Source organism: Aquarana catesbeiana, linkage group LG07 (assembly GCF_042186555.1).
Source record: "Aquarana catesbeiana isolate 2022-GZ linkage group LG07, ASM4218655v1, whole genome shotgun sequence".
Lineage (NCBI taxonomy): Eukaryota > Metazoa > Chordata > Amphibia > Anura > Ranidae > Aquarana > Aquarana catesbeiana.
The window spans coordinates 21,421,932-21,710,289 of record NC_133330.1 but is presented as its reverse complement, the minus strand read 5'-3'; the positions used below and the strand labels follow the sequence as shown (position 1 = coordinate 21,710,289).

General features: G+C 45.5%; 5 protein-coding genes across 6 annotated transcripts; 3 read left to right on the top strand and 2 right to left on the bottom strand.

Annotated features, from left to right (window-relative positions):
* The first annotated feature begins 20,995 nt into the window (after positions 1-20,995).
* On the top strand, positions 20,996-77,083 carry TRH (thyrotropin releasing hormone). The gene is made up of 3 exons (XM_073591752.1): positions 20,996-21,136; positions 64,753-64,950; positions 76,118-77,083. Exons 2-3 carry the CDS (start codon positions 64,758-64,760, stop codon positions 76,657-76,659), a joined length of 735 nt encoding a protein of 244 aa, XP_073447853.1. The 5' UTR covers positions 20,996-21,136; positions 64,753-64,757; the 3' UTR covers positions 76,660-77,083.
* A 36,126-nt stretch (positions 77,084-113,209) lies between these two features.
* Positions 113,210-157,642, top strand: RBSN (rabenosyn, RAB effector). Its single transcript, XM_073591751.1, has 12 exons — positions 113,210-113,365; positions 120,898-121,138; positions 125,172-125,315; positions 127,131-127,231; positions 132,121-132,166; positions 132,242-132,403; positions 132,744-132,988; positions 134,065-134,135; positions 135,795-135,881; positions 138,470-138,572; positions 141,288-141,392; positions 141,763-157,642. The coding sequence occupies exons 1-12, from the start codon at positions 113,333-113,335 to the stop codon at positions 142,828-142,830; spliced, it is 2,406 nt and encodes an 801-aa protein (XP_073447852.1). The 5' UTR covers positions 113,210-113,332; the 3' UTR covers positions 142,831-157,642.
* Positions 157,643-165,634: 7,992 nt separating this feature from the next.
* MRPS25 (mitochondrial ribosomal protein S25) lies at positions 165,635-171,686 on the bottom strand. Its single transcript, XM_073591750.1, has 4 exons — positions 171,454-171,686; positions 169,250-169,356; positions 167,683-167,770; positions 165,635-166,001 (listed from the first exon to the last, which is right to left on the bottom strand). Exons 1-4 carry the CDS (start codon positions 171,645-171,647, stop codon positions 165,809-165,811), a joined length of 582 nt encoding a protein of 193 aa, XP_073447851.1. The 5' UTR covers positions 171,648-171,686; the 3' UTR covers positions 165,635-165,808.
* Positions 171,687-176,933: 5,247 nt separating this feature from the next.
* Positions 176,934-243,517, bottom strand: NR2C2 (nuclear receptor subfamily 2 group C member 2). 2 transcript variants are annotated; one of them, XM_073591747.1, is made up of 14 exons: positions 243,062-243,517; positions 222,600-222,689; positions 221,616-221,813; positions 220,053-220,155; positions 215,080-215,259; positions 208,733-208,880; positions 205,545-205,638; positions 202,946-203,079; positions 200,204-200,387; positions 199,980-200,101; positions 196,738-196,877; positions 194,404-194,565; positions 190,919-191,024; positions 176,934-188,333 (listed from the first exon to the last, which is right to left on the bottom strand). In XM_073591747.1, the coding sequence occupies exons 2-14, from the start codon at positions 222,669-222,671 to the stop codon at positions 188,159-188,161; spliced, it is 1,818 nt and encodes a 605-aa protein (XP_073447848.1). In that variant the 5' UTR covers positions 222,672-222,689; positions 243,062-243,517; the 3' UTR covers positions 176,934-188,158. The 2 variants fall into 2 exon arrangements, with proteins under 2 accessions (XP_073447848.1, XP_073447849.1); XM_073591748.1 differs by having other exon boundaries at positions 194,404-194,541; positions 243,062-243,359.
* A 20,486-nt stretch (positions 243,518-264,003) lies between these two features.
* RPL32 (ribosomal protein L32) lies at positions 264,004-275,015 on the top strand. The gene is made up of 4 exons (XM_073591746.1): positions 264,004-264,122; positions 272,534-272,634; positions 272,757-272,938; positions 274,845-275,015. The coding sequence occupies exons 2-4, from the start codon at positions 272,539-272,541 to the stop codon at positions 274,972-274,974; spliced, it is 408 nt and encodes a 135-aa protein (XP_073447847.1). The 5' UTR covers positions 264,004-264,122; positions 272,534-272,538; the 3' UTR covers positions 274,975-275,015.
* The last annotated feature ends 13,343 nt before the right edge of the window (positions 275,016-288,358 follow it).

Here is a 288,358-nt window from a genome sequence, read left to right as displayed (position 1 = left end):
TCGTAACAATTACGAATGATGAATTTATCATTTATCATTTATGAGGGGCTCCCACCATCCCTGTGCTGTGCTCATTATGAGGGGCTCCCACCATCCCTGTGCTATGCTCATTATGAGGGGCTCCCACCATCCCTGTGCTATGCTCATTATGAGGGGCTCCCACCATCCCTGTGCTATGCTCATTATGAGGGGCTCCCACCATCCCTGTGCTATGCTCATTATGAGGGGCTCCACCATCCCTGTGCTGTGCTTATTATGAGGGGCTCCCACCATCCCTGTGCTGTGCTCATTATGAGGGGCTCCCACCATCCCTGTGCTGTGCTCATTATGAGGGGCTCCCACCATCCCTGTGCTGTGCTCATTATGAGGGGCTCCCACCATCCCTGTGCTGTGCTCATTATGAGGGGCTCCCACCATCCCTGTGCTGTGCTCATTATGAGGGGCTCCCACCATCCCTGTGCTGTGCTCATTATGAGGGGCTCCCACCATCCCTGTGTTGTGCTCATTATGAGGGGCTCCCACCATCCCTGTGCTGTGCTCATTATGAGGGGCTCCCACCATCCCTGTGCTGTGCTGACTTCCTGGGTTTTTAACATTTAGGTTCGTTAACTTTTCGTAACAATTATGAAATTTGGATCCCAAATTCGGAAACAAAATTTTCGTATTTCATGCAAAATTCGGAAGCATAGCAATTCGTATTTCAGATCCTCCCAGATGTAGGAATTATGGAAATTCGTACGAATTTTCGATTCGTACAAAACTAATTGCACATGTCTATCAATCAATTGGGACTACTATGTACACCTCAATCTCTTTGCTGCAGACTGTTCCTCCACCAGCACTTCCCTTGCTGCAGACCGTCACTCCTCCAGACTAGCTAGCACCACGTGGTGAGGCCTGACACTGCTCCAGCCAGGCCTCAATGAACTGCCTTATGTGGGCAGGGACCTCGGGACCCTGCGGTGTAGAATAGTTCAGGTGCTATCTGTCCTCTGCTCAGATACCACTCCCAGATAGCTCTCTTCAGGTCCTGCCAGCCAGCATGTCTGCAAAGACCCCTTTCCACTGCCCTTCTCCACAGTCCTCTCTCTACTGGTTCTGCACCCATCTCTCAAACTGCAATCTCCCAGTTCTCTCAGGCGTGCCTCCCCAGTCCTCCCGACCGTGCTCACTCACCAGCTAGGGTTGCCACCTTTTCTTCAAGCCAAACCCGAACACTTTAGCGGCCTGGGACACCTTTGGTTGCCCCAAGGAGAGCCGTAATGCAGTGGGCATAGCGTGCCGCAGTGAACAGTGGGTGTGGCCAAATTGCTCTTGCTGATATCATCACCCTGCCCCCCCCAGTGATGCCGAACCTGCCCCCAGACAGCTGCCAGAAGGCAACAAATTTGTTTGTGATTATCTTGGTTACATGGGGTGCCACAGCCCGGTCTGAATAATGTGTCCGTGTTTCAGTCTGCCTGAAACCCGGACACATGATTCAAAACTCGGACTGTCCGGGTGAATCCCAGACAGGTGGCAACCCTATCACCAGCCCTCCCAGCTGCGACCAGTTGTCCTCCTGGAGACTCTTAGAGTGTTCTCTCCCGCTGTCCTCTCTCCTGCTCTCTCATGTATCTCTGATTCTGGGATCTCTTCACTCCTCCTGGATGCACCTGAGCCCCAGCCAAGGGTCACCCCCCAGACTGGGGAGCTCCCCATGGGCCCCCGACAGCCTCCACACCCTTTCATGCCAGCTCTTCCACCCGACAACTCCCTCCTTCCCAGCAAGGCTGACCACAGGCAGTTAAGGAGGCCTGCCCCCTGCCAATCCAAATTGGGGATTGATCAAGGCTCCCCAGATACCACAAGGAGCTCCACCTCTCTTCCCCTCCTCTCTTTCCAGGACCTTCTAGAAGGAAGAGGGAGGTAATGGTGATGCCACCTGTGTCAGTCACCCAACTCTCCCTGAGCCACTGCCAGCCCAGAATGAAAACAAACAGGCCTAGCCACTAGCTAGGCCTGCAAACATTTTTCCTATCCTGTGAAAAAAAAAACGCTCACTTTTAGCACTCACTAACTGGAGGGTGCTACATTTATATTTTCAGAGTCCTCCATTACATCCAGAAGTGCCCAGCAGAGCCCTCCCCCCCACCCCCTTAAAACCAGGGGTCCCCTCTTACATCCAGGAGGATCAAGGATCCTCTATATAAAGGCACGCTCCGCAGAGGCCCCCCTCCTTACATTTAGGGGGTGCCAGAAAAGACCTTCATTACATCCAGTAGTGCCCAGCAACCCCTCCCCTCTTTACATGCAGGATTGCCTAGTAGAGCCCCCCCAACTATATAAAGGAGTGCAAAGCAGAGTCCCTCTTTACATCCAGAAGTGCCCAACAGAGCCCCCCCCCTTACATTCAGGAGTGCCCAGCAGATTCCCCCCATACATCCAGGAGTGCCCGGCAAAGTCCTGTATTACATCCAGAAGTGCCCAGCAGAGCCCCCCTTTAAATTAGGGACTACCCAGAAAAATCCTGCATTACATCCAGAAGTGCCCTCCCCTAAAATTCAAGAGTGCCCAGCAGAGTCCCCTCTTACATCCAGGAATGATGCCCAGCAGAGCCCCCCTCCCCCCCTTATATACAGGGGTGCCCAGCAAAGTCCTCCACTACATCCAGGAGTGCCTAGTAGAGCCTCCCCCGTATACACATGAGTGCCCAGCAGAGCCCCCCTTACATCAAGGTATGCCCAGCAGAGCCCCTCTTTCCCACCTTACACCCAGTTGTGCCCTGCAGAGTGCCCCTTTACATCCATGTGTGTCCAGCACAGTCCCTCCTTATCTTGTGATCCAATTTTTGCAGGGTAGTTCCCCCCCCCCCCCCCCCCAAATGTCCCGTGTAATGTCCAATGAGGCAAAGGGCATTGAACATGTGGGCAGCGTGCCAGCATAATGACCGGAACACTCCACACATGGGTTTTCATAAGACTTGCATGCTTCATTAGTTTGATCCGGCCAAAGCATATTATCCAGTTAAATGACTTTGGGGGACTGCGGTAGGTACATTAGATTGTAAGCTCTTGTGCTAACGAAGTGTTACGCAGAAGCTGATAGGGCTGCATGTGTTTATATAAACAGATACAAAATGAGACCTGATAGTCGATGCATATCTAGTTTGTCTGCTTAAAGAAATATATGAATGAGTGTAGAATTGAAGCACCACACTGTAATATTGTCAAAACATACAGATCCTCGCAGTGAGCACTCCAACAATGAGAGCAATTCACATTCTGCTCAGCGAGCCCTCCAGAGACAAATGCCACCTCAATACTATGAATAAATCAGATTCGAAAAATTCATCTATTCTAAAGACAAATATTTAATAGATGCTAACGTGTTTTGGGCGATAAGCTCCGCCCCCTAATCAGAGCTGGAATGTAACTTAAAGCGGACCTTCAGTAATGTTTTCATTTTTCCATCTAATAAATCTTCTGTCCTTGTTGTTTTAACTTTGGATAGTAAAACAATTTTTTTTCTGCCAGTAAATACCTTATACAGCCCACTTCCTGTTTCTTGTCTGGTCATTAGCCTAGGCTTATGACATCATGCTGTCAGAAACCATGAAATCAGGCTGAGACAGAAGTACAGTTAAATCACACTTGTTTAATAATAAAAGTAAAAAGAACAAACGTAGTCAAAACATAGCCAAAGTTCAGTAACTGGAACGGAAAGTCAGCCAAGCCAGAAGTCAGGGATCAATGTAGTGGAACAACAAGCAGTATCTGGAGCCAGAAGGGATGTCAGCAAAGCCAGTCTTTAAACAGGAACAAAGGAGATAGTTTCTGTGATGTTGACCAAGGCGAAGGCAGAGAACCTCTGGACTGGATGGCTTAAAGCGGTTGTATACCCGCTGTCTTTTTTTTTTTTTTTTCTACACCTGCAAGGGAAAAGGCATAATGAGCTAGTATGCACAGCATACTAGCTCATTATGAGATACTTACCTTAGAACGAAGCGCCGGCATCTCACCTGTTCCACGCCGAGGGAGCTGACATCTCCCCTCGGCGTGTCTTCCGGGTATCGCGGCTCCGGTGCTGTGAGTGGCCGGAGCCGCGATGTCGTCACTCCCGCGCATGCGTGCGGGAAACTTCTGCCCGGCAAGCTCCGGAGTTTGCCGGGCTGTCAGCCGAGAATCCCCTGTGCGCATGCGCCGATGCAGTCAGCGGCTCATTGCGAGGGGAATATCTCCTAAACCTTACAGGTTTAGGAGATATTTTTTTTACCTACAGGTAAGCCTTATTATAGGCTTACCTGTAAGTAAAAGTTAAAAATAATAGTATACAACCGCTTTAAGTAGGCAGGACTGACGAGCAGGATATCATCAACAGCTGAGTAACTGTGGAGAGATAGGAGCTGGCAATTAGCCGACATCTTAGCGGCCAGCTCAGAGAAGGAAGGGTTGAGCCCAGCGCTGACACATGCACAGCTCTCGCTGTGTCACTCTTGTGAGAGTTTGCCAGGAAGGGAGGGGGGTGAGCCATAAGAGGGCCAATGAGAGCTGCAGAGCTGGAGGTGTGCCTCTGTGTGTCTGTGTAAATCCAGGAAGTGAACAGGCAACAGCTTCAGCTGCCCACAGTTAAAATGGTTGCAGCCTGACTTAGTGGGGGGAGATTTCTGCAGCATATTTACATAGCTCCCAACTGTCCCTGATTTCGAGGGACTGTCCCTGATTTGGAGCACACACTCCACACTTGCCAAACCAATCTACTAACCTTCTATGAGGAGGTGAGTTGCCATCTAGATAAAGGAAGGCCCGTAGACGTGGTGTATCTGGATTTTGCAAAAGCATTTGACACAGTTCCCCATAAACGTTTACTGTACAAAGTAATGTCCATTGGCATGGACCATAGGGTGAGTACATGGATTGAAAACTGGCGGGGGGGAGGAGGCGGAGCCTAGCGGAGCAGACATGCATTGTTAGAGCTCCACACCGCTGAGGAGAGAAGAGAAGGACAAAGCGGAGCCTGCAGGCTCAAAAGGTATCCATTTGAACCTTTTTGCCCCAGGGAACAAACTGTGAAAGTTTGGGCAGGAAATATGGTACTGGGAGGAAACCGTGGCAGAAATAAAAATCACCTCACAAAGAGCTCACAGGCACTCACTGCAGCTGAAGCAGCTCCAGTCACCTCACAAGATACAGCATCAGGGCGCTCTCACAGACAGAAAATGTCACAGCAAGACTCTCCATTTGAGTCAGATACAGAACAAATCCTCTCACAAACTTCTCCACAAGCCTCCTCAGTATCCCCAGTAATATTATTACAATTTGAAAAGATGCTTCATAAGGCTTTAAAACAAACCTCAGACCAAATAACAAAAAGCCTAACCAAAGAAATAAGAGAGCTGGGAAACCGCACCGCAGCCTTAGAAATAAAAATGGATGAAATTGAAATTACAACCCAAGAAAATATAACAGAATTGGAACAATTAAAAGAAGAGAATTTAATACTTCAAACTAAGCTCGAAGATTACGAAAATAGAGCCAGACGTTCAAACTTGCGCATAAGGGGAATACCTGAAACTGTGACAGACCTGCAATCTACTATTACTGCTCTATTACAAGAACTAAAGCCAGATATCCCTATTGAACGTTTAGAACTGGACAGAGTACACAGAGCCCTCACAGCCAAAAAGAAAGATGGACCCCCACGTGATATAATCACAAAATTTCATTATTACAGAACGAAAGAACAAATACTAATTGCTGCAAGAGAAAAAAAGGAACTTAATTTTCAAGGACACAATTATCAAATTTTTGCTGACCTATCCCAACTTACTATTACTAAAAGACGATCCATGAAACCCCAACTAATGGAACTGCAACGCCACAACATTATGTATCAATGGGGCTTCCCCTTTTCAGTCAGATTTAACTACCAAGGTACAATTTACAGAAGCAGATCAGCAGATGAACTACAACAAACCCTTTTAAAATTAAATCTGACAGAACCCACAAGCAGCAACACTCCCACACACAGAAGAATGGCATCATCTTCACCTTCAGGCAGCACCCAGAAAATTCCAGAACAAAATGGGAATCATCATTCTCACAAAAGAGGCCGTTATGCCACATCATCCATGGACCAAGAAGATTCAATGGACTGACATCCTAATTCCTGATATCTCTTCATTTATTATACTAAGAGATGGTTCTCTATAAAAAACCTATATTTATAACTGAATGTAACTGCATTCTGATAGTCACACACTGTGTGGGATCATGTTACATTCCAGTTATATTTCTTATTACTTCTGATTCATATAGCCTTAGAATATATAAGTGAAATAAGGAAATTCTTGTTCAGTTATATATTATCAGGTAATAACAATAGCTTTATTACTTTTTAGGACAAATATGTTCAATAATCCAGAAGTAATGGAAGCTTTTTTTTTTTTCTTTTTTTCTTTTCTTAAAACAAATATATTATTATCTAACTAGTTCCTAGAATTATGTTTTTGTTTATTCTAATCTGAAGCAATACAACCTCAATTTTATGAGTTAACATATCTAAACAGTTACATATGAATAAAATATGTAATTGTTTACTCTAAAAGGGTTAAAATCCCAAAATAATTCAAACTATCTTCATCAATACCAAAGTTAACAGTACCTTTCTAACTGAATTATTTAGCCTAGGGCAAGACTAACCATATACAACCACCCTGGAATAAATAATTTCAACAAAAACTATATTCTGCACTCCAATTAATGAAACATCATTTTGATGTCTTTTGACATAGCACTTCTCTCCTGTAAGCGGAAGATCCGTGTACCCCCATTAGCCCTCCTCATTCTCCCAACCATATTATGTGGGAGTGTGACGAAGGCACTTATTCCCCTGAGAGAGATATTTATTCTCTTTCACGGGTAAATTGTGATTACTTGCAAAAAATAATTTATACAATGTATCATCTAATCTCATATGTTTTTTGTTTACTCTTTACTCCAGAATTCACTGGTTTCTTTTCTATCTATTCATCTCTTCAGTCCACACAGGTTGATATGCGCAGTCAGCTCTGCATAACAAAAAGTAAGTCAAAACTATTTGATCTATTGCCATGGCACCGCTGAATATACTTTCCCTGAATGTTCAGGGAATAAATGTCCCTCAAAAAAGGACCAAAGCCTTCCGTACTTTCCATAACAAGAAGGCTCACATAGTATGCCTCCAAGAAACACACTTCACCAAAGATTCTACTCCAAAATATATTTCTCCTTTTTATCAACAAATTTACACGGCTTCTGCCTGTACCAAGCAAAGGGGAACTCTAATTGCATTTCACCGATCCACACCATTCACCTTATCATCAGAAATTAAAGACCCAGAAGGTAGATACCTGATACTCATGGGTTATATAATGGATACAGCAATCACGGTGATTTCCTACTACGCTCCTAACAAACAACCTACACCATTCCTCTCACATATATTACAAGTGATTAATACACACAAAATAGGAACTGTGATAATGTGTGGGGATTCGAACCAGGTCCTCCTCCCATTTCTAGATAAATCACCTTTTACACCATCCAAAATAACCTCTAGATTACCTTTTTCTCAACTTCTTTCCAAATACAATCTGGTAGATTCATGGAGAGAAAGTAACCCAATGAAAAAGAAATTCACTTATTTCTCGCACCCTCATCAAACCTTCACCAGAATAGATCATATTTTTCTAACAATAGGAATGATACCAGAAATTATTGCATCAGATATAATTCCGATTCCGTGGTCTGACCATAATGCAGTATACACTACTATAGCCTCAGCCATACCAAAAGCGCATGACCCAACGTGGTACTTACCGGACATAATGCTCAAACACCCACTACATCAGATGGCCATTGAACAAGCTTTAAAGGAATACATATCAATTAATAATACAACAGACATCTCCCCAATAACACTGTGGGAAGCTCATAAGCCTGTCTTGCGAGGTACAATACAAAGACAAATGGCACTATTTAAGCGGGAACGCAAAAATCTAGCAAAAAAACTAGAACTCAATTTTAATGCAGCCTACATATCATTCCAAGATAATCCATCTCAGAGTACAAAATCTCATCTGGAAAAATCTAGATTGGAATACGATCTATTTCTCACTGAGTCAGTTGATAAATCCCTCAAACGCTCCAAACACAATTTCTACATGAATACAAACAAACCAGGTACATATTTGGCTCGGGCATTAAATTCAACTAACAAGTCTTTCAAACCAATACGTTTAAAATTATCAAAAAATGTTTACACTTGTAATCCAGTTAAAATAGTCAATAAATTTCACTCACACCTCGCAACTTTATACAAGACAAACAATGAATTTAATCCTACAGAGGCTGAATCCTTCTTCTCAAAAATAACCTTACCTGAGTTATCTCAGAATCAAAAAAGCAGTTTGGATGAGCCTATAACTATAGATGAAGTTGCTAACGCCATAAAAGACCTAAAACTTAACAAAAGACCAGGCCCAGACGGCTACTCGGCTTTATACTATAAAACATTCTCAGAAATACTCTCTCCCATTCTCACTGAAACTTTTAACAAACTTCTAGATGGACATTCTTTTCGGCAAGAAACACTAATGGCAATTGTTTGTATGATCCCAAAACCCCTTTCTGATGATACTTCCTGTGTGAATTATCGGCCTATCTCTCTGTTAAACCTCGATATTAAATTATTAGCAAAAATAATAGCAAAACGCCTCAATAGCATTATAGGAAAATTAATACATAGAGATCAAGTAGGCTTCATGCCAAATAGACAGGCAGGCGATAATATACGCAGGGCAGTGTTATTGGCACATATTGCTAAAAAACGGAAAATCCCTTTATGTTTTCTATCTCTCGATATTAAGAGGGCATTTGACACAGTATCCTGGCAATATATGCAATATTCATTACAAAAATGGGGTTTTGGACCCCACTTTTTAACATGGATCAAAGCATTATATAATAAACCCAAAGCCTATATAAAATATGCTGGATACAAATCTGAAGCCTTTAATATCGAAAGAGGTACCCGACAGGGTTGCCCATTATCTCCCTTATTATTTGCCCTTATACTCGAACCCATGGCCCAATACATCAGAACAAACCAAACTATAACTGGCATTGAAGTAGGAGGTATTACACACAAATTATGTATATTTGCAGACGATATATTACTTTTTCTATCATCACCACAGGTCTCTGGTCCTAACTTAATACCAGCTCTTGATGGATTTGCAGCCCTATCCGGCCTTATGATTAATCCTAAGAAATGCCTAGTGCTTAATATTTCACTCACAAACATGGAATTGATCCCGGCTAGGGCTGCACTCCCATTCACATGGGCAGAAAAATCAATCCCATATCTTGGAATTCATTTAACAGCATCTCATTCTGACTTATTCTCAACCAATTATCCTCCTGTATTAAGACAGATCACAAATCTAATAAAACAATGGTCGCAACTTCCTTTATCCTGGATAGGGAAGATTAATGCAATCAAAATGACTATTCTACCCAAATTGCTTTATCTATTCAGAGTCCTCCCTATTCCAATTCCTTCCTATTTTTTGAGAATAGTACAAAAAAGAGCAACTTCGTTTATATGGGGCTCTTCTAAACCACGTATACCTATACACACACTACATCTTCCCAAAAATAAAGGAGGCCTGGGATACCCTAATTTTACTAACTACTACAGAGCAGCACATTTGGCCAGTCTGTCCAAATACCATGCAAAACAGGAAATCCCATTATGGGTATTTATAGAGGCTTCAGAAAATGACCCTCTATTAATATCAAATCTATTATGGCTTGATCCTAAAGACCGCTTTAAAATTAATAATCCCATAACTAAACACTTCTTATCTCTCTGGGATAAACTAAAAACCAAATATCAGTTACAATCTCCACACAATCCTCTCCTTTCTTTTATCAGAAATCCGGCCTTTTATCCGGCATGGATCTACCCAAATTCTTTTAAAGCTTGGACAACATCAGGCATTCAGACACTAAATGACTTCATAGCATCTAAATCATTCCTTTCATTCCCATTGCTTAGAGAAAAATATGATCTACCAAACTCTGAGATATTTAGATATCTCCAAATCAAAAATTTCTATACACCATTCCTAAAGGGGGATACACCATTATCCCAATTATCCATTTTTGAATCAATCTGTACAAAAGATCCATTTGCTAAAGGTACAATTTCATCACTTTATAATCAATTATATGGAGTAGCGAATCTTAATAGACCCTCTTACGTTCAGAGGTGGGAGGAGGACCTAGGACGAACTTTAGAAGACACGGACTGGTCTAACATATGGCTCACATCTAAGTCATCTTCACCCAACATCTTAGCACTGGAGACAAATTATAAAGTCCTAACTCGCTGGTACCTTGTACCCGCTAGAGTGGCAAAATATTCACCTAATACCTCAGCTCTTTGTTTTCGAGGATGCCCAGAAATAGGCACATATTTACACATATGGTGGACGTGCCCAGTAATCCAAACCTTCTGGAAGGAAGTCTTCGTGATTGCATCTAAAATATTTAAAAAAATAATACAACCAGATCCATATTTAACTTTACTTAATCTAAAACCGGAATGGTTAACACTCTCTCAATTCAAACTTATGATCCAACTAATAACGGCTGCAAAACAAACAGTGGCCAAGGCATGGAAATCTCCTACATTGGTACTAGCAGAAACAATTCACAGAATGAATAATACAATGTCCCATGCTAAGATGGTAGCCATCGATCAAAATCAAATTCCAAAATTTGAAAAACTTTGGCATCCTTGGATAAAACAACAGTTCCTGTCAAACTTCAATGACTCTGTCCTGTTGCCATGGTAACAGATTAAATGACTTACAGAGACACCCATTCTAAGGCTTCAAAGAGAACTAAAAAGAATAATAAACTGACGAGCGGGACAACCTTGTGGACCATACCTCTACCTTTCAACCCTTTTTCTTCTTTCTCTTTCCTTTTCTCCACCTTATGATTAAAGCTCATTATCAGAATTTATTTGACCTATATACACTCTACTTGTAAACAATATGTATAGTAGGTATAAATCATTTAAATACCTACAAAAGTAACTAAGGAAATGATATATATATCTTTAATTTAGGTTTACGTGAACCCAATGTTTAATATTTGAAATTTCATGATATTTACCTATATAAACCCTACTGTAAAACAATGAGCTTACTTTATAGATCCTTGTACACTTACTTTATGTATCTTTATAACATTGTATACTCAATAAACTTCTTTTGACAAGGAAAACTGGCTACAAGGGCAAGTTCAGAGGGTGGTGATAAATGGGGAGTACTCAGAATGGTCAGGGGTGGGTAGTGGGGTCCTCCAGGGTTCTGTGCTGGGACCAATCCTATTTAATTTGTTCTTAAATGACCTGGAGGATGGGATAAACAGTTCAATCTCTGTATTTGCGGAAGATACTAAGCTAAGCAGGGCAATAACTTCTCCGCAGGATGTGGAAACCTTGCAAAAAGATCTGAACAAATTAATGGGGGAGGGGCAACTACATGGAAAATGAGGTTCAATGTAGAAAAATGTAAAATAATGCATTTGGGTGGCAAAAATCTGAATGCAATCTATACACTGGGGGGAGAACCTCTGGGGGAATATAGGATGGAAAAGGACCTGGGGGTCCTAGTAGATGATAGGCTCAGCAATGCCAAGCTGCTGCTAATAAAGCAAACAGAATATTGGCATTAAAAAGGGGATCAACTTCAGAGATAAAACGATGATTCTCCCGCTCTACAAGACTCTGGTCTGGCCGCACCTGGAGTATGCTGTCCAGTTCTGGGCACCAGTCCTCAGGAAGGATGTACTGGAAATGGAGCGAGTACAAAGAAGGGCAACAAAGCTAATAAAGGGTCTGGAGGATATTAGTTATGAGGAAAGGTTGCGAGCACTGAACTTATTCTCTCTGGAGAAGAGACGCTTGAGAGGGGATATGATTTCAATATACAAATACCGTACTGGTGACCCCACAATAGGGAGAAAACTTTTTCCGCAAAAGAGAGTTTAACAAGACTCGGGGCCACTCATTACAATTAGAAGAAAAGGGGTTTAATTCCCGCTGCGTCATGTGTACACCTTTGGCTGCTGCCTCAGCAGCTAAAGGGGGTAGGGATTGGGGGTGGTAAAACCAAGACTCAACTGCAGGGTGTTGCCACCCCGCAACTTTATGCGTGAACAAGCCCCGAGGGTGCTGCTGCCGACTGCAATTAAGGGCTCATTCACAAGTGCAGCAGGGCACTGCTGCTCCTCTGAAAAGCGATCCGAGTGTGTTTGACAGGTGGTGAGGAGGTGATATTTTGCCACCTCCTGATTTAAACCCACGATCGCCGTGAATTGCACGCGATTGCGACACGGTAGTACGGCAATTAGAGGCTTAAATCAGGTGTGAGGAGGCGACGCTGTCCAATACCTCCCAACTTTTTGAGATGGGAACGAGGGACGCCTATTACCAAAAGTATGTAGGCATAGGACACACCCCCTGCCACGCCCATTTAAAGGAGAATTCTACAAAAAAATGATTAGTTAAACCCCCAAGTGCTTTTTTTTTTTTTTTACCAATACTATTCCTTTTCTACTGGCTTTTGAAATTTACAAATGCAGCAATTTAGAAATCAGATGAAAGGTTTAGCGCTGGGAAACACTTTTTGAAAGATAAAAAGTGCATTTTATATACAACTATATAGATCAGACCAAAATGAGGGACAAATGAGGAGGAATGAGGGACAGAGGGACATTGCTCCAAATCAGGGACAGTCCCTCAAAATCAGGGACAGTTGGGAGCTATGCACCTTCCATGCGGGGCGCAGGGGCGCCGCCCCCTAATCCATGCGCCCAGGCCCCTAATCTACATGCGGGGCATCAGACACATGGATTCCAATGGGTTTTGTTTTTTTTTTAGCACATGATTAGAGCCTGAGGCTCTACTTGTCTTTAAAAAAGGGTAGGTTCGGGGCGCCCTGAGCCCCCCCCCCCAGTTATGTGACAATAGCGAATTAATATCCACTATTGTCTTCCTGATTCTCCTCCCGGCCAATTAGGAAGCGGGTCCTGAGACCTGTCACCTGATTGACCGAGAGGAGAAGCAATCCTATTGGCTGCCAAGGAGGAGGAGGGAGGAGACGCAGGGGAAGCCTCTGTGAAGCCAAGGAGGAGGAGACGCAGGCTGAAGCAGGGTGAGTGAATTAGAAATATACTGCATTATGGCCACTAGATGGAACTGATGATCATAGAAACAACAAGATTTTATTTCCTATAATTATCAGCTCCATCTAGTGGCCATAATGCAGTATTTTTTATGTGAAACTGCATGCACACGTCGTTCTGTGCGACTGGGAGCAAAAACAAAGGCTATTGGGCTATTTTCCCTTCAGGTCAGATGTTGTTCTTCATACAGATGAGTGAATTAGAGCAATACTGCATTATGGCCATTAGATGGAGCTGATGATCATAGAAAAAAAAAGATTTTATTTCCTATTTTATTTCCTATAATTATCAGCTCCATCTAGTGGCCATAATGCAGTATTTTTATGATTCACTTTATGACGAACTGAACAGAAAATAACCTCTTAACATTTGTTTTTGGCTCCATTCCCACAGCACTAATGTACCTGTAGCTTCACGGGATGACAAACTCTGCTATTTATTTATTTTGTTTTATAAATATACCTCTAAATGTAACAAGTGGGATTAAACAGGAGCCTCTTTTTTTTCTCATTATTAGTATGTGTTCTTTTTATGATTTGTACATTACCTTTTTAACTCTATCCAATTAAAATTTCAATATTTTTTTATCTTATGTGTGTGCCTACAAAGTCCATTTTTGCAATTTACTTAGTCTTTTCCAAGAGCCTCTTTCAGTTGCTGCAGATTGATCAGGGTATTTCTAGTTGTACCAGCACAGAACTGGATGTGCGGGTTGTTGGGGTGCCACATACTGGTGGCCAGTAAGTTTGCGGGTCAAAAAAGAAAGTCTGCGCATGCACAAGCATGTAAGCATCAGAACCGCTTACCTGGATTTCAGACAGAAGTCACTCTCCTTCATCAGGACTGAGCAGGCGAGGATTCCAGAGCAGCTACAAGTGAATTACAGAGATCTTTCCAATGGATTTAACAGCCTTTTGAGGTGTACATGCAACTACATTGAAATGTAATAGCCATCATTCAGAGAAGAATGTGCTTTTTTTTTTTCAATGAATGGACAGGTTCTCTGATTGGACAAGGTGGATGGCTGGGGCGGTGGTGTCATGATGTCCAGCTCATCCAATCAGAGAATGCCTTGCATTCATTGAGAAAAAATGTTCTCTGGATGGTGCCTGTGCTGATTAGGGCGACCTCCCTGTGGTTACTATGCAGCTGGGCAGCCATAATCAGACGCTAAGTGTCACTTTTTGGGGATCAGTGACACCAATACAGTGATCAGTGCTTAAAAAAAAAAATTGGATGAAAGACATTGACAGGGAAGGGGTTAACATCGGGGCAATCAAAGGGTTAAGTTTGCTCCTAGGGAGGGCTTTCTAACTGTGGAGGAGGGGGGAATGCTGTGACTGGAGGAAAACCGAGATCTGTGTTTCTGCTTAGCAAGATCTCCATTTTCCTCTCTGGCAGAACGGCGTTCTGCCTTGTTTACATAGGCAGATCGCCGTTCTGCCTCTCTTGTGAATGATCGGTGGGTCCTGGAAGCCATCGCGGTGCATGTGCCACAGAGCTGATGAGAGGAATCACTTACAGGTACATGATTTTGCGCTTAAGGGTCGCCCTGCCGCAGTATATGTATGTGGGGCGGTCCTTAAGCGTTTAATCTTATCATGAAGGTTATCATTTGTCAGGGCTCCTCAGGCTGAATTCAAACTGCAGCGGAGACCTGCTGGAGCGATTCACCATTCCGGCAGGTCTCCGTTGCCGGCTGCGGTAGGGGGCAGTGTGGTGCAAGATTCAGTGCATCATATGGCATCATATGTACAGCAGTGCGATGTGCTGTGTTGCTGTACAGTGACATGCCCTTTGGCACGGTGCGCTGGGATAAAATGCATCATGTCTAAATGCGCTAGGCTGCGTTGTAATGTGAATAGGACACTCAGGAAACCATTGTGTCCTGAGTGGGTATTGGGTACATTCACCAGAAAAGTCAAAAAGTAAGAACCACAGGAAACTGTTTTTGACAAATCCTTTATTAAAAAAACAAAAAATAAAAAAATAGTGTCCCTCAACGTAAATCCATCGTCCATCGTCACGATGCCTGCTGAACCCAAAAAATAGAAAAAAAAAACGTTCCGCCTCCTACAGGAGACTGCCCACCGTCTGCCCGTTGTGCGCTTTGACAGATCTTATATAGGCAAGGGGCGGGCCACCTGGATAGGTCACCTGGTGACCACGCCCCCATGTGACGTGAGACAGGGGAGGTGCCACCGAGTGACGTAGCCGGGTGGCCCCACCCTTTGCCTATATAAGAACTGTCAAAGCACACAGCGAGCAAATGGCAAGTAGCCTCCCAGGAGGCGGAGCTTTTTTAAATTTTTCGGGTCCAGCGGGCGTTGTGATTGACGATGGATTTACATCGAGGGACACAATTTTATTTTTTATTTTTTAATAAAGGATTTGTCAAAAACAGTTTCCTGTGGTTATTACTTTTTGACATTTTTTTGGTGAATGGGTATGGGTAAAATGTACCCGTACCCATTCACATGGGGGGGGCCGGGATCTGGGGGCCGGCTTCCATATTCTGATAAGACCCCCACCCGCAAACCCTGACAACCACAGCCCAGGGTTGTCGGGAAGAGGCCCTTGTCCCTATCAACATGGAGGCAAGGTGCTTTGAGGGTGGGGGGTCGCAGAGTCCCCCCTGCCCCAAAGCATGCACCCCCCATGTTGAGGGCATGTGGCCTGGTATGGTTCAGGAGGAGGGGGGGCGCTCGCTCATCCCTCTCCCCCTTTTCCTGACCTGCCACGCTGCATGCTCAGGTTAGGGTCTGGTATGGATTTTGGGGGGGACCCAACACCGTTTTTTTTTTATTTTGGCGTGGGGTTCCCCTTAAACCCTATGCCGTTTTTCTTAACATTTTTCAATTGCCGGCAATTTTTTTCTTTAATTCATCTGTCAGTGGGGAAGCCCGCTGACAGATAATGACTCATGGTTGTTAAGGACGTGTGCGGCCCACTGCTTAACCACCAGGTATTTCTTCACACAGAATTCAAATCGGTCGATCGTTTTTCGACCGATCTGAATTCTAATCTTTCGGAAAAGTTAAGATAGAGTGATATGGAGAGAGAGAAAGAGAGAGGGGGATATGGGGAAAGGGAAGAGAAAGGGATACGGAGAGAGAGAAAAAGAGAGGGATATGGAGAGAGGGGAAGTGAGAGGGGAAGAGAGAGGGATATGGAGAGAGGGAAGAGAGAGGGGAAGAGAGAGGGATATGGAGAGAGGGAAGAGAGAGGGGAAGAGAGAGGGATATGGAGAGAGGGGAAGTGAGAGGGATATGGAGAGAGGGGAAGTGAGAGGGATATGGAGAGTGGGGAAGTGAGAGGGATATGGAGAAAGGGGAAGAGAGAGGGATATGAAGAGAGGGGAAGAGAGAGGGGAAGAGAGAGGGGAAGAGAGAGGGATATGGAGAAAGGGGAAGAGAGAGGGATATGGAGAAAGGGGAAGAGAGAGGGATATGAAGAGAGGGGAAGAGAGAGGGGAAGAGAGAGGGGAAGAGAGAGGGATATGGAGAGAGAGGGGAAGAGAGAGGGATATGAAGAGAGGGGAAGAGAGGGGGGAAGAGAGAGTGATATGGAGAGAGGGGAAGAGAGAGGGATATGGAGAGAGGGGAAGAGAGAGGGGAAGAGAGAGGGGAAGAGAGAGTGATATGGAGAGAGGGGAAGAGAGAGGGATATGGAGAGAGGGGAAGAGAGAGAGGAAGAGAGAGTGATATGGAGAGAGGGGAACAGAAAAGGGATATGGAGAGGGGGGAAGAGAGAGGGGAAGAGAGAGGGATATGGAGAGAGGGGAAGTGAGAGGGGAAGAGAGAGGGATATGGAGAAAGGGGAAGAGAGAGGGATATGAAGAGAGGGGAAGAGAGAGGGATATGGAGAGAGAGGGGAAGAGAGAGGGATATGGAGAGAGGGGAAGAGAGAGGGGAAGAGAGAGCGATATGGAGAGAGGGGAAGAGAAAGGGATATGGAGAGAGGGGAAGAGAGAGGGATATGGAGAGAGGGGAAGTGAGAGGGATATGGAGAGTGGGGAAGTGATAGGGATATGGAGAGAGAGAAAAAGAGAGGGATATGGAGAGTGGGGAAGTGAGAGGGGAAGAGAGAGGGATATGAAGAGAGGGGAAGAGAGAGGGGAAGAGAGAGGGATATGGAGAGAGAGGAAGAGAGAGGGGAAGACAGAGGGATATGGAGAGAGGGGAAGTGAGAGGAGAAGAGAGAGGGATATGGAAAGAGGGGAAGAGAGAGGGATATTGGAGAGAGGGGAAGAGAGAGGGATATGGAGAGAGGGGAAGTGAGAGGAGAAGAGAGAGGGATATTGGAGAGAGGGGAAGAGAGAGGGGAAGAGAGAGTGATATGGAGAGAGGGGAAGAGAGAGGGATATGGAGAGAGAGAAAAAGAGAGGGATATGGAGAGTGGGGAAGTGAGAGAGGAAGAGAGAGGGATATGGAGAAAGGGGAAGAGAGAGGGATATGGAAAGAGGGGAAGAGAGAGGGGAAGAGAGAGGGATATTGGAGAGAGGGGAAGAGAGAGGGGAAGAGAGAGTGATATGGAGAGAGGGGAAGAGAGAGGGATATGGAGAGAGGGATATGGAGAGAGAGAAAAAGAGAGGGATATGGAGAGTGGGGAAGTGAGAGAGGAAGAGAGAGGGATATGGAGAAAGGGGAAGAGAGAGGGATATGAAGAGAGGGGAAGAGAGAGGGGAAGAGAGAGGGATATGAAGAGAGGGGAAGAGAGAGGGGAAGAGAGAGGGGAAGAGAGAGGGATATGGAGAGAGAGAGAAGGAGAGAGATGGATACAGAGAGAGAGAGCGATATGGAGAGAGGGGAAGAAAGAAGGGAAAAGAGAGAGATACAGAGATACGGAGAGAGAGAGAAAAAGAGGAATATGGAGAGAGGGGAAGAGAGAGGAGTAGTTAGGAGGGTGGCAGGGACAATAAATGGAAGGTGAAGAGTGGAGAGAGGAGAGGGTAAGACAAAGAAATAGTTACATTTTAACATACTGTAGTTAGAGAAAAAGAGAGTTGAATGAAAGAGAGGGAGCTTGGCAGAGACACTTGGAAGTGCAGTCACTGTAGATCTGAGGGGAAGATCTGAAATGAGGCGAAGCTCTGCTGATTTCTATCATCCAATCATGTACAAGCAAAAATGCTGTTTTTTATTTTCCTTGCATGTCCCCCTCAGATCTAAAGCGAGTGCACTTGCAGTGCACATGTAGTGCTCAGTTGATTTTAGTAAATCAACCACCCCCACCCGTTACATAGTTAGGGAAACAGAGAGTTGCATGAAAGAGAGGGAAATCTGCAAGGATACTGAATGGAAGGGAAAGTTGGAGTGTGAAGAGGGTGGAAGAGAGAGAGAGAGAGAGATACAGAAACACAGATGTGAGTAAAAAACGCAGAAGCAGAAAGGAGCACAGAGGAAAGAAGAGCAAATAGTAAACAGGAGAGAGAAAATAGAGAACGAGCTGAGTGAGAGAGGAAAAAAGAAGCGAGAATAAGGAGATATAAGCTACAAACAGTTCTGTAACAATAGCCATAATAGCCCATACAGCTGCTATGGGGCCAGGGGTAGGATGGGGCCCCATTAGGGAGACTGTTCAGAAAAAAATAAACTCATGTTTCTAGTATAGAGGAGCTGTTAAACCACAGAATTTACTATTCTTGTGTGAAGGGGTAGAAAGTGAGACCTTGCATGGATTTTCAGCTGAATTCAGACATATAAAAAAAAAAAAGTCTTAAAGAGGAACTGCAGTCTGCTCACGTAATTTGCAATAAAAACATCTTTGCCATTCTGAAGCTTCCCTCCAACAACTTTGCATATTATTTTATATATACTGTGATTCTGTACTTTCCAACTATGCTACAGAAATCTCCCTCCACTGAATCAGGCTGCAGCCATTTTAACTGTGGGCAGTTGAAGCTGCTGCCTGTTCACTTCCTGGATTTACACAGACACACAGAGGCACGCCTCCAGCTCTGCAGCTCTCATCGGCCCTTATATGACTCATCCCCCCTCCCTTCCTTGCAAACGCTCACGAGAGTGAGAGAGAGAGCTGTGCATGATATCATAAGCCTAGGCTAATGACCAGACAAGAAACAGGAAGAGGGCTGTTTAAGGTATTTATTGGCAGAAAAAAAATGTTTTACTACCCAAAGTTAAAACAACAACGAGGGCAGAAAATGTAATAGATGGAAAGATGAAAAAATGACTGAAGGTCCGCTTTAAGTTACATTCCAGCTCCTGATTAAGGGGTGGAGCTTATCGCCCAAAACGCGTTAGCATCTATTAAATACTTGCTTTAAAGAGGAATTCCGGCCAGGTAGAAACAAAAAAAGACAAGACTGGTCAACCCCCACCACCGCATTTTCCATCATTCTTTAGTAACGTCTAGCTACTTTTTTTTTTTTTTTTTTATATAAATGTTCTAACATTGAGTAATATTCTCCTTCACCTACAGCCTGGTGACAATTGGCATCCCTCTGCGATCTCTAATTTTACAGGTACATGGTGGGTCTACCTTCTGCGGCTAGAGAACCCCTTTACATAGCACAGGTTGGTGCTGTATGAACATATGTTATCCCCCTCCATTCCTAATTCCTCTGTTTGCAATTTAATGGCATAAGGTTGAATATTAAAGTGTACATAAACTCTAACAAAATAATTTATTTACTCCCTTTTGGTCTGTCAAATATACCCTTATAAGTGTTTGTTATATCAGTTTAACAAGTGCAAAAAAATTAAAAATACCTGTTGATCCTGCCAGAATTATTATGAGCTTATAACTTCCTGTGCTGCCCTCTTATCAGTTAGAAATAAGAAGTGGCCAAGATTACTTGCATGCAGTATTCAAGCATGAACAGGTATTATAATACACTGTATGTGAACCAAATATTCCGGTTTGCTAGAAGTATGTAAGTATGTTTAGCAGGGTGCAGAGGGTTAATTCAGCACTCCTATCAAATAGTATTATTCCCTGCTGTCTTTTTAGACTACAAAACATCTCCCCTGTGTTCTGGAGAAGAGGCGAGAGGGGTATTCTGTAGACCTGCCCAAGGGTGACAACACTACTTCGGCATTGATACAGTACAGGGAGTGTTGTCACCCTATAGGACAGGAAATGTGTTACTGGCAGGGACACCATGTGAAAATAAAGGGGGGAAAAAAGGACACTGATGCAGCTACCACAAACTGTAATATGTTACATTTTTGTTCTTGGGTTTAGATTTCCTTTAACAAACTGCATCAAGATACATATTGTTAATGGTGTTAAAAAACATAGAAACCAAGGTGGGAAAAGCAGTATTGATCTGAATTTGGTAAACTGAAATCTGATTGGTTGGTTATTATGAGTTATCCCATTTTGCCTATCTTCATTGTTCATTGCTTTGCCTCATTAAATAATCCTCCAAGAGAAGAGGAAGATATAATTCAGTACGGGGCGAGGGTCTCTTCTGCAATGTGACTGGGATTTTATTAGGTGAGGCAGTAATAGAACTCTGTGTTTCCAATGTTCAATGTTACTCTTATGAGCCCTTTATTAGCTCTGGCATTGGGTTGCGTCATTTTTTTTTTTGAGCAATAAACTCAGTTCAGATTCCTGGTGACCAAATATATATTCTGGAGCAGAAGAGGTTAATGTGGATTTATTTAGAGTCTGCTTTTCTGACATCAAACATATAGAGGAGAAAGATGAAGACGTACCCCAAATTACATCACAGGCAGCTCCATCATTGGGCCAGGGGAGGTATAAATGGGGGAGGCAGGAGGCTGGAATAGAACAGAGGAGCCAGCATAGCCACCACTGCTCACAGCCTGTCCCTGACTACTGGAGCCAACTGCCTGCAGAGGAGAAGAGCCTGCACCATACAGGTAATACCCCCCACCATGTCCCTGACCCCCCACCTGACACAGGGTTACCTGTCTGTGACTGTTCTCTGCCTGCAGACAACAATACAAGAGACTCTGAGCAAGCTGGGGAGGGGGAGACTGAGAGATCCACACCAGATCACACTTTACAGTCAGGGGACTTGTCACTGCATACTGGAGCCCTGTATTTATGTGTACCCTCTGTGTGTGAGTGACTGAGTGTGTGTGTGTTCCACTGGATTATAACTAGGGAAAACATTAGACTGCAAGAGGAAAGAATGAGGAAAGGCGAGAAGAGTGATTAAAGTTATGGAAAGAGATAGATAGATAGATAGATAGATAGATAGATAGATAGATAGATAGATAGATAGATAGATAGATAGATAGATAGATAGATAGATAGATAGATAGATAGATAGATAGGAAGGAAAGAAAGAAAGAAGGAAAGAAAGAAAGAAAGAAAGAAAGAAAGAAAGAAAGAAAGAAAGAAAGAAAGAAAGAAAGAAAGAAAGAAAGAAAGAAAGAAAGAAAGGAAAGAAACTTACATTCTGTATTTATGATTTTTCTAAAATTGTAAAAATTGTTCAATTGTAAAAATGTCTTTTTACAACTGAAAATAGTTAGAAGATGGGGGATAGATAGATATACAGAGAAGAAAGAGAGAGGAGGAAATAGAGAGAAAGAAAGAGCGAGAGAAAGAAAGAAAGAAAGAAAGAAAGAAAGAAAGAAAGAAAGAGCGAGAGAAAGAAAGAAAGAGCGAGAGAAAGAAAGAAAGAAAGAAAGAAAGAAAGAAAGAAAGAAAGAAAGAAAGAAAGAAAGAAAGAAAGAAAGAAAGAAAGAAAGAAAGAAAGAAAGAAAGAAAGAAAGAAAGAAAGAAAGAAAGAAAGAAAGAAAGAAAGAAAGAAAGAAAGAAAGAAAGAAAGAAAGAAAAATAAATTACATTTTGTATTTATGATTTTTCTAGAATAGATAGATAGATAGATAGATAGATAGATAGATAGATAGATAGATAGATAGATAGATAGATAAGAAAGAAAGAAAGAGATACTGTAGATAGATATAGATACAGGAAAAAAGAAAGAAAGAAAGAAAGAAAGAAAGAAAGAAAGAAAGAAAGAAAGAAAGAAAGAAAGAAAGAAAGAAAGAGAAAGAAAGGAAGAAAGAAAAAGATACTGTAGAAGAAAGACCTAATCCTAAGAACAGGATGTCTGTATGCATTTTTTGTTGAAATTGTTGACAATCATAAAATAGATAGATAGATAGATAGATAGATAGATAGATAGATAGATAGATAGATAGATAGATAGATAGATAGATAGATAGATAGATAAGAAAGAAAGAAAGAGATACTGTAGATAGATATAGATACAGGAAAAAAGAAAGAAAGAAAGAAAGAAAGAAAGAAAGAAAGAAAGAAAGAAAGAAAGAAAGAAAGAAAGAAAGAAAGAGAAAGAAAGGAAGAAAGAAAAAGATACTGTAGAAGAAAGACCTAATCCTAAGAACAGGATGTCTGTATGCATTTTTTGTTGAAATTGTTGACAATCATAAAATAGATAGATAGATAGATAGATAGATAGATAGATAGATAGATAGATAGATAGATAGATAGATACATAGATCTCAGCATTTCCTTAATTTGACAGCAAAATTCTAACTATAGAAAAAGAAATGTTGTACTCTGTGTATAATTGGCACTCTTTTCTCCGGGTATCACACAATTAGATGGATTTATCGGATCTGAGAATCCCTCTTCATTTGTATTGGATGAATTCTTTCGCTGTAGCACGGCTCCGTAGTACAATGCAGCAGGGGGATTATATATCAGGGTGAAGGGATAAATAACTTTTAGAAATAGTTTGTACATATAAATGACTAGAAGACTGCAGAAGTGATATAGATGCATAGTTATTGTTATTAAAATTATTTTTATTGTCCAAGAGTAGACACAGAGACTAATGCATTTTGTGCAGTCTGCAACATGGTAACGTCTGCAAGTCTATCATGGTTTTTTAACTAGAAAATCAATTTATTTGAAATATAAAAAAGGAAGGACAAAATCATGTGTTAGGTGTTAGTAGCCTCTGGGATATAATCTGTTTCCAGCTCCTTCATTTAGAACGATGACATTGGTGCGGTAATTGATTCCGGTTAGGCACCGTTCACATCTCGCTTAGTAGGACCGAGCGCTCAGGCTCATGATTTTTTTAGCACAATTCATGCGCATTTCCGCGTGTCGCACATAGGGCAGAGCATTTACTTCAATGGGCTGCCCTCTGCACGTTTGTCAGCCAAAAAAAGCTCTGCTCATTTTTTTGGAGACTAGCTTTGAGTGTTTTTTAAAGGTGGGTTTGCTGTGCGATTTTGTTGTGTGATAGTCGCAACAAAGTTGCACCTCATTTGGGATGCCATTAAGAATGAATGGCACCCAAAGGCGCATCGTGCCTTTTACGACAATTTGGAATTGCGCCGATTACGAATCGTCAAGTGTGAATGGGGCCTAAGTGCTCTGTGCAGGTCAGGTCAAATGATTATACAGTTATACAATTTTGGAAAACATTTAAGAGAGCGCAACTCTTTGATCCAAATATACCTCTGGAATATATGCAATAACCCAGATTAATAAAAAGATACACTTAAATAAAATCATGCTGAAAAAGGACACATGCCCATATAATTCAACCAGAATAAAAAAAGAGAATAATAATGTGAAAACCTAGAATTCATAAACATACCAGACTCGGAGCTGTGGGAGTCTAGGGGAATTTATTATATACATCATCTGCTGTTCAATGGAACTCTCAAAACTTACAACATACTCAAAGAGGAGTTTTCTCTTCCAAACTTCATGTTCTTCAGATACCTGCAAGTAAGACATGCAACCCAAACACAATTCCTACAGGTTGAGGCTCCACCTGCTCTTCATCCCGTTATGGCTATTGTTAAAAGTACAGACCCATGTGGACTAATATCCACATTTTACAATATGCTTCTAACTCCCACCTCGTCAAAAATAGCGTTTGATTTGAAGCCTCGATGGGAGAGAGAGGTAGGCCTGATGGAAAATGAGGAGTGGGAGGAAGCCCTCGAGACATGCAAAGCAGTATCACCGAAACTCTCCGACAGACTCTCTCAGATTTACATAACACATAGAACATACCTCACCCCAATTCGAGTAGCCAGATATAAGCGTAATCAGTCTACTCTATGCCCGATGTGTGGCCAAGAAACAGGCACGTTCTTTCATTTAATATGGACATGCCCCAAGATTCAACAACTATGGAAACAGGTCATAACATTTCTACACGACACCATGGGCTCCCCAATAGCGTTAGAACCAAAACAATGTCTCCTAGGGATATTTCCAGACACAGTTGACAAATTCACCAAGGTATTCCTACACGAAACTCTATTCTCCGTCAGAAAAATTATTGCAAGAAAGTGGATGAGACCATCCCCTCCCAGTGTGACGGAGTGGAAAACAGAAGTTAACACTACCTTGCCATACAAAAAACATATTTACATTAATAGAGGATGTCCGAGAAAATACAACAAAATTTGGGATCGATGGTTGCAAGAACCTGAAACTTGCACTTAATCATAAACTCGCTCAGTAATACAACACTTGGATCTCTGTAACTAAAACTCTATTCCAGATACATACAGAGAAAGTATAAACCAAAAGACACCATGGTTCATGTTGTTCTCCCAAAATGGTCATGTCTGTGTTGTACACAATATATCCCCTATAGACTTAAAGGTATATAACACATATGAGAGCGTCACATTATGCATATACACATCACGTGTACTAAAAATAAAATTGAACCAAATATGTTCAACGGGGGGGGGGGGGGGGAGATAATATTACACATTATAATGATAGTAGTTCATAGTGGTATACATTATATATATATTACCCCTAATATTGACTATATTAACAATGTATACTTTCCTTGTTTAATTTTATGTATATACATATACATTAGTAATACTATGTATTTATATGCATCATCTTTGCTTGATAATAAAACTTTGTTTGATGAAAAAAAAAAAAAAAATGTGAAAACCTCCATAGACAGAACCCTATACCCAGCGTTAATCCAGAGGAAGGCAAAGAAGCCCTAAATGCATGCTCCAATTTTCTACACCTGGGGAAAAAAAATCCTTGCTGGTCACCATTGCTAAACGTAATCAAATATTCCCCTTATCAATGTTAATAGCTAGGTAAATTGTCTGCATTTAGGAACACATCCAACGTTTTTCTAAAACAACCAACTGAGCTGGCTAGAACTAGCTCCCCGGGGGGGAGGAACTAGTTCCCCGGGGGGGAGGAAGCTTAGTTGATCCAGAGCAAGCCATTACCGCAAACCAGTCTAGTGTGCTCTTATCACCCTAGCATCCTTCTAAAACCCATTATTCTTTTCTCTTCTTCTTCTGACCATAATTTATTGGGTTGATGTCCTCTAAGTCTCTAGCTGGATTAGCCGCTATTGTATGCGCCTTCCACAAATATCTCTATCTGTTGTCCTTCTGAACCCCCATTGGCAGATGGAAACATCACTTAATTAACATTCTTCTATGAAATCTAAAGCTGTGTAATTAAGAGTCAAACGTTATCCTAAACCAATCTACACCACTGGCTAGAACTAGTTCCTGTAGAAGACAATTCCACATTTTTACATCTCTTATGGTAAAGAACCCTTTTTACAGTTGGAGATCTGAGGTGACCATAACTCCCAGTAGCCTCTATAATTTGCAGTTGTTTTGCTTTGACTCTTTTAGGTCACTTTTCAGTAAAGCAAGGAAGCAGAAACCGCTCTAGAATATTAATGTGCTTTACTAAAACAAGAATGCTGTACATACAAACTACTTACAATTGTAGGAAAACAATACAAGACATACAAGGGTGGATTTACTCAAGGCACATAAACTGTGCACTTTTCAAGTGCAGTTACTCCAGAGCTTAGCAATTAATGTAAAACTTCACTTTAAAAATACCCAATCACGTGCAAGGAAATTGGAAAAAGCTGCATTTTTGCTTGCACATGATTGGATGGTAGAAGTCAGCAGAGCTTCTCCTCATTTACTAAGCTCTGAAGCAACTGCACTTTGCAATGTGCACAGTCCTTGCCTTTAGTAATTCACCCCATAGTCTATTTGACTTTAGTAAACCAACCCTAGTGATTGTTATTCAGAAAAGGCCCTCCGTACATTGATGGTCAATGGGAAGAAAGCCCTTTACATTTGGTGGTCGAGAGCAAGGATGCTCCCCTTAAGAACATTAGTGCCAGTGGTAATGTATCTGAAAGGCAGAAACAGTTCATTGCTCAAAGAACCCCTAGCAACCTTTGGAGGAAGTTTAGGGTACCACACAACCTTGGTCGAGTAAGTTTGTTCTAGGAGAAAGACCACTTTACATTGATGGTCATTGGGGGAAGGGCCCATTTACATTAATGGCCAATGGGAAGAATGCCTCTTACATTGGCAGTCAGCGAGAGGAATGTCCCTTACATTGGTGGTTTGTGGAAAGAATGCCCCTTACATTGGTGGTCCATGGGGAGGATGCTTTCTTTACAGATATCTAAAAAAGATCATTGGTGTCAGTTGTAGCCATAAGTGTGCGCAGCCTATTGCATTAGGGTGTGCACCCTAAAGTTCAAACACACGTGTGTGTGTGTCTACATATATATATATGGTCCCGCCATAATGGGGTGATTAGGGTGTGCCCAGGCACACTCGGCACCCCCTGTGCACACACCTATGGTTGTAGCGTATCTAAAGAGCAAAAACAGGTCATTGCTCAAGGAACCCCAAACAACCTCTGGAGGAACTCTAGGTTGAGAACCATGATTGAGAAAAGTTGGTCTGGGAGAAAGACCACCTTAAATTGATGGTCATTGGCAGAAAAGCCTCTTTACACTAATGGTCAATGGGAAGAACGCCTCTTGCGTAGGAAGGAGGTTTCCTTTACAGATATCTAAAAACATCATGGGCATCAAGGGTAACATATCTGAAAGGCAAAAACAGATCATTGCTCAAGGAACCCTGAACAACTTCTGCAGGAACCCTAGGGTACCACAGAACCCTGGATGAGAAAGGATATGTCGGGGTATAGTTTTATTTGGTAGTTTTAGTTGGTGGGGCTGATTTACTAAAAGAATAGAAATTGCCCATCTCTTTGGAAAATCATCCCCATGTCTGCCTCCCCATTCCACTTTTAGATTTCATCGATAAACATGACAGATGAATGAGCTCCAGAACCTTGGAAACAATGTTTTAATAATTATATATGCATCTTATTGTGATCTATAGTTATCTATATCCAATATAAATTAAATAGGGATTCCATTCCTTTACTTAATGGAGAAGGATCATTATTCTAGATGAAATTGCCAAATTCACATGGTCTATGCATAGCTCTAAAACAAATGACATGACGGATACAATTTGGTTTTGTAGAGGTGTGGGTTAAAGTGTTTCTAACTATGAGAAGGGAATATTTTTGTATAAATATGTTAGAATACGTTCAAAATATCTGTGAACCACAGCCATTGTTTTCAACATGTTCTTTGGATGAAAGGTCACCTACTCACAAGAATGAAAGTATAAATAGTTGATAGACTTAAAATTGTATTGATTAGTACTTTCAATAAAATCAACGTTTAAACAATTAGAAAACATGCCATAAATCGAAGACTAATCGACACAAAGGGCACAGTACAGGGGGGGTCAGGAGGGCAGAGTACTGGTTTCCGAGACACAGCCATAGAAAAAAGCCTGACTGTGACTGTCCCAGCAAATCCGGGACAGTTGGCAAATATGATGTAATGCAAGATTATCATGGGGCCCAGGGGTGCCCATGCATTAAGATGGCCCTGGGGCTGGGGTTAAAGATTTAGACTACAGTTTCTCAACCAGGGTTCAACAGAACCCTAGGGCTCCCCAGGGGTTGCTAAGGGGTTCCTTGGGCAATGAGCAATTTCTGCCTCTCAGATACGTTCTCACTGATACCATTGATCTTTTTAGCTATCTGTAAGGGTGAATTTCTTCCCACTGATCACCAATGTAAGGAACATTCTTCTCACTGATCACCAATGTAAGGGGCATTCTTCCCACTGATCACCAATGTAAGGAACATTCTTCCTATTGACCACCAATGTAAGGAACATTCTTCTCACTGATCACCAATGTAAGGAACATTCTTCTCACTGATCACCAATGTAAGGAACATTCTTCTCACTGATCACCAATGTAAGGAACATTCTTCTCACTGATCACCAATGTAAGGAACATTCTTCCCACTGATCACCAATGTAAGGAACATTCTTCTCACTGATCACCAATGTAAGGAACATTCTTCCCACTGACCTCCAATGTAAGGAACATTCTTCCCACTGATCACCAATGTAAGGAACATTCTTCCCACTGATCACCAATGTAAGGAACATTCTTCTCACTGATCACCAATGTAAGGAACATTCTTCTCACTGATCACCAATGTAAGGGACATTCTTCTCACTGATCACCAATGTAAGGAACATTCTTCCCACTGACCACCAATGTAAGGGGCATTCTTCTCACTGATCACCAATGTAAGGAACATTCTTCTCACTGATCACCAATGGAAGGAACATTCTTCTCACTGATCACCAATGGAAGGAACATTCTTCCCACTGATCACCAATGTAAGGGGCATTCTTCCCAATGACCACCAGTGTAAGGAGCATTCCTCCTAATGACCACCAATGTAAGGGACATTCTTCCCACTGACCACCAATGTAAGGGACATTCTTCTCACTGATCACCAATGTAAGGAACATTCTTCCCACTGATCACCAATGTAAGGAGCATTCTTTCCACTGACTACCAATGTAAGGAACATTCTTCCCACTGATCACCAATGTAAGGGGCATTCTTCCCACTGACCTTCCATTCTGGAAGAATGGTCAGACATTCCCATAGACACACTCCTAATCCTTGTGGACAGCCTTCCCAGAAGAGTTGAAGCTCTTATAGCTGCAAAGGGAGGGCCAACTCAATATTGAACTCTACGGACTAAGACTGGGATGCCATTAAAGTTCATGTGCGTGTAAAGGCAGGCGTCCCAATGCTTTTGACAATATAGTGTGTATATGAACAGTCAAACTTTAGATCTTCATTCAAACACTGCCTACAGATCCACTTCAACAAAACACTAAAAACATTTGTTCTTTCAATCATCAAAATGATCATCAGATTGTAAGTAAACCCTTTGGCATCAAAAGCTGGTATTGCCCCCCCATTAGCAGAAATGAGTATCCTGTAGGGATTTTGCATTATTGCCCACCAGTCTCTGACTATTAAAGCATGAAAAATGACTTCATGTGGCAGATGTTGGCGGGTCTCCTTGCATGAGCTGAATGTTTTAGTTTTCCCCCAAACCATTTTAGTGGGAACCAGGCTTGGGGCAGCCTATGGCACTCTATTTCTCTCTTTTTTTTTTTTATTGAGCCATTAATTGGTGATTTTATTAGTATGTTTCAGATCGTTATGTGCTCCAGCCTCGTGCGATACCTTAAAAACCATTTTACTATTAAAAATAATACAAATATACTCACAAAAGTCATATGACTGCATGCCGTGTGAGTATATTTGTATTTTTTTTTTTTAATTAATAAATGAATTCTTGAAGCAATGCACCAGGCTGGCGCACTGTTCTTGTTGGGCACTGAATAGAGAATGTGAGCGATCAAGTCCGTCGGCTTCAAGACCGTTCGTTTATTTTCATAATATATTGTCTTGTCTTACATCACTTTTTTTTTTACAGATTAAAAGTTTTATTGAGAATACTCAACTGAAAAGATAAACAAATGCAGCATAGTCACTTCAGCCTTTGGAAGATTTGGCTGCTGAATGACCAGAGCTTTTTTTGCCATTCGGCACTGTGTCGCTTTAACTGACAATTGCGCGGTTGTGCGACGCTGTACCCAAACAAAATTGACGTCCTTTTTTTCCCACAAATAGGGCGTTCTTTTGGTGGTATTTGATCACCCCTGCGGTTTTTATTTTTTGCGCTATAAACAAAAAAAGACCGACAGTTTTGAAAAAAAAAACACAATATTTTGTAATTTTGCTATAATAAATATCCCCATTTTTTTTTTAAAAAAGCAAATTTTTTCCGATATGTATTCTTCTACATATTTTTGTTAATAAAAATCGCAATAAGCGTATATTGATTGGTTTGCGCAAAAGTTATAGCGTCTACAAAATAGGGGATAGATTAATAGCATTTTCATTATTATTATTTTTTTTACTAGTAATGGCGGCGATCTTTTTTTATCGCGACTGCAACATTGCGGCGGACACATCGGACACATTTTTGGGACCATTGGCATTTATACATAGATCAGTGCTCTAAAAATGCACTGATTACTGTAAAAATGTCACTGGCAGGGAAGGGGTTAACACTAGGGGGGGCGATCAAGTGGTTAACTGTGCTCCCTGTGTGTGGTTTCTAACTGTAGGGGGAGGGGACTGACCTAGAGGAAATGACAGATCGTGATTCCTAGCTATTATTATTATTCCTAGCTATTATTTTTTTTTTTTACTAGTAATGGCAGCGATCTGCGATTTTTATCGTGACTGCGACATTATGGCGGACACATCGGACAATTTTGACACATTTTTGGGACCATCGGCATTTATACAGCGATCAGTGCTATAGAAATGCGCTGATTACTGTAAAAATGCCACTGGCAGTGAAGGGGTTAACACTAGGGGGCGATCAAGCGCTTAACTGTGTTCCTAGGGAGTGCTTTCTAACTGTGGGGGAGGGTATGCTGTGACTGGAGGAAAACCGAGATCTGTGTTTCTGCTTAGCAGAAACACACCGTTCTGCCTCGCTTGTGAACGATCGGTGGGTCCCGGCGGCCATCGCGGTGCGTGTGCCACACAGCTTGTGTTCCCTAGTCTGTGTTCTAACTGAAGGGGGAGGGGACTAGCTGGGGGAAGAGCTAAATCGGTGTTTATACTTTGTATGTACAGATGATCAGTCTCTTGTCCCCGCAGAGAACCGGGATCTCTGTGTTTACACACAGAGATCCCGGTTCTCGCCGTGTCACGAACGATCGCGGGAACCCGGCAGTCTTCGCGACCGCCGGGCACGCGCGATAGGTATAACATTTTTGGTAGGAAACCCATTTTGACTCTGCCAACTGGAGTAAGTGGAAGGGATTTCCAAGAGTCACATCTCTGGGAAAATAATCTAAGGAAAGGGGATCAATTAGGATCTAAATAAGTCATGATAGTACTTCCAACATTTATCCCTAAATACCGGCCTGAGATGTGAGGCACTGAGTGGGAAGAAGAGAAGTCTTCTTCTTCTAATTTAATTCTAATCCCATAGAAAGTGCCAAATGTATCTATTATGCCCCCTTTCACACGGCAGCGGATCCACCCCGCTCAGCAGGCGATCTCTTTGCTGATCCCCGCTAAGCAGGCGAATGATAGGTCCATCGTAGGATTATTATTCTTTATTTCCTACGAAAGTACGAATCAACGAAAAAAAGGCAATCTCACAAAAGTAACAATTACTAAATTACGAGTAGTGTACCGAATAAAGGAAAATTATTATCTAACAAAATGAAGAATTTTGAACCAAAGAAAATTAAAAAAACGGAATTACGAATCATTTCGTATCAAAGAAAATATAACTGTTATGAAAATACGAACGAGTCAGAATATGAAACCTCGCGTCTTACGAAATTACGAATCTCTAGACTAATGGAATTACGAATCATTTTGTATCAACGAAAAAATAACTGTTACGAAAATACGAACCGAATATGAAAACTCGCGTCTTAGGAAATTATGAATCGTTACAAATTAACGGAAACATAAAGAAACTAAGCAAAACAAAATTTTTTGTTGTGCATATTTCTAGTGATTTCCATCCGACTGTCATCCAATCCGCTGGACGATCCCCATCCGTCCGTTTTTTAGCGGACCGGATCGGATGCCGGCCGGTGTCAATGGACACATATCCGCTGACATTCACCATTCCATAGAGAAGAATGGAGGTTCCGATCGGGTCCACCTGGAAAACTGACAGGTTTACCTGATCGGAACGTCCGTGTGAACGGGGCCTTAGTTGTCATGCTGCTTGAAAAATGAGGACGTATCTCCAAGATATTGTAGGTTATCATCCGCATATAAATATAGTTATTTTGTCCTCAATTGGACCAACTTTGATACCCTTTACTGTATCTGTGGTACAGATTTGGGCAGCTGGGGTTTCTAGGGTAAGGGCAAAAAAATCTGTGGGAGAGGAGACAACCCGGTCTCGTTTAAGATCCATAGAAAGTACAGGCCGGCAACTCGACAGCTTCTCCATAGAAAATATTTATTTAAGCATTACAGCAATAGCATCATCCAAAAACGCTGATGCGTTTCGGCCGAAACGCGTCAGTATTTTTGGATGATGTTATTGCTGTAATGCTTAAATAAATATTTTCTATGGAGAAGCTGTCGAGTTGCCGGCCTGTACTTTCTATGGATTTTTTGTGAGCTTAATTAGCCAGAGCACCGGTTACGCTACACACCAACTATACTATATGGCGGTAGAGCTTGGGTGAGTTTTTCTCTTAACCCGGTCTCGTTTCCCTGTGAAGGAGAAGATATTGGGGGTTATTTACTAAAGGAAAATCCACTTTGCACTACAAATGCACTTGGAAGTGCAGTCGCTGTAGATCTGAGGAGGACATGCAAGGAAAATAAAAAACAGCATTTTAGCTTGCACATGATTGGATGATAAAATCAGCAGAGCTTCCCCTCATTTCAGATTTTCCCCTTAGATCTACAGCGAATTCACTTTCAAGTGCACTTGCAGGGCACTTGTAGTGCAAAGTGGATTTGCTTTTAGTAAATAACCCCCATTGTGTTGTTAGTGCGGACTCTGGATGTTGGGGCAGAATAAAGCAGGTGCAGCTACTAGATGAACTGAGGCCCAAAGCCAAACTTGTGGAGGACAACCCAGAGGTAATCCCATTCCACAGGCTCAAACGTTTTTTCGGTGTCTATGGTGACCACCAGCCCTGGGCTGTCCACCTTGACCAGGTCTTACATCACTTTAGCGTTGATGTCGTGGCTCTTTTATTCAGATTATTATGTAGGGTGCTAAAAGACTAATTTCTGGTTCAACTTCAGCTTTTGGATTGATGTCCTCACATTCTCCTCAAGCACACTTTGATATGTTGCAGAAGGTTTAGATGACTGTGAGCTGCCTAGGACCCAAGGCTTGTTTCACATATATGCGCATAACATTTGAATCGGAACCAGCTTTTAATGGAGCCGGTTCACACATGTCCGGGGTGGCCGCGGTCTGTTTCTGAAAAAAGTTCTGCGCGATTTTGGGCCTGGTTCAGGTGCGAACTCAAGTAAAAATTCACACCTGAACCGGTGAAACAAAACCGCTCCTGATTACAAACCGCAGCCGGACATTTGTGAAACTAGCCTGAGGCAGCTAATAAACCCCCAAACCATAACATTTCCACCACTATGCTTCACAGTTGGTATGAGGTTCTTCTGAAATACCATCTTCAGTCTTTGGCAAAGATGTCTACTGTGGCCAACCGACTCTATTGTTGATTGATCAGTCTTTAGTGCATTCTTCCAGAAGTCCTGGTCTTTGGCTGTATGTTCAATGGAAAAATGTAATCTCACTGTAATGTTTTTTTTTTTTAGACAGCAAAGGCTTTTTCTTAACACACCTCTCTTGCAGGTCAAAGTGATGCAATCTCTTTCTGAGTGTAGATGCAGGCACTTTTACCCTATGAGTTAACTGAACATCTCTAAATGAAAATTTTGGATTCTTAGGATTTCCTTTAGAATCAAACAGCCAAAACGCGAAATTTGCAGGGCCGGCCAATCCTAGACAAATTAGCAATGATTTGACATTTGTGGCACTTGCAGTGCCTCGAAAAAGTATTCATACCCCTTGAAATTTTTTCCACATTTTGTCATATTACAACCAAAAACGTAATTGTATTTTATTGGGATTTTATGCGATAGACCAACACAAAGTGGCACATAATTGTGAAGTGGAAGGAAAATGATAAATGGTTTTCAAAATGTTTTACAAATAAATATGTGAAAAGTGTGGGGGGTACATTTGTATGGCGCCCCCCGGAGTCAATACTTTGTAGAACCGCCTTTCACTGCAATTACAGCTGCAAGTCTTTTTGGGGATGTCTCTACCGGCTTTGCACATCTAGAGAGGGACATTTTTGCCCATTCTTCTTCTTTGCAAAGTATTTCAAGCTCTGTCAGATTGGATGGAGAACGTCTGTGGACAGCAATTTTCAAGTCTTGCCACAGATTCTCAATGTGATTTAGGTCTGGACTTTGACTGAGCCATCCTAACACATGAATATGATTTGATCTAAACCATTCCATTGTAGCTCTGGCTGTATGTTTCGGGTCGTTGTCCTGCTGGAAGGTGAACCTCCGCCCCAGTCTCAAGTCTTTTGCAGACTCTAACAGGTTTTCTTCTAAGATTGCCCTTTATTTGGCTCCATCCATCTTCCCATCAACTCTGACCAGCTTCCCTGTCCCTGCTGAAGAAAAGCATCCCCACAACATGATGCTGCCGCCACCATGTTTCTCGGTGGGGATGGTGTGTTCAGGGTGATGTATAGTGTTAGTTTTCCACCACACATAGCGTTTTGCTTTTAGGCCAAAAAGTAAAATTTTGGTCTGATCTGACCAGAGCACCTTCTTCCACATGTTTGCTGTGTCCTCCACATGGCTTCTCACAAACTGCAAACGGAACTTCTTATGGCTTTCTTTCACCAATGTCTTTCTTCTTATCACTCTTCCATAAAGGTCAGATTTGTGGAGAACACGACTAATAGTTGTCCTGTGGAGAGATTCTCCCACCTGAGCTGTGGATCTCTGCAGCTCCTCCAGAGTTACCATGGACCTCTTGGCTCTTCTCTGATGAATGCTCTCCTTGCCCGGCCGGTCAGTTTAGGTGGACGGCCATGTCTTGGTAGGTTTGCAGTTGTGCCATACTCTTTCCATTTTCGGATGATGGATTGAACAGAGCTCCGTGAGATGTTCAAAGCTTGGAACATTTTTTAACCTAACCCTGCTTTAACCACTTCAATACTGGGCACTTATACACCTTCCTGCCCAGACCAATTTTCAGCTTTCAGCGCTCTTTCAGCAACAAAAGATCCTCTTGAGCAGCAATAAACTCCCCTGGAAACAACAAGAACAAAATACACCCCCAGCAACAATAGATCCCCCACCAGCAACAACAGATCCACCTCAGCAGCAATAAACCCCCACCAGCAAAAATAGATCCCCCAGCAGCCAGCAACAATAGACCCCCACCCCTCAACAGTAGTTCCCCTCCAGCACCATAAGAGCTCCAGCAACAATAGACCTCCCCACCAGCAATAACAGACCTCCCCAGCAAAATTGACTTCTTTCCCCACAACAGCAACACTATACCCCCCAGTGACAATAGATCCCTGGAAGCCAGCATTGATAGTCCATCCAGCACATCTTGCCTACATTCACAGCTAGAGGTGCCAGAACTGCCTACCACCATGTTCCCTCTGAAAAAAAGCCCTGGGTGGACTTACTTTTTTATATGACTGTATATAGTCTCCTGAGACATGTCCCCAATCTCCAACAACGCCTAAAGGAAATCCACAGTCCTTGCCAATCTTCTGTTGCATGTCTGCAGATTTCTGTAGCATTATCATAGACGTGTGCAGGGGGGGTGTGCCAGGTGTGCCTGGGCACACCCTAATCACTACATGCGGTGCTGTTTCTCCCTACTCCCTGGGCTTCCCCGTGTTGCCCCCCCCCCCCCCCACAGTGCTGCTGGCTTCCCTCCTCTCCCCCGAGCTGCTCTGCTGCGGGGGATGTTTCAGGATGGAGAAGGGGGGAAGGGGCTAGTAAATATGTCATTTACCAGTGTCTTCCTTTTTTAAATGAACAAAGTGAACACACTCACTTACTGTGTTCATTCATTACTGAAGGATAGTAAACCGCGTTTACTATGCTTCATAGTAAACTGCATTTACTATGCTTCCATTTGTGATTAAACAGGAAGCCGCTCAGCACCGAGCACTTCCCGTTCATTCAGTGTCCCGTGCAGCTGAGGCTGCAGTGAAAAGGCGTGCGTGTTTGAGCTTTATTTGAGCAAAATTATGTGTGGCACTCTGGTGATGTCAGGGGCCGAACGTGAGGCCCCCTATATCAAGAAAGTTAACCACCCTTGCTGCAGAGTGCATCTTTATATGTATATATATATATATATATATATATATATATACCGTATACGGGTGCATCTCATAAAATTAGATTATCATCAAAAAGTTGATTTATTTTAGTAATTTATTTAAAAAAAAGTGAAACTTATATATTTTATATAGATGTGTTACACACGGAGTGATAGATTTCAAGCTTTTATTTCTTTTAATTTTGACGATTATGGCTTACAGCTAGTGAAACCCCAAAATTTCAGTATCTCAGAAAATTTGAATATTACATAAGACCAATAAAAAAAAGGATTTTTAATGCAGAAATATTGGCTTACTGAAAAGTATGTCCGTGTACAGTATAATATGCGCTCTATACTTGGTCGGAGCTCCTTACTGCATCAGTGTGGCGTGGCATGGAGGGGATCAGCCAGTGGCACTGCAGAGGTGTGGTCATGGAAGCCCAGGTTGCTTTGATAGCGGCCTTCAGCTCGTCTGCATTGTTGGGTCTGGTGTCTCTCATCTTCCCCTTGACAATACCCTCACGGATTCTCTATGGGGTTTAGGTCAGGCAAGTTTTCTGGCCCATCAAGCACAGTGATACCAGGATCATGTGACTAGGTATTGGCAGTGTGGGCAGGTGCCAAGTCCTGCTGGAAAATGAAATCAGCATCTCCATAAAGCTGGTCAGTGGAGGGAAGCATGAAGTGCTCTAGAACTTCCTGGTAGAGGGCTACACTGACTTTGGACTTGATAAAACAGAATGGACCAACACCAGAAGATGACACGGCTCTCCAAATCATCACTGACTGTGGAAACTTCACACTAGACCAGTGGCGGTCTGTACATACGGGGCGCCACCCCCCCCCATCCATGTGTCCGGCCCCCTAATCTACATGCGGGGCGCCGGACGCATGTATTCCAACTGGGGTTTTTTTTTTTTTTTAAGCCCGTGATTAAAGCCAGAGGCTCTAATAGGCTTCAAAAAAGGGTGGGCTCGGGGGGGCGCAGAGCACTGCGCCCCGACCACACCCACTTGTGTGACAATAGCGAATGAATATTCGCTATTGTCACACTGATTCTCCTCCCGGCCAATCAGGAAGGGGGCCATGAGGCGATCCGATTGGCTGCCAAGGAGGAGGAGGTAGGAGACGCACCGCGTGATGCAGGGGAGGGGGCGATGCAGGGATAGTCGCTGCCACTGCACTGGACCTCATGCAACTTGGATTTTGTGCCTCTCCACTCCTCCTCCAGACTCCGGGACCTTCATTTCCAAATGAAATGCAAAATTTTCCACAGTCAGTGATGATTTGGGGAGCCGTGTCATCTTCTGGTGTTGGTACATTGTGTTTTATCAAGTCCAAAGTCAGCGTGTCCCTCTACCAGGAAATTCTAGAGCACTTCTAGAGCATGCTTCCCTCTGCTGACCAGCTTTATGGAGATGCTGATTTAATTTTCCAGCAGGACTTGGCACCTGCCCACACTGCCAATACCTGGTTAATTGACCATGGTATCACTGTGCTTGATGGGCCAGCAAACTCGCCTGACCTAAACCCCATAGAGAATCTGTGGGACATTATCAAGGAGAAGATGAGAGACACCAGACCCAACAATGCAGACGAGCTGAAGGCCTCTATCAAAGCAACCTGGACTTCTATAACACCTCAGCAGTGCCACAGGCTGATCCCCTCCATGCCACGCCGCATTGATGCAAAAGGAGCTCCGACCAAGTATTGGGTGCATATTATACTGTACATGGACATACTATTCAGTTAGCCAATATTTCTGTATTAAAGATCCTTTTTCTTGGTCATATGTAATATTCAAAAAATTCTGAGATACAGAATTTTGGGTTTTCACTAGCTGTAAGCCATAATCATCAAAATTCAAAGAAAGAAATGCTTGAAATATATCACTCTGTGTGTAATGGATCTATATATAATATATAAGTTTCACTTTTTGAATTGAAGTACTAAAATAAATTTACTTTTTTGATGATATTCTAATTTTATGAGATGCTCCTGTATATATATAGTGACAGTTCTGAGGTTATGTTTGACCAGCTTTGCATTGCATTTTGCAACAGGTCCTATTTGGAGCAGGGGGCCAGTGCACGGTCCCTCAGACTGTTGGGGGGCCACACTATAGTATAAAAAAATATATGAACTAATTCCTAAATTCCTATGCACACATGTTTTTTGTAGTGCAAAAGAATAAAAGAATGAATAATAAATAATAATATATATATATATATATATATATATATATATATATATATATATATATATAGGGGATGAACAGGGGGACAGAGGGGTGGACAGGGGGACAGTGGGGTGGACAGGGGGACAGTGGGGTGGACAGGGGGACAGAGGGGTGGACAGGGGGACAGTGGGGTGGACAGGGGGACAGTGGGGTGGACAGGGGGACAGTGGGGGGGACAGTGGGGTGGACAGGGGGACAGAGGGGTGGACAGGGGGACAGTGGGGTGGACAGGGGGACAGAGGGGTGGACAGGGGGACAGAGGGGAGGACAGGGGGACAGAGGGGTGGACAGAGGGGTGGACAGAGGGGTGGACAGAGGGGTGGACAGAGGGACAGAGGGGGGGACAGTGGGATGGACAGGGGTCCTCACTTGTTAGCAGGCTGTTGCCTGAAGCCTCCGCTCTCGCTGTCACCCTCCGTGCCTCCTGTCTGCGTGTGGAAGATGTGAATCCGCACGGGACTGTGCTGGGAACTACACTTCCCAGCATGCAGCGCGGCACACGGAGCCCTCCATTACTGGGGTGGGGGAGGCGGCTTGAGCGGAGCGGATATGCTCCCTGCTGAAGCAGAGTGGACCTGCCCAAGCCGAGCCGACCTGGCCCCGGCCCGAGCCTGGCCTGTCGGGAATCCGGCCCTGGGTGGGGTGGGCCGGATAAATGTCCTCGGCGGGCCGCATGTGGCCCGCGGGCCGTAGTTTGAGGACCCCTGACATAGGCCTTTATAGTCGGATTGGGAGGTGAATGGGGTGACCAGACACAACATAAAGTTTGAAAAAACGTTGCACAAGTTGCCGATCTCGTCTTCCTCCAATTTTCCGCACACCCCACCGCCCGTCTTACTGAGGTTTGGCAGATTGTCCAATTAGGGGGAATTGTGCGATTCCAAGTAAGATCAATGCGTTCAAGACGTGGGCTGTGATGAGCCTGATGAACGGCCCGGCACGTTATCTATCCTCATTGATCTGGGAAGAGGTAAACAAAAAATCTATAGAAGAATCTTCGCTCAGTCAGGTTCTCCCCATTACACCATTTGTTGTTCCAGGGAGGGTATCGAAAAAACCATCTTCACCGTATTTACCTTCCAGAAATCATCTCATCAAGTAAGAGCTCCGCTCCGTTACCATTGGAAGCGAACCTGTGCAGGCTGCAATTGATGACTTTTTTTTTTTTACCGGGCACAGTAATGCAGATTGGGAATTAACATTAAGGGGCTGATTCCAAAATACTGAAAAAAAAAGAGAAAGAGCCATCAAGTTGTTGCTGATGCCAACCAATCAAAGTCCATGAAAAGTTAAAGCTGATTTCTAGGCAGATACTCACTGGCCCCCTATTTAGGTCCACCTTGCTAGTACCGGGTTGGATCCCCTTTTGCCTTCAGAACTGCCTTCATTCTTCATGGCATAGATACAGTAAGGTGTTGGAAACGTTCCTCAGAGATTTTGGTCCACCACATCCCAAAGGAGCCCCTTTTGGATGGAGATGTGATGAGTGTGGTGCTCTATTGGATGAGATGTGGTGAGTGTGGAGGACATTGGAGTACAGGGACCTCATTGTCCAGTGGTGAGATGATTGGAGCTTTGTGACATGGTGCATTATCCTGCTGGAAGGAGCCATCAGAAGATGGGGACACTGTAGTCATAAAGGGATGGACATGGTCAGCAACAATACTCAGGTAGGCCGTGGTGTATAAACCATGCTCAATTGGTACTAAGGGGCCCAAATTGTGCCAAGAAAATACCCCCCCCCCCACCATTACACCCCCACCACCAGCCTGAACCGGTGATACAAGGCAGGATGGATCCATGCACCAGATTCTGACCCCACCATCTGAATGTCGCAGCTGAAATCCAGACTCATCAGACCAGGCAACGTTTTTCCAATCTTCTGTTGTGCAGTTTTGGTGATCCTGTGCGAATTGTAGCCTCAGTTTCCTGTTCTTAGCTGACAGGAGTGGCACCCGGTGTGGTCTTCTGCTGCTGTAGCCCATCTGCTTCAAGGTTGGATGTGTTGTGCGTTCAGAGATGGTATTCTGCATCCATTGGGTGTAACGAGTGGGTATTTGAGTTACTGTTGCCTTTCTTTCATCTGGAACCGGTCTGCCCATTCTCCTCTGACTTCAACAAGGCATTTTCCTCCCCACAACTGCCGCTCACTGGATATTTTCTCTTTTTCCCACCAATCTCTGTAAACCCGAGAGATGGTTGTGCATGAAAATCCCAGGAGATCAGCAGTTTTTTAAATACTCAGACCAGCCCGTCTGGCACCAACAACCATGCCACGTTCAAAGTCACTTAAATCCCCTTTCTTCCCCATTCTGTTGCACGGTTTGAACTTCAGCAAGTCGTCTTCACTGCGTCTAGATGCCTAAATGCATTGAGTTGCTACCATGTGATTGGCTGATTAGCAATTTGTGTTACCGAGCAATTGGACAGGTGTACCTAATAAAGTGACAGGTGGGTGTATAAAAGACACAAATTAATGCAGCCCTGTAATCAATAATGCGTCCCCGGAGAGCAGGGACCGTAAAGGCAATTATTTATTTCTCTCCAGTGATAATGGAAAGGCTGTGCTGTCCCAGCAGAACAAACCAGTTGATTTCTAGGCAAATATAACAGACACAAATTAATGCAACCCTGTAATCATTAATGCATCATTAACCACTTCAGCCCCGGAAGAATTTACCCCCCTTCCTGACCAGAGCACTTTTTGCGATTCGGCACTGCGTCGCTTTAACTGACAACTGCGCGGTCGTGCGACGCTGGACATCAATAAAATTGATGTCCTTTTTTTCCCACAAATAGAGCTTTCTTTTGGTATTAGTTGATCACCTCTGCGGTTTTTATTTTTTCGCTATAAACAAAAAAAAAAGAACAACAATTTTGAAAAAAAAAAACAATATTTTATACTTTCTGCTACAAAACATATCCAATAAAATGTTTTTTTTTTAAATCGAACGTATTCATCAATTTAGGCCAATATGTATTCTGCTACATATTTTTGGTAAAAATAAATACCAATAATAGTATATTGTTTGGTTTGCGCAAAAGTTATAGTGTCTACAAACTATGGGATATTTTTATGTAATTTTTATTCATTTTTTTACTAGTAAAGGTGATCAGCGACACTAATACAGTGATTTGTGTTAAAAATATGCACTGTCACTGTACTAATGACACTGGCATGGAAGGGGTTAACAGCAGGGGCGATCAAAGGATTAACTGTGTGCCTAGCTAGTGTATTAGTGTAGTGTGGGGGAGGTGCTTTTACTAGGGGAAGACATGGACCTGTGTCCCTGCTTTGCAGGAACACAGGATCCCTGCCTTCCCTACTGACAGCCTTGTTCTGCCTCTGTACCGAATGATTGGTGGGTGCCAGCGGACATCAAGATCAGTTCCCACTGTGAATAAGCACACCAGGAGCGGGCCGCCGTACCCGGAAGTCTCTAGTACTAGGTACGTGATCCAGCTCAGCAGTGCCACCCTGCCGCCGTATATGTAAGTTATACGGTCGGCAAGTGGTTAATGACGTATTAGTGATTACAGAACTCCATTCAAAAAACTGTCTGCCAAAAATAAGCTAAAAATGAATAGACCATTAAAAGATTTAAAAAAAAAAATGCTTTTTTTGCAATACTCAGCTTCAATTCAAAGATTTTCCAGTACTTTCTTTCTGCCACTAGATGTCCTCAGTCTTCTGGAGAGCATGATTCAACCCACTGAGCCCAAGTCATCCCGGACCAGCCCCCAACCTGCGACTGGACAGTGAAAAGAGAAGCAGCGCAGTGATAAGTGCATCTGTCAACCTGCTCTCTTCTCCTATCAGCGTGCTTCTTGTCAGAATATGCATTGATTTGGCTCCTTATACTGATTTCTCCTCTCACACTCCAGCTTTGCTGCTGGGAATACAAGGGGCTGATACCAGGTCAAGTCCAGGCATTTACACCGCTTGCATTTAAAAATACAATTAAAGATGCATTAATGATTACAGGGCTGCATTCATTTGTGTCTGTTATATTTGCCGAGAAATTTGCTTTTAATTTTTCATGGAATCTGATTGGTTGGCATCAGCAAAAACTCTACGGCTGAGCTCATTTTATTTCCCCAGTTTTTAGGAATCAGGCGCAAAATAACATTTCCCAATTGGTGACAAATGTCATTGTGTAAGGTGGAGAAATTAAATAGCAATTTCATATCTAGTATGTGAGTCCTGTTTTGTTCTGCGGTGACAGCACAGGCTTTTGAAGTATCCACTGTCACTGGAGAGAAATAAATAATTGCCTTTATTGTCCCTGATCTCCGGGGACAGCAGACGTGTCCCTAGAAATGTCCCTGATATTTAAAGCGGAGTAACCGTACTAGCATGCCCTACCTCTTTATCAGTCAATTAGGATTACTTATCATTTATGTTGATTCACTGATGCATATTTAGGGGCATCATTTAAAATGCACGACAGTTTGTATAGTAAGGATATAAGCTCTGAAGCATTGGCCCAGCAACAAAGGTTAATCATTTTAATATGCTGTCAGCTATGGAAGTTATTAACAGCAAAGCCCACCCAACCATTCGTAGATGGATAGCGGTGAATCAACCACAACCATAGGCGTGCACACTATGTGTGCGGGGTGTGCCTGGGCACACCCTAATTACCCTGTGTGGTGCCAATTCCCCCTGCTTCTTGGTGCCCCTGTGCCCCCCAACCCCCCCCCCCGTAGTGCTGCCAGCTTCCCTTCTCTCCTTTCCTGCCCGCTGCTGCATGGGATGTTTTTAGAATGGGGGAATGAATGAACACAGTGATTGATCTGTACCGATCTATCTATCTATCTATCTATCTATCTATCTATCTATCTATCTATCTATCTATCTATCTATCTATCTATCTATATATATATATATATATATATATATATTTATTTATATAGATATATATAGAGAGAGAGAGAGAGAGAGAGAGAGAGAGATATCTATCTATCTCTCTCTATCTATATCTATATCTATATCTATATCTATATCTATATCTATATCTATATCGATAGATAGATAGATAGATAGATAGATAGATAGATAGATAGATAGATATATATCTAGATATACCTATCTATCCATCTATCTATATCTAGAATCAATCTATCTATCTATCTATCTATCTATCTATCTATCTATCTATCTAGAGAGCTACTTCTTCAAAAGTTTTGCAATAAAGCATTGGTGACGGCAAAGACCCGAATAAAATCAGCCGCTATATATCTCTCTATATATAGAGAGAGATATATCTCCATATATACTGTGTATATATATATGTAGCGCTTACCCCTGAAGGAGCGGCTGATTTTATTCGTCACCCCCTTACCTGTATTTCCACCAGACACGGGACTTAAAGTCTATATTAGGCCTTACACCCACCAATGTATGAACCAGTCACTTAGTTCTGTTTCCAGTGCTTTATTGCAAAACTTTTGAAGAAGTAGCAGTAAAGAGGTAGAAAGGGAGTTGCAGGAGGGTTCAGATGCCTTATGCAGATCACTGAGGAATTTGAGGTCCTGAAGACAAACAGTCACCAGATCTTGCCCACCCAGATAGGCCTCTCTCACTGACCTAGCAGCCAGAATGGCGCACGGACGAAAAGTCTCTACCACAGACTTGAAAAGAACAAAATGGTTGCACAATCCTCTGCCACAGGATTTGGTAGTAGTTGAACGATCCTCTGCCACAGGATTTAGTATTAGATGAACAGCAAAACACAGTACCAGAACCTTTAAGCCGACCCGGCAGTATTGTGAGGCAGGTTGGTTAGGTATAGGTGCGTCCTCCAAGTAAGTTACCAGGCTCTCCCGAGAGACCAGCCTTCATCCTGGCTCTCTCCGGCAAGGGTCCTCCCCTGGAGCTCCTCAGCTTGGTTCGGCTTCTTCCTAACAGGCAAGACAGCCTAAGGACCACCTCTGCGATAGCAGGCCCCACAGAGACTTCTGGGCCTACTTGTAGTCACATAGTCTTGGACCAGCGTGGCCCCAAGGCAGGAGAAAAGTCACCACATACCTTAGGCCAGGAGGGCCCAGAGGTAAGAGAGCCACAAAAATGGTGTCTGCTCCTTAAGTACCCTCTCCCAGAATGCACAGCGGTGGACCACCCCCACTGGGCTGCTTCTGAGAAAGAAGAGCACTCAGTACACTTAAGCCTGTTGCTCTTCCAACACTGCCCTGTGGTGACCACGACACCTACAGACAACAGTGTGGAACTACATGCAACACAGCCAATGCTGGAACAGAATCTAATTTAGCCACAGATTAAATCTGAACTGTGTACAGAACAGATAACCCCCTAAATTTACATGCAAGCGCCTGATCAACAGGAGCAGGGCGCTACATATATATATATATATATATATATATATTAAATTTTTTTAGTGGGCAGTGTCAGTAGAACAGAGATTGGTGTTAGTAGGGCAGTGGGGGGGGGGGGGGTGTCAGTAGTTTTTATTTTTTTATTATTTTTAACAATTTTATTATTTTTTATTATTTTTTACATATATATATATATATATATATATATATATATATATACAAAATAATTTAATAAAAAATGTATTAAATATAACAATTAAAAAAAACTACTGACACCAATCTCTGTTCTACTGACACCGTCCACTGCTCTGCTGATATACATGCATATGTGTTTGTGCTCTGGGGTGCACATCATAATGCAATAGGCTGCACACACCAATGATCAGGACCATGTATTTATTTAATATCAGGACTCCAGCTGTGAGATCTGCCCTATCAAGATCCCAGCTTTGTCCCTATGCCATGAAATAGTCTCCTTTTTTTCTGCTGCATTCCTATTAAAGTAGCTTAAAATGAGAAGCACGGGTATGCAGACCTAGAAAAAAACTGAAGGTGTTACCCAAACCAGGCAATAAGAATTCTTGTTTAAAGCCAAACTCCAGCCAAAAATAAAAAGATAAAAAAAAAAAAAAACGAATAGCGTATTAAAAAGATAAAATAACAAAAACTTATCCTCCAGTGCTCTTTTTCTGCCATTAGATGTCCTCAGCATTATGGCCAGCATTATTCACCTGATGTCCTCTGAGCCCAGGTCATCCTGGACCGACCCCCAGCCTGTGACTGGACACTGAAAGGAGAAGCAGCACTGTGATGAGCTCATCTCTCTCTCTCTCTCTCTTTACTCTCTCCTCCTATCAGCATACCTCTTGTCAGCACATGAACTGATTGGCTCCTTGTGCTGCTGCTTCTTCCTCTCACATTCCAGCCCACCAGCAGCTAGAAGCATAGGACTCTTTTAAATGGTTGGTTTACCATTATATGCTTTTCCCAATGTATTGCACTGTCATTACTGCTGTAAATCTGAATTCAGGATAAGTTAATATTGTCTATATACGAGAGTCATATCTATTCTTCTTGAATCTTGGTGAGATTTGTGTATTTTTCTCAGATCTGTGCAGTAATCCAGTGTGAGACTTCCTGTAATAAAGACCGCTCACTGCTACTCTCTCTCCTTGTGCAGGGGGACTGGTCTTGTCTCCGACCCCGCCTGTAGTTTTCTGCAGGCAGCCTGTAGTGGGTGGAGCCTGGTAGGCCCCTCCCATGGCTTTGCTCTCTCTCCTTGTGCAGGGTGACTGGTCTTGTCTCCGCCCCCTCCGGTTGTAGTTTTATGCAGGCAGCCAGTAGTGGGTGGGGCCTGCTGGGCTCCTCCCACAGCTCTGCTCTCTCGCTTTTGTGCAGAGCGACTGGTCTCGTCTCCGCCCCCTCCGGTTGTAGTTTTATGCAGGCAGCCAGTAGTGGGTGGGGCAGGCTGTGCCCCTCCCACAGCATCATGATGATTTTCACTGCTTCTTTTACAAAGTAATATCTGAGATTGCAAAGGCATTTGGTTAATGCAAAGTGGATTTATAGTTATTGAGGAATACGTTTAAACAAATGTTTTTGTGCCTGGAGTTCAACTTTTTCAGAGCGTACCCTACATTGTATGCATGGCCCTGAGAACTCACAAATCAACACTCAGCTTTGTTTCCTAATATAACAGCAAATAGCAGTGCAGGTCCCAATATAAAAAGTTTAAAACACAATGAAAAATGCCAAATAGTCCTTTAGAGCAAATTACAGCTCTTTGTGAGAGTGGAAGTCTATTTGCAGGGCAGCCTTGTTAGGGGAGGTGAAGCCACTCCAATAGGTAGAAAAAAGAAAAAAACACAGCAACAGGCGCCTCTTAGTAAGATTGCAACATTTAATGACAAACTATGCATTAAAAACACTCACATGTAACAACATGTTTGTTCAACGCGGGGGATTCCAGTAGGAGCCATGGTTGATTTCTGCAGTCCGAGATGAAGGGGAGCCTTGTTCCTCTGTGCTGTCGGCTAGCTTAGTGTATCTGCAGCGGACTTCCGGGATTCGATCGTAATCCGGAACGAGGCTTGCAACTCAGTCAGGCAGTCACATGGAGGGCTGGAGTGTAGAGTCAGGTATGGGTTGTACTGCCGTAAAGCAACGCGTTTCAGAGCATGCACTGCGGGGCGCGCTCCTTTCTCAAGCTGGAGTGAATGGGTCATATGCAGCCTATTTAAGTGCTTACTCGGCACTGCCACCTAATGGTTAGAGCCAATATTACAGACCATGTAAATACAACAGGACTGTGTCTATGGCATCTAGGAAAGGGGGATTATAGTGTATATATATATATATATATATATATATATATATATATATTTATATTATGCTACATCATAGCTTGTACTATATTTTGGTTACTTGCCTTAAAAACATGAATAATAAGTTCATATGCATATATATTACGAAAAGTACATACACATATATATTATATATATATATATAAATATATATTTATTATATATATATATATATATATATATATATATATATATATATATATAAAAGAATATATGATATATATAATTACACGCATATGTACACACAGTATGATATCAAATCAAGTATTATTGGGGAATTCATAAAAACTACATTAAATAGTAAAATAAATTACTATATAAAAAAAACAAGGAGAAAATTAATGAAACCATTTTTACGAAAGTAATCATTATATATATATTGTTGTGTATAATACACTGATGGGAACTGGCGGACTATAAAACCACTGATAATGGTAATGACTAAAATTTATTAAAATTGTATTCATCAAATGGAATTATCAAGAATATTTAAAGATGGATACTGAAACAAAAACTCATGATATTATAAAATGGTAGAAATTTCCAACTCCTCATTAATTCCACCAGGGGGGTTTAGAGTATCTAGAGAATAGATCCAGAAGGTCTCGCGTTCACATAGTTCGTAAAATCTTTCTGCCGCAGGAAGATTTTTGGGGATTTGCTCTATGGTCCATACTTCGAGACCTACTGTAGACTTGGCATGGTGCTCAGAGAAATGGTGTGGGACACTGTGCTTGTCCTTACCTCCCTCTATCTTTCTCCTATGTTCGCCAAATCTTTGTCTTAATAGGCGTATGGTGCGCCCCACATACATAAGATTGCAGGGACAACTAAGGCCATACACTACAAAGTCAGAACCGCAGTTGTAAAAATCTCCCAGCATGTAGGTTTTTCCTTTTGTGGAAAACTGTTTTTTTCCATGTTTGACAAAACTACAAGTTATGCACAATGCCTTTTTGCACTGGAACATGCCCCTGAGCGGAATCATATGGGCTTGTGCCGGTGCAATTTGCTTTGATGACTTTAATTTACTGGGTGCAATTTTATTTTTAATGTTGGGGGCCTTTCTGTAGGTAATTCTGGGATGATCAGGCAAGACTGGTCTGAGGTGTGGATCCTCGAGAAGAATTGAACAATGCCTCCTGAGGATCGCCTCCATTTTGGAAAAATTGGTATGAAACCTGGTGATAAAACCCCCAGATTGATTAAAACTTTCTTTATTTTTGTGATGGGTCGAGGGTGTATGTTGTAAATAATATTTTTGGGCCTGATCAACTAGCGATTCAGGATAACCTTTGTCCTTAAGTTTGTTCCTAAGCAGATGACTTTGCTCCATGTAGTCTGATTTTTTGGTACAGTTTCTCCGCAATCGACAAAATTGTCCTTTTGGGATATTGTCTTTCCATTTTTTATAGTGACAGCTCTTATAATGCAATAAAGAATTTCCTGCTGTAGGTTTGAAGAAATTCTTTGCGTGGATTTCATTATTAGTATGGTAAAGGTCAAGATCTAAGAATGCTAATTTATTTTTGTCCATAACATGAGTAAAACTAAGGCCATATGGGTTATTATTACAATGGGAGACGAAATCACTGATGACATCATCTGCACCATCCCAGATGATTATAATGTCGTCAATGAATCGTCCATAAAAAATAAGGTGCTTGTGATATGGGTTATTCTGCCAAATGTATCTATGTTCCCATAGACCCATTGCCAGATTCGCGTACGAGGGTGCGAAATTGGCACCCATAGCCGTTCCCTGGACCTGCAAGTAATACTGATTGTCAAACACAAAACAATTATGCGTCAAGCAGTACCTCGCACAGTCCAGAATGAAAGAAGCTTGTCTATTACTCATATATGGGTCTTCAGATAAGAAGTGACTCAGTGCTGTTAATCCGAAGATATGGGGAATAGAGGTGTATAATGAATAGAGATCTAGGGATATCCAGGTGTATTCATCTTCCCATCTGTATGGTTTGAGTAAATCCAACAGGTGGGTTCCATCCCGAATATATGACTGTAATCCTTGTGCTAGGGGTTGTAAATGGTGATCAATATATTTAGACAATCCAGAAGTGATGCTATCCATAGCAGCAATGATGGGCCTCCCTGGGGTGTTGGTCTGTTTTTTATGAATTTTAGGTATATGGTAAAAATACAGGGTGCGGTAGAAAGCTCTCCGTAGGAAGGAGGCTTCATTTTTGTTAATAATGTTCTGTTGGATGGCACCATCAATAAGTTGGTTTATCTCTTTTTGGAAATCAGGTAGTGGATCTGAACCTAGCTTGCGATAGGTAGAACTATCTGCAAGCAGACGCTCCGCTTCCCTGATATAATGAGATCTATTTTGGATTACAATTCCACCGCCTTTATCAGCAGTTTTGAAGATCAAATTATTATTTAGGGTTAGAGATTTCAGGGCTGTCATTTCTTTAGGAACAAGGCCACCAAGATCAGCAACATTTGGTCTGAAAATGATCTGAAAATACCATATTATAAAATGTGGTGAGGTGGGGGCCTTTTGATTGATACGGGTAGAAGATCGATTTCTGTTTCAATCCGGAATGTATAACTGGTGGGGAAGTGTGCAAATGTTGTGTAAACAAATCCAATCCAGTATATAAGTCATCATGATAGAGATGCTCAAGCATCTCTATCATCTCCACATCAAAATCAAACTCATATTCTTCAGGAGAAGAGTCTGGTATGACTACTGGATCGGAAATGTCTATATGGGGAGCATTTTTAGCGTTTTTTATTTGAAAAAAATCTTTGTAATGTAAGGTTTCTGACATATCTGTTCAAGTCCTTGAATAATATAAATGGATCAGGTTTGTTAGATGGTGCAAAATTAAGACCATGGTTTAACAAGGAGACTTCTCCTGAGGATAGGGTATGTTGGGACAAATTAAAGATTTTGACCATTTTCTATTTTTGCTTTGTTGAGTTTCTACCTCTTCCCACTCTGCAACCTCTCTGGCGTACTTCCTTTTTACCGGAGTGGCTGGAGAGGGGTGCATGAATAAAAAAGGATTTTCTAGGGTGCTGTTAGAACCAAATGTAATGGGTGCATCTTCAGCATCCCTAAGTGGCTGTAAAGCCGATATATCGGTGAGGTGAGTCAGAGAGATATCTGATACTGAGCAAATAGCTGTTGTTACTGTGGGAGAAGAGGGTGTGACTAAATTTGTAGATGGCGAGGTGCTAATGGTGACTGTAATAGCAGTTTTGTTGTTTGGCTCATTCATTAAGACAGGGCTATGGTTTTCTGTTACCTGCATCTGATTACTCATGTTGTTGGCAGGTGTATTGATAGTAGCCTGGGTATTAGTCCCGAGGCCTAGACGTGGACGATTATAAAACTGATTGAGATTGTCTATTAATTTGGCTTTGGGTGATTTTATCAATGGTTTGGCATTTTTCTGATGTTGTACAGTATGACCTATAGAGGAAGGACACTGCAAACCATTGAGATGTTTATGGGTAATTGTTTTGGTGGTTAACAACGGTGGTGGATAAGGATTGGGTAAGTGAGTAATAGGATTAGTGGATGGATGTTGTTCTATTAGTGATGGAATTGGTATTGATTTTTTCATCCATGTGAACACTTTGTTATTAGAGTAATCTTGAATATCCCGTCTGAATTTGCCTAATTTACTGTAAATGAGGTCGCTTTCTTGTTTCTTAGTATTCTTTTTGAGAATTTCTAAACAGGGGGAGGGGACTTTATGTCCCATATTGATTATTTCTTGCGATAAAAGTTGCACAGATTTTTTTAAGCTGTTCAAACTTCATACCTCTATGTTTCACCAGTATAGACATCCATTTGGAAGTACAGAATTCTGCCAAACTACCCCATTCTTTGGCATCATCTGGTTCCAAAAAGGAACAATTCTTTAGTATACGAAGGCCTCGAGGTGAAATTCTACTATCTAAATATTTTTTAAGAAAATATTTATCCCACCATTGGGAATTGGTAGAATGTATCAGACGTTCAAGTTTTTTTAATTTACCACATAGTTTGTACCGTACATTCTTGTCCAACAAAGCATTTGGGCAAAAAGTAGACGGAGGTAGTAAGATATACAACTGGTCTAAATTACTAGATTTTAGAGATTCTATTTCTCCAATAAAATCCATCTTAAAAGAAATACATTCCGGATTGAAACAGAAATCGATCTTCTACCCGTATCAATCAAAAGGCCCCCACCTCACCACATTTTATAATATGGTATTTTCAGATCTAAAAAATGTATGCCTGTACAACACCAAATGTTGCTGATCTTGGTGGCCTCGCTCCTAAAGAAATGACAGCCCTAAAATCTCTAACCCTAAATAATAATTTGATCATCAAAACTGCTGATAAAGGCGGTGGAATTGTAATCCAAAATAGATCTGATTATGTCAGGGAAGCGGAGCGTCTGCTTGCAGATAGTTCTACCTATCGCAAGCTAGGTTCAGATCCACTACCTGATTTCCAAAAAGAGATAAACCAACTTATTGATGGTGCCATCCAACAGAACATTATTAACAAAAATTAAGCCTCCTTCCTACAGAGAGATTTCTACCGCACCCCGTATTTTTACCATACACCTAAAATTCATAAAAACCAGACCAACCCCCCAGGGAGGCCCATCATTGCTGCTATGGATAGGATCACTTCTGGATTGTCTAAATATATTGATCATGATTTACAACCCCTAGCACAAGGATCACAGTCATATATTCGGGACGAAACCCACCTATTGGATTTACTCAAACCATACAGATGGGAAGATGAATACACCTGGATATCCCTAGATGTCAATTCATTATACACCTCTATTCCCCATATCTTCGGATTAACAGCACTGAGTCACTTCCTATCTGAAGACCCATATATGAGTAATAGACAAGCTTCTTTCATCCTGGACTGTGCGAGGTACTGCTTGACGCATAATTGTTTTGTGTTTGACGAGTATTACTTGCAGGTCCAGGGAACGGCTATGGGTGCCAATTTCGCACCCTCGTATGCAAATCTGGCAATGGGTCTATGGGAACATAGATACATTTGGCAGAATAACCCATATCACAAGCACCTTATTTTTTTATGGACGATTCATTGACGACATTATAATCATCTGGGATGGTGCAGATGATGTCGTCAGTGATTTCGTCTCCCATTGTAATAATAACCCATATGGCCTTAGTTTTACTCATGTTATGGACAAAAATAAATTAGCATTCTTAGATCTTGACCTTTACCATACTAATAATGAAATACATGCAAAGAATTTCTTCAAACCTACAGCAGGAAATTCTTTATTGCATTATAAGAGCTGTCACTATAAAAAATGGAAAGACAATATCCCAAAAGGACAATTTTGTGGATTGCGGAGAAACTGTACCAAAAAATCAGACTACATGGAGCAAAGTCATCTGCTTAGGAACAAACTTAAGGACAAAGGTTATTCTGAATCGCTAGTAGATCAGGCCCAAAATTATTATTTACAACATACACCCTCGACCCATCACAAAAATAAAGAAAGTTTTAATCAATCTGGGCGTTTTATCACCAGGTTTCATACCATTCAATTTTTCCAAAATGGAGGCGATTCTCAGGAGGCATTGTTCAATTCTTCTCGAGGATCCACACCTCAGACCAGTCTTGCCTGATCATCCCAGAATTACCTACAGAAAGGCCCCCAACATTAAAAATAAAATTGCACCCAGTAAATTAAAGTCATCAAAGCAAATTGCACCGACACAGGCCCATATGATTCCGCTCAGGGGCATGTTCCAGTGCAAAAAAGGCATTGTGCAAGACTTGTAGTTTTGTCAAACATGGAAAAAGCAGTTTTCCACAAAAGGAAAATCCTACATGCTGGGAGATTTTTACAACTGCGGTTCTGACTTTGTAGTGTATGGCCTTAGTTGTCCCTGTAATCTTATGTATGTGGGGCGCACCATACGCCCATTAAGACAAAGATTTAGCGAACATAGGAGAAAGATAGAGGGAGGTAAGGACAAGCACAGTGTTCCACGCCATTTCTCTGAGCACCATGCCAAGTCTACAGAAGGTCTCAAAGTATGGACCATAGAGCAAATCCCCAAAAATCTTCCTGCGGCAGAAAGATTTTACAAACTATGCGAACGCGAGACCTTCTGGATCTATTCTCTAGATACTCTAAACCCTGGTGGAATTAATGAGGAGTTGGAAATTTCTACCATTTTATAATATCATGAGTTTTTGTTTCAGTATCCATCTTTAAATATTCTTGATAATTCCATTTGATGAATACAATTTTAATACATTTTAGTCATTACCATTATCAGTGGTTTTATAGTCCGCCAGTTCCCATCAGTGTATTATACACAACAATATATATATAATGATTACTTTCGTAAAAATGGTTTCATTAATTTTCTCCTTGTTTTTTTTTATATAATAATTTATTTTACTATTTAATGTAGTTTTTATGAATTCTCCAATAATACTTGATTTGATATCATACTGTGTGTACATATGCGTGTAATTATATATATCATATATTATTATATATATATATATATATATTATATATATATATATTCTTTATAATCATTTGTTCTATTTAATACATATGTGTATGTACTTTTCGTAATATATATGCATATGAACTTATTATTCGTGTTTTTAAGGCAAGTAGCCAAAATATAGTACAAGCTATGATGTAGCATAATATATATATATACACTATAATCCCCCTTTCCTAGATGCCATAGACACAGTCCTGTTGTATTTACATGGTCTTTAATAATGGCTCTAACCATTAGGTGGCAGTAAACACTTAAATAGGCTGCATATGACCTATTCACTCCAGCTTGAGAAAGGAGCGCACCCCACAGCGCATGCTCTGAAAAGCGTTGCTTTACGGCAGTACAGCCCATACCTGACTCTGCACTCCAGCCCTCCATGTGACTGCCTGACTAAGTTGCAAGCCTCGTTCCGGATTACCACACCTCTGGGATTCTTAGAGAGCTATAGGATGTTTATGGGTGTTCAAAACGCTTATATCTACCCAAAACTGAACTATTTTTGTCTGCCCAAAATCTGGGAAGGCTGTCCAAAAGGTTTAGGAGTGTGTCTATGGGTATGTTTGACCATTCTTCCAGAAGCACATTTGTGAGGTCAGGCACTGATGTTGGACGAGAAGGCCTGGCTCGCAGTCTCTAATTCATCCCAAAGGTATGCTATTGGGTTGAGGCCAGTCAAGTTCCTCCACCCCAAACTCACTCATCCATGTCTTTATGGACCTTGCTTTGTGCACTGGTTCAAATCATTTGGTGGAGGGGGGGGATTATGGTGTGGGGTTGTTTTTGAGGGGTTGGGCTTGGCCCCTTAGTTCCAATGAAGGGAAATCTTAAGCCGTCAGCATACCAAGACATTTTGGACAATTTCATGCTCCCAACTTTGTGGGAACAGTTTGGGGATGGCCCCTTCCTGTTCCAACATGACTGCACACCAGTGCACAAAGCAAGGTCCATAGAGACATGGATGAGCAAGTTTGGGGAGGAGGAACTTGACTGGCCCGCATAGAGTCCTGACCTCAACCCGATGGAACACCTTTGAGATGAATTAGAGCCGAGACTGCAAGCCAGGCCTTCTCGTCCAACATCAGTGCCTGACCTCACAAATGCACTTCTGAAAGAATGGTCAAACATTCCCATAGACACACTCCTAAACCTTGTGGACAGCCTTCCCAGAAGAGTTGAAGCTGTTACAGCTGCAAAGGGTGGGCAAACTTAATATTGAACCCTATGGACAAAGACTGGGATGCCATTAAATTCATGTGCATGTAAAGGCAGGCATCCCAATACTCTTGGTAATATAGTGTACCTTGTTTTGGGTCAATCAGACTGTCCCTTAATAACATCCAGCTGGACTAAACATGTCAACGTCCAGTTGGACTAAACATGTCAGGAATGTCCTTTAATAAGATCCAGTTGGATAAAACATGCCAGGACTGTTCCTTGATAACGTCCAGTTGGATGAAACATGTCGGGATTGTCCCTTGGTAAAATCCAGTTTGAAAAAACATGTCCGGATTATCTTTTGGTAACATTCAGTTTGAAGAAACATATCGGGACTGTCCCTTGTTAACATCCAGTTTGAAAAAAACATGTCGGGATTGTTCCTCGGTAACATTCAGTTTGAAGAAACATAACGGGACTGTCCTTTGGTAACGTCCAGTTTGAAGAAACATGTCAGGATTGTATATAATAAAAAATTCCGCGCTAGAACAAAATATAAAACATAAGCACCAGTAAACAGAGCGACAACACTAAATAGAAATAAAAAATATTAAAGCGCGCTAAGTAATAGAATAATGTGAATAGTTGATATGGTGGAAATTTTCACTGCCACACACAAAAATATATATTGAAAAATTATAAAGGACAAAAATCAAAAAGCTAATAAATAAAAGTAAGTCCAGCTATCTCCTGAGTTAGGATCAATCACCAAATGCCAAAATATTTCAACTTGTGTAGATACCAGTCCAAGGATTATGAGATTAAGTTGCCCTTACCAGAACATCAATTAAATAGATGGATGGCTTAAACCCAGCCAGGGCCTTTGGGGTGGAAACCAATCTGCTCCGTCCGGTTTCAAGATGTAATTCCCTCAATGAATACAGGAGAGAAAATAACACAAAAGACTGGCCATAGTGTAGTATAGTCGGATGTTAACATGGACATACAGACATACCAACACCCTGGTGAGCATACAAGAAACAAGGGGGGGAGTGAAAAACCCACCACCGTGGCTGTAGATTGCGCTTACCGACTCACAGTGGTAACCAGGCTCTATATCATACTAGGAGCTGATCGATGAATGACAGAGATCAATTGATTCACCCGAGAATAGAAGGATGTATATCGCATAAAATACAAAACGCCGGCCGGCATAAAAACACAAGAGCGGAGCTCGTCCTACTTCCTGGTCATGTGGTAGCGTCGCTGCGTGCGTACCCAGACGCGTTTCGTCTTCAAATGGACGTTCTCAATGGGTCCCTTTGTATTTTATTTTTTACTAAAAATGTCGGGACTGTACCTTGATCACATCAAGTTGAACGAAACATGTCGGGATTGTCCCTTGATCATCTCCAGTTTGAAAAAATCTGTCAGAGCTATCCCTTGATAACGTCCAGCTGGACAAAACATGTCAGGACTGTCCCTTGATAACATCCAGTTGGACTAAACATGTCAACGTCCTATTGGACTAAACATGTCAGGACTGTCCCTTGATAACATCCAGTTGGATAAAACATGTCAATGTCAAGTTGGATGAAACATGTCAGTACTGTTCATGGATAACGTCCAGTTAGATGAAACATCTCAACGTCCAGCTGGACTAAACATGTCAGGACTGTTCCTTGATAAAGTCCAGTTGGATGTAACATGTCAGGACTGTCCTTGTTAATGTCCAGTTTGAAAAAACATGTCGGGACTGTCCCTTGGTACCATCCAGTTTGAAGAAAAATGTCGGGATCGTCTCTTGGTAACGTCCAGTTTGAACAAACATGTCGGGACTATCCCTTCATAACGTCCAGTTGGATGAAACATGTCAGGAGGGGCTTCTGCATGTCCAGTTGGACTAAACATGTCAGGACTCTTCCTTGATAACGTCCAGTTGGATGAAACATATTGGGCTTATCTCTTGGTAACATCCAGTTTGAAAAAACATGTCGGGATTGTCCCTTGGTAACGTTCAGTTTGAAGAAACATGTCGGGACTGTCCCTTGTTAACGTCCAGTTTGAAAAAAACATGTCGGGATTGTCCCTTGGTAACGTTCAGTTTGAAGAAACATATCGGGACTGTGCCTTGGTAACGTCCAGTTTGAAGAAACATGTCGGGATTGTCTCTTGGTAACATCCAGTTTGAAGAAACATATCAGGAGTGTCCCTTGGTAATGTCCAGTTTGAAGAAACATGTCGGGACCGTCCCTTGGTAACGTCCAGTTGGATGAAACATCTCGGGAGGGGCTTCTGCATGTCCATTTGGACTAAACATGTCTGGACTGTTCCTTGATAACATCCATTTGGATGAAACATATCAGGCTTATCCCTTGTAACATCCAGTTTGAAAAAACATGTCGGGACTGTCCCTTGTTAACGTCCAGTTTGAAAAAAACATGTCGGGATTGTCTCTTGGTAACATCCAGTTTGAAGAAACATATCGGGACTGTCCCTTGGTAATGTCCAGTTTGAAGAAACATATCGGGACTGTCCCTTGGTAATGTCCAGTTTGAAGAAACATATCGGGACTGTCCCTTGGTAATGTCCAGTTTGAAGAAACATGTCGTAATTGTCCCTTGGTAACGTCCAGTTGGATGAAACATCTCGGGAGGGGCTTATGCATGTCCAGTTGGACTAAATATGTCAGGACTGTTCCTTGATAAAGTCCAGTTGGATAAAACATATCGGGCTTATCCTTTGGTAACATCCAGTTTGAAAAAAGATGTTGGGATTGTCCCTTGGTAACCTTCAGTTTAAAGAAACATATCTGGACTGTGCCTTGGTAACGTCCAGTTGGATAAAACATCTCGGGAGGGGCTTCTGCATGTTAAGAGTGAATTGCCTTGCACCGTCTGAACAATTGCTTTCTCCCCTGAGGTTGGCTTAGTGGATGAGAGCCGTTAGCGACCATTTACTAAAATCCCATCAGCATGACTGCCTTGCACCACCTGAACAATCCCTTTCTCCCCTGAGGCTGGCTCTGTTGGTGAGAGGCGCTATCGGGCGTTTACTTTACCCTATCAGCATGACTAGTTGGCAAGCAAATAGCAGATGTGAGGGAAAGAAATTGTCAATACCGTGATCATTAATAAGCTAGGTTAATGGAACGGTGATCTCCAACTGATATTTGAAGTGCAGATTGAGCTCAACGAAAGGCGAGTGCATTGATTTTAAAACGTTATAACATGTAATTACCGTTATTACACTATTTGGAGTATCTTTTCTCTCTTTCTGGAGAAGAGTTTACTACCGAAAATAAGCCTTGTAGACCTCATTGCATCGGTCAATAAGTTCTGGTGAGGGACCCTGGCAGGCACCGCGCGTGGATGTACACGTGTCACAGCGGTGGATTTCTCTTCTGAAGATGGGAAGGATACATCGCGGGACTCACTGTGGTGTGTTGATTTAGGCCCCGCGATTTGGGAAAGTGGGGCAGAATTGCCGCTATTCTGCCCACAATCCCAAATCTCTACAGAACATGCAAATCGCCTTTGTGTCCCCTTATTCTTTAACGACACCCCAAAAGCGATGTGATTCTGCCTGGGATTGTTGCACGGCAATCGCGGCAGACCGTGCCTTTAAAAGACGTTTGAGCAAGAGCTTCCTTTTCAGGCGACAAACCCGCTTTTTCAAATAAATGGCCTGCCCTATGCGACATTCAGAATCGCGTGAAAATCGTGCCGTTAAAAATCACAATGTGAACGAAGCCTTAGGTTGAAGGGTGATAAAACCCTGTGGCTGAGCTGTGTTTTTACTGCCCCCCTCCCACCCCCCTCAACAGCAGGGGCAGCATCCAGAGATATGCACATGCTGCGGTCGCAATCGTTTTCTTTGCAGCCGTGGAAGGACTTATACCCCCTGTTGCTTTCAAGTGATAGCGGTCACTCGCCAAGCGCCCTCTGACCACGTGCAATGCATGCGGTTGAGGAACGCTAGTGCAGGGTTCAAGGGGTTAAAGTTGTCAAATGTTCTCCGAAGAACGATTCAAATGCGGATCACTCTTCAAAAGGTCAAAGCACACATTATTAAGGCTTGGTTTACAGCTTTAAATAATGTGACGCGCTGATCCACACATTGCTGTGACGCCAGACGGTTTGGCTCGCGCGTTTTGCAGATGTGTAGGGGTGCCGTCTGCTAAAGGGCAACGCTTTTCTGTGCGTGCTTTCCCGGGAAAGCATGTGGTTTTGTGTGCATTCTCAACATGCAAAGGTGTAAACCTAACTTTATTGAGAAAAAAAATGCACAAAATTGTTTGGGTTTACTTTTTTACTAATTTTATTTGTGATTCCAACACTATTTGCGTCTTATTAAAGTGGTTGTAAACCCTTCCATATCCCCAGTGAAGTGACTGGCCTCAGTGGCACTCAGAGATTAAACAAATCCTCCTACATAAGTTGTACCTGTTTATCTGCAGTCTTCTCTTCTCTACAGCCATTCCGGGTCCAGAATTTATAAAGCTTGTCTGAGATTTCAGAAAAAAAAGGTGTGGAAGTTGAAATTACACTCAGCAGACCTCAGTGAAGAGAGCGTTGAATGCTGATTGGAAGGAAGGGACCCCCCCCCCCCCCCCCCCCCCCCTCCAGACAGCACACAGGAGCAGAGCTGAGGCTGTCAATCTGCTGGAGCTCCCTCCCCTGTCACCATTTTTCTCTTGGTGTCAGGAGAACTTGTCAGAAGTGATTCATACTGATAGCAGAGGAAGGAAGCAGCAAACAGAAATGACACTTAGTGCTCTGGACTGAGACAAGTGCACACTAAATAGGGATATGCTTTGTTCATATTTCATGTCTGAGGTTTACAACTACTTTAATGATTCTCTGATATACAGGTGCCTGTACATTGTATTACAGCTGCAATTAGTGATTTGAAGAGGTGATAGTGCAAGAACATATAAGTTGATATATTTTAAAGCTGAACTCCTCCATACTTAAACCCCCCCCCCCCCCTCACACTGAATCTGACTTTGAAATCGTGCAACTTTACTTGAAATCGCACGATTCAGCGCAATTTCAGGTGCGACTTGGCTGACATCTGTGTGACTTTGTGCACAAACGTCTATGCAAGTTGCATCTGAAATCAACAAAAAAAAGCTCAGGAACCTTTTTTTTTTTCAAATCATTGTGGCACCGAAAAGTTGGCATTGCACCGATTTCAACTGTTCCATTGCCAACAATACGGTGCAACTTGTCATGTGATTTGGACCTGTCAAATCGCATGACAAGTCGCACCCATGTGAATGGGGGGGCTAAAGCTGAATAAATGTGCCTTTCTCTCAGTCATCCTGATTTCTCCTTCTGCCAGCATTCGTTGTGAACTGAAACATACTAACATAATTTTCCACATTTTGTCATGTTACAACCAAAAACGTATTTGTGTTTTGTTGGGATTTTATGTGATAGACCAACACAAAATTGTGAAGTTGAAGAAAAATGATAAATGGTTTTCAACATTTTTTACAAATAAATATATGAAAAGTGTGGGGGGTACATTTGTATGGCGCCCCCCGAAGTCAATACTTTGTAGAACCGCCTTTCTCTGCAATTACAGCTGCAAGTCTTTTTGGGGATGTCTCTACTGGCTTTGCACATCTAGAGAGGGACATTTTTGCCCATTCTTCTGTCAGATTGGATGGAGAGCGTCTGTGAACAGCAATTTTCAAGTCTTGCCACAGATTCTCAATGTGATTTAGGTCTGGACTGTGACTGGGCCATTCTAACACATGAATATGATTTGATCTAAACCATTCCATTGTAGCTCTGGCTGTATGTTTCGGGTCGTTGTCCTGCTGGAAGGTGAACCTCCGCCCCAGTCTCAAGTCTTTTGCAGACTCTAACAGGTTTTCTTCTAAGATTGTCCTGTATTTGGCTCCATCCATCTTCCCATCAACTCTGACCAGCTTCCCTGTCCCTGCTGAAGAAAAGCATCCCCACCACATGATGCTGCCACCACCATGTTTCACGGTGGGATGGTGTGTTCAGGGTGATGTGCAGTGTTAGTTTTCCGCCACACATAGCGTTTTGCTTTTAGGCCAAAAAGTTCAATTTTGGTCTCATCTGACCAGAGCACCTTCTTCCACATGTTTGCTGTGTCCCCCACATGGCTTCTCACAAACTGCAAACAGGACTTCTTATGACTTTCTTTCACCAATGTCTTTCTTCTTGTCACTCTTCCATAAAGGGCAGATTTGTGGAGAACACGACTAATAGTTGTCCTGTGGACAGATTCTCCCACCTGAGCTGTGGATCTCTGCAGCTCCTCCAGAGTTACCATGGACCTCTTGGCTTCTTCTCTGATGAATCCTCTCCTTGCCCGGCCGGTCAGTTTAGGTGGACGGCCATGTCTTGGTAGGTTTGCAGTTGTGCCATACTCTTTCCATTTTCAGATGATGGATTGAACAGAGCTCTATGAGAGGTTCAAAGCTTGGGATATTTTTTTATAACCTAACCCTGCTTTATACTTCTCCACAACTTTATCCCTGACCTGTCTGGTGTGTTCCTTGGCCTTCATGATGCTGTTTCTTCACTAAAGTTTCTCTAACAAACCTCTGAGGCCTTCACAGAACAGCTGTATTTATACTGAGATTAAATTACACACAGGTGGACTCTATTTAATAATTAGGTGACTTCTGAAGTCAATTGGTTCCACTAGATTTTAGTTAGGGGTATCAGAGAAAAGGGGGGCTGAATACAAATGTACCCCCACACTTTTCACATATTTATTTGTAAAAAATGTTGAAAACCATTTATCATTTTCCTTCCACTTCACAATTATGTGACACTTTGTGTTGGTCTATCACAGAGGTATGCAATTAGCGGACCTCCAGCTGTTGCAGAACTACAAGTCCCATGAGGCATAGCAAGACTCCGACAGCCACAAGCATGACACCCAGAGGCAGAGGCATGATGGGACTTGTAGTTTTGCAACAGCTGGAGGTCCGCTAATTGCATATCCCCGGTCTATCACATAAAATCCCCCCCCCCCCCAAAAAAAATGTTCACGTTTTTGGTTGTAACATGACAAAATCTGGAAAATTTCAAAGGGTATGAATACTTTTTCAAGGCAGTGTACCTGATTCCTTGTGCTGCTTCTGCCTCTCCCTCCCTGAGCTCTGCTGTACGGGACTGTACAGTATACTGCAAAAGGCTGGCTCAGAGTTACTTACACTGCTTGCATTTATACAAAAAATAATAAATTATTGATGCAATAATGATTACAGAGCCGCATTCATTTGTGTTCTTTTTTTATACCAGCATAGAGTTCACCTTTAAGGTTACTCTGCCTTAAACAATGGTTTTGCTGTCACCATGATTTGGGATTTTTGGGTGATCTCTACAGATAAAATTACAGTGTATGGTGCGCTGTGGAGGCAGGTTCACGAGCGGCGTGTAATCGGGATGATGTGTAATAATTATGTGCAAATCAGGCTCCGTTCTTTATAAAGAGTCAGCCGTCAGCATCTGGGTACCGGCAGGTTTAATCGTTGCTATTTCAGTGATAATAATTTATCCAGAGACGTCCTGATCTGCAACACCCAGAGGGAAGCTTATGAAATACCACAACTAATGAAATCTCAGACGTTGCCCAAACTGACCAATCAGAAACTTGCACCTATTTTCTAGCCTTCTCTAGGGAGACAGTAGCTAGAATTTGATTGGCTACTGCATGCAATGCCTACACTTTCACTGGAATCCTCACTAATACCCTCCCTAACGATTAAACTAGACGTGAACCCGATCACTAACATTTCATATAAGCCTTAAACGGTAGCTCCACTTTCCTGGAAAATGGTATAGCACATACAATGACTACACAAGTCACGTTGTAATCAGAGCTCCCAACTGTCTCTGATTTCGAGGGACTGTCCCTGATTTGGAGCAATATCCCTCTGTCCCTTTTTCCTCCTCATTTGTCCCTCATTTTGGTCTGATCCATATAATTGTATATAAAATGCACTATTTATCTTTCAAAAAGGGTTTCCCAGCGCTAAACCTTTCATCTGATTTCTAAATTGCTGCATTTGTAAATTTCAAAAGCCAATATAAAGGAATAGTAGTGGTAAAAAAAAAAAAAAAAAAGGACTTGTGGATTTATCCACCTCCTGCCCGCTGTATAGTCAAATGATGGACGGGCGGCAGCTCTCTTGTACTGGGGCGACGTCATATCACCTCCTCCCACTCTCGATCCTGGTAAAGGGCCAATGACGCAGCTCTTTACCCATGTGATCAGCTGTGTCCAATCACTGTTGATCACATGTTAACATGGAAATGCCAGTTATCGGCCTTCCTTTCCTCTCACTGACAGCGTGTGAGGAGAGGAGAGCCTATCAGCGGCATTTCCTCACAGGGGAGATCTGCACAGATAATCAGGACATTAATTATATCAGTGCCCTGATTATCAGTGCAGCCCCAACAGGGCCCAGCAGTGATGCCAATCAGTGCCCAGTGGTGATGCCAGTCAGTGCTGTCTTTCAGTGCCTGCTCATCAGTGTCGCCCATCAGTGCCCAACAGTGCCGTCTATCTGTACCCATAAGTGCCTTCCATGAGTGTTGCCTATCAGTGCCCATCAGCGTTGCCTATCAGTACCCATCAGTGGAGCCTCATCAGTGCCCATCAGTGCCTCCTTATCCATGCCCATCAGTGCAGCCTCATCAGTGCAGCCTATCAGTGCCTCCTCATCAGTGCCACCTATCAGTGCCATCAGTGCAGTCTCATCAGTGCAGCCTATCAGTACCCATGAGTGCCTCCTCATCAGTGCAGCCTATCGGTGCCCATCAGTGCAGCCTATCAGTGCCCATGAGTGCCTCCTCATCAGTGCAGCCTCATCAGTGCAGCCTATCAGTACCCATAAGTGCCTTCCATGAGTGCTGCCTATCAGAGCCCATCAGCGCTGCCTATCAGTGACCATCAGTGCAGCCTCATCCATGCCCATCAGTGCAGCCTCATCAGTGCAGCCTATCAGTACCCATAATTGCCTTCCATGAGTGCTGCCTATCAGTGCCCATCAGTGCTGCCTATCAGTGCCCATCAGTGCCTCCTCATCTGTGCCCATCAGTGCAGCCTATCAGTGCCCATCAGTGCAGCCTATCAGTGCAGCCTATCAGTGCCCATCAGTGCAGCCTCATCAGTGCCCATCAGTGCAGCCTCATCAGCACACATAGGTGAAGGAAAAAAATGACTTATTTACCAAATGTTATAACAGAAACTAAGAAAAACTTCAAAATGTTTTGTTTTTTTTCGGGTTTTTTTAGCAAAAAATGAAAGCTCTATATGTCTTAAAAAAAAATTATAAAAATGTCCTATGGGTATGGTGTTGCATGACCGCGCAATTGTCATTCAAAGTGTGACAGGACTTATTGTTAAAAAAAAAAGTGTGACAGGACTGGAAGCTTGAAATAGGCCTGGGCAGAAGGGTGGTAAAAGTGCACGGTAAACAAAAAATAAATTGTTAACTAATCCTTTTTTTTTTTTTTTTCATAATCCTCCTTTAAGGAGGTGTGGCAGGGGGCGTGTCCTATGCCTATATACTTTTTATAATAGGTGTCCCTCTTTGCCATCTCAAAAAGTTGGGAGGTGTGTCGTGATTAAATGTACGAGAGTTTTTCTCAATAAAAAAAAATGTGCCTTTTTTCTTTGTGTCTTGCAGCTGTGATGATGTCCACTTGGTGGCTGCTACTTTTAGGAGCCGCTCTGTCACACGTGACAGTGGCACAGGAGCAGCCTTTGCCCGACGATGAGGACTCATTCCCTGATGACGGTGACGTTAGTAGTACACTGAAGAAAACACACGGGGCGCTAATCCGCAGTATTCTCCGCAGGATTGAAGAGGAGCAGACTGAGAAAGGTGGGCAGGGCTTTGTTTACATGGCTATAGGCAAGGCATTGTTTACATGGCTATAGGCGTGGCTTGGTTTACATGGCTATAGGCGTGGCTTGGTTTACATGGCTATAGGCGTGGCTTTGTTTACATGGCTATACACATGGCTTTGATTACATGGCTATAGGTGTGGCTTTGTCCAGTATGCAAAGTATTTGGGGGTTTTGAAGACACAGGGGCTTTGTTTACATGGCTATAGGCAAGGCTTTGTTTACATAGGGATAGACACTCCCTCATTGCATTCTGAGATATTGATTTTTTAGTTAGTATGAAATCCCATTTTCTTGATCCTCCATTGAGGGACACTGGATCCAGTACAGTACCTAGGTTAGTTTAGTGTCCATTTCTCCTGTAGGCAGGGCCATGTACTACTGTGACACCTGGTACTGTATTGGGTCCTAGGTGCCTCAATAGACTCAAGTATGAAATCCCTTTTTTCTGTATTGTCCCATGAGGGATACAGGAGCCAATACAGTACCCAGTTCAGCTTAGTGTCCATTCCTCTTGTTGGCAATGCTATAAAATGCATGTTACTGTATTGGATCCATAGGCATGTGCACTGGGTGTGCCAGATGTGCCTGGGCACACCCTAATGAGCACCAGGGCAGCTGATAAAGCAATCCAGCAGGCAGTGCCGGGACAAGGTCATCTAATGCCCAGGGCAAACATGCCAAATTGTGCCCTCGCCACACCCCCCCCCGAGGATGTATGGCTATTATGTGTCAGCAAAAATCCCCTCTCCTTCTAAAAAAGGAAAAAAAAAAAAAAAAAAAAAAATTGAGCACTACTCTGCATGCTTACCCCTAAACATAAATTCCCCCTCTACCCAGTACAAATTCACCCCCCCGCTGAAATGCCCCCTAAATATCTGCCCCCCCCCCCCCCCCCCATGCACACACTTATGATTGGTTCCTAGGTCCTTTATTAGACTCAAAAAAGGGATTTTACAGTAAGTATTAAAGTAGAACGATAAGCATTTTTTATTTTATTTTTTTGGATGAAGCAAGGGAGGCTTATAAGAGAGTTGTGGTGTGTGTGTCCATGGATCCACACATCCCGACTCAGGAGCACAGGAGCATGAGTGCCCCATAAGACAGGGCTTGTTATGTGGGCACTCGGAAGAAGAAGCAGCGCACAGCACCGGAAGGGGACCGCTGAAGAAGAGGTAAGGGGCTGCTCTGTACAATACCACTGCAAAGAGCAGGTTAGTATAATATCTTTTTTATTTTAGTGAAAAAAAAATAAATGACTTTAACCACTTCCCGCCACTTGTGACTTAACCACTTCATATGACATACTGGGATGATGCCTGCCATCATTCTGGTATCAGAATTTCAGCTGGCGATGGGCCTTCATGTAGAAGTGATTTGAGTGGCTATAGAGCCACCTGATCACAGCTACAGGTGGCAGAAAGAAAAAAATTGAAAGCACCTGTCGGTCCCATATGCATATGTAAACGACGATCGCACCACACATGTGAGGTATCACCGCGAATGTCAGAGTGAGAGCAATAATTCTAGCACCAGATTTCCCGCATAATGGTAATCTGGTGACCTGTAAAATGGAAAATTTTATCAAATACTTACCGTAATTTTCCTTTCCTGACGCCAATATATGGCAGCATACATATGATATAGCTCCGCCCCTATATCCACCCACAGGACCTGCTTAGCTCTAAAAAAGTCTGACTGAGAGCTACCTCCCCCATTCTCCGTATAAAGCACAAAGATCAGGGAGAGGGTTCGTATGCTGTAATGTATTGGCGTCAGGAAAGGAAAATTAAAGTAAGTATTTGATACAATTTTCCATTTTCCTGACGCCAAACATGGCAGCATACATATGATACATAATGAGCTTTTGAGAGGGAGGGTTTAATGCTACAATCTTTATTTGACAATAGACATAAAAGCTTGGATGATTTTCCTCCCAAACTCTACTATAGTAAGAGCTGTTGGATCCATCCTGTAGTGTTTTAAGAACGTATGATGTGATGACAGCTGGCCTCTTTGCAGACTGTCTCCAGAGGCAATTCTGCCCGTGCCTCCCAAGAAGAAGACATCGCCCTGGTTGAGTGAGCTCTAACCACCTCTGGAGGATCCTTCCCGGCCGCTCTATATGCCCAGTGAATAGTTCTTACTATTCAGGCCGAGATGGTTCTGGCCAAGGCCTCTTTCCCTTTAAATTTTCATGATGATGAAAAAGTCTGTCAGAACGTTTGTAGAATGTAGAAGTAGCCTGGAGATAGGCTTTGAGGACTTTTGGAATGTCCAACTCGTGCAGATCAGAATCTGATTTTGCTGGGGGGCTGGAAGCACCCATTCACTGGAGAGATGAAATATCAATGCCACGTTTGGGACAAAATCATCCAATGGTCTTAGCACAACCCTGTCTGGGAAGAATATGCACTAAAGTTCTGCTTCCCCAAGTTCCGACACCCCACCCTGTGAGGTTATGGCTAATAGGAAAGCCGTTTTTAAGGTGATATCCCATAATGAACAGTCTTCTGTCAGAGTACGAGGAGGGTTTGCTAGAAATTTGGGGACAATTGCCAACTCGCATTGAGGGAACCTATTTCTCTTGGGAGGGCGTAGTCTAAGTACCGCTCTCATGAAGTGCTCCACCAGTAGGTTTGCTGCCCATTTCTTTTGGGTAAAAACCAAAATGGCTGAAATTTGCACCTTAAGCAAACTGAGCCCCAAATCCAATCCGAATTGCAGGAAAGACAAGATTTGAGATACATTTGGGTCACTAGGGTGAAACTGACGTCCAGCTGCAAAGCTTGGGAACCTATTCCATATTCTGGAGTAGATGGCATTGGTTGACCCCTATCTGGAACTCTGTAAAGTTCTAATACCCTCTAGAGAACATCCTAACTCTTGTAACCCCTGCCTTACAATTTCCAGGCCATTAAGGCCAGTCGTGATGGTTACAGATGTAAGGTATCTCCTTCAGACAGGAGATGAGGAGTCACCGGCAGAGCGATCGGTGTTCACACGCTGAGATCCATTGCCAGAGAGACCCATGGTCTGTGAGACCAGTAAGGAAATACTGTGATGACTGTCAAATTCTCTGACAACAATCTCCTCAGGAATTTCAGGATTAAAGAAATTGGAGGGAAGGCATAGGCCAGCTGCCCAACCCAAGGATGGGTAAAGGTATCCGTCCCCTCCGCTAATGGATGAGGGTAGCATGAGAGGAACCGTCTCACCTTGCAGATGGTTGATGAGGCAAAAATATCCATCTTGCAGACACCCCTACTCGTAGATGATCTGTTTGAACACTTCGGGGTGAAGGGACCATTCGTTGGGGTCCATGAATTGTCTGGATAGCCGATCTCCTTCCAAGTTTTGACAGCCTGGAAGATACTCAAATCTGGGAGATATTTTGTGCCAATGTCTTGACTGGTTCCACCTCTTTTAAGAGGGATTGGCTGTGCGTCCCGCCTTGTCATTGTATGTAGGACACTGCTGCCGTGTTGTCCAGATGGAGCAGGACTGGGCGACCCTGTATGTGAGACAGCAAGGTGGCCAACCTCATGAATGCTGCTTGAAGTTCCAGAATATTGGAAACTAGGCCCTGAGTGGAAAATTCCCCTCTGCCCTGGATCTTGAGTTGTTCGCAGGTGGCGCCCCACCCTGCTGAGCTGGCATTTGTGGTAACAATGATTCATGGATGTGGCCCTAATGGATTATGCTGTTTAGCATTTGTTTCGTCTACCACCAGAGGCTCTGGTGCCTCCGGCTGGTGATCCTGATTGGCTGGGCTAGATGATCTCTTCCACTGCATCAGTATGCCTTGTTGGAAAATTCTGAGTTTCCAGTGAGCCCAGGGGATCATCGGAATACATGAAGCCATCGTCCCGAAAGGACTCATGCACTGGGATGCTGACATCACTGGTGCAGCCAATGCCTGTTGGAATTTCTCCCTGATTTTGGGGAGTTTCTGAGGTGGCAAAGAAACTGTGGCCGTCTGAGTATTGAATTGGGCCCCTAGGTAGACCATATTCTGTGTAGGCTCCAGCTGGCTTGGTAATGCCTGTCCCTCAACGCAAATCTGAGGAACTGCTGGTATGACTGAAGGATCGGGACATGCTGGTAGGCACATTGCAAGTCCACTGAAATCCTCCAGTCTCCTGGTTGAATAACCTGGATTATGGTATGGAGAGACTCCATCTTGAGTCTATCCAGACAGAATTGATTCAGCCTCTTGAGGTAGTTCTGGAGGCTGCCGTTTGAACAGCCAATAATGGCCTTGCGCCACTGTGGACTGAATCCACCGTTTATTGGCAGTGGTCTTGCCCGAACTGGGTCACTTTGAGCCACCTGGCTCCAATTGCCTCCTGGGCGGGCCTGGCATTAATAGGGCTTCTAGGTATCTGAAGGAGCCGCAGGGGCCTTAGCTCTCTGTGATCTTACAAAGGTTGACTGTGTACCCCTTCAACGCCTTCTGAAGTCCTTGGATGGGCGAAAGCTTACGAAATCCTAGTACCTGTTTGGTACTCCTCTGGATGGTTGCCCCCTCTGGCGTCTGGACCTTTGATCTTGGGGCAGAAGAACTGATTTTCCTCCTGTTACCCTGGAGATGACAGTCTCCAGTTTTTTGGCCAAACAGCGCCTTCCCATCAAAAGGCAGTTTACAGCAATTCTGCTTTGAGGATGGGTCAGCCGCCCAGGGTTTTAGCCACAGCGCTCGCATGGCTCTGGAGGACCATCGAATGATTTCTATAGCTGCCTCACCTGTGAAGTCCTCCAAGAGTTTTATCTCATCAAGAGCCTTGATGATTTTTTTCTTTTGGCAGCTGGTTTTTGATTGCATACTCCAAGTTCTGCGCCCACACTCGCATAGCACTTGCTACAGATGTTAAAGCAACGGCGGGTTTACAAGCACCACCTGCCGCAAGGTAAAACTTTCTTAAGTCCATGTCAATGCGTCAATCAAGGATATCGTGGAAGGAGGAAGAGTCTTCCATCGGAAGTGTCACATTTTTGGCCAGTCTGGTGACTACCGCATCCACCATTGGTGGGTTAGATAAAGGAGTCGCATACTCCATCGTTAGTGGATACAACTTCTGCAACCTATTGGTTGAGGAGGATTTTCTCTCCCCCTTTTCCCATTCCTCCTGAAGCAGGCCTCTTATTTCTGTCATAAGAGGAAAGGTAGCTCCCTGTTTCTTTAGGTTCCTCCTATGGAGACCCAAAGGCTTGTTCACACTTGCAGCAGGCTCTGCTATTGCACTGAAAAGCGATCTGTGCTAAGGTCACTTTTCAGAGGCATTTGATACAATCATGTAGACCGGACAAGTGTTCCTGCTATGTATTTTCAAAGAGCGATTTGTACTCAATGTTGCAACTCGCATGGGAGCGGCCCATTCACTTGGCTGCCCTACGTGTGCAAAAAGAACCCCCTGCTCCTATTAAGGGGCTACCAGCTTTGCACAATGTTTTTAAAGGCGCGTTCTCCCACGTGACAATCACAGCAGAATCGCATCGCATTTGGGGTGCCCTGAAAGGATAAAGGCACCTAATGCGGGTTGTGCAGCGATTGCCACACAATTTAAAATCAGATTGTATGGTGTGTTGTAACAGCTTTTTTCCTTCTTTGGAGGAGGTGCTGGATCCACCCATTCCAGTGCAGCTTTTACTGCCTTAATGAATGGTGGTATTAGCGCAAAATCAAAGCCTGAACCTTCAGGACCCTCTGCCGAGGAGGAGGCGATATCTTCTCCCTCTGCCTGGAAGGTTGGCTGTAATACTGGGTCTGGGGAATCAGCCTGCCTAATCTGCTGGGCTGGAGTCACCCCTAAAGTGCCTGGTACCCCTCTAGTTAGAGAGGGTTGAATGGCTTGGTTTAGACCTGGTGCAGGACCCACACTCTGTTCGTCCGTTTCTGTCCCTGGTTGCCCAAGACGACCGGAAAATTCTGCCAGGGACTTGGGGACTACTTTCTTGAGCAAGGTCGATACCTGCTGACTCTCGTACTCCTGGTCTCTGGCAAGCTGCCTGAAGCAGTTGCCGCAAAGTAGCTTTCCAGACATAGGGTCATCTCCATATGACCAACATTTGCCTTTTGGGCGCTGAGCCCTCGGAGGAGAAGCTGTGTGCGTTCTCTTAAGTACCTTTGTACTGGGGTCTGCTAGGACTGGAGGAGTCCCTTTCTGCCCTGGAAAAATCCTGACGATCCAGAGGGCCTCTGGATCTCCTAGAGCGGGAGTGTGAGCGGCCGGGGCTGCAATAGACAGGAAGACACGCTCGTCGGGGAAGAACACACTCTTTTCCCCACATCTTCTTACTTACCCAAAGTTGGCCCTTACCTGGTATTGCGGTGGTCTTGGTTATGTGATGTTAGGCTCATGCTGGCGGAAGAACCGAAAGGTGCAAGGGGGACTGCATGGCAACAGAGAGAGAGAGAGAAAAAAAATAGATATATACCCCTTTTCTTTTTTTTTTTGGCAAAGAGTAACTAATTTAAATAAAAGAATTCTGGGCAACAACCCCCCCCCCCATCCTCTAGTAATACATTGCTCCTCCCCCTTCTATCCCCATTACTAGGATAGCAAGACTTACCTATCATTGGCTGTTCCTCAGAATGAGATGCTGTCTCTCTGCATGCCTGAATTGCAAAGGCATCCATTACCTGGCCATTTGTTCTCTGTAAATAGAGCACCTTAGTGAGAGAAAGAGAGGCTCAGCTCTCTCTCACCTCTGTCCTAATCAAAAAAAGGGCTAGTACAATTTGGAGGGAAGCCAACGCCCATCCACACAAAAGGAAACTTTCAAGCTGGCTACACATCATGCAATCCTCTGCAGATTTTTTTCCCTCAGATTTACCAAAACCACATAATATGAGGTCAAACCTTAAAGTGGAGGGCCACCCCGGAAAAAAAAATGCCACCAAAATTCCTAAATAAATTTAAAAAAAAATATTTGGAAAAAAAAAAAAGTTTTTTATACTTACCTAAACCCTTGTTGCTAGGCAGTCTTCCTAATCTGACTCTTCCTATTCCGCGGCGTGTTCTTCTCCTCGGTGAGCGGCCCCGTTGTCTTCTGGGAACTGTGTGTGTTCCCAGAACACCACGGGGCCATTCACAGATCGCTGTGCCGCTCGCGCGTGCGCAGTAGGAAACTGGCAGTGAAGCCGTAAGGCTCCACTGCCTGTTTCCCTTACCTAGGATGGCGGTGTCGGAACCCGAGAGCCGAGGGATGGTTCGGCCTCGGGCGGCCGACATCGCGGGCACCCAGGACAGTTAAGTCTAGTAAGTCTACTTATTTAAAGTCAGCAGCTACAGTGTTTGTAGCTGCTGACTTTAAAAATTTTTTTTTAGCTGGCTGGAATCCCGCTTTAAGAGTCTCAATTTGTATACAATCAGGCAGGCCCCTGCACCACATGCATAACTCCCAACTGTCCCTGATTTTGAGGGACTGTCCCTGATTTCGAGCAATGTCTCTCTTTCCTCCTCATTTTTCCCTCATTTTGGTCTGATCTATATAGTTGTATATAAAATACACTTTTTATCTTTCAAAAAGTGTTTCCCAGCGCTAAACCTTTCATCCAAATTCTAAATTGCTGCATTTGTAAATTTTAAAAGCCAATATAAAGGAATAGTAGTGGTAAAAAAAAAAGCCCCTGTGGATTTAATTAACCTTTTTTTTTGGTTAATTCTTCTTTAAGAGGGTGTGGCAGGAGGCGTGTCCTATGCCTACATACATTTGCTAGTAGGTGTCCCTCATTCCCATCTCAAAATGTTGGGAGATATGCACATGGTCCCGGCAAATCTAAAGGAAATCAGACAACAAAAGCTGCACAGTGTGTATGCGGTCTTTAGAGACATGGGAGCAAGAAAAAACGTTTTATAGAAATTGACAGACCTGGAAAGAGTTCCATAGGAGAGAAGACATCATGCAGTCCCAGCTGCTGGATCCGGACTCCAAAGCAGGCATGCCATCAGAGGATTGTCGTCTCTGATTAGAGAATACTTTGACCCCAAAAGACCACCAGAAGGGGTTCCCCACCTTGTTGGTGCGTTTAGCAGCCTAAGATGTGGGACTGCGTCCTGGGAGAGGCTGAACCCAGACGGACTCCGATATAGTCGGCAGGTAAGAGCTTATCCTGAGTGTAGCAGTCTGTAGGTGTTGATCTTTTGAGGACAAAAAGGAGAATGGGGGAGGTAGCTGTCAGTCAGACTTTTATAGAGCTAAACAGGTCCTGTGGGTGGATATAGGGGCAGGGCTATATCATAGGTATGCTGCCATGTTTGGTGTCAGGAAAGCATTGCCTAGGAATAATTTAAATAGATATTAAGCTCCTCCCGCCCGCCATATGTAGTAAAATGACGGCGGACGGGATCCCCCCTTGTTCTGGGACAATGTCCTATGATGTCACTGCAGTGTCACCGCTCTTACATGCCCACACCGCGCGACTCCGATCTCGGTAAAGCGCCGGTGACGCGGCTCTTTTTACCCATGTGATCGGCTGTGTACAATCACAGCCGATCACATGTAAACACGGAAGTGCCGTTTTATCGGCTCTCCTCGCCTCACACTGACAGAGTGTGAGGCGTGGAGAGCCAATCATCGGCGATCAGGGGAGACTGAACAGATAATCAAGGCACTGATCATCAGTGCAGCCCCAGCAGTGCCCAGCAGTGATGCCAATCAGGACCCATCAGTGACACCAATCAGTGACCATCAGTTATGCCAGTCAGTGCTGCATTTCAGTGCCCATCAGTGCTGCCCATCAGTGCCACCCATTAGTGCGCATCAGTGCCGCCTCTCCATGCGGCCTATCATTGTCCATAAGTGCCACCTATCAGTGCTCATCAGTGCCACTTATTAGTGCCCATCAGTGCGGCATATTAGTGCCATTAGTGCACTGCCCATTAGTGCCACCTCATCAGTGCAGCCTATCAGTGCCCATCAGTGCCGCCTCATCAATGCACATCAGTGAAGGAGAAAAAATATTTATTTACAAAATTTTCTGACAGAAACTAAGAAAAACATGCTTTTTTTCAAAATGTTCGGCCTTTTTTTCAGTTTTTTAGCAAAAAATCAAAAACCCAGCAGTGATTAAAGGGATTGTAAAGGTAAAAATTTTTTCACCTTAATGCATTCTATGCATTAAGGTGAAAAAACTTTTGACAGTACCGCCGCCCCCAGCCCCCCCGTTTTACTTACCTGACGCCTCGAATCTTCGCTGCTCGTGCTCGTCATCTTCATTGCAGCTCAGCCTGGTCGCTGATTGGCTGCAGTGGATGGATTGAAAGCAGCGCAGCCATTGGCTCGCGCTGCTGTCAATCACATCCGATGACGCGGCGCGCCGGGGGGCGGGGCCGAGTGATACAGCGAGCGGCTATAGCCGCCGGCTGTATCACGGGAGCGTGCCCGCAAGCACTCACCACCGTGCGAGGGAGCTCGCATGAAGGTGGTAAATGCTTGCGGGGAGGAGCTGAAACAGCCGCCGAGGGACCCCAGAAGACCAGGTTCGGGGCCACTCTGTGCAGAACGAGCTGCACAGTGAAGGTAAGTATAACATGTTTGTTATTTTTAAAAAAAAAAAAAATAACTTTACAACCCCTTTAAATACCACCAAAAAAAAAGCTCTATTTGTGTGAAAAAAAATGATAAAAATTTTATTTGGATACAGTGTTTTATGACCGCGCAAATGTGATTAAAAAATGACAACGGTGAAAATTGGCCTGGGCAGGAAGGGGGTAAAAGTGTCCCATATTGAAGCGGTTAAAGTCTTGTTTTTTTGTTTTTTTTTTAAATAACAAATATGTTATACTCACAGTACCTTGCTCTGTACAAAGGTTTTACACAGAGCAGCCCCGATCCTCCTCTTCTCGAGTCCCTGTCAGCGCTCCTGGCCCCTCCCTCCTGCTGGGTACCCCCACAGCAAGCAGCTTGCTCTGGGGGCACCCAAGCAGGCGCGTTCCCAAGCTATGTGTCCATTCATACACGAAGCCGTGGCTTGGCCCTGCCTTCTCCTGATTGGTTCACTGGCTGTGATTGACAGCCATTGGCTCCCGCTGCTGCCAAAAGCCAATCAGGAGTCCCCAGGTAGCCAAAGCTCTTGTGGACATCGCTGGATCGAGAGGGAGCTTAAGTAAGTATTAAGGGAGGGGGCTGGGGCAGCTGCTGCACACAGAAGTTTTTTTACCTTCATGCATAGAATGCATGAAGGTAAAAAATATTGTGCCTTTACAACCACTTTAATGTATCGTAGTTTGTCCCTGTTCCACGGGTGTGCGCAATTTTAAAGCGAGATGCGCTTGATATCTATTTATTCGGCTTAACATAATCTTTTCAATTTTACCAAAAAATTGGGTATTATATCATGTTTGCATTTGAAAAACAGCAAATACCGTGTAACATAAAAAATTGCAACATCCACCATTTTATTCTCCAGGGCTCTGCCTAAAAAAAAAAAAAAAAAAATTTTTATATATATATATATATATATATATATATATATATATATATATATATATATATATATATAATGTTTGGGCGTTCTTAGTATTTTTCTAGCAATAAAAAATGCTGATTTTTGCATGTATGTGAGAAGTGTCAGAATTAACCCCATAGGCAAATGGTTAATATCACTTTCACTAGTCTGTTTAAATGATACTTTATTTCATTTCGCCATCCATTGAGAATGTGCAACAGATCCATTGAATACAAAATTTGAAAAAACAGTTGATCTAGAACAACCTTTCTCAACCTTTTTACTCCTGAGGAACCCTTGAAATCATGTTTGGGTCTCGAGGAACCCCTGCTAATTAATAATAATTCATTGAGGGGTTAGTGAGAAAATGCACCATACATTGGTGGCCAGAAGGAAGACTGCCCCCTTGACAGTAGTGGTAAGAATGCCATCCTTATAGACAGCTAAAAAGATCCTTGGTATCATGACATTGACTCTGCCATGTGGCATTGGCCCCAGAACTATGCAGGTACCATCAAAAGGGAGTTTAAATAGCCACAGCTCAAGGAACCTATAGCAGTCTCTGGAGGAACCCTAGGGGTCCATGGAACCCTGGTTGAGAATAGTTGATCTAGAAAATACAAAAGTCAACTATTTGTGAAAAGGATTCAGTAAATACAATTCTATACTAACTTGGTCTTGACCTTTGCAGACTCCGACTCACCTGCTCTGGAATGGATCTCCAAACGGCAGCACCCGGGGAAAAGGTTCCTTGAAGAGGTGGAGAAAAGACAACACCCAGGCAAACGAGAGGAAGGGGACTTGTATCTGGAGCTACCCAAGAGGCAACATCCCGGAAGGAGATCCTTTTTCGGTGATCAGCTGCTCGATAATTCAAACCCTCCTTTAGGTCTCCTGACCGATATCTCCAAGAGGCAGCACCCTGGCAAACGTGGACTGGCCTACGCCAAGCGCCAACATCCAGGCAAGAGAGGCTGGGATGAGGAGGAAGACATGGATTTTGGAGACTTCCAAGAGGTAGACAAACGCCAGCACCCAGGTAAGAGGTACACAGAGCCAGAGAACGTTGACTACGTGCCACCATGTGAAGGACCTGACCCATTCAACTGCAGCAAAGGAAGTCTTTTGTTGGAGCTTCTAGACAATGTCAACAGGGGCCGACTGGAGGAGAAGCGACAGCATCCCGGACGGAGGTCAACTTGGGAAGCAGAAGTCCCTGTAGCTCAGGAATGACTGCCCCTCTGGTCCTCCAACCTGGCAAAGGAACACCTCCACCGACCCCTTCACTATTGGAAAACTGACACTTCCTTCGACCGTAGCTCCAAATGTACTATCCCATGACTCTTAATAAATTTACCACCAGCACTGTGTCTGCAGGGCGCCAAAACACGCAACATGTCATACTGTGTTCTGGTGGAAGATGGTGTAACCCAACTCCAAAATGTAACCCAAACCAGTCCACCCCCATCAGGGTCCAAATAGATATTGCTATTTAAAGTGCTGTTTCACTTTATTACCCATAAATATTTGTTTCTGGTCCTGTTTTAATGGTTTGTCTTAAATGCGTGTCTGGATCCATATTTTTTTTTTTTTCGTGTGTCGAAATGTTTCAAATCAGATCTTTAACAGATGTGCAATAAATGGTATTTGAACCTCTGAGCGCAACTTAGAAATTCATGTTCATTCTGTTTCTTAGTATTTCGATGGAATTCTCTTTGATCTAATGACATCTTGGGTCAGTTGATTGCTGATCTAAGATGCTGGCAAGCCAAGGATACGTTTCCATTGATGCCATCATGTAAGCAAAGTTACATTTTCACTGTCACACCTGATTTCCTGATATTGCCATTTTTGCTCCATCTTTTACAGGTTTCTCCACTTAAACCAACCCGTCTGCAAGAATCCTCATTGTCAGTTGGGAGTCTGTTTTTTTTGTTTTTTATTTACAACAGTGTTTTCCCTGTTTGGGTAGTTAATGTCAATCTGGATGTAAGGGGGGACTCTTATTGGGGCTTTCATGTAAGAGGGGATTCTGATGGGGACTCTCGTGTAAAGCAGATGAGACTCTAATGGGGACTCTCATGTAAGAGGGCACTCTGATAGGGACTGTGATGTACGGCGGGACTCCGATGGGGACTCTCATGTAAGAGGGGACTCTGATGTAAGGCAGAACTGCGATGGGGACTCTGATATGAGAAGGGACTCTGATAGGAACCCTGATTTAAGAGGGGACTCTGATGGGGACTCTCATGTAAGATGGGACTCTGATGGGGACTCTCATGTAAGAGGGGACTCTGATGTAAGGCAGAACTGCGAGGGGGACTCTGATATGAGAAGGGACTCTGATGGGGACCCTGATTTAAGAGGGGACTTTGATGGGGACTCTGATGTAAGATGGGACTCTGATGGGGACTCTCATGTAAGAAGGGGCTCTGATGGGGACCTGGATGTAAGGGAGGACACTGATGGGAACTTTCATGTCAGGGAGGACTCTGATGGAGACTCTCATTTAAGGGGGAATCTGATAGGGACTCTCATGTAAGAGTTGGCTCTGATGGGGACTTTCAAGTAGCATGGCACTCTGATGGGGACTCTGATGTAAGACAGGACTCCAATGGGGACTCTTATGTAAGAGGGGAATCTGATAGGGACTCTGGTATAAAGAGGAACTCTGATGGGGACCCTGATGTAAGATGGGACTCTGATGGGGGGCTCTCATGTAAGAGGGGACTCTGATTGGGACCTGGATTTAAGGGAGGACTCTGACAGGGGGCTTTCATTTAAGAGGAGACTCTGGGACCTAGGTATAAGGGGGGGACTCTCATGTAAGAGGGGACTCTGATTGGGACCTAGATGTAAGAGGGGACTTTGATGAGGACCCTAATTTAAGATGGGACTCTGATGGGGGGCTCTCATGTAAGAGGGGACTCTAATTGGGACCTAGATGTAAGGGTGGACTCTGATGTACGGGGGGGGGGGGGGGCGACTCTGATGGGTTCAGGTTCATTTAGATTTTTCTTTTAGACATCAAAGAAATTCTGGACAGTTGCACTCCAAAAATGCCTTTATTCAAAAGGGTGTCATCCCAAATACAGGTCACAGCAAAATGGAACAAAGCTTACGCGTTTCGCACTACAAGGAGTGCTTAGTCAAAGCTATGATTAAGCACTCCTTGTAGTGGGAAACGCGTAAGCTTTGTTCCATTTTGCTGTGACCTGTATTTTGGATGCCACCTTATTGAATAAAGGCAAATATTTTTGGAGTGCGGCTGTCCAGAATTTCTTTGATGTCTAACTGCCATAGCATTGCCAGCACCTGGACTTCTAGACTGAGGGAGATGCCTTCTACCTTGATCTGACTCACCTGGAGCCGTGATACTCTCTCCCTATTTAGATTTTTCTTTTACTTCGTTTTACTGAAGTTCTTTTCTCTTGTTCTAAATCATATGCTGATTACAAAAATATCTTCAAGAAAACATAATTTATTTACATTTTGACTTGTTCTTTTTTATTTTTAAAAAAATGTCCCTGCCCCCCGAATATTTGTGAAATATAAAATGTGAGGCCCCCCTATTAGAAAGTCTGGAGACCCCTAGAGACGGGCTTGGAATCCAATGAGACAGGATAACCATATAGGATATGGTGAGAAGGGACCAAAGGAGTCATCAAGCCTTCCAACTAACATAACCCAGCACATAGAAACTCAACCCATCATTGACCTTGGATTTTTTCCATTATAAAGTCCAATTTTGTTTATCTACAAGTACAACACACACTATATTACCAAAAGTATTGGGACGCCTGCCTTTACACACACATGAACTTTAATGGCATCCCAGTTTTAGTCCGTAGGGTTCAATATTGAGTTGGCCCACCCTTTGCAGCTAGAACAGCTTCAATTTTTCTGGGAAGGCCGTCCACAAGGTTTAGGAGTGTGTCTATGGGAATGTTTGACCATTCTTCCAGAAGCGCAATTGTGAGGTCAGGCACTGATGTTGGATGAGAAGGCCTGGCTCGCAGTCTCTGCTGTAATTCATCCCAAATGTGTTCTAACGAGGTTGAGGTCAGGGCTCTGTGCAGGCCAGTCAAGTTCCTCCACCCCAAACTCGCTCATCCATGTCTTTATGGATTTTGCTTTGTGCACTGGTGCGCAGTCATGTTGGAACAGGAAGGGGACATCCCCAAACTGTTCCCACAAAGTTTGGAGCATGAAATTGTTCAAAATGTCTTGGTATGCTGACGCTTTAAGAGTTCCCTTCACTGGAACTAAGGGGCCAAGCCCAACCCCTGAAAAACAACCCCCACACCACAATCCCCCCTCCACCTAATGATTTGGACCAGTACACAAAGCAAGGTCCATAAAGACATGGATGAGGGAGTTTGGGGTGGACGAACTTGACTGGCCTGCAGAGTCCTGACCTCAACCCGATAGAATACCTTTGGGATGAATTAGAGCGGAGACTGCGAGCCAGACCTTCTCGTCCAACATCAGTGCCTGACCTCACAAATGCTCTTCTGGAAGAATGGTCAAACATTCCCATAGACACACTTCTAAACCTTGTGGACGGCCTTCCCAGAAGAGTTGAAGCTGTTAGAGCTGCAAAGGGTGGGCCAACTCAATATTGAACCCTACGGACTAAGACTGGGATGCCATTAAAGTTCATGTGCCTGTAAATACTTTTGGTAATATAGTGTATGTGTTTTTCCTGAATAACCGCTAAGAAATATAATAAAGTAATGCAATTATTTAATTGAATTGATTTATTTTGTTGTATTAATTAATTAATGTATTTTATCTTATTTAATTTAATTTATTAAGCTAATAAGTAAGTGAGTTAAGTAATTAAAAAAATAGTAGATATAAAAAAGTAATAGAAAAAAATTTGAATCATCATTGAGCTGGAGTTTTTCCATTAAATGGTCCAATTTTTTTTATCTACAAGTACAACGGCTGAGCTCAGACATATGAAAAAGGAATTTACATTTTTTTTATTTAATTTTTTTAAGCTTTATAACTTTTATTTGATCTTATTTTAATTTATTAAGTGATAGTAATAAAAAAAAAAAAAATTTGACCCATCATTGAACTTGTTTTTTTTCCATTAAATGGCCCAATTTTTTTTTTATCTATGAAAAAGTTTCCTGCACTACTTTTTCCCAGTTTCGTTGCGACTTGCATAGACTTCGGTTAAATGAAGTCGCAATGAAATTGGCAGTGCGAATGGCACTAATCTGCCGTGTCGAAATCGCGCTGAAGCAGTGTGAGCCAGGGCTAACTCACTCTCAGTGTCAGGATGATAAAAGATCAATTCTGATTGGCTGATGAATTTCTAAAGCTTGTCAACTAATCATTACTAAATATTCATCTGACCAATCTGTCTCCTGGTAAAGCAGATTTTGCGTGCTAATCCGTCCGGTCCTTGTGGTCTCTCCCAGTAGATGATTCCACCGTTTCACAAGATTTGCGCTCAGACGCTCGCGCTTCCCTGAGGCCAGTGGATGCTGTGTGTAAAATTCTCTGATGTGTAAAAAAAAAAAAAAAGACAAAGAAATTAAAATAAAATAAATAATAAAATCAGCCAACGCAGTCGCCACTCTCCTGGGTATAAAAAAAAAATAAAATTCAATGAATGTGAAAAATTATTTTTATAGAGAAAGGATCTTTTGTGTGTTGTCGGTATATACCTGTGTATTCTGTATATAGCTATTTTAATATGGATATTGGAAGCCTGTACATATGACGCATGGTCCTTTTACCACCTGTATATGACTCAATAAAGAATGCATCTGAATCGATGTCTCCATGTTCTATTTTTCACCATAGGTAGATGAGGTGGATTTTTTTTCCATTAAAAAAAAAAAAAAAATATTTACAAAAAAAAAAGGAACACTATTGGAAGCTGAAGTTTAGGTTTGGACTATTTTCTATACAGCGCCTTGAAAAAGTATTCATACCTCTTGAAATTTTTGTCATTTTGTCATGTTACAACTAAAAACGTAAATGTATTTTATTGGGATTTTATGTGATAGACCAACAAAAAGTGGCACATAATTGTGAAGTGGAAGGAAAATGATAAATGGTTTTCCAAATTTTTTACATATAAATATGTGAAAAGTGTGGGGGGCATTTGTATTCAGCCCCCTTTACTCTGATACCCCTAACTAAAATCTAGTGGAACCAATTGCCCTCAGAAGTCACCTAATTAGAAAATAGAGTCCACCTGTGTGTAATTTAATCTCAGTATAAATACAGCTGTTCTGTGAAGCCCTCAGAGGTTTGTTAGAGAACCTTAGTGAACAAACAGCATCATGAAGGCCAAGGAACACACCAGACAGGTCAGGGATAAAGTTGTGGAGAAGTTTAAAGCGGGGTTAGGTTAGAGAAGAATATCCCAAGCTTTGAACATCTCACGGAGCTCTGTTCAAACCATCATCTGAAAATGGAAAGAGTATGGAACAGCTGCAAACCTACCAAGACATGGCCGTCCACCTAAACTGACCGGCCGGGCAAGGAGAGCATTCATCAGAGAAGAGCCAAGAGGTCCATGGTAACTCTGGAGGAGCTGCAGAGATCCACAGCTCAGGTGGGAGAATCTGTCCACAGGACAACTATTAGTCGTGTTTTCCACAAATCTGGCCTTTATGGAAGAGTGACAAGAAGAAAGACATTGGTGAAAGAAAGCCATAAGAAGTCCTGTTTGCAGTTTGCGAGAAGCCATGTGGAGGACACAGCAAACATGTGGAAGAAGGTGCTCTGGTCAGATGAGAACAAAATGTAACTTTTTGGCCTAAAAGCAAAACGCTATGTGTGGTGGAAAACTAACACTGCACATCACCCTGAACACACCATCCCCACCGTGAAACATGGTGGTGGCAGCATCATGTTGTGGGGATGCTTTTCTTCAGCAGGGACAGGAAAGCTGGTCAGAGTTGGTGGGAAGATGGATGGAGACAAATACAGGGCAATCTTAGAAGAAAACCTGTTAGAGTCTGCAAAAGACTTGAGACCGGGGCGAAGTTTCACCTTCCATCAGGACAACGACCCTAAACATACAGCCAGAGCTACACTGGAATGGTTTAGATCAAAGCCTATCATGTGTTAGAATGGCCCAGTCAAAGTCCAGAGCTAAATCCAATTGAGAATCTGTGGCAAGACTTGAAAATTGCTGTTCACAGACGCTCTCCATCCAATCTGACAGAGCTTGAGATATTTTGCAAAGAAGAATGGGCAAAAATGTCCCTCTCTAGATGTGCAAAGCTGGTAGAGACATCCCCAAAAAGACTTGCAGCTGTAATTGCAGTGAAAGGCGGTTCTACAAAGTATTGACTCCGGGGGGCGCCATACAAATGTACCCCCACAGTTTTCACATATTTATTTGTAAAAAATGTTGAAAACCATTTATCATTTTCCTTCCACTGCACAATTATGTGCCACTTTGTGTTGGTCTATCACATAAAACAAAATAAAAATTTCCACTGGCTTCTGGGTCCCTTACTGAGCACCTGCTCTGGTGCTTACTTAACACAGGAGGTCACTTCCTTGGCACAGGTGTTATTCAGAGATCGCTTTGCATTTTCTCAATGAATGCAAAGCATTCTCTGAATGGACAAGGGTGGGTGGTGATGTCACACTCTCCACCTGATCTAATCAGAGAACACTTTGTATCAATTGAGAGAATGCAAAGCGTCCTCTGAATGGTGCTTGTGCCAAATAGTCGACCTCCTGTGTTCCCAATGTAGTAAAGCAGCTATTTAGAGGGGGATTTGGGCTTTCACTGGGATCAGCCAGGTATGGCAGATACATACTTACACAGGTCTAAGCGGGACCATCTCTGTAAAAAATTGGCAAACACGGAATTCAGCTTTTATTTTTATAGTTTTAAAATAGATTTGAGAAAGATCGAAGCCCTGTCAGGTTTTAACTGCTATCCCGGGCTCCATTGTAAAGATTTCCTCTCAGTTACAGCCTCGTTGATAATGGTTTCACCAGACTGGAAGTGAAGGGAAGCAACTGTATGGAAATCTGTATGGGGTTCTAGTTGTAGCGCTACCCCTGCAGGAGCCGCTGGTTACTGGTTCCCCCCTATTCCTGCACAGCCAGGCAACACGCATTTCCCTGGTTTTTATTGGCTTGTTTTTGTTGTTTTATTGGGGGAAAACAACTTGGATACGGTATAAGGATTATGGAATGCCCAACTTGTCTTGAAGAACACATATGAGGACAACCTGATTCCTATGTTCATAGAAAAGATCCTGGAGTGCTCTCCTTGCCAGAAAAACCCAGTTTCTTGGATCAGTGGCAAGTTACGGACCAGGAGCTCTCAGCCCCGTTAGAAAATGACACAAAATGTTGCAAAATTCCTCTCCTCTCGTAGAACTTCTCCAAGCTCCACCACCTGCAGGTACTACCAGCCCTTCTGGCAGCTTGTCTACCAGCCCACCTGGCAGCTCTGAAGATCTCCTAGGACAAGGGGTAAAAGGGTTGAGCACAGCGCTGTTCTTTGTAAGAATAAGACTACATGTGGCAGTCTCTCCCCTTGTGAATCCCTGGGTGTGCTGATGTACGGACACTGAAAAGATTCTTCCAAGCCAGCCCGAGCCCGAGTCCCCTCCCCAGACCCTAGGCCACCAACAACCCCCTCAGCATTCCATCTTTCATCTGACTCCCCTGCTGGCCAGGCTCCACCATATTTAAGGGCTCACCCAGCCACCCTGCCGGGCCCTCTGCCTGGGGATTGGCCAGATTCTCTCAAATATGCAGATCAGGACCTCCTGGCTTCCGCCCACTAACTTCCAGAAGCTTCTCCGAGGTTCTAGATCCAGGGGGGAGGTACCAAAGACCTGCACTGCAGAGCCATCCAGCCTGACCTGCAGTAACCCAACCCAATTACAGACTCACATAACTTACCATGAGTGATTAACCTAAATTTACCTACACTGACACTAGTAGCACACTAGAGTGTGCTACATAGTCTTCCTCTACTCTAGTTATTTGTCTGTGTTGCTGTTGGAGATTTTCCCTCACTTCCTGTCTGGCTACCAGGGTTCTAATTCGCCTTCATTCCCCAACACCTTAAAAAAAATGTTTTGGCCAGACATAAACTTTTACCACTTGCTGACTGCCTTCCCGCAACCAACTGCGGACATGAGGTCTGCAGAGTTTCTGGGACTAGGGCGCTTGCACATGCGCCCCCCCCCAGCTGGTACCCGCTGTGATTGTACACAGCGGGAGCCTGTCAACAAGTCCCGGGCCAATAATTCACGGCCGCAACCTGCTGATCAGCTGTCTCCAATCACAGCCCAGAGCTCTGCTTTGGCAAGCAACACAGAGCTCTGTACAGAGAGAACGATCACTCTGTTCCTCATTGCTGCAAAGCAAGGATGAGCAACTTAGAGCTCTCTTAATAAAAGCAGTAACACTTTACAAACATTACACATAGTTAGGCACACATTTAACCCCTTGATCGCCCCTAGATGTTAACTCAACCAGCCAGTATCATTAGTACAGTGACAGTGTATATTATTATCACTGATCAGTGTATTAGTATCACTGGTGATGTCAGTGGCAGTTAGGGCTCCCCAACAGTGTCAGCTAGTGTCAGACAGTCTGCCGCATTATTGCAGTCCCATTATAAGTCACTGATTCCCGCCATTAGTAGTATAAAAAAAAAAAAATCCAGTATGAATATCATAGTTTGTATACGCTATAACAAACCAATCACTATAAACTTATTGGGATTTTTTTTTTAATCAAAGATAGAGTATCTCACAAAAGTGAGTACACCCTTCACATTTTTGTAAATATTTTATTATATCTTTTCATGGGACAACACTAAAGAAATGACACTTTGCTACAATGTAAAGTAGTGAGTGTACAGCTTGTATAACAGTGTAAATTTGCTGTCCCCTCAAAATAACTCAACACACAGCCACTAATGTCTAAACCACTGGCAACAAAAGTCAGTACACCCCTAAGTGAAAATGTCCAAATTGGGCCCAATTAGCCATTTTCCCTCCCCGGTGTCATGTGACTCGTTAGTGTTACAAGGTCGCAGGTGTGAATGGGGAGCAGGTGTGTTAAATTTGGTGTTATCGCTCTCACCCTCTCATACTGGTCACCGGAAGTTCAACATGGCACCTCATGGCAAAGAACTCTCTGAGGGTCTGAAAAAAAGAATTGTTGCTCTACATAAAGATGGCCTAGGCTATAAGAAGATTGCCAAGACCTTGAAATTGAGCTGCAGCACGGTGGCCAAGACCATATAGCGGTTTAACAGGACAGTTTCCCCTCAGAAAAGGCCTTACCATGGTCGACCAAAGAAGTTGAGGTCACGTGCTCAGCGTCATATCCAGAGGTTGTCTTAGAGAAATAGATGTATGAGTGCTGCCAGCATTGCTGCAGAGGTTGAAGGGGTGGGGGGTCAGCCTGTCAATGCTCAGACCATACGCCGCACACTGCATCAAATTGGTCTGCATGGCTGTCGCCCCAGAAGGAAGCCTCTTCTAAAGATGATGCACAAGAAAGCCCGCAAACAGTTTGCTGAACACAAGCAGACTAAGGACATGGATTACTGGAACCATGTCCTGTGGTCTGATGAGACCAAGATAAACTTATTTGGTTCAGATGGTGACAAGCGTGTGTGGCGGCAACCAGGTGAGGAGTACAAAGACAAGTGTGTCTTGCCTACAGTCAAGCATGGTGGTGGGAGTGTCATGATCTGGGGCTGCATGAGTGCTGCCGGCACTGGGGAGCTACAGTTCATTGAGGGAACCATGAATGCCAACATGTACTGTGACATACTGAAGCAGAGCATGATCCCCTCCCTTCAGAGACTGGGCCGCAGGGCAGTATTCCAACATGATAACGACTCCAAACATACCTCCAAGACGACCACTGCCTGGCTTAAGAAGCTGAGGGTAAAGGTGATGGAGGGGCCAAGCATGTCTCCAGACCTAAACCCTATTGAGCATCTGTGGGACATCCTCAAACGGAAGGTGGAGGAGCGCAAGGTCTCTAACATCCACCAGCTCTGTGATGTCATCATGGAGGAGGGGAAGAGGACTCCAGTGGCAACCTGTGAAGCTCTGGTGAACTCCATGCCCAAGAGGGTTAGGGCAGTGCTGGGAAATAATGGTGGCCACACAAAATATTGACACTTTGGGGCCAAGTTGGACATTTTCACTTAGGGGTGTACTGACTTTTGTTGCCAGCGGTTTAGACATTATTGGCTCTGTGTGGAGTTATTTTGAGGGGACAAATAATTTACACTGTTATGCCCCGTACACACGGTCGGACTTTGTTCGGACATTCCGATAACAAAATCCATGGATTTTTTCCGACGGATGTTGGCTCAAACTTGTCTTGCATACACACGGTCACACAAAGTTGTCGGAAAATCCGATCGTTCTGAACGCGGTGACGTAAAACACGTATGTCGGGACTATAAACGGGGCAGTAGCCAATAGCTTTCATCTCTTTATTTATTCTGAGCATGCGTGGCACTTTGTGCGTCAGATTTGTGCACACACGATCGGAAATTCCGACAACGGATTTTGTTGTTGGAAAATTTTATAGCAAGCTCTCAAACTTTGTGTGTCGGAAAATCCGATGGAAAATGTGTGATGGAGCCTACACACGATCGGAATTTCCGACAACAAGGTCCTATCACACATTTTCCGTCGGAAAATCCGACCGTGTGTACGGGGCATTATACAAGCTGTACACTCACTACTTTACATTGTAGCAAAGTGTCATTTCTTCAGTGTTGTCACATGAAGAGATAGAATAAAATATTTACAAAAATGTGAGGGGTGTACTCACTTTTGTTAGATGCTGTATGTAGCAGAATACATTATGGTCAGAACTTATGAAGAGATTTTTTATTTTTTTTTGGATATGTTTTATAGCAGAAAGAAAAAACATTTTCTAAATTTTTTTTTATATATATTTATGTCACAAAAAAAAATTGCCAGTTTAAATGCTTAAAAAATCCACTTAGCATTTGCTGACCTTTCTTAAAAATGTAAAAAACCTTCATTAATTATAATTTTTATTAAAATGACCTTTGCATTTCACCAGCCATGATTTTCTATAATGGTGGAAAAAAATTAGAATTTCTATTCCTTGCAGATGTGGCAACGATCGTACATTTGCAGGCATCATTTAAAAAAAAAAACCTGTCCCTGTCAAAGTGTATCTGTAGCCAAAACATTTTTTTTTGTTTATTTTATTTTTATTTATCATTTTTACGCTTTCCCTTTAAATTTTTTTCTAGCACTTTTATTCCTATTAGAAGGAATGTAAACATCAGTTCTAATAGGGATAGTGCATGACAGGTCCTCTTTATGGAGAGATGTTGGGTCTATAAGATCCCCCATCTCACCTCTAGGCTGGAAAGACCAAGATCAAAAAAACAAAAAAACAAAAAACAAACGATCTTGGCCTTTTCAGCCGAGTACATGGAAGTGTTTACATCTACCAGGCCGGACGTGACGTCATAACGTCGCGCCCGGGCCTCCGAAGGTCATAGAGAGGGCAGGGGACGATCTGGTCTATGGTGTTCTCTATGGTGAACTTACGCCGCGGCTGATGCACCCACCATTCAGATATCTCCACTCAAAGTCCGGAAGCGTTAGAACTTCAGTAAAGATTTTATTGTTTGCTGTACCCCAGCAACACCCCCCCCCCCCCCCCGCTCTCTGCTGATGTCACAGGAATCGGTCCAGGCACCACGCCATCCTGACAATAAAGTCTGGATCCTCCACATGCCTGGACTGATACCCGTCTCAGCCTCCCAGTGAGCCGATAAGAGCCTGAGACGGTCGCTCTCCCCGCCCCCTCCACAGCCCAAGCGCTCCAATGAGCGTGGAGGAGCAGAGAGGAGACCTGCTGATTGACAGTAGGCAGCTCTCCGCTCGGCGACCTGTGAGAACCGAGCCATCGGCGATGCTCGATGGCTCGGTTCTCAGTTTAGAGGCTGCGGGGGACAGATGCTGCATCGGACTGATGCTGCACCCACCTAGGTAAGTATGATTCTGGGGAAAAAAAATACTCTTCTAAAGCAGAAGTAAAGTCTGCTATACATTTTTTTAAGCCCCCCCCCAGGTTGGTTATGCCATAAAGGGGGTTATTTACTAAAGGCAAATCCACTTTGCACTACAAATGCAAACTACAAGTGCACTTGAAATTGCACTGAAAGTGCACTTGGAAGTGCTGTCGCTGTAGATCCGAGGGGGACATGCAAGGAAAATAAAAAACAGCATATTAGCTTGCACATGATTGGATAATAAAATCAACAGAGCTTCCCCTCATTTCAGATCTACCCCTCAGATTTACAGCAACTGCACTTGAAAGTGCACTTTGCACTTGTAGTTTGCACTTGTGGTGCAAAGTGGATTTGCCTTTCGTAAATAACCCCCAATGTGTCAATATGCACAGCAGATTAGTACATTATGAATGAAAACTCGACCTACAAGCTTTAACCAGACACTGATAGAAGTCACAAGACTGCTATATACTGCTGATGAGAAAAGATTTTTATCAGTTTATATTTACTAAAATAATTGCATTTCCATGTTCTGTGTACTGTGGGAGACCAGATATAGTGAATGCAGGCTCCTGGGTTTAGTAACACTTTAACATATACAAATATACATATGACACACCTCCCAAAATTTTCAGATGGGAATGAGGGACACCTACTATCAAATGTATGTAGGCATAGGGCACGCCTCCTCCCACACCCCCTTAAAGGGGACATAACCAAAAAAAAAAAAAGGTTAATTAAATCCACAAGTGCTTTTTTTTACCACTATTATTCCTTTATATTGGCTTTTAAAATTGACAAATTCCGCAATTTAGAATTTGGATGAAAGTTTTAGCACTGGGAAACACTTTTTGAAAGATAAAAAGTCAATTTCTTTTCACAACTATATGGATCAGACCAAAATGAGGGATAAATGAGGAGGAAAAAGGGACAGAGGCTCCAAATCAGGGACAGTCACTCGAAAACAGGGACAGTTGGGAGCTACGGTTGTGCTCATAAGTTTACATACCCTGGCAGAATTTATGATTTCTTGGCCATTTTTCAGAGAATATGAATGATAACAACAACTTTTCTTTCACTCATGGTTAGTGTTTGGCTGAAGCCATTTATTATCAATCAACTGTGTTTACTCTTTTTAAATCATAATGACAACAGAAACTACCCAAATGACTCTGATCAAAAGTTTACATACCCCGATGATTTTGGCCTGATAACATGCACACAAGTTGGCACAAATGGGTTTGAATGGCTATTAAAGGTAACCATCCTCACCTGTGATCTGTTTGCTTGTAATTAGTGTGTGTGTATAAAAGGTCATTGAGTTTCTGGACTCCTGACAGACCCTTGCATCTTTCATCCAGTGCTGCACTGATTTCTGGATTCTGAGTCATGGGGGAAAACAAAAGAGTTGTCAAAGGATCTGCGGGAAAAGGTAGTTGAACTGTATAAAACAGAAAAGGGATATAAAAAGATATCCAAGGAATTGAGAATGCCATTCAGCAGTGTTCAAACTCGAATCAAGAAGTGGAAAATGAGGGGTTCTGTTGAAACCAAACCACGGTCAGGTAGACCAACTAAAATTTCAGCTACAACTGCCAGGAAAATTGTTCGGGATGCAAAGAAAAACCCACAAATAACTTCAGGTGAAATTCAGGACTCTCTGAAAACATGTGGTGTGGCTGTTTCAAGATGCACAATAAGGAGGCACTTGAAGAAAGATGGGCTGCATGGTCGAGTCGCCAGAAGAAAACCATTACAACACAAATGCCACAAAGTATCCCGCTTACAATGCGCCAAACAGCACAGAGACAAGCCTCAAACCTTCTGGCACAAAGTCATTTGGAGTGATGAGACCAAAATTGAGCTTTTTGGCCACAACCATAAACGCTACATTTGGAGAAGTCAACAAGGCCTATGATGAAAGGTCCACCATTCCTACTGTGAAACATGGAGGTGGATCGCTGATGTTTTGGGGATGTGTGAGCTACAAAGGCACAGGAAATTTGGTAAAAATTGATGGCAAGATGAATGCAGTATGTTATCAAAAAATACTGGAGGAACATTTCCATTCATCAGCCATGAAGCTGCGCATGGGACGTACTTGGACATTCCAACACGACAATGATCCAAAACACAAGGACAAGTCAACCTGTCATTGGCTACAGCAGAATAAAGTGAAGGTTCTGGAGTGGCCATCTCAGTCTCCTGACCTCAATATCATTGAGCCTCTCTGGGGAGATCTCAAACGTGCAGTTCATGCAAGACAGCCCAAGAATTTTACAGGAACTGGAGGCTTTTTGACAAGAGGAATGGGCAGCTTTACCATCTGAGAAGATAAAGAGCCTCATCCACAAATACCACAAAAGACTTCAAGCTGTCATTGATGTTAAAGGGGGCAATACACGGTATTAAGAACTGGGGTATGTAAACTTTTGATCAGGGTCATTTGGGTAGTTTCTGTTGTCATTATGATTTAAAATGATTAAACACAGTTGACTGATAATAAAGGGCTTCAGCCAAACACTAACCATGAGTGAAAGAAAAGTTTTTTTGTTATCATTCATATTCTCTGAAAAATGGCCAAGAAATCATAAATTCTGCCAGGGTATGCAAACTTATGAGCACAACTGTATGCATATGATCTTTGGCCCATTTTTAAAACATCTCAAGAAATAAATGAGATTTTCCTTAAACATGGTGGTCTCAATATAAAACTTCATATAACATTGGACATTATGTCCTCTATACAGCATTCTATAAAGCAATGAAATCATATTATCGTGTACCATAAAAGACTCCTAAATATATGTTTAAAGGAACCTCGAGTTCAAAAGATGGACAGACTCAATAGACAACCAGACCAGAGGAATTACAAGTCTTCAAGCCGTAAATACATCTCGTTTCTTCCGATAAAGGAGCTTAGGAGTAGAACGCAATTACCAATTAAAGGGATCTACGTATTTCACATCTGTAGCTGCGTTCCGTCATATGGACAGTGACATTTCAAAAGGTTCGATGGACATGAAAGATTAGAAAATGTAACAGATGTATATATATATTTACAGTATATTATATACAGTAGGTATACAAAAGAATCCCCCCCTCCCCCTTTAAAATAATCAAATTTTGTTGCTTTGCAGCCTGAAATAAAGACAGACACGGTTTTTGTTTTATTCAGCTGTAGTGCAACTTATAACATCCAAGTGAAAGATATAACACCAACGTGTCAGAAAAAAAAAATTCAAAAACAGAATCACTGAGTTGGAAAAAGGATCACCCCCCCCCTTATGTCAGTATTTTGTTGAACCACCTTCTGCTTTAATTCCAGCCTTTAGTCTGTTGGGATTGGTCTCTACTAACTTTGCACATCTAGACTTTGCAATAGTCGCTCAAAACTGCTCAAGTTCAGTTACACTTTTTAAAAAAAAATTCAAGAACAGAATCACTGAGTTGGAAAAAGCAACCCCCCCCCCCCCCCGTGCGTTTCTCGCACAGCTTGCAATCTCACTGTGTTCTGTTATCTGCTGCGGGTGTCAATGGAAAGTTAAAGTGTTACTAAACCCACAACAGTAAAATCGGTCTGTATATGCAGTAAAGAATGCTTGTTATACTCACTGTGGAACCTAAGGGGTTAATCCTCTGCATTAAGGCTGTTTGATCCTGTCTTCTCTGATCCTTCCCTTCCTTCACTGTCCCCAATCTTACTCTGGATAGTACAGAGGCCAGGGGACAAACTGCACATACTCAGTTTGGTGTGTATTGCTAGAGAGTTTTTTTTTCTTGGGAGAGTGCATGTGATCAGCACAGGGCCAATCAGCACCAGTGGCGGCCACTCCATTAGGGGCGCAAGGGCGCCTCCCCCCTAATCCATGCGCCCGGCCCCTAATCTACATGCAGGGTGCCAGACACATGGATTCCAATGGGGTTTTTTTCTTTTTTTTTGAAGCACATGATTAGAGCCTGAGGCTCTAAGTGGCTTCAAGAAGGGTGGGCTTGGGGAGCAGAGCACTGTGCCCCGAGCCCACCCAGATATGTGACAATAGCGAATTGATATTCGCTATCTTCTTCCTGCTTATCCTCCCAGCCAATCAGGAAGCGGGTCTTAAGACCCGATTGGCCATGAGGAGAAGCGACCGTATTGGCCGGGAGCAGAAGCAAGGGAAAGCCGCCGAGGAGGAGACGCAAGGAGAAGCCACTGAAGCTGCCCGCGACCTGGATGGGGTATGTGTGGGGCTGGTGGGCGGACAGGCGAGCTAGGGGGGGTTTGCTTGCCAATCAACCGAGCGACAGGGGGGTTTAATCGATCGACTGAAAGAACGGGGGGGTCGGGTGGTTTGTCTGACACCCCCCCAAAGAAATGGAGCACCAGCTGCCACTTATCAGCACTGTCCAGACAGAGGGTCAGGGATCGTGCAGCCTCATAGGACAATCAGGGGAGAATGAAAACTCCTTCTACAAGGTTTAACCAGACACTGATAGAAGTCACGAGACTGCTATACAGTGGTGGTCGGTCCACAAGCCCCCCAGCCCGCACCATATGTGTGGCACTGTGCGGGGCGCCGGACCAACAGGTCTTTACCAAGGTCCGTCACCCCCTCACAAGCATGTGACCACATTCCGAGGCCCCAATTGGCCTGTTTCATTTTGTGCTCTGCGCCCCGGAACCCTCCCACCCTGTGATACCAGCGAATCAACACTCGCCATCAATTTCTGGCTTCCCGCCCCGGCCAATCAGGACAGGAGGTCGAAGACCCAGAACCTGGAAAGAAGACCAGATCAGCACAGAAGCCGCAAGGCCGGGCACCAAGGGAGCCGTGATCGCTGGAGGGCTCCGCAAGGTCGGGTGAGTGCTGACCTGGAGGGGCCAGCCCCCTCCCATAATCCTCCAGCACCAGCCGCCACTGCTGCTATATACTGCTGATGAGAAAAGGTATTTAGCAGTTTATATTTACTAAAATAATTGCATTTCCACGTTCTGTGTACAGTGGGAGACCAGATATAGTGAATGCAGAGTCCCGAGGAGACCAGATATAGTTAATGCAGGCTCCTGGGGAGACAAGATATAGTAAGTGCAGGGTCCTGGGGAGACCAGATATAGTGAATGCAGGGTCCTGGGGAGACCAGATATAGTAAATGCAGGCTCCTGGAGGGACCAGATATAGTGAACGCAGGCTCCTGGGGAGAGCAGATATTGTGAACGCAGGCTCCTGGGGAGACCAGATTTAGTAAATGCAGGCTCCTGGGGAGACCAGATTTAGTGATTGCAGGCTCTTTTGGAGACCAGATATAGTGAATGCAGGCTCCTGGGGAGACCAGATATAGTAAATGCAGGCTCTTGGGGAGACCAGATAAAGTAAATGCAGGCTCCTGGGGAGACCAGATATAGTGAATGCAGGCTCCTGGGGAGACCAGATATAGTGAATGCAGGCTCCTGGGGAGACCAGATATAGTGAATGCAGGCTCCTGGGGAGACCGGATATAGTGAATGCAGGCTCCTGGGTAGACCAGATATAGTGAATGCAGGCTCTTGGGGAGACCAGATATAGTGAATGCAGGCTCCTGGGGAGACCAGATACAGTGAATGCAGGCTCCTGGGGAGACCGGATATAGTGAATGCAGGCTCCTGGGTAGACCAGATATAGTGAATGCAGGCTCCTGGGTAGACCAGATATAGTGAATGCAGGCTCCTGGGGAGACCAGATATAATAAATGCAAGCTCCTGGGGAGACCCGATATAGTGAATGCAGGCTCCTGGGTAGACCAGATATAGTGAATGCAGGCTCCTGGGGAGACCAGATATAGTGAATGCAGGCTCCTGGGGAGACCAGATATAGTGAATGCAGGCTCCTGGGGAGACCGGATATAGTGAATGCAGGCTCCTGGGTAGACCAGATATAGTGAATGCAGGCTCTTGGGGAGACCAGATATAGTGAATGCAGGCTCCTGGGGAGATCAGATACAGTGAATGCAGGCTCCTGGGGAGACCGGATATAGTGAATGCAGGCTCCTGGGTAGACCAGATATAGTGAATGCAGGCTCCTGGGTAGACCAGATATAGTGAATGCAGGCTCCTGGGGAGACCAGATATAATAAATGCAAGCTCCTGGGGAGACCCGATATAGTGAATGCAGGCTCCTGGGTAGACCAGATATAGTGAATGCAGGGTCCTGGAGAGACCGGATATAGTGAATGCAGGCTCCTGGGGAGACCAGATATAGTGAACACAGGCTCCTAGGTTTAGTAACACTTTAACAACACCCCCAAAAGAAGGTCACAAATGCAGTGTGTTTGCCTGAATCGGATCACATGGATAAAAAACACCCATGCGATTAAATAAAAAGTTGCCCGCACCTTTTCGATATGGATGCGGTGCAAATTGAGCCATCCAAAATGATTGGGCTCAAATCACACAGAATCGCATGTGATTTGCACATGAATGTGGTGTGATTCACATGCGGTTCACAGCGTGAACCAGGGCTCAAAGAATTTTTTTTTTTTAATTTAGGGGTTACAAAAAAAAAAACCCCAAAGCTTATGTAGTAAGCCCCCAAATTGAAAAGATGCTGCGCTGATTGAGCTGTCAGCCCACTCCCATGCAGGAAGAATAAAAGCACTAAATGGGGGTCTGGTTCCGTTTTTCCGATATAGGAATATGATCTGCAGCCTAGTGGGGAGATTATAGAGAAAAGAGATAAACTGGATAAGTATAGAGGGAAAAATAAGCTAAATTTATTTTTAACACCTGTTGACCCCCCCACTTATCCAGACCCTGAATATACTTTTTTTCTTCCATTTAAGTGTTTCCATGGTGACAATCAATCCATCCCATAGTAGATTTCTGATCCACTTGGGACCATGAGTCACGAATGTCTTCCCCCTAATTAGTAGCCCAATCAATTAATGGCAGTCTCTGCAATTAGAGCGCTAGAGAAGGAAATCTTCAAACGCTGCTAGTTAAACCTTTGTCTGCAGACGGGTGGTGAGCAGGTACTTCTAAGCTGCAGGCTGATCAAAGCCAGAGGGGCTGGCTGGCCCTCCCGGGGGCGCTGTACCCCCTCGCGTTTTAATTAACTTCTCCATCTCCAATCCTAATGAGGGTGAAAAAAAAGTCGGGAGCGCGGATGAGGGAGGGCGGCGGTGGGAGGCGTTGAACAAGATGAGGCTTCGGCAAACATCCCGGGTTTAACACAAGAGGTGCTTGCATTGAACAGATTTATTCTCGGCGGGTTCAAGTCTAGGTAAATGCAGGAAAAGGTCATCTGAATACATTTCCTAAAGCAGAACTCCAGCCCAAAAAAATTACAGGATACAAATAAATCGCTCGTTTAAAAAAAAAAAATGGAATTACAAAACCAGCTTTTGCTGCAGCATTCACCTTAAATTTTGAAATTTCCCCTGAAGTACTTTTTTTTCTGCCACTGGATGTCCTCAGACTGATGGCCAGCATCAGTCAAGCCACTTCCTCTGAGCCCAGGTCATTCTGGACCTGCCACCAGCCTGTGACTGGACAATGAAAGGAGAAGCAGCACAGTGATGAGAACACAACTGGAGGTGTTACCCAATGCAGGCAATAAGAATTCTTGTTCAACTCCTTCACGACCACGCTATAGCCGAATGACAGCTACAGCACGATCGTACTTTGCCAGGAGGCTGTCATATGATGTCCCCCTGTGCTCGTGCTGCCTGCGCGCCCTGGTGCGACGTGCATCGGCAGTGCTCTGTGATCGCTGTGTCCTTTGGATTACCTGTCAGTGATGCCCATCAGTGCCGCCTCATCAGTGCCCATCAGTGCCACCTATCAGTGCCCATCAGTGCAGCCTCATCAGTGCCCATCAGTGCTGCCTATCGTGCCGCCTATTAGTGCCCATCTGTGTCGCCTATCAGTGCCCATCAGTGAAGCCTCATCAGTGTCGCCTATCAGTGCCCATCAGTGCCACCTATCAGTGCCCATCAGTGCCACCTATCAGTGCCACCTATCAGTGCAGCCTAGTCAGTGCCTTCTCATCAGTGTAGTCTCATTAGTGCCGCCTCATTAGTGCTTCCTCATCAGTGCCACCTCATCAGTGCCCATCAGTGCCACCTATCAGTGCCCATCAGTGCAGCCTCATCAGTGCCCATCAGTGCTGCCTATCGTGCCGCCTATTAGTGCCCATCTGTGTCGCCTATCAGTGCCCATCAGTGAAGCCTCATCAGTGCCACCTATCAGTGCCCATCAGTGCAGCCTCATCAGTGCCACCTATCAGTGCCACCTATCAGTGCAGCCTAGTCAGTGCCTTCTCATCAGTGTAGTCTCATTAGTGCCGCCTCATTAGTGCTTCCTCGTCAGTGCCACCTCATCAGTGCCCATAAGTGCCGCATATCAGTGCAGTCTCATCAGTGTCTCCTCATCAGTGCCACCTCATCAGTGCCACCTTATCAGTGTCACCTCATCAGTGCCCATGAGTGCCGCATATCAGTACAGCCTCATAAAAAGGGGGGAAAAAAAGGTATTTATAATGTTCTTTTATATCTATACACAAATATTTTGCCTTTCATGTCTTTTTCAAACTGAATGGTTTTTTTTTACAAGGCAAGGGTTTACAAATCTGAGATGGAGAAAGGCTATTAGTCAATCACACAGACACGGGTATAACACAGGAGCGGTGTTGGATGCCAACCAAAGTATCACCAATGCTAAAGATTGGTTCAATAAAACCACTTAGAATAGATTGTTTTGTCTCCACCTGGTGTTTAGATACGGTAGTGCATGAGTGAAGGGTACATCATACTGCAGTGAAGCTTCTGCTGCCTTGGTTAGGGAATAATTAATTTCCAAATTTGTGTTCTAAAAAAAAATTATATCAGGACAAAAAAAAAAAAAACCTGCTATTTTCTTTAAAATAACCCTGAGTCTAATTAGGTATTTGATGATCATTAAATCAATCTTCTGCAGGCAGAAGGAGGCATTTCCTCAGTCTCCCCTCCCCTCATTGATCAGACTGCAACATTGTAACTTTGTAGCAAAATCACAAGCTGAGAGGCTGCAGCAGTCATATAATGGAATTTCAGATCCTCATATACACAGGGGATTCTGGATTCAGGGCTCAGTTCACTAGACTATAATGCAGTGCTCTCCCAAATGTGGCCAGGGGCCGGATGCAGCCCTTTGCTTGCCTTTATCTGGCCCTTGGGAGACTTTTTCTCCCACTGACACCAACGATGGGGCACTATTCCTCCCACTGACACCAATGATGGGGCACTCTTCCTCCCACTGATACCAATGATGGGGCACTATTCCTCCCACTGATACCTATAATGGGGCACTATTCCACCCACTGATGCCAATGATGGAGCACTATTCCTCCCACTGATACCTATAATGGGGCACTATTCCACCCACTGATGCCAATGATGGGGCACTATTCCTCCCACTGATACCAATGATGGGGCACTATTCCTCCCACTGATACCAATAATGAGGCACTATTCCACCCACTGATGCCAATGATGGGGCACTATTCCTCCCACTGATACCAATGATGGGGCACTATTCCTCCCACTGATAACAATGATGGGGCACTATTCCTCCCATTGATCCCAATGATGGGGCACTATTCCTCCCACTGATACCAATGATGGGGCACTATTCCTCCCACTGACACCAATGATGGTGCACTATTCCTCCCATTGATCCCAATGATGGGACACTATTCCTCCCACTGATAGCAGTGATGGGGCACTATTCCTCCCACTGATACCAATGATGGGGCAGTATTCCTCCCACTGATACCAATGATGGGGCACTATTCCTCCCACTGATACCAATGATGGGGCACTATTCCTTCTACTGATACCAATGGTAGGGCACTCTTCCTCCCATTGATCCCAATGATGAACAGCAGGGAACACAGGGGCGATCATGGTCTGAGGAAGGAGAAAGCATGCTCCGAACGCAAAGCCACCTCCTCTCACCCTGCACTCGGAAGTGACGTCATCTCCGATCGCCCCTGATGTTAACCCCTTCCCAACCAGTGTCATTAGTACAGTGACAGTGCATTTTTTTTAGTACTGATCACTGTATTGGTGTCATTGGTCCCCAAAAAGTGTCAGTTAGGTGTCAGATTTGTAAGCCGCAATGTCGCAGTCCTGTTTAAAAAAAATGCGTCACCATCACTAGTAAAAACAATTTTAAAAAAATCCATAAATCTATCCCATAGTTTGTAGACACTATAACTTTTCCGCAAACCAATCAATATACGCTTATTGTGATTTTTTTTTTAACAAAAATATGTAGCAGAATACATATTGGCCTAAATTGATAAAGAAATTTGATTTTTTTATATTTTTTTATTGGATAGGTTTTATAGCAGAAAGTAAAAAACATTGTTATTTTTTTTTTTTATATATTGTCTTTTTATGTTTATAGCGCAAAAAATAAAAAACGCAGAAAAAAAAAAAAAGGACATCAATTTTCTTTGGGTACAGCGTCACACGACCGACGCAATTGTCAGTTAAATCAACGAAGTGCCGTATCGCAAAAAATGGCCTGGTCATGAAGGGGGGGGGGGGTTAAGCCTTCCGGCGCTGAAGTGGTTAAAGAGGGGCGATTATTTTCTATACTCACTGTCCCTCTGATTCTGATATCGTATTCACTACAAAACCCGCACATCATTGTTCATATGCTGAGAGCAGGGATTGCACATCTGCTCGGAATTATGCCGGAACATTCCATAAGAGGGTTGGGCATTCCCAGTGTGTAAATACAGAAGCCGCTCCAATTTATTTCAGAGACTCCAGCAAGAAAAAAAAAAAATTCTTAGTGCCAAAAAACACTTTTCCACCGCAGTGTGTAGCAGCAGTAACAAACACGTTACTGTAATTAATGTATGTAAAGTGCGTTAGAGCCATAGGTGTGGGCATGGGGTGTGCCGGGTGTGTCTAAGCACACCCTAATCACCCTGTGCACATTAGCATTATTGTCACTGGCAGAGCTTCGGGGGGTCGGAGGTCCTGTGCAGCTTCCCTGTCATATCATGGGGGGGGGGTCAATTACAGGAACTGAACCCCCTATATGACTCTACATGCAGTAGCTGACAGCATGAAACTTTTGCACAGTACTGAAAATATAGACAGACATGTGTTTAAGCTTTGGGGTGCACACCCTAATACAATAGGCTGAGCACACCTATGGTTAGGGCGTCACACCGGGATTCATTTTGATGGAGCTCCAACGTGTGGCGCAACTCACCACAAAGCACTGCAAAGCACTACCATGCGCTGCGTTGCCAAAAAATGATGCATGTCAAACTATTGTTTTCTATGTGCCCCGTTCACACCCCGACACTGGGGTGATGTACGGCAGACGTGTGCGGCTCATTTTGTTACAAATCAAAAATTCAGACGAACTTTGTGTGATTCCGGGATTCAGGTGAATTAGAATCTCCAAATCCAATCAGTAACGAATTTCAACGAATCCGGAATTAATTATAAGGAAAACAACAAAATTAATTCATATTCATTTGTTTCATTCAGATGACAGGATGCGATAGCTTGGGCCTTTTGGTAATGGTCGAATCATCCGAAATAACGTAACAACATAACGAATGATCCAAATTAATTATTTTTCATTGTAGCGTGTGTATCGTGAATATTCTAATAAGCGGTGGCGGCCGCTCCATTAGGGGCGCCGCCCCTCTAATCCATGCGCCTGGCCCCTAATCTACATGCAGGGCGCTGGACAAATTAATTCCAATGTTTTGTTTGTTTTTTTAAGCACCTGATTAGAGTTGGAGGCTCTAATTGGCTTCAAAAAAGGGTGGGCTCGGGCGCAGAGCAGTGCGCCCTGAGCCCACCCAGTTGTGTGACAATAGCGAATTAATATCCACTAACGTCTTCCTGCTTTTCCTCCCGGCCAATCAGGAAGTGGGTCCTGAGACCCGATTGGCCAGGAGTCTTAGGACGGAGAGGAGGAGAAGCAACAGCTCGCCATTTCCCAGGACAAGTTGGACCAAGCTGGAGCGAGGAGCAGCCTAAGGTAAGGCAACTAGACGCCACCTTCCCAGCCGTCTCCCATGGCGGGGGGGGGGGCTTTCGCGGTAGTGCGAGTGGGGGAGGCAGATTTGTTTGCCGTCCCCCCAAATATTGAGCACTGGCAGCCACTGCTGCCATCTCTTTTTGTATTGGGGTTGAACTTGAGAGATCATTTGTTTAATTTGTATGTGCGCCACCCAAAGAACAAAGTCAGTTGGGAATGGAGAAGTGAAATGGAGTGGAACCAGGTTGCAGAGTTTTCAGTCAAGACTGCTGTACGTGTTGCCACAATCTCTTGTTCCCTGGAAGGAGGACACTGATTGTGTACAGCAGTCTTGACTGACATCTCACCAACCTGGATCCACTCCAGTAGGATAAAAAGGGCTCCGGCTTTGGGAGAAGAGACAAAGGAGCCAGAAGTATCACTAATCAACTACCTAACCTAGGACTAATTGTCCTATCTGCAATAGACTTTATATAGTTAGTTGATCAGTGATGCCTCTGGTACTTCTGGCACCTTGGCTCTTCTCCCGAAAGCAGGAGTTGGTGAGTTGTCAGTTAAGACTGCCGTACATGTCGCCGCAATCACCATCACTGGTTCCCCAAACAGAGGACACCTCACCAACCTGGATCCACTTCAGGAGGATAAAGAGGGCTCCTGCTTCGGGAGAAGACACAAAGACGCCAGAAGTACCAGAGGCATCACTGATCAACTACCTACATGAAGACTATTGCAGATAGGACAATCAGTCCTCAAAAAAGTAGTTGATCAGTGATGCCTCTGGCACTTCTGTTCTGACGCCTTTGTCTCTTTTCCCGAAGCAGGAGCTCTCTTTATCCTACTGGAGTGGAACCAGGTTGGGGAGCTGTCAGTGAAGACTGCTGTATGTTTTGCTGCAATCTCTGGTTCACTGGAAGGAGGATCCAAGACAGTGATTGCGTACAGCAGTCTTGACTGACACCTCACCAACCTGGATCCGCTGCAGTAGGATAAAGGGGGCTCCTGCTTTGGGAGAAGAGACAAAGGAGCCAGAAGTATCACTAATCAACTACCTAACCTACATGAGGACTGATTGTCCTATCTACAATAGACTTCATATAGTTAGTTGATCAGTGATGCCTCTGGTACTTCTGGCACCTTGGCTCTTCTCCCGAAAGCAGGAGTTGGTGAGTTGTCAGTCAAGAAGAAGAGAGAAGAGACAAAGGTGCCAGAAGTACCAGAGGCATCACTGATCAACTACCTACATAAGGACCGATTGTCCTATCTGCAGTAATCTTCATGTAGGTAGTTGATTAGTGTTGCCTCTGGTACTTCTGGCACCCTACTGGATTGGATTCAGGTTGGTGAGGTGTCCTCCTTCCAGGGAAACCAGAGATGATGATTGCAGCGACATCTACAGCAGTCTTTTTTTAAATTCCTTTATTTTGTTATAAAGAAGGCATAGATACATAGTCCATTATAAGGCAGATCATACATTTTCATACATAAACACATTTTGATTTCAAAAGATTGAAACTGTAAACCAATATCAAGTTATCCACCAGCATGTGGAGTAGTGCAGGTATGCTCCAGCCAAAAATATTTCTTTTACGTAAATAGTAAAGCAAGGTGGCATACAAATGGGTCTCCTTGCATAAACATTGAACTGATCTTAAACAATATTGTTATGTAATGTAGTGTTTAAATGTTCTTAGACAAGTATGTCTTATGATATACTAGTGAATATTTCCGGCTCACCGTACATTATATATTCTCATTAATTTCGTTATCGCCGTCACCACGGCTACATGGTGAGCTTATCAATACAGAAAAACAAAAAGAAGAGGACAGAATAGAGAATAGAGCGGAATGCAGGGTGGGAGAAAAACGAGGAAGACTTGGAGGGGAAAAGGAGAAGTGAGCCAAAAAGTGAGAGGGTTGGAAGGCAATGGCTGCGACACCGCCCCCCCCATCAGCCTCACCTGCCAGACCCCAGAGGGGTGTGTGCAGGTACCCGTTTTGATCTCATCTACGGGGTTTACATCTCAGGTAGCCTGGGTTTGTGCTTGAGTCTGTACAGCAATCTTGACTGACACCTCTTCTACCTGAATCCATACCTCCCAACATTTTGAGATGGGAATGAGGGACACCTACTAGAAAATGTATGTAGGCATAGGACACACCCCCTGCCACACCCCCTTAAAGGAGAATTAACCTCCAAAAAAAGGTTAATTAAATCCACAAGTCCTTTTTTTACCACTATTATTCCTTTATAATGGCTTTTAAAATATACAAATGCAGCAATTTAGAAATCAGATGAAAGGTTTAGCACTGGGAAACACTTTCTGAAAGATAAAAAAGTGCATTTTATATACAACTATACAGATCAGACCAAAATGAGGGACATTGCTCCAAATCAGGGACAGTCCCTCGAAATCAGGGACAGTTGGGAGCTATGCTGAATCCACTCCAGAAGGATAAAAAGGGCTAAGAAGAAACAAAGGTGCCAGAAGTACCAGAGGAATCACTAATCAACTACCTACATGAAGACTTTTGCAGATAGGACAATCAGTCCTCATGTAGGTAGTTGATCAGTCATGGTTCTGGTACTTCTAGCCCCTTTGTCTCTCCACTTGAAGCAGGAGCCTTCTTTATCCTACTGTAGTGGATTGAGGTTGGTGAGGTGTTCTCCTTTCATGGAACCAGAGATGGTGACTGCAGCGACTCATACAGCAGTCTTGACTGACACCTCTTGGATCCACTCCAGTAGGATAAAAAGGGCTCCTGCTTCAGGAGAAGAAACAAAGGTTCCAGAAGTACCAGAGGCATTACTAATCAACTACCTATATGAAGATGATTCCAGATGGGACAATCGGTCCTTATGTAGGTAGTTGATCAGTGATGCCTCTGGTACTTCTGGCACCTTTGTCTCTTCTCCTGAAGCAGAAGCCCTCTTTATCTTGCCACCCCTCACCCCCACCAAAGTCCTTTCAAGGTCCTTCAGAGTCTTTTGAGCATCCTCTACGTGTATCTTTCCAAACTATAAAAGATCTTCTAAAGTTATATTGTCCTGAGGATGACCATTACATGCTGTTCTACACGGACAGCTGCTACAAAACCCTCTAACTGACGTAAAATTAAATTAAATTCAGGCTCCAGAGGTAGAGCGCCCCCCTGTGACCCAATTATAACAGAATATTTTATACGGCTTTCCACTGATGAGAATTATGTGTCGTACGAGAGTCTACATACATTACTTCCTTTTTTTTTTAATTCACTGTCAACATTTTTGAAAACCCTTTTCCCTAACCGCGTCGGTTAATTCAATTCAGAAGTGTCGTGCGGCATCAAAAGTCTCCTTATTAGTGGAAAAAAAAATCTGAAACCTCTAGGGGGCGTATTTATAAGCAGTGAATCTAAAATTCACCAAACATTAACTTTCAGGTCCATGTGATTCACCATTGGTGAAAGTTTGGTGAAAGTAACACTGACTATTTTATCAAATACACGCATAAATCTTAACACCGGGAGGGGAGTGAAGGGGTTACTCCGCAATCAATTTTGGGAACCAATTCACAAATAGATGTACTTGGAAAAGGTACAGAGAAGGACTAACTAAACCAAGAAGGGGAATGGAGGAGGAAGGATTAATGGCCGCCTTACATCTTTGCATTATAGTAACGCATATGTTAATGCATGCATTATCATAACACATAGTGATGCACATAGCGTGTGTTAGTGTCCCGCAGCGTCTTTGTATTTGAACGGCACCCCAGCACACTAAGACAACGCACCTACATTGCAATGCGCCAGCAATGCATGGTAGCTCTCCAATGCGCTGCGGGAACACACCTGTGCATTACTGCAACGCACATCACCCACTTGCCTACCAGGGCAATTTTTTTACATTTACACACACATGTTAAAATATGCATTTGTTTGTTCAGAACATGATATATATATTTTTAAAGCACCTTTTTTGAGACCCTGGAGAATAAAGTGGTGGGTGTTGCAATTTTTTATGTCGCAGCTGCTGATCAAAAGCAAACTTTCATGAAAAAATACACTTAAATGAATTTTAGTGCACAAATAAAATACCCAGTTTTTTTGTAAAATATAAAAGATGATGTTGCAACGAGTAAATAGATACCAAACATGCCAAGTTTTAAAATAGCCTGTGAAATGTCGAAAAACTATCGTACTTAAAGTGACACTAAAGGTACAATTTAAAAAAAAAAAAAAAATAACAAACATATCATAATTACCTCCACTGTGCAGCTCGTTTTGCACAGAGTGGCCCCGAACCTGGTCTTCTGGGGTCCCCCGGCGGCTCTCTCGGCTCCTCCTGCATCAGATAACCCCCTGGGAGAGGAGCCAATGGCTGCGCTGCTATCAATCTATCCAATCAACAGCCGAGAACCCCCTAGCAGAAAGACGGCACGTCCCCATGGGACAAGTTCAAGGGTTCAGGTAAATAAAACGGGGGGGGGGGAACGGTCACTGACTGGTGTTTTTTCACCTTAATGCATAGGATGCATTAAGGTAAAAAAACACGATCCTTTACAACCCCTTTAAGATTGTCCATGGGAGATACTTAAAGGGCTTGTAAACCTTCGTATTTTTTCACCTTAATGCATCCTAATTTTTGTCTATTGTTTCTGAGACAGACAGAGCTTTCTTTTGGTGGTATTTAATCACCACTGGGGTATTTTCATTGTTTGCTAAAAAAAAAGACCGCAAATTTTGAAAAAAAAAAATTTTTTTTATTCACTGATGTGCGCTGATGAGGCGCAACTGATGGGCACTGATAGGTGGCACTGATGGGCACTGATAAGCGGCGCTTATGGGCTCTGTTAGGCGGTGCTTATGGGCACTGATGGGCACTAATAGGTGGCACTGATGGGCATTGATAGGTGGCACTGATGGGCACTGATAGGTGATGCTTATGGGCACTGATAGGCAGCACTGATGGGCACTAATAGGTGGCACTGATGGGCTGCACTGATGGGCACTGATAGGCGGCACTGATATGCAGCACTGATGAGCACTGATAGGTGGCACTGATTGGCACTGATAGGCGATGCTTATGGCCTCTGATAGACAGCACTGATGGGCACTAATAGGTGGCACTGATGGGCTGCACTGATGGGCACTGATATGCAGCACTGATGAGCACTGATAGGCAGCCCTGATGGGCACTGATAGGCGACGCTTATGGGCACTGATAGACGGCACTGATGGACACTGTAAGGTAGCACTGACTGGCATTGCTGATGGGCACTGATTGGCATCACTGCTGGACATTGTTGGGGCTGCACTGATAATCAGTACCCTGATTATCTGTGCAGATCCCCCCTGTGAGGAAATGCCACTGATCGGCTCTCCTCTCCTCACACGCTGTCAGTGTGAGGAAAGAAATGCCGATAACCAGCATTTACTTGTTTACATGTGATCAGCGCTGCAAGTGGGGCGACGTCGTCCCAAAATGAGAGAGCTGCCACCCACCCGTCAGTTGACAATAAAGCAGGCAGGAGGCGGTTAAACTTTTTTTACATTTTTTTTTTTCATTTAGCTTTATTGCTTTGACAAAGGGGGGGGGGGGGGGGGCAAGCCCCCTTGTGATAGGGAATTACAGCTGTGAAGCTGGAAGTGACAAAATCCTCATCGGTTCTGGGATCATTCATCACAGAGGAGATGAGGGAAAGGTTGTTCATCCATCTCCTCTATTGGCAGCCATCCAACAGACCACTTACCGCGGTCCCAGGAGGAACAGGAGAGCCCGGGAACCCCCACTACTGGCGGTGCCACAGGGGGAGGGGAACCTTCACATTTCCGTAAAAGCACAAGTGTAAGAACACTTTCACACTGAGGCGTTTTTCTTTAGCGCTAGAAATAGCACCAGTAAAGCGCCTGAAAACCGCCTCTCATTCATTTCAGTCTGACTTTTCACACTGGGGCAGTGCGCTTGCGGAAAGTTAGGAAAAGGCCTGCAAGCAGTATCTTTGGGGGGGGTTGGGAGCGCTGTTTTTATCGCTCCCAAAACACCCTGCCCATTGAAATGAATGGGGAGTGCTTCCTTCTTTGAGGTTAAAAGTGCCCTGCTTGCAGCCGAAAAGCACCGATAAAACGAGCGGCGCTTTAGCGATAACGTGGTCGCAGCCCCAGTGTGAAAGGGGTATAAAGGAGCCCTTAGTGCATTGCCATTTATTGCCAATTTGCGTGCCAACGCGTTTCAGCGCATTACGACCCACTGTAGCACACTACTGAATGCTGTGGTGTGCTGCATTGGAAAACAATGGTTTATGTCCATTTTTTTCCATTCTGGTACATTGGCAGCCCCATTTATTTGAACAAGCTGCCTTAATGCAATGCTGAGATGGAAGGGGACCCCCTTTCTGACTTGGGGTCCCTTGAGATTTTCCTTATTTTTAAAGGGTACCATGATTGAAAAGAGTTTAAGAAACACCAGAATAGTGTATGGGCACCTTTAGAGAGGCGGCCTAAAAAAATTCTACGCCTGCTCCGAGGCGCGTGGACACGGAAATCTGTACGGTTTTGGAATCGGTAATGCGATTGTGCTGTAATAGATACAATGCTTTTATCTTCCAAATCTAAATCTCCCATTACTGACTCGGAGATAAAACCACACTTCCCAAATTAATTTCTTTGGCTTTCCCTGAAATTCCCATTATACCACCCACTGCTGTTGTTCATTGGCTATTAATACTTAATGGATTAATGGACTTTGATGTGTTTATTTTCGCCTATCGCCATCCACATGACTATAATATGGAGATGGTGGATTCTGATTCTTGTCGAGTAACTTAAAAAGGAAGGTGCTAATTAATATTTAAATGGCACAATTTGCATAATCCCGGGCCGCAGTGCTCGTACTCAGCAAGTACAGTGATAGAGATCAGAGGTTTGGGGGTGACCTTGTGGAAGCTTCACACAGATGTCATGGCTTAAAGCTGAACCCCGGGCCTCTCCTTCAGTCTTGCACATTTGTACCGGCTCCTCTCCTGGTACTGAAATGGCTTACTCTGATTTCACCGCACACTGTGAGCTTCTCACAATGTGCATTAAAAGCTACAGCAAGTCAAATAGAGCCATTAGGAAACAGAACAAGGGTGCACACACACCGCTTTAGGCAAAAAATGTCCACACCCGGTCCCAAGTGCTAATCCCGGCTCATCACCGTAGGCAATATCAAGAAGAGAAAAAAAGATTGATCGCACACTAAAATCCAAAAGATGCTGTAGAAATTTCTTTATTGTCATGAGCCAGACAAAATTACAATGATGATCAGTTGACGCGTTTCACACGGAAAGAACCGTGCTTCTTCCCAACAGGCTGTGAACAAGCACGGTTCTTTTCGTGTGAAACGCGTCAGCTGATCATCATTGCAATTTAGTCTGGCTCATGACAATAAAGAAATTTCTACAGCATCTTTTGGGAATCAAGTGTACGATCAATCTTTTCTTCTCTTCTTAAAGTCAAATCGAGCCTGCCTCATTTTCTGGCTGGAGGACGTCCAGCATCATCTAGCGCCTCCCTCCTCAGCCTGACTGTCCCTAGCTCATCCCCCTTTCATCTTTACTTCCCAGCCTGTCTGTCCCTGGCCCACCCCCTTTTATCTTTCCTCCCCAGCCTGTCTGTCCCTGGCCCACCCCCTTTTATCTTTCCTCCTCATCCTGACTGTCCCTGGCCCACCCCCTTTTATCTTTCCTCCCCAGCCTGTCTGTCCCTGGACCACCCCCTTTTATCTTTCCTCCTCATCCTGACTGTCCCTGGCCCACCCCCTTTTATCTTTCCTCCTCATTCTGACTGTCCCTGGCCCACCCCCTTTTATCTTTTCTCTTCACTCTGACTGTCCCTGGCCCACCCCCTTTTATCTTTCCTCCCCAGCCTGTCTGTCCCTGGACCACCCCCTTTTATCTTTCCTCCTCATCCTGACTGTCCCTGGCCCACCCCCTTTTATCTTTCCTCCCCAGCCTGTCTGTCCCTGGCACCGCCCCTTTCGTTTTCTTTGGATTTCAGCTCTGTCAATCACATGTGGACGTTACCTAGGGCGGTTTGCAGGCAAATACAATCTTATCAATATTCCTATTGCACACGATCCTGGCAAACAAGGCTCATAAAATGGTGGGTGCTGCAGAGATTACCAGCCGGGTCCTGGAAACATCAAGCAAGTGTACATATTCTTCAGCACACTATGGGTCAACAACCACGGTCCAAAGGTTTCTTTATTGCAGAGAGATCACATCACAGTGATAAGAGCAACGTTTCCGGGCCTGCGCAGGGCCCCTTCGTCAGGATGATCATCACATACCTGACGAAGGGGCCCTGCGTGGCTCTGAAACATTGCACTTATCTCTGTGATGTGATATCTCTACAATAAAGAAACCGTTGGAAGGTGACTGTTGATCCACATTGTGTTGAGGAATATGTACACTTGCATGCAAATACAGTCTATTGAGGAACTCCTCCTCCACCAGACTGACATTGACCTGTGGTAGGGTTGCCAACTCATCCCTTTAAAACCGGACACATATGAATAACACAGGTTCTGAGGCTGATTAAGGTGGTAATTAATCAGCCTCAGAACCTGTGTAATTCATATGTGTTCGGGTTTAAAGGGATGAGGTGGCAACTCTAACCTGTGGCATAAGCCCGAGTTGGGAGCCTGGAGCAAACTCTCCCTAGTGCCCCCTTGTGGTGGGCAGAGGCTGCGTTCAGTGGTGTATTTTGGTTTTGTGCTGCCCTAGGCAAGACTAAAATCGGGTGCCCCCCATCTAAATTTGTCCCACCCCTTCCTGTTTAAGATCCACCCCTTTATCTGTGAGGGTGAGAGAGAGGGAGTAAGAGAGAGGGAAGGAGTGAGAGAGAGAGGGGTGAGAGAGAGAGAGAGAGAGAGAGAGAGAGAGGGGGAAGAGGTGGGGGAGAGAGAGGAGGGTGAGAGAGAAAGAGAGAGAGAGCGGGGAGAAGAGAGAGGGGAGGGGTTGAGAGAGGGGGGTATGAGAGAGAGAGGGGGAAGAGGTGGGGGAGAGAGAGAGAGCGAGAGAGAGAAGGGAAAGGAGAGAGGGGGGTTGAGAGAGAGAGGGGGAAAGAGGCGGGGGGCGAGAGAGAGGGGTGAGAGAGAGACGGGAAGAGGTGGGGGGAGAGGGGGTGAGAGAGAGAAGGAGGGGGGAAGTGGTGGAGGAGAGAAAGAGATGGGTGAGAGAGGTGGGGGAAGAGAGAGGGGGTAAGAGAGATGGGGGTTGGGAGAGAGGGGAAGTGAGAGAGAGGGGGGGGAAAGAGGTGGGGGGGGAGAAAGGGGGGTGAGAGAGAGAGGGGGAAGAGGTGGGGGAGAGAGAGGGAGGGGGAAAGAAGAGCGGGGAGAGAGGGAGTGAGAGAGAGAGGGAGGGGGAAAGAGGTGGGGGGAGAGGGGGGTTGAGAGAGAGAGGGGTGAGAGAGAAGTGGGGAGAGAGAGAGAGGGTAAGAGAGAGGGGGCTCCCCTATCCCCCATACTACACCAGGAGGTTCTCCCACCACCCCTCCCCCAAAAAAAAAAAAAAAAAACACACTCTCACCTTCCTACAGACAGCAGGCTCCTTTTTACCAGCTGTGTGTAGTGAGGCATGATCACAGTCTGGTACTCCCACCTGCTCTGCCAAGTGAGTTACTACCAGGATCGGAGGCTGCAGTCACCGCCACCCCCCGCTTCCGCTTTGCTCCCCTGTCACTGAGCAGGCAGTTCTCGGCTGCCCCTGGTGTCATCCCTCTGGCGGGTGTCACCCGGGTGCGGTCTGCACCCCTGTAGCGACACCACTGCTTTTACAGTTCCTCCTGCCTGGGGGCGCTGCCGCCCCCCCTAAAAAATGCCCCCCAAGGCAAATGCTTTGTTTGCCTCACGGTAGATATGCCCTTGGCTGCGGTCACATAAAATCAGTGTTAAGACCTCCCAGCGAACACTGTTACCCCTTTGTAACCGGTGGCCAAACTTCTTTACCCTTGACACATATGCACTATGCATACAACTTCTGTTAGACTTCACCTTGCCCCAGGTGTGGAGCATTTCTGAGCCGGTGCCAGGGAGCTTGTACCGGTCTCTATATCATGGAGCGACACATATGTGAGAGTCTGAGAGGGCTGCACACCCCAATTACAATCTTTGAAAAGAAAAAAGTGGAAAGTTCCCTGCGGGGCTTTTTAGCAGCAAATAGGAGTCAAATATTTTGTAAAAAAATCATAGATTTTTTATTATAATTTCAAAGGATGGTTAGACACAAAACACATAAAAAAGTAATCAAAATATGAGCTCTGGTATATACAAGGCGAGACGAATTAGGCTAGGAAAGGTTATATATCAAGAGTGATACATTGTTACACTTGAAATTGCACTATCCGATGTATGGAAATGCCCCGATGCATTTCGACCTCAAAGGTTATGGTCTTCCTCAGGGGGTCCTTACATTTCCTTTCCGTCAGGAAGGCTCGCTTAACCAAAGACTTCTTTGAAAACCAGATAATCCTCTCAAGTGCAATCCTGGACCCACTGAGAGCCTGTCCATGCCCTCAACCCAAGGGGGGGGGCGACCCCGATCTGTGAGGCTTAGAAGTGGTCACATGTTTAACGGCCCCCCAACGGGGAATCAAATGGGCAGGAGCACCCATCCATCTTGCAAAGCATATATGTGTGCTCTCCCCGGGCGTCGTCCTCAGACGTCGTCCTATGTATAGGAGTCTGGTGCTTATCCATGTAAAGCCGCTGGTGTATACAGTACTGTATGTGGCCAGAGGTCCGGGGACGCTGGTGGCTCCCAGCTCTTCCTGGAGAACTCGGAGACACTCCCAGCTCGTTCGAAACACCCGGAAGCGTCAACAGTTCCCGAATGTCTCTGAGCTCTCTAGGAAGCGCCGGACCTCTGGCCACATAGAGTACTGTATTCACCAGCAGCTTTACTATATACACCAGCGACTTTACTACATGGATGAGCACCAGACTCCTTAACGTGGGATATACATTGTGATTGTAATTCCACTTTTTTTTTTACATTAAAACTGTGAATAAATGATTGTGGAATGAATCATCTGAGTTTCCATTATTTCTTATTATTTCCAGATATAGATACTGCAGGCTGCTGGGTTTAGCATACTTCCCAACATTTTGAGATGGGAATGAGGGACACCTACTAGCAAATGTATGTAGGCATAGGACACGCCCCCTGCCACACCCCCTTAGAGGAGAATGAACCCCCCAAAAAAGGTTAATTAAATCCACAAGTGCTTTTTTTACCACTACTATTGCTTTATAATGGCTTTTAAAATGTACAAATGCAGCAATTTAGAAATTGGATGAAAGGTTTAGCACTGGGAAACACTTTCTGAAAGATAAAAAAGTGCATTTTATATGCAACTAAATAGATCAGACCAAAATGAGGGACAAATGAGGAGGAATGAGGGACAGAGGGACGTTGCTCCAAATCAGGGACAGTCCCTCGAAATCAGGGACAGTTGGGAGCTATGCTGATTTGATTGTACTATTACTGGACTGTATGAAGACTCCTATGGATTGAATTAAGTCTTGGAAATCTGAAAGACCTTGTACAGTAATTAAGTCATTTCCAAGCAAAAATGAGTTACCAGTCATAACATACAAGCGTATAGGGTTATAAAGCAACAAACAGGTATGAGATTTCAATGCTTATAAGCAAGGCTACGGCTGAAACGCATTAGCATTTGTCATGTTATTACTGCTGCATATGCTGGAAAAAACTGCATTAAGACGAAGCATTCGTGTGGCGGCTGTTTTTTGATTTAGGCTCGGTTTCCACCAGTGCGACTTTTCATGCGACTTGGGACTGAAAAGTGGCATGACAAGTCATACCCCATGATTTCCAATGCGTAACGTTCATATCTGTGCGACTTCAAGTCGCAGCGACTTCAAAGTAGTCCCTACACTACATTGGTCCCACTTTGATGCGACTTGAGGTCCATAGACCTCAAGAATACACAGGCATTGCTTCAAATCGTGGCAAAAAAATTGCAGTAAAATCGCAGCGAAATCGCACGACTTTGGGGTTGCAATAGTGGAAACCGAGCCTTATGAGATTTCTGGGGGCTTCAATGATCCCAGACCTTTCTGGTTTAAATGATTGCATTTGAAACCACTCCTAGTCTTCTCCTTTTAACTTGGAAGTGACCGACATGTATTTAGCATTATTATTAATGATAACTATGAAAATATTCCTATTATTATTAAAAATACAATCATTATTGTTATTTTCAATTGTATGTTATTATTATTTTAATTATTATTAATAATATTAATAATAATAATAATAATAATGAGGAAAATTAAAAAAAATATTAAAAACAATTTTATTATTAGCAGTAGTAGTAATAGTTTTATGAAAAAAAGACTATTACAAATATTTTTATTACTATACTTATCATTATTAGTATTGATACAAACTCTTATTATTATTATTGCTGCTATGATTATTGCTAGTATTTATTATTACTGCTCTTATTGCTATTATTTTTAGTAGTGGAGTTATTATTATATGGTTTATAAAGGTGTTTGATGTTGTTTATTCTCCTACAATCCAGTTCTTCAGAAGTCTCCGGGAACGCCCATTTCCTCCTCCGCCCCTCCTCTCTAATAATATCTCTGTGTCCCACTCCTCCTCCATCCCCGCCCCTTTCCTCCTCTCTCCCCGCCCATCTCTTCCTCTCGACTTCATCTCCGATGCTATCTTACTCGTTGGCCCCTCCCCTTTCCCCATAACTGTCAATCGATCGCTCGGCGCTCAGCTCTCAGCCTGGGTCAGGCGGCCGGGATCGCCGATCTGTGGATTCGGGAGTGACAGCCATGGCGGCCGGTGGAGATGGAAGAGGAGGGAGGGACGCCGGGGAGCAGGGTATGACGGCACCGGGAGCTCTGACACTGTGCTTCCTTCAATGGGAACACCGGGAAGGGTGGACAGGAAGATGGGCCCAGAGTGTGGGGGGCGGGGAGGCAGGGAGAGGGGAGAGTTAGGGGGGTTATGGAGGGTGTAGGGGGTACACTGAGGATGGGGGGGGTATGGAGGGTGTAGGGGGTATACTGAGGATGGGGCGGTATGGAGGGTGTAGGGGGTACACTGAGGATGGGGTGGTATGGAGGGTGTAGGGGGTACACTGAGGATGGGGTGGTATGGAGGGTGTAGGGGGTACACTGAGGATGGGGCGGTATGGAGGGTGTAGGGGGTACACTGAGGATGGGGCGGTATGGAGGGTGTAGGGGGTACACTGAGGATGGGGTGGTATGGAGGGTGTAGGGGGTACACTGGGTATGGGGCGGTATGGAGGGTGTAGGGGGTACACTGAGGATGGGGCGGTATGGAGGGTGTAGGGGGTACACTGAGGATGGGGTGGTATGAAGGGTGTAGGGGGTATACTGAGGATGGGGCGGTATGGAGGGTGTAGGGGGTATACTGAGGATGTGGTGGTATGGAGGGTGTAGGGGGTACACTGAGGATGGGGTGGTATGGAGCGTGTAGGGGGTACACTGGGTATGGGGCGGTATGGAGGGTGTAGGGGGTACACTGAGGATGGGGGGGTATGGAGGGTGTAGGGGGTACACTGAGGATGGGGCGGTATGGAGGGTGTAGGGGGTACACTAAGGATGGGGCGGTATGGAGGGTGTAGGGGGTACACTGATGATGGGGTGGTATGGAGCGTGTAGGGGGTACACTGGGTATGGGGCGGTATGGAGGGTGTAGGGGGTACACTGAGGATGGGGGGGTATGGAGGGTGTAGGGGGTACACTGAGGATGGGGTGGTATGGAGCGTGTAGGGGGTACACTGGGTATGGGGCGGTATGGAGGGTGTAGGGGGTACACTGAGGATGGGGCGGTATGGAGGGTGTAGGGGGTACACTAAGGATGGGGCGGTATGGAGGGTGTAGGGGGTACACTGATGATGGGGTGGTATGGAGCGTGTAGGGGGTACACTGGGTATGGGGCGGTATGGAGGGTGTAGGGGGTACACTGAGGATGGGGGGGTATGGAGGGTGTAGGGGGTACACTGAGGATGGGGTGGTATGGAGCGTGTAGGGGGTACACTGGGTATGGGGCGGTATGGAGGGTGTAGGGGGTACACTGAGGATGGGGCGGTATGGAGGGTGTAGGGGGTACACTGATGATTGGGTGGTGTGTAGGGGGTACACTGAGGATGGGGCGGTATGGAGGGTGTAGGGGGTACACTGATGATTGGGTGGTGTGTAGGGGGTACACTGAGGATGGGGTGGTATGGAGGGTGTAGGGGGTACACTGAGGAGGGGGCGGTATGGAGGGTGTAGGGGGTACACTGAGGATGGGTTGGTATGGAGGGTGTAGGGGGTACACTGAGGATGGGGTGGTATGGAGGGTGTAGGGGGTACACTGAGGATGGGGTGGTATGGAGGGTGTAGGGGGTACACTGAGGATGGGGTGGTATGGAGGGTGTAGGGGGTACACTGAGGATGGGGTGGTATGGAGCGTGTAGGGGGTACACTGGGTATGGGGCGGTATGGAGGGTGTAGGGGGTACACTGAGGATGGGGGGGTATGGAGGGTGTAGGGGGTACACTGAGGATGGGGCGGTATGGAGGGTGTAGGGGGTACACTGAGGATGGGGCGGTATGGAGGGTGTAGGGGGTACACTGAGGAGGGGGCGGTATGGAGGGTGTAGGGGGTACACTGAGGATGGGTTGGTATGGAGGGTGTAGGGGGTACACTGAGGATGGGTTGGTATGGAGGGTGTAGGGGGTACACTGAGGATGGGGTGGTATGGAGGGTGTAGGGGGTACACTGAGGATGGGGTGGTATGGAGCGTGTAGGGGGTACACTGGGTATGGGGCGGTATGGAGGGTGTAGGGGGTACACTGAGGATGGGGGGGTATGGAGGGTGTAGGGGGTACACTGAGGATGGGGGGGTATGGAGGGTGTAGGGGGTACACTGAGGATGGGGCGGTATGGAGGGTGTAGGGGGTACACTGAGGATGGGGCGGTATGGAGGGTGTAGGGGGTACACTGATGATTGGGTGGTGTGTAGGGGGTACACTGAGGATGGGGTGGTATGGATGGTGTAGGGGGTACACTGAGGATGGGGTGGTATGGAGGGTGTAGGGGGTACACTGAGGAGGGTGCGGTATGGAGGGTGTAGGGGGTACACTGAGGATGGGTTGGTATGGAGGGTGTAGGGGGTACACTGAGGATGGGGTGGTATGGAGGGTGTAGGGGGTACACTGAGGATGTGACGGTATGAAGGGTGTAGGGGGTACACTGAGGATGGGGCGGTATGGAGGGTGTAGGGGGTACACTGAGGATGGGGCGGTATGGAGGGTGTAGGGGGTACACTGAGGATGGGGCGGTATGGAGGGTGTAGGGGGTACACTGAGGATGGGGCGGTATGGAGGGTGTAGGGGGTACACTGAGGATGGGGCGGTATGGAGGGTGTAGGGGGTACACTGAGGATGGGGCGGTATGGAGGGTGTAGGGGGTACACTGAGGATGGGTTGGTATGGAGGGTGTAGGGGGTACACTGAGGATGGGGCGGTATGGAGGGTGTAGGGGGTATACTGAGGATGGGGCGGTATGGAGGGTGTAGGGGGTACACTGAGGATGGGGCGGTATGGAGGGTGTAGGGGGTATACTGAGGATGGGGCGGTATGGAGGGTGTAGGGGGTACACTGAGGATGGGGCGGTATGGAGGGTGTAGGGGGTATACTGAGGATGGGGCGGTATGGAGGGTGTAGGGGGTATACTGAGGATGGGGCGGTATGGAGGGTGTAGGGGGTACACTGAGGATGGGGCGGTATGGAGGGTGTAGGGGGTATACTGAGGATGGGGCGGTATGGAGGGTGTAGGGGGTACACTGAGGATGGGGCGGTATGGAGGGTGTAGGGGGTACACTGGGGATGGGGCGGTATGGAGGGTGTAGGGGGTACACTGAGGATGGGGCGGTATGGAGGGTGTAGGGGGTACACTGAGGATGGGGCGGTATGGAGGGTGTAGGGGGTACACTGAGGATGGGTTGGTATGGAGGGTGTAGGGGGTACACTGAGGATGGGGCGGTATGGAGGGTGTAGGGGGTACACTGAGGATGGGTTGGTATGGAGGGTGTAGGGGGTACACTGAGGATGGGGCGGTATGGAGGGTGTAGGGGGTATACTGAGGATGGGGCGGTATGGAGGGTGTAGGGGGTATACTGAGGATGGGGCGGTATGGAGGGTGTAGGGGGTACACTGAGGATGGGGTGGTATGGAGGGTGTAGGGGGTACACTGAGGATGGGGTGGTATGGAGGGTGTAGGGGGTACACCAGGGTCCCCAGAGGGCCCCCCCTTACACCAGGGTCTCCAGAGAGCCCCCCCCCCCCTTTCATTAGTGTCCCCAAACAGCAAACAGCTGACCCCCCCCCCCCTCCCCCTGCAGAGGTTCCCCTGTACCTGGCTGGTGGAGGTGGGAGGCGGCGATCGGCAGCTCTATGGTGTCCACAGCCAGGGGGATCTCCCTGGGGCTAGTAGTTCTATCTCCCAATGTATACAGCGGAGAGGGGAGGGGCCTCTGACCTGGGCATCAGCAACAGTGTTCAAACAGAGTGAAAGTGAAACTGATACCTGCCCGGGTCAGAGGCCCCTCCCTTCTCCTCTCCACTGTATACACTGACACTCGAGAGAGTACTACAAGCCCCAGGGAGATTCCGCCTCCCACACAGGCACCATAGAGCTGCCGATCGCCGCCTTCCACCTCTCCCCACTGCACTCTAAACGGCCAGAGGTGCAGGGGGTGATGCTGGGTCTTGGGGGGGACCCCCCCCCCCCCCCCCACAGCGGTATAACGGAAGGGCCCAGTCGCAAATGCGACTGCAGCGACCCCTAAAGTTCCGCCACTGGATGTTGTAAACATTAATTGACGGGCTATGACACCAGGGGGAGGCGGGGGCCTCGAGTAATTTGCAGGGCCCTATGCAGCTTGTGTAGTGAGTGTATAGGGCGGATCAGCTCTGGTGTAGGGGGTACACTGAGGATGGGGTGGTATGGAGGGTGTAGGGGGTACACTGAGGATGGGGCGGTATGGAGAGTGTAGGGGGTACACTGAGGATGGGGCGGTATGGAGGGTGTAGGGGGTACACTGAGGATGGGGCGGTATGGAGGGTGTAGGGGGTACACTGAGGATGGGGTGGTATGGAGGGTGTAGGGGGTACACTGAGGATGGGGTGGTATGGAGGGTGTAGGGGGTACACTGAGGATGGGGTGGTATGGAGGGTGTAGGGGGTACACTGAGGATGGGGCGGTATGGAGGGTGTAGGGGGTACACTGAGGATGGGTTGGTATGGAGGGTGTAGGGGGTACACTGAGGATGGGGCGGTATGGAGGGTGTAGGGGGTACACTGAGGATGGGTTGGTATGGAGGGTGTAGGGGGTACACTGAGGATGGGGCGGTATGGAGGGTGTAGGGGGTATACTGAGGATGGGGCGGTATGGAGGGTGTAGGGGGTACACTGAGGATGGGGCGGTATGGAGGGTGTAGGGGGTATACTGAGGATGGGGCGGTATGGAGGGTGTAGGGGGTACACTGAGGATGGGGCGGTATGGAGGGTGTAGGGGGTACACTGAGGATGGGGTGGTATGGAGGGTGTAGGGGGTACACTGAGGATGGGGTGGTATGGAGGGTGTAGGGGGTACACCAGGGTCCCCAGAGGGCCCCCCCTTACACCAGGGTCTCCAGAGAGCCCCCCCCCCCCTTTCATTAGTGTCCCCAAACAGCAAACAGCTGACCCCCCCCCCCTCCCCCTGCAGAGGTTCCCCTGTACCTGGCTGGTGGAGGTGGGAGGCGGCGATCGGCAGCTCTATGGTGTCCACAGCCAGGGGGATCTCCCTGGGGCTAGTAGTTCTATCTCCCAATGTATACAGCGGAGAGGGGAGGGGCCTCTGACCTGGGCATCAGCAACAGTGTTCAAACAGAGTGAAAGTGAAACTGATACCTGCCCGGGTCAGAGGCCCCTCCCTTCTCCTCTCCACTGTATACACTGACACTCGAGAGAGTACTACAAGCCCCAGGGAGATTCCGCCTCCCACACAGGCACCATAGAGCTGCCGATCGCCGCCTTCCACCTCTCCCCACTGCACTCTAAACGGCCAGCCAGAGGTGCAGGGGGTGATGCTGGGTCTTGGGGGGGACCCCCCCCCCCCCACAGCGGTATAACGGAAGGGCCCAGTCGCAAATGCGACTGCAGCGACCCCTAAAGTTCCGCCACTGGATGTTGTAAACATTAATTGACGGGCTATGACACCAGGGGGAGGCGGGGGCCTCGAGTAATTTGCAGGGCCCTATGCAGCTTGTGTAGTGAGTGTATAGGGCGGATCAGCTCTGGTGTAGGGGGTACACTGAGGATGGGGTGGTATGGAGGGTGTAGGGGGTACACTGAGGATGGGGCGGTATGGAGAGTGTAGGGGGTACACTGAGGATGGGGCGGTATGGAGGGTGTAGGGGGTACACTGAGGATGGGGCGGTATGGAGGGTGTAGGGGGTACACTGAGGATGGGGTGGTATGGAGGGTGTAGGGGGTACACTGAGGATGGGGTGGTATGGAGGGTGTAGGGGGTACACTGAGGATGGGGTGGTATGGAGGGTGTAGGGGGTACACTGAGGATGGGGTGGTATGGAGGGTGTAGGGGGTACACTGAGGATGGGGTGGTATGGAGGGTGTAGGGGGTACACTGAGGATGGGGTGGTATGGAGGGTGTAGGGGGTACACTGAGGATGGGGTGGTATGGAGGGTGTAGGGGGTACACTGATGATTGGGTGGTATGGAGGGTATAGGGGGTACACTGAGGATGGGGTGGTATGGAGGGTGTAGGGGGTACACTGAGGATGGGGTGGTATGGAGGGTGTAGGGGGTACACTGAGGATGGGGTGGTATGGAGGGTGTAGGGGGTACACTGAGGATGGGGTGGTATGGAGGGTGTAGGGGGTACACTGACAATGTGAACGAAGCAGAGGGCACACCAAGATCAGGTTTCACAAAGTACAGAATGCCATGTAGAGGGAATAAAGTCAGGAGGAGCAGTGAAGGTAATCTACATGTAGTGAGTACAGGCTATGCTGAGGATGTGCAGAGGTCTATAGTATACACTGAGCATGGCAGAGAGGATACACGGTTTGCCGAGTATGTAGTAGTTGAGTACAGGATACACTGAAGACAGTGCAGGGCGCACAGAGTACACTGAGGACGGGGCGGATGGTGCAGAGGGTACAGAGTACTTGGAGTACCAGGCAGATGATGTAGTAAGGACGGGGCAGAGGGTACAGTGAGGACGGGGCAGGGGGTACAGTGAGGACGGGGCAGGGGGTACAGTGAGGACGGGGCAGGGGGTACAGTGAGGACGGGGCAGGGGGTACAGTGAGGACGGGGCAGGGGGTACAGTGAGGACGGGGCAGGGGGTACAGTGAGGACGGGGCAGGGAGTACAGTGAGGACGGGGCAGGGAGTACAGTGAGGACGGGGCAGGGGGTACAGTGAGGACGGGGCAGGGGGTACAGTGAGGACAGGGCAGGGGGTACAGTGAGGACGGGGCAGAGGTCAGAGGGTGCAGAGAGGATACAGAATAGAGAACAGACAGGGAAGAGTACAGCAGACATTGTGGAGGGGGGATGTGAAATGACAAGAAGGCATTCATAGGGGGAATGGGGAGAAGGATTGGTGAGAACAGGAAGGAAGATCCACCAGGACATTGATTAGCTATAGCCAATTATTGGTGGAAAATCTTCCAATATAATATTTTCTTTTTGATAGGGATGGAGTTTCAATTAGCGTCCAGTTTTAGACCGGTGAAGCTGAGGATGGAGGAGTTGGGGAGATGCTGAGTAAATATACTGGGGGTGGGGGGTGACTGTCAGAAAATAAAATAATTGTGCCTCTGGTGCTCATTCCTGATTGGCTGCGGGCCATTAAGATATGCAAAGACTTTTGTGTCCCTAGCATGACTATATGACTGTGTTGGTGACTTTAAACACAAGACATTGGGGGAGGGGAGATTTACTAAAATTGGAGCACGCAGAATCCGGTGCAGCTCCACATAGCAACCAATCAGCTTTCAGGTTTTATTGCCAAAGTGTAATTGATCAAGCTGAAGTTAGAAGCTGATTAGGTTTTATGCACAGCTGCACCAGATTCTGCATGCTTCTGTTTTAGTAAATCTCCCCCTAAGGCTCACAGTGCAATGTGTAATATAATGTCAATTTTGAGCTTTGACTTAAGTTTCTAGAATTTTTTTTGTCCTTGTAAAGGAGGAGGACTCACCCCCCCCCCCCCCCCCCCCCCCGCCGCCCCTTTGCTGCTCACCACTGAGCAATGCAACATAGAAATACAGTCTTTCAATGGAATTTCTGGTTCTAATGAAAGTATCCAATTTGTCTGTTATTCCTCAGCTCCGTCCGCGGCCCTGTAAGGTGCGCCGGTGTCCAGATGTCACTCCGAGCGATCCTCAGCCAGCCACAGCATCGATCATGGCCTCGCAGTACAACGCCCCATTCGATGAACAAGGAGAGGTGAGAGAGGGCTTCCTCTGCCCCTTGTGCCTGAAGGATCTCCAGTCTTTCTACCAGCTGCAGTCCCACTATGAAGAGGAACACTCCATTGAGGACAGAGACGTCAAAGGGCAGCTAAAAAGTGAGTAGTCTTCTTAACCACTTCAATACCCTGCACTTTAAACCCCCCCCCCGCCCAGGCCAATTTTCAGTGCTGTCGCACTTTGAATAACAATTATGCGGTCATGCAACACTGTACTCATATGAAAATGTTATCTTTTTATTTAATTTCTTTTGTTTTTTTTGTTTTTTTTTTAACAATAGATTTGTTGTTTTTTTTTTTTTTTTTTTTTATGATGAATGTCATGCCAAAAGTTATGCAATACTAAACAATATCACTTAGAACGATTGATCATATTACATATTTAACAGATATCGTACGAAGAAAGCTAAAACCATGTACAGTTAAACCTTGGATTGTGAGCATAATTAGTTCCAGAAACATGCTTGTAATCCAAAGCACTCGTATATCAAAGCAAATTTCCCCATAAGAAATAATGGAAACTGAGATGATTCGTTCCAAAACCATTTATTCCTAGGTCTTTCAGTTTATAGTCCATATAAAAAGATTATAGCAACGTGATCAGATTGTGTAACCATAAAATGTTCATCCACAAATGGAAGCCTCCACAAGGGGATTAGACACAAAATCAAGCAGGAGCTCCAGAGTATAAAAGAGAAGAGAGGCGCCTCTAAGTGTAGCAATATGTTGCTAAATGTTGTATCTCCATTAAATGTAACCATATTGCTACACTTAGAGGCGCCTCTCTTCTCTTTTATACTCAGTTGTGACATGATGCTACTTGTATATCAAGTCAAAATTTATTTAAAAATGTTGCTTGTCTTGCAAAACGCTCTCAAACAAAAGTTTTACTGTACTTCAAAAGAATGTATAACAGATATTGATGTGTTCTTCTTAGTCAGGCCCCGCCTACCCCAGATGGGATCAAACTGTAAGAATGGTCTGTCCATTAAATTTTAATATTAACAAGGTTCAGAGTTTTTGATAGATAATTGCACCACATCTGAATCTCGCATTTTAAAAAAAAAAAAAAAAAAAAAAAGTTATATCATAAACAAACGTGTTTGTTAAAGGTTATACTCCTTTAAATATTTAGAAGCTCTGGGATAAGAAAGCCAGGCTTCCCTTTACTTGGTTATCTTTTTTATTTTAGACAGCGCTTTCTTTTGGTGGTATTTTAATCACCACTGGGGTTTTCAATTTTTTGCTAAACACACGAAAAAAAGACCAAAAACTTAGAAACCACTTTTTTTTTGTTTTTTTTTTTTTTTTTTGTTTCTGTTTTTTTTTTTTTTTTCACACAAATAGAACTTTCTTTTGGTGGTATTTAATCACCGCTATGTATTATTTTTTTGTTAAACAATCCAAAAAAGACCGAAAAACTTTTGAAAAAAATAACTTTTTTTTCTAGTTTGTTATAAAATTTAGCACACAGGTAATTTTTCTCTTTCACTGGTGGGTGGCACTGGTGGGCACTGATAATCAGTGCCGATGTCCCTTTCACACAAGCTGGTTATTTTCTTTCCTCTCGCTGTCGGCATGAAGAAAGAATTGCCGATAACCTGTTTCTGTTTACATCGTGATCAGCTGTCATTGGACACCGCGATCGCAGAGCACGGCGCACGATTACGGGAGGATGTCCATTGACGCCCTCCCAGCAATGTAAGCCAACGCTGTAGCCATCTTTCGACTATAGCGTAAGCGGGAACTGGTTAAAGGATCACTCCACCCTAAGATGACATTAACCACTTACCGCAAACTGCCGTAGCTGTACGTCCGTACTTTGACATAGAATACCGGGGTTATGGCAGCAGATAGCTGCCATAACCCCGGTATTTTCTTCAATGGTGGGCGCTCCTCTTTAGGATAAAAGTGATCACTGCGGCGGGTTCGCTGCAAGATCACTTTTATCGGCAGCGGGAGAGGTGCCCCCTCCCGTCGCGCTCCAGAGCCGTTGGTAGCGGCGGAGACGATCGATCCGATGCTGTCTCCTCAGTAGCATGGAGCCAAGTGAGGGAAAGATGGCCCCCTTCCTGGCTCCATATCATTGGATGACGGAAGCAATGTTTTTTTTTTTTTTTTTCTTTTATTACAAAGGATGTTTAAACTTCTTGTAATAGGAATAAGTGACCCAATTTTTAATTTTTTTTTTTAAAAGGACAGTGTAAAAATAAAGTAAAATTAAATAAGAAAAAATAAATTTTAAAGCGCCCCTTCCCGCCGAGTTAGTGCACAGAAGCGAACGCATACGTAAGTCGCGCCTACATATGAAAATGATGTTCAAACCACACATATGGGGTATCCCTGCGATCGTTCGAGCGAGAGCCATAATTCTAGCCCTAGACCTCCTCTGTAACTCAAAACTGGTAACCTGTAGAAATTTTTAAACGTCGCCTATGGAAATTTTTTAAGGGCCAAAGTTTGTCGCCATTCCACGAGCGGGCACAATTTTGAAGCGTGACATGTTGGGTATCAATTTACTCGGCGTAACATTATCTTTCACAATATAAAAAAAAAATTGGGGCTAACTTTACTGTCTTATTTTTTAATTTAAAAAAAAGTGTATTTTTTTTTTTTTTCCATAAAAATTGCGCTTGTAAGACCTCAAATACGGTGTGAAGTAAAGTATTGCAGCAACCGCCATTTTATTTTCTAGGGTTTCTGAAAAAAATACATAATGTTTGGGGGTTCTAAGTAATTTTCTAACAAAACTTTAACTTGTAAACAACAAGTTTAAAAAAAAAATAGGCCCGGTCCTTAAGAAGCTAAGGTCACAGGTGGAGTGTGATGAGCTGATGCCACCGCTAACTTTGTACTACTTTTGGATTCTCCAGCAGCTGTCCTGACTTGTCTGTATGTTACAGAGTACAGTTAGCATCGTTTACTGAATGATTTACAAGATAAGCCACCCATATTACAACTGTTGTGTGCCCAGGGTGTCTCCCAGCTTAAATCTGACCTCCAGCCTTGCACAGTTGTACCGGCTCCTCTCCTGGACTAACACTGTGAGCTTCTCCACAATGTGCATTAAGAAGCTAGTCAGATGGAACCCGCTTAATTTTATGGCTGTCCGGTATCATCTAGCACTGACTGTCCCTGGCCCCGCCCCTTTTATTCTTTTGGATTTTAGCTCTGTCAATCACATGTGGACATTACTTGGGGGGGGGGGGGGGGGGATCTGCATGCAAACAGTCTGCTGAGGAACACCCACTCCTCCAGGCTGACCTTCACCTGTGGGCGTGGCTTAAAATGCCCGAGTGGGGAACCCACTTTCGCTAATGTCCCCTAATGACGGGCAGACGCTGCAATCACGTGAAATCAGTGTTGAGACAGAACCAGCACTCTAAATTAAATGCGAGACTCCTCCCAGAGAACACTGTTAACCCTTTGTATTCGGTGGCCAAACTTCTATACTCTTTGACACACATGAACTACAGATACAACTTCTGTTAGACTTCACCTCTCCCCAGGTGAGGAGCATTTCTGAGCTGGTACCGCCAAGATTGTACCAGTCTCCGCCAACAAATCAGCCCTCTCACCTCACTCCCAGTGACGGCAATCTGTGTGTTGCTGTTGGATACGGGCAGCACGCCTCTCATAAACGCTGGCTTGTTCTCTCCCAAGGCCTCATTACAACTCTTTGTGACTCCAGGCTAGGTCCCTGGGAACTCTGTGCCGCAAGAATGGTCCTGGTGTGTGGGGGGAACTGGTCGCTAGTGAATGGGCCAAGCATCAAACTCCTACACTACCAGGGCGTCCGTCACCCTTGCCATGTCACCCGCTTCCTGGCTGGTTGGCTCCTTAAGCACACGAGTATGGTAGTCAGTCATTAGCAACAGAAAAATGGCCTCCTTGGGACAGCTTCTCTGCTCGTTAGACCCTTGTGTACTGTATCTTCTCAAACCTCCTCAGTCCTCTGTTGTAAGTCCTGTTCTTTGGTATGCTATGCACACACCCCTTTAGTGACCCTGACAACCCTGACAATTCACATTGTATCATTTTCTCTCTCTGCATATGTGAACATTAAAGACTTTACAAGGAGAGGTCCTGTTGTATTTTCCTGCTGCAAACCTTCATCTGTTGATGTTCCTAGATTTGGTTCACATCGCCAAGAAGGCAAAGAACAAGCTGCTGAAGAAAGATGGAGGGGAAAAGGCTGAAGGTGGATCCCAGGACCGCTATGAGGCGTACAGTTATGGAGGAGTGGATCCACATATGTGGGACCCCCAGGAGATTGGTGAGCGGGCGCTTTCACTTGTCCAATTAGGCTTTTATTTGAAGGTTTTTTTTCACAAACGGCTTATTAATTTGATCAGCCATATAGGGTGTCCTCCAGGAGAGCAGAGTATTTCAGGAGAGGAGAGTCATAGAGAAAGGAGCAGAGTCTTCCAGAAGTGCAGAGTATTTCAGGAGAGGAGAGTCATAGAGGAAGGAGCAGAGTCTTCCAGAAGTGCAGAGTATTTCAGGAGAGGAGAGTTATAGAGGAAGGAGCAGAGTCCTCCAGCAGAGCAGAGTATTTCAGGAGAGGAGAGTCATAGAGGAAGGAGCAGAGTCCTCCAGCAGAGCAGAGTATTTCAGGAGAGGAGAGTCATAGAGGAAGGAGCAGAGTCCTCCAGCAGAGCAGAGTATTTCAGGAGAGGAGAGTCATAGAGGAAGGAGCAGAGTCCACTAGAAGATCAGAATATTCCAGGAGAGGAGAGTTAAGCCTCGTACACACGGTATGAAAATCAGAAGGGGATTGTCGCTTGACAGGCTGTTGTCCGAAGTTCTTACCGTTAGTACGTTCCTTTCAACAATTGTTTTCCAATTTTTGGCCAACAAATTTTGGATGACAGGCTATTAAATTTTTGTCAAATGACAGCTCCACGTCAGACTTTCGTATGGTCAGTACACAAATCCGTCACACAAAAGTCGAAAAGTACAAACACGCATGCTCGGAATCAATGCTCACCAAACACGAAACTAGCAGGAGGGGCCCAAAGGGTTGGCACTCAAGAGCTGAAATTCCTCGTAGTACGCCACTACATTCGTGTTTGTGGCACGACAATTTGTGTAATGTTGGTATGCAAGACAAGTTCCTGGCACACGCCCTTTGGACAAAAATCAGACGCTCGGTTGTCCAACAATCATACCGTATGTACGAGGCTTTAGAGGAAGGAGCAGAGTCCTCCAGCAGGGCAGAGTATTTCAGGAGAGGGAGAGTAAGACCCCTTTCACACCGAGGGTGTTTTGCAGGCGCTATAGCGTTAAAAATAGCGCCTGCAATCCGCCCTCAAAACAGCTGCAGCATTATCTCCAGTGTGAAAGCCCGAGGGCTTTCACACCGGAGCGCTGCGCTGGCAGGATGGGAAAAAAAAGTCCTGCCAGCAGCTTCTTTGGAACGGTGAAGGAGCGGTGTGTTTATCGCTCCTCCACCGCTGCTCCCCATTGAAATCAATGGGGCAGCGCTGGGATACTGCCGGCAAAATGCCGCTATTGCGGCGCATTGCAGGCGGTTTTAACCCTTTCTCGGCCGCTAGCGGGGGATAAAAGCGCCCCGCTAGCAGCCGAAATGCGCCGCTGATCTGACGGTAAAACGCTGCTAAAAATAGCGGCGTTTTACCGCCGACGCTATGGGCGGCCCGGTGTGAAAGGGCTCTTATAGAGGAAGGAGCAGAGTCCTCCAGCAGAGCAGAGTATTTCAAGAGAGGAGAGTTATAGAGGAAGGAGCAGAGTCCTCCAGCAGAGCAGAGCAGAGTATTTCCGGAGAGGAGAGTTATAGAGGAAGGAGCAGAGTCCTCCAGCAATGCAGAGTATTTCAAGAGAGGAGAGTTAAACGCCATTCTGCAGTGCCAGTCGGAGCTCTATGTGAGCCGGGGGTTTCTTGTTCCCCTCTCTATGGCAGATCCAGTGGCAGGTTGCTGACACTTTCACGCCTCGCTATTTAAACATTGACTTAATTTTTGGTGGTTGTAATCCGGTGACACTTTTATGAGTTCTGTTTTAATCTATGTGTTGCAGTATTAATCTGCTTTTATCAGTTCTGATTGAGTTTATCTGTGTTTTCTGGAAGGTGCTACGCGGACTCACCTCTCTGACTTTAAGAGGCATCGGGCGGCCAGGATAGATCACTATGTGGTGGAAGTCAACAAACTAATCATTCGCTTAGAGAAGGTGAGCCTCACCGCCTGGGGTTTAGTTCAGCTTGTGCTTCTCTGGCATTTGACCACTTAACAGGACAGGCTGCATAGGTGTCGTATATTAACCACTTGACCTCCGAAAGGTTTACCCCCCCCCCCCCCTTTCATGACCAGGCCATTTTTTTGCAATACAGCACTGCGTTACTTTAACTGACAATTGCGCGTTCATGCAACATTGTACCCAAATAAAATATGTGCCCCCCCCCCCCCTACAAATAGAGCTTTCTTTTGGTGGTATAAACAAAAAAAGACCGTCAATTTTGAAAAAAAAAATAAAAAAAAAAACAATATTGTTTACTTTCTGCTATAAAACACATCCAATAAAAATCGAATTTCTTCATCAATTTAGGCCAATATGTATTCTGCTACATGTTTTTGGTAAAAAAAAAATCCCAATAAGCGTACATTGGTTAGCGCAGAAGTTATAGTATCTACACACTATGGGATATTTGTATTTTTTTTTTTTTTCTAGTAATGGCGGCGATCAGCAACTTTATAGCACTTACTGCAATATTGTGGCGGTTATTCAGACATTAAGTGACAATTTTGACACTTTTTGCGGACCAGTGACACCAATACAGTGATCAGTGCTTTAAAAAAAATGCACTGTCACTGTACTAAAGACACTGGCTGGGAAGGGGTTAAAGTGGTTGTAAAGGCAGAAGGTTTTTTTATCTTAATGCATTCTATGCATTAAGATAAAAAGCCTTGTGTGCAGCAGCCCTCCTAATACTTACCTGAGCCCCCTCTCTGTCCAGTGATGTCCAGGAGTGTCTTAGACATCCGAGATTCTCCTTCCTGATTGGCTTAGACACAGCAGCAGCACCATTGGCTCCCACTGCTGTCAATCAAAGTCAGCTAGCCAAGCAGGGGAGAAAGGGTCGGGGCTCCGTGTCTGAATGGACACAGGGAGCTGTGACTTAGCTCAGGTGCCCCCATAGCAAGCTGCTTGCTGTGGGGGGCACTGAACAGGAGGGAGGGGCCAGGATCACAGAAGAGGGACCCGAGAAGAGGAGGTTTGGGGCTGCTCTGTGCAAATCCACTGCAAGCGAGCAGGTAAGTGTAACATGTTTGTTATTTTTATAGTAAAAAAAAAAGAGACTTTACAATCACTTTAACATCAGGGGAGCTCAAAGGGTTAACTGTGTTTTACTACACTACAGTGGAAGGTGCTTTTTACTAGGGGAAGATGTGGAATTTATTCTTTGCTTTGCTTTCTGTTTAAAACCACATATATACAATTTATGGCATCATCTCCTTCTTGCCACTCCACACTCTGACTGACTGAGGAAGTTTGTGAAGTGGATGTAATGCGTATAAGTGGCGGAGCCACACCAGTGACATTACACCGCTGCCATCTTGGTCTGGGGAGCATGGTGAGAAGGAGATGATGCCATACGTTGTGTATATATGCGGGTTTTAAATGGCAGACCAAGATGGCGGTGGTATGATGTCGCTGGTGTGGCTCCGCCACCTATACGCGTTACGTCCGCTTCACAAACTTCCTCAGTCAGTGTGTGGAGTGGTGAGAAGGAGATGATGCCATACATTGTATATATGCGGTTTTAACCCCTTCCCGCCGAGTGTATGCAGATGTGCGTACTCGGCTTTCTGGGGTTATACCGGGATGATGCCCGCAGCTGCAGGCATCATCCCGGTACCATTGTTTAGAGCGGGCGATTGGCTATCTGAGTATAACAACCCCCCCCCCCTCCTGCCGCTCTTACCGGGCCTCCCGTTCGATCGGCTGCCTCCAGCGGCTGGGGGCGGGCTGGCACGAAGCCGTGGGCGGCTTCGTCCCAGCCTTCTCATTGTAAACGTGGAAGGGATGTCATGACGTCACTTCCCGTTTACTCGGCTGCCAATGGCGCCGGTTTTAAAAAAATACACAGTATTCAGAATCGCCGTTTTCAGCGATCTGAATACTTTGAAGTGCAAAGGAGGGATGGGGGGTCTTTTAGACCCCCCATCCCTCCATAAAGAGTACCTGTCACCACCTATTACTGTCACAAGGGATGTTTACATTCCTTGTGACAGCAATAAAAGTCATCAAAAACATTTTTTTTTTTTTAAACACTATTTATAAATATCAAAATAAATAAAATAAGAAAAAAAAAATGTTTTAAAGCGCCCCCGTCCCCACGACCTCGCGCAACAAAGAAAACGCATACGGAAGTCGCGCCCGCATATGTAAACGGTGTTTAAATCACACATGTAAGGTATCGCCACGATCGTCAGAGCGAGAGTAATAATTCTAGCACTAGACCTCCTCTGTAACTCTAACCTGGTAACCGTAAAAAAAAAAAATTTAAAGCGTCGCCTATGGAAATTCTTAGGTACCGTAGTTTGTCGCCATTCCACGAGTGCGTGCAATTATAAAGCGTGACATGTTTGGTATCTATTTACTCGGCGTAACATCATCTTTCACATTCTATAAAAAAAATTGGGGTAACGTTACTGTTTTGGATTTTTTAAAATTCATGAAAGTGTCCCTTTTCCCAAAAATTTGCATTTAAAACACCGCTGCACAAATACCGTGTGATATAAAATATTGCAACAATCTCCATTTTATTCTCTAGGTTCTCTGCTAAAAAATATATATAATGTTTGGGGGTTCTAAGTAATTTTCTAGCAAAAAAAATACAGATTTTAACTTGTAAACACCAAATTTCAAAAATGGGCTTAGTCATAAAAGGGTTAAACAACACTAGTTGTGCTTTTTAATATGTTTGTGTCTTTTATCCTTGAGCATGATCACATTTTATATACAGAGAGCACTATCGGTCCCATTGTTTTTTTCTTTAAATGCTATGTAATTATCTGAGTGATGCAAGTGGTGGAGGCAAACAGTATGTTTGAGAGCCAGTCCTTTTAATAGCCCAGGAGGGGGCAAAAAGTGCATTTTGATCTAAAATTTCCTATAGAGGTCAAAAGTTGGAGATGAGCATTTATTACAGTGCATCCGGAAAGTATTCACAGTGCTTCACTGTTTCCACATTTTGTTATGTTACAGCCTTATTCGAAAATGTATTAAATGCATTATTTTCCTCAGAATTCTACAAACAATACCCTATAATGACAAGGTGAAAAAAGTTTGTTTGAAATCTTTGCAAATTTATTAAAAATAAAAAATCCCATGTACAAAAGTATTCACAGCCTTTGCCATGACACTCAAAATTGAGCTCAGGTGCCTCCTGTTTCCACTGATCATACTTGAGATGTTTTTACAACTTGATTGGAGTCCACCTGTGGTAAATTCAGTTGATTGGACATGATTTGGAAAGGCACACACCTGTCTATATAAGGTCCCACAGTTACCAGTGCATGTCAGAGCACAAACCAAGCCATGAAGTCCAAGGAATTGTCTGTAGACCTCTGAGACAGGATTGTATGGAAGCACAGATCTGGGGAAGGGTACAGAAAAAATTCTGCATCATCGAAGGTCCCAATAAGCACAGTGGCCTCCATCCATAAATGGAAGAAGTTTGGAACCACCAGGACTCTTCCTAGAGCGGGCTGCCCGGCCAAACTGAGCGATCAGAGGAAAGGGGCCTTAGTCAGGGAGGTGACCAAGAACCCGATGGTCACTCTGACAGAGCTCCAGCGTTTCTCTATGTAGAGAGGAGAACCTTCCAGAAGAACAACCATCTCTGCAACACTCCACCAATCAGGCCTGTATGGTAAAGTGGCCAGACAGAAGCCCCTCCTCAGTAAAAGGCACATGACAGCCCACCTGGAGTTTGCCAAAGGCACCTGAATGACTCTCAGACCATGAGAAACAAAATTCTCTGGTCTGATGAAAAAAAGATTGAACTCTTTGGCCTGAATGGCAAACGTCATGTCTGGCGGAAACCAGGCACAGCTCATCACCTAACCAATACCATCCCTACAGTGAAGCATAATGGTGGCAGCATCATGCTGTGGGGATGTTTTTCAATGGCAGGAACTGGGAGACCAGTCAAGATCGAGGGAAAGATGAATGCAGCCATATACAGAGAATTTCTTGATGAAAACCTGCTGGAGAGCGCTCTGGACCTCAGACTGGGGCGAAGGTTCATCTTCCAACAGGACAACGACCCTAAGTACACAGCCAAGATAACAAAGGAGTGGCTATGGGACAACTCTGTGAATGTCTTTGAGTGGCCCAGCCAGAGCCCAGACTTGAACCCAATTGAACATCTCTGGAGAGACCTGAAAATACCTAGGCACCGACGCTCCCCCATCCAACCTGATGGAGCTTGAGAGGTCCTGCAAAGAAGAATGGGAGGAGCTACTCAAAAATAGGTGCACCAAATTGTAGCATCATACTCAACAAGACTTGAGGCTGTAATAGGTGCCAAAGGAGCTTCACCAAAGTATTGAGCAAACTGTGAATACTTATGTACATGTGATTATTTATTTATTTTTTTAATAAATTTGCTAAGATTTCAAACAAACTTTTTTCTCACATTGTCATTATGGAGTATTGTTTGTAAATTTTTGAAGAAAATAATACATTTAATCCATTTTGGAATAGGGCTGTAAAAACAAAATGTGGAAAAAGTGAATCGCTGTAAATACTTTTCAAATGCATTGTATCTGCATGAGGTGGGAAGCAAGCATGACACTATAGGTGCATGATCTATTGGAAAATGTATTTTATTATATTATGAACTTTTGGCATTTTTTTTTTTTTTTTTTATGTTAAGTTGCGCTATTTTTTATGTTTATGCCAACTAAAATCTCAACAAAGTTTGGTGCAGTGACTGCTCCACTCTTGTGATTTGTCCGCCATTGTTATTATGGGACTTCTGGAACTAAGTTGTGTGTGTTTGTTTTGTTTTTTTTTTTTTTTTGTTTTTTTTTATTTTTATTTGCCTCTAGCTCACATCGTTTGACCGCATGAACACAGAGTCTGCCAAGATAAGAGGTAGGCCGATCTCAATATTGGTCTCAATGGCTGCAGCCAAAACTTGAAACTTAACTTGCCATTTCTGTTCCCCAGCCATAGAGCGTTCCGTGGTACCATGGGTGAATGACCAGGATGTCCCCTTCTGTCCGGATTGCGGCAATAAGTTTACCATACGCAACAGACGCCATCACTGCCGACTGTGTGGTTCCATCATGTGCAGGAAATGCACCGAGCTCGTCACCATTCCATTTGCCAGTAATGAGAAAGAATCTATTCGTCCCAAATAGGGATGCACTGATACCAAGTATTTTCTTGAGTACTCGTGAAAATGTTTCCGAAACCGATAATTTTGTGGTGCGATTTGCGTCCATACAAAATGAATGGGCGCAAATTGCACAGCAAAGAATAGCCTACAATTTCGAACAGGAATGCAGTGCGATTCCTGTTCAAATCGCACTGAGTACCTGACCTAAAGTATTGGTACTCGTCGATAACAAAAGGGTATGGGTGCAACCCTAGTCCCAAATCCCCACAAGTTTCCTATTCTTTAGATTGATTCTAACATTGTATCTTGATCTGTTTTTACCTTCTACAGACAAGCTTACTAGCGCCAGCAAGCACTCAGCCTCATCCCACAGCAGCCCCAATCTGTCCCCTATCACCAGCGCCCAGGCCTCGCGCCGTGGCAGCATCAGCAGTCTCAGCAGCGTCAGTTCCGTCCTGGAGGAAAAAGATGACGACAAGATCCGCTGCTGCCAGCACTGTAAGGACACGCTGATCAAGCGGGAGATGCAAATGGATGAGAAAGAGCACACGCCAGACATTGTCCGCCTTTACCAGGTGAGAAGCGGCTTGTGCCCTCCATGCTGAGCATTGTGTGGTTGAATTTTTAATATAATAGGGCAGCATTGTGAACGCAAAAACAAGTCTAAAGGGAACCTGTCTAAAAAGTAATATCGACGTTCCCACTGCTGATTCACTGCTGGTGAAAGCTATAGTGCTGTCATTCTTATCCTCGCTTCACTTCTTAATGAAGACCTGTTCTGTGGAAGCTGTTTCCAAAATCGCAAGAAGAGGGCAAAAAGACTAACCACCGGTATTGTTGTGGGCTCCCTGCAGCTCATCTTTAAGTACTGATTTGCCATGCTTTTGTTCTTCACTCTCTGCATGGAGGTGGCCATCTTGGTAGAGGCAGGGCTTTGCACCCTCAGGTCAGAGCTGCACCCCGACTGTTCAGAAATTGATCAGAAAGCAGCAGAAATGGTGGAGGAAGCACAGTTCCACAGAATAGATGGAGCAGGGAGATCCTTGCACTACAGGCCCTCGGGTACAGCTTCCTCTCCAGCAAGGAGAACAATGAGCAGCACAGTGGTGACATCACCAAATCTCAATCCAAAAGTGAGAGCTTACCTAGGACTGTCCTCATCTTCCAGGTTAAATGCAGCCCAGCTTCATTAAACGTGAAAGACTGAGGACATGCTGTGAGTCTACACTCACCTGCCCACTGAGGGGACTTTTCCATGGCATCCTACTTGCAGTGTATTGATGCAGAGAACGTAACTGATTCACGTTTTGCTCTGCTCTCCGCCTCACTGAAGACCGTCCACTACTGAGAGTAGACCGACGTGCACCCACCCGGCTCATCACGTGACCAACCTTAAAACCTCTGGGAAAGGTAAGTATATAACAAAAAAAAAGCAGAACTTCTTGGGGGTGGATCTTTCGGGGGGGGGGGGTGCACAATTGTGGGATGTAAGGTTACTTTTTTTTAACAGCACATTGGCTTGATTGTTGTACACCAGTTTAGGAAACATACGCTGACTTTTTTTTTTTTTTTTTTTCTTTTTTCTTTTTTCTTCTTTTCCTTTTTCCTTTTTCCTTTTTCCTTTTCTTTTGCTTTTCTTTTATCCTCATAGAGACTTCGAAACTGCATGGACAAGGTGGATGAGAAGGCCCCTGAATACATCAGGATGGCCCAGTCTATCAAGTAAGTCTTTGCAATATTTCTGGCTCATGATATCGCAGCAGCTTAGTACCGAGAATGATGATTGCATCCAATGGAGTACAGTGCCTATGTTGCCCCTATAACCAATCAGATATTTGCTTATATTTCATATCCTTTATTGGAAGAAATAACAAGTAAGTAGAATCTGCTCACAGTGCAGCTCCAAAGTCCTTTTTTTTTTTTTTCCATTCGTATACAAGGGGACTAGCATGGGGCAGATGTATACATTTTTAAGTACATTAATTATTAAAATGGGACTGCATGCAAACCTTTTTTCTTTTTCCCCAATCCTCTTTCAGGGCAGTACATGAAAAGAGTGTGGCTCTGCCCACCTAATACAGGAAACAGGAGGCTCCCACACAACAAAAGAACAAGCTCAGACTCTTTTGCCTAATCAGAAAACCCAATATTGCAAGGCCTTTCTGCTAGTTGTAGGAACCACCTGCACTTTCCTGCTTAGAATCTCCCCCAGGAACAATGAACCTGGTGGGCTGGATAAGGTAGGTTTTGGGAGTGGAGACCTCTCCACTCCCGAAACCGAGGTTTTCTGCTGTAGAGTTGTAGTTCTACAGCAGTAAGACCCGTCAGCACAATATCGGATTATTTCCTCCTACTGCAGATAATGTCTACAGCCTGGAGGAGACGTCTACAATCAGAGGTCCAACATGAAGGAGGAAAACCTCCCCAGAGCAGCATGCTGGGCCCTCTAGTCCTCCACCGCTCTCTGTAGTGTAATTATGGGTTTTCTAGTCCTATACTGCCCTTTGTAGTGTAATGCTGGCCCTCTAGTCCTCCACCGCCCCCCCGTAGTGTAATTCTGGGTTTCCTAGTCCTATACTGCCCCCTGTAGTCCCCCCCCTTGTAGTCCTTGGGGTCTATTCACGCACACAGGGAGGACAGCTGAGTCCCGCTCCGGCCTTCATACTTTTACCCCCAGCCTATCTCAGATACATGGGGGATATAACACTGTCCGTACCTCCTGGAAGATCTAGATCACCTGGAAGATTTATGATACTTACCTCCACTTCCTTCCTCTGAGGAGTGTGTTAACTGCAGTGAGGTTTCCTTCATCTGCCACCTTAGGAGGCGCAGCAAGGCCTACATGCTCTAGTTGTTGTACCCCCTTTGAGCAAGTAACAGACCTGCTCTTGTTTGGGCTTGACCTTGGAGGCCATCAGAAGAGACTCCTCCCAGAACTGTGATGTTGGAATTGTGCTGCAGGTCTATGGTGAAACCAGTAGGCCAATGTGGGCATCTGGTGATGGCGGCCTTGCTGTTCCTGGTAGTTCCAGGTTAGGAGTGGCTGCACTACTGACGGGCATGGGGTAATGTTGGACCCCCAGCCTTGCACAAGGCTCATATGATGCATTGCTTTGAAGCTGTTATGGAAGTTTATTTCTTTTTGCACTCTCCATTTAAGAATAAATTGAACAAAGCCCTCAACTAGTTAAGATACTTAAATATAAATTTCCAAAAACAATGTGGGTGTTTGGTGAGGCTGTCTTACTGTACTTCTACTTCTGCCTTGCACGCCCACTTTCCTTGTGATCGTTTGCAGCTCCTATTTGTGTGTTGCTGACAAGGGGTAATTATCTGACAATTTAGTTTTGACTTGTGTTTTGTACTTATTTTACCCTGTAGTGCTGGTGAGACAACCTACAATTTGGACCATGCCAACAACCGGAGGGTGGAGGTGCAGAAGCTCTATGAGTTAATAGATGGTTTAAGGTGAGAAACAAGCATTGCATTGAATTAAATTGAAAGAAAAAGATGCTTTTTTTTTGAGTGCTGAAACCTAAATGTAGCTGCATAGAAAGTGTCATCACGTTTGCTATTTATTACTTTCCATGTTGGGATTTAAAATAAGCACAGAAAAGTGGGCGCTCGTCTCTGGTTGAAGATGCATTTTTTTAAGGGGGTTTCAGGGGCACTTAAAGTGGTTTAAAGGCTCAAGGTTTTTTTTACCTTCATGCATTCTATGCATGAAGGTAAAAAACCTTCTGTGTGCAGCAGCCCCTTTAATGCTTACCTGAGCCCCATCTTGATCCAGCTTGTGCATGAGAGCAGCAGGTCTCCAGGTTCTCTGCCTCCTCATTGGCTAAGGCAGCAGCGGGAGCCGTTGGCTCCCACTGCTGTCAATCACATCCAGTGCGGAGGGAGCGGGGGTGGGCTGAGCACTGTTCTGTGTGTCAATGGACACACAGAGCGGGGCTCGGGAGCGTGCACGCAAGAGTGCCTCCATAGCAAGCAGGGGGAGGAGCCAGGAGCTACCATCAATCACAGCCAGTGAGCCAATGAGATGAGAGCGGGGCCAAGCTGTGCTCAGTGTTTGCTGCTTGCTATGGGGGCACTTGGCAGGAGGGAGGGGCTAGGAACGCTGATGGGGGACCTGAGAAGAGGTGAATTGGGTGTTCTCTGTGCAAAACCATAACACAGAGCAAGTAAGTATAACATGTTTGTTCAAAAAAAAAAAAAAAAAAACAATTCAGCCTTTAATATCACTTGAAAGGCCCAGTACACCTTTTGCAAAAAAAAAAAAACCTGGTAAATGCAGCAACATTAACCTCCTGATCAATGTATATTTAGGGCAGGTTAACAGCTGTGATTTTATGCAGAAGAAAAAATGCACCTTTCCACATGGGGCACACAGACAACAATAGTCTTCTGTGTGCTGCATTTACGTTTGCGCACAGCTGTCATCTGCGGGGCAGAGGGGTGCAGAAAATTGCAACAAGTCTGCATTGCTCCGCAGCTCTCTGTCACAGCCTGTGTTTTTCTTCTTTTTTTTTTTTTTCGGGACCACAGATGAACTGCAGTGCACAGAAATGAAGGAAATGTAGGGTGGGGAGAACAGTGCCTTGCATTGTAAAAATGCAAGCCACCGTCCCCCATAGCCTGCCCGGCATGGACAGACATAGCCACAGAATGTTTGTTTTCCTATGTGGGAAGTGTGAACTCCGCTTTGCTACATTTTTGCAATGGAGGCTCTTGCAAACTTTTTCCCGAGCCTCAGCGGGAAGGACTCTTGCACACAAGTAAAAGCATTCTCCTGGGAAGATGCACCTGTGATTCAGGTAAGGTGTTTGGGGAGGAGGGAGGGGGGGGTGGTTTGAGTTTTGGGAGTGGTGTTTTATTCCATGTGTCAAGGTACGTCCTAAATAAGGTTTTGACAGGAAACGTGGTGTAAAAGGTGGGCTTTGACTTTAAAGTGGTTGTAAAGGACTGAAGGTGCCCCCCCCCCCAGCGCACCCTATCATCTGAGCCCCATCTTGATCAAGCAATGTGCACAGGAGCAGCTGCTCTCCTGACCCTCTCCCTCCTCATTGGCTCAGACACAGCAGCGAGAGCCGTTGACTCCTGCTGCTGTCAATCACAGCCAATGAGGAGGGGGCGGGGCTGAGCCTTGCTTTGTGTGTCAATGGACACACAGAGAGGGGCACGGGAGCGAGCACACATGCATGCCCCATAGCAAGCTGCTTCCTATGGAGACACTCGGCAGGAAGGAGGAGCCCGGAGTGCCAGCAAGGGGACCCTTGCAGAGGAAGATTGGGGCTGCTCTGTGCAAATCCATTACACAGAGCAGGTAAGTATAACATGTTTGTTATAAAATGTTTCCTTTACTATCAGTTTAAGCTCTTGTATATTATGGATACCTTAAAGAAGAACTCCAGCATAACCACGTTCATTGAAAAGTCAGCTGGTAATACACATTAAAGACTTGTTCTTTTGTGGTGCGTTTTTATATATTTTTTTTTTTTTTTTTGGGCACAGCTCCCACAGTTCAGGCCCCTCTAGCAATCATTGATTACTGGACTTTATAATTAGAACAAATGTGAAGATTTAATCTTGTGGTTATCCTTTTTCGCGTGCCTAAAAATGTATTGTGTGTGTGAGATAGATATAGATAGATATATATATATATATATATATATATATATATATAATATATATATATTATACATATACAATACATTTTTAGGCACACGAAAAGGATAACCACAAGATTAAATCTTCACATTTGTGTGGTGTGTGTATGTGTGTATATATGTGTGTGTGTGTGTATATATATATATATATATATATATATATATATATATATATATATATATATATATATATATATATATATATATATATATATATATATATATATATATATATATATATATATATACACACACACACACGTGAAGATTTAATCTTGTGGTTATCCTTTTCGTGTATGTGTATGTATGTGTATATATATATATATATATATATATAGTGTAATATAATAATCTTCTTCTTTTTTTTTTTTTTTTTTTTTTTTTTTGTAGCAAAAAAATCCTAATCTTGGGAGTAAACGAAGAGCCCAAACCTCACCCAAAAAACTTGCAGCTGCAGAAGATGGTGCGATACTCGGCCACACTGTTTGTACAGGTATTGACTATACTGGGGCTACGGGAACCGCGCTCTGCAATTTAAAGGAGAATTCATAGTCCCCCCAAATATGCCAGAATTACCACTTGTAATGCGTATGGTTTTAACGCATACTTGGTCCCCCCTCCCTTTCCCCACATAATAAGTAGTTGAAGAGGTCAGAGTTCACAAGTAACAAATTTTACTTTTCCCCTGGAGTCCTTGAATCCTTCTTCTTGCTAGTCCTGCTCATGGAACCATCTGCCAGCTCAGCTAAAGGGGTTTGGTGGAATGGTGACCAGGCAGAGCTGATCATTCAGTAACTCTCCCTGAACTTTGACCCTCCTCCTTCAGCTCTGATCACATGAGCAGCTCACTGCAACCTACAGCAGCTTCAGATTTTCTAAAGTTTAAAAAGGCACTAATATTGATTCAGTGCTAAAGAGTGAGAGATAACATAAGTAAGATGTTTTATTCTGCTAAATCAGGGGGTCTCCAAACCTTCAAAACAAAGGGCCAGTTTTCTGTCCTTCAAACTTTAGGGGGGCTGGACTGTGGCCAATGGGAGTAGAAAATGCCCTGGCATCAGTGTGAGTAAACCATGCCATTGGCTTGGTGATCAGTGGGAGTAAAAAAAAAATTGACATCATCGATTTCAGTAGGAGGAATTGTGCCTCATCTCTGGTGTCAGTGAAAGAATTAGTTCCCCCATCCTTGGTGTCAGTGGGAGGAATAGTGCCCCATCCTTGGTGTCAGTGGGAGGAATAGTGCCCCATCATTGGTGTCAGTGGGAGGAATAGTGCCCCATCATTGGTGTCAGTGGGAGGAATAGTAGCCCCGCAGGCTGCAATTTGGAGACCCCTATGCTAAACCATTCAACATCGGGGAGAAATGTATACAGCTAGAGGAGTAACTGTACATTGAATTATGTCAAACTTTTTATGCTGGTTTATTTACCACTTCAATGCCGGGCACTTTCACTCCCTTCCTGCCCAGGCCAATTTTCAGCTTTCAGTGCTGTCAAACCTTGAATGACAATTACTCAGTCATGCAACACTGTACCCAAATACATTTTTTTTTTTTTTTTTTTTTTTTTAGCATTTTTTTTTTATACAAATGGAGTTTTCTTTTGGTGGTATTTAATCACCAGTGGGTTTCGAATTTTTTTTGCTATATATTAAGAACAAAAAATAATTTTTGTGGGGGGGAAAAAAAAAATTTTCTTCATTTTGTTAGATTATTTATTTCCAAAATTTTATTTTTCATAAATTTAGGCCAAATTGTATTCAGCTACATTTCTTTGGTAAAAAATAACACAAATCGGTGTATGTTATTTAGTCTGTAGGAAAGTTAGAGTCCACAAACTATGGGATATATATCTGAAAATTGATCGATTCTGATGTACTGATGATGGCCTCTCATTTCTTGAGACCTAAAAATGCCAGGACAGTACAAATACCCCCCCCAAATGACCTCTTTATGGAAAGTAGACAGTCCAAGGTATTTAGTAAGAGGCATGGTGAGTTTTTTTGAAGTTGTCATTTTTTTTATCACATTTTTTGGGGGCAAAATTAAGAAATTAAAAAATTGTTTTTTTCACAATTTTCCTCAGTGTAGTACAGTGTCGTATCAAAACACGGAGAGCAGAGCCACTCTGGGTGCAGCATAACACACTAAATACAAGTTTATTCAGACAGTTGCTAATTGTCTGAATAAACTTGTTGTTAGTGTTATATGCTGCACCCAGAGTGGTGCTTCTTGTTTTGATTGTTGCAGAGATCCCGTCACATCTCCTAGAAGCCGTCTTCCGAGTGCTGCCTGTGCCCCTATGATTACTGTTGCTGGGACATACAGTGAGTATAGAAAAGAATCACCCCCCTTTAAAAAAAAAAAATCACATACCGTAAATACAGCTGGATAAAACAAAAACTGTGTCTGTCTTCATTTCAGGCTGAAAAGCAACAAAATTTAATTATTTTAAAGAGGGGGGGGGGGGGGTGATTATTTAGTATACCCACTGTATTTGCTTTGCCTTATGGATTTAGTGATTACCAATCCTTCTATACCTGTGTGCAGCATCATCATATGACTGTTGTGGCGGTGATCAGGAACACTGACTGACGGTATGTAAAAAAAAAAAGGGGAAAAAAAATAATTTTTTTAATGTTTTTTTTTCTTTTTTTTTCCTATTTTTGACACTGTATTGCTCTTGGGAGGTGATCAGGTTTTTATTTTCACTAATGATTGCTTATTGCAGTGATCTGATCGCTGTTTTAAGCAATCCTTTTTATGAATAGCATCCATGCATGTGCCATTGTGTACCTTTTGTGATAGCTGTGATTGGCTACAGCTATCACATGGTACAGGTCTGCCATGATTGGCCCCTGTACCATGTGATCACTGTGTCCAATTTCCGAAATCACAATAGTACACATGAATGGCTATGAATAAAAGCCCATTGTGTACTTTTGACATGTGATCACTCGCAGCCATCACATAATACCATGACCAGCCCGGTACAATGATTTGCCTTCTGCTGGGTCCGATGGACACAATGGGTGAAAGATCGTGCCAGTGCACATCCCTTCAGGTGCGCTTCTGGAGGACGTCACATGATTCCAGGATTAAACGCTCTCGCCCGGCTGTCATTTTACAATAGGCTGAGTGGAAAGTGGTTAAGAGGTTAGATGAGGGTTTAGATAAATCTACTGTTTTTTTATTTTATTTTTTTTTCAGGAAAAACTTTTGGGTCTAATGTCACTGCCAACCAAAGAGCAATATGAACAGCTGAAGGAGAGGCGTAGACAAGAAAATGAGCTGAAACTACAGAGAGAGCGACAGGTGAGAGACCAAATGGCCGGATCGCCAAACGCTCCTTCCCAGATGAAAGATTCTCTTTTATACTTAAAGATCAACTTTGGTAACTTCAGCCTGCCCACATACGGTGGAATCTGCCGGTTCCTGCTGAACCGGTCGACATTCAAACCACCAAAGGCCGGCTTAAGTCGCTGAGCTTGAAATGCATATTAGATTTGTGGTTCTATGTAAATATAGCCAGTTCTGACAGGTGTGGCAGCCTTCACTACTATTCTGTTACTAAAAGCATGCAACAGCGTCTGCACCACCTTACTGTGGTTATGCTGTAACTGCCTGGTGTGGCTTTCTTTGGGTATACCTTCCCTCAAGTTGTCTTTGATCTCTTTTCCACCAGGCTGCTTTTGATGCCCAGAAGAAGGGAGATGAGAGGAGAAGAGATGGCTTCCCGCGTCCCACGGACATAGTGAACGGGGAGCTGCAGCAGAGGGGTCGTATTCGGAAGGTGGAGGGGTGGCTCCCTACATCGGGTGCTGTTCGCATTCGAGAGACCTCAGACCCTCTTCTGCAGCAGATTGAAAACATCACCTCCTACGTCAGTCAGGCACGTGAAGCTGGGAGAGTGGATGAGGTGAACATGCTGGAGGACAACCTGAGGCAGCTGCAGGATGAATATGACCAGCAGCAGGTTGAGAGGGCCATTCGGATGTCCAAGGATCTGGCGGAAGAGGAGGCCATGCAGAGAGAGCAGCTAGAGGTGCTGAGGATCAGGGAGGAAAGCCGAGAGATACGCAAGGGGCTGACCCAGCACAACAGGACTCATTCGCTGGATTTCCGAGAGCAGAGCCAGCCCGCGAGGTGGCAGGACAAGCAAACGGCAGCCCTGGATCTTCAGCTCCCAAAACGTGACACTAGCCCTTTACAGACCCCTCCGGCAATTTCTCAAAGGTCTTTAGAAACTGTTGCCAACTTCCGTATTTCCCCTGTTCTTTCAAAGGTGGAAGAGACCAAACCTGCTCTCGCAAACCCCTTTGAGGATGATGGCGATGAAGAACCAGTGCCTGCTTCCTCCTCTGACCCTATCCAGCAGAACGGAACCAGAGAGTATAACCCATTCGATGAGGATGATGAGGAAAAGCTGGAGGAGCAAGCTGAGAAAACTGTGGCCTCCACCAATCCCTTTGAGGACTCTCCCGGCATGTCCCCTGAAGCACCTACTTCAAAAAATCCATTTGAGGTAGATGATGGGGCTTGTCTGGGAAACCCGTTTTATGAGCCTGATGATGTGGGAACAAATGAAGAGGAGGTGATAGAAGAAGACCTACTTCTGCAGCAGATCGACAATATCAAGGCCTACATATTTGATGCCAAGCACAGCGGTCGGCTGGACGAAGTGGAGGTCTTAACGGAAAACCTCAGAGAACTGAAGAAGACTTTGGCCAAGCAGAAAGAACAGTCAAAATGACCAGCGAGGACAGAAGACTCTTTTTTTTTTTTTCAGAATATATTCTTCATCCTTTTCAGCCCATCATACATATGATTATAAGTTGGCAACCAGCATAATTCATGGAGGTGGTATGGGCACCAGATGTACACAAGGCCTACGTTTCTCTGATATAGAGTTCATTCTCTGATAAAACCTTGGAATGGATTGTCCTCTTTCTGCATCTTCCTTCTGCCGAGCAAAATACATTTTCTAAAAATGGTCTCTGCACAAAACGTTTAAATTAGTCCATGTAATGGTGGCAGACAGTGTGGAAATATCCATCCCGTTTCCTTTTAAGAGATGTTCACCTTCCCATTGTCCGGCTAATCTAAAGTCTGGCTTGTAGTCAAGAACTCTGCAGACTGACAACTGGCCAAGCTGGCCAGCCACCCCCTTCCCCCTCCTGGTGATGCCAAAGGCCAGTTCATCTGGATTATTTCCTACAGCACAGAATGACTAGCATGGTAGCCACCAAGAAGCATGATATCACACCATATTTTCCAATAACGTGCTTAGTTAATTTGGCCTGCAATATCAACCGTTGGCTGTCATCTTAGTTGATTGTCGGGCAATTCCGTCCTTGACAATCAATCTGACTTATAGGTATCGTAGCACTCAGTAGGCCCTCGGACAGGTGTAAGTGCTCTCTTTTAAAAGCTTGGAAATGGGTTATCTATGTCGAAATGGACCTTTCAACCAAAACTTGGCAGAGTGGAGAAAAGTTAGAACCTCCTGTCTTTTTTATTTCTTTTTTGCTATGTTGCCTTTTGGTCTGACTTATTCTCCACCCTCTTGACCTGGAAGTGCAACAGGAATTGAGGGACATTTTCCCTCGTTTTGTCTTCCAGTGACCATTAGATTACTCGTAACGTTCTGTACTGCTGACAGCAGTCACCAGCACGGGAAGTCAGGGTAAATCTCCCCAAAGGGGGATACAGACAACAGTAAAAAACCTAATGTAGGGCTTCTAACTTTTTTTCTACTCTATCAAAAAAAAAAAAAGTTTTGACGTGAGTATTACTTTAAGAGTGAGACTGCTTAATGAAATATCTGCTCGGAGAACCTCTTTAATGACTGGCCATTGAATGTCAACCAGCCTAGTAAAGATTCCAAATATCCCTGTAAAGACTTTTATATATGTAATATATATTATTGCCTAAGGGGAACAAGCCACTGTCTATAGCGGGCGGCCTGTGGACATGGAAGGTCAATTTTGCAGCAGGCCTTGCTTCGGGTCAATAGGAACAAATCTTCACAGAACTCAACAAGCATCTGATGAGAGAATGTATGTGTGGAATAGTGAACAAAGCATCACATTTTCTTAGTGTCAGAGCTGTTACAACTTTAATACACTACAGGCCTTAGCGGACGAGCAGGAAGGCAACTGGTGGCTCCATTGTACCAGTGCTGCTGCTGCTGAGGTTTGGGAGGTGAGTTGCCGGTATGTTAAGACATCAGATGGCAAGAAAATGCTAAGCACAAACATACTGAGCCCCTCAAATTCCCAGGGGGCTAACACTTTATTCTGTCGGTGTACACTAAGCTGGGGTGACACAACCAGGCAGCTTTTTATACACTGCCCCCTGTGGTGCTACCAAAAGGGTACACACTAATTACTGGAGTGGTCACCAATCAAAGCTAATGGAAGACTTCGAATGAATTGGAGACAGTTGGTGATCACTCCTAGTATTTTTTTTTTTTTCCTGCTACTACTGCAGCATGCAGTCCTTGTCTCTTCGATGAGCTTTTGGTAAAATAAATTAAAATGGGGGGATTTCTGCCTTCAGATAACAATATAGTATATATTATATATAGGACAGTACATGCCCCTCTTTTAGTAGGTACACACTTATAAAGTTCTGCTTATGATAAATCATCGATAGTGCCCCATTAATGGTATCAGTAAAAGGGAATAATGGCCCGTTGTTAGTGTCCGTGAAAGGAGTAGTGCCCCATGGTCGGTGTCAGTGGGAGGATTGGTGTCAGTGGGAGAATTGGTGTCCCATGGTCGGTGTCAGTGGGAGGATTGGTGTCCCATGGTCGGTGTCAGTGGGAGGATTGGTGTCCCATGGTCGGTGTCAGTGGGAGGATTGGTGTCCCATGGTCGGTGTCAGTGGGAGGATTGGTGTCCCATGGTCGGTGTCAGTGGGAGGATTGGTGTCCCATGGTCGGTGTCAGTGGGAGGATTGGTGCCCCATGGTCGGTGTCAGTGGGAGGATTGGTGCCCCATGGTCGGTGTCAGTGGGAGGATTGGTGCCCCATGGTCTGTGTCAGTGGGAGGATTGGTGCCCCCATGGTCTGTGTCAGTGGGAGGCTTGGTGCCCCCATGGTCTGTGTCAGTGGGAGGCTTGGTGCCCCCATGGTCTGTGTCAGTGGGAGGCTTGGTGCCCCCATGGTCTGTGTCAGTGGGAGGCTTGGTGCCCCCATGGTCTGTGTCAGTGGGAGGCTTGGTGCCCCCATGGTCTGTGTCAGTGGGAGGCTTGGTGCCCCCATGGTCTGTGTCAGTGGGAGGCTTGGTGCCCCCATGGTCTGTGTCAGTGGGAGGCTTGGTGCCCCATTATTGGTGGGCTAAATAGTACCCCATCAATGTATCAGTAATAGGAAATAATCACCCTTTGTTGGTGTCAGTGGGAGGAACAGTGCCCCATCGTTGGTGTCAGTGGGAGGAATAGTGCCCCAGCAATACGGGTCAGAATGCCATCCTTACAGACAAAACCATCATTGGTGTCTGGCAGCTGGCTTTGCCCAGTGGTGTTGGTCATGGAACGATGCAGGCACCATCAAATGGGAGGCCAATCAGCCGCATCTCGGGGAACCCCTACAAACCTTTGGAGGAACCCTAGTTGAGATTGGCAGGTCTAAGCTACTGAGAAGGCATTTGCAGTGTGTTCCTACCCTTAGTATTAGGATTTCAGTTCCTTTTCTGCTTTTCAGCCGTCCTTGGGTATAGAACAGATCTATTGTGGGGTGCAGTCCTCAGCAGAGAGCTCGGAGCAAATGACATACTTCTGTGGATGAATAATAACGTATGGTTATCTGAAGGTGGAGTCCTCTATATGTAATAAGGCTGATCAACAATACCAAGTTATGTTTTTAAGCTGCAGTTTAATTCTAAAGCACAAATGAAATAAGTTCAGTATTTTTAAAGTGAACCTGTGCCGAGGCATGTAGACTGCCATTGGTGATTTCTCTCACTGGAAATGCATGTTGCTTGGCTGGTTCCCTTGGCTTCAGGCCTAAGTTGCATGTATGCAGATCCAGGAGGAGGCACTGTGACTGTGTTCTTGTTCCTGGACAGAATGTACTTAAGCCATTGGCAGCCAAACAACCTCTTTTCACAAGGAGATCAACCATGGAAGCCACCTCTTGGCACAAGTTTGCTCTATTGAGAGCCAGCTACGACCCGACTCATGCAAGAAATTGAACATTCACTAGTTGAGCAGACCTTTATGAATGCAGTGTTTGGCCTCTTATTTATCTTTGCAAACCCAGAGTATGTATGTGAGCCGCTCAGGCGGCAAGGAAGTGTAGTCTTGTGCCTGCTGCTGTGAGTGCTGGCCAGGAAGGAGCCCACCCATGCACCAGACAATGATGGACAAGAGCTAAAGGTCCCGGGAGCCGCACATCAGAACGAGACCTGCTGTATGTGAACAAGTTGCAGTCTCAGCCTGGAACCCTGCCAGGCCACGCCCCCTAACGTGCTTCGTTCCGCCCACGGGAGCTTACTCATGGGGATCCAGTGGGTGGAGCGAAACGTGTCCAGGCTGAGACTGCCACTTGTTCACACAAAGCGGATCTTGTTCAGATGTGCGGCTCCTGGCACCTTTTAGCTCTTATTTCACTTTCCTGAAATTGTCTGATTCTGACTGTGGAGCTGAGAGAAGGGATTGTAATGTCAGCTGAGATCTCTCAATTGCCCCATCAGCCACTGGCCTTTGCGCCATTAACAAGCTGGCGACCTGCTCTTGAGTGTGCACAACATCATCGGATAAGAGGGACCCATCACTGTTTACATTCCTCTTCACTACAAGGCTTTGTTATTTGATGCAGAATGCAGACTCAGGAGCTGGGAGTTATCAGGCAGGCAACTGTTAGTAGTTCCCAAACCCTTTCAGTCTCTACTCTGAGCCCGTCTTTAGACAAAGTATGTGAAGCGCAATAAAAGGCAAATGCTTCTTTTATATGTAGGCCCAATTAAATAACCTAATATCTAGTGTTGAAATTCTTGCATTAGCCCAACTTTGACTGGTTCTCTTTAAACCGAACGCCGTATTATGATACACTGCAGTATTATTGTGTTCAGGTGTGTATGTGATATATTTATAGGAGAAAGGTGACATCGCAGCTGCTGTAAAGCAGTGTATCATGGATGTGTATCTCGGGTACCCCCAGCAGGTCATGTATTCAGGCTTTCTGCTAAAGTGGCTGTCCGTTTGAGAGCACTATTCACTGCCTTTCTCTGTAGTCCCTAGAGAGGGTGGTTGCACAGGATCATGGGAGAAGAGGCTACAGTTCCACTGAAACGCGGTGCAAAAATTCTACTGAGTTTGGTTGTAGTGGGATAGGCACTATATGGCTAAAAGTTTGAAATCTAACCATCACACCAGTATGCCCCTACTGGATATCCCATTCAAAAATCATGGCCATCGGTATGGCGTCCCACCCCATCATGGCCATCGGTATGGCGTCCCACCCCGTCATGGCCTTTCGGTATGTCGTCCCACCCCGTCATGGCCTTTCGGTATGTCGTCCCACCCCGTCATGGCCTTTCGGTATGTCGTCCCACCCCGTCATGGCCTTTCGGTATGTCGTCCCACCCCGTCATGGCCTTTCGGTATGGCGTCCCACCCCGTCATGGCCTTTCGGTATGGCGTCCCACCCGGTCATGGCCTTTCGGTATGGCGTCCCACCCGGTCATGGCCTTTCGGTATGGCGTCCCACCCGGTCATGGCCTTTCGGTATGGCGTCCCACCCGGTCATGGCCTTTCGGTATGGCGTCCCACCCGGTCATGGCCTTTCGGTATGGCGTCCCACCCGGTCATGGCCTTTCGGTATGGCGTCCCACCCGGTCATGGCCTTTCGGTATGGCGTCCCACCCGGTCATGGCCTTTCGGTATGGCGTCCCACCCGGTCATGGCCTTTCGGTATGGCGTCCCACCCGGTCATGGCCTTTCGGTATGGCGTCCCACCCGGTCATGGCCTTTCGGTATGGCGTCCCACCCCGGCATGGCCTTTCGGTATGGCGTCCCACCCCGGCATGGCCTTTCGGTATGGAGTTGGCCTCCCTTTACAGTTATAACCACCTCTACTCTCCTGGGCAGACTTTCCGTAAGATTTTAGTGGGTGTTTGTGGGAATTTGTACCCATTTGTGAGGGGGGGGACAGTCATGCTGGAACAGAACATGGATTATCCTCAAACTGTTACTACAAGGGTGGAAGTCTACAATTGCCTACAACAGAGGTCCCAAGCCCCGGTGCTGGTCCGTGGCCTGTTGGGGGGCGGGCAAGCAAGCGAGGCTTGATCTGTATTGGCAGCTGCTCACATCTGGATCCTTGTGGCGGTCTAGTGCCTGGTGGTCTGGCAGGGGTCCTGATGCCAAGATAATGAGCCAGTACAACCTGCACTACCACCCTCCCAACAGTAGAGGGCACCTGCTCCCCTTTCACCAGCACCACCACTCCCTTCCTTCCCTCTCTGTGGTCAAGTCACTCAGTCAATGTAGAGAGCAACACAGGTGTTGGTGAGCAATGACCATACCTTTCACTGGAAACACCTGAACTCTGTCATTGGCAAGGGTGCCCACATACCTTACGACAGTGTATAGCGGGATATTGAGTGGTCCCTTCTGGGGCTGAAGGGTGTTTTTGAAAGATAGGTCCACCTTTCTGACCATGTTTGATGTTACACCCATGTTTGGGGTGTAACATCAAACATGGTCACAGTCCGCAAGCCCCCCCCCCCCCAACTGTTCCTTCCCTACAGAATATGGGGGTGGTTCTCCTCCCTTTTTTTTAATTCAGTACGGCCATACATGGTTCCTCCTGCACAACCACAGCATTCACCGCACTCTGTGTATGAAGGAAAAGTCCCATCTGCCACTGCGTTAAAGGGATTTGTAGTTCTCAATGGAGTACAAATGAGGTGGCATCACCACGCTTGTAGTCTACCAATACTTTTTCCAGCCCCGTAACTGAAGGTCCGTACCTGTGGCTGGAGTAATAGCCTGCAGGAGCCTGTGCACTGCAACCGCAATCCACTGAATGCAGTTGCAATACTTTGCAGGCTTCAATGCACAAAAAATAATAAATGCACATTTATTTTTATTAATAAGTATGGGTGTATTTATTATGTTTTTTTTAAAAAGTGGAATTGGCCTTTAAGGCCTGGTTTACACTTGCGGTTGAGAGGGATGCAATAAAAACAGGTGGTTGAGTCGCATTTTTTCCACCCAGTCACTAAGCTGCATGGCAGCCGTACGGGGGCTTATACACATGCCATGGCATTCAAGAGAATAGGGCCATGCCGCAACCGTCCTTCCACTGCGTGCAATACACGCGGTTGCTGCACGGTGACGCAGGCAAGGGTGCAACATAATGCCTCCTCACTGCCTGCCAAAGGCCCTTTTTAAAAATTCTTCACTGCAGATCGCTCTTTAGAGGACCACCACAAGCGTAAGCCAGCCCTGGTTTAGTGATTACCGCAGCTGTTTCCTTCTAGGAAATTCCTGAAAACATGACGTGCTGGGGTTAATCCTGAGGACTGGGTTTGTGGAAGCGTGGTAGTGGCTGTTTGGCTCCCAACACGCAGAGCAGAAGTAGGAACATGGACTTTCATGATCTCACGTTCCCTCATTTTACTGCCTATCCAACTAGACCAATGTACGACCCTGCCCACACATCTCAGACATTACCTGGCGGCTGGCATTGCATGCTGGGACTTAAAGGGAAGCTATATTGTATCTTCAATGAATTAATGTTATACAGGATTTAATGAATACATATTTTTAAAGTGGTTGTAAACCTTCACACATACCCGGTGAAGTGACTGGCCTCAGGTGATGCACCTAGATTACACAAATCCTCCTACATATGTTGTACCTGTTTTATCTGCAGCATTTTCTCCTCTAAATCCATCATTTAAAATGCTTGTCTGAGCTGTCAGAAAATGGGTGCGTGGAGCTGACGTTACACACTGCAGAGCTCAGTGAGGAGAGCTTTGAGAGCTGATTGGAGGGAAGGGACACCCCCCCCCCCCCCCCCTTTGCACAGGAACAGAGCTGAGGCTGTCAATCTGCTGGAGGTCCCTCCCCTGTCACCATTTTTTTTCTTGGTGTCAGAAAAAATTGTCAGGCGTGACTAATTCAACCTTTACGAGTCAGAAATGACATGTAAAGGTTGATTTTAGTCCAATAGACCGTGCACTTTGCAAAGTGCAGTTGCTCCAGAACTTAGTAAATGAGAAAAGCTTCGCTTTCAAAAAAATACCCAATCAGGTGCAAGGAAAGAAAAAAAAAAAGCATTTTTGCTTGCACATAATAGAAGTTAGCAGAGCTTCTGTTCATTTACTAAGCTCTGGAGAAGCGCACAGTTTTTTTGCCTTTAGTAAATCAACCGCTTAGTGCTCTGAAATGAGACAAGTATTCACTAGAGAGGGATCTGCTTTGTCCATATTTTCATGTCTGAGGTTTACAATCACTTTAGGTTTTTATCAGAATTTTTGTGGTTTTGTATGTTGAAGAAGATCTGGCCGCCACATAAATTAGAATGATTTTTGAATGAAAATTGAAAAGTGTGTAAACCATTGCTGTATATTCATAATATTATCTATTAATGTAATTTAGGTTAAAATATATGCATATGTAAAAATCCTAAAATCTCCGTAGAGTTCCCTTTTAAAGTTCAGGTTTGGTGCCCGGTCTATGTCTGACCTATAATGTTGGTGCCAACAGCGGCTCGGGCTAAGAGAGAGCGTGAATGTGTGTCTTTTATGTTCATTATGTATATATGATATTATAGGATTTAATGTGATTTCTCCTTATTTCCTGATGCTTTTGCTGCCCTTGAACCCTTTTAAATGCTCGGTGCACCCAGGACTGACGTTTTTATTTTTTTTTTGTGGATGTCCTGCAATCATCTCCGGCTTCTTTATATTTTTTCAAGTCTTCCAGCAATGGAATTTTAGACTTGAGCGTTCCAAGATCCGCCTACCAGCTGCTACCATAATAAGAGGTAACATGCAGCAGGAGAAGTAAGACCCCATTGTAAGGGGGTATGCAGTTTAAGGGCTCCCGCTGAAGAGTTCTCATCTTTTGCATCTCAGAAAGATATAAGAAGTCCTGGGATGATTCATGCCACCATTATCTGCCCATAACAGAGATGCCAGAATTGGGTGGTTCTAACATTAAAAGCGCCACTCCCCAGAAGCTGCTAAAAACATAGATGAAACGTGTGTGGCAACTGTTTAATGTGCTAGAACAGGAGTCTCCAAACTCCGGCCTGGGGCCACATTCGGCCCACTGCTAAATGTTATCTGGCCCCCAGCTAGGGTCAGTGGTGTATCCTCAATGTTCTTTGAGGATTAAGGTCAACAATAGCTGCCTATGGTCTCTGCTTCTGATGTAAGTGATGGGAACCTGAATGTAAGAGGGGTCTCTGATGAGGAACCTGGTTTAAGAAGGGTCTCTGATGGGGAACCTGGTGTAAGAGGGGTCTCTGATGGGGAGCTTGATGTAAGGAGGGACTCTGATGGAGAGCCTGATGTAAGAGGGGTCTCTGATGGGGAGCCTCATTTAAGGGGGGTCTCTGGTGGTGATCTTGATGTAAAGGGGGCAAAGTCTCTCATGGGGAGCCTAAGTTAAGAGGGGTCTCTGATGGGGAGCCTGATGTAAGGGGAACTCTGGGGGAGCCTTATGTAAGAGGGTTCTCTGATGGGGGAGCTTGATGTGCGGGAGGACTCTGATGGGGAGCCTGGTGTAAGAGTGGTCTCTTATGGGAACCCTGTTATAAGGGAGGTCTCTGATGGATACCCGATGTAAGAGGGGAACTCTGATGGGGTGTTTTTGGCCCACAAATATTTGTAAAATATACCATATACTAAGTTTGGAGACCCCTGTGCTAGAAAACTTCTAAAAAAGGTGAACATTCGCAGCCTGCAATCCTGCCTGTTCCGCGCCACTGCCCCATCTCCTACCTGCTCTTAGGTCTGTGAGTGATCTTCACCTCATTGGTGAGACCCACAATGAACTCTCAACCATTTTCTGGGATGTTGACGTGTTTTTCAAGCCGTGCCCATTTGCATGGGCTACCTAATGGAGTGCACGTTGATGCCTGGCCAAAAAGGGTGTTGGCACACCCCAGCGGGAAAGTTTGAGTCTAGCCTATGTATGCAATGCACACTGCAAAAGAAGCAAATGGGTCCTAAGCCTTTCTGAAAGTTGATGGGGGGGGGGGTGTAAATTTAAAGAATAACTTTAGAAAACTTGGCATGATATATGCTGCCACTGCAATCCTTTCTACCTCTTGTCTCCTCGGGTGCCAACTCCGCTCATCTGGCCATATGTAACACAGACAAATTAAATCCAAACGGCTGCACTTCCAAAAAATCATCCACTTTATTACAAATGTAAAAATGGCAAAAACTGCAAACCAGTGTGGGAGCCGATGATGGTCAACATGTCTTGCTCTAACTAGCACTACGAAATGCGACTTCATCCCCTGGTCCCACAGTGTCTGGATTGCTGTTTTTGGAATTTTTACATTTTGTAATAAAGTGGATGACTTTTCGGAAATGCAGCCCTTTGGATCCTGTATGTCTTTGTTATTTAGAAAACTTGAATTTTGTAATGGTGATTGACATGTATATCTAAAAGCCTCAAAAATATTACACTTCCTCTTTTAGGAACCAAACTTCCAGCCTGTGTGTAGCTTCTGCTTGCATCTCCCTGTCTCTGGCCCAGTTTCCCCCCAGTGTAGACAGATGGTTTTATAGGTCATTGGCTCCACCTGGTTTCCTCGCTGACCTTCTTTAATAATTCTTTCCCTGCAGTTTACTTAACATAGTTAATGTTTACCCGGTGGAGCTTCTTGGTTGACCTTGAGCAGTCTTGTCCTTCAGTGGTGGTAGGATTGGAAGCTGCTGGCCTATCGTGGAATTAAAAATACCATTGGGCCTTTCTGTTTCCAGAGCAGCGAGCTAGCTAGATGGTTGAATAGCTGGTATGGTGTCAGTTAAAGTAGAACTATCCAAAGCACCTATTTGTCTCTTTCCTAATTGGGTTTTATTGCCGGCTGAGACTTTGCTTTTGTTGATGACTCCAGCGGAGATGGCTGCCTTTCACCTTCACTATAACTGGCAGGCTGTGAGGACTTTTTCCACTCTCTGAGTTGTTTGTATTGTTTAAGGATCATTAACGTCATCTCAGGCCCATATAAACTTCCATATTACCTCTGTTATCAAGAAATCGGACTCCGAGTGGGAGATGCCACTTGGTCTCTTTAGTATTGCACACTGATGTCGTTCTAACACACCGATCAGCCATTACATTACCACCCACCATAACCGGTCTAGGCATGGACTCCACTAGACCTCTGAAGGTATGCTGTGGTATCTGGCACCAAGCCGTCAATAGTAGATCCTACAAGTCCTGTAGGTTGAGGTGGGGCCTCCATGGCTTGGACTTGTTTAACGAGCAAATCCTACAGATGCTTGATTAGACTGAGATCTGGAAAATTTGGAGGCCAGGTCAACGCCTCAAACTCGTTGTGTTCTTCAAACCATTCTTAAATTAATCAGACCAGGCCACCTTCTTCAATTGCTCTGTGGTCTAGTTCTCATGCTCATGTGCTCATTGTTGATGCTTTTGGCTGAGGACACGGGTCAGCGTGGGCATCCTGACCAGTCTGTGGCTACTCAGCCCCATACACCACAAACTGCGATGCTCTGCGTGTTCTGACACCTTTTCCATCAGAACCAGCATCAAGTTTTTTAGCTATTTAAGCTACAGTAGCTCTTCTGTTGGATCGGCCTAAACTTGCCAGCCTTCGCTTCCCACGTGCATTACCTGTTGGCCGGTTTTCCTTTCCTTGGACCACTTTTGGTCGGTCCTCGCTACTGCAGACCGGGAACATCCCACAAGAGCTTTAGAGGTTTTTCTGACCCAGTCATCTACACATTACAATTTTGCCCTTCTCAAAGTCGCTCAAATCTTTACGCTTGCCCGTTTTTTTCTGCTTTCCCATAGTTCATCCTGGTGCCTCCCTCTTCCCTAGGTAAGTGACGCACATACACTCACACCTGGCCATCCACATGATGTAAAAGAAAACGTGATTCACCAGACCAGGCCACCTTCTTCCATTGCTCTGTGGTCCAGTTCTGATGCTCACATGCCAGTATGGACAGCGATTGAGCATTTTTCCTTCTTTTAAGACATCTACTTCCGGAACGACATGTTCACTTGCAGCCTAAGCTATCCCTCCCACTTTCAAATGCCATTGTAACAAGACAATCGGTGTTATTCACTTGACCTGGCAGTAGTCATAATGTTATGGCTGATCGGTGCATTTCAGACCCTGGGCGCTGAAGAGGGAAGGGATTTGTGCAGTTTACAAGAGGCAGTGATGACTACATGAATCAGATAGTATGTTCCCCTAGTCCAATGAACGGATTGGAGATGGGGCAGGAAGTTGCAGTCTATGAATAGTGATGTCATAATGTGTGGATGAGATGAGTGGTTGAACAGAATCGCTTGTCAATTTCAACTGTGTATTTAGCACTTTGGTGGAGATCTAGTATAAAGACACTCAAATGTTTATTGTTGTTTTATGCCGATATTTATCTACTGCTTGCAGATGTATCATTGGAAATTTCCTTTGTCGCGGATAATTATTTTCACCTGTTTGATCGGTAATTACGGCCGAATCTAATATTCTACAGCACTTCATTACTGAAGGGAATGTTACTAAACCAACGTCTACTAATAATGTTAATGAGTCCTATTTTACCTGGAAAAATAATGCTAATAAATCCTCTGGAAACACTAGACAGGGCCTCTTTATGAAGGTCCAAATGGCTACTTTGTTTCTCTTTAATTATTAAGTATAATCAATATTTTAGATGTGTTATAAAGCTGCACCTCAATTCTGCTTGTTTTCTCCATATTCTGTTGAACGTTCGGCAGGTTAATCAACTCTTTAGCTTAATTTTATTAGTTTTTCCATCAGTTTTTTTTTTTTTCCTTAACCGACATTTTCTTCCACAATAAACTGGGTGTATTCTGTTTTTTCCAATGAAAAATTGGACCTGAATTTTCTTTTTCCCCACAGTGTATGCAAATCCAAAGGACAAGACTGGCTGCACTCTATAGAAAATTCAAATGCTGGTAACTTTATTCATGTAAATGTCATGAACAAAGAGTTCCCCAACTTGTGACTTCACCGACGCGTTTTGCCCACAAAGCTGGGCTTAATTGTGGAGGTTCTATATCAGCATTTGAATTTTCTTCTGATTGCAACCAATCTTTTCTTCTTGGATGGATATGGGGATATATATATATCTAGATATATATATATTCATTTGGGACAACTTGCTGTTCACAGAGGCTTGTAGTTTTGCAACAGCTGGAGGTCCACTAATTGCATATCCCTGCTGTTCACAGAGTAATCCAGGTTTCTGGGGTGGGTGGAGTCATGTTTGTAATAACATCAGAAGTCCAGCTTGCTGTGAGAAGCCACTTTATGATTGACATCGCCCCAAGCTGTCCTTTGATACAACAGGGTCATGATAACCTGCAGCTATGTTAGGCAGACCGAGGCTGACAAAGTTTTTAATAACTATACAAACAGGGTTGATAAACACTGCCATGCAAAGACCCTGATAATGTGCAGCGATCCTGGTAACCAATTAGAATTTATCTCCAAAAGGGACCATCTTAAAATTAAAGCATCCCAGTATTGTCTCCGTAGAGATGGTACTGAACGCAAATAGGTGTTTGCTCCTACCTTGACAGCCCCCCCCCCCCCCCCCCCACACACACACACACACACACACACTATACCAAGGGTCTCCGAACATCCTAAACAAAGGGGCAGTTTGCTGTGCTTCAGACTTTAGGGGGGGGGGGGGGGGGCAAACTGTGGACAATGGGAGTATACATTTTTCCAGCATCAGTGAGAGTAACCAATTTTCCATCTTTGGTGTCAGGAGGAATAATAGTGGCCCATTGTTGGTGTCAGTGGAAGGAATAGTGGCCTATCGTTGGCATCCGTGGAAAGAATAGTGGCCCATGGTTGGCGTCAGTGGAAGGAATAGTGACCCATCGTTGGTGTCAGTGGGAGGAATAGTGCCCCATCGTTGGCATCTGTGGAAAGAATAGTGGCCCATTGTTGGCGTCAGTGGAAGGAATAGTGGCCCATCGTTGGTGTCAGTGGGAGGAATAGTGCCCCATTGTTGGTGTCAGTGGGAGGAATAGTGCCCCATTGTTGGTGTCAGTGGGAGGAATAGTGCCCCATCATTGGCATTATTGTTTGTCAATGGAAGGAATAGTTTCCCATCATTGCTGTAGGTGGAAGGCATAGTGCCCCATTGTGGGTGTTAGTGGGAGGAATAGTGCCCCATTTTTGGTGTCAGTGGGAGCTAAAGTGCCCCATCATTGGCATTATTGTTGGTGTCAGTGGGAGGAATAGTGCCTCGTTGTTGGTGTGAGGAATGGTGCCCCATTGTTGGTGTCAGTGGGAGGAATAGTGGCCCATTGGTGTCAGTGGAAGGAATAGTTTCCCATCATTGCTGTCAGTGGGAGGGATAGTGCCCCAGCGTTGATATCAGTTCAGGGATTGTTGCCCTATTGTTGGTGTCAGTTGGTGGCATAGTGCCCCATTGTTGGTGTCAGTGGGGGAAATAGTGCCCCAAGGCCTGGATAAAGGCAAGCAAAGGGCTGCACTTTGGAGACCAATGACCTTTTATAAAAGTCAAAAAGGTTAAGCCTGGAGAGCGAGAATCTCAGGCTCTGAGCACGGTGTTGTGATAGGGCAGGGGAGAAGAGGGGGTATATGTGTGCCCCCACACTGGTCCTACAGATGTGAATTGCGGTGCAAAAGTAATTGCATCTCAGTCCACATCTACGGTGTGCTGTATTGTACCTGCATTAAAGTGTGATGCACAGATACATATGCAGCGTGTGACATGTAGACTAATCATCTGATTGTAGAAAGAACATTCCATTTAGCGCCTATTTAAAAAAAAAAAAAAAAAAAAAAAAGTTTCCCAGAAAGAATTATCTAAATATCTACATAATGGAAGCTGGAAACGATCTGCAACAAAGCTGCTTAAAACGTTTACAATTTATATAGCTGACCTAGGCGATTGTTTTTATTCTTTTTTTTTTTTTTTTTTGTCGCAAGCGATCTGATTGGTTGTTGTGCTTCCTGTGGCACCCTATTGAATAAGCCCGTGTTTACAAGCTGCGATCAAATTCTAACTCGCTGAGCGTGTGTCAGGCATGTTTGTCGTGTGTTGCTGTGTTTGGTTGAGGGTTGTGCAGCCCTGCTTTCTTTTTCTGGGGAAGCTACCTGTTACAGCGAGGGCATGCTGGGACTTGTAGTTCGCAGGAGCTGGAGATCCTCCGGACTGTCTGTCTAGCTTGTGCTTTGGAATGAGTGACGGTGGTGAAATGAAGACCATGCGTCCACCGGGAAATCTCTTGATGATGCGAAGAACGTGGTGCATGTGATAACTCCGTCCTTCAACTACTGGAACTTTTTGTATCATTAAACATTTAATAAAAGCCAGTGAAATGGATCGTGTTGACTAGTTGATTTTGTTTTTGCTTAAAGCTGATTTCATTTTCTTATATTTTTCTTTTCCTGGTCTCTTCTTTTTCCTAATAGCATACGAAATTTAAATTTTTGACGTACCGTATACACTCAAGTATAAGCCGACCCGAATATAAGCCGAGGCACCTAATTTTACCACAAAAGACTGGGAAAACTTACTGACTCGAGTATAAGCCTAGGGTAAGAAATGCGCAGCTACGGTAAGTGGAAAAGAGGGTCAACAATGCCCATTTGCAGCCTCACTGTGCTCATTTGCAGCCATAGGTCCCCCGAACTTCAACCTCGGCAGTTAAGGGTTCCTAGATGCTCCCTAGCTGCAGCCAAAATTTGGGGTCTTTGGACCCAAAGGGTCCCAAAATGACATTGCTGCAGATGGACACAGTTGACTGAATTTGGGGCCCCGTATCTCGGGGCCACTTAGTGCTAGGAACCCCAAATGTGTGCAAACCCAATGGAAATAGCACTACAACATATCCAAAGATGGGGTTCCTAGCACCAAGTGGCCCTGAGATAGGGGGCCCCAAATTCGGTTCGGAAAATGTCAAGCACTTTTCTGCAGCAGAGAATGACATTTTCCAAACCGACTTTGGGGCCCCTTGGTGCTAGGAACCCCATCTTTAGATATGTTGTAGTGCTAGTTCCACTGGGTTGGCAGACCAAATTTGGGGTTCCTAGCACCAAGTGGCCCCGAGATACGGGGCCTCAAAGTTGGTTCGTAAAATGCACAAAAAAATGCTGAAAAACTCGGCTTATACTTGAATATATACGGTAAATATCTTTTTCGTTTTCATTATATACCTTATTTTAGACCCAGTGACACCATCACTGAGTCTATGTGCTTCAGGGGTGTCAAACTCAATTTCATCGCAGGCTACACCTGGATTACACACACCTGTAGGCCGCATCGGAGGAGAGACACCGAGGTCTAGCTTAGTCAGTTTCCATAGGGGATTGATCACAGACCATCCCCACCATTCCGCCTCTCAGAACTGCAACATGAATCCAGCCAACAGCTCATGTCAAGTGAATGAATTCTACAGATGGAGGAAGGAATTTGTGCTGTGGGGAATTTTATCTTGGGGATAGATGTTTGTAGTGAAGAGGGGGAATTTTTTTTGCGTCTGGGTGTTATATATGTTGGCTACTCCTGATCTTTGAACTCTGCATTAGTTACTCCTGACCCCTGCACTCTGCATTATTCACTCCTCTACTACTCTGAACCTTTTGTTACATAATATTGCCCTCTGAATGCTACATTACATACTGACATTTGAACTCTTTGCGTATTCCTGAAATCTCCACTCTTTGTTACATAATACTGACCCCTGCACATTGCATTACACACTACTGACCCCTGAACTCTGCATCACATACTGCGAAACTCTGTTACTTCTGCCCCTGCACTCTTTGTTATTTAGTACTGACCTCTGCACTCTGTGTCAATACTCCCAAACTCTGTACTGTTTGTTACTCAATACTGAGCCCTGCACATTTCATTACACACTACAGACCCCCTGGACTCTGCATCACATACTACTGAACACTGTTACATCCAAGCCTTGTATTCTTTTTTTACTTCTGACCTCTGCGTTACTACTGATCCCTGCACTCTTTGTTACTCTCTCTTTCTTTTCTATTGACCCAACAGGGATGTGGATATGATGTTCTGTCACTAGAATCTGTCCAATAAATGTCTTATATATTCCTACTGAACTATGCACTCTGTTATTTACTACTGACCTCCGTTACTACTGATTCCTGAACTCTTTGTTATTTACTACTAACCTCTGCATTACATATTTCTGACCCCTGAGCTCTGCATTACACACCACTGACCCCTGAACTCTGCATCACATACTACTAAACTCTGTTACTTCTGACCTCTGCACTCTGCCTTACTTCTGACCTCTGTGTTACTTACTACTGATACCTGCACTTTTAGTATTTACTACTGACCTCTCCACTCTTTGTTACCCAATACTAACCCCCCCCCCCCTGCACACTGCATTATACACTACTGACCCCTGAACTCTGCATCACATACTACTGAACTCTGCGCTGCGTTATTTATTACTGACCTCTGTGTTATATACTACTGATTCCTGCACTCATTGTTATTTGCTACTAACCTCTGCATTACAAACTACTGACCCCCTGAACTTTGCATCACATACTACTAAACTCTGTTACTTCTGCACCCTGCGTTGCTACTGACTTCTGTGTTACTTACTACTGATCCCTGCACTTTTAGTATTTACTACTGACCTCTCCACTCTTTGTTACCCAATACTAACCCCTGCACACTGCATTACACACTACTGACCCCTGAACTCTGCTTCACATACTACTGAACTATGCACTCTGTTATTTACTACTGACCTCTGCGTTACTTCTGATTCCTGAACTCATTGTTATTTACTAATAACCTCTGCATTATTCAGTAACGACCCCTGAGCTCTGCATTACATACTACTGACCCCCTGAACTTTGCATCACATACTACTAAACTCTGTTACTTCTGCACCCTGCGTTACTACTGACCTCTGTGTTACTTACTACTGATCCCTGCACTCTTTATTTAGTACTGACCTCTGCACTCTGTGTCAGTACTTCCAACCTCTGCACTATTTGTTACTTAATACTGACCCCATTGCACACTACTGACCCCCTGAACTCTGCATCACTACTAAACTTTACTTCTGACCCCTGCATTCTTTGTTACTTACTACTGACCTCTGTGTTACTACAGATTGCTGCACTGTTATTTACTACTGACCTCTGCATTACTTACTACTGATCCCTGAACTTTTGGTATTTACTACTGACTGCTGCCCTCTGTCTCAATACTCCTTACCTCTCCACTCTTTGTTACCCAATACTGACCCCTGCACACTCCATTACATACTACTGAACTCTGCGCTGCGTTACTTATTACTGACCTCTGTGTTATATACTACTGATTCCTGCACTCATCGTTATTTGCTACTAACCTCTGCATTACAAACTACTGACCCCCTAAACTTTGCATCATATACTACTAAACTCTGTTACTTCTGCACCCTGCTTTACTACTGACCTCTGTGTTACTTACTACTGATCCCTGCACAATTTATTTAGTACTGACCTCTGCACTCTGTGTCAGTACTTCCAACCTCTGCACTATTTGTTACTTAATACTGACCCCATTGCACACTACTGACCCCCTGAACTCTGCATCACTACTAAACTTTACTTCTGACCCCTGCATTCTTTGTTACTTACTTCTGACCTCTGCGTTACTACTGATTGCTGCACTCTTATTTTCTACTGACCTCTGCATTACATACCACTGACCCCTGCACTCTGTTACATACCACTACTCCCCGCACTCTGTGTTAATTACCCCTGACCCCCTACACGCTGCATTGTTTACTTATGACCCCTGCATTACATTTACTCTGTTATGTATACCTGACCCCTGCACTGACATACAGGCCGCTGTTACTTCTGACCTCCCGCACTCTGTTACTACTGACCTTTGAATGCTGCAATGCAAACTACTGACCACTGAACTCTTTAAACCGTTCTTAATTGTTTCAAATGGGGCCTTGCTAGGTTATTTCCTTAAAAATTAAAAACAGCTACATCCTGCTAATCTTTGATCTCCTCCATGTTTGTTTAGGAGGAGTACCACCTCTCCAGGGTTGCCTACCCCCGGTTTACAGATCCGTGAAGGCAGCGCTAGGCTTTCCGATTTGCATGGCTGCATTCTGCACAAGATCTTTATATTTAAAAGATATTTTACAAGTGGTACAAAACAAAAAATGCTAACATTATTTCATAAAGTTGAATATTTTCTAAGATAAGATAACATTTACCAAAAGCTATTACAGTTTGGCTTTAAAAGGACGGCATCACCTGCTGAGACTTTGTTCCTTCACAGTCGGAGGTGCAGTAATTACCCGGCCCTATAAAGAAGCGAGGAGTGGGTGGTGCGAAGCACGACGTCGCTTTGTCTTCGAAGTCTGGCATTGACGGCGCTGTCGCAGTTGAAAAGGTTTCTTGCGCGGCACAGAGAGCAGGTTAACGGGTTAAGCCACCCGGCGTGTCTTAGAATAAAATATCTGCCCTAGTTAGAAGAAGAGTGGGAGTCGGAGCATCTCAATCTCTCTCTGATCTACTTCCGTTTCCAGAGTCCCTTTCTACACCTAATCACCCAGCGCCAGAGAGACGAATGGAAATTAGCTGGTAATTACCGCTCGTTCGCACATCAAACGCTCCGACGGAGAGCGGAAAAGTCTGCTGATCAAAAGCAGAAGGAGAAATACATCTGGGAGAGGGAAATCACCGAGGATTAGGGCGACACCTGCGATTTTTATTAAAGGTTTGAGGTGTCGCGGAAAAGAAAACGACGGAACGTCCTGAAAACTTCCTTAATTACGATCAAACTGACGAGGACCGAAGAGAAGGATCCGGAAGGAAGGCGAAGCCCGACACGGAGGAAATGTTTATCCCGCCCTCGTCATCTGTCTCTTTGAAGTACATTTTGTGATTTTTTAACATACACAGAAGAAAAAAAAAAAGAAGTATTGTTCCAGGTGGTCTTGGGGCTTGCCCGCCAGACGTAGGTGCCCACTCACTTAAAGTGATTGTAAAGTCTCAAACCCAACCCTGGAGCACATCTATAAACTACCTGAGCCTCATGCCTGGACCAAATTTAACATTAAAACGGTGGCACAGATTATCTCCAATCAATCCCTAGTCCCGCTCTCCAAACTAAACTCCGATTTTAATATACCCCAGTCCTATTTTTTCCGATTCCTTCAACTCTCCCATGCCTTTAGTCACCAATTCTCCAACTCCCCTCCTCAACTAGTCCAATCTTCACTGGAGGACCTTCTTAGATCAGATTGTGTGAAAAAACCCACTTCTCAATTATATTCACACCTGACTGTCACCTCCCTCCCAACTATGGAAAAGCTAAGATCTAAATGGTCCCATGACATCCCCAATTTTGACAACGATGACTGGGATGACATATGGGATTTTCCATTTAGCTCCCTGGTCTCTCTGAGAGATCGCCTGATCCAATTCAAGATAGTCCATCGGGCATATTTTACCCCTCACAGACTACACAAAATGAACCATGACTCCCCTCCCGGATGTTGGAGATGTGGTGGGACTCCTGGGGACTTCACCCACATCTTCTGGACCTGTCCGGCAATTGTCGGATACTAGAGGGAGATATTGGACTTTATCACACAAATCACCTCTGTGCCACTACAACCATCAATGTCAATCTGCATACTAGGCCTGGTAGAACAACTAATTCCTACGGTGGCGGGAAGCACACTGGTGGGATTGCTCCTGTTCTATGCCCGTAAAGCTATAGCCCTTAGTTGGCGCAAACCAACCCCCCCTCCTCTCTCCCTGTGGAAACAATTAATTAACAATAGCTTACCTCTGTATAAAGACACATATGACAACAGAGGCTGCCCCAACAAATTTAGCAAAGTCTGGTCTAAGTGGCTGGCAGATCCCTCCACCGCTTCAGAGGCCTCTCAGTAGACCCCAATCACAAAGTAGCTCCCAAGCGGGTGCCAGGTGTACACAATAATCTACAATATGCTATTTTACCATGTACAACTGCACATAGCACCACCTCATGACCCAGTAAACTGTAACGCTATGACTGATTTCATAATATATTTTTCGTGAATAAGGTGACAGCGTGATTCCTGCAAGGATCACATAGACATCATATTAGACCAATGTATGTTTAACTGTTTGTTCTCTTTATCTGTTTTTGTTTCTCTTTTTAAAAACCAATAAAAAGATTTTGGGAAAGTGATTGTAAAGTCTCAATCTTTAGACAATGTATTAAAGAGGTAAAAAAAATAAATAAATAAACATATACTTACCTCCACTGTGCAGCTCATTTTGCACAGTGTGGCCCCGAACCTCGTCTTCTGGGGTCCCCCGGCGGCTCCTCCCCATATCTGATAACCCCCTCGGAGAAGCTCTTCCCCGAGGGGGTTACCTTGCCGGCGCGCTCCCGAGTCCAGCATTCTGCGTCCATAGAGGCCGAAAGCAGGGCTCAGTCCAGCCCCACCGGCGCCTGCGTCATTGGATTTGACTGACAGCAGCGGGAGCCAATGGCTGCGCTGCTATCAATCTATCCAATCAAGAGCTGAGAACCCTGGGCAGAGAGACAGCACGTCCCCGTGGGTCAAGTTCGAGGGTTCAGGTAAGTAAAACGGGGGGGGGGTCACTGACAGGTGTTTTTTCACCTTAATGCATAGGAAGCATTAAGGTGAAAAAACACACAGGTTTACAACCCCTTTTAAGGGGAAAAAAACCTTCTGTTCCTCAGCTCCTCCCCAAACCCCCCTTTTCTTACCTGAGCCCGATCCAGCAATGTGCATGAGCGCAGCGGCTCCAGCCGCAGTCGCTCTCCTCTTTGGACTGATTGATAGCAGCGGGAGCCATTGGCTTCCACTGCTGTCAATAAAAAGCTGTGACGCAGGGGTGGGGCCGAGTCCCGCTGTCTGTGTCAACTCGGGAGTGAGCCTGCACAGGTGCCCCCCCCCCCCCCATGTAAAGCTGCTTTCCGTGGGGTCACCCGATAAAGAGGAGTCTGGAGCACCGGAGGGGGACCTCAGAGAAAAAGGATTGGGGCCGCTGTGTGCAAAACCATTGTACAGAGCAGGTAAGTATAGACATGTTTGTTTTTTGTTTTTTTTAAAAGAGGGTTTACAAACCCTTAAAGTCTGTTCCTCCCCGACATATCCAACTACGAGCATGCAGCACATCCTCTCTTCCTTTCTTTGTATCCTAAAGGCTTTATCGTAACTTGAACATATTCACAAAGCCAAATTGAAACTCATTCTTCTTTGCCATACCCTATACTTCAAACGCGTTTCACTCCAACAGATACTTTGTCATGACTAAGCCCCTAGGAGCAGGGTCAGGGTCTTTCAGAGAGTAGTGTTGTTCAGTCTGGGCTTGTGAATATGTTTAAGTTACAATAAAGCTTTTAAGATGCAAAGAGAAAAAAAAAAAATAGAATGAGTGAATGCTTATGTTCACAAAGCCTAACTGAAGCTCATTCCTCTTTGCCATACCCTAGACCTCCAACGTGTTTCACTCCAACAGGGACTTCATCATGACTAAGTGTCAAGGGGTAAGAGCAATGTTCTTTACTCTGGCTTTGTGAATACATTTAAAAAAAAAAAAAAAAAAAAAAAAAAAAAAAAAAAAAAAAGGTACAATAAAGCTTTTGGGATGCAAAAAAAAAAAAAATATGAGCTGCTTTTTCTGTTTGGAATTGTGATTTTTGAGGTAAAAAAACAAAAAAAAAAACAAAAACACAACAGAACAATGTGAGAATTTGCTTCCCTATGGCTTACAAATTAGAACTAAGACTTGGAGTGCAAAGTCTTATTCCTGTGTAAGCTTTGTTACTTATCACTGACCCCGGCACAGCAATACTTACTACTGACCCCCTGAACTCTACATCACATACTACTGAACTTTTACTTCTGACCCTTGCAATCTGCATTTCATACCACTGATCCCTGCACTTTTATTTACTACTGACCCCTGCACTCCGTTACCTACTACTGTCTGCACACTTACTTACTCCTGACCTCTGCATTCTGCATGATTTATTTTGACCCCTGCATTACATTACATGTGAACTATGTACTCCTGACCCCTGTACTCTTCATTATTTACTTTCGACCCCTGCATTACATTACATGCAAACTCTGTGTTATGTACTCCTGCACTGTGTACTACATACTACTGACCTCTGCATTATTTACTTTTGATCCCTGAATTACATTACATGTGAACTCTTATGTACTCCTGACCCCTGCACTGTGTACTAGCAGAATCTGATCTTGAATTCCCGTCTACCCGAATCCTTATCTCTGAGACGCCCATTGAAACGAAAACTTCAGAAATTGACCACCACTAGAACTGATGACTTTTAATTTAACAGGAGTATAGAAAAATATTCAACCAATAAAAATGCAACTATACAATAGTGTGTCTTGCTGGTAAGGAGCACTCTAGAGCTGGGTGATTCATTAAATAGTAGCCCGGCTTCAAACGTGCCAGTCAATAGCAGCTTGGGGGGGGGAGGGGCTCACACCGCACTCTCCGCTTTCAGTTTACTTTTATACTTTCCCGTCAATTCCTTCGGCAGCGGCACCAGCCCTGGGCAGGGCACCTGGCCCTCCACCTCGCACATGCACTCCCTCAAGTAGTACTTCTTCGGGCCGAAGTTGGCTGGGTGGGATAGCACCATCTTGGCTTTCTCCTCGGCTTTCAGCGTTTCCCTGATGATAGAAAGAGAAGTGAAGAATTTAAAGTGTATCCAAAAGGAGGGGTGAATGCGACTCACTTTTCTTTCAACCATGTGACAGCGATGGTGTCTGGCGATTGGTTGTTCAGCCAGCTGTCACTTTGGGGGGATGTAAGGAGAGAGTCGTCAGATCCTGAACCTGAAAGAGGCCGGTGGGAAGATGTTGGCACACACATGGGACATCGCCGGAGCAGAGGCGAGTATAGCTCTACTTTTATACACTTGCCCCATATAGCTGTACTCGTATGTCCTTTACCAGGGTCATGTCTACAACTGTAGTCATGACCTCGGTATTTTTTTTTTTTTCCCCAGCAGGCAAATAATGTAAAAGCGATCTGAGCAGCAAAATAGCTGCTGAATCGCTTTTAAATGTGGACAAAGGTGGTCCCCCTCTCGCTGCCTTCCCCCACTTTCCTGTTCCACCGGGAGCCCGGGACTGAAGCTGGTGGTTCTGCCGGCTGACCATAGAGATGAGGGAGGAACGGATGCTTCCTCGATCATCTCTACGGTCTATGAAACCAGAAGCGACAAGCATTTTGCCACCTCCGGTTTGTTGTTTACAAGCCATTACAGACTTGTGAAAGCATCTGATTAAACCGATCTCTGTGGCCTACAGTTTCTGGGACACTGTGCGAGGAACTGATGTTGTTCCTCCCACTGTGTGACGTCACAATCAGGAAGAAATGAGGATTTTGTCACTTCCTGTTTCTGTTCTGTGTTTAACTGGCAGTAAAGCAGCCGATCAGACCAATCTAATGTCTGAACAGTTGCACTGGAGGCCAGAGGAGAGATCTGGGGTCTAATAGACCCCAGATCTCTCCATAAAGAGAACCTGTCATGACCCATGCTATTCGAAGGGATGTTGTTCATCCCTTCGAATAGCAATAAAGTTGATAAAATAAAAAAGGGAGGCGGAGCCTGTACAACTTTGCAAGACTAAAAAGGGAAGTTAGGAAACTTCTTAAGACGTATGATCGGAGCGATTTGGGCCATAATTCAGTTGTGAGTCACAGAAATGAACCTACTTTTTCTCTCCTATGAGCTTGAAAAAGGAGTGCGCCTGTCTTAATAGTCCGAGCGCATGCCCCGAAACGTCGTCCTGTGACGTCACCGCGCTGGCCATAGATGGATCGAATCCCAGATGGTTCAGCAGGGACCAGCCAAGATGCCATCCATCTATGGGCAGGCTGGTTGTACCCAAGTCGATCCATCAATCAACTTGGGTACAACCAGCCTGTTGGATTTTGTATATGCAATTACTGCTGGCGACTATAGCTGCCAGCAGTAATCCTGTTCTGCTGGCCAGAAGGCTCCCCACTGGCAGAACACAATAGCTCACTGACCGATCGCTTTACAAAGGCATTTGACAGGCAGCGAGGAGCCGATATGCTGCCTTTTTAACGGCTGCTTTAACCCTATACATGCTGCACCACCGCTCCGCAACCATGTGGCTGCAGGGTGGTTCTGGTGTGACCCCTTTTGCTTGAATAGGCAGGAAGGATAATTTTAGCCGTGGCTGCAAAGTGAAGCATCACGGCTGTGGCTTGTGAACCCCCATTCAGAGTTTAAGATACATTTTCGGTCTCTGCAGCCTGCTGAGCTGTGTGAGGAGCCCTCTAGTGGTGAGAAAGTAAATTGTCTCCTATGAGTCTTACTCGCTCTTCCCCAGGATCTTCTTCACATGCTGCACAATTTCCGTGTGGCTCTTTTCCTCCATGTCAACGAGAACCTGCTCGCCGTTGTCTGCCCATGATTAAAATGAAAAAAAAAAAAATATTATTTTTAAAATGTATAATAAAGCAACACGACCCAAAATTTATACAGGAAACAAAAGGCTGGGGTGGTCCAACTCTAAATATTGGTAAACACGCACATCCCTTCACAGTACTAAATGGGATAGGAAGGAGGGGATAGGAAGCTGAATTGCAGCTTAAAATGAAACTCAATGGTTTAGGGCCCGACCACACCAGCAATGATAGTCTACAAAGAACAATAACCTGCCAATCAAATTTTAAGTGACCATTTCAAGCCAACTCAGAGAAAGAGGCGATCTGATTGGTTGTATGGGTTACAGCCCTCAACATTGCTCTTTGGAGAAGAAGCCTCACTATGAATCTGCTCTTGTCCTGCGTTCCCCATCATCCCAGATCAGTCCCTCCCACCTCACCCCCAGTGATCACTCTCTCACATGGCCTCTGTGCTCAGTTTCTCTCTAGCCCTGCCCCCGTGTCACCATGGGTCATCTTCTCCCACCTGGCCCCATTTCTCTCTCATCTTCCCACTTTGTCATTCTTGGTCAGCCCCTGCCCCAGGCTGGTCTCTCTTACCTGGCCTCCTGCGCCCCCCCCCCTCTCAACTGGCCCCCTGTGTCTCACCTATCCCCCTGTAGTACCCCCTCACCTGTCCCCATGTGGCCCTGTTTCTCACCTGCCTCCCTGTAGTTCCCTCTCTCACCTGCCCACTATCGCCCGCTCAACTGCCCCCACCACCACCGTGCGTCTCCCCTTTCTCACCTGTCCCCCAGGAGCCCACCCCTCGCTCACCTGTCTCCCTGCAGCCCGTCCCTCACTCATCTGTGCCCCTGCAGCCCACCCCTCGTTCACCTGTCTCCCTGCAGCCCACCCCTCGTTCACCTGTCCCCCTGCAGCCCACCCCTCGTTCACCTGTCCCCCTGCAGCCCACCCCTCGTTCACCTGTCCCCCTGCAGCCCACCCCTCGTTCACCTGTCCCCCTGCAGCCCACCCCTCGTTCACCTGTCCCCCTGCAGCCCACCCCTCGTTCACCTGTCCCCCTGCAGTCCACCCCTCGTTCACCTGTCCCCCTGCAGCCCACCCCTCGTTCACCTGTCCCCCTGCAGCCCACCCCTCGTTCACCTGTCCCCCTGCAGCCCACCCCTCGTTCACCTGTCCCCCTGCAGCCCCCCGCGCCTCACCTGTCCCCCTGCAGCCCCCCGCGCCTCACCTGTCCCCCTGCAGCCCCCCCACTCACCTTTCCCCGTGCAGCCCCCCTCTCTCACTCACCTGTCCCCCTGTAGCCCCCCCCCCCCCCTTGCTCACCTGTCCCCTGGTACCCCCCCCTTCTCACTGGTCACACCTGTGGATTACTTGTTTAACTATTTAGAGACGAAGCCTGTTGATGTTCTGCACGGTGTACAGAGATAACAGTCGGGATAAGAACCATTACCTAACATGAAGAAGTCATCACTGTGGATTTTATACTCACCTAAATAAAACCGCAGGAATGGAGACGGGGTCATGTTCTTGAAGGTCACTATCTGAACCCAGGGATTCTTATACTGGATTTGAGGGATATTAAAGAACACAAAATTTCTGCAAATAAAAGACGGGATAGAGCAAAGTCTTTGTTATTGTGATCAGCATGAAACTGCAATGTCTCAGCTTGTACGGCCTTCAGAGCTGCAACATCAAAAAACACCCACAGGGGGCACCCTCTACAAGTTCACACTCCCCCTACACTCAGCCATGCCTTCCATATGAGCTCAAACATGGCCTCAGAGATCACAGCTGTCCTTGCTCTGTGAAGTAACGCAGCTTACACTCATCCCAAAATGACCTCACACTTGCCTGGTGACCTCATATGACCTCACACTCATGCCCTGGACCCATAAGACCCAATGCTTATTCTGCAGCCCGGAATGACCTCACACTCGTCCCATATAACCTCATGATCATTCAGTGTCCCTATATGACCTGACTCTTGTCCCCTGACCCCATGTGATCTCATGCTCCTCCCACAGCCCCCACATGACATCACAGACAACCTGTATGACATCACACTCGTTCTGCAGCTAGCCCCATATGATGTCACGTTTATTCAGCGGCCCTGTATAGCCTCACACCCGTCCAGTGGCCCCATATGAATACACGCTCATCCCACAGCCTTCTATACACTCACCTCTATGAGCCCATGTTCACAGAGATCTCTCTCTCTCTGGCCCCTTACGACCTCACATTTGTCCCAGAAGCCCACAATGATCTCATGCTTGCCCTCACTCTTCTCTTCATTCCTACCTGTCCGCGCTTTATGGGTCCACCCTGCCTGTCATCCATGACGGATCCCTTGTGGTCAGTCTCACCATGAATCTGCACCCACCCTATGTCTCCCCCTCTTCTCTCTCACCCGGACCCCTGAGGCCCCTCTCTCCATCACACCGGGCCCCCCCCTCTTTCTCTCCCACCTGGCCCCCTGTGGCCCCTCCTCTCTCTCACCTGGCCCCCTGTGGCCCCTTCTCTCTCTCACCTGGCCCCCTGTGGCCCCTCTCTCTCCTTCCCCCGTATCTCTCACCTGCCCCCCTGTGGCCCCTCCTCCCTCTCATGCCCCCCTGTGGCTCCTCCTCTCTCACCTGTCCCCCTGTGGCCCCTTCTCTCTCTCACCTGGACCCCCCTCTCTCTCCTGGCCCCTCCTCCCTCTCATGGACCCCTGAGGCCCCTTCTCTCTCACCTGGCCCCGCCTCTCTCTCTCCTGGCCCCCTCCTCCCTCTCATGGACCCTTCTCTCTCACCTGGACCCCCCTCTCTCTTCTGCCCCGTATCTCTCACCTGCCCCCCTTTCTCTCACCTGCCCCTCCTCCCTCTCATGGACCCTTCTCCCTCACCTGGCCCTCTGTGGCCCCTCTCTCTCACATGGCCCCTCTCTCTCCTGGCCCCTCCTCCCTCTCATGGACCCCTGAGGCCCCTTCTCTCTCACGTGGCCCCGTCTCTTTCACCTGCCCCCTGTGGCCCCTCCTCCCTCTCATGGACCCTTCTCTCTCACCTGGCCCCTCTCTCTCCTTCCCCCCTATCTCTCACCTGCCCCCCCTGTGGCCCCTCCTCCCTCTCATGGACCCTTCTCTCTCACCTGGCCCCTCTCTCTCCTTCCCCCCTATCTCTCACCTGCCCCCCCTGTGGCCCCTTCTCCCTCTCATGGACCCTTCTCTCTCACCTGGCCCCTCTCTCTCCTTCCCCCCTATCTCTCACCTGCCCCCCCTGTGGCCCCTTCTCCCTCTCATGGACCCTTCTCTCTCACCTGGCCCCTCTCTCTCCTTCCCCCCTATCTCTCACCTGCCCCCCCTGTGGCCCCTTCTCCCTCTCATGGACCCTTCTCTCTCACCTGGCCCCTCTCTCTCCTTCCCCCCTATCTCTCACCTGTCCCCCCTGTGGCCCCTTCTCTCTCTCACCTGGACCCCCCTCTCTCTCCTGGCCCCTCCTCCCTCTCATGGACCCCTGAGGCCCCTTCTCTCTCACCTGGCCCCGTCTCTCTCTCTCCTGGCCCCCTGTGGCCCCTCTCCCTCTCATGGACCCCTGTGGCCCCTTCTCTCTCACCTGCCCCCTCTATCTCTCTCTTCTGCCCCCCTGTGCCCCCCCCCCTCTTATCTGACCCCTGTGGCCCCCTCCTCTCTCACCTGCCCCCCTCCTCTCTCTCTCTCACCTGGCCCCCAGGCCGGGCTCCCCCCGGGTGTTGTAGTTGACAGTCATGATCCGGACCGGATCCCGGAAGACGATCTCGCCGCTCTGCAGATATTGGAGGGTCCGGCGGATCGGGAATCTCCCCTTCATCGGCATCTTCAGGACATCAGCATGGAACCGCACTGCACGCCGGGAACTGCCCTCCGCCCGGGGCATGCCGGGAGAAAACCACTGACAGCTGGGCGCGGGGCATGCCGGGATGTGTAGTCACATTGTATCCCCGGAGCGCTCACTGGATACAATGTATCGGCTGCCGGCGGGTCACGTGTCTGGTATGGAACCCGGAGCGGCCAATGGGAGGTGAGCGCTGAGAGTGACATTTCCTCTTCAGAGATCAGAGAGGGAAGGGGCGGATTTGTGATTGGTTGCTCGGGGTTCCATCACCTCTTTTATTTTTTTGTCACTGCTCTGTACAATGGAGGGAAAGAGAGAGGCGATCAGGAGGAGGAGTCTGCTCCAATCCCACCAATCACTGACCAGCTTGAATGAAATCTACCCAATGAGGATGATCCATGGGTAATTTAAGGAGGAACTTTATACAGACATAAAAGACGCAAAGAATACAGCTGTGAACATTTTAATGAATTAAAAAAAAAAAAAAACAACACACAATATATACCCCAATTTTTTTTTTTCATATATATAATGAAAGATGATGTTACGCTGAGTAAATAGATACTTAACGTGTCACGCTTTAAAACTGCGCACACTTGTAGAATGGCGACAAACTACGTTACGAAAAATCTCCATAGGCGACGCTTTAAAAATGTTTACAGGTTACCAGTTTAGAGTGGTAAAGTGCCCCCTCTCTCTCTCACCTGGCCCCCTGCGGCCCCTCTCTCTCTCACCTGGCCCCCTGCGGCCCCTCTCTCTCTCACCTGGCCCCCTCTCTCTCTCACCTGGCCCCCTGCGGCCCCTCTCTCTCACCTGGCCCCCTCTCTCTCTCACCTGGCCCCCTGCGGCCCCCCCTTCTCTTACCTGGCCCCCTACGCCCCCACCCACTCTCACCTGGCCCCCTGCGGCCCCTCTCTCCTGACCCCCTGCGGCCCCTCTATCACCTTGTCCCCTCTCTCTCTGACCTGCCCCCTCTCTCTTTCACCTGGCCCCCTGCGGCCCCTCCTTCTCTTACCTGGCCCCCTACGCCCCCCCCTCTCTCACCTGGCCCCCTGTGGCCCCTCTCTCCTGGCCCCCCCCCTTTTTTTTTTAAGCCAATTAGAGCCTCCAGCTCTAATTGTGTGCTTCAAAAAAAGATTATAGATTAGGGGCCGGGTGCATGTATTAGGGGGGCAGCGCCCCTGCATCCCTAATGGATGGACCACCACTGTTCTGCACAGAGGGATTGGGGGGGGGGCACGCCTTAAAAAAAAAAAAAGTTTTTCTCATTTTATTTTGACACTGTCCCTATAATTTTTTTTAAACCACTTTTGTTCCTATTACAAGGAATGTAAAAACATCCCTTACAATAGAAATAAGAATGACAGGTCCTCTTTATGGAGAGATCTGGGGTAAAAAAAACAAAAAACATTTGTTTACTTCCACCTTAAATGAGACGTCACTCTGGTCCTCCAAGATCATAAAGGTGATCAGAGACAATCTGGTCTCTTTTCAGCTCTGTGACCAGCGGGCTGCACCGATGGTTCATTTCTCTGGCTTGCCGGTAAAAACGGTAAACCCGAAAAAAACTGGTGGGGCTGCTTCTGAAAGTGATCCAGCAGCTAATGAGCCGCTCAGACCGCTTTCATGAGAAAGCCAATCGCCGGCTGAAAAGAAAAATACCGGGGTTATGGCCGATAGCTTTAGCCATAACCCCAGTAAACCACTTGCAAACCACAATAAAATACAGTGCATCCGGAAAGTATTCACAGCGCTTCGCTTTTTACACATTTTTTATGTTACAGCCTCATTCCAAAATGTATCACATTCATTCATTATTTTCCTCAAAATTCTACAAACAATACCCCATAATGACAACGCGACAGAAGTTTGTTTCAAATCTTTGCAAATTTATTAAATATAAAAAACAAACAAAAAAATCCCATGTACAGAAGTATCACAGCCTTTGCTCAATACTTTGGTGAAGCTCTTTTGCCACCAATTACATCCTCAAGTCTTTTTGGAGTATGATGCTACAAGCTTGGCACACCTATTTTTGGGCAGTTTCTCCCATTCTTCTTTGCAGGACCTCTCAAGCTCCATCAGGTTGGATGGGGAGCGTTGGTGCACAGCCATTTTCAGATCTCTCCAGAGATGTTCAGTCAAGTCTGGGCTCTGGGTGGGCCACTCAAGGACATTCTCAGAGTTGTCCCGTAGCCACTCCTTTGTTATCTTGGCTGTGTGCTTAGGGTCGTTGTCCTGTTGGAAGTTGAACCTTTGCCCCAGTCTGAGGTCCAGAGCGCTCTGCAGCAGGTTTTCATCAAGGATGTCTCTGTACATTGCCGCATTCATCTTTCCCTCAATCCTGACTGGTCTCCCAGTTCCTGCCGCTGCAAAACATCTCCACAGCATGATGCTGCCACCACCATGCTTCACTGTAGGGATGGCATTGGCCAGGTGATGAGCAGTGCCTGGTTTTCCTCCAGACATGAAGCTTGTCATTTAGGCCAAAGAGTTCAAACTTTGTTTCATCAGACCAGAGAATTTTGTGTCTCATGGTCTGAGAGTCCTTCAGATGAATTTTGGGAAACTCCAGGCGGGTTGTCATGTGACTTTTACTGAGGAGGGGCTTCCGTCTGGCCACTCTACCATACAGACCTGATTGGTGGAGTGCTGCAGAGATAGTTGTTCTTCTGGAAGGTTCTCCTCTCTTCACAGAGAAACGCTAGAGCTCTGTCAGAGTGACCATCGGGTTCTTGGTCACCTCCCTGACTAAGGCCATTCTCCCCTGATCGCTCAGTTTGGCCGGGCGGTCCCACTCTAGGAAGAGTCCTGATGGTTCCAAACTTCTTCCATTTACAGATGATGGAGGCCACTGTGCTCATTGGGACCTTCAATGCTGCAAACATGTTTCTGTACCCTTCCCCCGATCTGTGCCTCCATACAATCCTGTCTCAGGGGTTTACAGACAATTCCTTGGACTTCATGGCTTGGTTTGTGCTCTGACATGCACTGTTACCTGTGGGACCTTCTATAGACAGGTGTGTGCCTTTCCAAATCATGTCCAATCAACGGAATTTACCACAGGTCATGATCAGTGGAAACAGGAGGCACCTGAGCTCAATTTTGAGTGTCATGGCAAAGGCTGTGAATACTTATGTACATGGGATTTTTTCATTTTTTAATACATTTGCAAAGATTTCAAATAAACTTCAGACTTTCAAACAAACAAAATAATGAATTTTTTGGAATGAGGCTGTAACATAACAAAATGTGGAAAAAGTGAAGTGCTGTGAATACTTTCCGGATGCACTGTATACGTGTTGCGTTCAGCAAGTGGATAATATTTAATAAAATGTGTTTCAACTGGATTTTTACTTTGATCTCTTTGTCATCTTCTGTACTAATTTTGCTAAAACTTAAAACATATTGAAAGCAAAATGTGTGTTTTTTTTTTTTAAATACAAGCAATGCAAGTAGATCAGTCCCTTATAATCCCTGTACAGCAGAGCTCAGACTGGAAAAGTGGAGAAGCATTACAAGGAGCCAAATACCCTGTTTCCCCGAAAATAAGACCTAGCGTGATTGTCGGTGATGGCTGAAATATAAGCCCTACCCCCCAAATAAGCCCTAGTTAAAGTCCTTGTAGGTCTTATTTTCAGGTTAGGGCTTATATTGCAGCCATCACCGACAATCACGCTAGGTCTTATTTTCGGGGAAACAGGGTAGTTGTGCCGCAATGCAAACATGCCAATAACAAGCCTGCTGATAGGAGGAGAGAGAAGGAGGGATAGGGGGACCTCATCAGGCTCCTGCTTCCCCTTTTACTGTCCAATCACAGGCTGGGGGAGGGAAAAGATCAGCCAGTGTTGCTGAACCACAGCAGAGAATAATCAGATCTCCTTGTCCTGTTTAATTAACAAAACTGGACGACAGAAAAATACATTTTTGGCCAGTGGCAACCCGTAATGCAGGGGCGCCGCCCCCCATCCATGCGTCCGGCCTCCTAATACACATGCAGGGCGCCGGACACATTGGATTCCGAATGTTTTTTTTTTTTTTTTTTTTTTTTTTAGAAGCATGTGATTAGAGCCTGAGGCTGAGGGTGGGCTCGGGACGCAGAGCACTGCGCCCCAAGTCCACCCAGTTGTGTCACAATAGTTAATAATTAAAATTCACTATTGTCTTCCTGATTCTCCTCCCAGCCAATCAGGAAGCAGGTCCTGAGACCAGTCACCCAACTGGCCGAGAGGAGAAGCGATCCTATTGGTCGACTAGGAGGAGGGAGGGAGGAGATGGACGGCGGAAGCTGCCGTGATGCCGAGGAGACGCAGGGGAAGCAGCCACCCAGAGGAAGCGATCTAGATGGGGTTGGTGCAGGTGACCCGTCCGACCTGGGGGGGGGGGGATGGGGTCACCTGGAGGGGGGGGGGGGGGGTGGCTGTGGGTGCATGGTTTGCCACCAAAAAAATAAATGTATGTATGTATGTATGTATGTATGTATGTGTATATATATATATATATTATATATATTCATATTCAAGCCACCACTGTTTTTGGCAGGTAAGACAAATCCCTTAGAGCCCTTTCACACTGGGGCGGGGGCAGTGGTAAAACGCTGCTATTATTAGAGCTGTTTTACCGTCAGTATGCGGCCGCTAGCGGGGTGGTTTTACCCCCCGGTAGCGGCCGAGAAAGGGTTAAATACCACCGCAAAGCGCCTCTGCAGAGGGGCTTTGCCGGTGGTATAGCCGCGCCGTCCAATTGATTTCAATGGTCAGGAGCGGTGAAGGAGCGGTATTACACACCGCTCCTTCACCGCTCCAAAGATGCTGCTAGCAGGACTTTTTTTACCGTCCTGCCAGTGCATCGCTCCAGTGTAAGAGCCCTCGGGGCTTTCACACTGGAATGAAAGTAGCGGCACTTTCGGGTCGGTTTGCAGGCGCTATTATTAGCGCAATAGCCCTGCAAACCGCCCCAGTGTGAAAGGGCTCTTAGGCAACTTTCACACTTGTGCATGTTGAGGAAGCTTGCAAAACTGCTTGCTTTCCCGACATGCACAGAAACGCGTTGCCTTTTAGCAAATTGCAGCAGTATCAATAATCCTTAATTATCCTGCATGCACATCTAAGTGCATTGCAAAAATGGATTGTGCCACAGCACTTTGCGTGTGGGCACGGCCCGATTTTGCAAAAAAAAAAAATTAAAGGCTGTCCCACATGCAATGCGTGAGAAGCGGGCAGAAAACGACGTCACACCTCCATGGTGTGAATGCCGCCCTACTCATAGGCCCCCCCCCCCCCCCCCCCCGTACAAGGGCACAATGAAATAACCAAAGCACGCAGGCCATTGTGAAAGTCTGTTATCCACTTTAATAATAGTATAAACCTCATTCAGGTAGTATCATCATCATCATGAAGCAACGAGAAAACAGCGGCACATCAAAACAGCATTTCATAAAATGCATAAGCTATTTCATGCACTGCAATACTCCATATACAAAAACAACAATGCAAATCTCTTCCTGAATGAAGACCATGATTAGATATAAAATTCAGGTTAAAAAAAAAAAATGTAAAAAATAAAAGGAAAACAGAAAAAAAAAACAACCAGAAAAAAATAAAACATGCCATTTTTGTAGAACATCACAGAAAGGCTGAGAAGGGGGGGGATGGGAAATGACTCCAAAGCAACTTGGGCAGCTGGTGGGAAACAATCCCAGCTGGGCTCTGTAGTTCCATAAAGACCAGGGACTGTCAACAGCCCAAAAAACAGAGCGCCGGTTCTGCGCCTGCGGAAGTTTGCAGTTGGGCGATTCTAGTCTGGAAAGGAGTTGAAACAACATTTTTCCTTCAGGAACGCAGCGGGGACGTCTCCCATTTCGGGCGAGTTAATACAAACTGTAGAAAGCATTTCACACTTCTAAGCAGAAAACAAAGTTCACAAACAATTTTGACATGTAAAGAAAAAAAAAATAAAATAAAAAACAGCCAGAGTCTGGAGTGTAGGAGATCGGAAACCACAAAAGGATTGGAGCCAAAGATCCGGCGACTTAGGAAAGATCGAGTCCTGGACTGGCCGATTGCATTATTGAGCGTTCATTACTTTAAAGGTTCCCATCAGTGCGACTTCACACTCTGGCACTAAAGTCACATCAAAAGTAGTGCAGGAACCCTTGCAAACTTGCTGCGACTTTTAAGTCACATAGATTGGATCGGGTGCCATTAAAAATCAACGGGCTGCGACTTTATGTGTCCAAAGTCGCATTAATGTGAATGGAGCCTAAAAGGGTTAGTTCACCTTTTTCAGAAAAAAAAAAAAAATTAAGCCATACAGCAGGGATATGCAATTAGCGGACCTCCAGCTGTTGCAAAACTACAAGTCCCATCATGCCTCTGCCTCTGGGTGTCATGCTTGTGGCTGTCAGAGTCTTGCTATGCCTCATGGGACTTGTAGTTCTGCAACAGCTGAAAGTCCGCTAATTGCATATCCCTGCCATACAGCTTTCCCCATTCCAACACATCATCTGACTGGCCTGAAAAAAACAAAAAAATAAATAAATAAATAAAAAGAAAAATATAAAAACAGCATAAAATACTGCTGGGGCACCTTAGGGGAGGGGTCAGCCAACATTCGAGTCTTAAAGAGACCCCGTCACCTAAATAAATTGCAGAAAAATCCGGGATTTTCAATGCTTACTTTATTAGTTTGCAATGTGTCTTTAAAAAAAAATGGACTACGCCAAAAAAAGTCAGTTCCCTAGCACAGCGCCCTCCCTCCCTCCTTACACATCATGTGTGTCTAATTACAGCCTGTGTCGGCCCAGCTCCTCCCTTTATATGTAACTGCCAGGGGAGGGACGAAGGGGAATTTGATGTAGAGCGTTAAAGTGAGAGCTCTGAGTCTGCTGACATCACATCCAAGATGGCGGCACCCAGCAACAGTCTCAGGGCTTTTACACGTAAATAACATGCATGAAAGTTTTTTTTTTTCTAGTTTTGGATGGAGTGGAGAGGGATTAGAACACCTGACATTTTTTTATTGCAGTCTGTGTCCCCGTTAGGGAGATTCATCCTCTCTATTTGTCCTTTTATACCATTATGACCAAAAGTAAAAGAAAATCCCAATTTTGTGTTGTCCCCAGCAAACTAAGAGGTGAAATCTTCCAATGGGGACACTAGTTCTGCTGACCTGGGAGTCCCCCCAAGAGATTTCCTTCATTTTCAGGGATTTCCTCTCACTTCCTGTTTTGACTATGGGACAGGAAGTGAAGGGAAATCACTCCAATGGGGCACAGATGGCAAAACAAAACCTGACAGGGGTTATAACCCTCCATTACTCTACGACACTCCATGCACGCCTATGGAGCGGGGGGATGTAAGTGGTGACATGTCTGCTGACTCCCGCTGCTATTGGATGGAGACCCTATTTTCCATCCATCTGCCGGATCGGATGAAGATAGACAGGCGGTCCGTTTTCATCCGATCCCCCATTGAGGAGAGCGGGGGTCTGAAAGAGCGACCCCCCGCTGTGCAGAGCGGAGTCCGCCGGGTGGACCGCCAGGGTGAAAGACCCCTACTGACATTTAGACCCCTTTCACACTGAGGCGTTTTCGTGCTAGAAATAGCGCCAGTAAAGCGTCTCCCATGCTGGCCGGAATGTGAAAGCCTGAGTGCTTTCACACTGAGGGCGGTGCGCTTGAAAAAGTCCTGCAAGCAGCATCTTTGGGGCGGTTTGGGAGCGCTGTGTACATCGCTCCCAAAACACCCTGCCCATTGAAATGAATGGGCAGCACTTCCAACGCACCTGAAAAGCGCTTCGGAAGCGCCGAAACTTGGGCGCTTTTAAGCCATTCTTCAGCCGCTAGCGGGGGTGAAGAGCGCCCCGCTAGCAGCCAAAAATCTCCGCCAAAACGAGCGGCGTTTTAGCACTTACGTGGCCCCAGTGTGAAAGTAGCCTTAGGCTCCATGCACACTGGACATTAAAATAACGTTAAAAAAACGTCAGTAGCTTTGCAGTGAGTCTTTCAACGTTTTTGCAATAGCGTTTATTAGCAGGTTTTTTTTTTTTTGAAAATTTTTTTTTTTTTTTTTTTTCAATGATCAAAAATGTTAAATAACACTGGTGAGCCACGTCTTTGAGCGTTTACCGACGTTTATCAGCGTTTGGCGTTTTTTTTTTTTGTGGTGAGAAAAACCACCCCTGAATGCGATTTTATGGCGTTTAGAAAACAGCCCATAAACTCCACTGAGAAGTTCAAACACGTCTATGGACACATAGGGTAACAGAGGGGAGTTTATAGGCCGTTAAAAAAAAAAAAAAACGCCCAAATTCCCCTAAAAAAACGTCAGTTTATGAGCGCCAGTGTGCATGGAGCCTTCCCTGGGTTACTATCTGTCAAGTTAAATCATTCAGGAGAGGTTGTAAAAACGTCCCGTGTACATTAAGCCTTATAGGTAAACTTGATCCGGGGAATATATCTGATTGCCTTTCGGGGGGGGGAATCAGGAAGGAATTTTTACCCCCCCCCCCCCCGCTGTATTGGATCATGCTTTGCTGAGGTTTTTCGCCTTCCTCTGGATCATCTGTGGGTATAGGATTGTGTAATATGGGATTGTATGATTTTATTTTTATTTTTTGTTATTGGTTGAACTAGATGGACTTGTGTCTTTTTTCAAAATAATGAACTATGTAACTAATCGTTTTGGGAAGATTTTTGTTGAAATGAACGATCTGGTGACAGGGTCTCTTTGTACAACAATTCTTGCCACGCCCATCTTTTGTCCAGCTGCACCACATTGCGCCTTTTTTAGTAAAACATGACATTTCCACTGCCGCTTATTAAACATAAAACTCCAGTCCCAAAAAAGAAAAAAAAAAAAAATTTAACATTCTGGATAAAGCGGTGGAAGGGTTAAATGCTTCTTAAATTCTGGTCTGTGTCCCCATTTTTGGAAACTGGAACAGGAAGTGAAAGGAAATCTAAAAAAAAAAAAAAAAACGGGGGACAAGACGGGGCTACAGCCGGTCAGGTATTTATGTTGGTTGAAAAAGAAAATACAATGGTCAATATTTACACGCTCACTATATAGACTGGAATATATAAAGATTAAGTGCTTAGGGATTTAAAACAGTCTTATATTTCAAATAAGCATTAAGTGCCCCCCCGAGAGGTGGCTGGGCTGTACAGGTTCTCAAGGAAAGGGTTAAAAGGGGGTTGAGATACTAGAACTGAAGAGCGCAAAATCTTGTGCAGCTCTACATAGAAACCAATCAGCTTCCAACTTTTTTTTTTTTTTTGTCATAACTGAATAAGCTGAAGTGAGGCGCTGATTGGCTGCCACGCACAGCTGCACCAGATTTTGCACTCTCCAGTTTTACTAAAATCCATCCCAAAGTGTATCTAAACCAGGGGTCTCAAACTGGCAGCCCTCCAGCTGTTGCGAAACTACAAGTCCCATGAGGCATTGCAAGGCTGACAGTTATAAGCATGACTCCCACAGGCAGAGGCATGATGGGACTTGTAGTTTCCCAACAGCTGGAGGGGCTGCCAGTTTGAGACCCCCTGATCTAAACCCAAGAACAAAAAGTATCATATATTGCAGCTTATCAATCCTTCAGTGTAGTGGCTGCATTCCTTTTCTTTTTTTTCACCTGGTGATCCTGCCAGTAACACAATCCCTGTCCTAGAGTGACACTCACTGTGAGCCTCAGTTCACACTAGATGTGGTGCAAAGTCACAGCAAATTCCACAACGTAACCCGTTCATGCGAACCGATTGCGGAGTGTATGTTAAAGCGGACCTGCAGACATTTTTTTCATCTTTCCATCTATTAAATCTTCTGCCCTTGTTGTTGTTATTTTAGCTTTTGGATAGTAAAACTTTTTTTTTTCTGCCATTAAATACCTTATACAGTCCACTTCCTGTTTCTTTTCTGGCTTATGACATCATGCACAGCTCTCTCTCTCGTGAGAGTTTGCCAGGGAGGGAGGGAGGGGGGATGAGTCATAAGAGGGCCAATGAGAGCTGCAGAGCTGGAGGTGTGTCTGTGTAAATACAGGAAGAAGTGAACAGGCAGCAGCTTCAGCTGCCCACAGTTAAAATGGCTGCAGCCAGACTCAGTGGAGGGAGATTTCTGCAACATACCCTGGTACAGGACTACAAAACACCTTCCCCTCTCCTTTACATGGGGTATAAGAACGCTTCCCCCCCAAACATACATCCATTGTCTGAGGCAACGATTGCACAGGACCTAAGATTTCTGGCAGGATCAACAGGAATTTTTTTACATTTTAGCATTTATCAGATATTAGAAAGTAAGCTCTTATGAGCAGGGCCCTCCTAACCCTTTTGTATTTTATTGTATTGTAACTGCAGTCTCCTTTTATATTGCAAAGCGCTGCACAAACTGTTGGCGCTATATTATTATTATTATTATACAGAATTTATATAGCGACAACAGTTTGCGCAGCTCTTTACAACATGAGGGCAGACAGTACAGTTACAATACAATTCAATACAGGAGGGATCAGAGGACCCTGCTCACTAGAGCTTACAATTCAAGATAAATCCTGTATAATAATAATAGTCAGATACAATAATACCTCGGATTGCGAGTAACATGGTTTACGAGCGTTTTGCAAGACGAGCTATTTTTTTTTTTTCTTTAAAATCCTGACTGTTTGCGAGCGTTGTCTGACAAGATGAGCAGGATTCAATCCATTGGGATGTGCAGTACCGCATTTGGCCAGAGGTGCGGGGGCACCGGTGACACTCTGTTCCAGAGTCTCCATTTGTCTCCAGCGCCCCCCCCCACCTCTGGCCACATGCGGTACTGCATACAATAGCAGTCACTGTGGAATGAATTATCTGAGTTTCAAATTGACTCCTATGGTGAAACTCGCTTTGATATACGAGTGCTTTGGATTACAAGCATTCTTCTGGAATGAATTATGCTCGTAATCTAAGGTACTGCTGTATAACCAAACACTTTCAATGGAATATTTACCGGAACAGAAAAAAAAGGTAATTGTCGGGGGTTTACATACACTTTAACCTCTTTACAAATACTTCTTTAGCTGTTTGACTATCAAAGGCAAATCCTCCCACCACAACCAGGCCATCATCTCAGATGGGAGCCCAGACCTCACACAGCCCTCAGGTCTCCTTGGAGTAAAATGCAGGGTTACAATGTAACAAATATTGTTACATTAATTACAATTTACGCCTCATTGACATGGGGCATACAATATGATACGTCCAGGCAGGGGCGTGTCTACCCGCAGGGGGTTGGCCGCAGGTGTTCCATGGATGTGTATTGGGATACGGGGGGCTGAACAGACACAGCCACGGTGTCCCAGTATGATGTCTGTTGTTGGTGCAGGTCCCTGAACGTAGACAGTCGGAGTTCGAAGGATCGGGTAAGTATTTCTCCTTTTATTGTTCCCCTGGGCATAAACTAGGAGATAACCCTTGCGGTGAAGGCACAGCCCCACTGGAAGGGATCATTTCTTTCTTTGTTGAGCTTTAAAACATCTATTTATACAACTAAACTTAATGCACTCAATGACTACCAAACTTTTCAACTGAATCTAGTAAAAAATAAAATAAATACATATATATACAGAAATGTGCACTTTAGCAGGTTCCTAATCCAAACCACTGGCCATTCATTAGCTGTACAGGACCTCGCTCATCCCGCTGCTGAAACCTTCCAGTGGTGGGTTATAGTGAACCAACATGGCGCCCAAGACTCCCCTCTAAGACCGGCCTGGGGGCGCATTTACACCATACGTGTCAATGCGCGTGTTCTGGTTTGAATGAGCCCTTGGTGCAAAGAATTAACCCTTTCCTGGAGAACCTTTCTAAAAAAAAAAAAAAAAAGTGCATTAGACACAAACACAAAGAAGCATTAATATTCAGAAGGTAAGATATCTCACGCTGTATGAATGTTTTCTGCATAGCGGAATACAACCTGTTCTATTTATTCAGCCACGTGAGGCTGCAGAGAGGCAACGGTGGGTATGTTGGATGGGACGTCGGCTCTGTGAACGACCTTCCCCCTCCTGTGGAAAAATCTTCAGTCCTGGTAGGTATCTGGAACCTTTAGACCTACTTCTGTGAAGGCCACCAATGCGTCTTCAATACTCCATTGTACTGAGGTTTATGCTTGGCAGGTTTATGTTTAAATAGTCAGGTTATTCATAGCTTTCCTTTTTGTATCTCAGTTGTTCTTGATTTTTTTTTTTTTTTTCCGACTTGATATCTGTACCGTAGAGGCTTTACTTTATAAAAACCTGGCGGTAAACATGGGTAAAAACAAGAGCGCAAGCAGCCGATAATCCCACCATCCTGCATCCATGATTGTCTGCGGCGAGGCGCGACCAGGCCGGGGTGAACGCAAGCTGCTCCACGTGCAAAGTTATCAAAGAAGGCTCACAGGGGAAAAAAGTGCTTCAGTCACAAATTATATACAGTTCACAGAAAATAAAATAAAAAGTGACAATAATAAAAAGGAACTTGGTTCCAAACACTAGGGGGGGGAGCCTTGCAGCGAAATCTGCCATTTTCCCTTCACAAGGGGACATGGGACTGTTCGTTTTTAATTCTGTCTCTGTTTTTCTCGAGGCCGTGCCTGAATCTGCTTTGAGGTTTTGCATTAAGAGTTTGTGAAATGAAGAACACAACTTGAAGGTGCAGCGGTGTCAAGCAACTAACAATGTCCTGCATTCAACGGCTCAATGTTTAAACCAACTTCAAAGTGCAAGTTCACCTTTGCATTTCAATAAAATTAAAACCAAATCATCCTGATCTCTATATTAAAAAAAAAAAAAAATCCTTTCAGCTCAATACTAAAGTGGTAGCGATGGCATTTTGGATGGAATCAATATGGTACCTAGAACTCTAGATTGCTCTATAAAATACTATCCCCACCCTTATCTGGTCAAATGACAAGTTTTGTTGATTTTATTTTCTAAAGTGAAAATTTGACAAAACGTCTGCAGAAAACAAACTTATGGCTGAACTCCAGACAGGTATAAAAAGACATAAAAAAAAAATAAAAAAAATGCAGCTTTGTATAAAAAAAAAAATAAAATAAAAAAGATCAATATATATTTTTAAATGCAATAATAAATTTGACCTAGCATCAGCATCTTGCAGCCCCTGTACAGTGGTGCACAGGCTGGAGGGAGGAAGATGCAGCACAAGGAGCCAATCAGTTGTGCTACAGCGCAAGGAGCATATTGATAGGAGGAGAGAGCAGAGTGCGTGGGAGATGGGCTGTGCAGCTTCTCCTTTCCAGTCCAATCACAGGCGGGGGGAGGGTACAAACCCTGTATTACCTGAACTGCAGCAGGGAAAATATCAGGCAGGAGTGGGTGCATGTAGACATAAAGGGGTTGATTTACTAAAACTGGAGAGTGCAAAATCTGGTGCAGCTCTGCATGGAAACCAATCAGCTTCTAGGATTTTTGTCAAAGCTTAATTGAACAAGCTAAAGTTAGAAGCCGATTGGCTTCCATGTAAAGCGGCACCAGATTTTGCACTCTCCAGTTTTAGTAAATAAACTCCAAAGGGGCTGCAGCAGATCAGCAAGAAGATACAAAAACAGGATAATTAAAAAGGATAATTAAAAATGTAAAAAAACTATTTAAAAACAAAATTTAAAAAAAAAATGTTAAGCTTAAAAATCACAACAAAGGCACCTTTAAAAATGTTCAGTAATGGCAATTCACGGATAATTCTAGCTAATTGGTGGTGCTTAATGCTTTACATATCTTAGTTTTCTTTTCCTGCCCAGTCTGTTCACGGTGGCCATTTTTACTAAGGGCAGATGAATCCATCTCCCTTCACTTCCTGGAACATGTGACCGTGCACGTCATCTCCGGCCTTCTTCACACGACAGTTTAGCCGCATACACCGGATTCCAATGGCAAGAATCAGCTGAATGACAGGCGCATGCAATAGTGGCGGCAGCACATCCTGTACAAAGTACTGACAGGCGGACAGCAGCCGACGTAGTTTGCATGTAGCCACACACCAAGCGGTGCAGTCAGATGCGTCCAGGCTCGGACACCCATCCCTAAACCACTTGGTGTGAGGCTACATGTGAACAGCAACTGTAAATACTTTGTACAGGCTGATCGGCTGCTGCTATTCGCATGCGTCTGTCATTTTGAGCCAGAAGAATCTGCTTATTCTTACCGCTGGAATCTGGTGTATGCAGTTAAACGGCCACATGAAGGGGGCCTTAGGTCAGGAGGAAGGCACTGGTGATGTAGGCTTCCCTTCTAGGAGGCCCCAAATACATCACTAGTGCCCCACTCAGCCAGAAAGTGGAAAACCAATATATGCAAGTAAAAAGCACAAAAAAAAAAAAAAAAGTTTACCTAATGGGGGAGATTTACCAAAACTGGAGCACTCAGAATCTGGTGCAGCTGTAAATGGTAGCCAATCAGCTTCTAACTTCTGATTGTTCAATTAAGCTTTGGCAATAAAAACCTGGAAGCCGATTGGTTTCTATGCAGAGCTGCACCAGATTTTGCACTCTCCAGCTTTATTAAAATAACCTCCAATGAATGCAAGATGATTTCAGATCAGCATGCAGAGCTGCCGATGCAAATTTAGCGAAGAGGCCTATAACACACATAGTGGTTGAGTTTCTAAAACTGGAGTGTGCAAAATCTGGTGCTGCTTTGCATAGAAACCAAATCAGCTTCCAGGTTTTATGGTCAAAGGTTAATCGAGTAAACTGAAGTTAGGAAGCTAATTGGCAATATATATGTGCAGCTGCACCATATTTTGAGTGCTCCAGTTTTAGTACGATCCCATTCACACTTGCGCGACTTGTCATGCACCTTTGGACACCAAAGTCCCATGACAAGTCGGTCCCCATGTTTTCCAATGAGAACTATTCATATATGTGCCACTTAAAGTTGCAGCGACTCCAAAAGTAGTTCATGCACTACTTTGGTCTGACTTTCATGCAACTTAAGGACCATAGACTTCAGTGTTACCCTCCAAAGTTGCATGACAGTCATACCTGAATGTTATACAATGCAATAGTTATCCATTATCACTGGTCAAAACCAAAGCCAAATCCAAGTTGCACTCCAAAGTCCACGCAACTTTGGAGTCATACAAGTGTGAACGGAGCCTACATCTCCTCCCACAGTGCTTTAGCAAACTCAGGGGCAGATTTCCTAAAACTGGAGAGTGCAAAATCTGGTGCAGCTGTGCATATTAACCCAGTGGCCATCAACCCTGTCCTCAAGGCCCACTAAGGCTTTATTCACACTAATGTGTTTTTTGATGCATTTTGCAGAAATGCATGGGAATTTTTTTTAACATGGGTTCCTATGGAACATGTTCACATCAATGCATTTTTGTGCCTCTGCGTTTTTGGATAGGGTCGGGGACTTTTTTTCATGCAAAATGCAGCGTTTTGCATGTAATAGAATTCAATGGACCCGCATCCAAAACGCAAGTACCGCGTTTTTACAGCATTTTTGTGGCGTTTTGCTTTTTTTTTTTTACACTTTATACAGTAAAAAAAAAAAAAAAAAACGCAAAACACGGCAAGCACAGCAAAAAGCACTGCAGAAACGCTCAAAACCAACATGCATAGATGTGAATCGAGCCTAACAGGCCAGGTTTTATGTATTACCTTGGGGGAGATGCAGACTAGAATACTGCAATCACTGAGCAGCAAATGATATCACCTGTGATGTATTTCAGTTATCTTGCAAACCTGGCCTGTTAGAGGGCCCTGAGGACAGGGTTGATGACCACTGTATTAACCAATCAGCTTCTAACTTTAGCTTGTTCAATTAAACCAAAACTGAAAGTTGAATGGTTTCTATGCAGGGCTGCAGCAGATTTTTGCATGCTGCAGTTTTAGTAAATCGACCCCCCGAGTGTCATCCAGTTAGGATTTAAATCTGCTTTAAGTTGTTTTGACTTTTCACTTTAAAAATCAACAAATCATGTCGATGAAATCTCTTGCTAGGACTCTGGCTGTTCACAAATGTCTTAATTGATGAAATGTTTTGTTTTAAAATTTGATTATGGGGTGGCCATATATTTGCATGTGATAAGAAGCCCAGTTCTAAATGAGGTCTACTGGTTCCTTTAAAAGCAAAAGCTTTCTTCTGGCTGCAGTAACTGAACCGCCACACCTTCTGGATATCTGCTATTCTATTAGCACGCTGTTCAATTAGCTGTCAGTTGTGCCGTTATGACTTCTTTGCTTCCCCTACGCCATACACCTATGTTATTGTGTTGAATAGACTGCTATGCCATTTCAAAAAATGTCAAAAAAGTGTAACATATACAAGTTCCTACCTGATAGGCTGCTTACGGCTGTATAGGATGTGGTTCTGTTTGGGAAATAAAATTATAGTTACGGTTACTGAAATGTCCGGCCGAGGCCCTACGCTGCAGATATTACTGCTAACTGGGGTGTTTGGATACGTGTCCCCCCCCCCCCCCCCCACCAAACGCTACTATGTTATCTTGCTCTCTGGAAGGGTGCGTTTGCAAAGTGCTTGATCTGTACACAAGTGCTTGTCCGCTATACGCTGGTCCCAGTGATCTGCCCATTGTACTCTGCCGTCTCCATCTTCAGGATGTACGGGATTATACTGTCGATGGGGACGTTGCCGATCAGGCCAGTAAAAAAGAGTTCCTCGGTGATGCTAGAGTTCATAAGTCTCAGAGCCGGGAGCCGCACCAAGATTCGCGCCAGCCTGTGAAAGAATACATTAGGGATAAAAGACGCCGCGATGAGAAAGTCAAACATTTAGCAAAAAGGTCAAGAGTGTTCGCATGGACTGCGCCATGTTGTCGATACCACATGGTGAAAGGTTGAAGTAATTACTACATATATTATTTAAATAGTTGTATACTATTAGTGCGGTAGATCCGGGCACCCCAATAGTTTTTCAAGAGTGACATCTAGCCTTTTTTTTTCAGGAAGCATATCAAATTTAAAAAAAAATTGCCTTTTCTGGCACTTTTTATTTACGTGTAACAATCTCTCTTTTTTTTGCTAGAAAATTACTTGGAACACCCAAGCAATATTTTTTTTTTTTTTTTTTTTAAAGCAGAGGCTCTAGAAAATAAATTGGTGGGTTTAATGCAAAAAAAAACAAAAAAAAAAAAAAAACAAAAAAAAAAAAAAAAAAAAACACACAATACATAACCCATTTTTTTTGTAAAATATAAAATATGATGTTACGCCGAGGCTTTAAAATTGTGCACGCCCGCGCAACAAAGACAAATTTTACTATCCATAGGTGACGTTTTAAAAAAAACGTTACAAGTTACCTCTTTAGATTTACAGAGGAGGTCTAGTTCTAGAATTACTGCCCATGATCTGATGTTCGCGTTGATACCTCACATGTGTGAGACGATCACTGTTTGCATGCATGCGGGACCAACGCACAAGTTCGCCTTTGCACGCTAGCACGGGGGGGGGATTGACACTTTCAATTATTTTTATTAATTATTCATTTATTTTATTTTCTTTATTTTTACACTGTTACTCTTATGCCCTGTACACACGGTTGGACATTCCGACAACAAAATCCATGGATTTTTTCCGACGGATGTTGGCTCAAACTTGTCTTGCATACAAACGGTCACACAAAGTTGTCGGAAAATCCGATCGTTCTGAACGCAGTGACGTAAAACACGTACGTTAGGACTATAAATGGGGCAGTAGCCAATAGCTTTTGTCTCTTAATTTATTCTGAGCATGCGTGGCACGTTGTCCGTCGGATTTGTCTACGCACAAGGATCGGATTTTGTTGTCGGAAAATTTTATAGCCTGCTCTCAAACTTTGTGTGTCGGAAATTCCAAAGGAAAAAGTCAGATGGAGCCTACACACAGTCGGAATTTCCGACAACAAGCTCCGATCGCACATATTCCGTCGGAAAGTCCGACCGTGTGTACAGGGCATAATTTTTTTTTTTTATTACATTTATTGCTGTTACAAGGAATATAAACATCCTTGTGATGGCAATAAGCATGTTGCCGTCACAGGTACTGTTTATGGAGGGATCTACGGTCAAAAAGACACCAAACCCTTCCTCCTTACCTAAAAGCATTAAAAAACACCAAGATCGCCGTTTTTGAATACTTTAAATTTCCAAAAAATGCCTCAGTTGACATCCGAGTAAACTTGAATGCCATCTCCTCTCGTGCTGGCTAGTAACTGGGATCTCCCAGTGGGACAGGAGAGCCCAAAAGAGACACGAAAGGTGGCGGGAGGGGGGACATCCCCTCCCGCTGCTTGTAATAGCAATCGAGTGTCTAGTTGGTCGCTCCGATTGCTATTACAAGAAAGCCGACCTTCGACTCTAAAAAAGCAGCTGCTTCAGGCATCACCCCGGTACAACCACTTGAAGTCAAATGACATACTAGGTACGTGATTTGGCAGCAAATGGTTAAAGAATTAGAACTTTTGTTTACATTGATAACAATGGGATTTTTGTAATCACTGTAAAAATGTTTTCCTGAAGTCCAATCAAGACACAGAAAGTCTATAACCTTTGGGTTATACTTCTGCCTCCAACGAGCGATTTTGATGCAATTCACTTAAATAGGCTGCCCTATGCGTGTTTTTTGCTCTTGCTCCTTTTCCGGCGACAAGCTTCTGGTAATTTTTAAAAGGCACACTTTGCCATGATTGCTGTGACAATCGGGGCAGAATCGCATTGCGTTTGGGGTGCCTATGAAGGAGAATGGCACCCAAATTGTGTTGCGACTGCCACGTGATTTGGAATCAAGGGCAGAATCACTGTGATTCTGCCTGCAACTCCAAATCGCAAAGTGTTAATGGAGCCAGATAGAGACTACGGGGTTTATTTACTAAAGGCAAATCCTCTGTGCACTGCAAGTGCAGTCACTGTAGATCTGAGAGGAAGATCTGAAATGAGGGGAAGCTCTGCTGATTTCTATCATCCAATCATGTACAAGCAAAAATGCTGTTTTTTATTTTCTTTGCATGTCCCCCTCAGATCTACAGCGACTGCTTTTCCAAGTGCTCTTCCAAGTGCAATGTGGATTTGCCTTTAGTAAATAAACCCCTACATTTTTAGGTTCTTGGATAAGTTGATTTGTGTCTGGTTCTAGTTAGCCAATCAGCTTTCAGTCTTTAAGGCTGGATTCACACCTATGCATTTTTAGTGCTTTTTGCATATTTGCACTACAGAACATGTTCCATAGGAAACCATGTTAAATGGACTGTAGTGCAAATCTGCAAAAAGCACCAAAAATGCATAGGTGTGAATCCAGCCTAAGGGAACACTGCTGTGGGGTGAATGTTACCTGTAGGTATCCTCGGGGTATGTTTTCTGGACGTAATCCTGCAGCTCCATCTGTGCCTTTTCCTGAAAGGATTCAATCTGCTCCGTCCCAGACAGTCCTGGGTGATCTGCACAGATAGACCCCACAATGCATTAAAATATCATTGGCAAAACTGACCAGCAAATTTAAGGTCTGTACATAGTCAAAACGTTTTCTTTTCATTTTTGATAAGAGTAAAAAGCAGAACTCCAGCCAAAAATATGATAAAAATGAATAGTCTATGAAAGGATACAATAAACAGTTTTTGTGGCAAAATTCACCTTCTATGCAGCAATTTCCCCTGCAGTACTTCGTTTCTGCTGCTAAAAAGTCACCAGTTTAAAAGGCCAGCATCATTCAAGCTACTTCTCCAGAGCCCAGGTTGCCCTTAAAAAAACTGCCTCTAGTCTGACTGGACAGTGAAAAGAGAAATCGGCACACCAATGATCTGTTCTTTCCTCTTATCGGCATGCTCCATGTCAGCACATTAACCAATAAGCTCCTAGTGCGGTCTCATCCTCCGACACTCTGGCCCTGCAGGAGGCCGATAGGGTTTTAGAAAAAAAAAAAATGTATAATGTTTGGGGGTTCTAAGTAATTTTCTAGCAAAAAAAAAACTGTTTTTAACTTGTAAAGCTTTAGCGCTGGCGCTGCCCCAGTGTGAAAAGTGGTTTAAAAGAGAGGGAGGTGGTGGTGTGGGTATGAGTGGTGTATGTGTGTTAGTGTTGTTGTTTGGAGGTTTAATCTGTAATAAGATAGAAGAGTAATATTTTGGGCTCTGTTCAGCCCACCTAAGGTAATTCTACTATGTTATTCTATGGCATAATTCTCCTTATGCCCTGTACACGCGATCGGGCATTCCGACAACAAAATCCATCGGATTTTTTTCCGACGGATGTTGGCTCAAACTTGTCTTGCATACACACGGTCACACAAAGTTGGTCGGAAATTCCAAACGTCAAGAACGCGGTGACGTACAACACGTACGACGACCCGAAAAAAAAAAATGAAGTTCTATAGCCAGTGCTGCTCTTCTGCTTGATTCTGAGCATGCGTGACACTTTGTGCGTCGGAATTGTGTACACGCGATCGGAATTTACGCAAAACGGATTTTGTTGTCGGAAAATTTTAGATCCAGCTCTCAAACTTTGTGTGTCGGAAATTCTGATGGAAAAAGTCCGATGGAGCCCACACACGGTCGGAATTTCCAACAACAAGCTCCGATCGCACATTTTCCATCGGAAAATCAGACCGTGTGTACGGGGCATTAGAGGGAGGAAGGGTAGAAGTGGCGCTGTTCTGGGGTATTTTAAACCTCTACTGGCGCGGTGGAATCCTAATATGGTACCCGTGCAAAAAACGCAATAAAAATGTGCAAAAAAAGTGCAAAATATAGTTGTTACCATAAGAATGTACAAAGTGTGCAAAAAATCTGATTGATTGTTATCACAACCTGATAAGCTGTTGCTGGAACATAAAAAAAAAAAAAACTGCTATGGTAACTGTGCAAATGAATGTGCAATAACCACAAATTAGGACCAATGCTCTGCTGTGAAAATAATGTAAAACAATGAGCATAACATTATATATATATATATATATATATATATATATATATATATATATATATATATATATATATATATATATATATATACATACACACACACACACACACACACACACATACATATATAAAAATGTCCTCCAATAGGCCATGCTGGTGCACTACAAAGTCCAGATATCGTGACAATAATATTCGGTGCTTCTTAATAACGTCCCCTATAGGAAATGCACTCATCGCAATTATTCACCCCACGAGGAGGTATTACGCCTTCACAGTATTTGCCACTGTGTAGCACATGGGAAAGCCTTTCGTCCTGTGTCAGCTGTTTGCTTCCGTGTTTGCGGTGTAAGTGGTCTCCTTGCAGCTAGCCTCTTATTACTGGGCTTGCCTGACCTGTTCCCTCCTTAAAGGGGGATATATGGGAAGTGTTACTGTTTTGTTAATATGTTAGCCTATTATGGCTGTGTGCTGTATACATTTATTGTGTTATGAGATGTCCCTTTGGTATTGTATTAAGAAAATGAATAAATAAATATTAAAAAAAAAAAAAAAGCGTATCTACTCTTTGATCGCCTATGGGAGCAGCCAGCCGCACCTTTGCATCGTTTCTTGGGCAAACCGGCGGAAACGGTAATCCCGAGAAACCCCGTGAGGCGCCCCCCCCCCCCTCCCGCCGCTTCGGAAAGTACTCCAGCGGCTCATGAGAAAGCCATAATCTTCTGATATCTTCAGCCATAATCACAGTAAACCACATTTTATATATATATATATATATATATATATTTTAGAGCTGCACAAATAATCATTAAGAATCATTAGCGCGATTTTTTTTTTTCCCCGTCGCGATCTTGACAAAGTATTTCCCGATTCTTTCTATGCAGAGAATTTTTTAAAAGTCAGCAGCTACAAATACTGCAGCTGCTGACTTTTAAAATATGGACACTTACCTTTCCAGGGCGCCCGCAATGTCGGCACCCGAAGCCGATCTGTCCCTCGGCTCTCGGGTGGAGGCGCCACCATCTTTGGTAAGGGAATCAGGAAGTGAAGCCTTGTGGCTTCACAGCCTGATTCCCTACTGCGCATGTGCGAGTCGCGCTGCGCGATCACACTGGTCCCTGCTGTCTTCTGGGACCCGTGTGTCTCCCAGAAGACAGTGGGGGGTTGGGGGCAGAGGAAGCGCCGGATATGGCATAGATAGCCGCGGATACTGCGGCCATCTATGCCCGGAAGTGGGAGCCAATACCTGGATTATACGGGTATCTGCTCCTCCCTCCCCCCTGAAAGGTGCCAAATGTGACACCGGAGGAGGAGGAGGGGGGGGGGGGGATTCCGAAAAGAGGAAGTTCCACTTTTGGGTGGAACTCCGCTTTAAACACTAAACCTTTTTCTGACATTTGTTGGTTTCAAGTTAAAATCAATTTTTTTTTTTGGCTAGAAAATTACTTAGAACCCCAAAACATTATATATATATATTTTTTTAAGTAGAGACCCTAGAGAATAAAATGGTGGTTGTTTCAATATTTTATGTCACACTGTATTTGCGCAGCAGTCGTTCAAATGCAATTTTCTGGGAAAAAATACACTTTAATGAATTTAAAAAAAAAAAAAAACTAACCTGTAAAAATTAGCCCAATTTTTTTATATAATGTGAAAGATTTTACGCTGCGAGAATCGTGATCTTTTTATTCTAAGCAAAAAAAAAACAAAATTGTGATTCTCATTTTGGCCAGAATCGTGCAGCTCTAATGTATTGCGGTTGGCAAGTGGTTAAATAATAGATTTAGAAAGTTCTCGTCTTTGTGCTAAAGGGTTTGTATTCTGATGTAGAGGATTACGATAACCCAGCAATAAGGGGAACCCAGGAGGCTGGAATGTCCCAGAATTGAGGAGAGTCTCTAACCTGGACTGAAGAGGACCACGGCCTTCAGGTAAGCGTATTCGTAGCCATCGATGTCCAGTTTGGTCATGCTGTTGCAGAACTCTTGCAGCTTCCATATGTGCTCCATCACCTGCTTTATCCTCTCACTGGATAGCTTGTCTGTGAAAATGAAAGTATTTGCAGCTGTCCACAAGAGTCAAGAAAAATTAAGATTTTTTTTTATTTTAGAATGTCAACTACCAAAATGTAATGGGTCACAAAAGGTTATATTTAAAAGGAATCTATAGTATGTTCCTGCAATCATCTTAATGAATGTATTTTAAAGGGAATCTGTGCTTTGCATGCCGGTGTTGGGGGTGGGCAGCAACACAGCATGCGGGAGCAGAAGACGTAATATTTCTCTGTTTGCATTTCTATACAAGTCTATTGCCCCGTACACACGGTCGGACTTTCCGACGGAAAATGTGCGATCGGAGCTTGTCGTCGGAAATTCCGACCGCGTGTGGGCTCCATCGGACTTTTTCCATCGGAATTTCCGACACACAAAGTTTGAGAGCTGGCTCTAAAATTTTCCGACAACAAAATCCGTTGGTGTAAATTCTGATCGTGTGTAGACAAATTCCGACGCACAAAGTGCCACGCATGCTCAGAATCATGCAGAAGAGCCGCACTGGCTATAGAACTTCATTTTTCTCGGGCTCGTCGTACGTGTTGTAAGTCACCGCGCTCTTGGCGTTCGGAATTTCCGACCAACTTTGTGCGACTGTGTGTATGCAAGACAAGTTTGAGCCAACATCCGTTGGAAAAAAATTCGATGGATTTTGTTGTCGGAATGTGCGATCGTGTGTACAGGGCATATGCATGCAAAAGCTGCTTGAAGCAGGACAAATGCAGGTCAGAAGAAGGTCAATCGTATTGGAATATTTGAGCGTGCCACTATGATTGTTACAGGGTGAACTGGATTACTATCCTTTCCAGCTGCACCTCATATGTGTGAATTTACAGAGCTGTAGTTTAAAAATCCTTGTACGTTTTAACATGTCTATGTTAATTTAATAAAACCCTATTTTATCTACTTGTGTATCCCAAGTGTTCTGGTGCCATTAAAGTCCACCTTAGCCTCAAACCCCAAAAATTTCATATTGATAGGACGTAGGTACCCCCTTTTTTGGTTAACATAAAAAAATTTTCTCTAAGCATTCCATTTACCATCACACTAATGTATCATAAGTTGAAGATATAGTCGATTTTATAGAGATTCCCTGAGAGCAGAAAAGCATTTCAAGGGTTTTCTGTGTTGAAAAGTTTGAGAAAGTCTGCCCTAAGGCTCTATTCACTCTAATGCGTTTTTTGATGCATTTTGCAGAAATGCATGGGAATTTTTTTTTAACATCGGTTCCTATGGAACATGTTCACATCAATGTATTTTTGTGCCTCTGCGTTTTTGGAAAGGGTCGGGGACTTTTTTTCATGCAAAATGCAACGTTTTGTATGTAATAGAATTCAATGGACCCGCATCCAAAATGCAAGTACCGCGTTTTTACAGCGCTATTGCCGCGTTTTGCGGGGTTTTTCTCTTTTTTTTTTTTTTTACACTGTATACAGTATAAAAAGAAAAAAAAAAAACACTTAAAAAAAACAAAAAACGCAAACCGCATGTTCAAAAACGCGGCAAGCACCGCAAAAAACACTGCAGAAACGCTCAAAAGCAGGTACACACGACCGGACTTTACGGCATACTTGGTCTGGCGACCGGAGTCCGTCGGACAATTCGACCGTGTGTGGTCTCCAGCGGACTTTTTTTTCTCAAAAGTTTGACGGACCTAGAAATGAAACAGGTTTCAAATCTGTCCGACGGACTCGAGTCCGGTTGAAAAGTCCGCTCGTCTGTATGTTAGTCCGACGGACAAAAACCGACGCTAGGGCAGCTATTGGCCACTGGCTATGAACTTCCTTGTTTTAGTCCGGTCGTACGTCATCACGTACAAATCCGTCGGACTTTGGTTGATTGTGTGTAGGCAAGTCCGTTCATTCGGAAAGCCCGTCGTAAAGTCCGTCGAAAAGTACGCCGGGCAAAATTTGCCGTAAAGTCCGCTCGTGTGTACGCGGCATAAGGCCTGATTCACACCTATGGCATTTTTAGTGCTTTTGCATTTTGCATATTCACACTACAGAAACGTGTTCCATAGGAAACCATGTTAAATGGACTGTAGTGCAAATCTGCAAAATGCAAAAAAGCACTAAAAATGCCATAGGTGTGAATCAGGGCCTAAAGGAAGATTTTACAAATCTGAATATGTATGCGATTCTGTGGTGAAAATATGGAACAGCATATATGTCTATAGAAACCAGTACCTTCCTGTATGCTGTTCTGTAGATGGTTAACAATGGCGGCCAGGATGGTGGAGAGGCTCATCACTTGGGAACACTGTGCAAGGCCGAGCGTGAACAGTTCATTCCAGCAGGCACGTACGAGAGTGGTGTTACAATCCTGCCTGGAAAATAATTTGGACAGTTTGGATTAGACATTAAATCATTTTTTCATACATCTGGTGCGGGGTCAGGCTCCCAGTAGAGTGATGGGTCAGGTTGACTCTTATGGCCCCCGTACACCACGAGCCGAAAATCAGAACGAAAAATACTGCTTGCGAAGCGATCGTATGATAATCTGATCGTTAGTACAGAGCTTTTCGAGAGCCGATCACAACAGTTCCTCCGATATTATCCGATCGGGCAAACAGGAAAATTTTTACCAGATCGTACAATTTTCATTTAATCGGTATAGTTGTCCGAAAATACAATAGAAATACACTGCAACACATGACATCACTTCCGATTTTTTATTCTGCCGTACAAGAATTTTTGAAACTTTAGAGACCTCTCTATTTTTGATATGCGTCTAGCATGCAAAAATAAAAACAAAAAAAACAAAACAAAAAAAAAAGACGATCTGTTATCCGATTTTCGGATCGTGTGTACGGGCCCCATTAGGGGAAGGTTTGCTGCACTAGTTCTCACTGGAGAGGAAACACCAACCTGGACTAGTTTATGTGATGTAAAAGGAAAAAAAAAAAAGGCAGCAGCTTAAAAGCGGAGTTCCACTTGTTTTTTAGTTTAATAAAACTTTCAATAAAACACACACTCACCTGTCCCGCGGTCCAGCGATGTAGTCGCACGGAGCCCCGCTCCTCTCCCTGCTACCGTCATAGCAACTGTGGGCAGTCGCCCTGCGCTCTACTAGTGGCCAGGCAATCTTCTGTGACCTGTGACGTGTCCCAGAAGATTGCAGAGAGGGAGGGGGAGAGGAGGAATCGACTAGGCGGCCAAGAGATGGAAGCAGGAAGTAGAACAGGAAGTCCCTCTCAAAAGCAAGGTACACCCACTCCCCCTCCCCCCCCCCTCAAAAAAAATGACATGCCAAATGTAAACCAGTTTAAAATTACCGAGAGAGACATACGTGACAGGACTAAAATGTGATGGCATGATCCAAGGTGGTACCATGGAGGGAGAGAAGTGCAAGGGAAATTTTTGGCTGCAAAGAAGAAAACTCTGGACCCCATGGACTAGTATGCGTTCTTTTAACCACTTGACCTCCAAAAAGGTTTTACCCTCTTCGTGACCAGGGCATTTTTTTTAGCTATTCTGCACTGCGCTACTTTAACTGGTAATTGGGCAGTCATGCAATGCTGTACCCAAATGAAATTTGAATATTTTTTTTTCACACAAATAGAGCTTTCTTTTGGTGGTATTTGATCACCTCTGGGTTTTTTATTTTATAAAACGAAAAAAGACTGAAAATGTAAAAAAAAAAAAAAAAAAAAAAGAAAAGAAAAATGAAACAGCCTTTGATTCAATTGTCCAATTACTTTTGGTCCCTTGAAAAAAAGGGGGGGGGTGGCTATTCTTAAGAGCTGCAATTCCTAAACCCTTCTTCCAATTTGGATGTACATACCCCCAAATTAAACCTGAGAGTGTGCACTTTCAGCCCATATCTATTATATAACTATAGCTATGAATATGTTTTGGTAAATACCCAAAAAAAAACTAAAATTGTGCCTGTGTCCAAATATATATGGACCTAACTGTACATGCAAATTTATGCAACTAAACCTTTTAAAATGTTAGAAACCAGATTTAATTAGGGCCCCCTTGCTGGCTTACAATGCCGAGTGCTGGGACAGCTCTGTAGTTTTTTTGTTTTTAAACTTCTCCACTCTTCCAATACTCCTCTATTTTATTTACCGTCCTCTAAAACAGCCCTGATTAGCTTTGAATATCAAGGGAAACATACTTAACCGCTTGCCGACCAGAGCGCACACGCCGACCAGTGCACGCCCATGTACATTGGCAGAATGGCACTGGTGGGCAAAAGGGCATAAAGGTACGTCCCTGTTTGATGTCCGCCAGGTGCCCACGATCGTGTAACGGAGAGGTAGAACGGGGAGATGCCTATGTAAACAAAGAATTTCCCTATTCTGCCTAGTAACAGGACAGAGATCACTGCTCTCTGTCATCGGGAGCAGTGATCGTGTGTGTTGAAGCCCACCCCCCCACCCCCCACAGTTAGAATCACTCCCTAGGACACACTTAAGCCTTTCATCGCCCCCTAGTGGTTAACCCCTTCCCTGCCAGTGTCATTTACACAGTAATCAGTGCATTTTTATAACACTGATCGCTGTATAAATGACAATGGTCCCAAAATAGTGTCAAAAATGTCCGAGATAATGTCGCAGTCCTGATAAAAATCGCAGATCTCCGCCATTACTAATAAAAAAAAAATAATGATAAAAATGCCAAAAACAATCCCCTATTTTGTAGACGCTATAAATTTTGCGCAAACCAATCAATATATGCTTATTGCGTTTTTTTTTACCACAAATATGTAGAAGAATACATATCGGCCTAAACTGAGGAAAAAAATAGTTTTTTTTTTTTTTTTTTTTTTTTTAGATATTTTGGGGGATATTTATTATAGCAAAAAATAAAAAAATATTGCTTTTTTTTTCAAAATTGTCCCTCTTTTTTTTGTTTATAGCGCAAAAAATTTTTAAAAAACGCAGAGGTGAAAAATTTGGGGTTTTTTTTAAATATATTTTTATGGGGATATTTATTATAGCAAAAAAGAAAAAATATTGCTTTTTTTTCCAAAATTGTCCCTCCTTTTTTTGTTTATAGTGCAAAAAATAAAAACCGCAGAGGTGATCAAATACCACCAAAAGAAAGCTCTATTTGTGGGAAAAAAAGGACGTCAATTTTGTTTGGGTACAACGTCGCACGACCGCGCAATTGTCAGTTAAAGCGACGCAGTGCCGTATCGTAAAATCTTCTGGGGCTGAAGTGGTTGAAACAGTAGAAAAACGCAGCATTTAGAAAAAAAAAAATTAAAAATCCCCTGCAAGGCAATGGCACAATATGCTAGTATGGAGATATACACTGTACCTACAGGTAAGTCTTATTATAGGCTTACCTGTAGGTACAAGTTCAAAAAAAATTACTTTACTACCACTTTAAAGTAATACATGAAGTCTTAAACTGCTGTAACACAGCAACAGACCTATTACTAGCTATTAGCTGAAGAGGTGACGAACCAGACTTACCCCAAGGCCTGGAAGGCAGGAATAGATCGAGCCCAGTGCATGGAAAGGAAAAGCAGGCGGGAAGCCGACTCACAAATATAATGTACATTCAGATACTCCGGCATCGGGCTGGGCATAGTTAGCTGCAACACAAAAAGAAAAATAGATGTAGAGGACATCAAACCCTATGGGGTGGCGGCCTTAGAAAACATGCACGTTTAAGGGGGGGGGGTATCGCCACCTACCTTAAATGTGACGTGTGTGTCTGACAAAAGGGGTCCTTCCACCTCCAGGATAGGGGTGGCCTGATCCCGGCTAATGACGTGAATGTTCCCTCCGGCTGCTGGGTCCATCCCGTCTGCTTCCGGCTGGTTCTGTCCACCGGCTGACTCTGACGCGTTAAGTGCTTTTGCTAACGTATCAAAAGCCCTACGAGAGTCAGTGGACAAATCTCAATGTGTGATATAAAAAAAAAAAGTATCAGCACACACACACACACACACACTATAAGGTATCAAACACATGGGGCGTACTACAGCGTACACCCTGCGAGGGAGGAGTTTGTCTACACGGAGATGCACAGGTGTTCAGTGCATCCCTGTGCAGGCAGTCCCATTCATGTCGATTGAACGCAGAGGCTGCACAGACACAGCCACTGTTCCCAAATCGACAGCCATGCTAGCGCACGGCTCCGAATGCAGACAGACAGGAATGGGACGGGATGCACAGAACATCTGTGATACCCATGTGGGCAAACACGGCCGTTGCACGCTGCAGTATGCTCATGTGAATGAGGCCTAAGAGTGGTATTTTATTACTGTGGAAAAAAAGGGAATAGTGGGACTTTATATGAAGCACAACACCAAAACCAGATGAATCAATTGGTAGATACTATTTAATATTTAATGGTGCATTTTATTAGTATGGGCGACGTCACACTTGCAAATCTATAGCAGCAATTTATAGACCCAACAATTCAGTTATGTTGAACCCCTTCCCTCTTCCTTGTAGGACTGTGGCATGCCATTAAGGCTTTGCACCCAAGCTACCTCTGTCACCGGCTGGAAGCAAGTTCCCTATTTAACCCCTTCAATACCGGATACTTTCACCCCCCCCCCCCCCCCCTTCCTGCCCAGGCCAAATTTCAGCTTTCAGCGCTGTCACACTTTGAATGACAATTGCACATGTCATACAACACTGTGCCCATATGAAATTTTTATCAATTTTTTTGAGACAGATAGAGCTTTCATTTGGTGGTATTTACCCACTTGACCTCTGGAAGATTTACCCACCCCTTCATGACCAGGCCATTTTTTGCGATATGCTTTACTTTAACTGACAATTGCGCAGTCATGCGACGCTGTACCCAAATAAAATTGATGTCCTTTTTTTCTTCCACAAATTGAGCTTTCTTTTGGTGGAATTTGACCACTACTGTGTTTTTTTTGCATTATAAACAAAAAAAAAAACAATTTTGAAAAAAAAAAAAAAAAAAAAAAAAAACGGTTTTCTTAATTTGCTATTGAACATATCCAATGAAAAATGTAAATTTCTTCATCAGGCTAATATATATTCTGCTACATATTTTTGGTTAAAAAAATCCCAATTAGCGTAAAGGGATTGGTTTGCGCAAAAGTTATAGCGTCTGCAAACTATGGGTTATATTTAAGGAATTTTTTTTTTTTTTTTTACTAGTAATGGCAGTGATGAGAGACTTATACCGGGACTGCGATATTGGGGCGGACAAATTGGACATTGAGTGACACTTTTTGGGGACCAGTGACATCAATACAGTGATCAGTGCTAAAAATATGCAGTGTCACTGTACTTATGACACTGGCTGGGAAGGGGTTAGGGGGGATCAAGGGGTTAACTGTGTGCCTAGCCAGTGCTTGTGTACTGTGGGGGGAGGTGCTTTGACGAAGGGAAGACATAGATCCGTGTTCCTGCTTTGCAGGAACAATACCTTACCTACTGACAAAACGGCGATCTGCCTTGTTTACATAGGCAGGTCGCTGTTCTGGCTCTCTGCCCAATGATCCGCGGGTGCCGGCGGACATAGAGTCTGCAGTTCCCGCAGTGTACAATCAAAGTGGGAGAACGTGTACGTGCCCCAGACCCGGAAGAGCAGGGTCACAAACTAGGAATGTGATCCTGCACAGGAGTGCCGCTGTATATTTAAGTCATACGGTCAGCAAGTGGTTAATCACCACTGGGTCTTTTATCTTTTTGCTAAACAAGTGAAAAAAGAGACAAAAAAAAAAAAAAAAGATTTTCCTTCTGTTATAAAATTCTGTTACAAAATTTTGCAAATGCTGCTGCACGGAGGAGGCACTGATGGGCACAGATGGGGCTGCACTGATAATCAGTGCCCTGATTATCAGTGTAAATGTGCCCTGTCAGAATTACCAGCTACCGGCTCTTCATTCCTCAGGCTGTGACAGCATGAGGAAAAGGAATGCCGATAATAAGCGAGTTTGTTTACATGTGAACTGCTGTGATTGGACATAGCTGATCACATGGTAAAGGGCTGCTGCGATTGGCCCTTTCCCATGATTTGTGATCAGCTGAAGGACACAGCAATCACAGAGCGCACCGTCTGCGCACCCCAGAGGCCCCCGCAGGTGGTGTGATTCTGGGAGGACCTCCATGGACGCCCTCCCAGAACTGGACAACCAAGCTATAGCCAAAAGATGGCTACAACATGGTCGGGAAGTGGATAACAGCAGAGCCACTGAAAAACAAAGCTTAGCCTTTCACAGCCACATCAGGGACAGGAGAAGATCTCCTTGCCATATTTCCGAAGTGCATTGATCACCAATAGGGTGCCTGAACCCTTCCCTACTCTGATCAAAACACACAAACCTGTTGTGGACCTGATCTTTTATGAAAAGTAGGCCGGTCATTAGTGTCTGTACTGCTTTGCCACAGGGACACAATTCACATTCTCTGCACACTAATCACAGCCACAATCTTCAGGCACTCACCGTGTGATCTCACTGGAGAATTGGTCCTCTGGTTGGGCATCTGAACTGTCCCCATTGTTTTCCGACTCAGTGAGATTGGCGAGCGAACTGACAACGTTTGCCAGAGTTCCCAGTCCACCCTGACTGGCTTCCGTCTAGGGATTTAGAAAACATGCATTTAAAGAAAAAAAAAAGTGCAATTACCCTTCTTTTACCCACACTGGGATAGCATGGAAGCCGATCGATCACTTTCATGCCACTGTGGCAGAAGCTAATGGAGTGAAATCTGCTCCCTTTTAGCATCAGTGATGGGCAGGTGAGACATTAGGGGTGATGGCTCAATAAAGAGACCAGTCACAGCAAAATTCCAATCACATAGGGCAGGGATAAGCAATTAGCGGACCGCCAGCTGTTTCAAAACTACAAGTCCCATCATGCCTCTGCCTCTGGGTGTCATGCTTGTGGCTGTCAGAGTCTTGCTATGCCTCATGGGACTTGTAGTTCTGCAACAGCTGGAGGTCCACTAACTGCATATCCCTGACATAGGGGTTGGTTACACCTAAGCACCTAACCTCCCTCCCCCCCCAAAAAAAGTGAGGGCAATAATTCTAGGTCTATTATTCACAGTTAACTCTAAATGGTTGACCTGTAGAATGACCTATGGAAAATTTAGGGTACCGAAGTTTGTCACTGTTTAACCTTTTCGCTGCCAGAGCTCTTTTTTTTATTATTTGCACACGTTTAAAAAAAAATCATTTTAGACCTGAAGTTTACACAAAACCCCCCAAACATTATATATTTTCTGAAAGCAGACACCCTAGAGAATGAAATAGTGGTAATTCCAATTTTTTTTTTATGTGACTTAATATTTCCCTCAGATGAAACAGCTGTGGTAATTACTAAGGAAGTGAAACTGATCAAATCACCTGTGCAAAATAATGGGAAGCCTGAAAACATGACCTGTTGGGGTGCCTCGAGGACTGGAGTTGAGAAACACTGGCCTAGGAAATGCAAAATTTCAGTAAAACAATACACTAAAGTGAATTTCAAAACACACAAAACGCAATAAACTACCCACATTTTTGAAAAAAAAAAAAAAAAAAAAAGCAGAGGTTGCACCGAGTAAATAGATACTCAACATGTCAAGCCCTAAATTTGTTTGCTCCCGTGAAATGCTGACAAACTTCAGTACCCCTATATTTTCTATAGGCGGCGCTTCTAAAGGCCCCTATATGTTATCAGTTTAGTGTTACGGAGGAGGTCTGGTACTAGAATTATTGCTCTCACTCCGGGGTGCGTGGCAATATGCAACATGTGCATCGCAAATGACATTTTCATGTGTAGGCGCCCCCCAAAATGTGCGTTTATGTTCATAAGTGTGTATATGTGGGGGTGGGGGGGCTTCAGCATTTTCTTTTGGGGGGGGGGGGTTTATGTGGTTGGATGTAATTTCCATTGCTTAACTTTTTATTTTATTTTTTTTATCACATATGGGACAAAAAGTACAGATTCTTCCCACTGATCACCAATGTAAGGAGCATTCTTCCCACTGATCACCAATGTAAGGAACATTCTTCTCACTGATCACCAATGTAAGGAACATTCTTCTCACTGATCACCAATGTAAGGAACATTCTTCTCACTGATCACCAATGTAAGGAACATTCATCCCACTGATCACCAATGTAAGGAACATTCTTCTCACTGATCACCAATGTAAGGAGCATTCTTCCCACTGACCACCAATGTAAGGAGCATTCTTCCCACTGACCACCAATGTAGGGAACATTCTTCCCACTGATCACCAATGTAAGGAGCATTCTTCCCACTGACCACCAATGTAGGGAACATTCTTCCCACTGATCACCAATGTAAGGAGCATTCTTCCCACTGACCACCAATGTAGGGAACATTCTTCCCACTGATCACCAATGTAAGGAACATTCTTCCCACTGATCACCAATGTAAGGAGCATTCTTCCCACTGACCACCAATGTAAGGAGCATTCTTCCCACTGATCACCAATGTAAGGAACATTCTTCTCACTGATCACCAATGTAAGGAACATTCTTCCCACTGATCACCAATGTAAGGAACATTCTTCTCACTGATCACCAATGTAAGGAACATTCTTCTCACTGATCACCAATGTAAGGAACATTCTTCCCACTGATCACCAATGTAAGGAACATTCTTCTCACTGATCACCAATGTAGGGAACATTCTTCCCACTGATCACCAATGTAAGGAACATTCTTCTCACTGATCACCAATGTAAGGAACATTCTTCCCACTGATCACCAATGTAAGGAACATTCTTCTCACTGATCACCAATGTAAGGAACATTCTTCTCACTGATCACCAATGTAAGGAGCATTCTTCTCACTGACCACCAATGTAAGGGACATTCTTCTCACTGACCACCAATGTAAGGAACATTCTTCTCACTGATCACCAATGTAAGGAACATTCTTCCCACTGACCACCAATGTAAGGAACATTCCTCATATTGACCCCAATGAGTTATTTTACTAGGGATTCCCCAAGAACTGAAAACTATTTAAAGGGATTAATGGGTATCAAGTATAAAGTAATAGTTACAGTTATTACTGGACTCACCTTGGCGTCTGCAGACAGAACCACAGTGCCGTCTTCTCTTACAAGCGGCTGCTGAATATTGACCAGCATACCCGGATCGAGAAGTCCTGATTGTCTTAACACAGAAAAATGGATATTTCTTTAATGGTCATGGTACACAGGCAGGTGTGCATTCAACAAAGCAACCAAATAGCAATGACCGAACTAAGTGCATCAACCTAAACAACCAATCAGGTTTCAGTTCACTGCTGCTTATCCAATTGAATATTCTCCTCCGTAATATATGTTGCAACATGTTATTATAAAAGCAAGGAGTTTTTTGTATTCTTTTCACAAATCATGTGCTTCCCATTCCATTTAACATTTAAAGTGATACCAAAGGCCATTGTTCATGTTTTTGTTTTATTCAAGTTTTATTTTAAAAAAAGTCATACTTACCTTCTCTGTGCAACAATATTGCAAAGAAAGACCCCTTACCTCCCTCTTCTGACAGTCCTCCACCGGCGCCGTCAGCGTCTCCTTTCTCCAGGTGCTTTCTTAGCAAGTTAATTGCCAAGGAGGCACCCATGCAGGCGCGTTCCTGAGCTAGGCTGTGTGCTTCATTAGACACACACAGTGCCAGCAAATCACGCCCCCTACTCCCTCTCACAGGTGTGTGACCAACAGCAGTAGTGAGCCGATCGCTCCATTGCCCTCGGTGACTCCTTTGAGACCAGGAAAGGGTGCGGCGCTGCAACCGAGACTGCTGGGAGTGGCAACAGGAGCCGGGTAAGTGTTTAGGGATGGGGGGTGGGTAGGGAAAGGTAGTTGGGTGTTTTTAATCTTAAATTCCAAGAATGCATTAAAGCGCAACGTCACACTCTCAATCAACATCGACTATTTTTAATCCTAACGCTGCTAGCATTAGTAGATTGATAAAGTATATTTTTACTTGTTTTAAACTTTTTTCTTTTTTTTTATACATTTCTTCAGTTACTTCCTGGCTTCCAGATCTAGTCAAATGATGTCAAACATCCCAGGAATCTTCATAAGGAGGAGGGGATTTCTCAGCTAAGAACGCCTTCCTGCCTCTATGCCTGAGCTAAGGGCAGATGGACTCCAGTAAGTAAAAAGCTACAAGAATCAGCTGCCCTTTTCAAAGTGATTTCTCCGCAAAATAAAGAGCAGAGAACTGGATGGATGGGAGAGTTTACTATGAATGTTTGAAATTAACTTGCCCTTCGGAAGATTTACCCCCCCCCTTCATGACCAGACCATTTTCTTTTGCTATGCGGCACTGCGTTACTTTAGACCCCTTTCGCACTGCTAGTGCGGCCGCGTTGGTGGTAAAGGGGTGCTAGTTTTAGCGGTAAAGCGCCGCTAGTTTTAGCGGCGCTTTTCGGCCGCTAACGGCTGAGGAAAGAGTTAATAGCGCCCAAAAAGCAGCGCTTCGGCAGTGGTGCCCATTCATTTCAATGGCCAGGGGCAGTGGAGGAGCGGTGTATACACCACTCCTCCACTGCCCCAAAGATGCTGCTTGCAGGACTTTTTCTAACATCCTGCATGCGCACCGCCCCAGTGTGAAAGCACTCGGGCATTTACACTGGGGAGGCTTGGCTTGAGAGGTGCCTTTCAGGTGCTATTTTTAGAGCTAAAACGTCTGAAAAGCGCCTTCAGTGTGAAAGGGGGTCTTAAAGTGGTTGAAAGTTTTTTACCTTCATACATTCTCTGCATGAAGGTGAAAAAACCTCCTCTGCACAGCCCCCCCCCCAAATACCTACCTGAGCCTGATTTTCATCCAGAGATGTGCATGAGAGTCATTGGCTACCACTGCTGTCAATCACAGCCAGTGAGCCAAGGAGGAGAGAGAGGGGGCGGGTACATGACCCCGCTCTGCCGCTGTATATGTAAGTTATAAGGTTGGCCAGCAGTTTTAAATTAGACTTTAGAACCACTTTGAAAAGGGCCCTTTGCCTATTTACCCTATGTATGTAGGGTAGCGACCAACCCCCCCCCCCCTCCCCCCCAGGCATGTATACTTAATCTGCTTAAGAAAACTAGCGGTGCAGCTCCGGCCTCCCTCATCCCAATCTGGAGGCACACACCGTGGGAGCTGGCCTGAAGAGAGCCCATCCCGGCTCAGTGTACTAAAAATCAACAAAAGAGCAGTCCTGAACACGCCTGACAGTCCCTTGCGTAAAAGCAGCCTCAGCAAAGCTCCGCCCCTGCCATGCTGGCTGACGCATTTTACCCCCCCCCCCACACACACACACACACAGGGCTTAGTAGCTCCATAACTAAGCCCCAAGGGCAGGCCAAAACGTGTTGGCAGCGTGGCCTGGACGGAGCTGGGTGGAGCCTGCTATTACTGAAGCAGCCAATCATCAGGCTGTCATGTTGGAGGGGAAAAGGGGCGGAGGGCAGTGATGTCATTCCCACCTGTGAAAGCAGCAAGGGAGTGTGGTTGGGCAAGTATAAATAAAAAAAAAAAAAAAACTGGGGGGGTGTGGTGGCTATCCGAACACACCGATTGGGCAAAGTGAAAAGAAAACAGAGACCAAGTATATAAAGATAACCTGAGAACTTGAAGCCCTCTTCCAATAAACAAGCTCCAGTAAGCTCTACTAATACAGATGATCACCATGACATATACAGTATAACCTTGGTTTGAGAGCGTTTTGCACGACGAGCTAAATTTTTTAATATATTTTGACTCGATATACAAGTAGCGTCACGTCACAGCTGAGTAAAAAAAGGGACGAGAGGCGCCTCTAAGTGTAGCAATATGGTTACATTTAATGAAGGTCCAACATTTAGCAACATATTGCTACACTTAGAGGCGCCTCTCTTTTTTATTCTCTGGAGCTCCTGCTGGATTTTGCGTCTAATCCCCTTGTGGAGGCTTCCATTTGTGGATGGACATTTTATGGTTACACAACCTGATCACATTGCTATAATCTTTTTATATGGACTATAAACTGAAGGACCTAGGAATAAATGGTTGTGGAACGAATCATCTGAGTTTCCATTATTTCTTTATGGGGAAATTCACTTTGATATTCAAGTGCTTTGGATTACAAGCATGTTTCTGGAACAAATTATGCTCGGAATCCAAAGGTTTTACTGTATATTAATCAATTCACTAACAGATATTGTCAACCACATACAAACAAAATAAAAATACATGATAAAAAAAACAAAACAAACAATCAGTGTACATTATGTCTAACCTCCCACCATCTTTGTCGGAGACGAATGTTGGCGTCGCTATAAGCGGACTCCGCAGGTCTTTCCGGATGTAGATCTTTTCCGTTGATGCCGCACAGTTGGATGGCTTCTCCCGCTGAATGTCAAATGGTTTCCGCTCACTCTGAACCGCTACAAAACAGAACAACATTCGCGTTTACAATTTCTGCTAACAAGTCACTTTCCTGCGTAAAACAACCGCGATGCACTCATCAACTTTTGGACTATGGCCCCTTTCACACTGAGGCGGGAGGTGCGTCGGCGGTAAAGCGCCGCTATCATTAGCGGCGCCTTACCGTCGTTTTAGCAGCGGTACTCGGCCGCTAGCTGGGCGGTTTTACCCCCCACTAGCGGTCGAGAAAGGGTTCAAAACCACTGCAAAGCGCCTCTGCAGAGGCGCTTTGCGGCGGTATTGCCGCGCTGCCCCATTGATTTCAATGGGCAGGAGCGGTGAAGGAGCGGTATACACACCGCTCCTTCTCCACTCCAAAGATGCTGCTAGCAGGACTTTTTTCCCATCCTGCCAGCGCACCGCTCCAGTGTATGAGCCCTCGGGGCTTTCACATTAGAGACAAAGCAGCGGCTGTTTCAGGTCGGTTTGCAGGCGCTATTTTTAGCGCAATAGCGCCTGCAAACCGCCCCAGTGTGAAAGGGGTCTAAGTCACTGCTGGGAGAGGTAGCAAGGGAGCTGAGCTGCTGCGTCACAGCTGGGAAGGAGTTTTTGGGGAAATACGGTTAAAGTGTTACTAAGCCCACAACAGTAAAATCAGCCTGTATATGCAGTAAAGCATGTTTGTTATACTCACTGTGGAACCTAAGGGGCTAGTCCTACGCATTGTGTAAAAAGGCTGTGTGATCCTGTCTTCTCTGATCCTCCCCTTCTTCCATAGTCCCCAATCCATCTCCTGATAGTACAGAGCCTTGGAGGCGCTCTGCACATGCTCAGTTTGGTGTGTATTGGTAGAGTTTTTTTTTTTCTTGGGAGGGTGCATGTGATCAGCAAAGGGCAAATCAGCACTGTCCAGACAGAGGGTCAGGGGTCATGCAGCCTCATAGGACACTCGGAGAATTAAAAAGCCTCCTACAAGCTTTAACCAGACACTGATAGAAGTCAAAAGACTGCTACATACCGCTGATGAGAAAAGGTATTTATCAGTTTATATTTACAGTGGAACCTTGGTTTACGAGTAACGCGGTTAACGAGCGTTTTAAAAGACGAGCAGCTTTTTTTTTTTAAATTCTCGGTTTTGGCTCGCAAAACGAGCAGAATTCAAGCTAATGGGGCGGTGCAGCACGGCATTTGGCCAGAGGTGCGGGGGCGCCGGGGACACTCGGAACGGTTCGGAGCCTTTCAGAAATACTCGGAAACACTCGGAAATACTCTGTTCCCAAGGCTTTCCGAGCTGTCCCCGAGCAATTCCGAGTCTCTCCGGCACCCCATTCCACATCTGGCCACATGCGGTATTGCATGCAATAGAAGTCAATGTGGAAGGAATTATCTTCATTTCCATTGACTTCTATAGGGAAACTCGCTTTGATATACGAGTGCTTTGGATTACAAGCATTCTCCTGGAACGGATTATGCTCGTAATCCAAGGTTCCACTGCACTAAAATAATTGCATTTCTATGTTCTGTGTACTGTGGGAGATCCAGATATAGTGACTGTAGGGTCCTGAATTTAGTAACACTTTAATCACATCTAAAAGGAATTGCAAAAAACACACACAGGAGGGTGCAAACACCTAGCGCATTACCACCATAGACATTTAATTTATCTCAAACAACTGCATACTCACAAAATGTGAATAAAAACGGGTGTATCAGACATCTCCAGCCGTAGGTGACATAATCTAATCATATAGTAAAATCTGACACGTTTCAGTTGACACGCCCCCTGCCTAAAAAGCTCTGAGGAAGGGGGATCTCTCCCCTGAAACGCGTCAACATTCCAACTGTGTGGTATATTATTAGATGAAGTCATCTACGGCTGGAGTTGTTGTTGGATACGCCTGTTTTCATTCATGTTTGCGAGTATGAAATTGTTTATAAGATTAAATAAGTGTCTATGGTGATAACGTGCTGGGCGTTTGCGTCCTCCTGTGCGTGTTTTTTTTTGCAGTGCATTGAAGATTACCCAATCCGGGGGAGGGCTACCTCAAGCAAGACAACACTTGCCTAGATATCACGAGAAGTACCTTTCTCTGAGCGCTGGAGTGTTTGGATTTTTTTCACGTCTAAAGGGATGCGGACATTGCAACTTTACTCTCTAGAACACTACAAGTGCATCAGCTGATTAATAATGAAATGGTTACTCCCATGTACAGTCACCTAATCAAACAGCTTTTTCTTCAGAGCAGAAACAGGTAAATAACCTGAAACAAAGTTTGTTAAAATCCCTGCAATGTACATAAATCACCCAGAGGGGATTGTTGTTTCTCAACAAAAGTGGAGTTACTCTTTAGTCATTTTACTGCAGCAGGTCGGCACGATCCTGCGAGCTGTCGTAGCCATATGTCGACTCGTGGGATCGGGATAGCAGGCGCCGCCTGCTGCACTACAGGGGTGCCAAAGCTTGTGGCCGACAGTCGCGATGACCGCCGGCCACGAGCCGATCGCGGGCATGAGAGGCAGAACAGGGACATGTGTGTGTGTGTAAACACACAAATCCCTGTTCTGCTCTGTGAGGAGAGAGAGATCGTGAGTTCTTAATAGCTAGGAATCACGATCCGTCACTTCCTCTAGGTCAGTCCCCTCCCCCTACAGTTAGAAACACACACTAGGGAACACAGTTAACCCCTTGATCGCCCCCTAGTGTTAACCCCTTCCCTGCCAGTGACATTTTTATAGTAATCAATGCATTTTTACAGCACTGATCGCTGTATAAATGCCAATGGTCCCAAAAATGTGTCAAAAGAGTCTGATGTGTCTGCCATAATGTCGCAGTCCCGATAAAAAAAATTGCAGATCGCCGCCATTACTAGTAAAAAAAAAAACAAAAAAAAAAAAAAATGCTATAAAACTATTCCTTATTTTGTAGATGCTATAAAACTTTTGCGCAAACCAATATACGCTTATTGCGATTTTTTTTTTTACCAAAAATATGTAGAAGAACACATATCGGCTTAAACTGAAAAAAATAATAGCTTTTAAAGAAAAAAAAATGGAGATATTTATTATAGCAAAAAGTAGAAAATAGTGTTTTTTGTTTTTTTTAAATTGTCACTCTTTGTTTATAGCGCAAAAAATAAAAACCGCAGAGGTGATCAAATAGCACCAAATGAAAGCTCTATTTGTGGGAAAAAAAGGACGTCAATTTTGTTTGGGTGCAGCGCCGCACGACCGCGCAATTGTCAGTTAAAGCGACGCAGTGCCGAATCGCAAAAAATGGCCCCGGTCATTCAGCAGCCAAATCTTCCGGGGCTGAAGTGGTTAAATGAGTCGTCACTGGCCATCCAAAGGCTGAACAGAAAAAAAAAAAAAAAAAAATCGGAGAAGATGGCGGCAGTGATGACCGAGGTAACAGAGCGTTCTTTTGGTGGATTAGAAACTTGGTGGTAAGTTTGCACATTATGGCGAGTTCTCCCATATTCCTCCCCCCCAGTTGCAGATAACGCTACAAGACGGTCCCCTAGTGTAGAAATCATCCTACAGCCCTGAACTTGTTCATCGCCCACACGTTTGACATCATAAATATACAAATCACACCAGATAAACAGCATTTTTTTCACACAGTGCGGTTATGTCACTTACAACAAAATAATAGTATGGCTAGCCCTAGGACAAATAGATGGCACATGAATTATGCATTTCCAGATGCGAGTTCACTGCAGTGGAAATAAACTTGGCTCCTATTGTGGATATACAACTTACTAGCTAAAAAATACGGATGTTTCTGATATTCTGATTTTTCATCCAGAATAAGTTGGTCCCTTTAAAGCTTAATTAGATTAGTGGCGCAGAGCTCAGGATGTAGAGGAGGAGAATACCGCAGAGCAAAAACCGCACATAGCAGGCATGGAAAAAAATACATGTTACTCTGCAAGAAATCTAATTCATTTAGATACACGCTTTACTTCCTAATGGCTTTAGATCTTTGTTTTTTTATATCCCTTAAAGGGTCACACAGTTACGCTGATAATTAACAGCTTTGAACTCCTCCTCTGCCATAGTTTAACCATGGAGTCAAAATAAAATATTCCCATATTATCTTTTACTAACTATAACAGTAGCATAAAGAAAGATTGCCAGGATCATATCTGTGCAGAAGGCAGGGACTGATTGCAAACATACACTATATTGCCAAAAGTATTGGGACGCCTGCCTTTACACGCATATGAACTTTAATGGCATCCCAGTCTTAGTCCGTAGGGTTCAATATTGAGTTGGCCCACCCTTTGCAGCTATAACAGCTTCAACTCCTCTGGGAAGGCCGTCCACAAGGTTTAGGAGTGTGTCTATGGGAATGTTTGACCATTCTTCCAGAAGCGTATTTGTGAGGTCAGCCACTTGACCATGCCTGGCTCTCAGTCTCCACTCTAATTTATCCCAAAGGTGTTCTATGGGGTTGAGGTCAGGACTCTGTGCAGGCCAGTCAAGTTCCTCCCAAACTCGCTCATTCATGTCTTTATGGACCGTGCTTTGTGCGCTGGTGCAAAGGGGACATCCCCAAACTGTTCCCACAAAGTTGGGAGCATGAAATTGTCCAAAATGTTTTGGTATGCTGACGCCTTAAAGTGGAGTTACACCCAAAAATGGAACTTCCGCTTTAAGGGAAGGTGACCCCCTGACATGCCACATTCGGCATGTAATTTTTTTTGGGGGGGGGGGAGCGGCGCCAGAAGGAAGTTCACCTCTCCCCCCTCCCTCTCGGCAATCATCTGGGACACGTCACATATATATATATATCATACTATTCTAAGTCTAAAGATGACGCTTTTCAGCGCCCATCTCTTTACGGTTCACAACACTAGAAATCTTTTTGGTTGTGTGTGTATATATATATATATATATATATATATATATATATATATATATATATATATATATATATATACATACATACACATACACACATATATACACACACACACACAACCAAAAAGATTGCTAGTGTTGTGAACCGTAAAGAGATGGGCGCTGAAAAGCGTAATCTTTAGACTTAGAATAGTATGCTACCTTTCTGAGGCTGCTCTGAGCTGCAGCTTGCATGACTGGCAGTTCATGTCAAATTAAAGTGGTCGTTAACCCACTCTGCTAACTTTATATAATCCTCAGTGTCACGATATATGCTAGGTCAGTGATGGCGAACCTTAGCACCCAAGATGTTCTTTCCCATGATGCTCATCTACACTACAGAGTGCATGAGCATCATGGGAAATGTAGTTCCAAAACATCTGAGGTGCCAAGGTTTGCCATCAGTGTGCTAGATTCTCCTGTCTCTGTCTTATTAAAAAAAAAAAAAATGCAGTTTATACCTGTTTTCAGAGCACCAATCGGCACTTACGTGACCCGCCGCCTCTCTGCTATCCCCGTCTGACAGCTGCAGCGGGTGGGGCCGAGATTCCCCCCACTGACGTCAGTCGGGACGAGAGAGCTGGCCGGTCACCTGAGCGCAGAGTGACACTTTGAAACAGGTATAAACTGCATTTTTTTAAATAAAACACAGACAGGAGAACCTAGCATAGCGAGACACAGAGGATTATATAAGATTTTCAGTTATTCCAGCAGCAGGAAGGGGGTGGGCACTGTCACTAGCTGACAGGCTGGGGGGGAGAGGAGGACAGGAGAGACAGGGGATGATGGAAGCACGTAAACTGACCACGGTGTCAGGGCTCAGCAGCCATAATAAACCGTGGTCAGTTTTCAGGAGGGGAGGGCAGAAACTGGCAGGATCAGCCAGGTATTTCAGGTGATACAGGGGGGCCAAATGAGACAGCACAAGCACTGTGCTGTATAACATGCTTTAAAGGAACAGGATCTTTTTTTTTTTTGGCGGCTGTCGGCTTATAGTTCTCAATGAACTATCACGGCACTGTTCAGCACTGAGGTAGTTCACTGATGCTTCCTGTTAGTATATGTACAATGTACGGCCAAACAGTTTACACACACAGTCTGCAAGAACCCTGTATTGCACCCACGATCTACTGATCGTGGGTGCAATGCTTTCCAGGTTCCAAATAAATAAAAAAAATAATAAATGCACATTTTTTTTACTTATCCTTTAAACAAGTGGCAAGTCTTTAAATATAAAACTAGAAAAGTATAAACCACAGCAAATATTTTAATGAGTAGATAATGAGAGAAAAGCGAACTCAGACTCTCAAAACTTACATTCCATTTTCATGCCCATTTCCAGACATTTTTTGAGGCGACAAAACTGGCATCGGTTCCGGTGGTGCTTGTTGACAACGCAGTCCTGGCTGCTGCGACAGCTGTACGTCAGGCTTTTCCGGACGCTTCTTTTAAAGAAGCCTTTGCATCCTTCGCAGCTGACGGCCCCATAGTGGCGTCCTGCGGGGAAAAAAATACGATGCACTGTGAAAAAAAGGGCCTGCAATCTTAAAGTGGAAGTAAAGGGTTTTTTTTTTAAACATATGGCTGACAGGCAGGGTATTTATGACAGAGGAGACCCTTTTTGGTCTCTTCTGCCATAATGCATCCTTCTGTTTGTGCAGCCCAGCGAACATTTATGGCCCCAATCCGTGCCGCAGAGATGCGACTCCTGTGCGCATGCATGGAAGTGGCGTCATCGCGGCCGAAGGCACGGGACCCGGAAAGGAAGACTGGGCGAAGATGGAAGAGCCGGGGGCCTGCCGGATCGGTCCAAGTGCTGCGCTGAAGGACACCATATGACAGGTAAGTCTGCCATAATGTACGAATATGCTGTGCATACTGGCACATTATGGCATAACCCACCTAGGGGGCCTTAAAACTTTTTTAAAGCGGACTTTACTTCCAATTTAACAAAAATGCTTTGTTTGCATGTTTTGAGAATGCCAGTCACTGAGAGGAGGGAAGACAGTGAGCTCATCCAATATTGGCCAGATCACTGCCATTACCTAAACCAACATTATTGTCGATCTACCGGAACAAACTAACAGTCTTTAAAGTGACACTAAAGCTTTGTGTTTTATTTAACATGTCATACAGTGGAACCTCGCATTACGAGCATAATCCGTTCCAGGAGAATGCTTGTAATCCAAAGTACTTGCATATCAAAGCAAGTTTTCCCATTGAAGTCAATGGAAACTAAAATAATTTGTTCCGCATTGACTTCAATGGGATGCAATACCGCATGCGGCCAGAGGCGGGGGGGCGCTGGAGAGCCTCGGAAATGGCCGAAAATGCCCGAGGACACTTCGGTTGACCTCGGCAAACCTCGGGAAGGCTTCCTACCCGAGATTTGCTGAGGTCAGCCGTGCTGTACTCGGGCCTTTCCGTGCATTTCTGAACGGCGCCGATCAGCGACGTTCGGCTCTGCTCCAGCGCCCCCCCACCTCAGGCCAAAAGCGGTACTAAAAAACGAGTTACGATTTTTAAAAATACAGTGCTCGTATTGCGAAACACTCGTTAACTGCGTTACTCGCAATCTGAGGTTCGACTGTACTTACCTCCAATGTGCAGCTTGTTTTGCATAGAGTGGCCCCAAACCTCCTCTTCTGGGGTCCCTTGGTGGCTCCTCCCCGCATTAGATAACCCCCTGGTAGAAGTGCTCCCCCAGGGGGTTACCTTGCGGGCACGCTCCCGAGTCATTCATTCGGTGTCCATAGAAGCCGAATGTATGACTCGCGCCCCCCCCCCCCGTCATTGGATTTGATTGACAGCAGCGGGAGCCAGCGGGGGGGGGGCATTTGAAATTCTGAGCCTCCTTCTGGACTGTAGAGTGTGGGAGGGTCCTCCTTCAGTTGCTCACTTTACTGCCTGGGTGATCCTTGCAACTGGTGGGGCCCTCACAGGCTCCCGAAGGTTCCAGCTGTAAGAGAATGCCTTAAAAACGGAAAGCAAGATCAATCACCAGCAGACCCGGGCTCCAGCTCTGGGTCGCCTTCCAGAAATGCATCATGAGACAGCGGACTTTGGTGAGTATTAAAGCGGTAGTAAACGGCATCCCTAAGTGAAAAATTCCAAATTGGGCCCAAAGTGTCAATATTTTGTGTGGCCACCATTATTTTCCAGCACTGAATTAACCCTCTTGGGCATGGAGGTCACCAGAGCTTCACAGGTTGCCACCGGAGTCCTCTTCCCCTCCTCCATGACGACATCATGGAGCTGGTGGATGTAGAGACCTTGCGCTCCTCCACCTTCTGTTTGAGGATGTCCCACAGATGCTCAATAGGGTTTAGGTCTGGAGACATGCTTGGTCAGTCTATCACCTTTACCCTCAGCTTCTTTAGCAAGGCAGTGGTCGTCTTGGGGGTGTGTTTGGGGTCGTTATCATGTTGGAATACTGCCCTGCGGCCCAGTCTCTGAAGGGAGGGGGTCATGTTCTGCTTCAGTATGTCACAGTACATGTTGGCATTCATGGTTCCCTCAATGATCTGTAGCTCCCCAGTGGCGGCAGCACTCATGCAGCCCCAGACCATGACACTCCCACCACCATGCTTGACTGTAGACAAGACGCACTTGTCTTTGTACTCCTCACCTGGTTGTCGCCACACATGCTTGACACCATCTGAGCCAAATACATTTAACTTGGTCTCATCAGACCACAGGACATGGTTCCAGTAATCCATGTCCTTAGTCTGCTTGTCTTCAGCAAACTGTTAGTGGCTTTCTTGTGCATCATCTTTAGAAGAGGCTTCCTTCTGGAATGACAGCCATACAGACCAATTTGATGCAGTGTGCGGCGTATGGTCTGAGCACTGACAGGCTGACCACCCACCCCTTCAACCTCTGCAACAATGCTGGCAGCACTCATATGTCTATTTCCCAAAGACAACCTCTAGATATGACGCTGAGCACGTGACCTCAACCTCTTTAATAGAACATGGCGAGGCCTGTTCTGAGTGGAACCTGTCCTGTTAAACTGCTGTATGGTCTTGGCCACCGTGCTGCAGCTCAGTTTCAGGGTCTTGGCAATCTTCTTATAGCCTAGGCCATCTTTATGTAGAGCAACAATTCTTATTTTCAGATTCTCAGAGCGTTCTTTGCCATGAGGTACCATGTGGAAATTCCAGTGACCAGTATGAGAGAGTGAGAGCGATAACACCAAATTTAACACACCTGCTCCCCATTCACACCCGAGACCTTGTAACACTAACGAGTCACATGACACCGGGGAGGGAAAATGGCTAATTGGGCACTATTTGGACATTTTCACTTAGGGGTGTACTCACTTTTGTTGCCAGCGGTTTAGATATTAATGGCTGTGTGTTGAGTTATTTTGAGGGGACAGCAAATTTACACTGTTATACAAGCTGTACACTCACTACTTTACATTGTAGCAAAGTGTAATTTCTTCAGTGTTGTCACATGAAAAGATAGAAGAAAAGATTTACAGAAATGTGAGGGGTGTACTCACTTTTGTGAGATACTGTATATAATAATTGGACACCGGCACAATTTTCACACTTTTGGCTCTGTGTGCCACCAGAGTAAGATTTAAAAAAAACAATCCAAATTAATTTGAAGTGCAGACTTTCAGCTTTGATTCAAGGGGTTAAACAAAAATATCAAGTACAAATTTTAGGAACCATTTACCAACCATTTTTAGACACATTTTCAGGGGCTCAAATGTAATTGGACAAATTAATATAATCATAAATAAAATGTTCATTTTTATTATTTTGTTAAGAATCCTTTACTGGCAATGACTGCCTGAAGTCTGGAACCCGTGGACATTACCAAAGACTGGGTTTCCTCCTTTCTGATGCTTTGCCAGGCTCTAACTGCAGCTGTCTTCAGTTGTTCTTTGTGAGTCTTTCTGCTTTTAGTTTTGCCTTCAGCAAGTGAAATGCTCAATTGGGTTGAGATCAGGTGACTGACTCGGCCATTGCAGAATACTCAACTTATTTTCCTTCTAATCTTAGTTTCATCCATCCAAAGAATGCTTTTCCAGAACTGGTCGGACTTTTTTAGATTTTTTTTTGGCAAAGTATAATCTTTTCTATTCTTCAGGCTTATGAATGGTTTGTACCTTGTGGTGAACCCTCTGTATTTACTCTTGTGAAGTCTTCTCTTGATTGTAGACTTTGACAATGATACACCCACCTCCTGGATAGTGTCCTTCACTTGTCTGGAGGTTTTAATTTAATTTTCTTTACCAGACGATCCTGCGATCATCCACCACTGTTGTCTTCCGTGGACGTCCAGGCCTTTTTATGTTGCTGAGCTCACCAGTGCGTTCTTCTTTCCTCAGAATGTACCAAACTGTTGATTTGGCCACTCCTAATGTTGCTGCCATCTCTCTGATGGATTTGTTTAATTTTTGAAGGCTTACAATGGCCTGTTTCACTTGCATGGACAGCTCCTTTGAACCCATGATGTAGGTTCACAGCAATAGATTCCAAATGCAAATACCACACTTCGAATCAACTCCAGACCTTTTACCTGCTTAATTAAGAAATAACGAAGGAGTAGCCCCTCACCTGGCCATGAAACAGCTTTTGATTCAATTGTCAAATTACTTTTGGTCCCTTGAAAAAGGGGGGGTGGCTATTCTTAAGAGCACTTTCACACTGAGGCCCTTTACAGGCGCCACAGCGCTAAAAATAGCGCCTGCATAGCGCCTGTAAAGAGCCTCTCCTGTGTCTCCCTCGGGCTTTCACACTGGAGGCGGTGCGCTTGCAGGACAATAAAAAAAAGTCCTGCAAGCCGCATCTTTGCAGTTTAAAACCGCCCCGCTAGTGGGCGAATAGTGCCACTAAAACAACGGTAAAGCGCCGCTACAAATAGCGACACTTTACCGCCGTCGCCCGCCCCAGTGTGAATGTAGCCTAAGAGCTGCAATTCCTAAACACTTCCTCCGATTTGGATGTACATACCCTCATATTAAACCTGAGAGTGTGCACTTTCAGCCCATATCCATTATATAACTATAGCTTGAATATGTTTTGGTAAATACTTGAAAAAAAATAAAATTGTGCCTGTATCCAAATATATATGGACCGAACTGTATATATACACAAACACGTGATAAAACTACAGCAAGCAATCGGCAAGTGGATATAGCAAACTAAATATGATTCAGTTAGAGTTCATATCTACTTTGAATTCTGTACCCATTGAAAACACTTTAGTACCAATGTTGGTACCAATGTTGTATTAGAATAGATGGTCAATGCACAATATTGTATTTAACGCACCTGACGCTTTGTCCCCGCAAACTACGCAGTACTCGATAATCTGAGGCCGCTGCACTTCCGATTTTCCCAAAAGTCTCTCCACAGATGCTGCATCCGTTACTATCTACAGGAAAGACAGGATGTGTGAAACGCAACACGACCAGGAAACAATGCAGCAATAACTGACAACATAACAGCACTGCACTGGGGAAAGAATCCTTCCGTCAGCTACTGAAAACTTGGTATTAGATGAATGAACAGATTAGCATATCATCTACATTGCCTGAAAAGTATCAGCTTCATGCACTTAGCTGCAAACCAATGCTCTCTGTCTGGAAGCAGTGGTCTCTAGGCAGAGGTCTGACATTCCCACCTGCTGGGTTAGAGTCAGGGCTCTCCAATTAGAAGCATAAGCTTTGCTGATTGGAGAGTTCTAGCTCGGACTCAGTAGAGGGTGTGTTGCAATGAGGCTGCTGCTTCCACACAGAGATTAAGGGTCCCACTCTGCAGAATGCTGGCAGGGGACATGCTTTTCTTCTCAGGCTGTAAGACAGTGAACACCTTTTGCTATAAAGTACCTGGAATTCATTTAGCAAATTTAAACTGAAGGTTCAATTGGGCTTTAACCACTTGCCAACCACCTCACGCAGATATACTGCGGTAGAAGGGCTCGTACAGGCAAAACCACGTACCGGTACGTTGCCCTTTAAGAGGCGGCCAGCAGGCACGCGCCCGCGGCAAGCTCCGTGAGTCGGTTTGCGGGTCCCGTGGACTCGATCGCCTCACGGGGAGGAAGAACTGGGAGATGCTAATGTAAACAGCATCTCCCCGTTCTGCCTAGTGACAGTGTCACTCGATCTCTGCTCCCTGTCATCGGAGCAGAGATCAGTGACGTGTAACAAGTAGCCACCCCCCCACCGTTAGAAACACGCCCCTAGGAAACACTTAACCCCTACACTGCCACCTAGTGGTTAACCCCTTCACTGCCAGTGTCATTTACACAGGAATCAGTGCATTTTTATAGCACTGATTGCTGTATAAATGACAATGGTCCCAAAAATGTGTCAAAAATGTCCAATGTGTCCGCCATGTCGCAGTCACAATAAAAATCGCTGATCGCCGCCATTTAAAAAAAAAAAAGATTATTAATAAAAATGCCATAAAACTATCCCCTATTTTGTAAACGCTATAACATTTGCGCAAACCGATCAATAATCGCTTATTGCGATTTTTTTTTACCAAAAGTATGTAGAATACGTATCGGCCTAAACTATATTTTTGGGGGATATTTATTATAGCAAAAAATAATGCGTTTTTTCAAAATTGTTGCTTTTTTTTTGTTTATAGCGCAAAAAATTAAAACCGCAGAGGTGATCAAATACCACCAAAAGAAAGCTCTATTTGTGGGAAAAAAAGCACGTCAATTTTGTTTGGGAGCCACGTCGCACGACCGCACAATTGTCAGTTAAAGCAACGCAGTGCCGAATCGCAATCAGGAAGGGGGTAAATTCTTCCAGGGCTGAAGTGGTTAAATAGGTCAGTTAAACTCAGGGAAGATAACAGAAGAACAGGACATCCTCCTACCTGAATCCTCCCTGGGACAAGGTTTTCTGTTGTGAAGATAAGCTGCTTGGAATTGGGAGATTCTGGGGTGGCCAATATCACCTTCCCTGCTCCAGATCCATCCGGACTGGCCAAGATAAACTGCTGCTTGGGTGACACCGAGGAGTCTACGGATGTTACAATCTGGATCTTCTGTCCGGTCTGCTGATCTGTTACAATCTGTGAAGACAATGGAGCACATTTCTGATATGCGGCTATTCTCATCAGATCATATATTAGTGACTTCTTACCGCTTGAGTCCCAGGAGCGGTCTTCAAAATGGCGCCTGGACAGCTATTTGTCCAAGCATAGACAACTCTTGTTGGTCCCAGCCAGCTTCATCAATGGAACCGCAGTCACTAATCATTGTGTTTTACAAAGGACGTCATGTGACCTTACAGATGCTTCCGGTTTCCATCGCAGCGCTACACTGGATTACCTCAGTAATCAAACGATCACCTTTAACAATGGAAGTTGGCTACACAGAGGGATACAGACCCCCTCGTTATGTGGGGTATGGGGAGTGCAGTGGGAGTGCAGTGTACTGGGAGCCATGATAGGAAGCAGATTGTAAAGTGATTGTAAAAATAAACCTTTTATATAAATAAAAGAAAAAAAACAAACAAACATGTCATACTTGCCTGCTCTGTGTAATGGTTTTGCACAGAGCAGCCCCGATGCTCCTATTCTGAGTTCCCTCGTCAGCGCTCCTGGCTTGACCCCCCACCTGCTGCATGCCCCTATAGTGAGCCGTGTCTGAATATGGCTCAGCCCCCCCCCCCCGCATCTGTGGCTTTACAGCAGCCGCATCACTTTCACTTTGAAGCCGGGAGCTGAACACGAACCTGAGCACAAGCCGATGGTTTGCAGTCAACTCTGTGGACATACATAGTACATCCAAAGAGCTGAACTGGTTACACAAAGCAACAAATTTGTTGACGAAAATGAACTGGCCTGTTTAAATACCTGGATACGCTGAGGAGTGGACACGGCGGAGTCTGTGGAGATTATCTGGATGCGCTGGGAGGAGCTGGTCATCACTGAAGATTCCTGAACCTGAAAATAGGAAATACAAAAAGTCATAAAACATTTGTTTTGCCATAAAAAGCAAAAAGGCTGTACACAAAGCAAAACTGGATAAATTCTCAAAGCCCGGACTCCCGTACAACTAAAATACCAAAATTGGGACCCAACGTCTATGAGATCCACAGTCCTGGGAACTGCCTGACTGGTACCTGAACTCTGTATGACCATGTCCAACCTTACCGTCAATCCCAAACCAAACAGGCAGCCATGAGACACCAAACCCAATCTCTGCAACAAACCTTCACCAACATAAAAAGTGAAGTCACTCTATCAGATGGTTTGACAAATGGGTGAAGCCCTTGTTGCCCCGAAACGCGTAGCCACGCCTTCCATGTCATCCTCTCGGAATCCTCCTACACCACTGTCTCGGCTCCAGCCCTGACACGTTCCCGGACATCTGCTTCCCCCACTCCAGCCTGTCAGCTGATCGCTGCATGCTCCAGCCGCCTTGCCTGCCTCGTGGTTGATTTACTGGCATCTACGGCCCCTCCAAAGCCAGACTGGCACCATTTTCCAGCTGCTTCTACAGCCCAATCCTGCCGACCCAGCCGTGACCCGGCCAAGCTCTGAAGTTCCTCTATCTGGATATATACATGCTTTTATCTTCTCAGTAAAATGAGTGCAAATTTTACATTTATCCTTGTTTTTAACCTACCACTAACCTACTACACTTAGATGGTGGCGCTTCCCATACCTTTCTAGTTACGAAGTCTCTCTATCAACCTGGGAATGTAAATGACAATTTATGTTCCACTCTTATGATCCATTTTGGCTCAAAGTCATGGCTTGAAGCGTCTCTTTCCCAATACTACAATTACTTAAATTGTTCAAGGTTGGTACACAAAAAGAATAAAACTGGAAGCCCAGGAACTCTGGGATAAACATTACCTGCAGCTAGGATTTGTATGATTTTTTTTTTTCCCCATTGATTACTCCATGGTGCTAGACTGTTTGCTTTTGGCGCAAGAAGGCAAGTATGAACTTCTAGGTGTTATTTTAGTGTTAGGGTCAAATAGGGTTGTCCCGATACCGATACTAGTATCGGTATCGGCACCGATACCGAGCATTTGCCCAAGTACTTGTACTCGGGCAAATGCTCCCGATGCTTCCCCCGATACCTTGACTGTCAGCTGTGATCGGCGTGTGGGGGAGTTACAAGATTCTCCCCCAGCGGCTTTCACCAGCTTTAGTGACAGACAGCGGTGATCGCTCACAGCTGACTGTCACTGCATCCTCCTCCGTGCCCCCTCCTTTCCTCTGTCCTTCTCAGCTGTCCCCTCCGTTCTGCTCTTATCTGTCCTTATCTGTCCCTCTCCGCTGTCCCCTCGTTCTGCTCTTATCTGTCCCCTCCGTTCTCCCCTTCAGTTCCTCCGTCCTCCCCCTCCTTCCTTTGTGTATGGATAGAGTCAGCTGACTCTGTCCATTCACATAACTGAAACATTGTAATCTTCTGTGATTACGATGTGTCAGTTTATGAATGGAGAGAAGCCGCTGTCTTCTCTCCATTCATTGTCAGTGCAGCTGACGCTGCAGAGAAAGGGACTGGGGATTCTCTATCCTCTGTCTCTTTCTCTGTCTCAAGGGGGAGATATCAGAGGTCTGTTAAGACCCCTGATATCTCACCAAAGCCCCCCAAAAGGGCTGATTAAAAAAAAAAAAAAAAACAATAAAGAATAAAAGAAATATTATTGTAAAAAATAAAAATTGTAAAAAAAAAAAAAATAACACACACATACAACGTTCACCCCCTCCCCCCCCCAAAAAAAAGCAAGCACTGTTAAAAAAAAAAAAAAAAATGAAAAAAAAAACACTGTCACGTGACATTAAAAAAAAAGTATCGGTAATCGGTATCGGCGAGTACTTGAAAAAAAGTATCGGTACTTGTACTCGGTCCTAAAAAAGTGGTATCGGGACAACCCTAGGGTCAAAGGTTAGGGGTTATGGCTAAAGCAACTGTTGCAAAAAAAATTAAAAAGTCCCCCCTGTGAAATATACTTACCACTCTGAAGGGAGAGGATCTTGATCTGCACTCTTTTGCAAAGCTACCCCAGCTGAAGGATCTTCAGCATGCAGTGTACTAGGTTTGCCAGATGCCCGTGCCCCCCTGCTGCGTGCTGTGGTTTCACCCATAAATCATTACTGTGTCCCTACAGAGTAGTGGCTGGAACCACAGTGTGGGGGGGATGCAGGCACCTAATCCAAAAGTACATTTGATGCTGAAGATTGGCTGCTGCAGCTCCGGAAGTAAGCAGAAGATGGGGACACTGTCCACTAGACTGGTCAATATCACTGATCATCTTTGATGTAGGGTCACTTTTTTTTCTTGAAGACAGAATGAAACCATCAGCACATCCCCTACTGTTTCTCTCCCACCCTCTCTAGCTGTCCTAATGTGTAATCTGGCAGCAAAACCCTTCCGTTATACTCCAGCCCCTCTCTGCAGTTTTTGGACTGTAGTCTCAGCTGGAGAGGAATCAAAGCGTCTAGCATTATGTGGTTGTTTTAAAGCAGAAATTATTGTTGCCTGTTTACGAGGCAAGGCATCAGGTACTCATGAAACCTGGACAGCTGGTAGCAGGTGAGGGATGGACGGACAGAGGTGACCAAAGTCACTGTGGATGGGCAGCAGGAACCAACCTAAAACTTAAAGTGATTGTAAAGACTGAAGATTTGTTCCCTTTATGCATTCTATGTGCTCCCCCCACATCCCCCCCCCCCCCCAATACTCACCTGAACCCCCTCTTGATCCAGCGATGTGAGAGCCTCAGCTGTCCCAGGACTCCCTCTCCTCATTGGCTGAGACAGCAGTGAGAGCCATTGGCTTCCAGTGAACCAATGAGGAGAGAGTGGGGGCAGGGGCGGGGCCGAGCCGTGGCTCTATGCGTCTTATGGATGCATACAGCAGGGCTCAGGAGCGAGCATGTACCAGTGCCCCCATAGCAAGCGGCTTGCTATTGGGGGCACCGGTCAGAGAGGAGCCAGGAGCACCAGTGGGGAAAAAGAGAAGAGGAGAATCGGGGCTGCTCTGTGCAAAACCATTTACACAGAGCAGGTAAGTATGACAGGTTTGTTATTTAAAAAAAAAAAAAAAAGCCGAACCTTTAATAACACTTTGCAAAGCAGGAGCATTTGGGGAAATGTTTTTTTGATGCTTTACTGTGGGAAAAAGAGTGGAGCACATGTGACACTCCACCCAGAAGATGACCTCAGCACCCCTTCCACAGTTGAACAATGAGGGCGCCCTGAGACCTATGTACTAGCGGCAGCTCCTAATGCTTGGCCCGACATTGCAAAGCAAGAGCAAAGGGGGGGGGGGGGGGGGGGGGGGGGATAATTCCTTGATCCTTTATAGTGGGAAAGAGTGCAGAGCACTCCACCCAGGATGACCTCAACACCCCCTTCCACAGATGAACCACCGGGAAATGGGGACCCCCAGCAACCTATTTATCTGCAGTAGCTTCTGATGCTCAGCCCGACTTGCCTACTCATCGAGTGAGTCTTCAGAGACAGGGCAAGCGTTAGGGCAATGCCAGCGGCTGAGAAGCAATCTGCAGATAACTTTTTACTGGTACGGAGTCTGGAGAGAGCACCACATTGGAACCCGGTCAGTGAAGGTCACTTCTAAGCTGTCCTGCACCATCCAGTCCAGTGGGGATAGCTGCAATTGGAGAGACTACCTCTTGCCGTAATGTACAGAAGAGTCTTGCCTGAAGAAAAAAAAAAAAAACCCGCGAAAAAAAGAAAGGTGCTAGCAAAAATGGGTCTCCAGTGTGGGCATCTGAAGCCACAGTGTCCTTTCTGTGCATGCTGGCTACCCAGCATGCACCTGCCCATCTCGCGCGTGTGCGGTGCAATTTTGGTCAGTGTCAGGGCTGGGCTCTCCCTTCTCTGCTCAGCTGTCGGCTAATTGCCAGCTCCCATCTCTCCAGTTACTCAGCTGTTGATGATCCTGCTCGTCAGTCCTACCTACTTAAGCCGTCCAGTCCAGAGGAGCTCTGCCCTCGCCTTGGTCAACATCGCAGAAATTAATCGCCTGCGATCCTGTTCAAGACTTGCTTTGCTGACATCCCTTCTGGCTCCAGATCCTGCTTGCTGTTCCACTATATTGATCCCTGATGTTTGGCTTGTCTGACTATCCGTTGCGGTAACTGAACTTTGGCTATGATTTGGCTACGTTTGTTCTTTTAACTTTTATTATTAAACAAGTGTGATTTAACTGTACTTCTGTCTCGGCCTGATTTCATGGTTTCTGACAGTCAGCTTGGCATGGCACAGCCATGCCAAGCTGACCAAGATTTTCAATAGACGCCAATGTTAAATGGAGCCGTGCAAAGCCAAGCTGGCCAAGAATTTACATTGACGATATGCCAAACTGACCAAGATCTCCCAGGAGCCAATGCAAAATTGGAAATGACGCACGCCGCCGCGGCCCCCTAGATATAGGCATAAATCAGGTAAATGAACAGAGAAAATAAAAATAAATTGCCAATTCATTTTAAGGATGCACATTAGTGCTGCATTGTGAGGAGTGAAAAATGTGGGTGGAATTCCGCTTTAAGTGTCGTAGTTTCGGGCAAGGATGGGTCTTTTGGAACCGCAAAACAAAAAAACACACCGTTCTGATTTCTTTGGTATTTGTCTGCATTGGGGTAAGCAATGCTTGCCATGACTATGTTTTCATTTACAACACACAAAAAAATGTTTATTATGCACATCAGTAATGTGGGCCTTGAATGCCGAAACACAAAAGCTTCTGTTACATTCAGCTATCAATGGATCCCCATGCTTTCTACACCTACGGGGGTTAATTAACAAGGCTGTAACCATAGCAACCATATTTTCCCTTCCAGAACTTTACAGCAGTGAGAAGAAGCGCCTGTTCACACTTTGCTTTGGTCGGGCCTTTGATGAGCATCGGAGGGCATCACAGCAGGTTAAAAGGACAACTATAATATAGCAGAGATGTGAAGGCGGCCATTGCTGCCCCTGAGCCCTGGAACAAGAATGTGAATTAGGTCCTGTGAATTTGATCTGCATGCTTGTTCCGGGGAAGAGACTCAAAAAATTGAAGCCGGAGATAGCAAGAAGTGGATAGCACCAGCAGCCTCCATATCCCTCTCAGTGCAGCTAACAACATGGCAAACGCCACAATTTGTATGTGCTACAGTGGCCCAGAGAGTACAATCTCCCTCAGTGCTGTGAAGTGTATATACTGGCCCTCGGTACACCATACATTGTTATCAGTCCTATAATGGTGACCCCCCCCCCATTATTGTCTAACCACTTGCCTACCAGGCCAATTCTGACATTTCTCTCCTACATGTAAAAATCAGCATTTTTTTTTTTTTGCTAGGAAACAAATGCAAACATATGTTTGTTTGTTTTTTTTTTTTTAAGCAGAGGCCCTGAAGAATAAAATGGTGGATGCTGCATTTTTTTTTTTATATCACACAGTAGCGGTTTTTCAAATGCATTTTTTTGGGGGGGGGGGAAATACACTAATTTTAATGAACAAAAAAACAATATAATACCCAATTGTTGGGTAAAATAAGAGATGAGGTTACACCGATTAAATAGATTCCAAACATGTCACACTTTAAAATTGTGTAGGTTCGTGGAATGACGGCAAACTACACTACTTAAAAATCTCCATAGGCAAAGCTAAAAAGCCTTTACCAGTTTAGAGTTACATAGAAAGTCTGGTGCTAAAATTATTGTTCTCGCTATAATGTTCGCGGCGATACATCACATGTGTGGTGCGAACACCATGTATGTGTGCTGGGTCTACAACTTATGCATTCACCTTTGCGTGTTAGCACTTTAAATTTTTATTTTTTATTTTTACACTGTCTCTTTAATTTTTTTTTATCACTTGTATTGCTATCACAAGGGATGACCAAGTGATAGCATGGGCAGTGACAGGTTCTCTTTACTGAGACTGCTGGGGTCTATTAAACCCCAGATCTCTCCTCCGCCCATTAAAGCATCCAATTAATCCAATTAAGCCAAGATCATTTCGATCAAATGCTTTCACAAGCCGGTAACGGCCGGTTTACATTAGACCGAAACCGGAAGTGACAATCCTGATCGCTTCTGATATCTTACACCATAGCCGGCAGGGGTCCCAGGCTCCCCGGTGGAATGAGAGAGCCCGGGAAGGCGGCGGGAGGTGGGAGGATTCCTTTCGCCGCACGTGAAAGCGATCCAGCAGCTATTTAGCCGCTTGGATTGCTTTTACTTTATTCAGATTCACCAGCTACAGCTATGGCCCCAGTATATAACCGCTGAAACCCAAGGTGGTACAGGGACATCCTATGGGTGGGGAGGTGTCTGATCGGTGGGACCAAGCTGGGTTGCTTAACTGCAGCAGACAAAACACAGGTCATTGACCCGACTTTGCAGTCTTAAAGGGACTCCCAAATCCCCAAGACTAGTTAAAACAGAATTAGAACTCTTTCAGATAGACAAATGCAACATGCTTTTAGGTGCATTCATCTTGCATCATATTTGAGATGCTTCATTGTGAGTTTCTTCACAGGTACATCTGACCCCCTTCTACGTTGCAGCAAGATCCTTTAAAGCAGGGGGTCTCAAGCTGACGGCCCTCCAGCTGTTGCTAAACTACAAGTCCCATGAGGCATTGCAAGGCTGACGGTTACAAGCATGACCCCCACAGGCAGAGGCATGATGGGACTTGTAGTTTAGCAACAGCTGGAGGGCCGCCAGTTTGAGACCCCTGCAAAGGCTAAGTCCACCTTTTCTGGCCATGTTTCATGTTACATCCATATTAATGGTAACAGTCCAAACCCCAAACCCAAACCAGCTCCCCCCCCCCTCCCACCTTACTGAATCCAGAGGTTCTTCTCTCTTCTGGCCCCTGTCATTATTGGAATTCAGCATAGTTTAGCATGCACAGCTGGGTTATCTATTCGTGGAGATCACTAAGGCTAGGTTTCCACTCCTGTGTATTCTTCAGGTCTATGGACCTCAAGTCGCATCAAAGTGGGACCAAAGTAGCACAGGGACTACTTTGAAGTCGCTGCGTCTTGAAGTCGCACAGATATGAAAGGTGCTCATTAGAAATCATGGGGGTACGACTTGTCATGCAACTTTTCAGTCCCAAATCGCATGAAAAGTCGCACTAGTGGAAACCTAGCCTGAGATGTGAATGGAAAGACTACAAATCCCATCACCCCCCCCAATACAGGGACTTGTAATTTTCAATGGAGCACAAGTGTGGCAACATTACTACACTCGTAGTCCATTAATACGTCCAACAGCCCGGTAACTGAAGGTACAGACATGTGGCTGGGAAAATAGTCTGCAGGAGCCTTTACAACACACCCGTGAGCTGCTCATCGTGGTTGCAAAGCTTCAATGTAAAATAATTAAAAAAAAAAAAAAATACACATTTTTTAATTAACAAGGGTACATTTATTATATATTTTTTTTTTGTCAAGCGGGATGCAGCAGCTGTACGGACATCGCTGCTCCCAATTTGGCAGTCATGCAAGTTCACGCCACCTGAACGTGCCCTGTGTCTGTATTTGGGGCCACGCTTGTCAGGTTGTAAGTAGTGGTTGTGACTGTGCAGCCGTTCCATCCCAATCGACATGAATGGGATTGCCTGCAAGGAACACCTGTGCATCCCATGTGGGCAAACGCGCTCATCGGAGGGTGTACACTGTAGTACGCCCCATATTAACGAAGCCTAAGGGCTCTTTCACATGGACGATCCGTATGTCCGTTTTTCATCCTTCCGTTTTCGGATGAAAAGCGGACATACATGTATCCCTATGGAGCGTCGGATGTCAGCGGTGACATGTCCGCTGACATCCGACCCGCTCCAATCCGAAAAGTGTAACGGAGGAAAACTTACTACTTACCTACTTTTCCATCCGTTTTCAGTGTGCAGCGACGGACCTGTCATCTTCCTGCTCAGCGGGGATTGGCGGAGCGATCCCCGCTGAGCAAGCGGATGTTCACGGGGCGGATCATCACTGATCCGCCCCTTGTGAAAGAGCCCTTACACATATTTTGTCAGTTAAAACCATTCACATACACTATATTGCCTGCCTTTACACGCACATGAACTTTAATGGCATCCCAGTCTTAGTCCGTAGGGTTCAATATTGAGTTGGCCCACCCTTTGCAGCTATAACAACTTCAACTCTTCTGGGAAGGCCGTCCACAAGGTTTAGGAGGGTGTCTATGGGAATGTTTGACCATTCTTCCAGAAGCGCATTTGTGAGGTCAGGCACTGATGTTGGACAAGAAGGCCTGGCTCGCAGTCTCTGCTCTAATTCATTCCAAAGGTGTTCTATCAGGTTGAGTTCAGGACTCTGTGCAGGCCAATCAGGTTCCTCCACCACAAACACGCTCATCCATGTCTTTATGGGCCTTGCTTTGTGCACTTTTATTATGGCGTGGGGTTGTTTTTCAGGGGTTGGGCTTGGCCCCTTAGTTCCAGTGAAGGGAACTCTTAAGGCATCAGCATACCAAGACAATTTGGACTATTTCAAGCTCCCAACTTTTGGGATGGCCCCTTCCTGTTCCAACATGACTGAACACCAGTGCACAAAGCAAGGTCCATAAAGACATGGATGAGCGAGTTTGGGGTGCTTCACTGGCCTGCTGTCGGGAACCATGAAACAGACGAATACAGAAAATGCAGTAAAAAAACCTTTTAATAAAATGGTAAAAAATAGTACAACTGGTAAATGTAGTCAAAACATAGCCAGGGTTCGGTAGCCAAATCGGGTAGACAGAACAAGCCAGGAAATCAGGGAGCCAGAGATCAGCGTAGTCAAAGGTAGCAAACAGGATCAGGAACCAGAAGGAACATCAGCCAGGCAAATCTTCAACAGGAACACAGCAGAGAGTCTCTAGATATGTTTGACCAAGGCGAAGGCAATTGATGAAATGAACCAGGCATTTTAAATAGTAAGGAGGGGCTGGCTGTGGGCTTGACTGACAAGCAGGAGATGATCAACAAACAGGTGAGCCACTGTGGAACGATGAGTTCTGGCAATTAACCAACTGCTGAGCATAGAGAAGGAAGGGCTGAGAGCCCAGCCCTGACACCTGCACAGAGTCCTGACCTCAACCCGATAGAATACCTTTGGGATGAATTAGAGCGCAGGTCTTCTCGTCCAACATCAGTGCCTGACCTCACAAATGCACTTCTGGAAGAATGGTCAAACATTCCCATAGACACACTCCTAAACCTTGTGGACGGCCTTCCCAGAAGAGTTGAAGCTTTTATAGCTGCAAAGGGTGGGCCAACTCAATATTGAACCCTACGGACTAAGACTGGGATGCCATTAAAGTTCATGTGCGTGTAAAGGCAGGCGTCCCAATACTTATGACAACATAGTGTATGTATTCCATTTGTCTAGCTATGTGCCTGGAGCGCAGCTTTAAATCTCAGTTTTTAGCTGAAGCTCCCCTCTAACAATGTCGGCATTATAACGAAAGGCTGTGGCTGTCAGTATTCGGCTTTAATGAGCTGAACACGTTCAGATCTTTGTATGCAAACCATGACCGCATGCAACGCACATGGAAATGTATTCCAGGAAGGCCGGCAATGTGGGGCACCAATGGGAGAGCTCAGGGGAGAGATGAACATCTATGTAATGAGGGACGTGCATCTCCACCAGAGTCCCCCTAATAAAACCTGAGGGACGTTCCCACAAATCCGGGGAAAGTCTAATTATAGGCAGGAGAGCGGAACAAACTCCCTCATCCAGAAGAGACGCCTCATTACTGCACATACTCTTCACCCGCACTCACCCCCCACCCGGGCGACCATCAAACTCCGAAGGGTTAAAAAGAATCGGAATCAGAATCACATCTCCAAATGTAAATTACAAGAGAGATCTGTGTGTGGGGGGGTAATAAAACTCGCTTGTCCAGCCGGGTTTATGTTGTGCTAGAAAACTATTATTGGAACATCTTGTTTGCCTGTTAAAGTCACCTCCGTGTATCTCTTATTAAAGGGAGCGTCACCTTATATTTCAAACAATCGGCCTTCCCTCCAGTCTTGCACAGTTGTACCGGCTCCTCTCATGGACTGAAACGGCTTCCTCTGATTTCACCGCACACTGTGAGCTTCTCAGATGCTGCAGCAAGTCAGATAGAGCCCCGCCCCATTTCCCGGCCTGAGGACATCTATTATCATCTAGCCCAAAGGTTCTAAACAAAAGGACCAGTTTACTGTCCTTCAGACTTTACAGGGGGTCGGACTGTCCCCAATGGAAGTTTAAGTTCTCCTGGTGTCCGTGGGAGTAAAGAGTGCATCTTTGGTATGGGGGGGGGGGGGGATAGTGCTCCATTGTTGGGGTCAGCGGGTGGAGGAGCGCCCCCGTGTCTGTGCCAGCGGCTGGAGGAGCGCCGCCCCCACCTTCCGCGTCTGTGCCAGCGGCTGGACGAGCGCCGCAGTCCCCCCGCGTCCGTGCCAGCGGCTGGACGAGCGCCGCCCCCCCCGCGTATGTGCCAGGGGCTGGACGAGCGCCGCCCCCCCGCGTATGTGCCAGGGGCTGGACGAGCGCCGCCCCCCCGCGTATGTGCCAGGGGCTGGACGAGCGCCGCCGCCGCCCCCCCCCCCGCGTCTGTGCCAGGGGCTGGACGAGCGCCGCCCCCCCCCCCCGTCTGTGCCAGTGGCTGGACGAGCGCCGCCGCCCCCCCCCCCCCCCCCCGAGTCTGTGCCAGCAGCTGGACGAGCGCCGACCCCCCGCGTCTGTGCCAGCGGCTGGACGAGCGCCGCCCCCCCCGCGTCTGTGCCAGCGGCTGGACGAGCGCCGCCTCCCCCCCGCGTCTGTGCCAGCGGCTGGGCGAGCGCCGCCTCCCCCCCGCGTCTGTGCCAGCGGCTGGACGAGCGCCGCCTCCCCCCCGCGTCTGTGCCAGCGGCTGGACGAGCGCCGCCTCCCCCCCGCGTCTGTGCCAGCGGCTGGACGAGCGCCGCCTCCCCCCCGCGTCTGTGCCAGCGGCTGGACGAGCGCCGCCTCCCCCCCGCGTCTGTGCCAGCGGCTGGACGAGCGCCGCCTCCCCCGTGTCTGTGCCAGCAGCTGGACGAGCGCCGCCGCTCCCCCCCGCGTCAGTGCCAGCGGCTGGACGAGCGCCGCCGCCCCCCCCCCGCGTCAGTGCCAGCGGCTGGACGAGCGCCGCCCCCCCCGCGTCTGTGCCAGCGGCTGGACGAGCGCCGCCCCCCCGCGTATGTGCCAGGGGCTGGACGAGCGCCGCCGCCGCCCCCCCGCATCTGTGCCAGGGGCTGGACGAGCGCCGCCGCCGCCCCCCCGCGTCTGTGCCAGGGGCTGGACGAGCGCCGCCCCCCCCGCGTCTGTGCCAGCGGCTGGACGAGCGCCGCCCCCCCCCCGCGTCTGTGCCAGCGGCTGGACGAGCGCCGCCCCCCCCCGCGTCTGTGCCAGTGGCTGGACGAGCGCCGCCCCCCCCCCGCGTCTGTGCCAGCGGCTGGACGAGCGCCCCCCCGCGTCTGTGTCAGCGGCTGGAGGAGCGCCGCCCCCCCCCCGCGTCTGTGCCAGCGGCTGGAGGAGCGCCGCCCCCCCCCCGCGTCTGTGCCAGCGGCTGGAGGAGCGCCGCCCCCCCCCCCCGCGTCTGTGCCAGCGGCTGGAGGAGCGCCGCCCCCCCCCCCCCGCGTCTGTGCCAGCGGCTGGACGAGCGCCGCCCCCCCCCGCGTCTGTGCCAGCGGCTGGACGAGCGCCGCCCCCCCCCCCCCGCGTCTGTGCCAGCGGCTGGACGAGCGCCGCCCCCCCCCCGCGTCTGTGCCAGCGGCTGGACGAGCGCCGCCTCCCCCGCGTATGTGCCAGGGGCTGGACGAGCGCCGCCGCCCCCCCGCGTCTGTGCCAGGGGCTGGACGAGCGCCGCCGCCCCCCCGCGTCTGTGCCAGGGGCTGGACGAGCGCCGCCGCCCCCCCGCGTCTGTGCCAGGGGCTGGACGAGCGCCGCCCCCCCCCCGTCTGTGCCAGGGGCTGGACGAGCGCCGCCGCCCCCCCCGCGTCTGTGCCAGCGGCTGGACGAGCGCCGCCGCCCCCCCGCGTCTGTGCCAGCGGCTGGACGAGCGCCGCCGCCCCCCCGCGTCTGTGCCAGCGGCTGGACGAGCGCCGCCGCCCCCCCCGCGTCTGTGCCAGCGGCTGGACGAGCGCCGCCCCCCCCGCGTCTGTGCCAGCGGCTGGACGAGCGCCGCCCCCCCCGCGTCTGTGCCAGCGGCTGGACGAGCGCCGCCCCCCCGCATCTGTGCCAGCGGCTGGACGAGCGCCGCCCCCCCCGCATCTGTGCCAGCGGCTGGACGAGCGTCGCCCCCCCGCGTCTGTGCCAGCGGCTGGAGGAGCGTCGCCCCCCCCCCCGCGTCTGTGCCAGCGGCTGGAGGAGCGCCGCCCCCCCCTGCGTCTGTGCCAGCGGCTGGAGGAGCGCCGCCCCCCCCCTGCGTCTGTGCCAGCGGCTGGAGGAGCGCCGCCCCCCCCCTGCGTCTGTGCCAGCGGCTGGAGGAGCGCCGCCCCCCCCCGCGTCCGTGCCAGCAGCTGGAGGAGCGCTGCCCCCACCCCCCTGCATCTGTGCCAGCGGCTGGAGGAGCGCCACCCCCCCTCCGCGTATCTACCAGCGGCTGGAAGAGCGTTGCCCCCTGCGTCTGTGCCTGGAGGAGTGCCGCTCCCTCCCTGCGTCTGTGTAAGCGGCTGAAGGAGCGCTCCCCCCTGTGTCTGTGCCAGTGGCTGGAGGAGTGCCCCTGCATCAATGCCAGCGAGAGAAAGAGTGCCCCCGCATCGGTGCCAGCGGGAGGAATATTGTCTTGGATCAGTGAGAGGAAAAGTGCCCCAAGGGCCAGATGCCATCATTTGCTTGCCTTTATACGGCCTTTGGGGCACTTTTTCCTCTCACTGATCCAAGACAATATTCCTCCCGCTGACATCAGTGATGAGGTACTATTCCTCCAACTGACCCCAACTTTGAAGCATTATTCCATCCCCCCCCCTCATGCCAAAAAGGCACTTTTTACTCCCACAGACGCCAGGAGAATCTCAACTTCCAATGGGTACAGTCTGGCCCCCCTTAAACTCTGAAGGGACACAGTTTGGAGACCACTGATCTAGCCCTTTCCTCCCCAGCCTGACTGTCCCTGGCCCGCCCCTTTTATTGACTGGATTTTGGTTCTTTTAATCATGGAGGCTCATCATTATATGTGGGCGTTACCTATGCAAATGCAGCATTCCTAGGAACGCCCACTACTCCAGACAGATATCCACCCAATCAAAGTATTTTGATACTTGCATAACTCCTCCCAAGAGCCGGCCCCATTGCTTGCCTCAGGGCTGTAGGCTCCTGGGAGGAGTACTGGTGCTGTGATGTTCTCAGGAGCCTATGAACAGCAACCCTGCCAGCCCCTCCAACAAGCCATGATCTGTCTGCATTGCGTAGAGAATAATAGTAAAAAGAGCCGGCAAGACTGTAATCCTCGAAGTGTCATTTATTGGTACATCAGAGTGACAATAAAATAATAATGCCGACGCGTTTCGGCTATAGCCTTCGTCATTGTATAGAGAAGCTCAGACCCAGCAATGATGTCACCGGGATAAACGTATGACGGGTAATGAAAACAGGTTTTTTTTTTTAACAATATCATTAGTACATTGATGAGGGAATTGGAGAAACCAGGGAAGGAAAATAAAAGCAGATTTACGCTGCATCTGATCACCACAAACCAAAAACACAATTTAATTCATCTTTAATACGCTAAGAAAACTTCCCCCCTCTCTCTAGGTCTCTATACTTTATTTTGCTGAAAAATCACTTTGAAACCCCCCCACCCCCAGCATTTCTGGTTGTGGCCATCTTGAGTAAGGGCCCAGATAATTCATGCAGCATTTACTTCCTGGAATCCATCTGCTCTTAGCTCAGGCATGTAGGCAGAAGGGCTTACTTGGCTGCAGCCATCTAGGCAAGTATGAATAAAAAAAAAAAAAAAAAAAAACACACATACGTCTCTTTTAGCCCTGGTTCACATTGATGCGGGTTCAGCTGAACTCGCAGGATTTTAAACCAGCAATGCAGTCTGACTTCGGGAGCGATTTCAGAGACATCTGTGCGGGTTCATGCACACACGTCTATTCAAATCGCACGCCCCGAAGTCGCCAAAAGTAGTACGGGAACTACTTTTGGGAATCAATTGGTGCTGCAAAGTTGGCGTTGCACCGATTCGGACGGTGCCGTTGCCAGCAATAGCCGCGATTTGGCATGTCAACTCGCATGCCAAATCAGCCCAATGTGGACGTGGACTTAATGTAATGCAGTGCCATATCGCAAACATCAGTCTGGTCATGAAAAGGGGGGGGGGGGGGTAAATGTTCCAGAGCTGAAGTGGTTAACCACTTAAAGACCAGGCTTTTTCTGGCATTTTATGTTTACATGTAAAAATTTGTATTTTTTGCTAGAAAATTAGTTAGAACCCCCAGACATTATATATACCGCATTTATCGGCGTATAACACGCACCTTCAATTTAAGGAGGTAGGTTTCAGGAAAAAAACTTTTTTTTTTTTTAAATAAACCACTTTGAAGCAAAATAATGGTCAGTGCCCATCAATGCAACCTGATCAATGCCCATCTGCAGCTTCAATGCAGCCCGATCTGTGCCCATCAATGCAGCTGCCTGGTTATCACCCATCTGCAGTCTCACCATCTCTCATCAATGCAGTGCAGGAAATCACAGAGCCGTCATCTTCCGTTTACTCGGCTCTCAGTCCGGAGTCGCACACACAGTCCCGCCTCCGCTATCGGCATCGGTCCAGCTCCTGTGATAGACAGAACACTGGTCCAATGCCGGTGGCAGAGACGGGACTGTGTGTGTGACGTGAGAGCCGAGTAAACAGGAGATGGCGGCTCGGTGAATTCCGGCGGCGCTCTTACCTCTCCTTCCCCTCCGAGGTACGCTATCGGTGTATAACATGCACCCGTGATTTGCCCCCTATTTTCAGGGGGAAAAAGGTGCATATTATACGCCAATAAATACAGTATTTTTTTAAGGCAGAGGCCCTAGAGAATAAATTTGTGGGTTTTGCAATTTTTGTTTTAGGTCACACGGTATTTGCGCAGCTGTTTTTCAAACACAATCTTTTTGGAAAAAATACACTTTTTTAAAAATTTTAATGTACACAAGCACAATACATAATAACATATTTGTAAAATATGAAAGATGATATTACGCTGAGTAAACGGATACCCAACGTGTCACGCTTTGAAACTGCGCATGCCCGTGCAACGGCGTCAAACTAGGGCTGGGAAAAAAATCGATTTAAATCTTGAATCGAGTTGAGAGGTCAAATCGATTCAAAATTTAAGCAAATCGATTTTTTTAAATTTTTTTTTTTTTCAACGCGCCGGTCCCGAGGCGCTGCGGGCATGAGTTTTTAGGCGAGGCCGCGGCTTCGGCCTAGTCCGCGGCTATGGCCGGACGCCGTGGACTAGGCCGAAGCCGCGGCCTCGCCTAAAAGCTCATGCCCACAGCGCCTCGGGACCGGCGCGGTTTCCAAAAAAAGAAAAAAAAAAAAAACTCGATTCGAATCGTGAATCAAGTTTTTTTTAAGAGAATCGAAGATTTTTTTTTTTTAAGAAAATCTCCCAGCCCTACGTCAAACGATGTCAATTTTACTATCCACAGGTGCGGATTAAAAAGCCTGTAGGCTCGGTTCACACTGGGACGACTTGGGATCCGACTTGTCGCCCCTCAAGTCGCCCCAGAAAGAGATTCACATGACAGTGAATGGGAGCGTCTTAATAGACACTACTGAAGTCGCTCCGACTTCAGAGCGTACTCCCTGTACTACTTGGATCCGACTTGGTAGGCGACCTGTACCATAGAAATCAATGGAAGTCGCCTCCAAGTCGGATCTCTCTCTAAAGTCAAGCGACTTTGCAGGCAAAAAATTTCGTTTGCCCAGGCAAACCCCTCCCTCCCAGAGAGCTGATTGTCCTGTGATTGGCCACAGCCGAAGTCGCCTGTCCTGGAGGCGACTTGAAGTCGCGTTGTAATTTGCTGAAGTCGCGCTGAAGTCGTCGTTCAAAGTCGCGCTGAAGTCGTGTTGCCCCTGTGTGAATCGAGCCTTACAGGTCACCACTTTAGATATACAGATGGAGGTCTGGTGCTAGAATTACTGCCCATGATCGTTCATGGTGATACCTCATGGGTGGGGCGATCGCTTTTTGCGTGCGTACAGGAGCAACACATGCGTTTGCCTTTGCACGCAAACACTGAAAAACAGGGGCGCTTTTATTGTTACTTTTTTTTTTTTTTTAATGTCCCTTCAAATTATTATTTTTTTTTTAATAAGACCCCACATCTCTCCTCTACCCTGAAAGGTTTGAGATAAAAAAAAAAAAAAATACAAAAAAAAAAAAAAGTAAAAAAAAAAAAAACCACACACAACATCGATCTCTGCTTTCCAGGGGGAAAAAAATGGCAGTCAATTCCAGCCTCCCAGGTCCATCCGATCCATGACCAGCTCAATGGTAACCCGGCGGCGCCATCGGATACCGGGCTCCTCGTTCATACGGTAGAGCCCGGAGAGGCGCAAATGGCTTTTACAAAAACAGGGAATTGCCGGCTGTCAATTTTTTTTTTTTTTAAATACTGGGATGATGCTTGTAGCTGCACTCATTATCAAATTTCAGCGATCTCACACTTTGAATGACAATTGCGCGGTCATGCTACACTGCACCCATATGACTTTTTTTTTTTCCCCCATTTTCTTCGCACAAATAGAGCTTTCTTTTTGTGGTATTTAATCACAACTGGGGTTTTTTTATTTTTTGCTAAACAAATGAAAAAAAAGACTAAAAATTTTGAAAAACAAAACAACATTTTTCATAGTTTGTGATAAAATTTTGCAAGCAGGTCATTTTTCTCCTTCACCGATGGCTACTGATGAGGCTGCACTGACGGGCGGCACTGGTGGACACTGCTGGGGCTGCACTGACAATTGGACACAGCTGATCACTTGGTAAAAAGACAGAGCGATCACCGATCGCTGCCAATGCACGCCACGATCGGAGGGGGGGCTCACAAGAAGCGCAATCACAGGAGGACGTCTATAGACGCCCCTCCCGGCAATGTGCTACTGCGCTGTAGCAGTTTTTTTCCGGCTATAGCATGGTCGTGAAGAGGTTAAAAGAAAAGTTCACCGTTGGAACATGTCACATGTTCCAGCATCTGCAGCCTCCTCCCTGTGACAGCGGTCAGGGGGGATCTCCTCCCCGCACCCCCTGTCACAATTCAAAAACAGCACGGTTGTGCAGGACTCCGCCCACAGCGCTGTGCCATTCATTCACAGTTTCCTATGAATAAATAGACTACAAGTACCGTCATCCATTGCAGCTGACAGCTTGTAGCTCTCAGTGAGCTGCGAGGGGCGCTAGTGAGCATCCTCGTAGTTCATTAAAGTGATTGTAAAGTCTCGTTTTTTTTTTTGTTTTGTTTTTTTGTTCTATAAAAATAACAAATATGTCATTAGTGATGGGCTCGGGCGTGTTCGAAATCCCACGTGCCCGATCCCGCCAGGAAGCCGACACTGCACATGGCTAATCACAGACAGTGAGACATTTCCCGATCTCTGCAGCTGCGAACCAGGAAATGTCTTCCTGGCGGGATCGGGCACGTGGGATTTCGAACGCACCCGAGCCAATCTCCACAGGTTATACTTACCTGCTCTGTGCAATGTTTTGCACAGAGCAGCCTGGATCCTCCTCTTCTCAGGTCCCTCTTCTGTGCTCCTGGCCCCTCCCTCCTATCGAGTGCCCCCCCACAGCAAGCAGCTTGTTATGGGGGGGGGGGTACCTGAGCCGAGTCACAGCTCCCCCTGTCTGTTTAGGCTAACTGACTTTGACAGCAGCTGGAGCCAATGGCGCTGCTGCGGTGTCTCAGCCAATCAGGAGGGAGGGTCTCGGACGGCCGAAACACTCGTGGACATTGCTGGAGAGAGAGGGGGCTCAGGTAAGTATTAGGGGGGCTGCTGCACACAGAAGGCTTTTTTTTTTATCTTAATGCATAGAATGCATTAAGATAAAAAAACCTTCTGCCTTTACAACCTTCTTTTTCTCAGGTGACTGTCTGCTAGTATTGGAGGTACCCTGTTTCCCCGAAAATAAGACCTAGCGTGATTGTCGGTGATGGCTGCAATATAAGCCCTACCCCCCCCCCCAAATAAGCCCTAGTTAAAGTCCTTGTAGGTCTTATTTTCAGGGTAGGGCTTATTTTCGGGGGAAACAGGGTAAGGATTATTTGGGGGGTAGGGCTTATATCACAGCCATCACCGACAATAACGCTAGGTCTTATTTTCGGGGAAACAGGGTAGGAGCAGACAGTTATGCTGAAAGTCTGCAGGAGTCAGACGCTGCACTCATAATCTGCTGACAACGGGTGCAATGCTCTTAAAAAATAAATAAAAAATAATAATAATAATAATAATAATAATAATAGCACATTTTGTACCTGCAAAAAAGATGTGCATCAATTTTATTTATTTTTTTTAAGTGACCTTAACCACTTCTGGACCGCCCGCCGTCATTATACGTCGGTAATTCGAAGAGGGGTATCGTTGTTATGGCAGCAGCTAGCTACCAGAACCCCGGTATCCTCTTCTTCAGCGGGCGGTCCGCTTCAAGATAAAAGTAGTCTGTGCGGCAGATTCGCTGCGAGATAACTTTTGTCGGCGGCAGGAGAGGACCCTGCCTCCCGTCGCGCTGCGGTGCCCTCAGCCGCTTACCGGAGCCGTCGGCGGCGGAGGAGATCGGATCCTTCTTCCGGCCTGACATGGAGACGAGTGAGGGGGAAGATGGCTTCCACCCGTCTCCATATCATCGCAGGGCGGAAGCGACGTCAAAATGTCACTTCCGCCCATAGCTCTTAAAAAGGGACTTTTTTTTTTTTTAAATTACATTTTTTTTTTTTATTGCATTTTAGTGTAAATATGAGATCTGAGGTCTTTTTGACCCCCCCAGATCTCATATTTAAGAGGTCCTGTCATTCTTTTTTTCTATTACAAGGGATATTTACATTCCTTGTAATAGGAATAAAAGTGACACATTTTTTTTTTTTAAAGAACAGTGCAAAAATAAAAAATAAAAGGTAAAATAAATATAAAAAAAAAAACAAAAAAACAAACAAACACGCACCCCGTCCCACGGAGCTCGCGCGCAGAAGCGAACGCATACGTGAGTAGCGCCCGCATATGAAAACGGTGTTCAAACCGCACATGTGAGGTATCGCCACGATCGGTAGAGCGAGAGCAATAATTCTAGCCCTAGACCTCCTCTGTAACTCAAAACATGCAATCTGTAGAATTTTTTTTAAACGTCACCAATGGAGATTTCTAAGGGTAAAAGTTTGTCGCCATTCCACGAGCGGGCGCAATTTTGAAGTGTGACATGTTGGGTATCAATTTACTCGGCGTAACATTATCTTTCACAATATTAAAAAAAAGTTGGGCTATCTTTTCTGTCTTCTATACTAACTTTACTGTTTTATTTTTTAATTTAAAAAAAAAAAAAAAAAAAAGTGTATTTTTTCCATAAAAAGTGCGCTTGTAAGACCTTGTAAGACAAATACGGTGGGATGGAAAGTATTGCAACGACCGCCATTTTATTCTCTGGGATGTTAGAGAAAAAAAAAAAAAAGTTTATATATATATATATATATATATATATATATATATATATATATATATATATATATATATAATCTTTGGGGGTTCTAGGTAATTTTCTAGCAAAAAAACATTTTTTAACTTGTAAACAACAAATCTCAGAAAGAGGCTCGGTTAACATTTACATTGGCCAATTTTTTAGGAAACCATTAGGCCCCGCCCCCCCGTGCTCCCAGCTGCGCGCACATCCCTCCCCCTCTGCAGGTCACCTAAGGTTATCGGGTAGCATTGAGCAGCACCGGGCTGCAGTACACGCCGCCGACACTAGTTGGCGACAAAGCAGCAGCGCCGTATTCCTGACCGCCACGCCCACCCTCCGCGCCGATTGGCTCTGCGCCCCTTCAGTCCTGACAGCTGGCACCGCCCAACTTCCCAATCCCCAACAGCCGATTGGACCGTCTCAAAACGCGTCACAAAAATAAATAAATAAAAGCCGCTCGTTTCCAAAAGGGAGGAACATGGCGGCGGCTGGCGATCTGCCAAGCGGGAAAAAAGAGCAACGAAAGGGGGGGACGGGGAGGAGACGGCGGGTGTCTGACCGCGGGCGGGCTCAATGCTGCAGGGGCCGCCGAAGAGTTCTGGCGCCGGCTATGAGGAGGAGGCCCCGGAGCTCCCCCCTCCACCCCCCCCGGCCTTACCTCTGCCCGGCGGAGGTTCCAGTCACAGCCGCATCCTCTGAGCTTCCCGGCGGCCTCCGCTGTCCCCTGCCGCGCTCTCTCATCCGCTCCCGTCGGCGCTTCTCGGTAATTTTCCGGCTCTCCGGTGTAGAGGTCAGAGGTCGTGACCCCGCGCTCCTCTTCACCCCCCTCCGCTGCTTCCTCTTCCCTCTTGCTCGGCGCGCGCGGGCGGCAGTGACGTCACTGATGTACAGCCGCGGATAGGGCGAGGCGGGCTGGAGGGGGCGTGAACCAAGCCTCAGGCGGCTCCTCCCACGGCTGAAGAATTTTTCATTTTTTTTCTTGTTTAAACTTTATTATACATCATTGAAGAGATACAAAGTCATTATGCCTAATGAGTGAGCCCCATAATAAATACAATTAGGGGTGCCACCTTTTCTTCAAGTCAATCCCGAACACTTTATCGGAGCACAGCAATTTTTTTTTTTTTTAGTATAAACTATACATATACTTTGCGATTAAATAACATTTCTAATCATATGAAGGTAATCACAAGAGTCCCCCTTTACAGCAGAGTCCACAGAGATCCCCTTTACATCAGAGTCCACGAGATCCCCCTTTACATCCACGGAGATTCCCTTTACATCCACGGAGATTCCCCTTTACAGCAGAGTCCACAGAGATCCCCCTTTACATCCACGGAGATCCCCCTTTACATCAGAGTCCACAGAGTTCCCCCTTTACATCAGAGTCCACGGAGTCCCCCTTTACATCCACGGAGATCCCCCTTTACATCAGAGTCCACAGAGATCCGCCTTTACATCAGAGTCCACAGAGTTCCCCCTTTACATCAGAGTCCACGGAGATCCCCTTTACATCAGAGTCCACAGAGTTCCCCCTTTACATCAGAGTCCACAGAGTTCCCCCTTTACATCAGAGTCCACGGAGATCCCCCTTTACATCAGAGTCCACGGAGATCCCCCTTTACATCAGAGTCCACAGAGATCCCCTTTACATCAGAGTCCACAGAGATCCCTTTACATCAGAGTCCACGGAGACCCCACTTTATATCAGAGTCCAGGGAGATCCCCCTTTACATCAGAGTCCACGGAGATCCCCCTTTACATCAGAGTCCACGGAGATCCCCCTTTATATCAGAGTCCACGGAGCTCCCCCTTTACATCAGAGTCAACGGAGTCCCCCTTTACATTCATGGAGATCCCCCTTTACACCAGAGTCCAGGGAGATCCCCCTTTACATCAGAGTCCACAGAGATCCCCCTTTACATCAGAGTCCACAGAGATCCCCTTTACATCAGAGTCCACGGAGTCCCCCTTTACATCCACGGAGATCCCCTTTACATCAGAGTCCACAGAGATCCCCCTTTACATCAGAGTCCACGGAGATCCGCCTTTACATCAGAGTCCACGGAGTCCCCCTTTACATCCACGGAGATCCCCTTTACATCAGAGTCCACAGAGATCCCCCTTTACATCAGAGTCCACGGAGATCCGCCTTTACATCAGAGTCCACGGAGTCCCCCTTTACATCCACGGAGATCCCCTTTACATCAGAGTCCACAGAGATCCCCCTTTACATCAGAGTCCACGGAGATCCGCCTTTACATCAGAGTCCACAGAGATCCCCCTTTACATCAGAGTCCACAGAGATCCCCCTTTACTTCAGAGTCCACGGAGATCCCCCTTTACATCAGAGTCCACAGAGATCCCCCTTTACATCAGAGTCCACGGAGATCCCCCTTTACATCAGAGTCCACGGAGATCCGCCTTTACATCAGAGTCCACAGAGATCCCCCTTTACATCAGAGTTCACAGAGATCCTCCTTTACATCAGAGTCCACAGAGATCCCCCTTTACATCAGAGTCCACAGAGATCCCCCTTTACATCAGAGTCCACAGAGATCCGCCTTTACATCAGAGTCCACAGAGATCCCCCTTTACATCAGAGTCCACAGAGATCCCCCTTTACTTCAGAGTCCACAGAGATCCCCCTTTACATCAGAGTCCACGGAGTCCCCCTTTACATCAGAGTCCACAGAGATCCCCTTTACATCAGAGTCCATGGAGTCCCCCTTTACATCAGAGTCCACAGAGATCCCCTTTACATCAGAGTCCACGGAGTCCCCCCTTTACATCCACGGAGATCCCCCTTTACATCAGAGTCCACAGAGATCCCCCTTTACAGAGTCCACGGAGATCCCCCTTTACATCAGAGTCCACGGAGACCCCACTTTACATCAGAGTCCAGGGAGATCCCCTTTACATCAGAGTCCATGGAGATCCCCCTTTACATCAGAGTCCACGGAGCTACCCCTTTACATCAGAGTCCACGGAGCTACCCCTTTACATCCACGGAGATCCCCCTTTACACCAGAGTCCACAGAGATCCCCCTTTACACCAGAGTCCACAGAGATCCCCTTTTACATCAGAGTCCACAGAGATCCCCCTTTACATCAGAGTCCACAGAGATCCCCTTTACATCAGAGTCCACGGAGTCCCCCTTTACATCCACAGAGATCCCCTTTACATCAGAGTCCACGGAGATCCGCCTTTACATCAGAGTCCATGGAGATCCCCCTTTACATCAGAGTCCACGGAGCTCCCCCTTTACATCAGAGTCCACGGAGTCCCCCTTTACATCCACGGAGATCCCCCTTTACACCAGAGTCCACAGAGATCCTCCTTTACATCAGAGTCCACAGAGATCCCCTTTACATCAGAGTCCACAGAGATCCCCTTTACATCAGAGTCCACGGAGTCCCCCTTTACATCCACAGAGATCCCCCTTTACATCAGAGTCCACGGAGTCCCCCTTTACATCAGAGTCCACAGAGATCCCCTTTACATCAGAGTCCACGGAGTCCCCCTTTACATCAGAGTCCACAGAGATCCCCTTTACATCAGAGTCCACGGAGTCCCCCCTTTACATCCACGGAGATCCCCCTTTACATCAGAGTCCACAGAGATCCCCCTTTACATCAGAGTCCACGGAGATCCCCCTTTACATCAGAGTCCACGGAGACCCCACTTTACATCAGAGTCCAGGGAGATCCCCCTTTACATCAGAGTCCATGGAGATCCCCCTTTACATCAGAGTCCACGGAGATCCCCCTTTACATCAGAGTCCACGGAGCTCCCCCTTTACATCAGAGTCCACGGAGTCCCCCTTTACATCCACGGAGATCCCCCTTTACACCAGAGTCCACAGAGATCCCCCTTTACATCAGAGTCCACAGAGATCCCCCTTTACATCAGAGTCCACAGAGATCCCCTTTACATCAGAGTCCACGGAGTCCCCCTTTACATCCACAGAGATCCCCTTTACATCAGAGTCCACGGAGATCCGCCTTTACATCAGAGTCCATGGAGATCCCCCTTTACATCAGAGTCCACGGAGCTCCCCCTTTACATCAGAGTCCACGGAGTCCCCCTTTACATCCACGGAGATCCCCCTTTACACCAGAGTCCACAGAGATCCCCCTTTACATCAGAGTCCACAGAGATCCCCTTTACATCAGAGTCCACGGAGTCCCCCTTTACATCCACAGAGATCCCCTTTACATCAGAGTCCACAGAGATCTGCCTTTACATCAGAGTCCACAGAGATCCCCCTTTACATCAGAGTCCACAGAGATCCGCCTTTACATCAGAGTCCACAGAGATCCCCCTTTACATCAGAGTCCACAGAGATCCCCCTTTACATCAGAGTCCACGGAGATCCCCCTTTACATCAGAGTCCACAGAGATCCCCCTTTACATCAGAGTCCACGGAGATCCCCCTTTACATGAGAGTCCACAGAGATCCCCCTTTACATGAGAGTCCACAGAGATCCCCCTTTACATGAGAGTCCACAGGGATCCCCCTTTACATGAGAGTCCACAGAGATCCCTCTTTACATGAGAGTCCACAGGGATCCCCCTTTACATGAGAGTCCACAGAGATCCCCCTTTACATGAGAGTTCACAGAGATCCCCCTTTACATCAGAGTCCACAGAGATCCCCCTTTACATCAGAGTCCACGGAGATTCCCCTTTACAGCAGAGTCCACGGAGATCCCCCTTTACATCAGAGTCCACAGAGATCCCCCTTTACATCCACGGAGATCCCCCTTTACATCAGAGTCCACAGAGATCCGCCTTTACATCAGAGTCCACAGAGTTCCTCCTTTACATCAGAGTCCACGGAGTCCCCCTTTACATCCACGGAGATCCCCCTTTACAACAGAGTCCACAGAGATCCGCCTTTACATCAGAGTCCACAGAGTTCCCCCTTTACATCAGAGTCCACGGAGATCCCCCTTTACATCAGAGTCCACAGAGATCCCCTTTACATCAGAGTCCACGGAGATCCCCCTTTACATCAGAGTCCACAGAGTTTCCCCTTTACATCAGAGTCCACGGAGATCCCCCTTTACATCAGAGTCCACGGAGATCCCCCTTTACATCAGAGTCCACAGAGATCCCCTTTACATCAGAGTCCACGGAGACCCCACTTTATATCAGAGTCCAGGGAGATCCCCCTTTACATCAGAGTCCACGGAGATCCCCCTTTATATCAGAGTCCACGGAGCTCCCCCTTTACATCAGAGTCAACGGAGTCCCCCTTTACATCCATGGAGATCCCCCTTTACACCAGAGTCCAGGGAGATCCCCCTTTACATCAGAGTCCACAGAGATCCCCCTTTACATCAGAGTCCACAGAGATCCCCTTTACATCAGAGTCCACGGAGTCCCCCTTTACATCCATGGAGATCCCCTTTACATCAGAGTCCACAGAGATCCCCCTTTACATCAGAGTCCACGGAGATCCGCCTTTACATCAGAGTCCACAGAGATCCCCCTTTACATCAGAGTCCACAGAGCCCCCCTTTACATCCACGGAGATCCCCCTTTACATCAGAGTCCACAGAGATCCCCCTTTACATCAGAGTCCACGGAGTCCCCCTTTACATCAGAGTCCACAGAGATCCCCTTTACATCAGAGTCCACGGAGTCCCCCTTTACATCAGAGTCCACAGAGATCCCCTTTACATCAGAGTCCATGGAGTCCCCCCTTTACATCCACGGAGATCCCCCTTTACATCAGAGTCCACAGAGATCCCCCTTTACATCAGAGTCCACAGAGTTCCCCCTTTACATCAGAGTCCACGGAGATCCCCCTTTACATCAGAGTCCACGGAGACCCCACTTTACATCAGAGTCCAGGGAGATCCCCCTTTACATCAGAGTCCACGGAGATCCCCCTTTACATCAGAGTCCACGGAGCTCCCCCTTTACATCAGAGTCCACGGAGTCCCCCTTTACATCCACGGAGATCCCCCTTTACACCAGAGTCCACAGAGATCCCCCTTTACATCAGAGTCCACAGAGATCCCCTTTACATCAGAGTCCACGGAGTCCCCTTTACATCCACAGAGATCCCCTTTACATCAGAGTCCATGGAGATCCGCCTTTACATCAGAGTCCACAGAGATCCCCCTTTACATCAGAGTCCACAGAGATCCGCCTTTACATCAGAGTCCACAGAGATCCCCCTTTACATCAGAGTCCACAGAGATCCCCCTTTACATCAGAGTCCACGGAGATCCCCCTTTACATCAGAGTCCACAGAGATCCCCCTTTACATCAGAGTCCACGGAGATCCCCCTTTACATGAGAGTCCACAGAGATCCCCCTTTACATGAGAGTCCACAGGGATCCCCCTTTACATGAGAGTCCACAGAGATCCCCCTTTACATGAGAGTCCACGGAGTCCCCCTTTACATCCACAGAGTTCCCCCTTTACATCAGAGTCCACGGAGTCCCCCTTTACATCTGAACTTGCAGATTTCCCTTACACTGTAGATTCTGATGTAAGGGAGGACTCTGGGGGCTCTGACACCGGTGGGCACATATGGGGCAGCTTCGCCTCTTCCTCTTTGGGACCGATGTCCCTTCAACAGAATCCAGGGATCGGCTTTTTTTCTTCTCACACTGTCAGCGTAAGAGGAAAAAAAAAAAATGATTACCAATCTTCTGTTTACATCAAGTGATCAGCTGCCATTGGCTGACAGCTGATCACCTGGTAAGGGGCCGAGATAGACTCCTTACTCTGATCTGTGATCACCCGAGTCTCATTGACTCGGGTGATCACAGCACGCGCCGCGCGCACCCTTCAGGGGGGCGTGGCGAGCCTGCAAGGGGGAGGATGTCAATAGACGTACTCCCGGCAAAGCAGATCCACACTGTAGTCGTCATTTGGCTATAGCATGAATCTGAAGGGGTTAATGCATGCCAATATTCTGTTTGCTTTGTTAGCAGCAGCTTGGCATTGCATGGCATTGCTGAGCCTATCATCTACTAGGACCCCCGGGTCCTTCTCCATCCCAGAGGTCCCCCCCCCCAGGGAGTAGCTTGCATTCATATTTTTGCCACTTGAAATAATGTATTCATATTTGAACAATATGATATTTAATACTGAATTGTATTTATTATGGGGCTCACTAGGGTTGCCACCTGTCCGGGATTCACCTGGACAGTTCGGGTTCGGATACATGTCCCCTGGGGCAGGACCCAGGTCCCCAAACACTTTTTATGACAATAACTTGCATATAAGCCTTTAAAATTAGCACTTTTGATTATTCATATTTGTGTCCCATAGACTTTAGAAATTTTTTGCCTGTTTGCATGTTCTGGTGCAAACCGAACAGGGGGGTGTTCGGCTCATCCCTAGTCAGAACAACTCCAAAACTGCAGCTCTTGTGGGATGTTTCCGATCTGCAGTGCTTAGGACTGAACAAAAGTGGTCCAAGCAACAGGGTCATGGGCGGCCAAGGCTCATCAATGTATATGGGTAGCAAAGGCTGGCCTGTGTAATCCGAACCCAATTGAAGATCTCTTGGAGCTCAAATTGCTGAAAAAGTGAATGTTGGTTCTGAACACACAGAACATTGCCGTTTGTTGCGTTTGGGGCTGTGTAGCTGCTCATTGGACAACGTGTCTAACTGTCCAGGCATTACAATAGTTCAGTTGAATTCTGAAACTTTAGAAACCGTTAATCGAAGAGACTCATTGTTTGGAGTATCTGAATCTGGTCCTGGACGCATCTCAGGCCAGAGTGTTTCTTCCACATGAGATGTTTCAGACTCTGGTCTCAAGATAAAACCCTCCAGTCCAAAAGCCATTTTTGCATGAGCTCATTGAGTTTGGAGCTGATGGTAGCCTCTTTCGAGGCAGAACCTTATCCTCTGTTTAACTCCAGACTTCTGAAATATAGCATTCTGTTGTGAAACAGGTCAGTCCTGTCTCTGGCCAGGCCAATCTGGTTGTGGCAGAGGACCAGGTTGTCTCTGGCTTGGTGACTTAGGAATCTGTCTCTGGAGTCAGGAAAGTAATTTCTTGCTGTCCTTTGGAAGATTCTTACAATGGACACCAACTTGTCAGCTGGGGAGGAGTCCTGAGCATGTCTGTGCAGGGGACTTGGCCATGACATGGTGGTGGTGTACATAAACCATCGGGAAGGAACCAGATATCTTGCTGTGACAAAAGAGGTAAAGTGGAACCTGCCCTGGGCAGAACGTCTCATTCAAGCCATTGCTAAATGAGCAGGCAGACTTCCTCAGCTGACAGCACCTGGACATGGGGGATGGGTTCCTACATATAGAGGTGTTCCAAAACCTGTGTTACATGTGGGGATGCTGAGTATGGACCTCTAGATACAAGGATCCTCTAGCACAGTGGTTCTTAACCTGGGGGCCGGGACCTCCTAGGGGGGTTGAATGATGATTTGCCAGGGGTCACCGAATCCTGGGCTGTTTCTGAAGCCCACACCCATCTCCCAGCCTTTTTTGCTGCCACCCAGCAGGGCTGTCCCTGGAGCCCGTGGCCGCCCAGCTGGGCTGTTCCTGAAGCCCGCAGCCTCTTCGCAGCCGCCCATTCATTCGGCATAGCTGGGGGGGCAGAGACTAGAGGTCAGCTGACTGGTGAGGAATGTGAAGTGGGAGGGGCTGGAGGAGACCCTATCTCCTTATTTCAGCATAGGTGTCACTGCTACGAGACATCACAAAGTCGGAGACACAATGGGTAACACTGCCTGTGATTATAGTTGCCATTAAAAGCCCCCACTACAGTTCTCAGATCAGCAGATGACCTTGATCAAGATCACCTACGTTGGCTGATCAGAACTCCCCCCAGCATTGCCACTCATCCCAACTCCCAGCCAGCACTGCCACTCATCCCATTCCCCCCACACCCCACCAAAGAGTAAGAGAAGGAATAAAAATAGAGAATACATGTAAGGAGAGGAAAAGAGGGGTAGGTACAAAGAAAAAGGGAGAGAAAGAACAAGAAAGATGGCTAGAGAGAGGGATAGGGGGGAAAAAAACAAGAAATTAGGATAGAGAGAGATAAAAGGGAAAGAAAGGAAAACAAAGAGAAGGAGTGGTACATCCTAAAATCTATCATAAGGGGTTTCAATACTGCACGAGTGGAAGGGACTCAAGGAGCGCTAAATGTCCGTGGGTTAGGGGCGCAAATTATTTGTCTTGTCTTGGGTGCTGACAACCCACGCTACGAAAATAATTTTACTGTTAGGGGTCCCCTCAACTTGGGAAATTTTATCAAGGGGTCACGGCACCAGAAAGGTTGAGAACCACTGCTCTAGCAGAAGCAGTGGATACTCCAGGTGGAATCAGTACATCCTAATCTATCAATTTCCTCCCCTGAAAATTCTACTGCCTCTGCTCCACAGGATCAAGATGGAGGGCATTTTGGTGATCCCCATTGCTTCAGACTGGCCCGGGCACATGTGGTACATCAACCTGGTAAGACTCCTGGCATATGGTGTGTGGGCACTGCCAAACTGTAAAGATAATCTGCGCCAAGGACCAAATTGCCACCCTGCTTCTTGGTTGCAGACTTTAAAAGCATGACTGTTGAAGCCAAGGTTCTGAGGGACAGGGGCATATCTGAGTCTGTGTTTCCTAGGATGCTTAAAGCTAGGTACTCTACGTCCTGTGAGGTCTCTCATTGGATGTGGAAGGTATACTTCACTTGGTGTGGGTTTCTGCCATTGCTATTTTGTTTCAGAGAGTGTGGCTTCTCACTATTTATAAAAAAAACTTTATGGGGGGGGCTACCTGTCCATGGGCCTTTGAATCTGATTCTCTGTGCTTTTGAAACTTCCATTTGAGAAAGACTTTACCTTTTTGTTATGCTGCCTGAACTATATCTAGGTGGCTTGGATAGACCACAATTTAAGCTTATGGTCTCAAGGATTGGATTTTTCACTTTTCTTGGCAGGGATTACTCTTACTAGCCCTGTAAGCACCTTTTGGGTTTCTCAGATTTGTTGTCACAATCTGAGATTTAAAATCTATGCCATTGAAGCCAGCACCAAAAAGGATGGCAAATCAGTCCTTGGGGCAGAGAATGCTGACTAGCTGTCAGTGCCTACAGCACATCGCCTGGGTCCATGTACCACATCTGCTTGGGCCATATGGAGCAGTGAGGATCCTTGGAATGTCCTTCATATCAATCCTGTTTATTTGAAGTCTAAGGGTCAGAAATGCATAGATCATAGTGTACCAACCCTCTACTGCTACCTGAGCATCCACTGCTTCTGCTAGAGGATCCATTGCCCTGGATACAAACCTGGCCAATTTTTTTTAGAACCTAGCAGTTCACATGTGTGGTCCCCCACCTGCAATGCAATGGTCCAGGTGCTGCCACCTGAGAATTTGCTTGGCAATTATCTACACTGGGAATGTACATGGCTGGAACATGACGTTCTATCCAGGACCTGATCTGATCTACCTCTTCACACAGCAACCTTCTAGCTCTTCTTGGTAGATGCATGCCACTACCATAACATTGTACAACTAAATCTGGTTCAGATAACTCTCCGGCAGGCTACCCCAATGTTGCAGAACAGCCAAATTACCCGAAGCTCCAGGAGGCTGATCTAGAGCTGAGATTCCTCCCACGACCAAGTGCTCTGTGCCAACAGGGTGCCCATGAGTCCTGATGAGCCTGGCATCTATCATGAGGATGGTGTCCAGGAGGAATTAGTATAGGATAGACTTGTAATGTCAAAGAAGAACATTAGTACCATCAGTACTGCAAGCAGCCCCAGAACCCTTAGTAGAAGGTGAGCTGACAGTACCTGCTGCAGCAGGACTGGCCTTTGTCTGCATGAGCGCACGAAACCAGGATAAGTGGTAGCAGTTGAGGGTTGGGAGGCCAGAGGTGACCAAAGTGACATGGCTCTTACAAGCGGGGACAGCAGAGGGGTGCTTCCTTAATGCCCTATATGGTGGGAAAAAGCAAAGGCAAAACACCACTGAGCAGATGACATCAGCATTAACATATGCCTTGGTAAAACTGGTGGGAGTAATGGTGCCCACCGACCTATAAAAATAAGATTGCTCCCAGTGTTCAGCCTACCCAGTGAGTCTTCAGGGACAGGGCAATGCCAGTGGCTTTTTGGACCTGGAAAGGTAGTGTTCCTAAAGGAAAGATTTAAACTGAAAAATAAAAATAATAAACATGTTATACTTACCTGCTCTGTGAAATGGTTTTGCACATAGGAGCCCCGATCCTCTTTTTTGGGTCCTACGCCGATGGTTCTGGCTCCTTCCCCAGGCCAAGTGCCACCAATAGCAAGCCTCCTCGGGAGGGAGGCTGGGGCACTCAAGCAGGTTCATTCCCAAGGTGAGCTCTGCGTGTTTATTCATACATGGAGTGCAGCTTTGACCCTGCTCTCTCCTCATTGGCTAACTGGCTGTGAGTGGCAGCAGCAGGAGACAATGGCTCCAGCTGCTGTGTGAGCCAATGAGGAGAGAGATCCGGGAGAGCCGCTGCTCTAATGCACATTGCTGTATCAAGATGGGGCTTAGGTAAGTAGAATGAGGGGGGCCGGGGAAGAGCTGCACCCAGAAGGGTTTTTTTTACTTTAAAGCAGTAGCGGTCTCCAAACGGTGGATGCAGCCCTTTGCTTTGCATATATCTGACCCTTTGGGCACTATTCCTCCTACTGACATCAGCAACGGGGCATAATTCTTCCAACTGACACCCAATGATGGAACAATATTCCCCCCACTGATACCAATGATAGGGCATGATTCCCTCCACTGCTACCAATGTCTGGGAATTATTCCTTTCATTGCCACTAATGATGGGGTTCGATTAATATTTTTTTACTCCCATTGACCATCAAGCCAGAGACATTGTTTACTCCCACTGACGCTTTTCTCATCCCACTGGCATCAGTCCAGCCTCCCTAAAGTCGGAAGGGCAGTAAACTGGCCCTTTGTTTAGAAAGTTTGGAGACCCTTGCCTTAAAGAATAAGCTCACCTTTGGGAAACATGTTACATGTTCCACGCGTTTTTACGGTGTAAAATGTTCCCACTCCTACAGCTCCCTGATCCGCTGCATCTAGTGATAGCAAATGGGAGATCTTCTCCCCTCGCTCACTGTCATTATTTAAAAAAAAAAAAATAATGCCCGTGTGGGGGAATGATTCTATCCGCTAGTTACCCGAGTCTTCAGGGTTACTGATGACAACAATGTCCTCAGCTACCCGTCCCCAGTCCACATAAAACTTCTGGGGTTTGTGAGGGATGAAACTATAGCCAAAACAACGAATTGATTAATCGACAACTAATCGATTATGAAATGAATCGATTACTATTTTCATAATCGATTAATTGGGCAGTAACATAATGGGGTTAAAAAAAAACTAAAATTATCCATTTAGAGTACAAAAAGAGCAAATAATGGCTACTGTAAATATTACTTTCACTGTTGCACAGTAAAAAAAAAAAAAAATGAACCCCTTACAGTAGCGATTATTTGCTCTTTTTGTACTATAAAGGGCTCATTTATTTATTTTTAACCCCATTATGTTACTAAACGTCTTAGGCCTGGTTCACACCTATGTGTTTTTTGGTGCTTTTTGCAGAAACGCACTACAGTTCTTTTAATGTTCATCTATGCTTTTTTCAGCTGCTGCGTATTTGGAAAGGGCCAGGGACTTTTTTCAAAGCAAATCGGTGCTTTTTTGGTTCAATAGACTTCAATGGAGAAGCTGCAGAAAAGCATGTAATGTGTTTTTGCAGCAATTTGTGTTTGCAGCAAATTGGCCAAAAAAAAGGCATAAAAAAATGCAAAGAGGCAAATCGCAGCAAAAAATCAAAATGCACAGCAAAAAGCACTGCAGAAACAGATCAAAAGCAAACTGCAAAGGTGTGTACCGGGCCTTATGCTGGCCACACCGATCGATTTTCAGACGAGAATATTCATATGAAAAACCTTTGTACATTCGCTGAATGAAAGAACGTTGTTTGAAATTTTCACTTGTTTTTAACATTCTGTTCTAAAACTAATGTAATTTCTGAACGAAAAACATAGACTGTCTGAAATTTCCTTTTAGCCAAGAAGTTTTCTATTATTTCCAAATTTTCCCGTCACTGTGGTTGAAAACAAACATCCATTTTACCCCACTAACGATTAGAAAATCGAACGAACGTTCTTAAAATGAAATTTTTATTTTGAAGGAAGACATTGTTTTTGTATGGCCAGCATATAAAATATTACAGTTCTGTTTAAAAATCTGCAAAACAGTCTAACTTTTTTTTCTTTTAAATAAAAAAATTTGATCTCTGAGTCTGATATTTTCTAGATTCAACCTCTAATAGTATATACAGTATATCTCCTCTAACAGTATATACAGTATATCTCCTCTAACAGTATATACAGTATATCTCCTCTAACAGTATATACAGTATATCTCATAGTATATACAGTATATCTCCTCTAACAGTATATATAGTATATCTCTTCTAACAGTATATCTCATAGTATATACAGTATATCTCCTCTAACAGTATATCTCATAGTATATACAGTATATCTCCTCTAACAGTATATACAGTATATCTCATAGTATATACAGTATATCTCCTCTAATAGTATATACAGTATATCTCCTCTAATAGTATATACAGTATATCTCCTCTATATCTCCTGTCCATTATTCTGAGAGTGGATTAAAGGTTTTACTCCCTAACCATACAGTTGGTTATTTATATTTACCACTGCATATAGATATATTTAAGAATAAATTGGCTTTTTTTTTAAACTTTACATATTAACCACTTCAGCCCCGGAAGATTTTATCCCCTTCCTGACCAGAGCACTTTTTGCGCTGCGTCGCTTTAACTGACAATTGCGCGGTCGTGCGACGTTACACGAAAACAAAATTGACGTCCTTATGTTCCCACAAATAGAGCTTTCTTTTGGTGGTATTTGATCACCTCTGCGGTTTTTATTTATTTTTTTTTTTTGCTATAAACAAAAAAAAGCGACAATTTTGAAAAAAAAGCAATATTTTTTACTTTTTGCTATAATAAATATCCCCCAAAAATATATAAAAAAACTATTTTTTTTTCCCTCAGTTTAGGCCGATATGTATTCTTCTACATATTTTTGGTAAAAAAAAAAAAACAAAAACCCAATAAGCATATATTGATTGGTTTGCGCAAAAGTTATAGCGTCTACAAAATAGGGGATAGTTTTATGGCATTTTTATTATTAATTTTTTATTTATTAGTAATGGTGGCGATCTGCGATTTTTTTTATCGTGACTGCGACAATACGGCGGACACATCGGACACTTTTGACACCATTTTGGGACCATTGTCCTTTATACAGCGATCAGTGCTATAAAAATCCACTGATTACTGTGTAAATAACATTGGCAGGGAAGGGGTTAACACTAGGGGGCGATCAAGGGGTTAAGTGTGTCCTAGGGAGTGATTCTAAGGGTGGGTGGGGGGGATGGGCTACCACTGACATGACAGGGAGCAGTAGATCCTTGTCATGTCACTAGGCATCACCCCGTTCTGCCTCTCCGTGACATGTTCACGTGACACCGGCGGACATCGAGTCCGCAGGCACTAGCCCCGCAAATTAAAGGGGACGTACAGGTACGCCCATTTGCCCACTGCTGCCATTGTGCCGACGTATATCGGCGGTCGGCAAGTGGTTAACTACTATACACCACACTTTTTTTAAGATTATTAACCGATTAATCCAAACAATAATCGGCCAACTAATCTGAACATGCCCGAGCCCATTCCTAATGCTAAGCTGTGTCTACTCCAGCAGGAACGCCACAGGAATAGTGGCACTGAGGCCTGCATTGTCACAGGTCACCATTCTGGTTGCCTCCTCAACCAGAATGACAATAAAATGCATGCACCCTGTATGAGGAGCCACTGATATGGGTAGAAGAACCTCAGCGCCCCAGAGTCTGTCCTCGTGCCATATTCACACAAGTACTAAGTTATCCTGTTAATGCGTGTTCAGCTGCTACAGCAATGACCAAGGTAGACTTCCACCAGGTGGACATGTCACGTATTGGGCAGTGTGCAGGCAAATGGAGTTCCCACTAAATTTACAATAACTGGGTGTGGCCACCTGAAACTACTACGGCCTACCTCAGAAGATGGTGTAAGCCAGGATACGATACATAACCAGGTTGAGGATGTGTATCCTGATGCCATACTTGCACACAACCTTTCCTGCCATAAGATGGAGTAGGGCAAAACCACGTCTTGGCAGAGCTGACAGAATCTCTTCCCTTAGTGTGGCTCCTGTCCCCCAGGCATGCCAGCTGCAACACTGCCATGGCATCAGTTTCCATAAGCCACTGCAAAGCCTCTTAAACACTTGCAGGGAACTGGTAGTTCAGAGGAGGACTCACCCAAAGGGGGCATTGTGGAGGAGGAGATGACTGCTATGTCACCAGCTGTTAGGACGCCGAGTGGCACAACCAACTCCAACAGTGTGTCATGTCTTGCATCCTTCCCAGCTGCCAACAGAGTTACCCATTGAATAATATACAATAGATGTGCAACATTCCTGCCCATATTTGCTGAACCACGTGGCTGTGGTCAGATGGACTCTCCCGCTGATGGTGGAGGACAGGAATGGCCTTAGAGACAAAGAGATAGCAACTGGGAACACGTGCCATTGTGGGACAGCACAGGCCTCAAATGTACAAAAGAGGGCTGAATCCACCCGCTGGAAAAGAAGGAGCTGTAAACCTATCAATTTTGCCAAGCTGGCATTGAGCTGCTGGGCATGGGGGGTGGCCAGGGGTATAGTTCCTCATATGTTCAAGTAGCTTTGGCAGATATATTTGCCTACCGAATGCTGCAGTTGGAGATGACAGGTTGGGGTTGATGGAATCGAGTTTTCGGCCTACGCCCCACTGTTGCTGATAGAGGAAAAATGCTGGATAAAAGCAAGCAAAGGGCCAAATCCAGCCCCCGGGCCGCAGTTTAGAGACCACTGGTATTGGACATACAGTATCTCACAAAAGTGAGTACACCCCTCACATTCTTGTAAATATTTTCTTCTATCTTTTCATGTGACAACACTGAAGAAATGACACTTTGCTACAATGTAAAGTAGAGAGTGTACAGCTTGTATAACAGTGTAAATTTGCTGTCCTCTCAAAATAACTCAACACACAGCCATTAATGTCTAAACCGCTGGCAACAAAAGTGAGTACACCCCTAAGTGAAAATGTCCAAATTGGGCCCAATTAGCCATTTTCCCTCCTCTTTGTCCTGTGACTCGTTAGTGTTACAAGGTCTCAGGTGTGAATGGGGAGCAGGTGTGTTAAATTTGGTGTTATCGCTCTCACTCTCTCATACTGGTCACTGGAAGTTCAACATGGCACCTCATGGCAAAGAACTCTCTGAGGATCTGAAAAAAAGAATTGTTGCTCTACATAAAGATGGCCTAGGCTATAAGAAGATTGCCAAGACCCTGAAACTGAGCTGCAGCACGGTGGCCAAGACCATACAGCGGTTTAGCAGGACAGGTTCCGCTCAGAACAGGCCTCGCCATGGTCGACCAAAGAAGTTGAGGGCAGGTGCTCAGCGTCAAATCCAGAGGTTGTTTTTGGGAAATAGACGTATGAGTGCTGCCAGCATTGCTGCAGAGGTTGAAGGGGTGGGGGATGGGGGTCAGCCTGTCAGTGCTCAGACCATACGCCGCACACTGCATCAAATTGGTCTGCATGGTTGTTGTCCCAGAAGGAAGCCTCTTCTAAAGATGATGCACAAGAAAGCCCACAAACAGTTTGCTGAAGACAAGCAGACTAAGGACATGGATTATTGGAACCATGTCCTGTGGTCTGATGAGACCAAGATAAACTTATTTGGTTCAGATGGTGACAAGCGTGTGTGGGGGCAACCAGGTGAGGAGTACAAAGACAAGTGTGTCTTGCCTACAGTCAAGCATGGTGGTTGGAGTGTCATGGTCTGGGGCTGCATGAGTGGTGCCGGCACTGGGGAGCTACAGTTCATTGAGGGAACCATGAATGCCAACATGTACTGTGAAATACTGAAGCAGAGCATGATCCCCTCCCTTCAGAGACTGGACCGCAGGGCAGTATTCCAACATGATAATGACCCCAAACATACCTCCAGGAAGACCACTGCCTTGCTAAAGAAGCTGAGGGTAAAGGTGATGGACTGGCCAAGCATGTCTCCAGACCTAAACCCTATTGAGCATCTGTGGGACATCCTCAAACGGAAGGTGGAGGAGCGCAAGGTCTCTAACATCCACCAGCTCTGTGATGTCATCATGGGGGAGTGGAAGAGGACTCCAGTGACAACCTGTGAAGCTCTGGTGAACTCCATGCCCAAGAGGGTTAAGGCAGTGCTGGAAAATAAATATTGACACTTTGTGCCCAATTTGGACATTTTCACTTAGGGGTGTACTCACTTTTGTTGCCAGCGGTTTAGACATTAATGGCTGTGTGTTGAGTTATTTTGAGGGGACAGCAAATTTACACTGTTATACAAGCTGTACACTCACTACTTTACATTGTAGCAAAGTGTCATTTCTTCAGTGTTGTCACATGAAAAGATAGAATAATAAAATATTTACAAAAATGTGAGGGGTGTACTCACTTTTGTGAGATACTGTGTATGAAGTTGACATATGTCCTAAAGAGATCTCTCCTTGACACAATGGGGGAGATTTCCTAATACTGGAGCACTTAGGCACCGAACCTTCTCTGCCAGACAAATCACACTGAAAATGTGTCCTCAGTGGTGACCCCACCGAACCCCACAGCTGCCAGAATGAGGAAGATCGCATGAAGAGCACCAACCTACAAAATGAGTCCAAGGAACCCTTAACCACTTCAGCCCCGGAAGGCTTTACCCCCTTAATGACCAGAGCATTTTTTGTGATTCGGCACTGCATCACTTTAACTGACAATTGCGCGGTCGTGCGACGTTGTACACAAACAAAATTGACGTCCTTTTTTTCCCCACAAATAGAGCTTTCTTTTGGTGGTATTTGATCACATCTGCGGTTTTTATTTTTTGCGCTATAAACAAAAAAAGACCGACAATATTGAAAATATATATATATATTTTTTACATTTATTTTTTTATAAAACAAATTTTTTCATCAGTTTAGGCCGATGTATATTCTTCTACATATTTTTGGTAAAAAAAATTGCAATAAGCAATAAGCGTATATCGATTGGTTTGCGCAAAAATTATAGCATCTATAAAATAGAGAATAGATTTATGGCATTTTTATTTATTTATTTTTTTAAACCACTAATGATGGTGATCTGCAATTTTTATCGGGACTGTGACATTGCGGCGGACACATCGGAGACTTTTTTGGGGACCAACGACATTTATACAGCGATCAGAGCTAAAAAATAGGCACTGATTACTGTATGAATGTCACTGGCAGGGAAGGGGTTAACACTAGGGGGCGATCAAGGGGTTAACTGTGTTCCCTAACTGTAGGGGGGGGGGCTTACTGGGACATGACAGAGATCACTGGGAACAGTAGATCCCTGTCATGTCACCTGTCAGAACAAGGAAATGCCTTGTTTACATCCCCGTTCTGCCTGTGTACAAGTCAATCGTGGGCCGACAGAGAACATCGAGTCCTCCCGACCCACGGGCACTCCCCCGCAACGTGCAGCGAGAGCGACAATTACTTGAGGGTCTGAACTCCCCTCCCCCTCCTTATACAATGGGAGAGATTTACTAAAACTTGAGCACTCAGAATCGGGTGCAGTTGTGCATGGGAGCCAATCAGCTTCCAGGCAGGGCTGGTGCAAGGATGTTTGACACCCTAGGCGAAACCTCATTTTGCCCCCCCCCCCCTCCCCCCGACTCCACCCCTGACTCTACCCTCTTTGCCCTGCACATGTATACCCCACCTTTTTAATGAAGTGCCCATCAATGCAGCCTTCCAACGCCCATCAATGCAGCTTTCCAGTGCTCATCAATGCAGCTTTCCAGTGCTCATCAATGCAGCTTTCCAGTGCCCATCAATGCAGCCTTCCAGTGCCCATCAATGCAGCCTTCCAGTGCCCATCAATGCAGCCTCACCAGTGCCCATCAATGCAGCCTCACCAGTGCCCATCAATGCAGCCTTCCAGTGCCCATCAATGCAGCCTTTCAGCGCCCGTCAATGCAGCCTCACCAGTGCCCATCAATGCAGCCTCACCAGTGCCCATCAATGCAGCCTTCCAGCTCCCGTCAATGCAGCCTTCCAGCTCCCGTCAATGCAGCCTCACCAGCGCCCATCAATGCAGCCTCACCAGGGCCCATCAATGCAGCCTTCCAGTGCCCATCAATGCAGCCTCACCAGGGCCCATCAATGCAGCCTCACCAGTGCCCATCAATGCAGCCTCACCAGTGCCCATCAATGCAGCCTCACCAGTGCCCATCAATGCAGCCTTCCAGTGCCCATCAATGCAGCCTTCCAGTGCCCATCAATGCAGCCTTCCAGCGCCCATCAATGAATGTTTGCTTGCTTCCATTCTTTCAGGAGTCAGGACACAGACACATTCCTCCACCACCGCTGTGCCTCTGACGCTATGTGAGAACGGAGCGGCAGCTGCCTGCTGATGCCGAGACTCAGTTGCTTGCTACAGAGAGAAGAGAGTAGGAACACCAGTGTCTGGGTGCCCTGGGCAGCAGTGTGCCCTAGGCGGCTGCCTAGTTTGCCTAGTGGTAGCACCGGCCCTGCTTCCAGGTTTTATTGTCCAAGCTTAACTGAACAAGCTGAAAATAGAAGCTGATTGGCTCCCATGCACAGCTGCACCAGATTCTGAGTGCTGCAGTTTAGTAAATCTCTCCCATTGTATAAGGAGGGGGGAGGGAGGTTCAGACCTCCAAAGCATGTTGTTGTTTTTCTGCTTTTTTTTTGGTCATTTGATGACTGATTAAGGTTTCCTTGGCATAAATTTGTAGGTTGGCGCTCTTCATGCGATCTTCCTCATTCTGGCCGCTGTGGGGTTCGGCGGGGTCACCACTGAGGACACATTTTCAAACTCCATAGAGAGATTTCAGGAGTCGGGTCGCCTTGAAAACGCATTTGTGGTGCCGAAATGATGTGGAATATTTCTGCTGATTTCAGCATATTTTCACGAATGGATTATTGGTATAAATGGGCCTCCAATAGTTCCGGCTTCCTGCGGAATGTCAGGGCTGGCTCCTCCCTCCGACTCTTTGGGGGTGGATCTGACACTTTGTATATCATCTGCTGGAAGATTGGGGGGGAGGGGTCATTTAACGACAGCGTGACCCCGAAAACCCGATACAGATCACTTCCTGCCTCCGGAGACACCGGCTCAGCTATCGTGGGACTTACAGGGAAATGTTACACGGCGATAATAGAATTATCAGATTTAGTTTTATTTATTGGAATTAGAGGTGTAAAAATCATCTGAAAAGCGAACCCGGACTCTTTATATTGTGATGAGATTTTGTAATAAAGATGATATGGGAGGAATATGATAATGACTCCGGATTGGTGTATGTGTACGGCCAGGATGATGATAAACTGTAATTGTGGAGTAATTCCACGACATCGATCGATGACAAACCCCTCCCCCCCATCATTCCCCCCACAATGGAGAGCTGTGAATGGACCCTACATTTTATTATATTTTTTATGAATGGATGAGAAGTATAAATGGGTCTGTTATATCTGCCTGGAGTTCTGTTTTAACACTAAACTCCAGGCAGACATCTAAATACACAGATTATTTACCTGCGACAACCCCCTCAGAAATGACATACATGACACACGGGTCAGTCACCGATTACATACATGACACACGGGACAGTCACAGATTACATACATGACACACGGGACAGGCACAGATTACATACATGACACACGGGACAGTCACAAATTACATACATGACACACGGGACAGTCACAGATTACATACATGACACACGGGACAGTCACAGATTACATATATGACACACGGGACGGTCAGAGATTAAACCCACGGCACACAGGACTCTCAGAAATCATATTACCGCCACACGGGACGGTCAGAGATTGCATACATGACACGCGGGACGGTCAAAGATTAAATACATGACACACGGCAGTCAGAGATTACATACATGACACACGGGAAGGTAAGAGATTACATACATGACACACGGGACGGTCAGAGATTACATACATGACACACGGGACGGTCAGAGATTACATACATGACACACGGGAAGGTAAGAGATTACATACATGACACACGGGACGGTCAGAGATTACATACATGACACACGGGAAGGTCAGAGATTACATACATGACACACGGGACACTCACAGATTACATACATGAAATACGGGACGGTCAGAAATTACATACATGACACACAGGACAGTCAGAGATTACATACATGACACATGGGACGGTTAAAGATTACATACATGATACCAGTGACCATTTTCTTCTTCTACTAGTAACAGTCCAGCCCCCCCTAAAGTTTGGAGGACAGAAAACTGTTCCTTTGTTAATAAAGTTTGGGGTCTCCTGTTTTATCTAGACCCAGGAAACAGAACAGGTAAGCACTCTGACCCTGCAGTACCTCCAGGCGCCGCTAAGGCCATAGCGCTAAAGCCCTCCCCGGAAGTCGCCGGGGCTCTTCATTACCCGCGCTATCCGCTCTCGCTCTCTCTCTTCCTCGGGCTGTCTGCGAAGAAGGCGGACGCTCCGGATCGGTGAGTGAATCTTCTTCCATCCGCCGCTTCTCTCCCGGTAATCGGGCTGTTAGTGACCCCGGCCTGTCGGAGGGGGTTATAAGGGCGGCTGTGAGGCGGTATTGGTGGGAGAGCCGGGCCGGGGGATGAGATATAGGAACGTGTTATGACGGAGGCCGGGAGAAGTATGGCGGCCTGTGGGGGACTCGGGGCCCCGCTCTCCTCTCTGTGTGTGAGGGGACTACAAGGCCCAGCATTGTACTATAGGGGGGCATTGGTGGACTACAAGGCCCAGCATTGTACTATAGAGGGCATTGGTGAACTACAAGGCCCAGCATTGTACTATAGGGTGGCATTGGTGAACTACAAGGCCCAGCATTGTACTATAGGGAGGCATTGGTGGACTACAAGGCCCAGCATTGTACTATAGGGTGGCATTGGTGGACTACAAGGCCCAGCATTGTACTATAGGGAGCATTGGTGAACTACAAGGCCCAGCATTGTACTATAGGGTGGCATTGGTGAACTACAAGGCCCAGCATTGTACTATAGGGGGCATTGGTGGACTACAAGGCCCAGCATTGTACTATAGGGAGGCATTGGTGGACTACAAGGCCCAGCATTGTACTATAGGGAGGCATTGGTGGACTACAAGGCCCAGCATTGTACTAAGGGAGGCATTGGTGGACTACAAGGCCCAGCATTGTACTATAGGGGGGCATTGGTGGACTACAAGGCCCAGCATTGTACTATAGGGGGGCATTGGTGGACTACAAGGCCCAGCATTGTACTATAGGGGGGCATTGGTGGACTACAAGGCCCAGCATTGTATTATAGGGGGGCATTGGTGGACTACAAGGCCCAGCATTGTACTATAGGGAGGCATTGGTGGACTACAAGGCCCAGCATTGGTCTTCGGCAGGGTTAGGCAACCTGTTGAACTACATTTCCCATGAGGCATTACAAGGCTGGCAGTTAAAATTGCTCCCAGAGGCATGATGGGACTTGTAGTTCTGCAACAGCTGGAAGGCCCTAGTTTGCCTACTCCTGGCCTGCACAATGAGGGTGCAGTACTACAAGGCCCAGCATTGGCCTACTGGGGGGGGGGTTGGCGGTGGACCGCAAGTCCCAGCTAGGGGGCAGGGGTGCACTATAGGGCCCAGCATGCCGCTGGTAATGTTTTTTCCCCTCCATATTGAAGCTGTGACTGAAGACTTCCCTTCCGGGGCTTTTAGGATCATTGCAGAGTAATGAGGATTGATAACCCGGCAAGGTGTTGACAGCTTTCCCTGCTGTAGAACTACAACTCCCAGCATGGATGGGCTGCTCATGTTGGCTCTCTGACCATACCAAGACTTCTCTCCCGCATGTTCTACTTTTTTTTTTTTTTTTTTTTTTTACTGGAACTGACCACACGGGTGTGAACTATGCCATTGAAAACCATATAACCCACTTTCTATGCGTTGTTTTTTGATGCAGAAAAAAAACGCACTTGACTGCATGTGGTGTGAACTGGCCCTTAATCTCCCCCCCTAGTATCCCATCTATTTGTGGTAATGCATGCGTTGCTGTAAGTCACATGGAGTGCGTTGCCATTTATTCTGAATCCCCCCCCCCCCCTGCACAAGGGAAAGATGTTCTGTTGTCATGGTGATAACGCCATGGTAACGGTTGGTGTGCGGCGGTGCCGTCCATTCCTAAAGTCCCACTTTTTTAACTTGTACCTGCAGGTGAGCCTATAACAGTGATGGTGAACCTTGACACCCCAGATGTTTTGGAACTACATTTCCCATAATGCTCATGCACTCTGCAGTGTAGTGGAGCATCATGGGAAATGTAGTTCCAAAACATCTGGGGTGCCAAGGTTCACCATTAATGGCCTATAATAAGACTTACTTTGTAGGTACCGTGAATATCTTCTAAACTTGCACGGTTAAGAGATATTCACCCGGGATGGAGATGGTGACGTCACCAGAGCATGCGCTCTGAAGGGGCGGCATACGCGTGCCAGGGATTCTCACACAGGAGTGACGTCATTTGCGGCGCCCAGCCATTCGTACAGCTGGAGTCCGCAAACCTGGAAGCAAGACCGGGTGAAGATGGAAGCGCCGGGGAGCCATGACAGCGCTGCACTGGAGGGTCTCTGTGTTCAGGCAAGTCTCATAATGTGCTAGTATGTAGGGCATACTAGCACATTATGGCATAACGCTGCGGGAGGGGGGGTGCCAATTTTGTGGGGGGGGGGGGGGGGGGGCAGTTTACTGCTTTAAAAGCTTAACACCAGGAAAGTCAAAGTCCACCAATTCTTAGATGTGATGACCTCATTAGTTTTCTATTTTAAGCTCGCTTTATTCTATTTGTACCTGGTGATCCACCAGTAAGTCTCATTTTCAACAGAACATGCTGTCCTGCAGATGTAACAGGTTGGAACAAACCATTTGCCACAGACCACAGGGGGGGGGGGGGTTGCTTACAATGACCAAAGGTGCGCCCCCTGTGCTCCTTCATGCAGAGCAGGGGAGCTCTAATACAGGAGGTGTGCTGCTGGGCAGATCACCAGGTGAAAATGGGGAGGGGGGAGCTTAAAAGAAAACTAATGCAGCCACCACATCTAATGATTGGTAAGCTGAAATGAGACGTGTGGGATTCATGATCCTTTTACCACTTAAAGACCACCACATAGCAGTTTTACTGCGACAGGGCGGCTCTCCTGTGCAGATTTACGTGTGTGTGTGTGTGGTTCTGCACTTCTGCCTGCAGGGGGTGTGTGTAGGCCGCTTCTGCTGTGATTATTCACAGGATGTCTGCCGGCACCTGCCGATCATCAGCAATATACACAGAGCGGAGCTGGGGGATTTTGTGTATAAAATCCATCTCTTTCCCCTAGTAAAAGCACGTCCCCCACAGTACACAACTGTCTAGCACACAATTAACCCTTTGATCTCCTCTGATTAACCACTTCCCAGCCAGTGTCATTAGTACAGTGACAGTGCATTTTTTTTTAAACTTTTTTTTTTTTTTTTTAGCCCTGATCACTGTATTGGTCTCACTGGTTCCCGCAAAGTTGTCAGTGTCTGACTGTCCACCGCAATATCGTAGTCCCGCTATAAGTTGCTGATCACCACCAATACTTTTTATAAAAAATAATTCCAGTATATATCCCATATTTTGTAGACACTAGAACGTTCGGGTAAACCAATCAATATACGCTTTAGAACACACATTGGCCTAAATTGAAGAAATTTTATTTTTATTAGATATGTTTTATAGCAGAAAGTGTGTGTGTGTGTGTGTGTGTAGATATATATCTCTCTCCCTCTCCAGTCACACTTTTTTGTTTTATAGCACAAAAAAATAAAAACCGCAGAGGTGATCAAATGCCACCAAAAGAAATCTCTATTTGTGGTGAAAAAGGCATAAAATGTATGTACAGTGTTGCACGCCTGCGCAGTTCAGTTAAAGTAACGCAGTGCCGTATCGCAAAAAAATGGCCTGATCTTGAAGGGGGGTAAATCTTCCGGAGGGCAAGTGGTTAATGCATGTCATTAAAGTGATTATAAAGGCAGAAGGTTTTTTTTTTTTTTTTTTTTCTTCTTAATGCAGTCTATGCATTAAAATAAAACCTCTGTGCAGCAGCCCCTCTAATGCTTACCTGAGCCCTATTTCGATCCAGCGATTTTTGCACGAGAGCCATGAAGTCCGGGGACTCTCCGACGCTGCCAATCAGTGAGCCAATGAGAAGGGAGGGCGTGGCCGAGGTCTGACTAGAACGAGGCTCTGTGACACAAAGCAGCTGCTCGGGGTGCCCCCATAGCAAGCTTGTTGTGTGAGCAGGAGGGAGGAGCCAGGAACGTCTGCAGGAGACCTGAGAGGAAGAGGATCGGGGCTGCTCTGTGCAAAACCATTACACAGAGCAGGTAAGTATAACATGTTTTTAAACAGTAGAAAAAAAAAAAAACTATTACTTTAAGACTTGGCGAAAGCTGGACTGTCAGATGGTACCAAACTAGAAGTGGCACATGGTTAGTGCCTGGCTTCCTTCTGCCAGCAGTGGCCCAGCTTATAAGGCTGCTTTCACCCCTAAGCCGAGTGATTTTATTTTTTTTTATTTATTTTTTTTTTTTTTTAAACATGTTGGACTTTTTACAAAAAACAGTCTGTTTGCCTTCTCCCTGTAATAGTTTTGGACAGAACACCCCCGATCCTCTTCTGGGGTCCCCTGGTGGTGCTTCTGACTCCACCAACCCTCCTCCAAGTGCCCACTATAGCAAACTGCTTGCTATGGGGGACACTTGTGCCGGGTCGCTCCTTAGCTAACATGTGTTACTTGCCTGCTCTGTGTAATGGTATAGCACAGAGCAGCCTGGATCCTCCACTTTTCTCGGGTCCCTCTTCAGCGCTCCTGGCGCCTCCCCCTCCTGTTGAGTGTCCCACACAGCAAGGAGCTTGTTATGGGGGCACCTGAGCCTTGCAACAGCTCCCTGTGTCCATTCAGACATGGTGCTGTGGCCCAGCCCCACCTTTCTCTCCTCATTGGCTCACTGACTTTGACAGCAGCGGGAGTCGAGTACTGCGCTTGCTGCCTCAGCCAATGAGTCCCACGCAACCAAGTCACTCGTGCAACATCGCTGGATCTAGAGGGGGCTCAGGTAAGTATAAGGGAGGCTGCTGCACACAGAAGGTTTTTTATCTTGATGCATAGAGTGCGATAAGAATATTAAAAAAACAAAACCTGCCTTTTAGAACCACTTTAGGGGGAAAAAAAATTAGAAAGTTTAGAAACACTTTTCAAGCTGCCTGCTTTACCCAATAGAAATCACTAGGGGGAGGAGCTACGCTCTTACACGATTACAATGTGCAAAAAATGCCAGGTTTTCAGGCATTTCTATTCAAGTCTATGGGGCCCTAAAAAGCCCAATTCTGACTCAATAGTATCCCATGTATCCTGTGGAGTGTCTTTCATCAAGCTACAGGTGCCTTACCGTTCCTATGTGAATAGCCACCACTGAGATACATGGTGATGGTTTTTGGAGCTTCAGGTGTGAAGGGGGCCCCCGGAGTCTCTTCTTAGACCACCTCAGTTCTTGACAGTTGCCACATAGAGATCCTTGCAGCCGGTAGTTTTCCCGTCCTCCAGAATCTGACCTGTGGGGCGCTTTGTGCTCTATCAGCTTGTATTATTGGAGGAAGAGTATTGCAGGGTTTTTACCCATTCCGTGGCTGGCTTATGTTACTAGCTGACGGAAGATACTCTGCTACAATGTGGTCTGCTGACACTTTAGTGTAAAGGAATTGCTGGTAATGGGTCAATCTGGGTTTTGTGGGTTAAACAAAAAGTACCCGGACTTAACTCTTAAATCCTTCCTTTTTTTTTTTTTTTTTTCTTTTTATGGTTAGCTCGGGCCAAGTTGGCTCAGACTATTTACTGCACTGACAGTTTTTTGCTGTACATACAGCCTCAGCTACATACAGTATACAGCGCTGTGTTCTGGCATTGGGATGGTAGTTAACCGTCTCACTCCTGGAACAAAATAGGCGGAGCCCTTCTCAGCCATTCACAGGAAGCTTTGGGTTTGTGACCTCATCTACCCACCTCTCCACTTTGGCAAATCAGAGAAAGCCTTGTATTCATTCATAGACTACAAAGCTTCCAGTGAATGGCTGAGCAGGGCTCAACCTAACTATTTTGTTTCAGGAGTGCGGTGGGAAGGTCCTATCCCACTGCCGGAACACAGCGATGTACAGGGGTAGGCAACCCGGGGCCCCTCCAGCTGTCGTGGAACTAAATTCCCCATGAGGCATTGCAAGGCTGGCAGTTACAATTACTCCCAGAGGCATGATGGGACTTGTAGTTCTGCAACAGCTAGGGGGGGCCCAGGTTGCCTACCCCCGGTCTAGTAAATAGTTTGAGCCAGCTTGCCCCAAACTATTTAAAGGGATGTTAAATGTGGTCAGGCTTTAACCACTTGCTCTCTGGAAGATTTTACCCCCTTCATGACCAGGGCATTGTTTGCTATTCAGCACCGTGCTACTTTGACGATTGCTCAGTCATGCAACACTGCACATTTTTATATCATTTTTTTTTTTTTTCACACAAATGGAGCTTTCTTTTGGTAGTAGTTGATAACCACTTTTTTTTTTCAACCAGAGACTGGAAATTTTTTAAAAGTATTGTTATAAAACATCCAATATTAAATGTCTTCATAAATTTGGGCCAAAATGTATTGTGCTATGTTGCAAGTGCTGGCAGTGATTGGGGCTGATCCTGCTAACTCTTAGTTTTTGGGGACACTGGTCTAGTTCTAACCCTGACCAGGATACGGACCCAGGCACACTATATTAGTAATGGCCGTGATCAGCGACTTGGTGTGAAACTGATCGTGTGGCAATCGGGGACTGGCACTGACTAGCTGGGAGGGACGTTAACTGACACTATTGATGACGATATTGGCATTAATCGTGATAATACTGTACACCAGGGGGTCTCCAAACTTTCTGAGCAAGGGGCCGGTTTACTATCCTTCAGGCTTTAGGGGGGGGCCAGACTGGCCATTGGGAGTAGAAAATGCCCCAGCATCAGTGGCCCATCATTGGTTTCAATGGGAGGGATAGTGCCCCATTGATGGTGTCAGTAGGGGGAATGAACACAGGTGTGTAAGCGCTTCTGCTTTCTCACATCTTACCCTGTTTCCCCGAAAATAAGACCTAGCGTGATTGTCGGTGATGGCTGCAATATAAGCCCTACCCCCCAAATAAGCCCTACCCTGTTTCCCCGAAAATAAGACCTAGCGTGATTGTCGGTGATGGCTGCAATATAAGCCCTACCCCCCAAATAAGCCCTAGTTAAAGTCCTTGTAGGTCTTCTTTTCAGGGTAGGGCTTATTTTCGGGGAAACAGGGTAGGGCTTATTTGGGGGGTAGGGCTTATATTGCAGCCATCACAGACAATCACGCTAGGTCTTATTTTCGGGGAAACAGGGTAGTAGGGGGTGGAATAGAGCCCCAAAGGCCACATAAGGGCAAGCAAAGGGCCACAGTTTGGAGACCACTACTGTACACTAGTTACTGTACTGACAGCACTGGCTGGGTGACCGGGGTGATCAGAAGGGCAATCTAAGGGTTTAACACTGTGCTTAAAGCGGAGCGCCGCCGAAAATTAAAAAAAAAAAAAGTCAGCAGCTACAAATACTGCAGCTGCTGACTATTAAAACATGGACACTTACCTGTCCAGGGCGCCTGCGATGTCGGCACCCGAGGCCGAACAGTCTCTCCGTCCTCGGGTGCTGCCGCCTCCATCTTCGGTAAGGGAATCGAAGCCGTTCGGCTTCACTTCCCGGTTCCCTACTACGCGAGTCGCGCAGCGCAATACGGATGGTCCCTGCTGTCTCTGGGACCCGTGTGTTTCCCAGCAGGCAGCGGGGAGGGAGCAGGAAGTGGCGTAAATAACCGCAGATTCTGCGGCTATCTATGCCAGAAGTGGGTACAGATACCTGTAATATACAGGTATCTGTACCCCCCTCCCCCCCCTGAAAGGTGCCAACTGTGTCACCGGAGGGGGGGAGGAATCTGATTAGTGGAAGTTCCACTTTTGGGTGGAACTCCACTTTAACAAGTGTGTGCTGATTTTACTTACAGATCTGGCTTTCCTCCCTGATTTTTTTTTTTTTTTTTTTTTTTTTTTTTTTTTTTTTCAGTGATGGAACAGGAAGTGAAATCGGGAAGAGGGAAAAAATGGCCAGATCTGTGTGTATCACACACAGATCTGTGCTGTGATTGGCCACAGCAAGCTGCAGGTTCTCAGCCAGAATCATTGGCTGTATCCTGCTGACAAACTTGTGCTGTGTCCAATCACAGCACAGAACATTGCACCCTGAGGAACCAGTAAAATTGGCACAATGTAGGGGTACACCGTGGTGTCCCGGGGCAGCCACTGGCTAGCAGTAAAATTGCTGCTGGTTGGCAAGTGGTTAGACTTTGATTACCTTGAGCAATCCCATTACTGCCCTAAATAGGCAGACGATGGCAGGGCAGCCCACTGCCTCTTGTTTCGACCACTGCAAAAAAAAAAAAAACGTTTTGGCTGTCAGAGCCTACATGGCTGCTTTTGGTTGCCAAGCCTGAGCACTGCATCCCAGGAGGTCATTGCATGCTCCTCTACATCCACAAGCATTATGTATTTTGCAGGGGCAGCAATGAAGAGGGATCACTGTGAAGGTGAATGGTCCTCTAACCATCAAAGGTGGACAGCTGTCAAGGTATTCCATCTGGTTTGTTCACTATTTCATCTTGCAGTGAATCCCCCTTTCTCGGTGGATGGGGTGAGACTTTGTAAATACTGGAGCAACCCTTAAAATCTGTAGGGAGAATTGGTTACCTTTTGAAAAATGCTTAATTTCTATTTGAGCAACTCATTTTTTTTATTTTTAAATTTAGGCACCATGGCGGCTCTTAGACCTCTGATAAAGCCCAGGATTGTCAAGAAGCGGACGAAGAAGTTCATCCGCCACCAGTCAGACCGTTATGTTAAGATTAAGGTTGGTACTTGGTCATTTTACGTATTCTCTGCAGGCTGCGGAGCTCCTCCGTAGAGGATTCCATATTGGGCACCCAAGAAACATTACACCCCTGTGACTGACGCTCTGCTTCCCTCCTACAGCCCAACTGGCGCAAGCCCAGAGGTATTGACAACAGAGCCCGCAGAAGGTTCAAGGGTCAGATCCTGATGCCCAACATTGGTTACGGTAGCAACAAGAAAACCAAACACATGCTGCCCACCGGCTTCAAGAAGTTCCTTGTACACAACCTAAAGGAACTGGAAGTTCTAATGATGAGCAACAAGTGAGTAAACGCCAAGGTCTTCAGATTGCTTAAGCAGATATTTCAGTCATACAATTCGATTTTCACTATTGCATAGCTGTGTTATGATCTGGAGCGAAGAGCAGGGTCCAGTCGTCCTGTATTCTGCCAGTTGCAGCTCTTGGCAAAGCTGACCAGTTGAGACAATCAAAGTTTCTGGTTTGCTGGTTTTGTGGCATTGGGCAGTCTTGGGTTGCTGTGTCTGAAGCCTTGCAAAGTTTTAGGAGCTGAATGTTCTCACTCTGCATTCTAAGGCAGGTTGCATAAAAGATTGCTAAGCCAGAATGCACTACTTTACAGTAGAATGCAAAAGAGAGGCACTAGTTTAGGTTTGCAGTTTTTTAGACTATAGAATATTTCCAGGTTGAGTTTCATCCCCCAATGCACAATTTAACTTTATTCCACCCATATATTGAGATTTCCTGGTTCAGTATTCAGAGCAGCAGTGCAACCATCTAGTAGTGTAGCTGTTTTTGTAGGTAGGTGGACATCTTCAGAAAACCACCGCCTTGCTTTTGAGTGCACAGATCTAATTCCGTGTCGTGTTTGCTCAATGTTCAGCAATCTTGATATGATCCAGTCATAGGGTCAACCTCTGCTGAATTTCTTAAAGTGGTTCTAAAGGCTGAAGAATTTTTACCCTCATACATTCTTTGCCTGAAGGTAAAAAAAAACTGTAGCTAGGCATTCCAAGAGGAAGCAGCTATCTGTCAAAACCAAAACGGTGCCATTTCTTAGAGGAGCAGGCTTTAAAATGATTCTAAAGGTTGAGGGTTTTTCTTTGTCATTTACAAAAAAAGTCTATACTTCCTGCTCTAGATAATGGTTTTGCACAGAGCAGCCTCAATGCTCCTCTTCTCAGGTCCCCCACCGGCACTCCTGGCTCATCACCCCCCCCCCCCCCCCCCCCCCATAGCAAGCCACTTGCTATAGGGGCACTGGTGCGTGCACGCTCCTATGCATCCATTAGACACATAGCGCCGTGGCTCTACTCCACCCCTGCTCTCCCCTCGTTGGCTTCACTGGCTGATTGACAGCAGTGGGAGCCAATGGCTCTTGCTGCTGCCTCCGCCAATGAGGAGAGTGCTGTGCACATCGCTGGATCGAGGGGGCACTGTGAAAGTTCTACTTTTGTGCATAGAATGCATGAAGGTAAAAAACCTAAAGCCTTTACAACCACTTTAAAGCGGAACTTCCCCTTTTGGGTGAAACTCCACTTTACATGTCCACGGCTGAACAACTGTTGCTCAGGCACAGATTATGATCTGCTTAAGAACTTGAGGAAAGATCACCAGCATCCCAGTCAAGAACATCAACTTTATTAAGACATTGAGGTGTGCAGCACAGTCAATGCGTTTTTTTAAATTGGGGCTTGCATGAGTAAGCCTGGTATGGCAGAAACACGTTGACGGTTTGTGCTGCGCACACACTTTTCTTAAAGTTGATGTTCTGCTACACTTGACTGGGATGCTGGCAATCGTCTTTCCTTGAAAAGTTGCTGGATGCCCGGAAATGAGGTGGGCTCTATCTGACTTGTGCACATTATTTCTAATGCACATTATGAGAAGCTCACAGTGTGCAGTGAAATCAAGAGGAAGCCATTTCAGTCCAGGAGAGGAGCCGCTACAACTGAAGAAGGCTGGAGTTTGAATTTAAAGTATTCTTACACTGTTAATTCTCTATGCACCAGCGCACTTCCTAATATTGAACAGGGCTTTTTTCCCTTGCATTTTATTGTATAATCTTCTGGCTGCACAGTTCTCCTAGTTCCTTGGAAATTTTCCTCATTGGCTTCTGCTATAGTTTGAACTCTACACTTGTAATATGTCTGTCAGTTATTATATATATATATATTTTTTTTTTAATTAAACTTATTCGCCCTCTCCAGGTCATTCTGCGCTGAAATTGCTCATAACGTCTCCTCTAAGAACCGCAAGACTATTGTGGAAAGAGCAGCACAGCTTGCCATCAAAGTGACAAATCCCAACGCCAGACTGCGCAGTGAGGAGAATGAATAAACCTGTTTAACTTTGTTCAATAAAGTGAAAAATAAACTTCAGACTCTCTGGTGTTTTGTGTGGTGGGTTTGAAATGATCTGGAAAGCTGTGGATGGATTTACTAAAACCGGAGAGTGCAAAAATCTGGTGCAGCTGTGCATGGTAGTCAATCGGCTTTCGAGTTTAATTGTCAAAGCTCATCTCAACAAGCTGATGTTAGAAGCTGATTGGCCACCATGCACAACTGCACCAGTTTTTACACAAGTTTTTTTTAGTAAATCAACCCCTGTGTGAAAAGGGAGAATGACTATGATTTCAGATCCTTGGATTGCTGCTTGGGCACTGGCAGGTCATCAATGGAGGCAAGTACAGTGGCGGGTGGGGAGGTTGTATAGTGTTTACCCTTCATACTTTTTTTTTTTTTTCCTGAAACATTAACCCTTTTAATGTTCTAGTTTAGCTTGGGTAGGTACATAATCCTGGCTTTTTGCCAGTTTTCAGCCGCTTTTTGGAAATCACACCCATCCCCCCCAAAGGTCTTTGCACCCACTTCCGGGCATAGACTCCCACGGGAGTCTACGCCTCTTCCCTTCCCCCCATGCTGTCTGCTGGGACACACACGGGTCCCAGAGACAGCAGGGACCATTCAGATTGCACAGCAGCGCGACTCGCGCAGTAGGGAACCGGGAAGTGAAGCCGCAAGGCTTCATTTCCCGATTCCCTTACCGAAGATGGTGGCAGCATCCGAGGGGAAGGTTCGGCCTTGGGTGCTGACATCGCTGGGACAGGTAAGTGTCCTTATTTTAAAAGTCAGCAGCTGCTGACTTTAAAAAAAAAAAAAAAATTCGCAGGACTTTTGCTTTAAATAATAATAAAAAAAAAAAATGCCGTACGCCAATCAGCCACAGTTCTTATTTGTGTACATTCATCTGAAGAAACAACTTTACAAGTAGTACCTTGTATTATGTTCATAGCGCCAGTTTACATGAACCCCCCCCCCTTTGTGTGTTCAGAACACAAGTTTAAGTTGGTGAAGAAAAATATATACATAACTATTTTTCAGAAATAAAAAAAACAATTGGCATTTGCGTATGTATTCACCCCCTTAGTTATGAAGCCCATAAAAAGCTCTGGTGCAACCAATTACCTTCAGAAGTCACATAATTAGTGAAATGATGTCCACCTGTGTGCAATCTAAGTGTCACATGATCTGTCATTACATATACACACCTTTTTGAAAGGCCCCAGAGGCTGCAACACCTAAGCAAGAGGCACCACTAACCAAACACTGCCATGAAGACCAAGGAACTCTCCATACAAGTAAGGGACAATGTTGAGAAGTACAAGTCAGGGTTAGGTTATAAAAAAAATATCCAAATCTTTGATGATTCCTAGGATCCCCATCAAATCATAACCAAATGGAAAGAACAAGGCACAACAGCAAACCTGCCAAGAGATGGCCGCACACCAAAACTCACGGACCGGGCAAGGGGGGCATTAATCAGAGGCAGCACAGAGACCTAAGGTAACCCTGGAGGAGCTGCAGAGTTCCACAGCAGAGACTGGAGTATCTGTACATAGGACGACAATAAGCTGTACGCTCCATAGAGTTGGGCTTTATGGCAGAGTGGCCAGAAGAAAGACATTACTTTCAGCAAAAAACAAAATGGCACGTATTGAGTTTGCAAAAAGGCACGTGGGAGACTCCCAAAATGTATGGAGGAAGGTGCTCTGGTCTGATGAGACTAAAATTTAACTTTTTGGCCATCAAAGAAAAACGCAATATCTGGCGCAAACCCATCACATCACCCAAAAAACACCATCCCCACCGTGAAACATGGTGGTGGCAGCATCATGCTGTGGGGATGTTTTTCAGCACCAGGAAACTGGTCAGAGTTGACGGAAAGATGGATGGTGCTAAATACAGGGATATTCTTGAGCAAAACCTGTACCACTCTGTGTGATTTGAGGCTAGGACGGAGGTTCACCTTCCAGCAGGACAATGACCCCAAACACACTGCTAAAGCAACACTTGAGTGGTTTAAGGGGAAACATGTAAATGTGTTGGACTGGCCTAGTCAAAGCCCAGACCTCAATCCAATAGAAAATCTATGGTCAGACTTAAAGATTGCTGTTCACAAGTGCAAACCATCCAACTTGAAGGAGCTGGAGCAGTTTTGCAAGGAGGAATGGGCAAATATCCCAGTGGTAAGATGTGGCAAGACTCATAGAGACTTATCCAAAGGGACTTGGAGCTGTGATAGCTGCAAAAGGTGGTTCTACAAAGTATTGACTTTAGGGGGGTGAATAGTTATGCACATTGACTTTTTCTGATATTTTGTCCTATTTGTTTGCTTCACAATAAAAAAAAAAAAAAATCTTAAGTTGTGGGCATGTTCTGTAAATTAACCACTTCAGCCCCGGAAGGATTTACCCCCTTCCTGACCAGAGCACTTTTTACAATTTGGCACTGCGTCGCTTTAACTGCTAATTGCGCGGTCATGCAATGCTGTACCCAAACTAAATTTGCGTTCTTTTCTTCCCACAAATAGAGCTTTCTTTTGATGGTATTTGATCACCTCTGCGGTTTTTATTTTTTGCGCTATAAACGGAAAAAGACCAAAAATTTTGAAAAAAAATGATAATTTCTGCTTTTTGTTATAAAAAAAATCCAATAAACTCAATTTTTGTCATACGTTTAGGCCAAAATGTATTCGGCCACATGTCTTTGGTAAAAAAAAAAAAATGTCAAGTGTATATTTATTGGTTTGCGCAAAAGTTATAGCGTCTACAAACTAGGGTACATTTTCTGGAATTTACACAGCTTTTTGTTTATGACTGCCTTTGTCATTTCTTGAGGTGCTAAAATAGCAGGGCAGTACAACCCCCCCCCCCCCCCCCCCCAAATGACCCCATTTTGGAAAGTAGACACCCCAAGGAAATTGATGAGAGGCATGTTGAGCCCATTGAATATTAATTTTTTTTGTCCCAAGTGATTGAATAATGACAAAAAAAAAAAAAATTTACAAAAAGTTGTCACTAAATGATAAATTGCTCACACAGGCCATGGGCATATGTGGAATTGCACCCCAAAATACATTCAGCTGCTTCTCCTGAGTATGGGGATACCACATGTGTGGGACTTTTTGGGAGCCTAGCCGCGTACGGGGCCCCGAAAACCAATCACCGCCTTCAGGATTTCTAAGGGCGTAAATTTTTGATTTCACTCCTCACTACCTATCACAGTTTTGAAGGCCATATGCCCATGGCCTGTGTGAGCAATATATCATTTAGTGACAACTTTGTGCAAAAAAAAAAAAAAAATTGTCACTTTCCTGCAACTTGTGTCAAAATATAAAATATTCCATGGACTCAACATGCCTCTCAGAAAATAGCTTGGGGTGTCTACTTTCCAAAATTGGGGTCATTTGGGGGGGTTTTTATGCACAACATTTAGAAGCTTATGTCACACATCACCCACTCTTCTAACCACTTGAAGACAAAGCCCTTTCTGACACTTTTTGTTTACATGAAAAATTTTTTTTTTTCTTTTTTTCCAAGAAAATTACTTTGAACCCCCAAACATTATATATTTTTTTTTTAAAGCAAATGCCCTACAGATTAAAATGGTGGATGTTTCATTTTTTTTTTTTCACAGTATTTGCGCAGCGATTTTTCAAACACATTTTTTGGGGAAAAAACACACTTTTTTAAATTTTAATGCACTAAAACACACTATATTGCCCAAATGTTTGATGAAATAAAAAAGATGATCTTAGGCCGAGTACATGGATACCAAACATGACATGCTTTACAATTGCGCACAAACGTGCAGTGGCAACAAAATAAATACATTTTTAAAAGCCTTTACAGGTTACCACTTTAGATTTACAGAGGAGGTCTACTGCTAAAATTACTGCCCTCGATCTGACCTTTGTGGTGATACCTCACATGCATGGTGCAATTGCTGTTTACATTTGACGACAAACCGCCGCTTGCGTTCGCCTTAGCGTGAGAGCAGGGGGCGACAGGGGTGCTTTTTTCTTTCTTATCTTATTTTTAAACTGTTCCATTCATTTTTTTTTTTTTTTTTTTTTTTTTTTTTAATCATTTTTATTGTTATCTTAGGGAATGTAAATATCCCCTATGATAGCAATAGGTAGTGACAGGTACTCTTTTTTTTGAAAAAATTGGGGTCTATTAGACCCTAGATCTCTCCTCTGCCCTCAAAGCATCTGACCACACCAAGATTGGTGTGATAAAATGCTTTCCCAATTTCCCAATGGCGCTGTTTAAATTCGGCGAAATCTAAGTCATGAAATGCTCGTAGCTTCCGGTTTCTTAGGCCATAGAGATGTTTGGAGCTACTCTGGTCTCTGATCAGCTCTATGGTCAGCTGGCTGAATCACCGGCTGCATTCTCAGATTCCCTGTTGAGACAGGAGAGCCAGAGAAAAACACGGAAGACGGTGTGGGGGGGGGGGGCATTCCCTCCCACTGCTTGTAAAAGCAGTCTAGAGGCTAATTTGCTGCTAGGATTGCTTTTACATGAAAGCCGACCGCTGGCTGAAAAGAATGATACCAAGATGATACCTAAACTTGCAGGCATCATTCTGGTATAACCATTCAAAGTCGTGCATGGCGTACCTGAAGACAAAAAAATGGTTAACAATAAAACACAGTAAACGGTAAAGTATAAAAAATTGCATAACTGAAGAGCAAACATGATAAAACATAATAACAATAAAACATTGCAGAATAGAATACAGTAAAAAAGAGCAGAACAATAGAGAGAGAATAGAGAGAGAGAGAACAATAAAACAACAACTATTTTTTTTATTTTATATATATATATTTTTTTTTACACTTTTTTTTGTAACTAACTTTTATAACTGTAACCGGTTCCAGGTTCGGGTCTCTCAAAATGCGATGGGATCTTGGGAGACCCTGTGAAAGTGTGCCTAGTCTGTGGAATGCTGTACCCTACGCTAATACTCAACTAGTGAATGGTAGCGTTCAAAACATTCACCAATGCAAAGACCAGGATTGTCAGGACAGGAGGGACAATAATAGCGGGTGTCACGCCTATATCCGTGCTTGTTGCAGACACAACATCTTTTTTTGGGGGGGGCCCTTGGGTAGGGGTACTCGGGAGGACATAAAGAAAATGCCTCTCATGCAGCCGACTGCATTTGGTTGGGGATGTGAATGGGGGAAGTATGGGCGCTGCAGAAGTGGTGGGTTCCCAATTAGGATTGGCGAATGCAGCAGGAAGGGCACTATGGGCACGACAGGCCTGTGTTTGTCTTCTTGGTGGCAGCGGGACACTACTTGTGCTTGCCACCTCAACAGCTTGAACTGCACTTATGGGACTCGCCACGTCACCAAGTGTTACTGCAGTGCTGGTTTGACTACGACCGGGGTGTACTAGGCCGCTGATGCTTGCCAGTTCACCAAAACGCTACCAAAAAAACTGTTAGCGATCGCAGGGATCAGGCCTGACTCTGCGAACGCTGCAGTTATGCGTTTAGTGTTTTGTAAGTGACAGTGATCGATCGATACTGCACTTGGGTGGGCTGGGCTGGGCTGGGCCGGGCGGAGGGGCAAAACGCAGGTGCTAGCAGGTATCTGGGCTGATTCCGCTAACACTGCGTTTTTGGGAACCCTAAACTGCTGGGGATGCTAGTATAGATCTGATCGGATCAGATATTGATCCGATCAGATACTATACCACTAAGGGAGGTGTACGGTGCGTGCGTGGGTGTTAGCGGTACTGGCGCTAACCTGACGCTGCCTGGGGCTGGTGCTTGCCAGTTCACCAAAATGCTACCAAAAAAACTGTTAGCGATCGCAGGGATCAGGCCTGACTGTGCGACCGCTGCAGTTATGCGTTTAGGGAGGCGTATGCTGTGTGCGTGGGTGTTAGCGGTACTGGTGCTAATCTGACGCTGCCTGGGGCGACGCATATCACCGCCAGGCGATCAGGGGGCTAAACCTTTATTCGGTAATAAACGACGGGTGCCCTGACACTATGAAAAATAAACAAACTAACCAGCGTCACCCGTAACGGTTATACGGTGATCACTGGTGAAAGGGTTAACTAGGGGGCAATCAAGGGGTTAAAACCTTTATTAGATAGTATATGGGGGTCCCTGTCACTATAAAACGCTGACGGCGAACCTAAATATTTACCTCCCTAACTAGCGTCACCAGTGACACTAATACAGCGATCAGAAAAATGATCGCTTAGCGACACTGGCGACGGGGGGTGATCAAGGGGTTAAAACTTTATTAGGGGGGTACCCTAGACCTAAAGGGGGCTAATACTAGCTGCCCTACCCCACTAACTGTCACAAACTGACACCATGCAGTAATCAGAAAAAAAAACAAAAAAACTGCTTGGTGTCAGTGTAAGGGGGGTGGGGGGGTGATCAGGGCATGTAATGTGTGCCTGGCATGTTCTACTGTGATGTGTTGTGTTGGTGCACTCACATTGCAGTCTTCTCTCCTCGGCGCCGGAACGGAAACTGCCGAGCCGAGGAGAGATGACATCACATTCCCTGCCTCTGTGTACTACACAGAGGCAGGGGAAGATTCTCATTGGCTGGGAGCGATCGCGAGGGGGGACCATGAATGGATGGCCTCCCCCTCATCTCTGAACGCTCCCAGACCAAAGCCGACTGCCTCGGGCACCCGGGGGGGTCCGATCGGACCCCCCGCCCGTGGGAAGGCAATCACGTACTAGGTACGTGATTTTGCCTGCCCGTGCCATTCTGCTGACGTATATCAGCGTGAGACGGTCGTCAAGTGGTTAATGTATCATATTGATTATGTGATTTTTTACAATATTTTTGTGATAATAAATTGAATTCTTAAACAAATGTTACTGACTACGTGTTTACCTTGGTAACAGATATCATCATCTCCATCAAAATCCCATTTCCTTAGGGGAAGCAGTGTCTTCCTCCTAATTTTATAAAGTTTGTAAAATCAGTCAAGCAGATAATTAGCCGCTAGGATTGCTTTTACATGAAAGCCAACCGCCGGCTGAAAAGAACGATACCAAGATGATACCTAAACCTGCAGGCATCATTCTGGTATAACCACTCAAAGTCAAGCAACATACCAGTATGTCACTGGTCCTTGGGCATATATTGCAAGGTTCTTTTTTTCATGCAGCCTGTGGATGAAAAAAGAGAACCTAACAGATTCCTCCATTCCTATTGTTCAATCAGGGGTATGCCAACAATTAGAATATTGCCCTGCATCCACCTACTTCTAATGATGGGCATACAGGCACCGTTCTTTTTTTTAACTGGTGGTGAAATCACCTCCTACAGCGCTGGAGTCGCTGATTTACATATCGTGAGAGCAAATCCTGTTGCTGTCAAAATAAATAAATCTGTGCTGCAGCTGAATGGCGTACCTGAAAAGCAAACAATGGTAACAATAAAATATTAACTCACTAAAACAACTTTTTTTATTGCAATCGTTGCTTAAAAAAAGAGTAAAAAATATATGCCGAAGCATGGTGGCAATCCGCCCCTAATCTTAGGGGCAAATCGCCCCTCCACCCCTGCCCCCATGCTTCGGCATATATGCTCTTTTTTTCAATTGTGTTGGTGAAATCACCTCCTACAGCGCTGGAGTCACAGCTTTACGTATCGTGAGAGCAAACCCTGTTGCTGTCAGAGTAAATAAACCCATACTGCTGCTGAATGGCATATCTGCAAAGAAAATAATGGTTAACAATAAAACAAAATAACATTACAGTATAACAGTAGGACATACCATACCTGCCAAGCAAACACAATAAAACACAGTAACAATAAAACATTACAGTTAAGCATAAAATACAGTAACAATAGAGAGAGAAGAAAAATAAAACGACAACTATTTTTGGCTTTTTTATTTTTTTGGGGACTTTTTCTTTTCTTTTTTTTTGTAATTTTATTTTAACTATAAACGTTCTAGATTAGGGTCTCTCAAATTGTGATGGCCATCTCATCTTTTAAGACCCTTTGTTAGTGTGCCCTACCACTGTGCAGTGCTGTACCCTATGCTAATACTCCACTAGTGTGTGGTAGCGACGGAAACATTCACCGATGCAGAGACCAGGTTGGTCAGGACAGAAGGGACAATAAAAGCATGTGTCATTCCTATATCCACGTTTTCTGTAGACACAACATCTTTTTTGGGGTGTTCTTTGGCCTGAGGTACCACGGGATCAGGCCCAGGGATCAGGCCGGACTCTAACGCTGCAATTAGGTGTGCTGTGTTTTGTAAGTGACAGTGATCTACTGATACTGCACTTGGGTGGGCTGGGCTGGGCTGGGCGAAGGGGCTAAACACGGGTTCTAGCAGGTGTCTGGGCTGATCCTGCTAACGCCGCGTTTTTGGGAACACTAAACTACTGGGGACACTAGTATAGTTCTGATCAGATCAAAGATATTGATCTGTTCAAACATTATACTAGTAAGGGAGGTGTATGGTGCATGCGTGGGTGTTAGCACTACTGGCACTAATCTGATGCTGCCTGGGATTGACGCTGACCCTAACTGACACTAAAACCTGTACTGGGGGGCCATCAGGGGGTTAAACCTTTATTAGGTAATATATGACAGGTACCCTGACGCTATAAAAAAAACAACGGTGACAGTAACTAGCTAACTGGCTAACTAGCATCATCTGTGACACTAAATACAGTGATCATAAAAGAGATCTGTACACTATACTAGTGACAGGGGTTGAAAGAGTTAACTGGGGGTGATCAAAGGATTAAACCTTTATTAGGGGGTTATTGGGGGGTACCTTAAACCTACCTGGGCCTACCACTAACCACCTTAGTGTCACAAGTGACACCAGTACAGTGATCAGTGAAAAATCTGAAAACTGCACTTGGTGGCACTGTGACAGGGAGTGAAAGGGTTAACTGGGGGGTGATCAGGAGGTGATAAGTGTGCCTACATGTACGGGTGTCAGTGTGGTGTTGGTGTACTCACGGTAAGATGTCCTCTCCTCTCGCTCTGGAACCGAAAAGGGCTCCATGAGAGGAGGTGACATCACTTCCTCTGCCTGTGTTTAAAATAAACAGGCAGAGAACAGTCTCTCATTCGCCAGAACTGATCACCAGGTCCAGGCCAGAAATCATTGGCCTGGGCCTGGAGACTAATCGGTTCTGGAACTAATACGATCGCTGCGGGCACGGCAGGGGTGCGCACGTGCACCCTCTACCCGCGGGCGCGAGTGCCGTACAGCTACAGCATTCGCTCAAATCCAAATTGCTTTACACATGTACAGGGCATATAACCCATCAGGTACTAAAGGGGTGTGACCACGTGAGTAGCAAAAAATCTGAATTTACCCTCTGCACACTGCTGTACACCCTTGCACGTTTCTAGCAAACATATTTCTATAACAAACATATAACACCCTTCTGGGTCCGACAATTCTGCTTTCATTATAAATGGTATATTCCTCTCAGGCCCTATGGCTTCTACCTTTTTACTTGGGGAGCACCCATAATACCAGAATTTATAATACTTAGAGCAGGGCCATCTTTACTATTGATTGGACCCTGGGAAAACATTTTCTTGGGCCCTCCCAAATCCACTTATCAACTATTTGCGGGCTCAAGGGGCAGCTGCTTTGGGCCGAACAACAATGACTGGGACCGGGGCAGCTGCCCCTTTTGCCCTGAGTTAAAGACGGCCCTGTCTTAGAGCTGTATATTACTTTAGATGACCAGGCCAGATGGGCTTCTTGTAAAAAGATTATATTTGCAGAGTAACTCCTGAATTCTCAATTAACTGGCTGTCTCTTAGTGAGTGTGTTCAATCCCCTAACATTATAAGAATTTTTTTTAACCAGGGCCATCGTAGTTCGGGAGTAGCAGCTTGTGTCTATATTCTACCCTTTCAGGGTTAACTGGAATACAACAATAATATCACACGCCCATAAGAAGTGGGAAATATACAAGACACACATAGCATTATAACCCCCCCCCAACCCATTATCATCATTGCCCCAAAAATAAACATTGCCTTAGAGTGATAGTAAACTCTCCCTTATAAGTCCCCTAACCTTTTTAGGTGTGTGTGTGTGGGTGGGGGGTTGTACTATCCTGGCATTTCAGGGCCTCTGAAACTGATAGGTAGTCAGGAAGTGAAGGAGAAGCAGAGTTGGATTCATGGAGCCAGTTCTCAGTAACAGGAAGTAGATTAAAGGAGTTTGTGATATAGAGGTTGTGGACAGAGTTGAGTTTGTTACAGACAGAGTGGGCATTCCAAAGGCCACTGGGGGGCCTCTGTCAGGTAGGCCATAAGGGGCCCCATGATTTCTAAAAGCTGCTATGGTGGTGAGCAGAGGCGGCTCTATAATTAGGCAAATTAGTCGATCTCCTAAGGCCACGCACTCACAGGCACCTCGCGGCCGCCTAATTTGGCTGTGATCAATCACCGATTACGGCGCTGGTGGCTCACCCTACCCCCGCTGGGACTCTGTGGCCCAGGAACTCATTGACCAATCGGGCACTGACAAATAGCGGCCTCGCCATGGAGCGTCTGGTCCGGTGGCAGCAGGTGCAAGGTGCAGAGAGCGGGACAGCAAAGGCCTCTAGGTGGCGTCAGTGTCCGGATTACGGCACCCGGCTCCAGGTGCCATCTCCCCAAGACGTGCGGGCAGCATGTCTATGTGGGGCCCTAAAGCAGCTGGGGCTGCTCCTTCAGCCCGCGCTGCTCCACACCTGCCCAACCGTCTATTCGAGTCAGCAGTCCTCATGACTGTAAAGAGGAAGGACGGAACTGCAATCTTTTGATGCTGCCCGACTGACCTCCATGACTGGAGACAAAGTAAGTGCCCGTGCAGCCCCCCTGTGTGCCTGGATAGGAGGAGCAGCTGCCCCATCGTTCTCCAGCCACCATCCCTGTGCTCCCACTCTACTCCCCCCCCCCAAAGCTCTCCAGCATCCTGTGCTGTCCACCCCTGTTCTTTCTGGCTCCCCCAGTGCTCTCTGCTCTCCCCTGCTCTTTGCCCCCCCCAGTGCTCTCCAGCCCCCCCCATGCTATCCACCCCCGTTCTTTCTGGCCCCCCAGAGCTCTCAAGCTCCACCCATCGCTCTCCAGCCCCCCCCCCCCCAGTGCTCTCCGCTCCCCCCCCCCCATGCTCTCCACCCCTGTTCTTTTTGACTTCCCCCCACTCTCCTTCCCCTGTGGATGTAGAATGACTTAGTGACACCCCTCCTCATTCTCCCAAGGCACAGGGACAATTCTTAGAGGGGTTGTCACCTTGCTGGGTTCCAGATGTTTTATTGGCTGCATATGTTTGATGGGTGAGGAGGGTGCCCTGGAAGTGGTGCTGATGAACTGTGGGGTAGATCCGTGCATCTTTCTGCAGCCATTTTTATTGCTTGAATTTGTTTTCCCATTATGGGCGTGAGTGGGGCCTCATGTCTAAGTTTTGCCTAAGGCCTCACAAAGCCTAGAGCCACCTCAGAGGCGGCTCTCCAATTAGGCAAATTAGGCGATCGCCTCAGGCTCGCCATCATAGGGGCCTCGCCATCGCCGAATTTGCCTGATATATGCCGCCGGCAAATGACAGGAGGGGGTCCGAGGAGACCTCCTTCACCCCCCTGCTCGAGCCGCCACTAAAAGACTGGAGGGAATTCTCTCTCTCTCTGCTTCCTTCCCATCCTCCCTCCTTCCTCCTGTCAGTTGAGCAGAGCAGCAGAAAAAGGGAGCGGCTGTGTCTGTGTGGAGAGAGAGAAGCTGCTGCTCTTCTCCCCCCCCTCTCAGCACTGTACTCGTGTTTCTTCCCCCTCCTTATTGGACAAGGGGGAAAAAAACACAAATTAAACAGAAGAGGATTGTGGGAAATGTAGTCTCGAGTGGTGGACATTGCAAAACTAAGGGAAGAAACTGCAGCCCCCAGCATGCCCAGCTGAAGAGGAGGGAGAGAGATCCAGAATCCCGGGGGAATTTTGGGGAAGTGCACCCAGAACTCCATCAGAGAGAGAGAGAATCCCACTGCACTGCACCACCACAGAGAAATCCACACTGCCTATCACCATCACTTCTGAAGAAAGGCATAAAGTTATTTCCAGAATACAGATCTGGGCACCACCCAGCGGAGTCGCCACAGGCAACCCAGAATGAGCTAACTCCTGATCAGAGGAACCATTGTTGCTGTATCCCCAGGTCAGGTAAGAGGGCCAGTCAGCCATTATCTTCTGCCATCTATAGGAACTTCCCACCCTGGTATTCTTTGGCCCTAATACTGCCTGCAGGCCATATTCACAGCTGCAAGAGAGGAAGATTTAGGACTTAGTGCTAGTTTACACTGCAGCGATGTTCAACATCGGATGTGATTTGTACCACACTGCAGTGCAAATCACATGCGACTTCTATGCGATTTCAGCCATACACATTGTATGGCTGAATTCGTATCGCATTCGGACCAAACTCGCACAGGACCTCTTTTCTGATCTGCATCAGAATCGGAATGCATGGGTGTTCACATCCATGTGATCTGATTCCTGTCCGAATTTTCAGTTCACACTGCGATATGCGAACTGATTTGGGGGTGTCATTAACTTTGTATTGACCCTCCAAGCAGTTCGCATAGGGCAGTGTGAACTGCCACCGGGAGACATACTATGCGGGAACCCGCAGCGGATTCGCAGGGTTCCCACATCGCTGCAGTGTGAACCAACACTTAGGCTCGGTTCACACTGGTGCGATGCGAGAACCCTGCGAATCCACTGCCGCTTCCTGCATCACACCTGACTCGGTTCACACTGCCTTATGCGAACCACTGAAAGTGTCAATACAAAGTTAATGACACCCCCAGATCGGTTCACATATTGCTGTGTAAACTGTCAATTTAGACATGAATCGGATCGCATGGGTGTGAACACGCGATCCGATTCTGGTGTGGACCAAAAAAGGGTCCTGCATGACCTTGGTCCAAATGTGATGCAAATTCAGCAATACTATCTGTATGGCAGAAATCGCACAGCACAGACTTCACATGTGATTTGCACTGCAGTGTGGTGCGAATCACATGTGAGGTTGCACAGCACACTGGTGTGAACCGAGCCTAAAGACTGCCCTATAACTGTAGTGGCCCTAGGGCTATGGCCAGCCCTACCATATGGTGGCTTAAGCAGCCAACTCAGGGCACCAGGATAGGGGGGCAGTAAAATCCTAATCACCAGCCCCTATAGCAGCTCGAAGTGTGTGTACTATAGTAAAGCTGACTGTCGCCTTCCATCTGGAAGTGTTACAAGTGGCTGGGAAGCCGCCTATCACTTCCACCACTAACCCACTTCACCATGTTTACCGGGCACCACTGTTCCACCTGCGGGTCATGATGGGTGGCACTGGGAAGGGCGGCCGTAGCTCAGCAG

What these genes read in the sequence shown, in the direction of transcription:
- TRH (XM_073591752.1), top strand. Translation starts at nt 64,758, where the DNA reads ATGATGTCCACTTGGTGGCTGCTACTTTTAGGAGCCGCTCTGTCACAC. An exon ending in AGAGGAGCAGACTGAGAAAG is followed by an intron (nt 64,951 to 76,117) that starts GTGGGCAGGGCT and finishes TGACCTTTGCAG; the next exon opens with ACTCCGACTCACCTGCTCTG.
- RBSN (XM_073591751.1), top strand. Translation starts at nt 113,333, where the DNA reads ATGGAAGAGGAGGGAGGGACGCCGGGGAGCAGG. An exon ending in CGGCCACACTGTTTGTACAG is followed by an intron (nt 138,573 to 141,287) that starts GTATTGACTATA and finishes TTTTTTTTTCAG; the next exon opens with GAAAAACTTTTGGGTCTAAT. An exon ending in AACTACAGAGAGAGCGACAG is followed by an intron (nt 141,393 to 141,762) that starts GTGAGAGACCAA and finishes CTTTTCCACCAG; the next exon opens with GCTGCTTTTGATGCCCAGAA.
- MRPS25 (XM_073591750.1), bottom strand. Translation starts at nt 171,647, where the DNA reads ATGCCCCGGGCGGAGGGCAGTTCCCGGCGTGCAGTGCGGTTCCATGCT. An exon ending in GAGCCCGGCCTGGGGGCCAG is followed by an intron (nt 169,357 to 171,453) that starts GTGAGAGAGAGA and finishes TTTTATTTGCAG; the next exon opens with AAATTTTGTGTTCTTTAATA. An exon ending in ATTCCTGCGGTTTTATTTAG is followed by an intron (nt 167,771 to 169,249) that starts GTGAGTATAAAA and finishes AATCATGGGCAG; the next exon opens with ACAACGGCGAGCAGGTTCTC.
- NR2C2 (XM_073591747.1), bottom strand. Translation starts at nt 222,671, where the DNA reads ATGACCAGCTCCTCCCAGCGCATCCAGATAATCTCCACAGACTCCGCC. An exon ending in TCCGACAAAGATGGTGGGAG is followed by an intron (nt 205,639 to 208,732) that starts GTTAGACATAAT and finishes TTCTGTGTTAAG; the next exon opens with ACAATCAGGACTTCTCGATC. An exon ending in ACAGAACAGCATACAGGAAG is followed by an intron (nt 194,566 to 196,737) that starts GTACTGGTTTCT and finishes TCTTGTGGACAG; the next exon opens with CTGCAAATACTTTCATTTTC.
- RPL32 (XM_073591746.1), top strand. Translation starts at nt 272,539, where the DNA reads ATGGCGGCTCTTAGACCTCTGATAAAGCCCAGGATTGTCAAGAAGCGG. An exon ending in ACCGTTATGTTAAGATTAAG is followed by an intron (nt 272,635 to 272,756) that starts GTTGGTACTTGG and finishes TCCCTCCTACAG; the next exon opens with CCCAACTGGCGCAAGCCCAG. An exon ending in GTTCTAATGATGAGCAACAA is followed by an intron (nt 272,939 to 274,844) that starts GTGAGTAAACGC and finishes CGCCCTCTCCAG; the next exon opens with GTCATTCTGCGCTGAAATTG.